At 43.5% G+C, this 245175-nt stretch overlaps 2 protein-coding genes and 335 non-coding genes across 340 annotated transcripts in view; 335 read left to right on the top strand and 2 right to left on the bottom strand.

Moving 5' to 3' along the window:
* The first annotated feature begins 21281 nt into the window (after positions 1 to 21281).
* On the top strand, positions 21282 to 21363 carry trnal-aag (transfer RNA leucine (anticodon AAG)). The gene has a single exon. It is a non-coding gene; the product is annotated as a tRNA-Leu (tRNA).
* A 259-nt stretch (positions 21364 to 21622) lies between these two features.
* Positions 21623 to 21704, top strand: trnal-uag (transfer RNA leucine (anticodon UAG)). Its single transcript has one exon. It is a non-coding gene; the product is annotated as a tRNA-Leu (tRNA).
* Positions 21705 to 22108: 404 nt separating this feature from the next.
* On the top strand, positions 22109 to 22223 carry LOC131110685 (U5 spliceosomal RNA). Its single transcript, XR_009120942.1, has one exon. It is a non-coding gene; the product is annotated as a U5 spliceosomal RNA (small nuclear RNA).
* Positions 22224 to 22461: 238 nt separating this feature from the next.
* trnal-aag (transfer RNA leucine (anticodon AAG)) lies at positions 22462 to 22543 on the top strand. The gene has a single exon. It is a non-coding gene; the product is annotated as a tRNA-Leu (tRNA).
* Positions 22544 to 22815: 272 nt separating this feature from the next.
* On the top strand, positions 22816 to 22897 carry trnal-uag (transfer RNA leucine (anticodon UAG)). Its single transcript has one exon. It is a non-coding gene; the product is annotated as a tRNA-Leu (tRNA).
* Positions 22898 to 23300: 403 nt separating this feature from the next.
* On the top strand, positions 23301 to 23412 carry LOC131110746 (U5 spliceosomal RNA). Its single transcript, XR_009121005.1, has one exon. It is a non-coding gene; the product is annotated as a U5 spliceosomal RNA (small nuclear RNA).
* Positions 23413 to 23651: 239 nt separating this feature from the next.
* trnal-aag (transfer RNA leucine (anticodon AAG)) lies at positions 23652 to 23733 on the top strand. Its single transcript has one exon. It is a non-coding gene; the product is annotated as a tRNA-Leu (tRNA).
* A 255-nt stretch (positions 23734 to 23988) lies between these two features.
* Positions 23989 to 24070, top strand: trnal-uag (transfer RNA leucine (anticodon UAG)). Its single transcript has one exon. It is a non-coding gene; the product is annotated as a tRNA-Leu (tRNA).
* A 403-nt stretch (positions 24071 to 24473) lies between these two features.
* Positions 24474 to 24588, top strand: LOC131110770 (U5 spliceosomal RNA). The gene has a single exon (XR_009121029.1). It is a non-coding gene; the product is annotated as a U5 spliceosomal RNA (small nuclear RNA).
* Positions 24589 to 24724: 136 nt separating this feature from the next.
* On the top strand, positions 24725 to 24806 carry trnal-aag (transfer RNA leucine (anticodon AAG)). Its single transcript has one exon. It is a non-coding gene; the product is annotated as a tRNA-Leu (tRNA).
* A 403-nt stretch (positions 24807 to 25209) lies between these two features.
* On the top strand, positions 25210 to 25324 carry LOC131110730 (U5 spliceosomal RNA). The gene has a single exon (XR_009120989.1). It is a non-coding gene; the product is annotated as a U5 spliceosomal RNA (small nuclear RNA).
* A 136-nt stretch (positions 25325 to 25460) lies between these two features.
* Positions 25461 to 25542, top strand: trnal-uag (transfer RNA leucine (anticodon UAG)). Its single transcript has one exon. It is a non-coding gene; the product is annotated as a tRNA-Leu (tRNA).
* A 404-nt stretch (positions 25543 to 25946) lies between these two features.
* On the top strand, positions 25947 to 26061 carry LOC131110684 (U5 spliceosomal RNA). The gene has a single exon (XR_009120941.1). It is a non-coding gene; the product is annotated as a U5 spliceosomal RNA (small nuclear RNA).
* Positions 26062 to 26299: 238 nt separating this feature from the next.
* On the top strand, positions 26300 to 26381 carry trnal-aag (transfer RNA leucine (anticodon AAG)). The gene has a single exon. It is a non-coding gene; the product is annotated as a tRNA-Leu (tRNA).
* Positions 26382 to 26653: 272 nt separating this feature from the next.
* On the top strand, positions 26654 to 26735 carry trnal-uag (transfer RNA leucine (anticodon UAG)). Its single transcript has one exon. It is a non-coding gene; the product is annotated as a tRNA-Leu (tRNA).
* Positions 26736 to 27138: 403 nt separating this feature from the next.
* LOC131110745 (U5 spliceosomal RNA) lies at positions 27139 to 27250 on the top strand. The gene has a single exon (XR_009121004.1). It is a non-coding gene; the product is annotated as a U5 spliceosomal RNA (small nuclear RNA).
* Positions 27251 to 27489: 239 nt separating this feature from the next.
* trnal-aag (transfer RNA leucine (anticodon AAG)) lies at positions 27490 to 27571 on the top strand. The gene has a single exon. It is a non-coding gene; the product is annotated as a tRNA-Leu (tRNA).
* Positions 27572 to 27826: 255 nt separating this feature from the next.
* trnal-uag (transfer RNA leucine (anticodon UAG)) lies at positions 27827 to 27908 on the top strand. The gene has a single exon. It is a non-coding gene; the product is annotated as a tRNA-Leu (tRNA).
* Positions 27909 to 28311: 403 nt separating this feature from the next.
* LOC131110759 (U5 spliceosomal RNA) lies at positions 28312 to 28426 on the top strand. The gene has a single exon (XR_009121018.1). It is a non-coding gene; the product is annotated as a U5 spliceosomal RNA (small nuclear RNA).
* A 136-nt stretch (positions 28427 to 28562) lies between these two features.
* On the top strand, positions 28563 to 28644 carry trnal-aag (transfer RNA leucine (anticodon AAG)). Its single transcript has one exon. It is a non-coding gene; the product is annotated as a tRNA-Leu (tRNA).
* Positions 28645 to 29047: 403 nt separating this feature from the next.
* On the top strand, positions 29048 to 29162 carry LOC131110729 (U5 spliceosomal RNA). The gene has a single exon (XR_009120988.1). It is a non-coding gene; the product is annotated as a U5 spliceosomal RNA (small nuclear RNA).
* A 136-nt stretch (positions 29163 to 29298) lies between these two features.
* On the top strand, positions 29299 to 29380 carry trnal-uag (transfer RNA leucine (anticodon UAG)). Its single transcript has one exon. It is a non-coding gene; the product is annotated as a tRNA-Leu (tRNA).
* A 404-nt stretch (positions 29381 to 29784) lies between these two features.
* On the top strand, positions 29785 to 29899 carry LOC131110822 (U5 spliceosomal RNA). The gene has a single exon (XR_009121078.1). It is a non-coding gene; the product is annotated as a U5 spliceosomal RNA (small nuclear RNA).
* Positions 29900 to 30137: 238 nt separating this feature from the next.
* Positions 30138 to 30219, top strand: trnal-aag (transfer RNA leucine (anticodon AAG)). The gene has a single exon. It is a non-coding gene; the product is annotated as a tRNA-Leu (tRNA).
* Positions 30220 to 30491: 272 nt separating this feature from the next.
* Positions 30492 to 30573, top strand: trnal-uag (transfer RNA leucine (anticodon UAG)). The gene has a single exon. It is a non-coding gene; the product is annotated as a tRNA-Leu (tRNA).
* A 403-nt stretch (positions 30574 to 30976) lies between these two features.
* Positions 30977 to 31091, top strand: LOC131110728 (U5 spliceosomal RNA). The gene has a single exon (XR_009120987.1). It is a non-coding gene; the product is annotated as a U5 spliceosomal RNA (small nuclear RNA).
* Positions 31092 to 31227: 136 nt separating this feature from the next.
* trnal-aag (transfer RNA leucine (anticodon AAG)) lies at positions 31228 to 31309 on the top strand. Its single transcript has one exon. It is a non-coding gene; the product is annotated as a tRNA-Leu (tRNA).
* A 273-nt stretch (positions 31310 to 31582) lies between these two features.
* On the top strand, positions 31583 to 31664 carry trnal-uag (transfer RNA leucine (anticodon UAG)). Its single transcript has one exon. It is a non-coding gene; the product is annotated as a tRNA-Leu (tRNA).
* Positions 31665 to 32067: 403 nt separating this feature from the next.
* Positions 32068 to 32182, top strand: LOC131110727 (U5 spliceosomal RNA). Its single transcript, XR_009120986.1, has one exon. It is a non-coding gene; the product is annotated as a U5 spliceosomal RNA (small nuclear RNA).
* A 136-nt stretch (positions 32183 to 32318) lies between these two features.
* Positions 32319 to 32400, top strand: trnal-aag (transfer RNA leucine (anticodon AAG)). Its single transcript has one exon. It is a non-coding gene; the product is annotated as a tRNA-Leu (tRNA).
* A 299-nt stretch (positions 32401 to 32699) lies between these two features.
* Positions 32700 to 32781, top strand: trnal-uag (transfer RNA leucine (anticodon UAG)). Its single transcript has one exon. It is a non-coding gene; the product is annotated as a tRNA-Leu (tRNA).
* A 403-nt stretch (positions 32782 to 33184) lies between these two features.
* LOC131110725 (U5 spliceosomal RNA) lies at positions 33185 to 33299 on the top strand. Its single transcript, XR_009120985.1, has one exon. It is a non-coding gene; the product is annotated as a U5 spliceosomal RNA (small nuclear RNA).
* A 561-nt stretch (positions 33300 to 33860) lies between these two features.
* trnal-uag (transfer RNA leucine (anticodon UAG)) lies at positions 33861 to 33942 on the top strand. The gene has a single exon. It is a non-coding gene; the product is annotated as a tRNA-Leu (tRNA).
* Positions 33943 to 34345: 403 nt separating this feature from the next.
* LOC131110821 (U5 spliceosomal RNA) lies at positions 34346 to 34460 on the top strand. Its single transcript, XR_009121077.1, has one exon. It is a non-coding gene; the product is annotated as a U5 spliceosomal RNA (small nuclear RNA).
* A 238-nt stretch (positions 34461 to 34698) lies between these two features.
* On the top strand, positions 34699 to 34780 carry trnal-aag (transfer RNA leucine (anticodon AAG)). The gene has a single exon. It is a non-coding gene; the product is annotated as a tRNA-Leu (tRNA).
* A 272-nt stretch (positions 34781 to 35052) lies between these two features.
* Positions 35053 to 35134, top strand: trnal-uag (transfer RNA leucine (anticodon UAG)). Its single transcript has one exon. It is a non-coding gene; the product is annotated as a tRNA-Leu (tRNA).
* Positions 35135 to 35537: 403 nt separating this feature from the next.
* On the top strand, positions 35538 to 35652 carry LOC131110723 (U5 spliceosomal RNA). Its single transcript, XR_009120983.1, has one exon. It is a non-coding gene; the product is annotated as a U5 spliceosomal RNA (small nuclear RNA).
* Positions 35653 to 35788: 136 nt separating this feature from the next.
* Positions 35789 to 35870, top strand: trnal-aag (transfer RNA leucine (anticodon AAG)). Its single transcript has one exon. It is a non-coding gene; the product is annotated as a tRNA-Leu (tRNA).
* Positions 35871 to 36143: 273 nt separating this feature from the next.
* Positions 36144 to 36225, top strand: trnal-uag (transfer RNA leucine (anticodon UAG)). The gene has a single exon. It is a non-coding gene; the product is annotated as a tRNA-Leu (tRNA).
* A 403-nt stretch (positions 36226 to 36628) lies between these two features.
* LOC131110722 (U5 spliceosomal RNA) lies at positions 36629 to 36743 on the top strand. Its single transcript, XR_009120982.1, has one exon. It is a non-coding gene; the product is annotated as a U5 spliceosomal RNA (small nuclear RNA).
* A 136-nt stretch (positions 36744 to 36879) lies between these two features.
* trnal-aag (transfer RNA leucine (anticodon AAG)) lies at positions 36880 to 36961 on the top strand. The gene has a single exon. It is a non-coding gene; the product is annotated as a tRNA-Leu (tRNA).
* Positions 36962 to 37260: 299 nt separating this feature from the next.
* trnal-uag (transfer RNA leucine (anticodon UAG)) lies at positions 37261 to 37342 on the top strand. Its single transcript has one exon. It is a non-coding gene; the product is annotated as a tRNA-Leu (tRNA).
* Positions 37343 to 37745: 403 nt separating this feature from the next.
* Positions 37746 to 37860, top strand: LOC131110721 (U5 spliceosomal RNA). Its single transcript, XR_009120981.1, has one exon. It is a non-coding gene; the product is annotated as a U5 spliceosomal RNA (small nuclear RNA).
* A 561-nt stretch (positions 37861 to 38421) lies between these two features.
* On the top strand, positions 38422 to 38503 carry trnal-uag (transfer RNA leucine (anticodon UAG)). Its single transcript has one exon. It is a non-coding gene; the product is annotated as a tRNA-Leu (tRNA).
* A 403-nt stretch (positions 38504 to 38906) lies between these two features.
* LOC131110720 (U5 spliceosomal RNA) lies at positions 38907 to 39021 on the top strand. The gene has a single exon (XR_009120979.1). It is a non-coding gene; the product is annotated as a U5 spliceosomal RNA (small nuclear RNA).
* A 136-nt stretch (positions 39022 to 39157) lies between these two features.
* Positions 39158 to 39239, top strand: trnal-aag (transfer RNA leucine (anticodon AAG)). The gene has a single exon. It is a non-coding gene; the product is annotated as a tRNA-Leu (tRNA).
* A 278-nt stretch (positions 39240 to 39517) lies between these two features.
* Positions 39518 to 39599, top strand: trnal-uag (transfer RNA leucine (anticodon UAG)). The gene has a single exon. It is a non-coding gene; the product is annotated as a tRNA-Leu (tRNA).
* A 272-nt stretch (positions 39600 to 39871) lies between these two features.
* On the top strand, positions 39872 to 39953 carry trnal-uag (transfer RNA leucine (anticodon UAG)). Its single transcript has one exon. It is a non-coding gene; the product is annotated as a tRNA-Leu (tRNA).
* Positions 39954 to 40356: 403 nt separating this feature from the next.
* On the top strand, positions 40357 to 40468 carry LOC131110744 (U5 spliceosomal RNA). The gene has a single exon (XR_009121003.1). It is a non-coding gene; the product is annotated as a U5 spliceosomal RNA (small nuclear RNA).
* Positions 40469 to 40707: 239 nt separating this feature from the next.
* On the top strand, positions 40708 to 40789 carry trnal-aag (transfer RNA leucine (anticodon AAG)). Its single transcript has one exon. It is a non-coding gene; the product is annotated as a tRNA-Leu (tRNA).
* Positions 40790 to 41050: 261 nt separating this feature from the next.
* On the top strand, positions 41051 to 41132 carry trnal-uag (transfer RNA leucine (anticodon UAG)). Its single transcript has one exon. It is a non-coding gene; the product is annotated as a tRNA-Leu (tRNA).
* Positions 41133 to 41535: 403 nt separating this feature from the next.
* Positions 41536 to 41650, top strand: LOC131110719 (U5 spliceosomal RNA). Its single transcript, XR_009120978.1, has one exon. It is a non-coding gene; the product is annotated as a U5 spliceosomal RNA (small nuclear RNA).
* Positions 41651 to 42211: 561 nt separating this feature from the next.
* Positions 42212 to 42293, top strand: trnal-uag (transfer RNA leucine (anticodon UAG)). Its single transcript has one exon. It is a non-coding gene; the product is annotated as a tRNA-Leu (tRNA).
* Positions 42294 to 42696: 403 nt separating this feature from the next.
* LOC131110718 (U5 spliceosomal RNA) lies at positions 42697 to 42811 on the top strand. The gene has a single exon (XR_009120977.1). It is a non-coding gene; the product is annotated as a U5 spliceosomal RNA (small nuclear RNA).
* A 136-nt stretch (positions 42812 to 42947) lies between these two features.
* trnal-aag (transfer RNA leucine (anticodon AAG)) lies at positions 42948 to 43029 on the top strand. The gene has a single exon. It is a non-coding gene; the product is annotated as a tRNA-Leu (tRNA).
* A 278-nt stretch (positions 43030 to 43307) lies between these two features.
* Positions 43308 to 43389, top strand: trnal-uag (transfer RNA leucine (anticodon UAG)). The gene has a single exon. It is a non-coding gene; the product is annotated as a tRNA-Leu (tRNA).
* Positions 43390 to 43661: 272 nt separating this feature from the next.
* On the top strand, positions 43662 to 43743 carry trnal-uag (transfer RNA leucine (anticodon UAG)). Its single transcript has one exon. It is a non-coding gene; the product is annotated as a tRNA-Leu (tRNA).
* Positions 43744 to 44146: 403 nt separating this feature from the next.
* LOC131110743 (U5 spliceosomal RNA) lies at positions 44147 to 44258 on the top strand. The gene has a single exon (XR_009121002.1). It is a non-coding gene; the product is annotated as a U5 spliceosomal RNA (small nuclear RNA).
* Positions 44259 to 44497: 239 nt separating this feature from the next.
* On the top strand, positions 44498 to 44579 carry trnal-aag (transfer RNA leucine (anticodon AAG)). The gene has a single exon. It is a non-coding gene; the product is annotated as a tRNA-Leu (tRNA).
* A 255-nt stretch (positions 44580 to 44834) lies between these two features.
* Positions 44835 to 44916, top strand: trnal-uag (transfer RNA leucine (anticodon UAG)). Its single transcript has one exon. It is a non-coding gene; the product is annotated as a tRNA-Leu (tRNA).
* Positions 44917 to 45319: 403 nt separating this feature from the next.
* Positions 45320 to 45434, top strand: LOC131110768 (U5 spliceosomal RNA). The gene has a single exon (XR_009121027.1). It is a non-coding gene; the product is annotated as a U5 spliceosomal RNA (small nuclear RNA).
* A 136-nt stretch (positions 45435 to 45570) lies between these two features.
* On the top strand, positions 45571 to 45652 carry trnal-aag (transfer RNA leucine (anticodon AAG)). Its single transcript has one exon. It is a non-coding gene; the product is annotated as a tRNA-Leu (tRNA).
* Positions 45653 to 46055: 403 nt separating this feature from the next.
* On the top strand, positions 46056 to 46170 carry LOC131110717 (U5 spliceosomal RNA). The gene has a single exon (XR_009120976.1). It is a non-coding gene; the product is annotated as a U5 spliceosomal RNA (small nuclear RNA).
* A 136-nt stretch (positions 46171 to 46306) lies between these two features.
* trnal-uag (transfer RNA leucine (anticodon UAG)) lies at positions 46307 to 46388 on the top strand. Its single transcript has one exon. It is a non-coding gene; the product is annotated as a tRNA-Leu (tRNA).
* A 404-nt stretch (positions 46389 to 46792) lies between these two features.
* On the top strand, positions 46793 to 46907 carry LOC131110820 (U5 spliceosomal RNA). The gene has a single exon (XR_009121076.1). It is a non-coding gene; the product is annotated as a U5 spliceosomal RNA (small nuclear RNA).
* A 238-nt stretch (positions 46908 to 47145) lies between these two features.
* trnal-aag (transfer RNA leucine (anticodon AAG)) lies at positions 47146 to 47227 on the top strand. The gene has a single exon. It is a non-coding gene; the product is annotated as a tRNA-Leu (tRNA).
* Positions 47228 to 47499: 272 nt separating this feature from the next.
* On the top strand, positions 47500 to 47581 carry trnal-uag (transfer RNA leucine (anticodon UAG)). The gene has a single exon. It is a non-coding gene; the product is annotated as a tRNA-Leu (tRNA).
* Positions 47582 to 47984: 403 nt separating this feature from the next.
* Positions 47985 to 48096, top strand: LOC131110742 (U5 spliceosomal RNA). The gene has a single exon (XR_009121001.1). It is a non-coding gene; the product is annotated as a U5 spliceosomal RNA (small nuclear RNA).
* A 239-nt stretch (positions 48097 to 48335) lies between these two features.
* On the top strand, positions 48336 to 48417 carry trnal-aag (transfer RNA leucine (anticodon AAG)). Its single transcript has one exon. It is a non-coding gene; the product is annotated as a tRNA-Leu (tRNA).
* A 255-nt stretch (positions 48418 to 48672) lies between these two features.
* trnal-uag (transfer RNA leucine (anticodon UAG)) lies at positions 48673 to 48754 on the top strand. Its single transcript has one exon. It is a non-coding gene; the product is annotated as a tRNA-Leu (tRNA).
* A 403-nt stretch (positions 48755 to 49157) lies between these two features.
* LOC131110773 (U5 spliceosomal RNA) lies at positions 49158 to 49272 on the top strand. The gene has a single exon (XR_009121032.1). It is a non-coding gene; the product is annotated as a U5 spliceosomal RNA (small nuclear RNA).
* Positions 49273 to 49731: 459 nt separating this feature from the next.
* On the top strand, positions 49732 to 49813 carry trnal-uag (transfer RNA leucine (anticodon UAG)). Its single transcript has one exon. It is a non-coding gene; the product is annotated as a tRNA-Leu (tRNA).
* A 403-nt stretch (positions 49814 to 50216) lies between these two features.
* LOC131110716 (U5 spliceosomal RNA) lies at positions 50217 to 50331 on the top strand. The gene has a single exon (XR_009120975.1). It is a non-coding gene; the product is annotated as a U5 spliceosomal RNA (small nuclear RNA).
* Positions 50332 to 50467: 136 nt separating this feature from the next.
* On the top strand, positions 50468 to 50549 carry trnal-aag (transfer RNA leucine (anticodon AAG)). Its single transcript has one exon. It is a non-coding gene; the product is annotated as a tRNA-Leu (tRNA).
* Positions 50550 to 50827: 278 nt separating this feature from the next.
* On the top strand, positions 50828 to 50909 carry trnal-uag (transfer RNA leucine (anticodon UAG)). Its single transcript has one exon. It is a non-coding gene; the product is annotated as a tRNA-Leu (tRNA).
* A 272-nt stretch (positions 50910 to 51181) lies between these two features.
* On the top strand, positions 51182 to 51263 carry trnal-uag (transfer RNA leucine (anticodon UAG)). Its single transcript has one exon. It is a non-coding gene; the product is annotated as a tRNA-Leu (tRNA).
* A 403-nt stretch (positions 51264 to 51666) lies between these two features.
* On the top strand, positions 51667 to 51778 carry LOC131110741 (U5 spliceosomal RNA). Its single transcript, XR_009121000.1, has one exon. It is a non-coding gene; the product is annotated as a U5 spliceosomal RNA (small nuclear RNA).
* Positions 51779 to 52017: 239 nt separating this feature from the next.
* trnal-aag (transfer RNA leucine (anticodon AAG)) lies at positions 52018 to 52099 on the top strand. The gene has a single exon. It is a non-coding gene; the product is annotated as a tRNA-Leu (tRNA).
* Positions 52100 to 52354: 255 nt separating this feature from the next.
* Positions 52355 to 52436, top strand: trnal-uag (transfer RNA leucine (anticodon UAG)). Its single transcript has one exon. It is a non-coding gene; the product is annotated as a tRNA-Leu (tRNA).
* Positions 52437 to 52839: 403 nt separating this feature from the next.
* Positions 52840 to 52954, top strand: LOC131110767 (U5 spliceosomal RNA). Its single transcript, XR_009121026.1, has one exon. It is a non-coding gene; the product is annotated as a U5 spliceosomal RNA (small nuclear RNA).
* A 136-nt stretch (positions 52955 to 53090) lies between these two features.
* On the top strand, positions 53091 to 53172 carry trnal-aag (transfer RNA leucine (anticodon AAG)). The gene has a single exon. It is a non-coding gene; the product is annotated as a tRNA-Leu (tRNA).
* A 403-nt stretch (positions 53173 to 53575) lies between these two features.
* LOC131110715 (U5 spliceosomal RNA) lies at positions 53576 to 53690 on the top strand. The gene has a single exon (XR_009120973.1). It is a non-coding gene; the product is annotated as a U5 spliceosomal RNA (small nuclear RNA).
* A 136-nt stretch (positions 53691 to 53826) lies between these two features.
* trnal-uag (transfer RNA leucine (anticodon UAG)) lies at positions 53827 to 53908 on the top strand. Its single transcript has one exon. It is a non-coding gene; the product is annotated as a tRNA-Leu (tRNA).
* A 404-nt stretch (positions 53909 to 54312) lies between these two features.
* LOC131110818 (U5 spliceosomal RNA) lies at positions 54313 to 54427 on the top strand. Its single transcript, XR_009121075.1, has one exon. It is a non-coding gene; the product is annotated as a U5 spliceosomal RNA (small nuclear RNA).
* A 238-nt stretch (positions 54428 to 54665) lies between these two features.
* Positions 54666 to 54747, top strand: trnal-aag (transfer RNA leucine (anticodon AAG)). The gene has a single exon. It is a non-coding gene; the product is annotated as a tRNA-Leu (tRNA).
* Positions 54748 to 55002: 255 nt separating this feature from the next.
* On the top strand, positions 55003 to 55084 carry trnal-uag (transfer RNA leucine (anticodon UAG)). The gene has a single exon. It is a non-coding gene; the product is annotated as a tRNA-Leu (tRNA).
* Positions 55085 to 55487: 403 nt separating this feature from the next.
* LOC131110766 (U5 spliceosomal RNA) lies at positions 55488 to 55602 on the top strand. Its single transcript, XR_009121025.1, has one exon. It is a non-coding gene; the product is annotated as a U5 spliceosomal RNA (small nuclear RNA).
* A 136-nt stretch (positions 55603 to 55738) lies between these two features.
* trnal-aag (transfer RNA leucine (anticodon AAG)) lies at positions 55739 to 55820 on the top strand. Its single transcript has one exon. It is a non-coding gene; the product is annotated as a tRNA-Leu (tRNA).
* Positions 55821 to 56223: 403 nt separating this feature from the next.
* LOC131110714 (U5 spliceosomal RNA) lies at positions 56224 to 56338 on the top strand. Its single transcript, XR_009120972.1, has one exon. It is a non-coding gene; the product is annotated as a U5 spliceosomal RNA (small nuclear RNA).
* Positions 56339 to 56474: 136 nt separating this feature from the next.
* Positions 56475 to 56556, top strand: trnal-uag (transfer RNA leucine (anticodon UAG)). Its single transcript has one exon. It is a non-coding gene; the product is annotated as a tRNA-Leu (tRNA).
* Positions 56557 to 56960: 404 nt separating this feature from the next.
* LOC131110817 (U5 spliceosomal RNA) lies at positions 56961 to 57075 on the top strand. Its single transcript, XR_009121074.1, has one exon. It is a non-coding gene; the product is annotated as a U5 spliceosomal RNA (small nuclear RNA).
* Positions 57076 to 57313: 238 nt separating this feature from the next.
* Positions 57314 to 57395, top strand: trnal-aag (transfer RNA leucine (anticodon AAG)). Its single transcript has one exon. It is a non-coding gene; the product is annotated as a tRNA-Leu (tRNA).
* Positions 57396 to 57667: 272 nt separating this feature from the next.
* trnal-uag (transfer RNA leucine (anticodon UAG)) lies at positions 57668 to 57749 on the top strand. The gene has a single exon. It is a non-coding gene; the product is annotated as a tRNA-Leu (tRNA).
* Positions 57750 to 58152: 403 nt separating this feature from the next.
* Positions 58153 to 58264, top strand: LOC131110740 (U5 spliceosomal RNA). The gene has a single exon (XR_009120999.1). It is a non-coding gene; the product is annotated as a U5 spliceosomal RNA (small nuclear RNA).
* A 239-nt stretch (positions 58265 to 58503) lies between these two features.
* Positions 58504 to 58585, top strand: trnal-aag (transfer RNA leucine (anticodon AAG)). The gene has a single exon. It is a non-coding gene; the product is annotated as a tRNA-Leu (tRNA).
* A 255-nt stretch (positions 58586 to 58840) lies between these two features.
* Positions 58841 to 58922, top strand: trnal-uag (transfer RNA leucine (anticodon UAG)). Its single transcript has one exon. It is a non-coding gene; the product is annotated as a tRNA-Leu (tRNA).
* Positions 58923 to 59325: 403 nt separating this feature from the next.
* On the top strand, positions 59326 to 59440 carry LOC131110765 (U5 spliceosomal RNA). Its single transcript, XR_009121024.1, has one exon. It is a non-coding gene; the product is annotated as a U5 spliceosomal RNA (small nuclear RNA).
* Positions 59441 to 59576: 136 nt separating this feature from the next.
* trnal-aag (transfer RNA leucine (anticodon AAG)) lies at positions 59577 to 59658 on the top strand. The gene has a single exon. It is a non-coding gene; the product is annotated as a tRNA-Leu (tRNA).
* A 403-nt stretch (positions 59659 to 60061) lies between these two features.
* Positions 60062 to 60176, top strand: LOC131110712 (U5 spliceosomal RNA). The gene has a single exon (XR_009120970.1). It is a non-coding gene; the product is annotated as a U5 spliceosomal RNA (small nuclear RNA).
* Positions 60177 to 60312: 136 nt separating this feature from the next.
* On the top strand, positions 60313 to 60394 carry trnal-uag (transfer RNA leucine (anticodon UAG)). The gene has a single exon. It is a non-coding gene; the product is annotated as a tRNA-Leu (tRNA).
* A 404-nt stretch (positions 60395 to 60798) lies between these two features.
* LOC131110815 (U5 spliceosomal RNA) lies at positions 60799 to 60913 on the top strand. The gene has a single exon (XR_009121072.1). It is a non-coding gene; the product is annotated as a U5 spliceosomal RNA (small nuclear RNA).
* A 238-nt stretch (positions 60914 to 61151) lies between these two features.
* Positions 61152 to 61233, top strand: trnal-aag (transfer RNA leucine (anticodon AAG)). The gene has a single exon. It is a non-coding gene; the product is annotated as a tRNA-Leu (tRNA).
* Positions 61234 to 61505: 272 nt separating this feature from the next.
* trnal-uag (transfer RNA leucine (anticodon UAG)) lies at positions 61506 to 61587 on the top strand. The gene has a single exon. It is a non-coding gene; the product is annotated as a tRNA-Leu (tRNA).
* A 403-nt stretch (positions 61588 to 61990) lies between these two features.
* On the top strand, positions 61991 to 62105 carry LOC131110711 (U5 spliceosomal RNA). Its single transcript, XR_009120969.1, has one exon. It is a non-coding gene; the product is annotated as a U5 spliceosomal RNA (small nuclear RNA).
* Positions 62106 to 62241: 136 nt separating this feature from the next.
* Positions 62242 to 62323, top strand: trnal-aag (transfer RNA leucine (anticodon AAG)). The gene has a single exon. It is a non-coding gene; the product is annotated as a tRNA-Leu (tRNA).
* A 305-nt stretch (positions 62324 to 62628) lies between these two features.
* On the top strand, positions 62629 to 62710 carry trnal-uag (transfer RNA leucine (anticodon UAG)). The gene has a single exon. It is a non-coding gene; the product is annotated as a tRNA-Leu (tRNA).
* Positions 62711 to 63113: 403 nt separating this feature from the next.
* On the top strand, positions 63114 to 63228 carry LOC131110709 (U5 spliceosomal RNA). Its single transcript, XR_009120968.1, has one exon. It is a non-coding gene; the product is annotated as a U5 spliceosomal RNA (small nuclear RNA).
* Positions 63229 to 63789: 561 nt separating this feature from the next.
* On the top strand, positions 63790 to 63871 carry trnal-uag (transfer RNA leucine (anticodon UAG)). Its single transcript has one exon. It is a non-coding gene; the product is annotated as a tRNA-Leu (tRNA).
* Positions 63872 to 64274: 403 nt separating this feature from the next.
* On the top strand, positions 64275 to 64389 carry LOC131110682 (U5 spliceosomal RNA). The gene has a single exon (XR_009120940.1). It is a non-coding gene; the product is annotated as a U5 spliceosomal RNA (small nuclear RNA).
* Positions 64390 to 64525: 136 nt separating this feature from the next.
* On the top strand, positions 64526 to 64607 carry trnal-uag (transfer RNA leucine (anticodon UAG)). The gene has a single exon. It is a non-coding gene; the product is annotated as a tRNA-Leu (tRNA).
* A 272-nt stretch (positions 64608 to 64879) lies between these two features.
* trnal-uag (transfer RNA leucine (anticodon UAG)) lies at positions 64880 to 64961 on the top strand. The gene has a single exon. It is a non-coding gene; the product is annotated as a tRNA-Leu (tRNA).
* Positions 64962 to 65364: 403 nt separating this feature from the next.
* On the top strand, positions 65365 to 65476 carry LOC131110739 (U5 spliceosomal RNA). The gene has a single exon (XR_009120998.1). It is a non-coding gene; the product is annotated as a U5 spliceosomal RNA (small nuclear RNA).
* A 239-nt stretch (positions 65477 to 65715) lies between these two features.
* Positions 65716 to 65797, top strand: trnal-aag (transfer RNA leucine (anticodon AAG)). Its single transcript has one exon. It is a non-coding gene; the product is annotated as a tRNA-Leu (tRNA).
* Positions 65798 to 66052: 255 nt separating this feature from the next.
* Positions 66053 to 66134, top strand: trnal-uag (transfer RNA leucine (anticodon UAG)). Its single transcript has one exon. It is a non-coding gene; the product is annotated as a tRNA-Leu (tRNA).
* A 403-nt stretch (positions 66135 to 66537) lies between these two features.
* On the top strand, positions 66538 to 66652 carry LOC131110764 (U5 spliceosomal RNA). The gene has a single exon (XR_009121023.1). It is a non-coding gene; the product is annotated as a U5 spliceosomal RNA (small nuclear RNA).
* A 136-nt stretch (positions 66653 to 66788) lies between these two features.
* trnal-aag (transfer RNA leucine (anticodon AAG)) lies at positions 66789 to 66870 on the top strand. Its single transcript has one exon. It is a non-coding gene; the product is annotated as a tRNA-Leu (tRNA).
* Positions 66871 to 67273: 403 nt separating this feature from the next.
* On the top strand, positions 67274 to 67388 carry LOC131110708 (U5 spliceosomal RNA). The gene has a single exon (XR_009120967.1). It is a non-coding gene; the product is annotated as a U5 spliceosomal RNA (small nuclear RNA).
* A 136-nt stretch (positions 67389 to 67524) lies between these two features.
* On the top strand, positions 67525 to 67606 carry trnal-uag (transfer RNA leucine (anticodon UAG)). Its single transcript has one exon. It is a non-coding gene; the product is annotated as a tRNA-Leu (tRNA).
* A 404-nt stretch (positions 67607 to 68010) lies between these two features.
* On the top strand, positions 68011 to 68125 carry LOC131110814 (U5 spliceosomal RNA). The gene has a single exon (XR_009121071.1). It is a non-coding gene; the product is annotated as a U5 spliceosomal RNA (small nuclear RNA).
* Positions 68126 to 68363: 238 nt separating this feature from the next.
* trnal-aag (transfer RNA leucine (anticodon AAG)) lies at positions 68364 to 68445 on the top strand. The gene has a single exon. It is a non-coding gene; the product is annotated as a tRNA-Leu (tRNA).
* Positions 68446 to 68717: 272 nt separating this feature from the next.
* trnal-uag (transfer RNA leucine (anticodon UAG)) lies at positions 68718 to 68799 on the top strand. Its single transcript has one exon. It is a non-coding gene; the product is annotated as a tRNA-Leu (tRNA).
* Positions 68800 to 69202: 403 nt separating this feature from the next.
* On the top strand, positions 69203 to 69314 carry LOC131110738 (U5 spliceosomal RNA). Its single transcript, XR_009120997.1, has one exon. It is a non-coding gene; the product is annotated as a U5 spliceosomal RNA (small nuclear RNA).
* A 239-nt stretch (positions 69315 to 69553) lies between these two features.
* Positions 69554 to 69635, top strand: trnal-aag (transfer RNA leucine (anticodon AAG)). Its single transcript has one exon. It is a non-coding gene; the product is annotated as a tRNA-Leu (tRNA).
* A 255-nt stretch (positions 69636 to 69890) lies between these two features.
* On the top strand, positions 69891 to 69972 carry trnal-uag (transfer RNA leucine (anticodon UAG)). The gene has a single exon. It is a non-coding gene; the product is annotated as a tRNA-Leu (tRNA).
* Positions 69973 to 70375: 403 nt separating this feature from the next.
* On the top strand, positions 70376 to 70490 carry LOC131110772 (U5 spliceosomal RNA). The gene has a single exon (XR_009121031.1). It is a non-coding gene; the product is annotated as a U5 spliceosomal RNA (small nuclear RNA).
* Positions 70491 to 70949: 459 nt separating this feature from the next.
* Positions 70950 to 71031, top strand: trnal-uag (transfer RNA leucine (anticodon UAG)). Its single transcript has one exon. It is a non-coding gene; the product is annotated as a tRNA-Leu (tRNA).
* A 403-nt stretch (positions 71032 to 71434) lies between these two features.
* LOC131110707 (U5 spliceosomal RNA) lies at positions 71435 to 71549 on the top strand. The gene has a single exon (XR_009120966.1). It is a non-coding gene; the product is annotated as a U5 spliceosomal RNA (small nuclear RNA).
* A 136-nt stretch (positions 71550 to 71685) lies between these two features.
* On the top strand, positions 71686 to 71767 carry trnal-aag (transfer RNA leucine (anticodon AAG)). The gene has a single exon. It is a non-coding gene; the product is annotated as a tRNA-Leu (tRNA).
* A 278-nt stretch (positions 71768 to 72045) lies between these two features.
* trnal-uag (transfer RNA leucine (anticodon UAG)) lies at positions 72046 to 72127 on the top strand. The gene has a single exon. It is a non-coding gene; the product is annotated as a tRNA-Leu (tRNA).
* Positions 72128 to 72399: 272 nt separating this feature from the next.
* trnal-uag (transfer RNA leucine (anticodon UAG)) lies at positions 72400 to 72481 on the top strand. Its single transcript has one exon. It is a non-coding gene; the product is annotated as a tRNA-Leu (tRNA).
* Positions 72482 to 72884: 403 nt separating this feature from the next.
* On the top strand, positions 72885 to 72996 carry LOC131110737 (U5 spliceosomal RNA). The gene has a single exon (XR_009120996.1). It is a non-coding gene; the product is annotated as a U5 spliceosomal RNA (small nuclear RNA).
* A 239-nt stretch (positions 72997 to 73235) lies between these two features.
* Positions 73236 to 73317, top strand: trnal-aag (transfer RNA leucine (anticodon AAG)). Its single transcript has one exon. It is a non-coding gene; the product is annotated as a tRNA-Leu (tRNA).
* A 255-nt stretch (positions 73318 to 73572) lies between these two features.
* Positions 73573 to 73654, top strand: trnal-uag (transfer RNA leucine (anticodon UAG)). The gene has a single exon. It is a non-coding gene; the product is annotated as a tRNA-Leu (tRNA).
* Positions 73655 to 74057: 403 nt separating this feature from the next.
* LOC131110763 (U5 spliceosomal RNA) lies at positions 74058 to 74172 on the top strand. The gene has a single exon (XR_009121022.1). It is a non-coding gene; the product is annotated as a U5 spliceosomal RNA (small nuclear RNA).
* A 136-nt stretch (positions 74173 to 74308) lies between these two features.
* On the top strand, positions 74309 to 74390 carry trnal-aag (transfer RNA leucine (anticodon AAG)). Its single transcript has one exon. It is a non-coding gene; the product is annotated as a tRNA-Leu (tRNA).
* Positions 74391 to 74793: 403 nt separating this feature from the next.
* Positions 74794 to 74908, top strand: LOC131110706 (U5 spliceosomal RNA). Its single transcript, XR_009120965.1, has one exon. It is a non-coding gene; the product is annotated as a U5 spliceosomal RNA (small nuclear RNA).
* A 136-nt stretch (positions 74909 to 75044) lies between these two features.
* trnal-uag (transfer RNA leucine (anticodon UAG)) lies at positions 75045 to 75126 on the top strand. Its single transcript has one exon. It is a non-coding gene; the product is annotated as a tRNA-Leu (tRNA).
* A 404-nt stretch (positions 75127 to 75530) lies between these two features.
* On the top strand, positions 75531 to 75645 carry LOC131110813 (U5 spliceosomal RNA). Its single transcript, XR_009121070.1, has one exon. It is a non-coding gene; the product is annotated as a U5 spliceosomal RNA (small nuclear RNA).
* A 238-nt stretch (positions 75646 to 75883) lies between these two features.
* trnal-aag (transfer RNA leucine (anticodon AAG)) lies at positions 75884 to 75965 on the top strand. The gene has a single exon. It is a non-coding gene; the product is annotated as a tRNA-Leu (tRNA).
* A 266-nt stretch (positions 75966 to 76231) lies between these two features.
* Positions 76232 to 76313, top strand: trnal-uag (transfer RNA leucine (anticodon UAG)). The gene has a single exon. It is a non-coding gene; the product is annotated as a tRNA-Leu (tRNA).
* Positions 76314 to 76716: 403 nt separating this feature from the next.
* Positions 76717 to 76828, top strand: LOC131110735 (U5 spliceosomal RNA). Its single transcript, XR_009120994.1, has one exon. It is a non-coding gene; the product is annotated as a U5 spliceosomal RNA (small nuclear RNA).
* A 239-nt stretch (positions 76829 to 77067) lies between these two features.
* trnal-aag (transfer RNA leucine (anticodon AAG)) lies at positions 77068 to 77149 on the top strand. The gene has a single exon. It is a non-coding gene; the product is annotated as a tRNA-Leu (tRNA).
* A 255-nt stretch (positions 77150 to 77404) lies between these two features.
* Positions 77405 to 77486, top strand: trnal-uag (transfer RNA leucine (anticodon UAG)). The gene has a single exon. It is a non-coding gene; the product is annotated as a tRNA-Leu (tRNA).
* Positions 77487 to 77889: 403 nt separating this feature from the next.
* LOC131110762 (U5 spliceosomal RNA) lies at positions 77890 to 78004 on the top strand. Its single transcript, XR_009121021.1, has one exon. It is a non-coding gene; the product is annotated as a U5 spliceosomal RNA (small nuclear RNA).
* Positions 78005 to 78140: 136 nt separating this feature from the next.
* Positions 78141 to 78222, top strand: trnal-aag (transfer RNA leucine (anticodon AAG)). Its single transcript has one exon. It is a non-coding gene; the product is annotated as a tRNA-Leu (tRNA).
* Positions 78223 to 78625: 403 nt separating this feature from the next.
* LOC131110705 (U5 spliceosomal RNA) lies at positions 78626 to 78740 on the top strand. The gene has a single exon (XR_009120964.1). It is a non-coding gene; the product is annotated as a U5 spliceosomal RNA (small nuclear RNA).
* Positions 78741 to 78876: 136 nt separating this feature from the next.
* trnal-uag (transfer RNA leucine (anticodon UAG)) lies at positions 78877 to 78958 on the top strand. The gene has a single exon. It is a non-coding gene; the product is annotated as a tRNA-Leu (tRNA).
* Positions 78959 to 79362: 404 nt separating this feature from the next.
* On the top strand, positions 79363 to 79477 carry LOC131110812 (U5 spliceosomal RNA). The gene has a single exon (XR_009121069.1). It is a non-coding gene; the product is annotated as a U5 spliceosomal RNA (small nuclear RNA).
* Positions 79478 to 79715: 238 nt separating this feature from the next.
* On the top strand, positions 79716 to 79797 carry trnal-aag (transfer RNA leucine (anticodon AAG)). Its single transcript has one exon. It is a non-coding gene; the product is annotated as a tRNA-Leu (tRNA).
* Positions 79798 to 80052: 255 nt separating this feature from the next.
* On the top strand, positions 80053 to 80134 carry trnal-uag (transfer RNA leucine (anticodon UAG)). The gene has a single exon. It is a non-coding gene; the product is annotated as a tRNA-Leu (tRNA).
* A 403-nt stretch (positions 80135 to 80537) lies between these two features.
* Positions 80538 to 80652, top strand: LOC131110771 (U5 spliceosomal RNA). The gene has a single exon (XR_009121030.1). It is a non-coding gene; the product is annotated as a U5 spliceosomal RNA (small nuclear RNA).
* A 459-nt stretch (positions 80653 to 81111) lies between these two features.
* trnal-uag (transfer RNA leucine (anticodon UAG)) lies at positions 81112 to 81193 on the top strand. The gene has a single exon. It is a non-coding gene; the product is annotated as a tRNA-Leu (tRNA).
* Positions 81194 to 81471: 278 nt separating this feature from the next.
* On the top strand, positions 81472 to 81553 carry trnal-uag (transfer RNA leucine (anticodon UAG)). The gene has a single exon. It is a non-coding gene; the product is annotated as a tRNA-Leu (tRNA).
* A 272-nt stretch (positions 81554 to 81825) lies between these two features.
* Positions 81826 to 81907, top strand: trnal-uag (transfer RNA leucine (anticodon UAG)). The gene has a single exon. It is a non-coding gene; the product is annotated as a tRNA-Leu (tRNA).
* Positions 81908 to 82310: 403 nt separating this feature from the next.
* LOC131110734 (U5 spliceosomal RNA) lies at positions 82311 to 82422 on the top strand. The gene has a single exon (XR_009120993.1). It is a non-coding gene; the product is annotated as a U5 spliceosomal RNA (small nuclear RNA).
* Positions 82423 to 82661: 239 nt separating this feature from the next.
* trnal-aag (transfer RNA leucine (anticodon AAG)) lies at positions 82662 to 82743 on the top strand. Its single transcript has one exon. It is a non-coding gene; the product is annotated as a tRNA-Leu (tRNA).
* Positions 82744 to 82998: 255 nt separating this feature from the next.
* trnal-uag (transfer RNA leucine (anticodon UAG)) lies at positions 82999 to 83080 on the top strand. The gene has a single exon. It is a non-coding gene; the product is annotated as a tRNA-Leu (tRNA).
* Positions 83081 to 83483: 403 nt separating this feature from the next.
* LOC131110733 (U5 spliceosomal RNA) lies at positions 83484 to 83595 on the top strand. The gene has a single exon (XR_009120992.1). It is a non-coding gene; the product is annotated as a U5 spliceosomal RNA (small nuclear RNA).
* A 239-nt stretch (positions 83596 to 83834) lies between these two features.
* Positions 83835 to 83916, top strand: trnal-aag (transfer RNA leucine (anticodon AAG)). The gene has a single exon. It is a non-coding gene; the product is annotated as a tRNA-Leu (tRNA).
* Positions 83917 to 84171: 255 nt separating this feature from the next.
* trnal-uag (transfer RNA leucine (anticodon UAG)) lies at positions 84172 to 84253 on the top strand. Its single transcript has one exon. It is a non-coding gene; the product is annotated as a tRNA-Leu (tRNA).
* Positions 84254 to 84656: 403 nt separating this feature from the next.
* LOC131110761 (U5 spliceosomal RNA) lies at positions 84657 to 84771 on the top strand. Its single transcript, XR_009121020.1, has one exon. It is a non-coding gene; the product is annotated as a U5 spliceosomal RNA (small nuclear RNA).
* A 136-nt stretch (positions 84772 to 84907) lies between these two features.
* Positions 84908 to 84989, top strand: trnal-aag (transfer RNA leucine (anticodon AAG)). Its single transcript has one exon. It is a non-coding gene; the product is annotated as a tRNA-Leu (tRNA).
* Positions 84990 to 85392: 403 nt separating this feature from the next.
* Positions 85393 to 85507, top strand: LOC131110704 (U5 spliceosomal RNA). Its single transcript, XR_009120962.1, has one exon. It is a non-coding gene; the product is annotated as a U5 spliceosomal RNA (small nuclear RNA).
* Positions 85508 to 85643: 136 nt separating this feature from the next.
* Positions 85644 to 85725, top strand: trnal-uag (transfer RNA leucine (anticodon UAG)). Its single transcript has one exon. It is a non-coding gene; the product is annotated as a tRNA-Leu (tRNA).
* A 403-nt stretch (positions 85726 to 86128) lies between these two features.
* LOC131110811 (U5 spliceosomal RNA) lies at positions 86129 to 86243 on the top strand. Its single transcript, XR_009121068.1, has one exon. It is a non-coding gene; the product is annotated as a U5 spliceosomal RNA (small nuclear RNA).
* Positions 86244 to 86481: 238 nt separating this feature from the next.
* On the top strand, positions 86482 to 86563 carry trnal-aag (transfer RNA leucine (anticodon AAG)). The gene has a single exon. It is a non-coding gene; the product is annotated as a tRNA-Leu (tRNA).
* A 272-nt stretch (positions 86564 to 86835) lies between these two features.
* trnal-uag (transfer RNA leucine (anticodon UAG)) lies at positions 86836 to 86917 on the top strand. Its single transcript has one exon. It is a non-coding gene; the product is annotated as a tRNA-Leu (tRNA).
* A 403-nt stretch (positions 86918 to 87320) lies between these two features.
* LOC131110732 (U5 spliceosomal RNA) lies at positions 87321 to 87432 on the top strand. The gene has a single exon (XR_009120991.1). It is a non-coding gene; the product is annotated as a U5 spliceosomal RNA (small nuclear RNA).
* A 239-nt stretch (positions 87433 to 87671) lies between these two features.
* trnal-aag (transfer RNA leucine (anticodon AAG)) lies at positions 87672 to 87753 on the top strand. Its single transcript has one exon. It is a non-coding gene; the product is annotated as a tRNA-Leu (tRNA).
* Positions 87754 to 88008: 255 nt separating this feature from the next.
* trnal-uag (transfer RNA leucine (anticodon UAG)) lies at positions 88009 to 88090 on the top strand. The gene has a single exon. It is a non-coding gene; the product is annotated as a tRNA-Leu (tRNA).
* A 403-nt stretch (positions 88091 to 88493) lies between these two features.
* LOC131110760 (U5 spliceosomal RNA) lies at positions 88494 to 88608 on the top strand. Its single transcript, XR_009121019.1, has one exon. It is a non-coding gene; the product is annotated as a U5 spliceosomal RNA (small nuclear RNA).
* A 136-nt stretch (positions 88609 to 88744) lies between these two features.
* trnal-aag (transfer RNA leucine (anticodon AAG)) lies at positions 88745 to 88826 on the top strand. Its single transcript has one exon. It is a non-coding gene; the product is annotated as a tRNA-Leu (tRNA).
* A 403-nt stretch (positions 88827 to 89229) lies between these two features.
* On the top strand, positions 89230 to 89344 carry LOC131110703 (U5 spliceosomal RNA). The gene has a single exon (XR_009120961.1). It is a non-coding gene; the product is annotated as a U5 spliceosomal RNA (small nuclear RNA).
* A 136-nt stretch (positions 89345 to 89480) lies between these two features.
* Positions 89481 to 89562, top strand: trnal-uag (transfer RNA leucine (anticodon UAG)). Its single transcript has one exon. It is a non-coding gene; the product is annotated as a tRNA-Leu (tRNA).
* A 404-nt stretch (positions 89563 to 89966) lies between these two features.
* Positions 89967 to 90081, top strand: LOC131110810 (U5 spliceosomal RNA). Its single transcript, XR_009121067.1, has one exon. It is a non-coding gene; the product is annotated as a U5 spliceosomal RNA (small nuclear RNA).
* Positions 90082 to 90319: 238 nt separating this feature from the next.
* Positions 90320 to 90401, top strand: trnal-aag (transfer RNA leucine (anticodon AAG)). Its single transcript has one exon. It is a non-coding gene; the product is annotated as a tRNA-Leu (tRNA).
* Positions 90402 to 90673: 272 nt separating this feature from the next.
* On the top strand, positions 90674 to 90755 carry trnal-uag (transfer RNA leucine (anticodon UAG)). The gene has a single exon. It is a non-coding gene; the product is annotated as a tRNA-Leu (tRNA).
* A 403-nt stretch (positions 90756 to 91158) lies between these two features.
* LOC131110702 (U5 spliceosomal RNA) lies at positions 91159 to 91273 on the top strand. Its single transcript, XR_009120960.1, has one exon. It is a non-coding gene; the product is annotated as a U5 spliceosomal RNA (small nuclear RNA).
* Positions 91274 to 91403: 130 nt separating this feature from the next.
* Positions 91404 to 91485, top strand: trnal-aag (transfer RNA leucine (anticodon AAG)). The gene has a single exon. It is a non-coding gene; the product is annotated as a tRNA-Leu (tRNA).
* A 279-nt stretch (positions 91486 to 91764) lies between these two features.
* trnal-uag (transfer RNA leucine (anticodon UAG)) lies at positions 91765 to 91846 on the top strand. The gene has a single exon. It is a non-coding gene; the product is annotated as a tRNA-Leu (tRNA).
* Positions 91847 to 92249: 403 nt separating this feature from the next.
* Positions 92250 to 92364, top strand: LOC131110700 (U5 spliceosomal RNA). Its single transcript, XR_009120958.1, has one exon. It is a non-coding gene; the product is annotated as a U5 spliceosomal RNA (small nuclear RNA).
* Positions 92365 to 92500: 136 nt separating this feature from the next.
* On the top strand, positions 92501 to 92582 carry trnal-aag (transfer RNA leucine (anticodon AAG)). Its single transcript has one exon. It is a non-coding gene; the product is annotated as a tRNA-Leu (tRNA).
* A 299-nt stretch (positions 92583 to 92881) lies between these two features.
* Positions 92882 to 92963, top strand: trnal-uag (transfer RNA leucine (anticodon UAG)). Its single transcript has one exon. It is a non-coding gene; the product is annotated as a tRNA-Leu (tRNA).
* A 403-nt stretch (positions 92964 to 93366) lies between these two features.
* On the top strand, positions 93367 to 93481 carry LOC131110698 (U5 spliceosomal RNA). The gene has a single exon (XR_009120957.1). It is a non-coding gene; the product is annotated as a U5 spliceosomal RNA (small nuclear RNA).
* Positions 93482 to 94042: 561 nt separating this feature from the next.
* On the top strand, positions 94043 to 94124 carry trnal-uag (transfer RNA leucine (anticodon UAG)). The gene has a single exon. It is a non-coding gene; the product is annotated as a tRNA-Leu (tRNA).
* Positions 94125 to 94527: 403 nt separating this feature from the next.
* LOC131110697 (U5 spliceosomal RNA) lies at positions 94528 to 94642 on the top strand. The gene has a single exon (XR_009120956.1). It is a non-coding gene; the product is annotated as a U5 spliceosomal RNA (small nuclear RNA).
* Positions 94643 to 94778: 136 nt separating this feature from the next.
* Positions 94779 to 94860, top strand: trnal-aag (transfer RNA leucine (anticodon AAG)). The gene has a single exon. It is a non-coding gene; the product is annotated as a tRNA-Leu (tRNA).
* Positions 94861 to 95138: 278 nt separating this feature from the next.
* trnal-uag (transfer RNA leucine (anticodon UAG)) lies at positions 95139 to 95220 on the top strand. The gene has a single exon. It is a non-coding gene; the product is annotated as a tRNA-Leu (tRNA).
* A 404-nt stretch (positions 95221 to 95624) lies between these two features.
* Positions 95625 to 95739, top strand: LOC131110809 (U5 spliceosomal RNA). Its single transcript, XR_009121066.1, has one exon. It is a non-coding gene; the product is annotated as a U5 spliceosomal RNA (small nuclear RNA).
* A 238-nt stretch (positions 95740 to 95977) lies between these two features.
* trnal-aag (transfer RNA leucine (anticodon AAG)) lies at positions 95978 to 96059 on the top strand. Its single transcript has one exon. It is a non-coding gene; the product is annotated as a tRNA-Leu (tRNA).
* Positions 96060 to 96331: 272 nt separating this feature from the next.
* trnal-uag (transfer RNA leucine (anticodon UAG)) lies at positions 96332 to 96413 on the top strand. The gene has a single exon. It is a non-coding gene; the product is annotated as a tRNA-Leu (tRNA).
* A 403-nt stretch (positions 96414 to 96816) lies between these two features.
* LOC131110808 (U5 spliceosomal RNA) lies at positions 96817 to 96931 on the top strand. Its single transcript, XR_009121065.1, has one exon. It is a non-coding gene; the product is annotated as a U5 spliceosomal RNA (small nuclear RNA).
* Positions 96932 to 97067: 136 nt separating this feature from the next.
* On the top strand, positions 97068 to 97149 carry trnal-uag (transfer RNA leucine (anticodon UAG)). The gene has a single exon. It is a non-coding gene; the product is annotated as a tRNA-Leu (tRNA).
* Positions 97150 to 97552: 403 nt separating this feature from the next.
* On the top strand, positions 97553 to 97667 carry LOC131110696 (U5 spliceosomal RNA). Its single transcript, XR_009120955.1, has one exon. It is a non-coding gene; the product is annotated as a U5 spliceosomal RNA (small nuclear RNA).
* Positions 97668 to 97803: 136 nt separating this feature from the next.
* On the top strand, positions 97804 to 97885 carry trnal-uag (transfer RNA leucine (anticodon UAG)). Its single transcript has one exon. It is a non-coding gene; the product is annotated as a tRNA-Leu (tRNA).
* A 404-nt stretch (positions 97886 to 98289) lies between these two features.
* LOC131110807 (U5 spliceosomal RNA) lies at positions 98290 to 98404 on the top strand. The gene has a single exon (XR_009121064.1). It is a non-coding gene; the product is annotated as a U5 spliceosomal RNA (small nuclear RNA).
* Positions 98405 to 98642: 238 nt separating this feature from the next.
* trnal-aag (transfer RNA leucine (anticodon AAG)) lies at positions 98643 to 98724 on the top strand. The gene has a single exon. It is a non-coding gene; the product is annotated as a tRNA-Leu (tRNA).
* A 272-nt stretch (positions 98725 to 98996) lies between these two features.
* trnal-uag (transfer RNA leucine (anticodon UAG)) lies at positions 98997 to 99078 on the top strand. The gene has a single exon. It is a non-coding gene; the product is annotated as a tRNA-Leu (tRNA).
* A 403-nt stretch (positions 99079 to 99481) lies between these two features.
* Positions 99482 to 99596, top strand: LOC131110695 (U5 spliceosomal RNA). Its single transcript, XR_009120954.1, has one exon. It is a non-coding gene; the product is annotated as a U5 spliceosomal RNA (small nuclear RNA).
* Positions 99597 to 99732: 136 nt separating this feature from the next.
* Positions 99733 to 99814, top strand: trnal-aag (transfer RNA leucine (anticodon AAG)). Its single transcript has one exon. It is a non-coding gene; the product is annotated as a tRNA-Leu (tRNA).
* A 291-nt stretch (positions 99815 to 100105) lies between these two features.
* Positions 100106 to 100187, top strand: trnal-uag (transfer RNA leucine (anticodon UAG)). Its single transcript has one exon. It is a non-coding gene; the product is annotated as a tRNA-Leu (tRNA).
* Positions 100188 to 100590: 403 nt separating this feature from the next.
* LOC131110694 (U5 spliceosomal RNA) lies at positions 100591 to 100705 on the top strand. The gene has a single exon (XR_009120953.1). It is a non-coding gene; the product is annotated as a U5 spliceosomal RNA (small nuclear RNA).
* Positions 100706 to 101266: 561 nt separating this feature from the next.
* Positions 101267 to 101348, top strand: trnal-uag (transfer RNA leucine (anticodon UAG)). The gene has a single exon. It is a non-coding gene; the product is annotated as a tRNA-Leu (tRNA).
* A 403-nt stretch (positions 101349 to 101751) lies between these two features.
* LOC131110806 (U5 spliceosomal RNA) lies at positions 101752 to 101866 on the top strand. Its single transcript, XR_009121063.1, has one exon. It is a non-coding gene; the product is annotated as a U5 spliceosomal RNA (small nuclear RNA).
* A 238-nt stretch (positions 101867 to 102104) lies between these two features.
* Positions 102105 to 102186, top strand: trnal-aag (transfer RNA leucine (anticodon AAG)). Its single transcript has one exon. It is a non-coding gene; the product is annotated as a tRNA-Leu (tRNA).
* Positions 102187 to 102447: 261 nt separating this feature from the next.
* Positions 102448 to 102529, top strand: trnal-uag (transfer RNA leucine (anticodon UAG)). The gene has a single exon. It is a non-coding gene; the product is annotated as a tRNA-Leu (tRNA).
* Positions 102530 to 102932: 403 nt separating this feature from the next.
* On the top strand, positions 102933 to 103047 carry LOC131110693 (U5 spliceosomal RNA). Its single transcript, XR_009120951.1, has one exon. It is a non-coding gene; the product is annotated as a U5 spliceosomal RNA (small nuclear RNA).
* A 561-nt stretch (positions 103048 to 103608) lies between these two features.
* On the top strand, positions 103609 to 103690 carry trnal-uag (transfer RNA leucine (anticodon UAG)). The gene has a single exon. It is a non-coding gene; the product is annotated as a tRNA-Leu (tRNA).
* Positions 103691 to 104094: 404 nt separating this feature from the next.
* On the top strand, positions 104095 to 104209 carry LOC131110757 (U5 spliceosomal RNA). Its single transcript, XR_009121016.1, has one exon. It is a non-coding gene; the product is annotated as a U5 spliceosomal RNA (small nuclear RNA).
* A 142-nt stretch (positions 104210 to 104351) lies between these two features.
* trnal-uag (transfer RNA leucine (anticodon UAG)) lies at positions 104352 to 104433 on the top strand. Its single transcript has one exon. It is a non-coding gene; the product is annotated as a tRNA-Leu (tRNA).
* A 403-nt stretch (positions 104434 to 104836) lies between these two features.
* LOC131110804 (U5 spliceosomal RNA) lies at positions 104837 to 104951 on the top strand. The gene has a single exon (XR_009121061.1). It is a non-coding gene; the product is annotated as a U5 spliceosomal RNA (small nuclear RNA).
* Positions 104952 to 105189: 238 nt separating this feature from the next.
* trnal-aag (transfer RNA leucine (anticodon AAG)) lies at positions 105190 to 105271 on the top strand. Its single transcript has one exon. It is a non-coding gene; the product is annotated as a tRNA-Leu (tRNA).
* A 261-nt stretch (positions 105272 to 105532) lies between these two features.
* On the top strand, positions 105533 to 105614 carry trnal-uag (transfer RNA leucine (anticodon UAG)). The gene has a single exon. It is a non-coding gene; the product is annotated as a tRNA-Leu (tRNA).
* A 403-nt stretch (positions 105615 to 106017) lies between these two features.
* LOC131110692 (U5 spliceosomal RNA) lies at positions 106018 to 106132 on the top strand. Its single transcript, XR_009120950.1, has one exon. It is a non-coding gene; the product is annotated as a U5 spliceosomal RNA (small nuclear RNA).
* Positions 106133 to 106693: 561 nt separating this feature from the next.
* On the top strand, positions 106694 to 106775 carry trnal-uag (transfer RNA leucine (anticodon UAG)). Its single transcript has one exon. It is a non-coding gene; the product is annotated as a tRNA-Leu (tRNA).
* A 403-nt stretch (positions 106776 to 107178) lies between these two features.
* LOC131110756 (U5 spliceosomal RNA) lies at positions 107179 to 107293 on the top strand. Its single transcript, XR_009121015.1, has one exon. It is a non-coding gene; the product is annotated as a U5 spliceosomal RNA (small nuclear RNA).
* Positions 107294 to 107435: 142 nt separating this feature from the next.
* Positions 107436 to 107517, top strand: trnal-uag (transfer RNA leucine (anticodon UAG)). Its single transcript has one exon. It is a non-coding gene; the product is annotated as a tRNA-Leu (tRNA).
* Positions 107518 to 107920: 403 nt separating this feature from the next.
* Positions 107921 to 108035, top strand: LOC131110691 (U5 spliceosomal RNA). The gene has a single exon (XR_009120949.1). It is a non-coding gene; the product is annotated as a U5 spliceosomal RNA (small nuclear RNA).
* Positions 108036 to 108171: 136 nt separating this feature from the next.
* Positions 108172 to 108253, top strand: trnal-aag (transfer RNA leucine (anticodon AAG)). Its single transcript has one exon. It is a non-coding gene; the product is annotated as a tRNA-Leu (tRNA).
* Positions 108254 to 108525: 272 nt separating this feature from the next.
* trnal-uag (transfer RNA leucine (anticodon UAG)) lies at positions 108526 to 108607 on the top strand. Its single transcript has one exon. It is a non-coding gene; the product is annotated as a tRNA-Leu (tRNA).
* A 403-nt stretch (positions 108608 to 109010) lies between these two features.
* On the top strand, positions 109011 to 109125 carry LOC131110775 (U5 spliceosomal RNA). The gene has a single exon (XR_009121034.1). It is a non-coding gene; the product is annotated as a U5 spliceosomal RNA (small nuclear RNA).
* Positions 109126 to 109267: 142 nt separating this feature from the next.
* trnal-uag (transfer RNA leucine (anticodon UAG)) lies at positions 109268 to 109349 on the top strand. The gene has a single exon. It is a non-coding gene; the product is annotated as a tRNA-Leu (tRNA).
* Positions 109350 to 109752: 403 nt separating this feature from the next.
* On the top strand, positions 109753 to 109867 carry LOC131110690 (U5 spliceosomal RNA). Its single transcript, XR_009120948.1, has one exon. It is a non-coding gene; the product is annotated as a U5 spliceosomal RNA (small nuclear RNA).
* A 136-nt stretch (positions 109868 to 110003) lies between these two features.
* trnal-aag (transfer RNA leucine (anticodon AAG)) lies at positions 110004 to 110085 on the top strand. The gene has a single exon. It is a non-coding gene; the product is annotated as a tRNA-Leu (tRNA).
* A 278-nt stretch (positions 110086 to 110363) lies between these two features.
* On the top strand, positions 110364 to 110445 carry trnal-uag (transfer RNA leucine (anticodon UAG)). The gene has a single exon. It is a non-coding gene; the product is annotated as a tRNA-Leu (tRNA).
* A 403-nt stretch (positions 110446 to 110848) lies between these two features.
* On the top strand, positions 110849 to 110963 carry LOC131110802 (U5 spliceosomal RNA). Its single transcript, XR_009121060.1, has one exon. It is a non-coding gene; the product is annotated as a U5 spliceosomal RNA (small nuclear RNA).
* Positions 110964 to 111105: 142 nt separating this feature from the next.
* On the top strand, positions 111106 to 111187 carry trnal-uag (transfer RNA leucine (anticodon UAG)). Its single transcript has one exon. It is a non-coding gene; the product is annotated as a tRNA-Leu (tRNA).
* A 403-nt stretch (positions 111188 to 111590) lies between these two features.
* LOC131110801 (U5 spliceosomal RNA) lies at positions 111591 to 111705 on the top strand. Its single transcript, XR_009121059.1, has one exon. It is a non-coding gene; the product is annotated as a U5 spliceosomal RNA (small nuclear RNA).
* A 142-nt stretch (positions 111706 to 111847) lies between these two features.
* On the top strand, positions 111848 to 111929 carry trnal-uag (transfer RNA leucine (anticodon UAG)). The gene has a single exon. It is a non-coding gene; the product is annotated as a tRNA-Leu (tRNA).
* Positions 111930 to 112184: 255 nt separating this feature from the next.
* Positions 112185 to 112266, top strand: trnal-uag (transfer RNA leucine (anticodon UAG)). Its single transcript has one exon. It is a non-coding gene; the product is annotated as a tRNA-Leu (tRNA).
* A 403-nt stretch (positions 112267 to 112669) lies between these two features.
* Positions 112670 to 112784, top strand: LOC131110800 (U5 spliceosomal RNA). The gene has a single exon (XR_009121058.1). It is a non-coding gene; the product is annotated as a U5 spliceosomal RNA (small nuclear RNA).
* Positions 112785 to 113022: 238 nt separating this feature from the next.
* On the top strand, positions 113023 to 113104 carry trnal-aag (transfer RNA leucine (anticodon AAG)). The gene has a single exon. It is a non-coding gene; the product is annotated as a tRNA-Leu (tRNA).
* A 403-nt stretch (positions 113105 to 113507) lies between these two features.
* LOC131110799 (U5 spliceosomal RNA) lies at positions 113508 to 113622 on the top strand. Its single transcript, XR_009121057.1, has one exon. It is a non-coding gene; the product is annotated as a U5 spliceosomal RNA (small nuclear RNA).
* A 322-nt stretch (positions 113623 to 113944) lies between these two features.
* Positions 113945 to 114026, top strand: trnal-uag (transfer RNA leucine (anticodon UAG)). Its single transcript has one exon. It is a non-coding gene; the product is annotated as a tRNA-Leu (tRNA).
* Positions 114027 to 114428: 402 nt separating this feature from the next.
* On the top strand, positions 114429 to 114543 carry LOC131110798 (U5 spliceosomal RNA). The gene has a single exon (XR_009121056.1). It is a non-coding gene; the product is annotated as a U5 spliceosomal RNA (small nuclear RNA).
* A 322-nt stretch (positions 114544 to 114865) lies between these two features.
* On the top strand, positions 114866 to 114947 carry trnal-uag (transfer RNA leucine (anticodon UAG)). The gene has a single exon. It is a non-coding gene; the product is annotated as a tRNA-Leu (tRNA).
* A 403-nt stretch (positions 114948 to 115350) lies between these two features.
* LOC131110797 (U5 spliceosomal RNA) lies at positions 115351 to 115465 on the top strand. The gene has a single exon (XR_009121055.1). It is a non-coding gene; the product is annotated as a U5 spliceosomal RNA (small nuclear RNA).
* A 142-nt stretch (positions 115466 to 115607) lies between these two features.
* trnal-uag (transfer RNA leucine (anticodon UAG)) lies at positions 115608 to 115689 on the top strand. Its single transcript has one exon. It is a non-coding gene; the product is annotated as a tRNA-Leu (tRNA).
* A 403-nt stretch (positions 115690 to 116092) lies between these two features.
* On the top strand, positions 116093 to 116207 carry LOC131110796 (U5 spliceosomal RNA). Its single transcript, XR_009121054.1, has one exon. It is a non-coding gene; the product is annotated as a U5 spliceosomal RNA (small nuclear RNA).
* A 142-nt stretch (positions 116208 to 116349) lies between these two features.
* Positions 116350 to 116431, top strand: trnal-uag (transfer RNA leucine (anticodon UAG)). The gene has a single exon. It is a non-coding gene; the product is annotated as a tRNA-Leu (tRNA).
* Positions 116432 to 116686: 255 nt separating this feature from the next.
* trnal-uag (transfer RNA leucine (anticodon UAG)) lies at positions 116687 to 116768 on the top strand. Its single transcript has one exon. It is a non-coding gene; the product is annotated as a tRNA-Leu (tRNA).
* Positions 116769 to 117171: 403 nt separating this feature from the next.
* On the top strand, positions 117172 to 117286 carry LOC131110795 (U5 spliceosomal RNA). The gene has a single exon (XR_009121053.1). It is a non-coding gene; the product is annotated as a U5 spliceosomal RNA (small nuclear RNA).
* Positions 117287 to 117524: 238 nt separating this feature from the next.
* On the top strand, positions 117525 to 117606 carry trnal-aag (transfer RNA leucine (anticodon AAG)). Its single transcript has one exon. It is a non-coding gene; the product is annotated as a tRNA-Leu (tRNA).
* A 403-nt stretch (positions 117607 to 118009) lies between these two features.
* LOC131110794 (U5 spliceosomal RNA) lies at positions 118010 to 118124 on the top strand. The gene has a single exon (XR_009121052.1). It is a non-coding gene; the product is annotated as a U5 spliceosomal RNA (small nuclear RNA).
* A 322-nt stretch (positions 118125 to 118446) lies between these two features.
* Positions 118447 to 118528, top strand: trnal-uag (transfer RNA leucine (anticodon UAG)). Its single transcript has one exon. It is a non-coding gene; the product is annotated as a tRNA-Leu (tRNA).
* Positions 118529 to 118931: 403 nt separating this feature from the next.
* Positions 118932 to 119046, top strand: LOC131110792 (U5 spliceosomal RNA). Its single transcript, XR_009121050.1, has one exon. It is a non-coding gene; the product is annotated as a U5 spliceosomal RNA (small nuclear RNA).
* A 142-nt stretch (positions 119047 to 119188) lies between these two features.
* On the top strand, positions 119189 to 119270 carry trnal-uag (transfer RNA leucine (anticodon UAG)). The gene has a single exon. It is a non-coding gene; the product is annotated as a tRNA-Leu (tRNA).
* Positions 119271 to 119673: 403 nt separating this feature from the next.
* Positions 119674 to 119788, top strand: LOC131110791 (U5 spliceosomal RNA). The gene has a single exon (XR_009121049.1). It is a non-coding gene; the product is annotated as a U5 spliceosomal RNA (small nuclear RNA).
* A 142-nt stretch (positions 119789 to 119930) lies between these two features.
* trnal-uag (transfer RNA leucine (anticodon UAG)) lies at positions 119931 to 120012 on the top strand. Its single transcript has one exon. It is a non-coding gene; the product is annotated as a tRNA-Leu (tRNA).
* Positions 120013 to 120267: 255 nt separating this feature from the next.
* Positions 120268 to 120349, top strand: trnal-uag (transfer RNA leucine (anticodon UAG)). The gene has a single exon. It is a non-coding gene; the product is annotated as a tRNA-Leu (tRNA).
* Positions 120350 to 120752: 403 nt separating this feature from the next.
* LOC131110790 (U5 spliceosomal RNA) lies at positions 120753 to 120867 on the top strand. Its single transcript, XR_009121048.1, has one exon. It is a non-coding gene; the product is annotated as a U5 spliceosomal RNA (small nuclear RNA).
* Positions 120868 to 121105: 238 nt separating this feature from the next.
* Positions 121106 to 121187, top strand: trnal-aag (transfer RNA leucine (anticodon AAG)). The gene has a single exon. It is a non-coding gene; the product is annotated as a tRNA-Leu (tRNA).
* A 403-nt stretch (positions 121188 to 121590) lies between these two features.
* LOC131110789 (U5 spliceosomal RNA) lies at positions 121591 to 121705 on the top strand. Its single transcript, XR_009121047.1, has one exon. It is a non-coding gene; the product is annotated as a U5 spliceosomal RNA (small nuclear RNA).
* A 322-nt stretch (positions 121706 to 122027) lies between these two features.
* Positions 122028 to 122109, top strand: trnal-uag (transfer RNA leucine (anticodon UAG)). Its single transcript has one exon. It is a non-coding gene; the product is annotated as a tRNA-Leu (tRNA).
* A 402-nt stretch (positions 122110 to 122511) lies between these two features.
* Positions 122512 to 122626, top strand: LOC131110788 (U5 spliceosomal RNA). Its single transcript, XR_009121046.1, has one exon. It is a non-coding gene; the product is annotated as a U5 spliceosomal RNA (small nuclear RNA).
* A 322-nt stretch (positions 122627 to 122948) lies between these two features.
* Positions 122949 to 123030, top strand: trnal-uag (transfer RNA leucine (anticodon UAG)). Its single transcript has one exon. It is a non-coding gene; the product is annotated as a tRNA-Leu (tRNA).
* A 402-nt stretch (positions 123031 to 123432) lies between these two features.
* Positions 123433 to 123547, top strand: LOC131110786 (U5 spliceosomal RNA). The gene has a single exon (XR_009121045.1). It is a non-coding gene; the product is annotated as a U5 spliceosomal RNA (small nuclear RNA).
* Positions 123548 to 123785: 238 nt separating this feature from the next.
* Positions 123786 to 123867, top strand: trnal-aag (transfer RNA leucine (anticodon AAG)). Its single transcript has one exon. It is a non-coding gene; the product is annotated as a tRNA-Leu (tRNA).
* Positions 123868 to 124270: 403 nt separating this feature from the next.
* On the top strand, positions 124271 to 124385 carry LOC131110785 (U5 spliceosomal RNA). The gene has a single exon (XR_009121044.1). It is a non-coding gene; the product is annotated as a U5 spliceosomal RNA (small nuclear RNA).
* A 322-nt stretch (positions 124386 to 124707) lies between these two features.
* trnal-uag (transfer RNA leucine (anticodon UAG)) lies at positions 124708 to 124789 on the top strand. Its single transcript has one exon. It is a non-coding gene; the product is annotated as a tRNA-Leu (tRNA).
* A 402-nt stretch (positions 124790 to 125191) lies between these two features.
* Positions 125192 to 125306, top strand: LOC131110784 (U5 spliceosomal RNA). Its single transcript, XR_009121043.1, has one exon. It is a non-coding gene; the product is annotated as a U5 spliceosomal RNA (small nuclear RNA).
* Positions 125307 to 125628: 322 nt separating this feature from the next.
* On the top strand, positions 125629 to 125710 carry trnal-uag (transfer RNA leucine (anticodon UAG)). Its single transcript has one exon. It is a non-coding gene; the product is annotated as a tRNA-Leu (tRNA).
* Positions 125711 to 126112: 402 nt separating this feature from the next.
* Positions 126113 to 126227, top strand: LOC131110783 (U5 spliceosomal RNA). Its single transcript, XR_009121042.1, has one exon. It is a non-coding gene; the product is annotated as a U5 spliceosomal RNA (small nuclear RNA).
* A 238-nt stretch (positions 126228 to 126465) lies between these two features.
* On the top strand, positions 126466 to 126547 carry trnal-aag (transfer RNA leucine (anticodon AAG)). The gene has a single exon. It is a non-coding gene; the product is annotated as a tRNA-Leu (tRNA).
* A 272-nt stretch (positions 126548 to 126819) lies between these two features.
* Positions 126820 to 126901, top strand: trnal-uag (transfer RNA leucine (anticodon UAG)). The gene has a single exon. It is a non-coding gene; the product is annotated as a tRNA-Leu (tRNA).
* A 403-nt stretch (positions 126902 to 127304) lies between these two features.
* On the top strand, positions 127305 to 127419 carry LOC131110782 (U5 spliceosomal RNA). The gene has a single exon (XR_009121041.1). It is a non-coding gene; the product is annotated as a U5 spliceosomal RNA (small nuclear RNA).
* Positions 127420 to 127657: 238 nt separating this feature from the next.
* Positions 127658 to 127739, top strand: trnal-aag (transfer RNA leucine (anticodon AAG)). Its single transcript has one exon. It is a non-coding gene; the product is annotated as a tRNA-Leu (tRNA).
* Positions 127740 to 128142: 403 nt separating this feature from the next.
* On the top strand, positions 128143 to 128257 carry LOC131110774 (U5 spliceosomal RNA). The gene has a single exon (XR_009121033.1). It is a non-coding gene; the product is annotated as a U5 spliceosomal RNA (small nuclear RNA).
* A 67-nt stretch (positions 128258 to 128324) lies between these two features.
* trnal-uag (transfer RNA leucine (anticodon UAG)) lies at positions 128325 to 128406 on the top strand. The gene has a single exon. It is a non-coding gene; the product is annotated as a tRNA-Leu (tRNA).
* A 402-nt stretch (positions 128407 to 128808) lies between these two features.
* Positions 128809 to 128923, top strand: LOC131110780 (U5 spliceosomal RNA). The gene has a single exon (XR_009121039.1). It is a non-coding gene; the product is annotated as a U5 spliceosomal RNA (small nuclear RNA).
* A 238-nt stretch (positions 128924 to 129161) lies between these two features.
* Positions 129162 to 129243, top strand: trnal-aag (transfer RNA leucine (anticodon AAG)). The gene has a single exon. It is a non-coding gene; the product is annotated as a tRNA-Leu (tRNA).
* A 272-nt stretch (positions 129244 to 129515) lies between these two features.
* On the top strand, positions 129516 to 129597 carry trnal-aag (transfer RNA leucine (anticodon AAG)). Its single transcript has one exon. It is a non-coding gene; the product is annotated as a tRNA-Leu (tRNA).
* A 403-nt stretch (positions 129598 to 130000) lies between these two features.
* On the top strand, positions 130001 to 130115 carry LOC131110752 (U5 spliceosomal RNA). The gene has a single exon (XR_009121011.1). It is a non-coding gene; the product is annotated as a U5 spliceosomal RNA (small nuclear RNA).
* A 322-nt stretch (positions 130116 to 130437) lies between these two features.
* trnal-uag (transfer RNA leucine (anticodon UAG)) lies at positions 130438 to 130519 on the top strand. The gene has a single exon. It is a non-coding gene; the product is annotated as a tRNA-Leu (tRNA).
* A 402-nt stretch (positions 130520 to 130921) lies between these two features.
* LOC131110779 (U5 spliceosomal RNA) lies at positions 130922 to 131036 on the top strand. The gene has a single exon (XR_009121038.1). It is a non-coding gene; the product is annotated as a U5 spliceosomal RNA (small nuclear RNA).
* Positions 131037 to 131358: 322 nt separating this feature from the next.
* trnal-uag (transfer RNA leucine (anticodon UAG)) lies at positions 131359 to 131440 on the top strand. Its single transcript has one exon. It is a non-coding gene; the product is annotated as a tRNA-Leu (tRNA).
* Positions 131441 to 131842: 402 nt separating this feature from the next.
* On the top strand, positions 131843 to 131957 carry LOC131110769 (U5 spliceosomal RNA). Its single transcript, XR_009121028.1, has one exon. It is a non-coding gene; the product is annotated as a U5 spliceosomal RNA (small nuclear RNA).
* Positions 131958 to 132195: 238 nt separating this feature from the next.
* Positions 132196 to 132277, top strand: trnal-aag (transfer RNA leucine (anticodon AAG)). The gene has a single exon. It is a non-coding gene; the product is annotated as a tRNA-Leu (tRNA).
* Positions 132278 to 132543: 266 nt separating this feature from the next.
* trnal-aag (transfer RNA leucine (anticodon AAG)) lies at positions 132544 to 132625 on the top strand. Its single transcript has one exon. It is a non-coding gene; the product is annotated as a tRNA-Leu (tRNA).
* Positions 132626 to 132903: 278 nt separating this feature from the next.
* trnal-uag (transfer RNA leucine (anticodon UAG)) lies at positions 132904 to 132984 on the top strand. The gene has a single exon. It is a non-coding gene; the product is annotated as a tRNA-Leu (tRNA).
* Positions 132985 to 133388: 404 nt separating this feature from the next.
* Positions 133389 to 133503, top strand: LOC131110751 (U5 spliceosomal RNA). Its single transcript, XR_009121010.1, has one exon. It is a non-coding gene; the product is annotated as a U5 spliceosomal RNA (small nuclear RNA).
* Positions 133504 to 133741: 238 nt separating this feature from the next.
* trnal-aag (transfer RNA leucine (anticodon AAG)) lies at positions 133742 to 133823 on the top strand. The gene has a single exon. It is a non-coding gene; the product is annotated as a tRNA-Leu (tRNA).
* A 278-nt stretch (positions 133824 to 134101) lies between these two features.
* Positions 134102 to 134183, top strand: trnal-uag (transfer RNA leucine (anticodon UAG)). The gene has a single exon. It is a non-coding gene; the product is annotated as a tRNA-Leu (tRNA).
* A 403-nt stretch (positions 134184 to 134586) lies between these two features.
* LOC131110731 (U5 spliceosomal RNA) lies at positions 134587 to 134701 on the top strand. The gene has a single exon (XR_009120990.1). It is a non-coding gene; the product is annotated as a U5 spliceosomal RNA (small nuclear RNA).
* A 238-nt stretch (positions 134702 to 134939) lies between these two features.
* Positions 134940 to 135021, top strand: trnal-aag (transfer RNA leucine (anticodon AAG)). The gene has a single exon. It is a non-coding gene; the product is annotated as a tRNA-Leu (tRNA).
* Positions 135022 to 135305: 284 nt separating this feature from the next.
* On the top strand, positions 135306 to 135387 carry trnal-uag (transfer RNA leucine (anticodon UAG)). Its single transcript has one exon. It is a non-coding gene; the product is annotated as a tRNA-Leu (tRNA).
* Positions 135388 to 135790: 403 nt separating this feature from the next.
* LOC131110758 (U5 spliceosomal RNA) lies at positions 135791 to 135905 on the top strand. The gene has a single exon (XR_009121017.1). It is a non-coding gene; the product is annotated as a U5 spliceosomal RNA (small nuclear RNA).
* A 238-nt stretch (positions 135906 to 136143) lies between these two features.
* On the top strand, positions 136144 to 136225 carry trnal-aag (transfer RNA leucine (anticodon AAG)). Its single transcript has one exon. It is a non-coding gene; the product is annotated as a tRNA-Leu (tRNA).
* Positions 136226 to 136539: 314 nt separating this feature from the next.
* Positions 136540 to 136621, top strand: trnal-uag (transfer RNA leucine (anticodon UAG)). Its single transcript has one exon. It is a non-coding gene; the product is annotated as a tRNA-Leu (tRNA).
* A 403-nt stretch (positions 136622 to 137024) lies between these two features.
* On the top strand, positions 137025 to 137139 carry LOC131110747 (U5 spliceosomal RNA). Its single transcript, XR_009121006.1, has one exon. It is a non-coding gene; the product is annotated as a U5 spliceosomal RNA (small nuclear RNA).
* A 317-nt stretch (positions 137140 to 137456) lies between these two features.
* trnal-uag (transfer RNA leucine (anticodon UAG)) lies at positions 137457 to 137538 on the top strand. The gene has a single exon. It is a non-coding gene; the product is annotated as a tRNA-Leu (tRNA).
* Positions 137539 to 137941: 403 nt separating this feature from the next.
* Positions 137942 to 138056, top strand: LOC131110688 (U5 spliceosomal RNA). The gene has a single exon (XR_009120945.1). It is a non-coding gene; the product is annotated as a U5 spliceosomal RNA (small nuclear RNA).
* Positions 138057 to 138294: 238 nt separating this feature from the next.
* trnal-aag (transfer RNA leucine (anticodon AAG)) lies at positions 138295 to 138376 on the top strand. The gene has a single exon. It is a non-coding gene; the product is annotated as a tRNA-Leu (tRNA).
* A 296-nt stretch (positions 138377 to 138672) lies between these two features.
* On the top strand, positions 138673 to 138754 carry trnal-uag (transfer RNA leucine (anticodon UAG)). The gene has a single exon. It is a non-coding gene; the product is annotated as a tRNA-Leu (tRNA).
* Positions 138755 to 139157: 403 nt separating this feature from the next.
* LOC131110755 (U5 spliceosomal RNA) lies at positions 139158 to 139272 on the top strand. Its single transcript, XR_009121014.1, has one exon. It is a non-coding gene; the product is annotated as a U5 spliceosomal RNA (small nuclear RNA).
* A 238-nt stretch (positions 139273 to 139510) lies between these two features.
* trnal-aag (transfer RNA leucine (anticodon AAG)) lies at positions 139511 to 139592 on the top strand. Its single transcript has one exon. It is a non-coding gene; the product is annotated as a tRNA-Leu (tRNA).
* A 272-nt stretch (positions 139593 to 139864) lies between these two features.
* trnal-uag (transfer RNA leucine (anticodon UAG)) lies at positions 139865 to 139946 on the top strand. Its single transcript has one exon. It is a non-coding gene; the product is annotated as a tRNA-Leu (tRNA).
* Positions 139947 to 140349: 403 nt separating this feature from the next.
* On the top strand, positions 140350 to 140464 carry LOC131110736 (U5 spliceosomal RNA). Its single transcript, XR_009120995.1, has one exon. It is a non-coding gene; the product is annotated as a U5 spliceosomal RNA (small nuclear RNA).
* Positions 140465 to 140702: 238 nt separating this feature from the next.
* On the top strand, positions 140703 to 140784 carry trnal-aag (transfer RNA leucine (anticodon AAG)). Its single transcript has one exon. It is a non-coding gene; the product is annotated as a tRNA-Leu (tRNA).
* A 302-nt stretch (positions 140785 to 141086) lies between these two features.
* Positions 141087 to 141168, top strand: trnal-uag (transfer RNA leucine (anticodon UAG)). The gene has a single exon. It is a non-coding gene; the product is annotated as a tRNA-Leu (tRNA).
* A 403-nt stretch (positions 141169 to 141571) lies between these two features.
* Positions 141572 to 141686, top strand: LOC131110724 (U5 spliceosomal RNA). The gene has a single exon (XR_009120984.1). It is a non-coding gene; the product is annotated as a U5 spliceosomal RNA (small nuclear RNA).
* Positions 141687 to 142008: 322 nt separating this feature from the next.
* trnal-uag (transfer RNA leucine (anticodon UAG)) lies at positions 142009 to 142090 on the top strand. Its single transcript has one exon. It is a non-coding gene; the product is annotated as a tRNA-Leu (tRNA).
* Positions 142091 to 142493: 403 nt separating this feature from the next.
* Positions 142494 to 142608, top strand: LOC131110750 (U5 spliceosomal RNA). The gene has a single exon (XR_009121009.1). It is a non-coding gene; the product is annotated as a U5 spliceosomal RNA (small nuclear RNA).
* A 238-nt stretch (positions 142609 to 142846) lies between these two features.
* trnal-aag (transfer RNA leucine (anticodon AAG)) lies at positions 142847 to 142928 on the top strand. Its single transcript has one exon. It is a non-coding gene; the product is annotated as a tRNA-Leu (tRNA).
* A 326-nt stretch (positions 142929 to 143254) lies between these two features.
* trnal-uag (transfer RNA leucine (anticodon UAG)) lies at positions 143255 to 143336 on the top strand. The gene has a single exon. It is a non-coding gene; the product is annotated as a tRNA-Leu (tRNA).
* Positions 143337 to 143739: 403 nt separating this feature from the next.
* On the top strand, positions 143740 to 143854 carry LOC131110713 (U5 spliceosomal RNA). The gene has a single exon (XR_009120971.1). It is a non-coding gene; the product is annotated as a U5 spliceosomal RNA (small nuclear RNA).
* A 322-nt stretch (positions 143855 to 144176) lies between these two features.
* trnal-uag (transfer RNA leucine (anticodon UAG)) lies at positions 144177 to 144258 on the top strand. Its single transcript has one exon. It is a non-coding gene; the product is annotated as a tRNA-Leu (tRNA).
* A 403-nt stretch (positions 144259 to 144661) lies between these two features.
* LOC131110749 (U5 spliceosomal RNA) lies at positions 144662 to 144776 on the top strand. Its single transcript, XR_009121008.1, has one exon. It is a non-coding gene; the product is annotated as a U5 spliceosomal RNA (small nuclear RNA).
* Positions 144777 to 145014: 238 nt separating this feature from the next.
* Positions 145015 to 145096, top strand: trnal-aag (transfer RNA leucine (anticodon AAG)). Its single transcript has one exon. It is a non-coding gene; the product is annotated as a tRNA-Leu (tRNA).
* Positions 145097 to 145398: 302 nt separating this feature from the next.
* On the top strand, positions 145399 to 145480 carry trnal-uag (transfer RNA leucine (anticodon UAG)). Its single transcript has one exon. It is a non-coding gene; the product is annotated as a tRNA-Leu (tRNA).
* Positions 145481 to 145883: 403 nt separating this feature from the next.
* On the top strand, positions 145884 to 145998 carry LOC131110701 (U5 spliceosomal RNA). Its single transcript, XR_009120959.1, has one exon. It is a non-coding gene; the product is annotated as a U5 spliceosomal RNA (small nuclear RNA).
* Positions 145999 to 146236: 238 nt separating this feature from the next.
* On the top strand, positions 146237 to 146318 carry trnal-aag (transfer RNA leucine (anticodon AAG)). The gene has a single exon. It is a non-coding gene; the product is annotated as a tRNA-Leu (tRNA).
* A 320-nt stretch (positions 146319 to 146638) lies between these two features.
* Positions 146639 to 146720, top strand: trnal-uag (transfer RNA leucine (anticodon UAG)). The gene has a single exon. It is a non-coding gene; the product is annotated as a tRNA-Leu (tRNA).
* Positions 146721 to 147123: 403 nt separating this feature from the next.
* On the top strand, positions 147124 to 147238 carry LOC131110689 (U5 spliceosomal RNA). Its single transcript, XR_009120947.1, has one exon. It is a non-coding gene; the product is annotated as a U5 spliceosomal RNA (small nuclear RNA).
* Positions 147239 to 147555: 317 nt separating this feature from the next.
* Positions 147556 to 147637, top strand: trnal-uag (transfer RNA leucine (anticodon UAG)). Its single transcript has one exon. It is a non-coding gene; the product is annotated as a tRNA-Leu (tRNA).
* A 403-nt stretch (positions 147638 to 148040) lies between these two features.
* Positions 148041 to 148155, top strand: LOC131110687 (U5 spliceosomal RNA). Its single transcript, XR_009120944.1, has one exon. It is a non-coding gene; the product is annotated as a U5 spliceosomal RNA (small nuclear RNA).
* A 238-nt stretch (positions 148156 to 148393) lies between these two features.
* trnal-aag (transfer RNA leucine (anticodon AAG)) lies at positions 148394 to 148475 on the top strand. The gene has a single exon. It is a non-coding gene; the product is annotated as a tRNA-Leu (tRNA).
* A 308-nt stretch (positions 148476 to 148783) lies between these two features.
* On the top strand, positions 148784 to 148865 carry trnal-uag (transfer RNA leucine (anticodon UAG)). Its single transcript has one exon. It is a non-coding gene; the product is annotated as a tRNA-Leu (tRNA).
* Positions 148866 to 149268: 403 nt separating this feature from the next.
* Positions 149269 to 149383, top strand: LOC131110816 (U5 spliceosomal RNA). Its single transcript, XR_009121073.1, has one exon. It is a non-coding gene; the product is annotated as a U5 spliceosomal RNA (small nuclear RNA).
* A 322-nt stretch (positions 149384 to 149705) lies between these two features.
* On the top strand, positions 149706 to 149787 carry trnal-uag (transfer RNA leucine (anticodon UAG)). The gene has a single exon. It is a non-coding gene; the product is annotated as a tRNA-Leu (tRNA).
* Positions 149788 to 150190: 403 nt separating this feature from the next.
* On the top strand, positions 150191 to 150305 carry LOC131110748 (U5 spliceosomal RNA). The gene has a single exon (XR_009121007.1). It is a non-coding gene; the product is annotated as a U5 spliceosomal RNA (small nuclear RNA).
* A 238-nt stretch (positions 150306 to 150543) lies between these two features.
* trnal-aag (transfer RNA leucine (anticodon AAG)) lies at positions 150544 to 150625 on the top strand. Its single transcript has one exon. It is a non-coding gene; the product is annotated as a tRNA-Leu (tRNA).
* A 302-nt stretch (positions 150626 to 150927) lies between these two features.
* Positions 150928 to 151009, top strand: trnal-uag (transfer RNA leucine (anticodon UAG)). Its single transcript has one exon. It is a non-coding gene; the product is annotated as a tRNA-Leu (tRNA).
* Positions 151010 to 151412: 403 nt separating this feature from the next.
* On the top strand, positions 151413 to 151527 carry LOC131110754 (U5 spliceosomal RNA). Its single transcript, XR_009121013.1, has one exon. It is a non-coding gene; the product is annotated as a U5 spliceosomal RNA (small nuclear RNA).
* A 238-nt stretch (positions 151528 to 151765) lies between these two features.
* trnal-aag (transfer RNA leucine (anticodon AAG)) lies at positions 151766 to 151847 on the top strand. Its single transcript has one exon. It is a non-coding gene; the product is annotated as a tRNA-Leu (tRNA).
* Positions 151848 to 152125: 278 nt separating this feature from the next.
* trnal-uag (transfer RNA leucine (anticodon UAG)) lies at positions 152126 to 152207 on the top strand. The gene has a single exon. It is a non-coding gene; the product is annotated as a tRNA-Leu (tRNA).
* A 403-nt stretch (positions 152208 to 152610) lies between these two features.
* Positions 152611 to 152725, top strand: LOC131110805 (U5 spliceosomal RNA). The gene has a single exon (XR_009121062.1). It is a non-coding gene; the product is annotated as a U5 spliceosomal RNA (small nuclear RNA).
* Positions 152726 to 153047: 322 nt separating this feature from the next.
* On the top strand, positions 153048 to 153129 carry trnal-uag (transfer RNA leucine (anticodon UAG)). Its single transcript has one exon. It is a non-coding gene; the product is annotated as a tRNA-Leu (tRNA).
* A 403-nt stretch (positions 153130 to 153532) lies between these two features.
* On the top strand, positions 153533 to 153647 carry LOC131110793 (U5 spliceosomal RNA). The gene has a single exon (XR_009121051.1). It is a non-coding gene; the product is annotated as a U5 spliceosomal RNA (small nuclear RNA).
* Positions 153648 to 153885: 238 nt separating this feature from the next.
* Positions 153886 to 153967, top strand: trnal-aag (transfer RNA leucine (anticodon AAG)). Its single transcript has one exon. It is a non-coding gene; the product is annotated as a tRNA-Leu (tRNA).
* Positions 153968 to 154257: 290 nt separating this feature from the next.
* trnal-uag (transfer RNA leucine (anticodon UAG)) lies at positions 154258 to 154339 on the top strand. The gene has a single exon. It is a non-coding gene; the product is annotated as a tRNA-Leu (tRNA).
* Positions 154340 to 154742: 403 nt separating this feature from the next.
* Positions 154743 to 154857, top strand: LOC131110781 (U5 spliceosomal RNA). Its single transcript, XR_009121040.1, has one exon. It is a non-coding gene; the product is annotated as a U5 spliceosomal RNA (small nuclear RNA).
* A 317-nt stretch (positions 154858 to 155174) lies between these two features.
* Positions 155175 to 155256, top strand: trnal-uag (transfer RNA leucine (anticodon UAG)). Its single transcript has one exon. It is a non-coding gene; the product is annotated as a tRNA-Leu (tRNA).
* Positions 155257 to 155659: 403 nt separating this feature from the next.
* On the top strand, positions 155660 to 155774 carry LOC131110686 (U5 spliceosomal RNA). The gene has a single exon (XR_009120943.1). It is a non-coding gene; the product is annotated as a U5 spliceosomal RNA (small nuclear RNA).
* A 238-nt stretch (positions 155775 to 156012) lies between these two features.
* On the top strand, positions 156013 to 156094 carry trnal-aag (transfer RNA leucine (anticodon AAG)). Its single transcript has one exon. It is a non-coding gene; the product is annotated as a tRNA-Leu (tRNA).
* A 70888-nt stretch (positions 156095 to 226982) lies between these two features.
* Positions 226983 to 242351, bottom strand: irf2b (interferon regulatory factor 2b). Of its 2 annotated transcripts, none has more exons than XM_058063424.1 (9): positions 242124 to 242351; positions 236494 to 236588; positions 235010 to 235109; positions 233086 to 233262; positions 232829 to 232875; positions 231617 to 231725; positions 230742 to 230894; positions 229082 to 229119; positions 226983 to 227748 (listed from the first exon to the last, which is right to left on the bottom strand). In XM_058063424.1, exons 2-9 carry the CDS (start codon positions 236578 to 236580, stop codon positions 227479 to 227481), a joined length of 981 nt encoding a protein of 326 aa, XP_057919407.1. In that variant the 5' UTR covers positions 236581 to 236588; positions 242124 to 242351; the 3' UTR covers positions 226983 to 227478. The 2 variants fall into 2 exon arrangements, with proteins under 2 accessions (XP_057919407.1, XP_057919408.1); XM_058063425.1 differs by lacking the exon at positions 242124 to 242351 and adding an exon at positions 242051 to 242091.
* A 2245-nt stretch (positions 242352 to 244596) lies between these two features.
* casp3b (caspase 3, apoptosis-related cysteine peptidase b) overlaps positions 244597 to 245175 on the bottom strand; it is a 9494-nt gene continuing 8915 nt past the window's right edge. For all 3 annotated transcript variants that reach the window (XM_058063807.1, XM_058063808.1, XM_058063809.1), the window contains 2 exons: positions 245161 to 245175; positions 244597 to 245082 (listed from right to left, as the gene is read on the bottom strand). The exon at positions 245161 to 245175 is cut by the window's right edge and continues 106 nt beyond it. In XM_058063807.1, the coding sequence (XP_057919790.1) occupies positions 244853 to 245082; positions 245161 to 245175 (245 nt within the window). In that variant the 3' untranslated portion in view covers positions 244597 to 244852. The remainder of the gene's footprint in view (positions 245083 to 245160) is intronic.

Here is a 245175-nt window from a genome sequence, read left to right as displayed (position 1 = left end):
TCCCTTCGTGTTGTGTTGTTTTATTGTTTTTTTTGGGGGGGGGGGGGGGTTGGGGGGGGTCTACAAAAATGGAGCCCACAGTCTCGATGAGCAGTGGGGATTTTAGCACGAGACCTCCTCTAATATGAGCAGTGACATTTGATTTGTTTTGATGTGATTGCTGTTGTATACTTTTTTACCTTCTAATTAATCTCTGAGGGCCCCTCAATGTGAACTCACACTTGGCTTGGCTGTATGCAGTTCTTGTGAACAGCATACATTGTCACACTCTACCTGAACAGTGATTCGGTAGCTCGGGTGGTATTGTCAGGTTCCTTTGGTTGTATTGCATCTAATTCTGTTGTCCCTTTTGGATTTCGCCACGCCCACCTTGGGAGGAGCCACAGGACGTGCCACAGCTGTTTCGCATTCCATTTCCCCCATTTATACCCACCTGTGGCGACTGGATGGCACTCAGCTATTGTTCTGGTCTACATGCCATATGCCCTCACGTCCGGACCTTCCTGTTCCACCGACAATCCGACAAGCCCTCCAGTCGACGTGGATTACTCCTGCTGCACGCCCTGTGGCTCCGCAGGTCGCTGTTGGTATTTTGATTTCCTGTTTTTTACCCGCGGCATCTTTTCTTTCCTTTGATATGCCATTGTCCTTGGTTACCCCCCTCGTTGTCACAAAAGCTTATTAAAGGACTTTAACTGCATCTACCACGGTGTCCTCTGCATCCTGGGATCCGAACTCGGTTCCTACCGCAACCCCGTCACATACATATCCCGACATAATGGGCTGTAATTTCGTAGACCAGTAGACCTGCCTTCCGCCACGCCTACACTGCACCAACAGGGTGTGGCCAATTTTCAAATTCCATGTGCAGCACAGTCTGGCGCAGCACAGTGCACCCAAGCCTCCATCCCTCCCACTGGCGCAAGTGCAAAGAGGGAGGAGAGAAGGTGTGAGAGGGTTTAACGCAGCTGAGTGTAATCTTAACCAATCAAATGAATCAATCATTGCCTTTAAATGCGCCAGACTGGACTGCACATTAGAGGCCACCATGCAGGTCACTCCCCACATACGCCACCTCGTAGGACACATCATCTGTTCTTGACAGTTCCATTAAAAACAGCATCAGGCTAATCCAAGCATCTTACTTGTTTTCCGCCAGCATTCCTGCTCTACATCGCCAAATAGGAGAACCCTTAATGGTATATTCACGGTATCTCCTCCTCATCCTCCTTGAGAAAAAGGTTTTGCTGGGGTGTCCGATGTTCCCACTCTTCTTTTGTTGTTTTGTCTTATGTAAGATTCTGTGATTATATGTATGGAAAAAATCACTTATTGAATTGGTAACTGCTATGGCGTATGAGAAGGGGTAGGATTTAATAAGCTTTGCTTCTTCCTGCTCCTTTTTAGACATGTGTGGTAATGAGGTGTTATGTGTGTAAATGTATGTGTGTAAATGTATGTATATATATATATATATATATATATATATATATATATATATATATATATATATATATATATATATATATATATATATATATTGTAAGTGTATTGTCTTGTAAGTGTATATGTGAGAAACAATAATGTAACATAGTATCCATGTCTGAAATAAATTAAGAAGAAGAAGAAGAAGAATCTGGTGTGCATCCAGCACAACCACGGAGATGTGAGTGGATCTGTCTTGTGCTTGTTTTTCAAGTGCAGTTTTCACTGCTAAAATGGTGATTCTGGGGGACAAGCCCATTTTAGTACTAAATAAATGTAGTAATAATACTGGTTCTTCTTGCTAAGTTGCTGTAATTACAAAGATAATTTTACACTTTTGATAATTCCTAGTGGCGGCTTCTGCCTTTCATTGCAGAGGCCATGGATTTGATTTGCATCCGGGACGTGCTTCCAGCATAAAAAATAAGCCAAAACCATTCATGTGATTGATTGCTGTGGCGACCCTTGACAGGGAATAGCCAAAAGTGGGGCAAAAAGTAATTTAAACTAATTAATTAAAAGCCGAAAGAATCAAACAAAAAATGGCTTGTCTGTCATCATCCAGGGACAGTCATGAACATTGTAACTGGCATACATAAAAAGATGTAAAAAAAAGAGAATAATTCTGTGACGATTAGCACTGTATAATAAAACTAAATGTAAATTAATGCTACACAAATGCAAAAGCTTTTTGCTTCCTGGTTCTTTGGACTATGTTGCTGTTGTAGAAGTAGTCAATAATCACACAATTTGAAATGTTTTCAACCTGTATTTAAATACAAGAGTAATATATTTGGTTACAGCAATGGACTCTGCTGTATTGTGGGCAATATTAAATTAACAAACCGATACTCAATTATTCTAATCGCAATTAAGGTCTTTTAACTCACTTTTTTGTCTCTCCTACAGTTTTTTTCATGTAGCATTTTACAACATAATATGCAAATGATATGCAAATAGGGTGATGACATATTCTGGTGACTTTTAGTGACTTTTAGTGACTTTTCAGGATATCCAATAGCTAGTTTTCTGACTGAAAAGTCAGGCCTACAACCGGTACACAGGGATCTAAGAGAGAGACACAAATAAGTGAAAAAAAAGAAAGGTGAAATAAAATGGATGACAATAAAAGTACACAGAGTCTATATAGAAACCGCTCTAGAAAGTGAAAGTCAATTGAGATATAATCTTGTGTGAGTGAGAACAATCTCTTGTGTCTGTTTCTTCCTGTGTTTTTCCATCAGTGAATTGTATGTGTTGTGCAACTCTGGTTGTGCTATGTAAGTGTGTATGTGTCATGAAGTTTTTATTTGAGAAGTTATTGGACTGAAAATACACTGATCAATTAGCCTGAATCTAATGGTGTCATAACAATATCTGTGGACAGGAAGGTGTTTCTTATCTGCAAAGCAACACTTTTGGAATTGACTGAAAAAGTACTACATATTAATCAAAAAAAGCTATGAAGACAGAAAAACATACTTGGAGGTAATCCTCCAGTGAGCTGGAGTCTCACAAGATTTGGTTACGTCTTGTGTAATGACTTTTCAGGATGACTGATCCGCCTCCAAATTTTGTTAGACTTAAGTTGAACCCCAAATTGGGCGACTTTATTGATGTTCAACTGTGGGTGCTTTGGCAGAACTTGTCACGCCAAATGTCTCCTCATATGAATGCTTGAATCATTAAAGGATCATTTTTTGAAAAAATAAGATCTCCGTGGAAGAGTTTTTATGACACATAAGAAGACACAACAGACACTATTTGTGTGGCCCTCAGTTTCCTAATAATGCAATTGTTAAAGGGGGAAGAAAGTGTCACGGTTTGGGCTTGTGAGTGTTGCATTGTGACCCCAGGATGCAGAGAGCAGGACCAGATGCAGGTAAAAGGTTTATTTTTAGTAATAATTGTGGCAGCGGGATACAACAACTGATGCAAGCAGACCAACAAACGATAATGATCCCACAAAGGGGAGAAGCACACACCTGAACTAAATAGGCAACAGAAATTAGGAACAGGTGCAGGTGATAATAGCATCACAGGATAAAACAGGAAGCAAAGCAGGAAGTGAATGCAAAATAAGGATGTCCGGACAGAAACTAAAGCCCAAGAAGGTAACATAAACAAAGTGTCACGCGTGAACCTACACAGGGCGTGACAGAAAGAACATACATACCAGTAACATCTGTCTACTCATCTCTCTTCCACAGGATTGTATTGTAGAAAGGACCGGCTGAAGCTTGGTGCTGCACAATTTACAAAGTCTTCACAATAGGTTGGTTCTAATCCAAAAGATGAATATTCGCTGTTGAGAACTTGAGAAACAGCTGAAGATTCATTCATTCATTCATTCATTCATTCATTTTCTACCGCTTTTCCTCACGAGGGTCGCGGAGGGTGCTGGAGCCTATCCCAGCTGTCTTCGGGCGAGAGGCGGGGTACACCCTGGACTGGTCTCCAGCCAATCACAGGGCACATATAGACAAACAACCATTCACACTCACATTCATACCTATGGACAATTTGGAGTCGCCATGTTTTTGGAATGTGGGAGGAACCCGGATTCCCTGGAGACACGGGGAGAATATGCAAACTCCACACAGAGATGGCTGAGGGTAGAATCAAACGCAGATCTCCTAGCTGTGTGGCCTGCATGCTATTAGGGATGAGCCGGATACTCGTTATAAATGAGTATCAGTTACGGTTAATGCATATTTGCTGAATACCAGTATGAAACAAGTACATTTCGTCATTATCCATATTCATGTTTAAAGAAAATGCTTATTATGTATTCATCTCTACGCTCTTGTGTTTGCCTCTCCCAAGACCGACTCCACAAGTGGCAGGCACAGAGGAGCTCAATGGTGCTTCATTCATGTACACAAATAGGAAGTTGAAAACAGCTCAACGTTTGTCACAAGGCCTCCACTTTATGAGGTTTTCTTCAGCTCGCCTCTATTTTGGTTTTACTTGGTAAACCTCCTTAATGTGCACGGTGCACAGTGCTATACAGACACTGAACAACTCAATTGGGGTAGCATGACCGCATTTTTCCATTGAAATGTGCTTTTGTCTTATTCCATGAAGTTATCATAAAACAGGCGTGCCACCTTTAATATATGTTTTTTTTTTTTTCATTTTCAGTTAGCAGTACACAGACAGTGGTACAGTAACAGTAACAACAGTAACCTGCCACAAATATCTCTGGTTTACAAGACACACACACACCGGGTTGAAGTGCACTTCAGCAGCAAGTCTGTACACCCTGTACTGGTAGCCAGCCAATCACAAGGCACATATAGACAAACAACCATTCACACTCACATTCATACCTATGGACAATTTGGAGTCACCAATTAATCGAACATGTTTTTGGAACGTAGGAGGAAACCAGAGTACCCGGAGAAAACCTACATGCAAACTCCACACAAAGAATCAAACCCAGGTCTTCCGGATCTCCTGACTGTTGTCTACATGCTAACCACTTGGCTACTGTGCGGTGCGGTGTCAGTTTATACAAAATGGCAGATTTTTTTAACACCCAAAGTAGGGGAAATGTGCATTTTCAAAAAGAAATACAGAACTCATTGCAAGTCTATGCATGGATCTAGACTATGTTGTGATTGCTGATTGGATGAGCAAGGGAAGGGGAGGCTAATGTATGCAGTGAGTCTCACTGGCCCAAAAAAAAGGTGAGGAAGTGCATATGTGGTGTGTGTCAGTGTGTGTTTTATCAGGATACTGCAGGTACACTATATGGCAGCAGTCTGAATCCATGGGGTCTCATTATTTGCTTCATTAAGGTCGGGTGAGCTCATTTGGACTTTGTGAATTATTCACCCTGCGAGTCTGTTAAAAACCTCAAGGCACCTCCCACATAAGGAGAAACAATGAGAGATAGCAGACTGAGACAGAGATGAGCAATTTGCTTATTTGTCAAAAATGCTATAAGAAATATGAACATTATATGGTGAATGTATTAGTATTACAATTGGTTGCCTGTCAGTATTCAGTCATTGCTGTCTCTGGGCATTGAATCGATCGTAACTGGACTGTTCAGGTTGTTTTAGAAGACGTGTGGCCTATCAATGAAGCGGGCTTCATTAGTTCATGCTAAACAACAAAGTTGAACAACTGTAGTCTGACTAGACTAGACTAGGCTAGACAGCTCGAGTCTGAGATGTTGGTGCAGGATGCATATTATTTATCCTCTAAAAGGTAGCAATATTCACAGACAAGAACAGTTTCGGTCCTCTGTTGTTAAGAGACAGTGGAGTGGCGCCTCTGCCAGCCAATGACAGTTGTTTGGGTGGTATCAGCTCATGAGCATTCCATTCAGAGGTACAACTTCATAGACATGCCTGAAACCCAGTTTGCATTGAAACATGGCTCCTATGTTGCAGTATCAACCTTGTAATCTTAAACCCGTTTCATAACTACATGGTGGATTTTTTCAAGACAGTGGGCACGATCGTGCATCAGTCACTGAAGGACTGTGCTGTGTCGCTATGCCCACACTCCCGACTGCTTAACACCAGTCACTCATTACAGTCGCTGATCCGAACATGCACTGCGGTCTCACAAAGAAACGCGGCTTTCTGACAGACCTGGACTGTGGCAAGACTTCGGCTCTGGGCTATTTGGTCCAGACTGGCTGACCACAGTCAGTCGCAGATGATACTGTGACACTCGGCCGTTGACGCCATATGTCCTATCATCACAGCAGCTCTTAACAACACTACTATGCTGAATCTTATCCCTTTATATTCCGGAGCCTTGAATAAAATAAATGACTAAACCGTATGTTGTACACTTGCACACGAGAACGATATGAGATAAAGGATTTCAGATTCAAAAGTGTTGGTTATGTAACTCACTCATATGTGGTGGAAGTGGTAATGTCATCGGCAGGCTTATGGCAAGGTACTATGGCTCACTCATAGTCACACACATACACTAGAGCTCCCTGTGACAGACAAAAACAAAAGATGTTAATGTCCATTGGAGTTGTCAAGTGTTGAGTAAACTGTATAATTTCATATACATGTAAAATATATGTATAATTGATATCTCCTTACATCAAAGTTGATAGTTAGTTATCGTAGTTCGTAGCACATCAAATTGTTTACCACAAAAAGATTTCCCACTACTAGAGTAAGAGATGGATGTCAGGATGTTGTCAGTTGTCAGTTGTCAGATACACATCTCAACACATCTACATTTACATTTAAAGTGTTGTACAAAATATGTTGATCTCCGGAGTTTAGAGTTCAGGAGATTCTGGTTGAAGGCTCAGAATGATTTTTACAGTTTACATTTTTTGATTGCCAAAAGAGAATCAATTCAGTTAAAGTCCAGAAAGATTTTTTTTTTTAATACCCATGCCAAAATTACGTAACCGGTTAAGACCAATTGACCAATTGGTTGCTCATCGCATTTACACAAAATGAAATAAGAAATGTATCTGCATGTGCACCAATCCTACAGCATCTGCTGGGATGAGTCCAACATTCTAGTTTATGTGTACATATTGTGAATATTAATATTTGGGGTCTGTGAATAAAATCATGCAATCATATAACCACAGTCTGTTATGGACTGCTGTCTTGCTATAACCAAACATGTGAGAAAAGGAACCTCAGAGGGGTTCATGTAAGAAAAAAATACCTGCATAGATTTTGGATGAGACCTGTTGTGTCTTCAATAAAGTAAAATGTAGGTCAGGGCAAACACAGCAAATGGTACCGTGTTTAATCTGTATGGGGCCTGCTGTCTCCAGTTCTGAAAGAACCAGCCTCCACTACCAACAAGACGGCCTAAGATGTTTCCATCTCTTGTCCACCCAGGTGGGGTGGTGTTCCCAGTGATCCTCTAATGTAGCTTCCCCCTACAGTAATTTACCACCACCAGTGTGACTGTGAAGTCAGTGAATGATGTGAAGCTTTTTGGGTATCTTAAAAGGCACTATAAAAGCCAGTCCATTATTACTATTATTGATTTGTTATTAAGCCTTAGTGCTTTGTACATTTTGAATGGCTTTGCCCGAAGTTCTTAGTTGTGTTGTTGTGGTACTTTGTGGTAATGTGTGTATTGTATTAAACCTTTTTACTCTACTTTTGTGCAGTGTTGTTTGTTGTTGTTACCTTAATGGGGTTAAAAAATAAACATGCTTCTTGAATCTTTCCATGCAGAATATCAACGTCATCATCGGGCACTGTAAAATGTTCCTGGTGAACCTGGTGAAAATATACTCATCGAGCCCGAAACGTGCACACACAACCACAGTGTGAGTGGAAGCTCGCCAAATCAAGCTTGCCAGCCAACTTTCGCCAGGGTTTATCGTCAATTCAACCTGTTTCAGTTGGGACGGCATTGTTCGGTGTTGATAATGATTTTGTGCTATGACTGAGTAAATACTTTTACACACGTTACGTCATTCATCTTATACATCCGTCGCAGAGTGCAGTCATCAACTTAAGATTAAGATTAAGATTAAGATATGCCTTTATTCGTCCCTCAGTGGGGAAATTTGTATTGCACAGCAGCAAGAGTACAGAATCAGTACAGAATCAGTTAAGCAGTACAAAATACACAATATAGAACTTGACATGTTGTTTATCATTTAAACCGGTATAAGTCATTTTCTTATCCTGGGAACAATCTATACTGGTATACCGGTACATAAAAAATATAGCTCAGCCCTACCATCTACTAATTTTGGTCCATGTCAACAAAAACTCACACACGACTCATTAAGTTTTTAGTCACCAAAGAGCAATGTTAAGCTCGTAACCATCTCATTTTTGTCATAAAAAAAAGGTTAATCAACAAAATAATTTCGTCATCAGCGACAAAAACAAGCCTGCTTTTGTGTCTATATGCCTTGTACTGTATGGCGTCCAAACATACAGTACTGCTGTACCATCTTGCGACAGCAATGAACTCTTTCATATCGTCCATACTTCCATTTGCTATGACATGACCTGTTCAGGGTTGTAGGAAACTGAAACTTATTCCGCTTCATTTAGCAAGAGTCTGTGTAAAGTAGGCCTACTGTATATGCTGACTGCCAGGCATTCATAGGGTACGTACAAACAAACAACCATTATAACTCACATTCACTCTTCCATTCCTGGCAGCCTTACCACTGGAAGGACTGTGTTTGTTTTTGGAAATTCCATGGCAATGCAAATAGCCATTGCTTTGTAGATGCTTTCAAAAAAGATAAATAGGCAATCATGTCCACTGCAGTCTCAATTTGTCAACTGTAGCTTGAGTGTACATCCAATAATAGCACAGGTGAAATGAGCGCTATCCTGGAAACACGCGATAACAGTCACACATGAGGTCGGTGACATTTTGCTGCAGACAAGATGCCAAAGCGCCATCTGTAGCAGTTATTGACATTTTTGTGATGTATGAACTATCCTTTTTTTCTTGGTAACTGTCGAGCAAAGTCACTGACATGGCAAAGAAAGGATGGCACCTGGAGTACACAGGGCACGACAGAGGAAATCAATTTAACCCATGTCTGCACGAACATATACACTTTCAAAAATGTGCATCTGCCCCTCACCGGTGTCAAAAAAAATATCCAGCCACATGGTGACGTGTTAAAATGAATTGATTAAAATCAATTGATTAAAATATTTGATTGTGATTGATTGCATTTGTCCATAGTTAACTCATTAATCACATATAGAAATTTGTTTTTATCTACTGTATAATAAAAAGTCAGGGCTGCATGGCGTCTAGTGGTTAGCGTGCAGACCTCACAGCTAGGAGACCAGGGTTCAATTCCACCCTCGGCCATCTCTGTGTGGAGTTTGCATGTTCTCCCCGTGCATGCGTGGGTTTTCTCCGGGTACTCCGGTTTCCTCCCACATTCCAAAAACATGCTAGGTTAATTGGCGACTCCAAATTGTCCATAGGTATGAATGTGAGTGTGAATGGTTGTTTGTCTATATGTGCCCTGTGATTGGCTGGCGACCAGTCCAGGGTGTACCCCGCCTCTCGCCCGAAGACAGCTGGGATAGGCTCCAGCACCCCCCGCGGCCCTCGTGAGGATAAGCGGTTGAAAATCAATGAACGAATGAATAATAAGAAGTCATAAATTATTCAAGCTATAAAGGGAGAGTGGTAGTGGAAGAGTGTGAGTAAATGTAGGTAATGGTTTGAAAAAAACATTATAATTTAGATAGCTGCATACGTAGCTGCATCTGGTGTTGGAGAATAATGTTTGTGCAAAGGTGGCTAATAAACATTGTAATGTCTATTAAAAGGTTCTGTATGCAAATAGCATGTTCCCAGAGGCTAAACTGCAGGCCATTTGGTTCACAAGCACAAAGAAAAGGAGGAACAGGAGGGGTGGTCCCCCCTCCATTACAGAGAGTAAAAGAAGAGGTAGATATCCCACTCATCTCCACATCTCTGAGGGCTATAAAGTAGAGTGTATTGTCTTTAAACAATCACCATCATCAGCTGGGATAGGCTCCATTATACCCCCACGACACTAATAAGGATATGCAGTATAGAAAATAGATGGATGCTATACAGTAAGTGTAATGTGTATTGGGTAAGTGATTGGTAAGACATTTTTTTCATTTAATTATTTTCTGTGTGAGGTTGGTAATTCATGCAAAAATGCAAACAGGGAAATAATCTGTCAGCTTTAGCCACCGTATTTTTCTCAAAAACCCAGCATTCAGTACTAAGTTTTCCATGTGACTTCATCTCACCTGCCTAATTTGTAGAGAGAGGCTGGAAAAAAAATCACTGGAAGTGACACAATGAGTCGTATACAGCTCTCTTGCAAAATACTGCAACATATTGAGAGGGGTGTAATATTTGACCAATATCTGAGTGTTTGATGCAGCTACTGTGCAAGTGTTGAGGCCAGTCAATGCGGCAGTCAATTACCAATGTCTATGGACTGCCAACTGAAAAATGAACAAAATTCTTACATTGTAGGTAGCACGCCTGTGTTATGATGACTTCATGGAATAGGACAAAAATACATTTCAAGGAAAAATGCCGGCATGCTACCCCTGATGCTGTCTTGTCAAATGCACGGTACATTATGTGACAAGTTTACTAAGTAACTTTAGATGCCAATTGCACCATGTACGTGAATGAGGCACCGCTGAGCTCCTCTGTGACTGCCATGTTCAAAGTGCATCTCGGGAGAGGTGGTCACTGTGTGTGACTGGCCGATCACAAATAAACACAAATATGGATAATGATAAGATGTACTCCTTTCATACTAGTATCTGGCAAAAATGCATTATCCATAAGGGTTACTTGTTATAAGTTAGTATCCGGTTTATCCCAAGTACATATAAATTCGGGCTCTGGTCGTTCCTGTGCTGGGGGAAATGGCTCGTAGTAGGGGCTGCAGTAGGGCCTCCCAATGGGGGGGTGGGGACTGCTCCGTCTTTTTTAAAAGATATTGCTATGTCTCCTGGTATGTCTTGTCCTCTCTTGTGTCTCCCTGTCTATCCCCAAGTTGTACCAGTAGGTTTTATTTCCAATCCCAAAATTCTTCAATCAGTTCTCACAACTACACCCCTACTAGGTCCACACCAGCTGACTGACAGAACAAGTAGAAACAGAAACAAGATTGACTTTCTACAGAATCAAGTAGATGCTTTCACCATCTGTGGCTACCTCCTGATCCCTTGTCTTCTATTCATGCACTAATGTAAGCCCCACCCATTTCCAGTTAAACCACTCCCACTTCCTGGTTATGCTCCACCCACTCTGAGTACAGCTACGGATACAGATCATTTAGATCACTTTTAATCAATGTTTAACCTTATCAATCAATTACTAACAATGTTAACGTTTTCTGTTATTTACATTATTTATTTGCCATTATAGGTACAAGTTGCAGACATTTTGAGAGCGACCATAAGGAGATGGAATATCCCACTTTTCCAGACAGACGCTTAAAATTGTGTTGTGGTTTTTTTGCTTGAATCAATCACAGGAACCAAACACAGGAATTATGCCTTTCAATGTTATTTTGCATGGCATATTAACAAGTGTTTTGTTGTCATGAGGACTTTTATGACAGTCTGTTCACTTATAATCAGTGGGACAAATCTGCAGAGAGATTAATTTGGAGCACATACCTCGGATTTAATTGGAAATTAAGCATAAAATTGATGCCAGGAATGATACTAACAGAGGAGTGGAGATGCAATTTGAAATATATGACGAACGAAAATATCCCCTTATTTGCCAAGTGAAAATGTGATTTGAATAAAATGTAATGTATTTTGAATAAAACTATGGTAAAGGTCATAGAGCTACATTTACTTTTTGTTGTTGTGTTGTATTGTAGGTAAATCAGGAGACAAAAAAGAGAGTGAGAAAGTCCCAGATTTTACTTTATGTTCTTCAATTATAATATTTCTCAGACACCCAGAGGAATATGTCACTGACATCTCATAAGCTCCAGGGTCTTTTACGGTTTCAGCCCTGATCCAAATGAGGCTTTTTTGGGGGGAAATACAGTTCATGAGTTGGATTTTGTGTGCTCTAATGAGTTTTTTTTCTAACAGACAACAATGCAGAATTTTAAAATCATGTGTATTATCAGGCTTGTTATATGATCATAAAAAAATAACTAACAATGAAGCTGAAGGCAGTCAGAGCATGAAGTGTAGACAAATGTGTCATGAGACTAGAAAAGATAATACAAGACTATGCTGTAGAGATGATCTGTCAGTTACAATATTGTTAAATGTAGTGTGTTATGTGCTGATATTTAACAGCCATTATACCCTTGCCGGTTCGGTTATGGAGATGTGATGTACGCAAAGGAGTCAATGTTAAAAATCAAAATACAAAATATTACAAAAAAAAAAGTGAACAAATGTAACAGTTACTGATTGTAAAAGTACCAGATGGAGGGATAGGATTTAATAAGCTTTGCTTCTTCCTACTCCTTTTGGACATGTGGAACTGTGAACTGATTATGTGATGCATTCAATTGTAATCTGATGCATGTTCAAATGAAATAAAACCATTACCATTACCTACACATACACACACTGCATACATAAAATAACAACAATAAACATAGCAAATTCTGATCAATCCATGTCAATTTCAGACTTAAAATAATATACAGATGTAAGCCCCACAAATTTTTGTATAAGCCACGCCCACTTCTGGTTTTTGCCCCGCCCACTCCAAGTACAGATGTGAATACAGATAATTTAGATGGGTGAACAGATACAGATACAGATACAAATACAGATACAGAGAAACAGATGATACAGATACAGATACAAATACAGATACAGAGAAACAGATGATACAGATACAGATACAGATACAGATACAGAGAAACAGATGATACAGATACAGATACAGATACAGAGAAACAGATGATACAGATACAGAGAAACAGATGATACAGATACAGATACAGAGAAAAAATGATACAGATACAGAGAAACAGATGATACAGATACAGATACAGATACAGATACAGATACAGATAAAAAAATGATACAGATACAGATACAGAGAAACAGATGATACAGATACAGATACAGAGAAACAGATGATACAGATACAGATACAGATACAGACAAAAAAATGATACAGATACAGACACAAAGAAACAGATGATACAGATACAGATACAGAGAAACAGATGATACAGATACAGATACAGAGAAACAAATGATACAGATACAGAGAAACAGATTATACAGATACAGATACAGATACAGATACAGATACAGATACAGACCAATCACCGCGGAGTGGGCTTGCCCGGAGGCAGGCCATGGGTGGAACATGCTGTTTTGGCGGGAAGCACAATCCAAGGAAATACAGCTGGAATAGGTGCAGATTCTGCAAAGTCTAAAAAGTTTTCTGTGTGGGTTATTGTGGTAGGTCACTAATATTGAAGGTCCTGCCTGCCTCTCAACCCGAGATTGACCAAATCAACATGCATCAAACACTAACAGTTAGTGGTTTGGTCCATGACATATCAGAAAAAAGGCACAAATGTTGATCAATGTTTTCCAAAATCAAAGCTGATATGCGTGAATGTCTTGTTTTGCCTAAAGCACAAAGATAATACGGCTGTGAATATTGTCATTCATTCAGGTCATTGTATTCTCAGAGCGTTTAATAAATCGCAACTGGACTGTTCAGATTGTCTCAGAAGACTTTTTGCCTCTTATACTAGCAGTCTTCATCACTGCATACTCAAGGCTTTCATGAATGACTAATGAAATCAGAAGATATTTACAATTTAAAATTAAAAATTATTAATGAAATACCAACTTGTTTGTCAATTTGACTAATTGTTGGAGCTTCAATGATACACATCTACTTCCTGATTCTGCTAAAAGTCTAGAGAAATTAAGAACCATAGGAATCCCTGCAATTGCCTGGCGACCAGTTCATGGTGTCCCTCGCCCCTTGCCTGAAAACAACTGAGATGGGCTCCAGCGTACCCATGACCCCAGTGAGGATAAGCATATTGAAAATGGATGTACCGAGAGGGAAAGTCGTGCTTCTCATGTTAACCCCCTCTCACACACACCAGCAAATAAACTAACTACTATTTAATTTGACTGACGAGACTTGGAAAAGCTGGTATGAAGGCTTCGCATTAGGGCAGAAAGAGTGAGTCAATCCAATCAAAGAAAGTCAGCAGTGAGTGGGTGGCACAGAGAAAAATCCAGAGCAGTCTAGTAGATATGAGCTTCAAATTCCAAATAAGGTGGAAATTAAAGTTTCACAGAACTGAAAAGTAAAGCTTATTTATGGGAGTAATATTCATATTCATACCATATTTCACACTGCATGCACGCACAAAAGTATTGAACATCCCCTGCTGGTAAGTGGCACCACAGAAACATGACTTGTGAAAGCAATTCATCTGGCAAAAGGCATGAGTGATTAAAATCCTAAATTAGCAAATATATCAGAGAAAGTATAAACAAAAACAAGTGTCAGCTTTAATGGGGCAATTGCACAATGTTTTCTTCGAGAGTCGTCTGACTCTTCTTCACACAACCAGACTATTTAAGGAGAAAACTGTGTGGAACTTGTAGTCAAAATCAGACATCACAAGTGCAATTAACTCCAAAAGTTGTTTACTCCCTACTCCTTGCAGCTGCCATGATGTTAAAGTAACATCATATACTGTATGCAAACATTCACCAATATACTTTTTCCCTTTGACTTGTATTGGCCATTTAACACATTTGCTTATAACATAACTAAGTTAAGTAACTATAAGACTAAAACAGTTGCATACGTTTCACAGTTCCACATCTCACATCTGATGTGAGAATGTGTACATGTATGTATGACACCTTTGCAGCTTTTTGGTGACATGGCAAAAAGGCGATGCACATTTTATGTGGTGATTAAAAGCCATATTTTAGAAATAAACATGCAAGCCAGTAGATATTTATCCGTCATTGCATTTGTCATAAAAACCATTACACACCCGTGTACTATCTGGAATAAAAGATACATGAAACACACAACACAATGATGAATATTTAATCATTTTATTTTACAATCATAATATATTATGTGATAAAATAATATTAATTCTAACAAAGTTGTACCAGGGTTCAATTCCACCCTCGGGCATCTCTGTGTGGAGTTTGCATGTTCTCCCCGTGCATGCGTGGGTTTTCTCCGGGTACTCCGGTTTCCTCCCACATTCCAAAAACATGCTAGGTTAATTGGCGACTCCAAATTGTCCATAGGTATGAATGTGAGTGTGAATGGTTGTTTGTCTATATGTGCCCTGTGATCGGCTGGCGACCAGTCCAGGGTGTACCTCGCCTCTTGCTCGAAGACAGCTGGGATAGGCTCCAGCACCCCCGCGACCCTCGTGAGGATAAAGCGGTAGAAAATGAATGAATGAATAACAAAGTTGTCAATTTAGCTCTGTTTCTCCCTTTTCTTTAGACGATTTAACAAAACATTATGTTGCATTTGTTAAACATATCATACATTTATTTACAGTGGGCTTTATTTGTGCGGATAGTGTGTAAACGTTCTCTTTCCTTTTCAACAAAGATTTTGATGCACATGTTTATAGACGAGGCCATTAGTTTCCATTGTTTTTCATTGGTCCATTATGTTGAGTGAAATTAGGATACTCGGCTGCATGATATGTAATCCCAGGAAGGCAAAAGGCCAAAGAATAAGCAACATGTGCACGATGTCAATTCTCTGACACTTGCTGAGTTCAGACCTTGTGAAATGAGGGACCTCACCCTCAAAATTCCCAGGACGGCACATTTTTCCAAGTTACATTGGTTACATTATAGAACCCAAGTATTTTACCTCAAGTTCTTATGTTTCGTTTTTTTTTAATTATTGTCGTGCCAGTTTTTGAACATTCTCTCTGTTTTGTTTTTTATTTTTTTTCTTCAAAATATGGTCCCCCTATTAAAAGTGGTGTATTGTGTCTCCAAAAAAAAAAAATAATAATAATTAGGGATGACCTAGATACTTGTTATAAACAAGTATCTGTAACGGCTAGTTAATGTTTACCGGATACGAGTATGAAACAAGTACATTTCGTCATTATAACATGTAGAAACATAATGGTCATTATGTATTCACTCTTCATGCTTTCTGATTGGCCAATCACACACAGCGACCGCCTTTCCCGAGACGGACTCTGCAAGTGGCACCCCAGCAGACCTCAGTGGTGCCCCATTCACATACAAAGGTGAAAATGGGAAGTTTAGAATAGCTCAGCATTTTTCACAATGCCTCCACTTTATTAGGCTTTCTTCAGCTTGCCTCTATTTTGGTTTATATCTAAAGTTACTTGGTAAACTTCTTCTGTAACATGCTGTGCAGCACTGTACAGCGCTGTGTAGACCTGCATTGACAGGCCACAACATTATGTACACTTGATAAAATATTGCCATACATGCCCATAGAGCTGCCATATAGCAACTTCTGATTAAGTCAAACAATCAAACGCAACCCGTAGATCAGCTCCAAAGACCTACATTCGTTCAACTATTTAGTGCACTTTGCACATGCAGATGCTATACGGGAAAGTCATGCACACATGCCACAAATTCATTATAGAATAAGGTGCTGTGGACTGATGCAACTAAAATGAAGTTATTTGGACATAACAAGTGGTGGTATGCATGGCGAAGGAGAATACAGCATTGCAAGACACACTTGCTACCCACAGTGATATTTGGTGGTGGTTCCATCATCAAACCACTCTCCTGCTTCTCGTTTCTGCATCGGGCATCCAAACTAGTACCAATGTGACAATATGATATATTTAACTGAAATTGCTGATCCCAAAAACCAACAATTTATAAAATTATCAGGGGTACCCAAACTTTTTCATACCACTGTAAGTATTCTTGTCCATCCATCTCTCTTGTGCTGTCAATTTGATTGAATCACAACGGAATCATCTGTACACTGCACAATGTTTAAGGAAAGCTATGCCATGAGAAAACTACGTATATTCAGTCATTCATTTTCTACCACTTATCCTCACAAGGGTTGTGAGGGTGCTGGAGCCTATCCCAGCTGTCTTCGGGCGGGAGGCGGGGTACACCCTGGACTGGTCACCAGCTAATCCCAGGGCAAATATAGACAAACAACCATTCACACTCACATTCGGTAGAAAAGCGGTAGAAAATGAATGGGTCATGTTATGTTTATCTTTGTTATTATTTGTCACCATTTAGATTGTTGTATTTCTGAACATTATTTTTTATATTTATGATTTTTTTTTTCATAATTGTGAAAAATCACCATTGCACCACTCTATAGTTACATTACCTTAAACTTCTTTATGTATTTAAAAATCACATCTGGAATACATATCTCTGAATAAATGTAATCACAATAGTAACAGATGGGCTGGTTTGGCTGGTGACATAAAGTTAGTTGGAAAACTGCTTGTAGTACTGAATGAGGTCGACAAGGCTGACGGATTATTTCCCTGTCTGCCGTTTGCATGAATCACCAACTTCACACAGCTCAGTAAAAGTACCATAAAGAATAATGTCTCAAGGATCAGTTACACACATACACAGTACACATAATTTCAGATTTCAAATAATGTACAGATTTAAGCTCCGCCCGGATACAGATAATTTAGATGGGTGAACAAAATGAAAAGGTGAGTGTATTGTTTTTTTTATTGTAAGTTTTACAACTGAAACATTTTGAACGTTTTTTTGAGTTGAATTGTGTGAGTTACCTGTATGTGTTTTGGTTCACTTACTGCACTTTATAATCCAGTGTGCCTTATGGTTGGCAAAATATTTTTTTTTTCAAATTGTTATTTTTAATAATGCATTAAATGATTTTAAATAATAATTGTAATAATAATAATAAAATAATTGCAACATTATTCAATTATATTAAACACCTAGTTTACAATTATTTAAGTGTATATACATTTTTGGGACATCCTGTATGTGTCCAGCGTGTAAGCCTGCCTATTTGCCCATAATTAGCTGTGGTAGACTCAAGCTGTCCTTGCAACCCCAAACAGGATAAAAGCCACATTTCACATTTCATGGCAATGTGACAAAGGGCAAACTTTTCGACAACAAAACACTTATTTTCTCATGCATTAGTAATAAGGATTATCCTCATTCTTTATTCCTAGCAGAATAGAGATCGTGAAGGAATGTGGATCCTTCTTCAAGTACAATACTTACTTTATTCTTGCACATGATCAAATATAGAAATGAAATCCTATGGCATTCACTAAGACGGAGCTATCAGAGTTTTGCCATGCCCCTTTATCAACTGGGCTTTGATACATTGCTCAATAGCAATGGCAACTCTCACCACTCTCTCTCAGCAAAATGAAACAACCACACACAGGGCAAAAGCCATCGTCACAGTGATATATAATTTTTCATCCTACTCCGCTATGCACTCTGCATTACTGTGTGTTAGCAATGGTTTTCCTGGTGACTGTGGTCTCATTTTCCTTGAGATAATTAGTTCATTAAGTTCCTGTCATGTAATTCTGGCCTAATCCCACACCTTTCTCATAATCATCTTGCCTTCAGGAGATGAGTGCTTGCTTTGAGTTATTAGATATTAGTTGAGTTATTTGGACATAACAAGTGGTGGTATGCATGGTGAACAAGAACACAGCATTCCAAGACAAACACTTGCTACCCACAGTAACATTTGATATTGGTCACATCATGCTGTGGGGCTGTGTGGCCAGTGCAGGTACTGGAAATCTGTCTGTCGTAATAGCACAGTGGAGCAAAGTGGAGCGTCCTCCCAGTCGCACAGAGGCTGACACTGTTTTAGAACTTCATTGTGACCTGAACACACACCGCAGTACAATTAGATATGCACTATATAGTGTATGCATCTTCATCCCACGTCTCTACTCCTTTCTTCCTTTCGTTCACATTCTCAGTACAAGAAGTCCAGATGCATTCAGGCAGACTCCGAACATCACAAAAACAGCTTAATAAGGCGCGTGTGTGTTTGTATGTAAATACACAGGAAGATCAAGACAAAAATGTATTGGATATTCTTATCACTCACTTCCTAACTCTTAAGCAGTTTAATGAGAGTCAAGTGCCGCTACACTGAAGCATGCGGTCCACAAAACTTCGTGTTCTGGATCGCAGGAGGGGACATCCGAGAGGATTCATATGTTTCTCCTAAAAAACAATGTATGATGCGTGTAGCATGAGTGGTCAAACCAAGGTGATTGTGGCGGAGGTGGTGAGGGGATAGCGGGGATGTAAAAAAAAAAAAATGCGGAAATGGCAGAATGCACGCCGCAGGAAAAATACACTTCTCATGAATATGAAGGTGGAGTGGTGTTTAAGACCCACTGTAAATGATGAAGATGATGGCTGTGTTGGGTGGAAGATGAGAACGTGTAGATGAGCTAAATGGTGGAGACAGGGACCTGACCACTTCTGAGACAAGTATGCACATTAGGGGAGTGACTATACACCCATTACTAACTTTGGGTCCAACTGATGATTTTTTCTCATTCACAGTATGCCTTCATCTCTAACCATTTCCAACATACAACCATTTCAAATACTATTATCAAAACTGAATATTTTATTTTTAAAATAATCTGGCGCCAAAAAGGTTTGTTCAGACGTAGAGTTTGATACATTTTAAGTATGCTGAAATGAGACTGATAAAATTACATTTGCCTTAAACTATGTGATGTCTGTGAACACAATCCCTCATTGCTCATAATAACAGTTTAAAGTGGAATTCAAATGTTCTTGTCACATTCTCAGTTGGGTCTGGATCCCAGATGCAGAGGCAGGAGCTCATAATACACAATGGTGTATATCATCGTCAGGGAAATCTTGTGAATATCACCAAGACGAGTATTATCAGTTGCAAAGAGAACAAAACTCATACCAGCCAAGATCGTCTTTTCTAACCGCAAAACTCACACTTCCGTGCTCGCTCCGCCAAACTGTCGAAACTTTGCTGTCCTCGTTCGCTATTTATTGAGTCGAGTAGCAAGTAAATCATGAGACAAGGGGTGAAACAGTTTGTGATTACATCATAGATAGGGTTAGTTACAGTTGGGACAGTTCAGTTTGCATCCTGTTTCAGTTCCTTGTTAAAAGCTGCTGAATACAAGTCTGGGCCCCTACTTTTCCTGTTTCAGTTGGGGTCATGTCTCCAACAAGGTTCATTCCCTTAAAATGTGTAACTTAAGTTTGGTTGAGTGGCTTTCTGGATGCAACACATTTATTTAACAGGGAAGTGGTCAGGTGCTCGTAAATATTCATAACATATTGTGCTGACAATACAATGGTTAAGCCACATGATATATTGGATTCTTAGTACAATTGTTAGTTTCATAATATAATAGTGATAAGTCTGAAATGTATTTCACAATTCCCTGCCAATCATTTCTTAATCATCAAATTGCAAAGCAAATATTTGTAGAAGGAGCGGGAAAAAAAATCCTAAAACCCTGAGGGAGAAAAAGGATAGAAACCCTGCTCCAGAGAAAGACAAATAGTACAAATAACTAGTATTTTCTATCAGAGGTCATTTTGAAGTACAAAGACTCTTTTCAGGAGAAACGCAATAGGTCGACTTTGCACACTTTTCAGCAGCCGTCATGTTGAAAAACACCCCTGGTTTACTGCCCTGGAGGAGCACCCTGGGCCACTTTGGAATGAAGGGTGACGCCACTTCAAGATGCAAGAAGCTGTCAGAAGTGGGATTCAAAACCACACCTCATTGGAGACTGCAACCTGAATGCAGCGCCTTCAACCGCTCTGCCATAATGACCAGAACCCACTTTTTTAAAAGGCATTCAAACACTCTGTGTTTTGTTTCCCATGTGGTTATTATGTTATGTTAGTCCAGATTAAAATCCTAGTTATTCCCAGGGACCATTTCTAGAACCTTGTGTGACACTTGTGTTGGACTCTTTTGGAGAGCCCTGGCATTCTTCCCAAATTGGCAAACCCTTGGTATCGGTGCCAAATATATATGGGATTCCCCCCTGCTGACCAGATGACACATGACTAATGGCGTCATGCTTCTTGTTGAAAGTAAGAAGCAGCCCTTTGATTCCAGTCAAACGGTTGCGAGTTTGATGTCTGGAGCGGTGTTGCGGCACCCAACCCATTTGGCAGAAGCAGCTGTTGGACACATGGAAGATGTCGATATCATCTGCGAGCCGTGCGTATGTGCCGTTTCGCTCGCCAGCAGAGTGTTTGTCAATTTTGAAAGTAAGAAGCAGTCCTTTGATTGCAGTCAAACCGCCTTTCAGAGGTAGTGTGGCCGAGTGGTCAAAGGCGCTGGATTAAGGCTCCAGTCTCATTTGAGGCGTGGGTTCAAATCCCACCACTGCCACTAAGAGTCCAAAGCAATACTTTGTCAACATCCTTGACTTTAGGCATCGTGTGATACTGGGGCTGTTTGACTTGAACAGCATGCGTATACTGCCAATTTTTGCTATTCTGCTCTCAGCAGAGTGTTTGTCAATGTTGAAAGTAAGAAGCAGCCCTTTGATTCCAGTCAAGTGGGTTAGGTTTGTGGGTGTGGTTGGGTTAGGGTTCGGGTTAGGGTTGTGGTTAGGGTAAGGGTTAGGGAAAGGACACCCCCTTTCAGAGGTAGTGTGGCCGAGTGGTCAAAGGCGCTGGATTTAGGCTCCAGTCTCATTTGAGGCGTGGGTTCAAATCCCACCACTGCCAACAAGAGTCTAAATAATGTGTCAACATCCTAGACTTTAGGCATCTCTTCCTGAAATTTTTTCTTGCCCAACTGACCTTGCCACCCCAGGGCTTCGTAGGGAAAAGTTTGCTCCCTTTCTACCCAAGAGACAGATGGACTCCTTTGGCCCAGAGGAATTCTTGACGGGAGCTGTCTCGTAACAGTGTCTGCTGAGGGTACAAAGCAGGCTTTGCAGAAACACTGTTGTTGTCAACCTTTCCAAACAACTCATAATGGTTGACGTAGTAGCCGGCCAGAGAGATATGAAGACCCTTACGGTTTCAGTCTGTTTTATAACATTCACCACACGTCAGACTCACAGTGACACCTTGACTTTCAGGGGTATCAGCAAATGGCTGTCCCTTTGACTCTGGCGACATCGGTAGCGCTCATGTTTCTCTTCAGATCGTACAAATCTTTCGCCTTTTACTAAAGATTTCCGTGGGGAGGAACAGCATGAGTATACTGCCAATTTTTGCTACTCTGCTCTCAGCAGAGTGTTTCTCAATGTTCAAAGTAAGAAGCAGCCCTTTGGTTCCAGTCAAACGGTTGCGAGTTTGATGTCTGGAACGGTGTTGCGGCACCCAACCCATTTGGCAGAAGCAGCTGTTGGACACATGGAAGATGTCGATATCATCTGCGAGCCGTGCGTATGTGCCGTTTTGCTCGCCAGCAGAGTGTTTGTCAATTTTGAAAGTAAGAAGCAGTCCTTTGATTGCAGTCAAACCGCCTTTCAGAGGTAGTGTGGCCGAGTGGTCAAAGGCGCTGGATTAAGGCTCCAGTCTCATTTGAGGCGTGGGTTCAAATCCCACCACTGCCACTAAGAGTCCAAAGCAATACTTTGTCAACATCCTTGACTTTAGGCATCTTGTGATACTGGGGCTGTTTGACTTGAACAGCATGAGTATACTGCCAATTTTTGCTATTCTGCTCTCAGCAGAGTGTTTGTCAATGTTGAAAGTAAGAAGCAGCCCTTTGATTCCAGTCAAATGGGTTAGGTTTGTGGGTGTGGTTGTGGTTAGGGTTAGGGTTCGGGTCAGGGTTGTGGTTGTGGTTAGGGTAAGGGTTAGGGAAAGGACACCCCCTTACAGAGGTAGTGTGGCCGAGTGGTCAAAGGCGCTGGATTTAGGCTCCAGTCTCATTTGAGGCGTGGTTTCAAATCCCACCACTGCCAACAAGAGTCTAAATAATTTGTCAACATCCTTGACTTTAGGCATCTCTTCCTGAAAATTTTTTTGCCCAACTGACCTTGCCACCCCAGGGCTTCGTAGGGAAAAGTTTGCTCCCTTTCTACCCAAGAGACAGATGGACTCCTTTGGCCCAGAGGAATTCTTGACGGGAGCTGTCTCGTAACAGTGTCTGCTGAGGGTACAAAGCAGGCTTTGCAGAAACACTGTTGTTGTCAACCTTTCCAAACAACTCATAATGGTTGACGTAGTAGCCGGCCAGAGAGATAGGAAGACCCTTACGGTTTCAGTCTGTTTTATAACATTCACCACACGTCAGACTCACAGTGACACCTTGACTTTCAGGGGTATCAGCAAATGGCTGTCCCTTTGACTCTGGCGACATCGGTAGCGCTCATGTTTCTCTTCAGATCGTACAAATCTTTCGCCTTTTACTAAAGATTTCCGTGGGGAGGAACAGCATGAGTATACTGCCAATTTTTGCTACTCTGCTCAGCAGAGTGTTTCTCAATGTTCAAAGTAAGAAGCAGCCCTTTGGTTCCAGTCAAACGGTTGCGAGTTTGATGTCTGGAACGGTGTTGCGGCACCCAACCCATTTGGCAGAAGCAGCTGTTGGACACATGGAAGATGTCGATATCATCTGCGAGCCGTGCGTATGTGCCGTTTTGCTCGCCAGCAGAGTGTTTGTCAATTTTGAAAGTATGAAGCAGTCCTTTGATTGCAGTCAAACCGCCTTTCAGAGGTAGTGTGGCCGAGTGGTCAAAGGCGCTGGATTAAGGCTCCAGTCTCATTTGAGGCGTGGGTTCAAATCCCACCACTGCCACTAAGAGTCCAAAGCAATACTTTGTCAACATCCTTGACTTTAGGCATCTTGTGATACTGGGGCTGTTTGACTTGAGCAGCATGAGTATACTGCCAATTTTTACTATTCTGCTCTCAGCAGAGTGTTTGTCAATGTTGAAAGTAAGAAGCAGCCCTTTGATTCCAGTCAAATGGGTTAGGTTTGTGGGTCTGGTTGTGGTTAGGGTTAGGGTTCGGGTTAGGGTTAGGGGTTAGGGAAAGGACACCCCCTTTCAGAGGTAGTGTGGCCGAGTGGTCAAAGGCGCTGGATTTAGGCTCCAGTCTCATTTGAGGCGTGGTTTCAAATCCCACCACTGCCAACAAGAGTCTAAATAATTTGTCAACATCCTTGACTTTAGGCATCTCTTCCTGAAATTTTTTTTGCCCAACTGACCTTGCCACCCCAGGGCTTCGTAGGGAAAAGTTTGCTCCCTTTCTACCCAAGAGACAGATGGACTCCTTTGGCCCAGAGGAATTCTTGACGGGAGCTGTCTCGTAACAGTGTCTGCTGAGGGTACAAAGCAGGCTTTGCAGAAACACTGTTGTTGTCAACCTTTCCAAACAACTCATAATGGTTGACGTAGTAGCCGGCCAGAGAGATAGGAAGACCCTTACGGTTTCAGTCTGTTTTATAACATTCACCACACGTCAGACTCACAGTGACACCTTGACTTTCAGGGGTATCAGCAAATGGCTGTCCCTTTGACTCTGGCGACATCGGTAGCGCTCATGTTTCTCTTCAGATCGTACAAATCTTTCGCCTTTTACTAAAGAGTTCCGTGGGGAGGAACAGCATGAGTATACTGCCAATTTTTGCTACTCTGCTCTCAGCAGAGTGTTTCTCAATGTTCAAAGTACGAAGCAGCTCTTTGATTCCAGTCAAATGGGTTAGGTTTGTGGGTGTGGTTGTGGTTAGGGTTAGGGTTAGGGTTGTGGTTAGGGTAAGGGTTAGGGAAAGGACACCCCCTTTCAGAGGTAGTGTGGCCGAGTGGTCAAAGGCGCTGGATTAAGGCTCCAGTCTCATTTGAGGCGTGGGTTCCAATCCCACCACTGCCAACAAGAGTCTAAATAATGTGTCAACATCCTTGACTTTAGGCATCTCTTTCTGAAAATTTTTTTGCCCAACTGACCTTGCCACCCCAGGGCTTCGTAGGGAAAAGTTTGCTCCCTTTCTACCCAAGAGACAGATGGACTCCTTTGGCCCAGAGGAATTCTTGACGGGAGCTGTCTCGTAACAGTGTCTGCTGAGGGTACAAAGCAGGCTTTGCAGAAACACTGTTGTTGTCAACCTTTCCAAACAACTCATAATGGTTGACGTAGTAGCCGGCCAGAGAGATAGGAAGACCCTTACGGTTTCAGTCTGTTTTATAACATTCACCACACGTCAGACTCACAGTGACACCTTGACTTTCAGGGGTATCAGCAAATGGCTGTCCCTTTGACTTTGGCGACATCGGTAGCGCTCATGTTTCTCTTCAGATCGTACAAATCTTTCGCCTTTTACTAAAGATTTCCGTGGGGAGGAACAGCATGAGTATACTGCCAATTTTTGCTACTCTGCTCTCAGCAGAGTGTTTCTCAATGTTCAAAGTAAGAAGCAGCCCTTTGATTCCAGTCAAATGGGTTACGTGTGTGGTTGTGGTTAGGGTTAGGGTTCGGGTTAGGGTTGTGGTTAGGGTAAGGGTTAGGGAAAGGACACCCCCTTTCAGAGGTAGTGTGGCCGAGTGGTCAAAGGCGCTGGATTTAGGCTCCAGTCTCATTTGAGGCGTGGGTTCAAATCCCACCACTGCCAACAAGAGTCTAAATAATGTGTCAACATCCTTGACTTTAGGCATCTCTTCCTGAAATTTTTTCTTGCCCAACTGACCTTGCCACCCCAGGGCTTCGTAGGGAAAAGTTTGCTCCCTTTCTACCCAAGAGACAGATGGACTCCTTTGGCCCAGAGGAATTCTTGACGGGAGCTGTCTCGTAACAGTGTCTGCTGAGGGTACAAAGCAGGCTTTGCAGAAACACTGTTGTTGTCAACCTTTCCAAACAACTCATAATGGTTGACGTAGTAGCCGGCCAGAGAGATATGAAGACCCTTACGGTTTCAGTCTGTTTTATAACATTCACCACACGTCAGACTCACAGTGACACCTTGACTTTCAGGGGTATCAGCAAATGGCTGTCCCTTTGACTCTGGCAACATCGGTAGCGCTCATGTTTCTCTTCAGATCGTACAAATCTTTCGCCTTTTACTAAAGATTTCCGTGGGGAGGAACAGCATGAGTATACTGCCAATTTTTGCTACTCTGCTCTCAGCAGAGTGTTTCTCAATGTTCAAAGTAAGAAGCAGCCCTTTGGTTCCAGTCAAACGGTTGCGAGTTTGATGTCTGGAACGGTGTTGCGGCACCCAACCCATTTGGCAGAAGCAGCTGTTGGACACATGGAAGATGTCGATATCATCTGCGAGCCGTGCGTATGTGCCGTTTTGCTCGCCAGCAGAGTGTTTGTCAATTTTGAAAGTAAGAAGCAGTCCTTTGATTGCAGTCAAACCGCCTTTCAGAGGTAGTGTGGCCGAGTGGTCAAAGGCGCTGGATTAAGGCTCCAGTCTCATTTGAGGCGTGGGTTCAAATCCCACCACTGCCACTAAGAGTCCAAAGCAATACTTTGTCAACATCCTTGACTTTAGGCATCTTGTGATACTGGGGCTGTTTGACTTGAACAGCATGAGTATACTGCCAATTTTTGCTATTCTGCTCTCAGCAGAGTGTTTGTCAATGTTGAAAGTAAGAAGCAGCCCTTTGATTCCAGTCAAATGGGTTAGGTTTGTGGGTGTGGTTGTGGTTAGGGTTAGGGTTCGGGTCAGGGTTGTGGTTGTGGTTAGGGTAAGGGTTAGGGAAAGGACACCCCCTTACAGAGGTAGTGTGGCCGAGTGGTCAAAGGCGCTGGATTTAGGCTCCAGTCTCATTTGAGGCGTGGTTTCAAATCCCACCACTGCCAACAAGAGTCTAAATAATTTGTCAACATCCTTGACTTTAGGCATCTCTTCCTGAAAATTTTTTTGCCCAACTGACCTTGCCACCCCAGGGCTTCGTAGGGAAAAGTTTGCTCCCTTTCTACCCAAGAGACAGATGGACTCCTTTGGCCCAGAGGAATTCTTGACGGGAGCTGTCTCGTAACAGTGTCTGCTGAGGGTACAAAGCAGGCTTTGCAGAAACACTGTTGTTGTCAACCTTTCCAAACAACTCATAATGGTTGACGTAGTAGCCGGCCAGAGAGATAGGAAGACCCTTACGGTTTCAGTCTGTTTTATAACATTCACCACACGTCAGACTCACAGTGACACCTTGACTTTCAGGGGTATCAGCAAATGGCTGTCCCTTTGACTCTGGCGACATCGGTAGCGCTCATGTTTCTCTTCAGATCGTACAAATCTTTCGCCTTTTACTAAAGATTTCCGTGGGGAGGAACAGCATGAGTATACTGCCAATTTTTGCTACTCTGCTCAGCAGAGTGTTTCTCAATGTTCAAAGTAAGAAGCAGCCCTTTGGTTCCAGTCAAACGGTTGCGAGTTTGATGTCTGGAACGGTGTTGCGGCACCCAACCCATTTGGCAGAAGCAGCTGTTGGACACATGGAAGATGTCGATATCATCTGCGAGCCGTGCGTATGTGCCGTTTTGCTCGCCAGCAGAGTGTTTGTCAATTTTGAAAGTATGAAGCAGTCCTTTGATTGCAGTCAAACCGCCTTTCAGAGGTAGTTTGGCCGAGTGGTCAAAGGCGCTGGATTAAGGCTCCAGTCTCATTTGAGGCGTGGGTTCAAATCCCACCACTGCCACTAAGAGTCCAAAGCAATACTTTGTCAACATCCTTGACTTTAGGCATCTTGTGATACTGGGGCTGTTTGACTTGAGCAGCATGAGTATACTGCCAATTTTTACTATTCTGCTCTCAGCAGAGTGTTTGTCAATGTTGAAAGTAAGAAGCAGCCCTTTGATTCCAGTCAAATGGGTTAGGTTTGTGGGTCTGGTTGTGGTTAGGGTTAGGGTTCGGGTTAGGGTTAGGGGTTAGGGAAAGGACACCCCCTTTCAGAGGTAGTGTGGCCGAGTGGTCAAAGGCGCTGGATTTAGGCTCCAGTCTCATTTGAGGCGTGGTTTCAAATCCCACCACTGCCAACAAGAGTCTAAATAATTTGTCAACATCCTTGACTTTAGGCATCTCTTCCTGAAATTTTTTTTGCCCAACTGACCTTGCCACCCCAGGGCTTCGTAGGGAAAAGTTTGCTCCCTTTCTACCCAAGAGACAGATGGACTCCTTTGGCCCAGAGGAATTCTTGACGGGAGCTGTCTCGTAACAGTGTCTGCTGAGGGTACAAAGCAGGCTTTGCAGAAACACTGTTGTTGTCAACCTTTCCAAACAACTCATAATGGTTGACGTAGTAGCCGGCCAGAGAGATAGGAAGACCCTTACGGTTTCAGTCTGTTTTATAACATTCACCACACGTCAGACTCACAGTGACACCTTGACTTTCAGGGGTATCAGCAAATGGCTGTCCCTTTGACTCTGGCGACATCGGTAGCGCTCATGTTTCTCTTCAGATCGTACAAATCTTTCGCCTTTTACTAAAGAGTTCCGTGGGGAGAAACAGCATGAGTATACTGCCAATTTTTGCTACTCTGCTCTCAGCAGAGTGTTTCTCAATGTTCAAAGTACGAAGCAGCTCTTTGATTCCAGTCAAATGGGTTAGGTTTGTGGGTGTGGTTGTGGTTAGGGTTAGGGTTAGGGTTGTGGTTAGGGTAAGGGTTAGGGAAAGGACACCCCCTTTCAGAGGTAGTGTGGCCGAGTGGTCAAAGGCGCTGGATTAAGGCTCCAGTCTCATTTGAGGCGTGGGTTCCAATCCCACCACTGCCAACAAGAGTCTAAATAATGTGTCAACATCCTTGACTTTAGGCATCTCTTTCTGAAAATTTTTTTGCCCAACTGACCTTGCCACCCCAGGGCTTCGTAGGGAAAAGTTTGCTCCCTTTCTACCCAAGAGACAGATGGACTCCTTTGGCCCAGAGGAATTCTTGACGGGAGCTGTCTCGTAACAGTGTCTGCTGAGGGTACAAAGCAGGCTTTGCAGAAACACTGTTGTTGTCAACCTTTCCAAACAACTCATAATGGTTGACGTAGTAGCCGGCCAGAGAGATAGGAAGACCCTTACGGTTTCAGTCTGTTTTATAACATTCACCACACGTCAGACTCACAGTGACACCTTGACTTTCAGGGGTATCAGCAAATGGCTGTCCCTTTGACTTTGGCGACATCGGTAGCGCTCATGTTTCTCTTCAGATCGTACAAATCTTTCGCCTTTTACTAAAGATTTCCGTGGGGAGGAACAGCATGAGTATACTGCCAATTTTTGCTACTCTGCTCTCAGCAGAGTGTTTCTCAATGTTCAAAGTAAGAAGCAGCCCTTTGATTCCAGTCAAATGGGTTACGTGTGTGGTTGTGGTTAGGGTTAGGGTTCGGGTTAGGGTTGTGGTTAGGGTAAGGGTTAGGGAAAGGACACCCCCTTTCAGAGGTAGTGTGGCCGAGTGGTCAAAGGCGCTGGATTTAGGCTCCAGTCTCATTTGAGGCGTGGGTTCAAATCCCACCACTGCCAACAAGAGTCTAAATAATGTGTCAACATCCTAGACTTTAGGCATCTCTTCCTGAAATTTTTTCTTGCCCAACTGACCTTGCCACCCCAGGGCTTCGTAGGGAAAAGTTTGCTCCCTTTCTACCCAAGAGACAGATGGACTCCTTTGGCCCAGAGGAATTCTTGACGGGAGCTGTCTCGTAACAGTGTCTGCTGAGGGTACAAAGCAGGCTTTGCAGAAACACTGTTGTTGTCAACCTTTCCAAACAACTCATAATGGTTGACGTAGTAGCCGGCCAGAGAGATATGAAGACCCTTACGGTTTCAGTCTGTTTTATAACATTCACCACACGTCAGACTCACAGTGACACCTTGACTTTCAGGGGTATCAGCAAATGGCTGTCCCTTTGACTCTGGCGACATCGGTAGCGCTCATGTTTCTCTTCAGATCGTACAAATCTTTCGCCTTTTACTAAAGATTTCCGTGGGGAGGAACAGCATGAGTATACTGCCAATTTTTGCTACTCTGCTCTCAGCAGAGTGTTTCTCAATGTTCAAAGTAAGAAGCAGCCCTTTGGTTCCAGTCAAACGGTTGCGAGTTTGATGTCTGGAACGGTGTTGCGGCACCCAACCCATTTGGCAGAAGCAGCTGTTGGACACATGGAAGATGTCGATATCATCTGCGAGCCGTGCGTATGTGCCGTTTTGCTCGCCAGCAGAGTGTTTGTCAATTTTGAAAGTAAGAAGCAGTCCTTTGATTGCAGTCAAACCGCCTTTCAGAGGTAGTGTGGCCGAGTGGTCAAAGGCGCTGGATTAAGGCTCCAGTCTCATTTGAGGCGTGGGTTCAAATCCCACCACTGCCACTAAGAGTCCAAAGCAATACTTTGTCAACATCCTTGACTTTAGGCATCTTGTGATACTGGGGCTGTTTGACTTGAACAGCATGAGTATACTGCCAATTTTTGCTATTCTGCTCTCAGCAGAGTGTTTGTCAATGTTGAAAGTAAGAAGCAGCCCTTTGATTCCAGTCAAATGGGTTAGGTTTGTGGGTGTGGTTGTGGTTAGGGTTAGGGTTCGGGTCAGGGTTGTGGTTGTGGTTAGGGTAAGGGTTAGGGAAAGGACACCCCCTTACAGAGGTAGTGTGGCCGAGTGGTCAAAGGCGCTGGATTTAGGCTCCAGTCTCATTTGAGGCGTGGTTTCAAATCCCACCACTGCCAACAAGAGTCTAAATAATTTGTCAACATCCTTGACTTTAGGCATCTCTTCCTGAAAATTTTTTTGCCCAACTGACCTTGCCACCCCAGGGCTTCGTAGGGAAAAGTTTGCTCCCTTTCTACCCAAGAGACAGATGGACTCCTTTGGCCCAGAGGAATTCTTGACGGGAGCTGTCTCGTAACAGTGTCTGCTGAGGGTACAAAGCAGGCTTTGCAGAAACACTGTTGTTGTCAACCTTTCCAAACAACTCATAATGGTTGACGTAGTAGCCGGCCAGAGAGATAGGAAGACCCTTACGGTTTCAGTCTGTTTTATAACATTCACCACACGTCAGACTCACAGTGACACCTTGACTTTCAGGGGTATCAGCAAATGGCTGTCCCTTTGACTCTGGCGACATCGGTAGCGCTCATGTTTCTCTTCAGATCGTACAAATCTTTCGCCTTTTACTAAAGATTTCCGTGGGGAGGAACAGCATGAGTATACTGCCAATTTTTGCTACTCTGCTCTCAGCAGAGTGTTTCTCAATGTTCAAAGTACGAAGCAGCTCTTTGATTCCAGCCAAATGGGTTAGGTTTGTGGGTGTGGTTGTGGTTAGGGTTCGGGTTAGGGTTGTGGTTAGGGTAAGGGTTAGGGAAAGGACACCCCCTTTCAGAGGTAGTGTGGCCGAGTGGTCAAAGGCGCTGGATTAAGGCTCCAGTCTCATTTGAGGCGTGGGTTCAAATCCCACCACTGCCACTAAGAGTCCAAAGCAATACTTTGTCAACATCCTTGACTTTAGGCATCTTGTGATACTGGGGCTGTTTGACTTGAGCAGCATGAGTATACTGCCAATTTTTACTATTCTGCTCTCAGCAGAGTGTTTGTCAATGTTGAAAGTAAGAAGCAGCCCTTTGATTCCAGTCAAATGGGTTAGGTTTGTGGGTGTGGTTAGGGTTAGGGTTAGGGTTAGGGTTAGGGTTAGGGTTCAGGTTAGGGTTAGGGGTTAGGGAAAGGACACCCCCTTTCAGAGGTAGTGTGGCCGAGTGGTCAAAGGCGCTGGATTTAGGCTCCAGTCTCATTTGAGGCGTGGGTTCAAATCCCACCACTGCCAACAAGAGTCTAAATAATGTGTCAACATCCTTGACTTTAGGCATCTCTTCCTGAAAATTTTTTTGCCCAACTGACCTTGCCACCCCAGGGCTTCGTAGGGAAAAGTTTGCTCCCTTTCTACCCAAGAGACAGATGGACTCCTTTGGCCCAGAGGAATTCTTGACGGGAGCTGTCTCGTAACAGTGTCTGCTGAGGGTACAAAGCAGGCTTTGCAGAAACACTGTTGTTGTCAACCTTTCCAAACAACTCATAATGGTTGACGTAGTAGCCGGCCAGAGAGATAGGAAGACCCTTACGGTTTCAGTCTGTTTTATAACATTCACCACACGTCAGACTCACAGTGACACCTTGACTTTCAGGGGTATCAGCAAATGGCTGTCCCTTTGACTCTGGCGACATCGGTAGCGCTCATGTTTCTCTTCAGATCGTACAAATCTTTCGCCTTTTACTAAAGATTTCCGTGGGGAGGAACAGCATGAGTATACTGCCAATTTTTGCTACTCTGCTCTCAGCAGAGTGTTTCTCAATGTTCAAAGTACGAAGCAGCTCTTTGATTCCAGCCAAATGGGTTAGGTTTGTGGGTGTGGTTGTGGTTAGGGTTCGGGTTAGGGTTGTGGTTAGGGTAAGGGTTAGGGAAAGGACACCCCCTTTCAGAGGTAGTGTGGCCGAGTGGTCAAAGGCGCTGGATTAAGGCTCCAGTCTCATTTGAGGCGTGGGTTCAAATCCCACCACTGCCACTAAGAGTCCAAAGCAATACTTTGTCAACATCCTTGACTTTAGGCATCTTGTGATACTGGGGCTGTTTGACTTGAGCAGCATGAGTATACTGCCAATTTTTACTATTCTGCTCTCAGCAGAGTGTTTGTCAATGTTGAAAGTAAGAAGCAGCCCTTTGATTCCAGTCAAATGGGTTAGGTTTGTGGGTGTGGTTGTGGTTAGGGTTAGGGTTAGGGTTAGGGTTAGGGTTAGGGTTAGGGTTCGGGTTAGGGTTAGGGGTTAGGGGTTAGGGGTTAGGGAAAGGACACCCCCTTTCAGAGGTAGTGTGGCCGAGTGGTCAAAGGCGCTGGATTTAGGCTCCAGTCTCATTGGAGGCGTGGTTTCAAATCCCACCACTGCCAACAAGAGTCTAAATAATTTGTCAACATCCTTGACTTTAGGCATCTCTTCCTGAAATTTTTTTTGCCCAACTGACCTTGCCACCCCAGGGCTTCGTAGGGAAAAGTTTGCTCCCTTTCTACCCAAGAGACAGATGGACTCCTTTGGCCCAGAGGAATTCTTGACGGGAGCTGTCTCGTAACAGTGTCTGCTGAGGGTACAAAGCAGGCTTTGCAGAAACACTGTTGTTGTCAACCTTTCCAAACAACTCATAATGGTTGACGTAGTAGCCGGCCAGAGAGATAGGAAGACCCTTACGGTTTCAGTCTGTTTTATAACATTCACCACACGTCAGACTCACAGTGACACCTTGACTTTCAGGGGTATCAGCAAATGGCTGTCCCTTTGACTCTGGCGACATCGGTAGCGCTCATGTTTCTCTTCAGATCGTACAAATCTTTCGCCTTTTACTAAAGATTTCCGTGGGGAGGAACAGCATGAGTATACTGCCAATTTTTGCTACTCTGCTCTCAGCAGAGTGTTTCTCAATGTTCAAAGTAAGAAGCAGCCCTTTGGTTCCAGTCAAACGGTTGCGAGTTTGATGTCTGGAACGGTGTTGCGGCACCCAACCCATTTGGCAGAAGCAGCTGTTGGACACATGGAAGATGTCGATATCATCTGCGAGCCGTGCGTATGTGCCGTTTCGCTCGCCAGCAGAGTGTTTGTCAATTATGAAAGTAAGAAGCAGTCCTTTGATTGCAGTCAAACCGCCTTTCAGAGGTAGTGTGGCCGAGTGGTCAAAGGCGCTGGTTCAAATCCCACCACTGCCACTAAGAGTCCAAAGCAATACTTTGTCAACATCCTTGACTTTAGGCATCTTGTGATACTGGGGCTGTTTGACTTGAACAGCATGAGTATACTGCCAATTTTTGCTATTCTGCTCTCAGCAGAGTGTTTGTCAATGTTGAAAGTAAGAAGCAGCCCTTTGATTCCAGTCAAATGGGTTAGGTTTGTGGGTGTGGTTGTGGTTAGGGTTAGGGTTCGGGTTAGGGTTGTGGTTGTGGTTAGGGTAAGGGTTAGGGAAAGGACACCGCCTTTCAGAGGTAGTGTGGCCGAGTGGTCAAAGGCGCTGGATTTAGGCTCCAGTCTCATCTGAGGCGTGGGTTCAAATCCCACCACTGCCAACAAGAGTCTAAATAATTTGTCAACATCCTTGACTTTAGGCATCTCTTCCTGAATTTTTTTTTGCCCAACTGACCTTGCCACCCCAGGGCTTCGTAGGGAAAAGTTTGCTCCCTTTCTACCCAAGAGACAGATGGACTCCTTTGGCCCAGAGGAATTCTTGACGGGAGCTGTCTCGTAACAGTGTCTGCTGAGGGTACAAAGCAGGCTTTGCAGAAACACTGTTGTTGTCAACCTTTCCAAACAACTCATAATGGTTGACGTAGTAGCCGGCCAGAGAGATATGAAGACCCTTACGGTTTCAGTCTGTTTTATAACATTCACCACACGTCAGACTCACAGTGACACCTTGACTTTCAGGGGTATCAGCAAATGGCTGTCCCTTTGACTCTGGCGACATCGGTAGCGCTCATGTTTCTCTTCAGATCGTACAAATCTTTCGCCTTTTACTAAAGATTTCCGTGGGGAGGAACAGCATGAGTATACTGCCAATTTTTGCTACTCTGCTCTCAGCAGAGTGTTTCTCAATGTTCAAAGTAAGAAGCAGCCCTTTGGTTCCAGTCAAACGGTTGCGAGTTTGATGTCTGGAACGGTGTTGCGGCACCCAACCCATTTGGCAGAAGCAGCTGTTGGACACATGGAAGATGTCGATATCATCTGCGAGCCGTGCGTATGTGCCGTTTTGCTCGCCAGCAGAGTGTTTGTCAATTTTGAAAGTAAGAAGCAGTCCTTTGATTGCAGTCAAACCGCCTTTCAGAGGTAGTGTGGCCGAGTGGTCAAAGGCGCTGGATTAAGGCTCCAGTCTCATTTGAGGCGTGGGTTCAAATCCCACCACTGCCACTAAGAGTCCAAAGCAATACTTTGTCAACATCCTTGACTTTAGGCATCTTGTGATACTGGGGCTGTTTGACTTGAACAGCATGAGTATACTGCCAATTTTTGCTATTCTGCTCTCAGCAGAGTGTTTGTCAATGTTGAAAGTAAGAAGCAGCCCTTTGATTCCAGTCAAATGGGTTAGGTTTGTGGGTGTGGTTGTGGTTAGGGTTAGGGTTCGGGTCAGGGTTGTGGTTGTGGTTAGGGTAAGGGTTAGGGAAAGGACACCCCCTTACAGAGGTAGTGTGGCCGAGTGGTCAAAGGCGCTGGATTTAGGCTCCAGTCTCATTTGAGGCGTGGTTTCAAATCCCACCACTGCCAACAAGAGTCTAAATAATTTGTCAACATCCTTGACTTTAGGCATCTCTTCCTGAAAATTTTTTTGCCCAACTGACCTTGCCACCCCAGGGCTTCGTAGGGAAAAGTTTGCTCCCTTTCTACCCAAGAGACAGATGGACTCCTTTGGCCCAGAGGAATTCTTGACGGGAGCTGTCTCGTAACAGTGTCTGCTGAGGGTACAAAGCAGGCTTTGCAGAAACACTGTTGTTGTCAACCTTTCCAAACAACTCATAATGGTTGACGTAGTAGCCGGCCAGAGAGATAGGAAGACCCTTACGGTTTCAGTCTGTTTTATAACATTCACCACACGTCAGACTCACAGTGACACCTTGACTTTCAGGGGTATCAGCAAATGGCTGTCCCTTTGACTCTGGCGACATCGGTAGCGCTCATGTTTCTCTTCAGATCGTACAAATCTTTCGCCTTTTACTAAAGATTTCCGTGGGGAGGAACAGCATGAGTATACTGCCAATTTTTGCTACTCTGCTCTCAGCAGAGTGTTTCTCAATGTTCAAAGTACGAAGCAGCTCTTTGATTCCAGCCAAATGGGTTAGGTTTGTGGGTGTGGTTGTGGTTAGGGTTCGGGTTAGGGTTGTGGTTAGGGTAAGGGTTAGGGAAAGGACACCCCCTTTCAGAGGTAGTGTGGCCGAGTGGTCAAAGGCGCTGGATTAAGGCTCCAGTCTCATTTGAGGCGTGGGTTCAAATCCCACCACTGCCACTAAGAGTCCAAAGCAATACTTTGTCAACATCCTTGACTTTAGGCATCTTGTGATACTGGGGCTGTTTGACTTGAGCAGCATGAGTATACTGCCAATTTTTACTATTCTGCTCTCAGCAGAGTGTTTGTCAATGTTGAAAGTAAGAAGCAGCCCTTTGATTCCAGTCAAATGGGTTAGGTTTGTGGGTGTGGTTAGGGTTAGGGTTAGGGTTAGGGTTAGGGTTAGGGTTCAGGTTAGGGTTAGGGGTTAGGGAAAGGACACCCCCTTTCAGAGGTAGTGTGGCCGAGTGGTCAAAGGCGCTGGATTTAGGCTCCAGTCTCATTTGAGGCGTGGGTTCAAATCCCACCACTGCCAACAAGAGTCTAAATAATGTGTCAACATCCTTGACTTTAGGCATCTCTTCCTGAAAATTTTTTTGCCCAACTGACCTTGCCACCCCAGGGCTTCGTAGGGAAAAGTTTGCTCCCTTTCTACCCAAGAGACAGATGGACTCCTTTGGCCCAGAGGAATTCTTGACGGGAGCTGTCTCGTAACAGTGTCTGCTGAGGGTACAAAGCAGGCTTTGCAGAAACACTGTTGTTGTCAACCTTTCCAAACAACTCATAATGGTTGACGTAGTAGCCGGCCAGAGAGATAGGAAGACCCTTACGGTTTCAGTCTGTTTTATAACATTCACCACACGTCAGACTCACAGTGACACCTTGACTTTCAGGGGTATCAGCAAATGGCTGTCCCTTTGACTCTGGCGACATCGGTAGCGCTCATGTTTCTCTTCAGATCGTACAAATCTTTCGCCTTTTACTAAAGATTTCCGTGGGGAGGAACAGCATGAGTATACTGCCAATTTTTGCTACTCTGCTCTCAGCAGAGTGTTTCTCAATGTTCAAAGTACGAAGCAGCTCTTTGATTCCAGCCAAATGGGTTAGGTTTGTGGGTGTGGTTGTGGTTAGGGTTCGGGTTAGGGTTGTGGTTAGGGTAAGGGTTAGGGAAAGGACACCCCCTTTCAGAGGTAGTGTGGCCGAGTGGTCAAAGGCGCTGGATTAAGGCTCCAGTCTCATTTGAGGCGTGGGTTCAAATCCCACCACTGCCACTAAGAGTCCAAAGCAATACTTTGTCAACATCCTTGACTTTAGGCATCTTGTGATACTGGGGCTGTTTGACTTGAGCAGCATGAGTATACTGCCAATTTTTACTATTCTGCTCTCAGCAGAGTGTTTGTCAATGTTGAAAGTAAGAAGCAGCCCTTTGATTCCAGTCAAATGGGTTAGGTTTGTGGGTGTGGTTGTGGTTAGGGTTAGGGTTAGGGTTAGGGTTAGGGTTAGGGTTAGGGTTCGGGTTAGGGTTAGGGGTTAGGGGTTAGGGGTTAGGGAAAGGACACCCCCTTTCAGAGGTAGTGTGGCCGAGTGGTCAAAGGCGCTGGATTTAGGCTCCAGTCTCATTGGAGGCGTGGTTTCAAATCCCACCACTGCCAACAAGAGTCTAAATAATTTGTCAACATCCTTGACTTTAGGCATCTCTTCCTGAAATTTTTTTTGCCCAACTGACCTTGCCACCCCAGGGCTTCGTAGGGAAAAGTTTGCTCCCTTTCTACCCAAGAGACAGATGGACTCCTTTGGCCCAGAGGAATTCTTGACGGGAGCTGTCTCGTAACAGTGTCTGCTGAGGGTACAAAGCAGGCTTTGCAGAAACACTGTTGTTGTCAACCTTTCCAAACAACTCATAATGGTTGACGTAGTAGCCGGCCAGAGAGATAGGAAGACCCTTACGGTTTCAGTCTGTTTTATAACATTCACCACACGTCAGACTCACAGTGACACCTTGACTTTCAGGGGTATCAGCAAATGGCTGTCCCTTTGACTCTGGCGACATCGGTAGCGCTCATGTTTCTCTTCAGATCGTACAAATCTTTCGCCTTTTACTAAAGATTTCCGTGGGGAGGAACAGCATGAGTATACTGCCAATTTTTGCTACTCTGCTCTCAGCAGAGTGTTTCTCAATGTTCAAAGTAAGAAGCAGCCCTTTGGTTCCAGTCAAACGGTTGCGAGTTTGATGTCTGGAACGGTGTTGCGGCACCCAACCCATTTGGCAGAAGCAGCTGTTGGACACATGGAAGATGTCGATATCATCTGCGAGCCGTGCGTATGTGCCGTTTCGCTCGCCAGCAGAGTGTTTGTCAATTATGAAAGTAAGAAGCAGTCCTTTGATTGCAGTCAAACCGCCTTTCAGAGGTAGTGTGGCCGAGTGGTCAAAGGCGCTGGTTCAAATCCCACCACTGCCACTAAGAGTCCAAAGCAATACTTTGTCAACATCCTTGACTTTAGGCATCTTGTGATACTGGGGCTGTTTGACTTGAACAGCATGAGTATACTGCCAATTTTTGCTATTCTGCTCTCAGCAGAGTGTTTGTCAATGTTGAAAGTAAGAAGCAGCCCTTTGATTCCAGTCAAATGGGTTAGGTTTGTGGGTGTGGTTGTGGTTAGGGTTAGGGTTCGGGTTAGGGTTGTGGTTGTGGTTAGGGTAAGGGTTAGGGAAAGGACACCGCCTTTCAGAGGTAGTGTGGCCGAGTGGTCAAAGGCGCTGGATTTAGGCTCCAGTCTCATCTGAGGCGTGGGTTCAAATCCCACCACTGCCAACAAGAGTCTAAATAATTTGTCAACATCCTTGACTTTAGGCATCTCTTCCTGAATTTTTTTTTGCCCAACTGACCTTGCCACCCCAGGGCTTCGTAGGGAAAAGTTTGCTCCCTTTCTACCCAAGAGACAGATGGACTCCTTTGGCCCAGAGGAATTCTTGACGGGAGCTGTCTCGTAACAGTGTCTGCTGAGGGTACAAAGCAGGCTTTGCAGAAACACTGTTGTTGTCAACCTTTCCAAACAACTCATAATGGTTGACGTAGTAGCCGGCCAGAGAGATAGGAAGACCCTTACGGTTTCAGTCTGTTTTATAACATTCACCACACGTCAGACTCACAGTGACACCTTGACTTTCAGGGGTATCAGCAAATGGCTGTCCCTTTGACTCTGGCGACATCGGTAGCGCTCATGTTTCTCTTCAGATCGTACAAATCTTTCGCCTTTTACTAAAGATTTCCGTGGGGAGGAACAGCATGAGTATACTGCCAATTTTTGCTACTCTGCTCTCAGCAGAGTGTTTCTCAATGTTCAAAGTACGAAGCAGCCCTTTGATTCCAGTCAAATGGGTTAGGTTTGTGGGTGTGGTTGTGGATAGGGTTAGGGTTCGGGTTAGGGTTGTGGTTAGGGTAAGGGAAAGGACACCCCCTTTCAGAGGTAGTGTGGCCGAGTGGTCAAAGGCGCTGGATTAAGGCTCCAGTCTCATTTGAGGCGTGGGTTCAAATCCCACCACTGCCACTAAGAGTCCAAAGCAATACTTTGTCAACATCCTTGACTTTAGGCATCTTGTGATACTGGGGCTGTTTGACTTGAAGAGCATGAGTATACTGCCAATTTTTGCTATTCTGCTCTCAGCAGAGTGTTTGTCAATGTTGAAAGTAAGAAGCAGCCCTTTGATTCCAGTCAAATGGGTTAGGTTTGTGGGTGTGGTTGTGGTTAGGGTTAGGGTTAGGGTTCGGGTCAGGGTTGTGGTTGTGGTTAGGGTAAGGGTTAGGGAAAGGACACCCCCTTTCAGAGGTAGTGTGGCCGAGTGGTCAAAGGCGCTGGATTTAGGCTCCAGTCTCATTTGAGGCGTGGTTTCAAATCCCACCACTGCCACTAAGAGTCCAAAGCAATACTTTGTCAACATCCTTGACTTTAGGCATCTTGTGATACTGGGGCTGTTTGACTTGAACAGCATGAGTATACTGCCAATTTTTGCTATTCTGCTCTCAGCAGAGTGTTTGTCAATGTTGAAAGTAAGAAGCAGCCCTTTGATTCCAGTCAAATGGGTTAGGTTTGTGGGTGTGGTTGTGGTTAGGGTTAGGGTTCGGGTCAGGGTTGTGGTTGTGGTTAGGGTAAGGGTTAGGGAAAGGACACCCCCTTACAGAGGTAGTGTGGCCGAGTGGTCAAAGGCGCTGGATTTAGGCTCCAGTCTCATTTGAGGCGTGGTTTCAAATCCCACCACTGCCAACAAGAGTCTAAATAATTTGTCAACATCCTTGACTTTAGGCATCTCTTCCTGAAAATTTTTTTGCCCAACTGACCTTGCCACCCCAGGGCTTCGTAGGGAAAAGTTTGCTCCCTTTCTACCCAAGAGACAGATGGACTCCTTTGGCCCAGAGGAATTCTTGACGGGAGCTGTCTCGTAACAGTGTCTGCTGAGGGTACAAAGCAGGCTTTGCAGAAACACTGTTGTTGTCAACCTTTCCAAACAACTCATAATGGTTGACGTAGTAGCCGGCCAGAGAGATAGGAAGACCCTTACGGTTTCAGTCTGTTTTATAACATTCACCACACGTCAGACTCACAGTGACACCTTGACTTTCAGGGGTATCAGCAAATGGCTGTCCCTTTGACTCTGGCGACATCGGTAGCGCTCATGTTTCTCTTCAGATCGTACAAATCTTTCGCCTTTTACTAAAGATTTCCGTGGGGAGGAACAGCATGAGTATACTGCCAATTTTTGCTACTCTGCTCAGCAGAGTGTTTCTCAATGTTCAAAGTAAGAAGCAGCCCTTTGGTTCCAGTCAAACGGTTGCGAGTTTGATGTCTGGAACGGTGTTGCGGCACCCAACCCATTTGGCAGAAGCAGCTGTTGGACACATGGAAGATGTCGATATCATCTGCGAGCCGTGCGTATGTGCCGTTTTGCTCGCCAGCAGAGTGTTTGTCAATTTTGAAAGTATGAAGCAGTCCTTTGATTGCAGTCAAACCGCCTTTCAGAGGTAGTGTGGCCGAGTGGTCAAAGGCGCTGGATTAAGGCTCCAGTCTCATTTGAGGCGTGGGTTCAAATCCCACCACTGCCACTAAGAGTCCAAAGCAATACTTTGTCAACATCCTTGACTTTAGGCATCTTGTGATACTGGGGCTGTTTGACTTGAACAGCATGAGTATACTGCCAATTTTTGCTATTCTGCTCTCAGCAGAGTGTTTGTCAATGTTGAAAGTAAGAAGCAGCCCTTTGATTCCAGTCAAATGGGTTAGGTTTGTGGGTGTGGTTGTGGTTAGGGTTAGGGTTAGGGTTCGGGTTAGGGTTAGGGGTTAGGGAAAGGACACCCCCTTTCAGAGGTAGTGTGGCCGAGTGGTCAAAGGCGCTGGATTTAGGCTCCAGTCTCATTGGAGGCGTGGTTTCAAATCCCACCACTGCCAACAAGAGTCTAAATAATTTGTCAACATCCTTGACTTTAGGCATCTCTTCCTGAAATTTTTTTTGCCCAACTGACCTTGCCACCCCAGGGCTTCGTAGGGAAAAGTTTGCTCCCTTTCTACCCAAGAGACAGATGGACTCCTTTGGCCCAGAGGAATTCTTGACGGGAGCTGTCTCGTAACAGTGTCTGCTGAGGGTACAAAGCAGGCTTTGCAGAAACACTGTTGTTGTCAACCTTTCCAAACAACTCATAATGGTTGACGTAGTAGCCGGCCAGAGAGATAGGAAGACCCTTACGGTTTCAGTCTGTTTTATAACATTCACCACACGTCAGACTCACAGTGACACCTTGACTTTCAGGGGTATCAGCAAATGGCTGTCCCTTTGACTCTGGCGACATCGGTAGCGCTCATGTTTCTCTTCAGATCGTACAAATCTTTCGCCTTTTACTAAAGATTTCCGTGGGGAGGAACAGCATGAGTATACTGCCAATTTTTGCTACTCTGCTCTCAGCAGAGTGTTTCTCAATGTTCAAAGTAAGAAGCAGCCCTTTGGTTCCAGTCAAACGGTTGCGAGTTTGATGTCTGGAACGGTGTTGCGGCACCCAACCCATTTGGCAGAAGCAGCTGTTGGACACATGGAAGATGTCGATATCATCTGCGAGCCGTGCGTATGTGCCGTTTCGCTCGCCAGCAGAGTGTTTGTCAATTATGAAAGTAAGAAGCAGTCCTTTGATTGCAGTCAAACCGCCTTTCAGAGGTAGTGTGGCCGAGTGGTCAAAGGCGCTGGTTCAAATCCCACCACTGCCACTAAGAGTCCAAAGCAATACTTTGTCAACATCCTTGACTTTAGGCATCTTGTGATACTGGGGCTGTTTGACTTGAACAGCATGAGTATACTGCCAATTTTTGCTATTCTGCTCTCAGCAGAGTGTTTGTCAATGTTGAAAGTAAGAAGCAGCCCTTTGATTCCAGTCAAATGGGTTAGGTTTGTGGGTGTGGTTGTGGTTAGGGTTAGGGTTCGGGTTAGGGTTGTGGTTGTGGTTAGGGTAAGGGTTAGGGAAAGGACACCGCCTTTCAGAGGTAGTGTGGCCGAGTGGTCAAAGGCGCTGGATTTAGGCTCCAGTCTCATCTGAGGCGTGGGTTCAAATCCCACCACTGCCAACAAGAGTCTAAATAATTTGTCAACATCCTTGACTTTAGGCATCTCTTCCTGAATTTTTTTTTGCCCAACTGACCTTGCCACCCCAGGGCTTCGTAGGGAAAAGTTTGCTCCCTTTCTACCCAAGAGACAGATGGACTCCTTTGGCCCAGAGGAATTCTTGACGGGAGCTGTCTCGTAACAGTGTCTGCTGAGGGTACAAAGCAGGCTTTGCAGAAACACTGTTGTTGTCAACCTTTCCAAACAACTCATAATGGTTGACGTAGTAGCCGGCCAGAGAGATAGGAAGACCCTTACGGTTTCAGTCTGTTTTATAACATTCACCACACGTCAGACTCACAGTGACACCTTGACTTTCAGGGGTATCAGCAAATGGCTGTCCCTTTGACTCTGGCGACATCGGTAGCGCTCATGTTTCTCTTCAGATCGTACAAATCTTTCGCCTTTTACTAAAGATTTCCGTGGGGAGGAACAGCATGAGTATACTGCCAATTTTTGCTACTCTGCTCTCAGCAGAGTGTTTCTCAATGTTCAAAGTACGAAGCAGCCCTTTGATTCCAGTCAAATGGGTTAGGTTTGTGGGTGTGGTTGTGGATAGGGTTAGGGTTCGGGTTAGGGTTGTGGTTAGGGTAAGGGAAAGGACACCCCCTTTCAGAGGTAGTGTGGCCGAGTGGTCAAAGGCGCTGGATTAAGGCTCCAGTCTCATTTGAGGCGTGGGTTCAAATCCCACCACTGCCACTAAGAGTCCAAAGCAATACTTTGTCAACATCCTTGACTTTAGGCATCTTGTGATACTGGGGCTGTTTGACTTGAAGAGCATGAGTATACTGCCAATTTTTGCTATTCTGCTCTCAGCAGAGTGTTTGTCAATGTTGAAAGTAAGAAGCAGCCCTTTGATTCCAGTCAAATGGGTTAGGTTTGTGGGTGTGGTTGTGGTTAGGGTTAGGGTTAGGGTTCGGGTCAGGGTTGTGGTTGTGGTTAGGGTAAGGGTTAGGGAAAGGACACCCCCTTTCAGAGGTAGTGTGGCCGAGTGGTCAAAGGCGCTGGATTTAGGCTCCAGTCTCATTTGAGGCGTGGTTTCAAATCCCACCACTGCCACTAAGAGTCCAAAGCAATACTTTGTCAACATCCTTGACTTTAGGCATCTTGTGATACTGGGGCTGTTTGACTTGAACAGCATGAGTATACTGCCAATTTTTGCTATTCTGCTCTCAGCAGAGTGTTTGTCAATGTTGAAAGTAAGAAGCAGCCCTTTGATTCCAGTCAAATGGGTTAGGTTTGTGGGTGTGGTTGTGGTTAGGGTTAGGGTTCGGGTCAGGGTTGTGGTTGTGGTTAGGGTAAGGGTTAGGGAAAGGACACCCCCTTACAGAGGTAGTGTGGCCGAGTGGTCAAAGGCGCTGGATTTAGGCTCCAGTCTCATTTGAGGCGTGGTTTCAAATCCCACCACTGCCAACAAGAGTCTAAATAATTTGTCAACATCCTTGACTTTAGGCATCTCTTCCTGAAAATTTTTTTGCCCAACTGACCTTGCCACCCCAGGGCTTCGTAGGGAAAAGTTTGCTCCCTTTCTACCCAAGAGACAGATGGACTCCTTTGGCCCAGAGGAATTCTTGACGGGAGCTGTCTCGTAACAGTGTCTGCTGAGGGTACAAAGCAGGCTTTGCAGAAACACTGTTGTTGTCAACCTTTCCAAACAACTCATAATGGTTGACGTAGTAGCCGGCCAGAGAGATAGGAAGACCCTTACGGTTTCAGTCTGTTTTATAACATTCACCACACGTCAGACTCACAGTGACACCTTGACTTTCAGGGGTATCAGCAAATGGCTGTCCCTTTGACTCTGGCGACATCGGTAGCGCTCATGTTTCTCTTCAGATCGTACAAATCTTTCGCCTTTTACTAAAGATTTCCGTGGGGAGGAACAGCATGAGTATACTGCCAATTTTTGCTACTCTGCTCAGCAGAGTGTTTCTCAATGTTCAAAGTAAGAAGCAGCCCTTTGGTTCCAGTCAAACGGTTGCGAGTTTGATGTCTGGAACGGTGTTGCGGCACCCAACCCATTTGGCAGAAGCAGCTGTTGGACACATGGAAGATGTCGATATCATCTGCGAGCCGTGCGTATGTGCCGTTTTGCTCGCCAGCAGAGTGTTTGTCAATTTTGAAAGTATGAAGCAGTCCTTTGATTGCAGTCAAACCGCCTTTCAGAGGTAGTGTGGCCGAGTGGTCAAAGGCGCTGGATTAAGGCTCCAGTCTCATTTGAGGCGTGGGTTCAAATCCCACCACTGCCACTAAGAGTCCAAAGCAATACTTTGTCAACATCCTTGACTTTAGGCATCTTGTGATACTGGGGCTGTTTGACTTGAGCAGCATGAGTATACTGCCAATTTTTACTATTCTGCTCTCAGCAGAGTGTTTGTCAATGTTGAAAGTAAGAAGCAGCCCTTTGATTCCAGTCAAATGGGTTAGGTTTGTGGGTCTGGTTGTGGTTAGGGTTAGGGTTCGGGTTAGGGTTAGGGGTTAGGGAAAGGACACCCCCTTTCAGAGGTAGTGTGGCCGAGTGGTCAAAGGCGCTGGATTTAGGCTCCAGTCTCATTTGAGGCGTGGTTTCAAATCCCACCACTGCCAACAAGAGTCTAAATAATTTGTCAACATCCTTGACTTTAGGCATCTCTTCCTGAAATTTTTTTTGCCCAACTGACCTTGCCACCCCAGGGCTTCGTAGGGAAAAGTTTGCTCCCTTTCTACCCAAGAGACAGATGGACTCCTTTGGCCCAGAGGAATTCTTGACGGGAGCTGTCTCGTAACAGTGTCTGCTGAGGGTACAAAGCAGGCTTTGCAGAAACACTGTTGTTGTCAACCTTTCCAAACAACTCATAATGGTTGACGTAGTAGCCGGCCAGAGAGATAGGAAGACCCTTACGGTTTCAGTCTGTTTTATAACATTCACCACACGTCAGACTCACAGTGACACCTTGACTTTCAGGGGTATCAGCAAATGGCTGTCCCTTTGACTCTGGCGACATCGGTAGCGCTCATGTTTCTCTTCAGATCGTACAAATCTTTCGCCTTTTACTAAAGAGTTCCGTGGGGAGGAACAGCATGAGTATACTGCCAATTTTTGCTACTCTGCTCTCAGCAGAGTGTTTCTCAATGTTCAAAGTACGAAGCAGCTCTTTGATTCCAGTCAAATGGGTTAGGTTTGTGGGTGTGGTTGTGGTTAGGGTTAGGGTTAGGGTTGTGGTTAGGGTAAGGGTTAGGGAAAGGACACCCCCTTTCAGAGGTAGTGTGGCCGAGTGGTCAAAGGCGCTGGATTAAGGCTCCAGTCTCATTTGAGGCGTGGGTTCCAATCCCACCACTGCCAACAAGAGTCTAAATAATGTGTCAACATCCTTGACTTTAGGCATCTCTTTCTGAAAATTTTTTTGCCCAACTGACCTTGCCACCCCAGGGCTTCGTAGGGAAAAGTTTGCTCCCTTTCTACCCAAGAGACAGATGGACTCCTTTGGCCCAGAGGAATTCTTGACGGGAGCTGTCTCGTAACAGTGTCTGCTGAGGGTACAAAGCAGGCTTTGCAGAAACACTGTTGTTGTCAACCTTTCCAAACAACTCATAATGGTTGACGTAGTAGCCGGCCAGAGAGATAGGAAGACCCTTACGGTTTCAGTCTGTTTTATAACATTCACCACACGTCAGACTCACAGTGACACCTTGACTTTCAGGGGTATCAGCAAATGGCTGTCCCTTTGACTTTGGCGACATCGGTAGCGCTCATGTTTCTCTTCAGATCGTACAAATCTTTCGCCTTTTACTAAAGATTTCCGTGGGGAGGAACAGCATGAGTATACTGCCAATTTTTGCTACTCTGCTCTCAGCAGAGTGTTTCTCAATGTTCAAAGTAAGAAGCAGCCCTTTGATTCCAGTCAAATGGGTTACGTGTGTGGTTGTGGTTAGGGTTAGGGTTCGGGTTAGGGTTGTGGTTAGGGTAAGGGTTAGGGAAAGGACACCCCCTTTCAGAGGTAGTGTGGCCGAGTGGTCAAAGGCGCTGGATTTAGGCTCCAGTCTCATTTGAGGCGTGGGTTCAAATCCCACCACTGCCAACAAGAGTCTAAATAATGTGTCAACATCCTTGACTTTAGGCATCTCTTCCTGAAATTTTTTCTTGCCCAACTGACCTTGCCACCCCAGGGCTTCGTAGGGAAAAGTTTGCTCCCTTTCTACCCAAGAGACAGATGGACTCCTTTGGCCCAGAGGAATTCTTGACGGGAGCTGTCTCGTAACAGTGTCTGCTGAGGGTACAAAGCAGGCTTTGCAGAAACACTGTTGTTGTCAACCTTTCCAAACAACTCATAATGGTTGACGTAGTAGCCGGCCAGAGAGATATGAAGACCCTTACGGTTTCAGTCTGTTTTATAACATTCACCACACGTCAGACTCACAGTGACACCTTGACTTTCAGGGGTATCAGCAAATGGCTGTCCCTTTGACTCTGGCAACATCGGTAGCGCTCATGTTTCTCTTCAGATCGTACAAATCTTTCGCCTTTTACTAAAGATTTCCGTGGGGAGGAACAGCATGAGTATACTGCCAATTTTTGCTACTCTGCTCTCAGCAGAGTGTTTCTCAATGTTCAAAGTAAGAAGCAGCCCTTTGGTTCCAGTCAAACGGTTGCGAGTTTGATGTCTGGAACGGTGTTGCGGCACCCAACCCATTTGGCAGAAGCAGCTGTTGGACACATGGAAGATGTCGATATCATCTGCGAGCCGTGCGTATGTGCCGTTTTGCTCGCCAGCAGAGTGTTTGTCAATTTTGAAAGTAAGAAGCAGTCCTTTGATTGCAGTCAAACCGCCTTTCAGAGGTAGTGTGGCCGAGTGGTCAAAGGCGCTGGATTAAGGCTCCAGTCTCATTTGAGGCGTGGGTTCAAATCCCACCACTGCCACTAAGAGTCCAAAGCAATACTTTGTCAACATCCTTGACTTTAGGCATCTTGTGATACTGGGGCTGTTTGACTTGAACAGCATGAGTATACTGCCAATTTTTGCTATTCTGCTCTCAGCAGAGTGTTTGTCAATGTTGAAAGTAAGAAGCAGCCCTTTGATTCCAGTCAAATGGGTTAGGTTTGTGGGTGTGGTTGTGGTTAGGGTTAGGGTTCGGGTCAGGGTTGTGGTTGTGGTTAGGGTAAGGGTTAGGGAAAGGACACCCCCTTACAGAGGTAGTGTGGCCGAGTGGTCAAAGGCGCTGGATTTAGGCTCCAGTCTCATTTGAGGCGTGGTTTCAAATCCCACCACTGCCAACAAGAGTCTAAATAATTTGTCAACATCCTTGACTTTAGGCATCTCTTCCTGAAAATTTTTTTGCCCAACTGACCTTGCCACCCCAGGGCTTCGTAGGGAAAAGTTTGCTCCCTTTCTACCCAAGAGACAGATGGACTCCTTTGGCCCAGAGGAATTCTTGACGGGAGCTGTCTCGTAACAGTGTCTGCTGCGGGTACAAAGCAGGCTTTGCAGAAACACTGTTGTTGTCAACCTTTCCAAACAACTCATAATGGTTGACGTAGTAGCCGGCCAGAGAGATAGGAAGACCCTTACGGTTTCAGTCTGTTTTATAACATTCACCACACGTCAGACTCACAGTGACACCTTGACTTTCAGGGGTATCAGCAAATGGCTGTCCCTTTGACTCTGGCGACATCGGTAGCGCTCATGTTTCTCTTCAGATCGTACAAATCTTTCGCCTTTTACTAAAGATTTCCGTGGGGAGGAACAGCATGAGTATACTGCCAATTTTTGCTACTCTGCTCAGCAGAGTGTTTCTCAATGTTCAAAGTAAGAAGCAGCCCTTTGGTTCCAGTCAAACGGTTGCGAGTTTGATGTCTGGAACGGTGTTGCGGCACCCAACCCATTTGGCAGAAGCAGCTGTTGGACACATGGAAGATGTCGATATCATCTGCGAGCCGTGCGTATGTGCCGTTTTGCTCGCCAGCAGAGTGTTTGTCAATTTTGAAAGTATGAAGCAGTCCTTTGATTGCAGTCAAACCGCCTTTCAGAGGTAGTTTGGCCGAGTGGTCAAAGGCGCTGGATTAAGGCTCCAGTCTCATTTGAGGCGTGGGTTCAAATCCCACCACTGCCACTAAGAGTCCAAAGCAATACTTTGTCAACATCCTTGACTTTAGGCATCTTGTGATACTGGGGCTGTTTGACTTGAGCAGCATGAGTATACTGCCAATTTTTACTATTCTGCTCTCAGCAGAGTGTTTGTCAATGTTGAAAGTAAGAAGCAGCCCTTTGATTCCAGTCAAATGGGTTAGGTTTGTGGGTCTGGTTGTGGTTAGGGTTAGGGTTCGGGTTAGGGTTAGGGGTTAGGGAAAGGACACCCCCTTTCAGAGGTAGTGTGGCCGAGTGGTCAAAGGCGCTGGATTTAGGCTCCAGTCTCATTTGAGGCGTGGTTTCAAATCCCACCACTGCCAACAAGAGTCTAAATAATTTGTCAACATCCTTGACTTTAGGCATCTCTTCCTGAAATTTTTTTTGCCCAACTGACCTTGCCACCCCAGGGCTTCGTAGGGAAAAGTTTGCTCCCTTTCTACCCAAGAGACAGATGGACTCCTTTGGCCCAGAGGAATTCTTGACGGGAGCTGTCTCGTAACAGTGTCTGCTGAGGGTACAAAGCAGGCTTTGCAGAAACACTGTTGTTGTCAACCTTTCCAAACAACTCATAATGGTTGACGTAGTAGCCGGCCAGAGAGATAGGAAGACCCTTACGGTTTCAGTCTGTTTTATAACATTCACCACACGTCAGACTCACAGTGACACCTTGACTTTCAGGGGTATCAGCAAATGGCTGTCCCTTTGACTCTGGCGACATCGGTAGCGCTCATGTTTCTCTTCAGATCGTACAAATCTTTCGCCTTTTACTAAAGAGTTCCGTGGGGAGGAACAGCATGAGTATACTGCCAATTTTTGCTACTCTGCTCTCAGCAGAGTGTTTCTCAATGTTCAAAGTACGAAGCAGCTCTTTGATTCCAGTCAAATGGGTTAGGTTTGTGGGTGTGGTTGTGGTTAGGGTTAGGGTTAGGGTTGTGGTTAGGGTAAGGGTTAGGGAAAGGACACCCCCTTTCAGAGGTAGTGTGGCCGAGTGGTCAAAGGCGCTGGTTCAAATCCCACCACTGCCACTAAGAGTCCAAAGCAATACTTTGTCAACATCCTTGACTTTAGGCATCTTGTGATACTGGGGCTGTTTGACTTGAACAGCATGAGTATACTGCCAATTTTTGCTATTCTGCTCTCAGCAGAGTGTTTGTCAATGTTGAAAGTAAGAAGCAGCCCTTTGATTCCAGTCAAATGGGTTAGGTTTGTGGGTGTGGTTGTGGTTAGGGTTAGGGTTCGGGTTAGGGTTGTGGTTGTGGTTAGGGTAAGGGTTAGGGAAAGGACACCGCCTTTCAGAGGTAGTGTGGCCGAGTGGTCAAAGGCGCTGGATTTAGGCTCCAGTCTCATCTGAGGCGTGGGTTCAAATCCCACCACTGCCAACAAGAGTCTAAATAATTTGTCAACATCCTTGACTTTAGGCATCTCTTCCTGAATTTTTTTTTGCCCAACTGACCTTGCCACCCCAGGGCTTCGTAGGGAAAAGTTTGCTCCCTTTCTACCCAAGAGACAGATGGACTCCTTTGGCCCAGAGGAATTCTTGACGGGAGCTGTCTCGTAACAGTGTCTGCTGAGGGTACAAAGCAGGCTTTGCAGAAACACTGTTGTTGTCAACCTTTCCAAACAACTCATAATGGTTGACGTAGTAGCCGGCCAGAGAGATAGGAAGACCCTTACGGTTTCAGTCTGTTTTATAACATTCACCACACGTCAGACTCACAGTGACACCTTGACTTTCAGGGGTATCAGCAAATGGCTGTCCCTTTGACTCTGGCGACATCGGTAGCGCTCATGTTTCTCTTCAGATCGTACAAATCTTTCGCCTTTTACTAAAGATTTCCGTGGGGAGGAACAGCATGAGTATACTGCCAATTTTTGCTACTCTGCTCTCAGCAGAGTGTTTCTCAATGTTCAAAGTACGAAGCAGCCCTTTGATTCCAGTCAAATGGGTTAGGTTTGTGGGTGTGGTTGTGGATAGGGTTAGGGTTCGGGTTAGGGTTGTGGTTAGGGTAAGGGAAAGGACACCCCCTTTCAGAGGTAGTGTGGCCGAGTGGTCAAAGGCGCTGGATTAAGGCTCCAGTCTCATTTGAGGCGTGGGTTCAAATCCCACCACTGCCACTAAGAGTCCAAAGCAATACTTTGTCAACATCCTTGACTTTAGGCATCTTGTGATACTGGGGCTGTTTGACTTGAAGAGCATGAGTATACTGCCAATTTTTGCTATTCTGCTCTCAGCAGAGTGTTTGTCAATGTTGAAAGTAAGAAGCAGCCCTTTGATTCCAGTCAAATGGGTTAGGTTTGTGGGTGTGGTTGTGGTTAGGGTTAGGGTTAGGGTTCGGGTCAGGGTTGTGGTTGTGGTTAGGGTAAGGGTTAGGGAAAGGACACCCCCTTTCAGAGGTAGTGTGGCCGAGTGGTCAAAGGCGCTGGATTTAGGCTCCAGTCTCATTTGAGGCGTGGTTTCAAATCCCACCACTGCCACTAAGAGTCCAAAGCAATACTTTGTCAACATCCTTGACTTTAGGCATCTTGTGATACTGGGGCTGTTTGACTTGAACAGCATGAGTATACTGCCAATTTTTGCTATTCTGCTCTCAGCAGAGTGTTTGTCAATGTTGAAAGTAAGAAGCAGCCCTTTGATTCCAGTCAAATGGGTTAGGTTTGTGGGTGTGGTTGTGGTTAGGGTTAGGGTTCGGGTCAGGGTTGTGGTTGTGGTTAGGGTAAGGGTTAGGGAAAGGACACCCCCTTACAGAGGTAGTGTGGCCGAGTGGTCAAAGGCGCTGGATTTAGGCTCCAGTCTCATTTGAGGCGTGGTTTCAAATCCCACCACTGCCAACAAGAGTCTAAATAATTTGTCAACATCCTTGACTTTAGGCATCTCTTCCTGAAAATTTTTTTGCCCAACTGACCTTGCCACCCCAGGGCTTCGTAGGGAAAAGTTTGCTCCCTTTCTACCCAAGAGACAGATGGACTCCTTTGGCCCAGAGGAATTCTTGACGGGAGCTGTCTCGTAACAGTGTCTGCTGAGGGTACAAAGCAGGCTTTGCAGAAACACTGTTGTTGTCAACCTTTCCAAACAACTCATAATGGTTGACGTAGTAGCCGGCCAGAGAGATAGGAAGACCCTTACGGTTTCAGTCTGTTTTATAACATTCACCACACGTCAGACTCACAGTGACACCTTGACTTTCAGGGGTATCAGCAAATGGCTGTCCCTTTGACTCTGGCGACATCGGTAGCGCTCATGTTTCTCTTCAGATCGTACAAATCTTTCGCCTTTTACTAAAGATTTCCGTGGGGAGGAACAGCATGAGTATACTGCCAATTTTTGCTACTCTGCTCAGCAGAGTGTTTCTCAATGTTCAAAGTAAGAAGCAGCCCTTTGGTTCCAGTCAAACGGTTGCGAGTTTGATGTCTGGAACGGTGTTGCGGCACCCAACCCATTTGGCAGAAGCAGCTGTTGGACACATGGAAGATGTCGATATCATCTGCGAGCCGTGCGTATGTGCCGTTTTGCTCGCCAGCAGAGTGTTTGTCAATTTTGAAAGTATGAAGCAGTCCTTTGATTGCAGTCAAACCGCCTTTCAGAGGTAGTGTGGCCGAGTGGTCAAAGGCGCTGGATTAAGGCTCCAGTCTCATTTGAGGCGTGGGTTCAAATCCCACCACTGCCACTAAGAGTCCAAAGCAATACTTTGTCAACATCCTTGACTTTAGGCATCTTGTGATACTGGGGCTGTTTGACTTGAGCAGCATGAGTATACTGCCAATTTTTACTATTCTGCTCTCAGCAGAGTGTTTGTCAATGTTGAAAGTAAGAAGCAGCCCTTTGATTCCAGTCAAATGGGTTAGGTTTGTGGGTCTGGTTGTGGTTAGGGTTAGGGTTCGGGTTAGGGTTAGGGGTTAGGGAAAGGACACCCCCTTTCAGAGGTAGTGTGGCCGAGTGGTCAAAGGCGCTGGATTTAGGCTCCAGTCTCATTTGAGGCGTGGTTTCAAATCCCACCACTGCCAACAAGAGTCTAAATAATTTGTCAACATCCTTGACTTTAGGCATCTCTTCCTGAAATTTTTTTTGCCCAACTGACCTTGCCACCCCAGGGCTTCGTAGGGAAAAGTTTGCTCCCTTTCTACCCAAGAGACAGATGGACTCCTTTGGCCCAGAGGAATTCTTGACGGGAGCTGTCTCGTAACAGTGTCTGCTGAGGGTACAAAGCAGGCTTTGCAGAAACACTGTTGTTGTCAACCTTTCCAAACAACTCATAATGGTTGACGTAGTAGCCGGCCAGAGAGATAGGAAGACCCTTACGGTTTCAGTCTGTTTTATAACATTCACCACACGTCAGACTCACAGTGACACCTTGACTTTCAGGGGTATCAGCAAATGGCTGTCCCTTTGACTCTGGCGACATCGGTAGCGCTCATGTTTCTCTTCAGATCGTACAAATCTTTCGCCTTTTACTAAAGAGTTCCGTGGGGAGGAACAGCATGAGTATACTGCCAATTTTTGCTACTCTGCTCTCAGCAGAGTGTTTCTCAATGTTCAAAGTACGAAGCAGCTCTTTGATTCCAGTCAAATGGGTTAGGTTTGTGGGTGTGGTTGTGGTTAGGGTTAGGGTTAGGGTTGTGGTTAGGGTAAGGGTTAGGGAAAGGACACCCCCTTTCAGAGGTAGTGTGGCCGAGTGGTCAAAGGCGCTGGATTAAGGCTCCAGTCTCATTTGAGGCGTGGGTTCCAATCCCACCACTGCCAACAAGAGTCTAAATAATGTGTCAACATCCTTGACTTTAGGCATCTCTTTCTGAAAATTTTTTTGCCCAACTGACCTTGCCACCCCAGGGCTTCGTAGGGAAAAGTTTGCTCCCTTTCTACCCAAGAGACAGATGGACTCCTTTGGCCCAGAGGAATTCTTGACGGGAGCTGTCTCGTAACAGTGTCTGCTGAGGGTACAAAGCAGGCTTTGCAGAAACACTGTTGTTGTCAACCTTTCCAAACAACTCATAATGGTTGACGTAGTAGCCGGCCAGAGAGATAGGAAGACCCTTACGGTTTCAGTCTGTTTTATAACATTCACCACACGTCAGACTCACAGTGACACCTTGACTTTCAGGGGTATCAGCAAATGGCTGTCCCTTTGACTTTGGCGACATCGGTAGCGCTCATGTTTCTCTTCAGATCGTACAAATCTTTCGCCTTTTACTAAAGATTTCCGTGGGGAGGAACAGCATGAGTATACTGCCAATTTTTGCTACTCTGCTCTCAGCAGAGTGTTTCTCAATGTTCAAAGTAAGAAGCAGCCCTTTGATTCCAGTCAATTGGGTTACGTGTGTGGTTGTGGTTAGGGTTAGGGTTCGGGTTAGGGTTGTGGTTAGGGTAAGGGTTAGGGAAAGGACACCCCCTTTCAGAGGTAGTGTGGCCGAGTGGTCAAAGGCGCTGGATTTAGGCTCCAGTCTCATTTGAGGCGTGGGTTCAAATCCCACCACTGCCAACAAGAGTCTAAATAATGTGTCAACATCCTTGACTTTAGGCATCTCTTCCTGAATTTTTTTCTTGCCCAACTGACCTTGCCACCCCAGGGCTTCGTAGGGAAAAGTTTGCTCCCTTTCTACCCAAGAGACAGATGGACTCCTTTGGCCCAGAGGAATTCTTGACGGGAGCTGTCTCGTAACAGTGTCTGCTGAGGGTACAAAGCAGGCTTTGCAGAAACACTGTTGTTGTCAACCTTTCCAAACAACTCATAATGGTTGACGTAGTAGCCGGCCAGAGAGATATGAAGACCCTTACGGTTTCAGTCTGTTTTATAACATTCACCACACGTCAGACTCACAGTGACACCTTGACTTTCAGGGGTATCAGCAAATGGCTGTCCCTTTGACTCTGGCGACATCGGTAGCGCTCATGTTTCTCTTCAGATCGTACAAATCTTTCGCCTTTTACTAAAGATTTCCGTGGGGAGGAACAGCATGAGTATACTGCCAATTTTTGCTACTCTGCTCTCAGCAGAGTGTTTCTCAATGTTCAAAGTAAGAAGCAGCCCTTTGGTTCCAGTCAAACGGTTGCGAGTTTGATGTCTGGAACGGTGTTGCGGCACCCAACCCATTTGGCAGAAGCAGCTGTTGGACACATGGAAGATGTCGATATCATCTGCGAGCCGTGCGTATGTGCCGTTTTGCTCGCCAGCAGAGTGTTTGTCAATTTTGAAAGTATGAAGCAGTCCTTTGATTGCAGTCAAACCGCCTTTCAGAGGTAGTGTGGCCGAGTGGTCAAAGGCGCTGGATTAAGGCTCCAGTCTCATTTGAGGCGTGGGTTCAAATCCCACCACTGCCACTAAGAGTCCAAAGCAATACTTTGTCAACATCCTTGACTTTAGGCATCTTGTGATACTGGGGCTGTTTGACTTGAGCAGCATGAGTATACTGCCAATTTTTACTATTCTGCTCTCAGCAGAGTGTTTGTCAATGTTGAAAGTAAGAAGCAGCCCTTTGATTCCAGTCAAATGGGTTAGGTTTGTGGGTCTGGTTGTGGTTAGGGTTAGGGTTCGGGTTAGGGTTAGGGGTTAGGGAAAGGACACCCCCTTTCAGAGGTAGTGTGGCCGAGTGGTCAAAGGCGCTGGATTTAGGCTCCAGTCTCATTTGAGGCGTGGTTTCAAATCCCACCACTGCCAACAAGAGTCTAAATAATTTGTCAACATCCTTGACTTTAGGCATCTCTTCCTGAAATTTTTTTTGCCCAACTGACCTTGCCACCCCAGGGCTTCGTAGGGAAAAGTTTGCTCCCTTTCTACCCAAGAGACAGATGGACTCCTTTGGCCCAGAGGAATTCTTGACGGGAGCTGTCTCGTAACAGTGTCTGCTGAGGGTACAAAGCAGGCTTTGCAGAAACACTGTTGTTGTCAACCTTTCCAAACAACTCATAATGGTTGACGTAGTAGCCGGCCAGAGAGATAGGAAGACCCTTACGGTTTCAGTCTGTTTTATAACATTCACCACACGTCAGACTCACAGTGACACCTTGACTTTCAGGGGTATCAGCAAATGGCTGTCCCTTTGACTCTGGCGACATCGGTAGCGCTCATGTTTCTCTTCAGATCGTACAAATCTTTCGCCTTTTACTAAAGAGTTCCGTGGGGAGGAACAGCATGAGTATACTGCCAATTTTTGCTACTCTGCTCTCAGCAGAGTGTTTCTCAATGTTCAAAGTACGAAGCAGCTCTTTGATTCCAGTCAAATGGGTTAGGTTTGTGGGTGTGGTTGTGGTTAGGGTTAGGGTTAGGGTTGTGGTTAGGGTAAGGGTTAGGGAAAGGACACCCCCTTTCAGAGGTAGTGTGGCCGAGTGGTCAAAGGCGCTGGATTAAGGCTCCAGTCTCATTTGAGGCGTGGGTTCCAATCCCACCACTGCCAACAAGAGTCTAAATAATGTGTCAACATCCTTGACTTTAGGCATCTCTTTCTGAAAATTTTTTTGCCCAACTGACCTTGCCACCCCAGGGCTTCGTAGGGAAAAGTTTGCTCCCTTTCTACCCAAGAGACAGATGGACTCCTTTGGCCCAGAGGAATTCTTGACGGGAGCTGTCTCGTAACAGTGTCTGCTGAGGGTACAAAGCAGGCTTTGCAGAAACACTGTTGTTGTCAACCTTTCCAAACAACTCATAATGGTTGACGTAGTAGCCGGCCAGAGAGATAGGAAGACCCTTACGGTTTCAGTCTGTTTTATAACATTCACCACACGTCAGACTCACAGTGACACCTTGACTTTCAGGGGTATCAGCAAATGGCTGTCCCTTTGACTTTGGCGACATCGGTAGCGCTCATGTTTCTCTTCAGATCGTACAAATCTTTCGCCTTTTACTAAAGATTTCCGTGGGGAGGAACAGCATGAGTATACTGCCAATTTTTGCTACTCTGCTCTCAGCAGAGTGTTTCTCAATGTTCAAAGTAAGAAGCAGCCCTTTGATTCCAGTCAATTGGGTTACGTGTGTGGTTGTGGTTAGGGTTAGGGTTCGGGTTAGGGTTGTGGTTAGGGTAAGGGTTAGGGAAAGGACACCCCCTTTCAGAGGTAGTGTGGCCGAGTGGTCAAAGGCGCTGGATTTAGGCTCCAGTCTCATTTGAGGCGTGGGTTCAAATCCCACCACTGCCAACAAGAGTCTAAATAATGTGTCAACATCCTTGACTTTAGGCATCTCTTCCTGAAATTTTTTCTTGCCCAACTGACCTTGCCACCCCAGGGCTTCGTAGGGAAAAGTTTGCTCCCTTTCTACCCAAGAGACAGATGGACTCCTTTGGCCCAGAGGAATTCTTGACGGGAGCTGTCTCGTAACAGTGTCTGCTGAGGGTACAAAGCAGGCTTTGCAGAAACACTGTTGTTGTCAACCTTTCCAAACAACTCATAATGGTTGACGTAGTAGCCGGCCAGAGAGATATGAAGACCCTTACGGTTTCAGTCTGTTTTATAACATTCACCACACGTCAGACTCACAGTGACACCTTGACTTTCAGGGGTATCAGCAAATGGCTGTCCCTTTGACTCTGGCAACATCGGTAGCGCTCATGTTTCTCTTCAGATCGTACAAATCTTTCGCCTTTTACTAAAGATTTCCGTGGGGAGGAACAGCATGAGTATACTGCCAATTTTTGCTACTCTGCTCTCAGCAGAGTGTTTCTCAATGTTCAAAGTAAGAAGCAGCCCTTTGGTTCCAGTCAAACGGTTGCGAGTTTGATGTCTGGAACGGTGTTGCGGCACCCAACCCATTTGGCAGAAGCAGCTGTTGGACACATGGAAGATGTCGATATCATCTGCGAGCCGTGCGTATGTGCCGTTTTGCTCGCCAGCAGAGTGTTTGTCAATTTTGAAAGTAAGAAGCAGTCCTTTGATTGCAGTCAAACCGCCTTTCAGAGGTAGTGTGGCCGAGTGGTCAAAGGCGCTGGATTAAGGCTCCAGTCTCATTTGAGGCGTGGGTTCAAATCCCACCACTGCCACTAAGAGTCCAAAGCAATACTTTGTCAACATCCTTGACTTTAGGCATCTTGTGATACTGGGGCTGTTTGACTTGAACAGCATGAGTATACTGCCAATTTTTGCTATTCTGCTCTCAGCAGAGTGTTTGTCAATGTTGAAAGTAAGAAGCAGCCCTTTGATTCCAGTCAAATGGGTTAGGTTTGTGGGTGTGGTTGTGGTTAGGGTTAGGGTTCGGGTCAGGGTTGTGGTTGTGGTTAGGGTAAGGGTTAGGGAAAGGACACCCCCTTACAGAGGTAGTGTGGCCGAGTGGTCAAAGGCGCTGGATTTAGGCTCCAGTCTCATTTGAGGCGTGGTTTCAAATCCCACCACTGCCAACAAGAGTCTAAATAATTTGTCAACATCCTTGACTTTAGGCATCTCTTCCTGAAAATTTTTTTGCCCAACTGACCTTGCCACCCCAGGGCTTCGTAGGGAAAAGTTTGCTCCCTTTCTACCCAAGAGACAGATGGACTCCTTTGGCCCAGAGGAATTCTTGACGGGAGCTGTCTCGTAACAGTGTCTGCTGCGGGTACAAAGCAGGCTTTGCAGAAACACTGTTGTTGTCAACCTTTCCAAACAACTCATAATGGTTGACGTAGTAGCCGGCCAGAGAGATAGGAAGACCCTTACGGTTTCAGTCTGTTTTATAACATTCACCACACGTCAGACTCACAGTGACACCTTGACTTTCAGGGGTATCAGCAAATGGCTGTCCCTTTGACTCTGGCGACATCGGTAGCGCTCATGTTTCTCTTCAGATCGTACAAATCTTTCGCCTTTTACTAAAGATTTCCGTGGGGAGGAACAGCATGAGTATACTGCCAATTTTTGCTACTCTGCTCAGCAGAGTGTTTCTCAATGTTCAAAGTAAGAAGCAGCCCTTTGGTTCCAGTCAAACGGTTGCGAGTTTGATGTCTGGAACGGTGTTGCGGCACCCAACCCATTTGGCAGAAGCAGCTGTTGGACACATGGAAGATGTCGATATCATCTGCGAGCCGTGCGTATGTGCCGTTTTGCTCGCCAGCAGAGTGTTTGTCAATTTTGAAAGTATGAAGCAGTCCTTTGATTGCAGTCAAACCGCCTTTCAGAGGTAGTTTGGCCGAGTGGTCAAAGGCGCTGGATTAAGGCTCCAGTCTCATTTGAGGCGTGGGTTCAAATCCCACCACTGCCACTAAGAGTCCAAAGCAATACTTTGTCAACATCCTTGACTTTAGGCATCTTGTGATACTGGGGCTGTTTGACTTGAGCAGCATGAGTATACTGCCAATTTTTACTATTCTGCTCTCAGCAGAGTGTTTGTCAATGTTGAAAGTAAGAAGCAGCCCTTTGATTCCAGTCAAATGGGTTAGGTTTGTGGGTCTGGTTGTGGTTAGGGTTAGGGTTCGGGTTAGGGTTAGGGGTTAGGGAAAGGACACCCCCTTTCAGAGGTAGTGTGGCCGAGTGGTCAAAGGCGCTGGATTTAGGCTCCAGTCTCATTTGAGGCGTGGTTTCAAATCCCACCACTGCCAACAAGAGTCTAAATAATTTGTCAACATCCTTGACTTTAGGCATCTCTTCCTGAAATTTTTTTTGCCCAACTGACCTTGCCACCCCAGGGCTTCGTAGGGAAAAGTTTGCTCCCTTTCTACCCAAGAGACAGATGGACTCCTTTGGCCCAGAGGAATTCTTGACGGGAGCTGTCTCGTAACAGTGTCTGCTGAGGGTACAAAGCAGGCTTTGCAGAAACACTGTTGTTGTCAACCTTTCCAAACAACTCATAATGGTTGACGTAGTAGCCGGCCAGAGAGATAGGAAGACCCTTACGGTTTCAGTCTGTTTTATAACATTCACCACACGTCAGACTCACAGTGACACCTTGACTTTCAGGGGTATCAGCAAATGGCTGTCCCTTTGACTCTGGCGACATCGGTAGCGCTCATGTTTCTCTTCAGATCGTACAAATCTTTCGCCTTTTACTAAAGAGTTCCGTGGGGAGGAACAGCATGAGTATACTGCCAATTTTTGCTACTCTGCTCTCAGCAGAGTGTTTCTCAATGTTCAAAGTACGAAGCAGCTCTTTGATTCCAGTCAAATGGGTTAGGTTTGTGGGTGTGGTTGTGGTTAGGGTTAGGGTTAGGGTTGTGGTTAGGGTAAGGGTTAGGGAAAGGACACCCCCTTTCAGAGGTAGTGTGGCCGAGTGGTCAAAGGCGCTGGATTAAGGCTCCAGTCTCATTTGAGGCGTGGGTTCCAATCCCACCACTGCCAACAAGAGTCTAAATAATGTGTCAACATCCTTGACTTTAGGCATCTCTTTCTGAAAATTTTTTTGCCCAACTGACCTTGCCACCCCAGGGCTTCGTAGGGAAAAGTTTGCTCCCTTTCTACCCAAGAGACAGATGGACTCCTTTGGCCCAGAGGAATTCTTGACGGGAGCTGTCTCGTAACAGTGTCTGCTGAGGGTACAAAGCAGGCTTTGCAGAAACACTGTTGTTGTCAACCTTTCCAAACAACTCATAATGGTTGACGTAGTAGCCGGCCAGAGAGATAGGAAGACCCTTACGGTTTCAGTCTGTTTTATAACATTCACCACACGTCAGACTCACAGTGACACCTTGACTTTCAGGGGTATCAGCAAATGGCTGTCCCTTTGACTTTGGCGACATCGGTAGCGCTCATGTTTCTCTTCAGATCGTACAAATCTTTCGCCTTTTACTAAAGATTTCCGTGGGGAGGAACAGCATGAGTATACTGCCAATTTTTGCTACTCTGCTCTCAGCAGAGTGTTTCTCAATGTTCAAAGTAAGAAGCAGCCCTTTGATTCCAGTCAAATGGGTTACGTGTGTGGTTGTGGTTAGGGTTAGGGTTCGGGTTAGGGTTGTGGTTAGGGTAAGGGTTAGGGAAAGGACACCCCCTTTCAGAGGTAGTGTGGCCGAGTGGTCAAAGGCGCTGGATTTAGGCTCCAGTCTCATTTGAGGCGTGGGTTCAAATCCCACCACTGCCAACAAGAGTCTAAATAATGTGTCAACATCCTAGACTTTAGGCATCTCTTCCTGAAATTTTTTCTTGCCCAACTGACCTTGCCACCCCAGGGCTTCGTAGGGAAAAGTTTGCTCCCTTTCTACCCAAGAGACAGATGGACTCCTTTGGCCCAGAGGAATTCTTGACGGGAGCTGTCTCGTAACAGTGTCTGCTGAGGGTACAAAGCAGGCTTTGCAGAAACACTGTTGTTGTCAACCTTTCCAAACAACTCATAATGGTTGACGTAGTAGCCGGCCAGAGAGATATGAAGACCCTTACGGTTTCAGTCTGTTTTATAACATTCACCACACGTCAGACTCACAGTGACACCTTGACTTTCAGGGGTATCAGCAAATGGCTGTCCCTTTGACTCTGGCGACATCGGTAGCGCTCATGTTTCTCTTCAGATCGTACAAATCTTTCGCCTTTTACTAAAGATTTCCGTGGGGAGGAACAGCATGAGTATACTGCCAATTTTTGCTACTCTGCTCTCAGCAGAGTGTTTCTCAATGTTCAAAGTAAGAAGCAGCCCTTTGGTTCCAGTCAAACGGTTGCGAGTTTGATGTCTGGAACGGTGTTGCGGCACCCAACCCATTTGGCAGAAGCAGCTGTTGGACACATGGAAGATGTCGATATCATCTGCGAGCCGTGCGTATGTGCCGTTTTGCTCGCCAGCAGAGTGTTTGTCAATTTTGAAAGTAAGAAGCAGTCCTTTGATTGCAGTCAAACCGCCTTTCAGAGGTAGTGTGGCCGAGTGGTCAAAGGCGCTGGATTAAGGCTCCAGTCTCATTTGAGGCGTGGGTTCAAATCCCACCACTGCCACTAAGAGTCCAAAGCAATACTTTGTCAACATCCTTGACTTTAGGCATCTTGTGATACTGGGGCTGTTTGACTTGAACAGCATGAGTATACTGCCAATTTTTGCTATTCTGCTCTCAGCAGAGTGTTTGTCAATGTTGAAAGTAAGAAGCAGCCCTTTGATTCCAGTCAAATGGGTTAGGTTTGTGGGTGTGGTTGTGGTTAGGGTTAGGGTTCGGGTCAGGGTTGTGGTTGTGGTTAGGGTAAGGGTTAGGGAAAGGACACCCCCTTACAGAGGTAGTGTGGCCGAGTGGTCAAAGGCGCTGGATTTAGGCTCCAGTCTCATTTGAGGCGTGGTTTCAAATCCCACCACTGCCAACAAGAGTCTAAATAATTTGTCAACATCCTTGACTTTAGGAATCTCTTCCTGAAAATTTTTTTGCCCAACTGACCTTGCCACCCCAGGGCTTCGTAGGGAAAAGTTTGCTCCCTTTCTACCCAAGAGACAGATGGACTCCTTTGGCCCAGAGGAATTCTTGACGGGAGCTGTCTCGTAACAGTGTCTGCTGAGGGTACAAAGCAGGCTTTGCAGAAACACTGTTGTTGTCAACCTTTCCAAACAACTCATAATGGTTGACGTAGTAGCCGGCCAGAGAGATAGGAAGACCCTTACGGTTTCAGTCTGTTTTATAACATTCACCACACGTCAGACTCACAGTGACACCTTGACTTTCAGGGGTATCAGCAAATGGCTGTCCCTTTGACTCTGGCGACATCGGTAGCGCTCATGTTTCTCTTCAGATCGTACAAATCTTTCGCCTTTTACTAAAGATTTCCGTGGGGAGGAACAGCATGAGTATACTGCCAATTTTTGCTACTCTGCTCTCAGCAGAGTGTTTCTCAATGTTCAAAGTACGAAGCAGCTCTTTGATTCCAGCCAAATGGGTTAGGTTTGTGGGTGTGGTTGTGGTTAGGGTTCGGGTTAGGGTTGTGGTTAGGGTAAGGGTTAGGGAAAGGACACCCCCTTTCAGAGGTAGTGTGGCCGAGTGGTCAAAGGCGCTGGATTAAGGCTCCAGTCTCATTTGAGGCGTGGGTTCAAATCCCACCACTGCCACTAAGAGTCCAAAGCAATACTTTGTCAACATCCTTGACTTTAGGCATCTTGTGATACTGGGGCTGTTTGACTTGAGCAGCATGAGTATACTGCCAATTTTTACTATTCTGCTCTCAGCAGAGTGTTTGTCAATGTTGAAAGTAAGAAGCAGCCCTTTGATTCCAGTCAAATGGGTTAGGTTTGTGGGTGTGGTTGTGGTTAGGGTTAGGGTTAGGGTTAGGGTTAGGGTTAGGGTTAGGGTTAGGGTTCGGGTTAGGGTTAGGGGTTAGGGGTTAGGGGTTAGGGAAAGGACACCCCCTTTCAGAGGTAGTGTGGCCGAGTGGTCAAAGGCGCTGGATTTAGGCTCCAGTCTCATTGGAGGCGTGGTTTCAAATCCCACCACTGCCAACAAGAGTCTAAATAATTTGTCAACATCCTTGACTTTAGGCATCTCTTCCTGAAATTTTTTTTGCCCAACTGACCTTGCCACCCCAGGGCTTCGTAGGGAAAAGTTTGCTCCCTTTCTACCCAAGAGACAGATGGACTCCTTTGGCCCAGAGGAATTCTTGACGGGAGCTGTCTCGTAACAGTGTCTGCTGAGGGTACAAAGCAGGCTTTGCAGAAACACTGTTGTTGTCAACCTTTCCAAACAACTCATAATGGTTGACGTAGTAGCCGGCCAGAGAGATAGGAAGACCCTTACGGTTTCAGTCTGTTTTATAACATTCACCACACGTCAGACTCACAGTGACACCTTGACTTTCAGGGGTATCAGCAAATGGCTGTCCCTTTGACTCTGGCGACATCGGTAGCGCTCATGTTTCTCTTCAGATCGTACAAATCTTTCGCCTTTTACTAAAGATTTCCGTGGGGAGGAACAGCATGAGTATACTGCCAATTTTTGCTACTCTGCTCTCAGCAGAGTGTTTCTCAATGTTCAAAGTAAGAAGCAGCCCTTTGGTTCCAGTCAAACGGTTGCGAGTTTGATGTCTGGAACGGTGTTGCGGCACCCAACCCATTTGGCAGAAGCAGCTGTTGGACACATGGAAGATGTCGATATCATCTGCGAGCCGTGCGTATGTGCCGTTTCGCTCGCCAGCAGAGTGTTTGTCAATTATGAAAGTAAGAAGCAGTCCTTTGATTGCAGTCAAACCGCCTTTCAGAGGTAGTGTGGCCGAGTGGTCAAAGGCGCTGGTTCAAATCCCACCACTGCCACTAAGAGTCCAAAGCAATACTTTGTCAACATCCTTGACTTTAGGCATCTTGTGATACTGGGGCTGTTTGACTTGAACAGCATGAGTATACTGCCAATTTTTGCTATTCTGCTCTCAGCAGAGTGTTTGTCAATGTTGAAAGTAAGAAGCAGCCCTTTGATTCCAGTCAAATGGGTTAGGTTTGTGGGTGTGGTTGTGGTTAGGGTTAGGGTTCGGGTTAGGGTTGTGGTTGTGGTTAGGGTAAGGGTTAGGGAAAGGACACCGCCTTTCAGAGGTAGTGTGGCCGAGTGGTCAAAGGCGCTGGATTTAGGCTCCAGTCTCATCTGAGGCGTGGGTTCAAATCCCACCACTGCCAACAAGAGTCTAAATAATTTGTCAACATCCTTGACTTTAGGCATCTCTTCCTGAATTTTTTTTTGCCCAACTGACCTTGCCACCCCAGGGCTTCGTAGGGAAAAGTTTGCTCCCTTTCTACCCAAGAGACAGATGGACTCCTTTGGCCCAGAGGAATTCTTGACGGGAGCTGTCTCGTAACAGTGTCTGCTGAGGGTACAAAGCAGGCTTTGCAGAAACACTGTTGTTGTCAACCTTTCCAAACAACTCATAATGGTTGACGTAGTAGCCGGCCAGAGAGATAGGAAGACCCTTACGGTTTCAGTCTGTTTTATAACATTCACCACACGTCAGACTCACAGTGACACCTTGACTTTCAGGGGTATCAGCAAATGGCTGTCCCTTTGACTCTGGCGACATCGGTAGCGCTCATGTTTCTCTTCAGATCGTACAAATCTTTCGCCTTTTACTAAAGATTTCCGTGGGGAGGAACAACATGAGTATACTGCCAATTTTTGCTACTCTGCTCTCAGCAGAGTGTTTCTCAATGTTCAAAGTACGAAGCAGCCCTTTGATTCCAGTCAAATGGGTTAGGTTTGTGGGTGTGGTTGTGGATAGGGTTAGGGTTCGGGTTAGGGTTGTGGTTAGGGTAAGGGAAAGGACACCCCCTTTCAGAGGTAGTGTGGCCGAGTGGTCAAAGGCGCTGGATTTAGGCTCCAGTCTCATTTGAGGCGTGGTTTCAAATCCCACCACTGCCACTAAGAGTCCAAAGCAATACTTTGTCAACATCCTTGACTTTAGGCATCTTGTGATACTGGGGCTGTTTGACTTGAACAGCATGAGTATACTGCCAATTTTTGCTATTCTGCTCTCAGCAGAGTGTTTGTCAATGTTGAAAGTAAGAAGCAGCCCTTTGATTCCAGTCAAATGGGTTAGGTTTGTGGGTGTGGTTGTGGTTAGGGTTAGGGTTCGGGTCAGGGTTGTGGTTGTGGTTAGGGTAAGGGTTAGGGAAAGGACACCCCCTTACAGAGGTAGTGTGGCCGAGTGGTCAAAGGCGCTGGATTTAGGCTCCAGTCTCATTTGAGGCGTGGTTTCAAATCCCACCACTGCCAACAAGAGTCTAAATAATTTGTCAACATCCTTGACTTTAGGCATCTCTTCCTGAAAATTTTTTTGCCCAACTGACCTTGCCACCCCAGGGCTTCGTAGGGAAAAGTTTGCTCCCTTTCTACCCAAGAGACAGATGGACTCCTTTGGCCCAGAGGAATTCTTGACGGGAGCTGTCTCGTAACAGTGTCTGCTGAGGGTACAAAGCAGGCTTTGCAGAAACACTGTTGTTGTCAACCTTTCCAAACAACTCATAATGGTTGACGTAGTAGCCGGCCAGAGAGATAGGAAGACCCTTACGGTTTCAGTCTGTTTTATAACATTCACCACACGTCAGACTCACAGTGACACCTTGACTTTCAGGGGTATCAGCAAATGGCTGTCCCTTTGACTCTGGCGACATCGGTAGCGCTCATGTTTCTCTTCAGATCGTACAAATCTTTCGCCTTTTACTAAAGATTTCCGTGGGGAGGAACAGCATGAGTATACTGCCAATTTTTGCTACTCTGCTCAGCAGAGTGTTTCTCAATGTTCAAAGTAAGAAGCAGCCCTTTGGTTCCAGTCAAACGGTTGCGAGTTTGATGTCTGGAACGGTGTTGCGGCACCCAACCCATTTGGCAGAAGCAGCTGTTGGACACATGGAAGATGTCGATATCATCTGCGAGCCGTGCGTATGTGCCGTTTTGCTCGCCAGCAGAGTGTTTGTCAATTTTGAAAGTATGAAGCAGTCCTTTGATTGCAGTCAAACCGCCTTTCAGAGGTAGTGTGGCCGAGTGGTCAAAGGCGCTGGATTAAGGCTCCAGTCTCATTTGAGGCGTGGGTTCAAATCCCACCACTGCCACTAAGAGTCCAAAGCAATACTTTGTCAACATCCTTGACTTTAGGCATCTTGTGATACTGGGGCTGTTTGACTTGAGCAGCATGAGTATACTGCCAATTTTTACTATTCTGCTCTCAGCAGAGTGTTTGTCAATGTTGAAAGTAAGAAGCAGCCCTTTGATTCCAGTCAAATGGGTTAGGTTTGTGGGTCTGGTTGTGGTTAGGGTTAGGGTTCGGGTTAGGGTTAGGGGTTAGGGAAAGGACACCCCCTTTCAGAGGTAGTGTGGCCGAGTGGTCAAAGGCGCTGGATTTAGGCTCCAGTCTCATTTGAGGCGTGGTTTCAAATCCCACCACTGCCAACAAGAGTCTAAATAATTTGTCAACATCCTTGACTTTAGGCATCTCTTCCTGAAATTTTTTTTGCCCAACTGACCTTGCCACCCCAGGGCTTCGTAGGGAAAAGTTTGCTCCCTTTCTACCCAAGAGACAGATGGACTCCTTTGGCCCAGAGGAATTCTTGACGGGAGCTGTCTCGTAACAGTGTCTGCTGAGGGTACAAAGCAGGCTTTGCAGAAACACTGTTGTTGTCAACCTTTCCAAACAACTCATAATGGTTGACGTAGTAGCCGGCCAGAGAGATAGGAAGACCCTTACGGTTTCAGTCTGTTTTATAACATTCACCACACGTCAGACTCACAGTGACACCTTGACTTTCAGGGGTATCAGCAAATGGCTGTCCCTTTGACTCTGGCGACATCGGTAGCGCTCATGTTTCTCTTCAGATCGTACAAATCTTTCGCCTTTTACTAAAGAGTTCCGTGGGGAGGAACAGCATGAGTATACTGCCAATTTTTGCTACTCTGCTCTCAGCAGAGTGTTTCTCAATGTTCAAAGTACGAAGCAGCTCTTTGATTCCAGTCAAATGGGTTAGGTTTGTGGGTGTGGTTGTGGTTAGGGTTAGGGTTAGGGTTGTGGTTAGGGTAAGGGTTAGGGAAAGGACACCCCCTTTCAGAGGTAGTGTGGCCGAGTGGTCAAAGGCGCTGGATTAAGGCTCCAGTCTCATTTGAGGCGTGGGTTCCAATCCCACCACTGCCAACAAGAGTCTAAATAATGTGTCAACATCCTTGACTTTAGGCATCTCTTTCTGAAAATTTTTTTGCCCAACTGACCTTGCCACCCCAGGGCTTCGTAGGGAAAAGTTTGCTCCCTTTCTACCCAAGAGACAGATGGACTCCTTTGGCCCAGAGGAATTCTTGACGGGAGCTGTCTCGTAACAGTGTCTGCTGAGGGTACAAAGCAGGCTTTGCAGAAACACTGTTGTTGTCAACCTTTCCAAACAACTCATAATGGTTGACGTAGTAGCCGGCCAGAGAGATAGGAAGACCCTTACGGTTTCAGTCTGTTTTATAACATTCACCACACGTCAGACTCACAGTGACACCTTGACTTTCAGGGGTATCAGCAAATGGCTGTCCCTTTGACTTTGGCGACATCGGTAGCGCTCATGTTTCTCTTCAGATCGTACAAATCTTTCGCCTTTTACTAAAGATTTCCGTGGGGAGGAACAGCATGAGTATACTGCCAATTTTTGCTACTCTGCTCTCAGCAGAGTGTTTCTCAATGTTCAAAGTAAGAAGCAGCCCTTTGATTCCAGTCAAATGGGTTACGTGTGTGGTTGTGGTTAGGGTTAGGGTTCGGGTTAGGGTTGTGGTTAGGGTAAGGGTTAGGGAAAGGACACCCCCTTTCAGAGGTAGTGTGGCCGAGTGGTCAAAGGCGCTGGATTTAGGCTCCAGTCTCATTTGAGGCGTGGGTTCAAATCCCACCACTGCCAACAAGAGTCTAAATAATGTGTCAACATCCTTGACTTTAGGCATCTCTTCCTGAAATTTTTTCTTGCCCAACTGACCTTGCCACCCCAGGGCTTCGTAGGGAAAAGTTTGCTCCCTTTCTACCCAAGAGACAGATGGACTCCTTTGGCCCAGAGGAATTCTTGACGGGAGCTGTCTCGTAACAGTGTCTGCTGAGGGTACAAAGCAGGCTTTGCAGAAACACTGTTGTTGTCAACCTTTCCAAACAACTCATAATGGTTGACGTAGTAGCCGGCCAGAGAGATATGAAGACCCTTACGGTTTCAGTCTGTTTTATAACATTCACCACACGTCAGACTCACAGTGACACCTTGACTTTCAGGGGTATCAGCAAATGGCTGTCCCTTTGACTCTGGCAACATCGGTAGCGCTCATGTTTCTCTTCAGATCGTACAAATCTTTCGCCTTTTACTAAAGATTTCCGTGGGGAGGAACAGCATGAGTATACTGCCAATTTTTGCTACTCTGCTCTCAGCAGAGTGTTTCTCAATGTTCAAAGTAAGAAGCAGCCCTTTGGTTCCAGTCAAACGGTTGCGAGTTTGATGTCTGGAACGGTGTTGCGGCACCCAACCCATTTGGCAGAAGCAGCTGTTGGACACATGGAAGATGTCGATATCATCTGCGAGCCGTGCGTATGTGCCGTTTTGCTCGCCAGCAGAGTGTTTGTCAATTTTGAAAGTAAGAAGCAGTCCTTTGATTGCAGTCAAACCGCCTTTCAGAGGTAGTGTGGCCGAGTGGTCAAAGGCGCTGGATTAAGGCTCCAGTCTCATTTGAGGCGTGGGTTCAAATCCCACCACTGCCACTAAGAGTCCAAAGCAATACTTTGTCAACATCCTTGACTTTAGGCATCTTGTGATACTGGGGCTGTTTGACTTGAACAGCATGAGTATACTGCCAATTTTTGCTATTCTGCTCTCAGCAGAGTGTTTGTCAATGTTGAAAGTAAGAAGCAGCCCTTTGATTCCAGTCAAATGGGTTAGGTTTGTGGGTGTGGTTGTGGTTAGGGTTAGGGTTCGGGTCAGGGTTGTGGTTGTGGTTAGGGTAAGGGTTAGGGAAAGGACACCCCCTTACAGAGGTAGTGTGGCCGAGTGGTCAAAGGCGCTGGATTTAGGCTCCAGTCTCATTTGAGGCGTGGTTTCAAATCCCACCACTGCCAACAAGAGTCTAAATAATTTGTCAACATCCTTGACTTTAGGCATCTCTTCCTGAAATTTTTTTTGCCCAACTGACCTTGCCACCCCAGGGCTTCGTAGGGAAAAGTTTGCTCCCTTTCTACCCAAGAGACAGATGGACTCCTTTGGCCCAGAGGAATTCTTGACGGGAGCTGTCTCGTAACAGTGTCTGCTGCGGGTACAAAGCAGGCTTTGCAGAAACACTGTTGTTGTCAACCTTTCCAAACAACTCATAATGGTTGACGTAGTAGCCGGCCAGAGAGATAGGAAGACCCTTACGGTTTCAGTCTGTTTTATAACATTCACCACACGTCAGACTCACAGTGACACCTTGACTTTCAGGGGTATCAGCAAATGGCTGTCCCTTTGACTCTGGCGACATCGGTAGCGCTCATGTTTCTCTTCAGATCGTACAAATCTTTCGCCTTTTACTAAAGATTTCCGTGGGGAGGAACAGCATGAGTATACTGCCAATTTTTGCTACTCTGCTCAGCAGAGTGTTTCTCAATGTTCAAAGTAAGAAGCAGCCCTTTGGTTCCAGTCAAACGGTTGCGAGTTTGATGTCTGGAACGGTGTTGCGGCACCCAACCCATTTGGCAGAAGCAGCTGTTGGACACATGGAAGATGTCGATATCATCTGCGAGCCGTGCGTATGTGCCGTTTTGCTCGCCAGCAGAGTGTTTGTCAATTTTGAAAGTATGAAGCAGTCCTTTGATTGCAGTCAAACCGCCTTTCAGAGGTAGTTTGGCCGAGTGGTCAAAGGCGCTGGATTAAGGCTCCAGTCTCATTTGAGGCGTGGGTTCAAATCCCACCACTGCCACTAAGAGTCCAAAGCAATACTTTGTCAACATCCTTGACTTTAGGCATCTTGTGATACTGGGGCTGTTTGACTTGAGCAGCATGAGTATACTGCCAATTTTTACTATTCTGCTCTCAGCAGAGTGTTTGTCAATGTTGAAAGTAAGAAGCAGCCCTTTGATTCCAGTCAAATGGGTTAGGTTTGTGGGTCTGGTTGTGGTTAGGGTTAGGGTTCGGGTTAGGGTTAGGGGTTAGGGAAAGGACACCCCCTTTCAGAGGTAGTGTGGCCGAGTGGTCAAAGGCGCTGGATTTAGGCTCCAGTCTCATTTGAGGCGTGGTTTCAAATCCCACCACTGCCAACAAGAGTCTAAATAATTTGTCAACATCCTTGACTTTAGGCATCTCTTCCTGAAATTTTTTTTGCCCAACTGACCTTGCCACCCCAGGGCTTCGTAGGGAAAAGTTTGCTCCCTTTCTACCCAAGAGACAGATGGACTCCTTTGGCCCAGAGGAATTCTTGACGGGAGCTGTCTCGTAACAGTGTCTGCTGAGGGTACAAAGCAGGCTTTGCAGAAACACTGTTGTTGTCAACCTTTCCAAACAACTCATAATGGTTGACGTAGTAGCCGGCCAGAGAGATAGGAAGACCCTTACGGTTTCAGTCTGTTTTATAACATTCACCACACGTCAGACTCACAGTGACACCTTGACTTTCAGGGGTATCAGCAAATGGCTGTCCCTTTGACTCTGGCGACATCGGTAGCGCTCATGTTTCTCTTCAGATCGTACAAATCTTTCGCCTTTTACTAAAGAGTTCCGTGGGGAGGAACAGCATGAGTATACTGCCAATTTTTGCTACTCTGCTCTCAGCAGAGTGTTTCTCAATGTTCAAAGTACGAAGCAGCTCTTTGATTCCAGTCAAATGGGTTAGGTTTGTGGGTGTGGTTGTGGTTAGGGTTAGGGTTAGGGTTGTGGTTAGGGTAAGGGTTAGGGAAAGGACACCCCCTTTCAGAGGTAGTGTGGCCGAGTGGTCAAAGGCGCTGGTTCAAATCCCACCACTGCCACTAAGAGTCCAAAGCAATACTTTGTCAACATCCTTGACTTTAGGCATCTTGTGATACTGGGGCTGTTTGACTTGAACAGCATGAGTATACTGCCAATTTTTGCTATTCTGCTCTCAGCAGAGTGTTTGTCAATGTTGAAAGTAAGAAGCAGCCCTTTGATTCCAGTCAAATGGGTTAGGTTTGTGGGTGTGGTTGTGGTTAGGGTTAGGGTTCGGGTTAGGGTTGTGGTTGTGGTTAGGGTAAGGGTTAGGGAAAGGACACCGCCTTTCAGAGGTAGTGTGGCCGAGTGGTCAAAGGCGCTGGATTTAGGCTCCAGTCTCATCTGAGGCGTGGGTTCAAATCCCACCACTGCCAACAAGAGTCTAAATAATTTGTCAACATCCTTGACTTTAGGCATCTCTTCCTGAATTTTTTTTTGCCCAACTGACCTTGCCACCCCAGGGCTTCGTAGGGAAAAGTTTGCTCCCTTTCTACCCAAGAGACAGATGGACTCCTTTGGCCCAGAGGAATTCTTGACGGGAGCTGTCTCGTAACAGTGTCTGCTGAGGGTACAAAGCAGGCTTTGCAGAAACACTGTTGTTGTCAACCTTTCCAAACAACTCATAATGGTTGACGTAGTAGCCGGCCAGAGAGATAGGAAGACCCTTACGGTTTCAGTCTGTTTTATAACATTCACCACACGTCAGACTCACAGTGACACCTTGACTTTCAGGGGTATCAGCAAATGGCTGTCCCTTTGACTCTGGCGACATCGGTAGCGCTCATGTTTCTCTTCAGATCGTACAAATCTTTCGCCTTTTACTAAAGATTTCCGTGGGGAGGAACAGCATGAGTATACTGCCAATTTTTGCTACTCTGCTCTCAGCAGAGTGTTTCTCAATGTTCAAAGTACGAAGCAGCCCTTTGATTCCAGTCAAATGGGTTAGGTTTGTGGGTGTGGTTGTGGATAGGGTTAGGGTTCGGGTTAGGGTTGTGGTTAGGGTAAGGGAAAGGACACCCCCTTTCAGAGGTAGTGTGGCCGAGTGGTCAAAGGCGCTGGATTAAGGCTCCAGTCTCATTTGAGGCGTGGGTTCAAATCCCACCACTGCCACTAAGAGTCCAAAGCAATACTTTGTCAACATCCTTGACTTTAGGCATCTTGTGATACTGGGGCTGTTTGACTTGAAGAGCATGAGTATACTGCCAATTTTTGCTATTCTGCTCTCAGCAGAGTGTTTGTCAATGTTGAAAGTAAGAAGCAGCCCTTTGATTCCAGTCAAATGGGTTAGGTTTGTGGGTGTGGTTGTGGTTAGGGTTAGGGTTAGGGTTCGGGTCAGGGTTGTGGTTGTGGTTAGGGTAAGGGTTAGGGAAAGGACACCCCCTTTCAGAGGTAGTGTGGCCGAGTGGTCAAAGGCGCTGGATTTAGGCTCCAGTCTCATTTGAGGCGTGGTTTCAAATCCCACCACTGCCACTAAGAGTCCAAAGCAATACTTTGTCAACATCCTTGACTTTAGGCATCTTGTGATACTGGGGCTGTTTGACTTGAACAGCATGAGTATACTGCCAATTTTTGCTATTCTGCTCTCAGCAGAGTGTTTGTCAATGTTGAAAGTAAGAAGCAGCCCTTTGATTCCAGTCAAATGGGTTAGGTTTGTGGGTGTGGTTGTGGTTAGGGTTAGGGTTCGGGTCAGGGTTGTGGTTGTGGTTAGGGTAAGGGTTAGGGAAAGGACACCCCCTTACAGAGGTAGTGTGGCCGAGTGGTCAAAGGCGCTGGATTTAGGCTCCAGTCTCATTTGAGGCGTGGTTTCAAATCCCACCACTGCCAACAAGAGTCTAAATAATTTGTCAACATCCTTGACTTTAGGCATCTCTTCCTGAAAATTTTTTTGCCCAACTGACCTTGCCACCCCAGGGCTTCGTAGGGAAAAGTTTGCTCCCTTTCTACCCAAGAGACAGATGGACTCCTTTGGCCCAGAGGAATTCTTGACGGGAGCTGTCTCGTAACAGTGTCTGCTGAGGGTACAAAGCAGGCTTTGCAGAAACACTGTTGTTGTCAACCTTTCCAAACAACTCATAATGGTTGACGTAGTAGCCGGCCAGAGAGATAGGAAGACCCTTACGGTTTCAGTCTGTTTTATAACATTCACCACACGTCAGACTCACAGTGACACCTTGACTTTCAGGGGTATCAGCAAATGGCTGTCCCTTTGACTCTGGCGACATCGGTAGCGCTCATGTTTCTCTTCAGATCGTACAAATCTTTCGCCTTTTACTAAAGATTTCCGTGGGGAGGAACAGCATGAGTATACTGCCAATTTTTGCTACTCTGCTCAGCAGAGTGTTTCTCAATGTTCAAAGTAAGAAGCAGCCCTTTGGTTCCAGTCAAACGGTTGCGAGTTTGATGTCTGGAACGGTGTTGCGGCACCCAACCCATTTGGCAGAAGCAGCTGTTGGACACATGGAAGATGTCGATATCATCTGCGAGCCGTGCGTATGTGCCGTTTTGCTCGCCAGCAGAGTGTTTGTCAATTTTGAAAGTATGAAGCAGTCCTTTGATTGCAGTCAAACCGCCTTTCAGAGGTAGTGTGGCCGAGTGGTCAAAGGCGCTGGATTAAGGCTCCAGTCTCATTTGAGGCGTGGGTTCAAATCCCACCACTGCCACTAAGAGTCCAAAGCAATACTTTGTCAACATCCTTGACTTTAGGCATCTTGTGATACTGGGGCTGTTTGACTTGAGCAGCATGAGTATACTGCCAATTTTTACTATTCTGCTCTCAGCAGAGTGTTTGTCAATGTTGAAAGTAAGAAGCAGCCCTTTGATTCCAGTCAAATGGGTTAGGTTTGTGGGTCTGGTTGTGGTTAGGGTTAGGGTTCGGGTTAGGGTTAGGGGTTAGGGAAAGGACACCCCCTTTCAGAGGTAGTGTGGCCGAGTGGTCAAAGGCGCTGGATTTAGGCTCCAGTCTCATTTGAGGCGTGGTTTCAAATCCCACCACTGCCAACAAGAGTCTAAATAATTTGTCAACATCCTTGACTTTAGGCATCTCTTCCTGAAATTTTTTTTGCCCAACTGACCTTGCCACCCCAGGGCTTCGTAGGGAAAAGTTTGCTCCCTTTCTACCCAAGAGACAGATGGACTCCTTTGGCCCAGAGGAATTCTTGACGGGAGCTGTCTCGTAACAGTGTCTGCTGAGGGTACAAAGCAGGCTTTGCAGAAACACTGTTGTTGTCAACCTTTCCAAACAACTCATAATGGTTGACGTAGTAGCCGGCCAGAGAGATAGGAAGACCCTTACGGTTTCAGTCTGTTTTATAACATTCACCACACGTCAGACTCACAGTGACACCTTGACTTTCAGGGGTATCAGCAAATGGCTGTCCCTTTGACTCTGGCGACATCGGTAGCGCTCATGTTTCTCTTCAGATCGTACAAATCTTTCGCCTTTTACTAAAGAGTTCCGTGGGGAGGAACAGCATGAGTATACTGCCAATTTTTGCTACTCTGCTCTCAGCAGAGTGTTTCTCAATGTTCAAAGTACGAAGCAGCTCTTTGATTCCAGTCAAATGGGTTAGGTTTGTGGGTGTGGTTGTGGTTAGGGTTAGGGTTAGGGTTGTGGTTAGGGTAAGGGTTAGGGAAAGGACACCCCCTTTCAGAGGTAGTGTGGCCGAGTGGTCAAAGGCGCTGGATTAAGGCTCCAGTCTCATTTGAGGCGTGGGTTCCAATCCCACCACTGCCAACAAGAGTCTAAATAATGTGTCAACATCCTTGACTTTAGGCATCTCTTTCTGAAAATTTTTTTGCCCAACTGACCTTGCCACCCCAGGGCTTCGTAGGGAAAAGTTTGCTCCCTTTCTACCCAAGAGACAGATGGACTCCTTTGGCCCAGAGGAATTCTTGACGGGAGCTGTCTCGTAACAGTGTCTGCTGAGGGTACAAAGCAGGCTTTGCAGAAACACTGTTGTTGTCAACCTTTCCAAACAACTCATAATGGTTGACGTAGTAGCCGGCCAGAGAGATAGGAAGACCCTTACGGTTTCAGTCTGTTTTATAACATTCACCACACGTCAGACTCACAGTGACACCTTGACTTTCAGGGGTATCAGCAAATGGCTGTCCCTTTGACTTTGGCGACATCGGTAGCGCTCATGTTTCTCTTCAGATCGTACAAATCTTTCGCCTTTTACTAAAGATTTCCGTGGGGAGGAACAGCATGAGTATACTGCCAATTTTTGCTACTCTGCTCTCAGCAGAGTGTTTCTCAATGTTCAAAGTAAGAAGCAGCCCTTTGATTCCAGTCAAATGGGTTACGTGTGTGGTTGTGGTTAGGGTTAGGGTTCGGGTTAGGGTTGTGGTTAGGGTAAGGGTTAGGGAAAGGACACCCCCTTTCAGAGGTAGTGTGGCCGAGTGGTCAAAGGCGCTGGATTTAGGCTCCAGTCTCATTTGAGGCGTGGGTTCAAATCCCACCACTGCCAACAAGAGTCTAAATAATGTGTCAACATCCTTGACTTTAGGCATCTCTTCCTGAAATTTTTTCTTGCCCAACTGACCTTGCCACCCCAGGGCTTCGTAGGGAAAAGTTTGCTCCCTTTCTACCCAAGAGACAGATGGACTCCTTTGGCCCAGAGGAATTCTTGACGGGAGCTGTCTCGTAACAGTGTCTGCTGAGGGTACAAAGCAGGCTTTGCAGAAACACTGTTGTTGTCAACCTTTCCAAACAACTCATAATGGTTGACGTAGTAGCCGGCCAGAGAGATATGAAGACCCTTACGGTTTCAGTCTGTTTTATAACATTCACCACACGTCAGACTCACAGTGACACCTTGACTTTCAGGGGTATCAGCAAATGGCTGTCCCTTTGACTCTGGCAACATCGGTAGCGCTCATGTTTCTCTTCAGATCGTACAAATCTTTCGCCTTTTACTAAAGATTTCCGTGGGGAGGAACAGCATGAGTATACTGCCAATTTTTGCTACTCTGCTCTCAGCAGAGTGTTTCTCAATGTTCAAAGTAAGAAGCAGCCCTTTGGTTCCAGTCAAACGGTTGCGAGTTTGATGTCTGGAACGGTGTTGCGGCACCCAACCCATTTGGCAGAAGCAGCTGTTGGACACATGGAAGATGTCGATATCATCTGCGAGCCGTGCGTATGTGCCGTTTTGCTCGCCAGCAGAGTGTTTGTCAATTTTGAAAGTAAGAAGCAGTCCTTTGATTGCAGTCAAACCGCCTTTCAGAGGTAGTGTGGCCGAGTGGTCAAAGGCGCTGGATTAAGGCTCCAGTCTCATTTGAGGCGTGGGTTCAAATCCCACCACTGCCACTAAGAGTCCAAAGCAATACTTTGTCAACATCCTTGACTTTAGGCATCTTGTGATACTGGGGCTGTTTGACTTTAACAGCATGAGTATACTGCCAATTTTTGCTATTCTGCTCTCAGCAGAGTGTTTGTCAATGTTGAAAGTAAGAAGCAGCCCTTTGATTCCAGTCAAATGGGTTAGGTTTGTGGGTGTGGTTGTGGTTAGGGTTCGGGTCAGGGTTGTGGTTGTGGTTAGGGTAAGGGTTAGGGAAAGGACACCCCCTTACAGAGGTAGTGTGGCCGAGTGGTCAAAGGCGCTGGATTTAGGCTCCAGTCTCATTTGAGGCGTGGTTTCAAATCCCACCACTGCCAACAAGAGTCTAAATAATTTGTCAACATCCTTGACTTTAGGCATCTCTTCCTGAAAATTTTTTTGCCCAACTGACCTTGCCACCCCAGGGCTTCGTAGGGAAAAGTTTGCTCCCTTTCTACCCAAGAGACAGATGGACTCCTTTGGCCCAGAGGAATTCTTGACGGGAGCTGTCTCGTAACAGTGTCTGCTGCGGGTACAAAGCAGGCTTTGCAGAAACACTGTTGTTGTCAACCTTTCCAAACAACTCATAATGGTTGACGTAGTAGCCGGCCAGAGAGATAGGAAGACCCTTACGGTTTCAGTCTGTTTTATAACATTCACCACACGTCAGACTCACAGTGACACCTTGACTTTCAGGGGTATCAGCAAATGGCTGTCCCTTTGACTCTGGCGACATCGGTAGCGCTCATGTTTCTCTTCAGATCGTACAAATCTTTCGCCTTTTACTAAAGATTTCCGTGGGGAGGAACAGCATGAGTATACTGCCAATTTTTGCTACTCTGCTCAGCAGAGTGTTTCTCAATGTTCAAAGTAAGAAGCAGCCCTTTGGTTCCAGTCAAACGGTTGCGAGTTTGATGTCTGGAACGGTGTTGCGGCACCCAACCCATTTGGCAGAAGCAGCTGTTGGACACATGGAAGATGTCGATATCATCTGCGAGCCGTGCGTATGTGCCGTTTTGCTCGCCAGCAGAGTGTTTGTCAATTTTGAAAGTATGAAGCAGTCCTTTGATTGCAGTCAAACCGCCTTTCAGAGGTAGTTTGGCCGAGTGGTCAAAGGCGCTGGATTAAGGCTCCAGTCTCATTTGAGGCGTGGGTTCAAATCCCACCACTGCCACTAAGAGTCCAAAGCAATACTTTGTCAACATCCTTGACTTTAGGCATCTTGTGATACTGGGGCTGTTTGACTTGAGCAGCATGAGTATACTGCCAATTTTTACTATTCTGCTCTCAGCAGAGTGTTTGTCAATGTTGAAAGTAAGAAGCAGCCCTTTGATTCCAGTCAAATGGGTTAGGTTTGTGGGTCTGGTTGTGGTTAGGGTTAGGGTTCGGGTTAGGGTTAGGGGTTAGGGAAAGGACACCCCCTTTCAGAGGTAGTGTGGCCGAGTGGTCAAAGGCGCTGGATTTAGGCTCCAGTCTCATTTGAGGCGTGGTTTCAAATCCCACCACTGCCAACAAGAGTCTAAATAATTTGTCAACATCCTTGACTTTAGGCATCTCTTCCTGAAATTTTTTTTGCCCAACTGACCTTGCCACCCCAGGGCTTCGTAGGGAAAAGTTTGCTCCCTTTCTACCCAAGAGACAGATGGACTCCTTTGGCCCAGAGGAATTCTTGACGGGAGCTGTCTCGTAACAGTGTCTGCTGAGGGTACAAAGCAGGCTTTGCAGAAACACTGTTGTTGTCAACCTTTCCAAACAACTCATAATGGTTGACGTAGTAGCCGGCCAGAGAGATAGGAAGACCCTTACGGTTTCAGTCTGTTTTATAACATTCACCACACGTCAGACTCACAGTGACACCTTGACTTTCAGGGGTATCAGCAAATGGCTGTCCCTTTGACTCTGGCGACATCGGTAGCGCTCATGTTTCTCTTCAGATCGTACAAATCTTTCGCCTTTTACTAAAGAGTTCCGTGGGGAGGAACAGCATGAGTATACTGCCAATTTTTGCTACTCTGCTCTCAGCAGAGTGTTTCTCAATGTTCAAAGTACGAAGCAGCTCTTTGATTCCAGTCAAATGGGTTAGGTTTGTGGGTGTGGTTGTGGTTAGGGTTAGGGTTAGGGTTGTGGTTAGGGTAAGGGTTAGGGAAAGGACACCCCCTTTCAGAGGTAGTGTGGCCGAGTGGTCAAAGGCGCTGGATTAAGGCTCCAGTCTCATTTGAGGCGTGGGTTCCAATCCCACCACTGCCAACAAGAGTCTAAATAATGTGTCAACATCCTTGACTTTAGGCATCTCTTTCTGAAAATTTTTTTGCCCAACTGACCTTGCCACCCCAGGGCTTCGTAGGGAAAAGTTTGCTCCCTTTCTACCCAAGAGACAGATGGACTCCTTTGGCCCAGAGGAATTCTTGACGGGAGCTGTCTCGTAACAGTGTCTGCTGAGGGTACAAAGCAGGCTTTGCAGAAACACTGTTGTTGTCAACCTTTCCAAACAACTCATAATGGTTGACGTAGTAGCCGGCCAGAGAGATAGGAAGACCCTTACGGTTTCAGTCTGTTTTATAACATTCACCACACGTCAGACTCACAGTGACACCTTGACTTTCAGGGGTATCAGCAAATGGCTGTCCCTTTGACTTTGGCGACATCGGTAGCGCTCATGTTTCTCTTCAGATCGTACAAATCTTTCGCCTTTTACTAAAGATTTCCGTGGGGAGGAACAGCATGAGTATACTGCCAATTTTTGCTACTCTGCTCTCAGCAGAGTGTTTCTCAATGTTCAAAGTAAGAAGCAGCCCTTTGATTCCAGTCAAATGGGTTACGTGTGTGGTTGTGGTTAGGGTTAGGGTTCGGGTTAGGGTTGTGGTTAGGGTAAGGGTTAGGGAAAGGACACCCCCTTTCAGAGGTAGTGTGGCCGAGTGGTCAAAGGCGCTGGATTTAGGCTCCAGTCTCATTTGAGGCGTGGGTTCAAATCCCACCACTGCCAACAAGAGTCTAAATAATGTGTCAACATCCTAGACTTTAGGCATCTCTTCCTGAAATTTTTTCTTGCCCAACTGACCTTGCCACCCCAGGGCTTCGTAGGGAAAAGTTTGCTCCCTTTCTACCCAAGAGACAGATGGACTCCTTTGGCCCAGAGGAATTCTTGACGGGAGCTGTCTCGTAACAGTGTCTGCTGAGGGTACAAAGCAGGCTTTGCAGAAACACTGTTGTTGTCAACCTTTCCAAACAACTCATAATGGTTGACGTAGTAGCCGGCCAGAGAGATATGAAGACCCTTACGGTTTCAGTGTGTTTTATAACATTCACCACACGTCAGACTCACAGTGACACCTTGACTTTCAGGGGTATCAGCAAATGGCTGTCCCTTTGACTCTGGCGACATCGGTAGCGCTCATGTTTCTCTTCAGATCGTACAAATCTTTCGCCTTTTACTAAAGATTTCCGTGGGGAGGAACAGCATGAGTATACTGCCAATTTTTGCTACTCTGCTCTCAGCAGAGTGTTTCTCAATGTTCAAAGTAAGAAGCAGCCCTTTGGTTCCAGTCAAACGGTTGCGAGTTTGATGTCTGGAACGGTGTTGCGGCACCCAACCCATTTGGCAGAAGCAGCTGTTGGACACATGGAAGATGTCGATATCATCTGCGAGCCGTGCGTATGTGCCGTTTTGCTCGCCAGCAGAGTGTTTGTCAATTTTGAAAGTATGAAGCAGTCCTTTGATTGCAGTCAAACCGCCTTTCAGAGGTAGTGTGGCCGAGTGGTCAAAGGCGCTGGATTAAGGCTCCAGTCTCATTTGAGGCGTGGGTTCAAATCCCACCACTGCCACTAAGAGTCCAAAGCAATACTTTGTCAACATCCTTGACTTTAGGCATCTTGTGATACTGGGGCTGTTTGACTTGAGCAGCATGAGTATACTGCCAATTTTTACTATTCTGCTCTCAGCAGAGTGTTTGTCAATGTTGAAAGTAAGAAGCAGCCCTTTGATTCCAGTCAAATGGGTTAGGTTTGTGGGTCTGGTTGTGGTTAGGGTTAGGGTTCGGGTTAGGGTTAGGGGTTAGGGAAAGGACACCCCCTTTCAGAGGTAGTGTGGCCGAGTGGTCAAAGGCGCTGGATTTAGGCTCCAGTCTCATTTGAGGCGTGGTTTCAAATCCCACCACTGCCAACAAGAGTCTAAATAATTTGTCAACATCCTTGACTTTAGGCATCTCTTCCTGAAATTTTTTTTGCCCAACTGACCTTGCCACCCCAGGGCTTCGTAGGGAAAAGTTTGCTCCCTTTCTACCCAAGAGACAGATGGACTCCTTTGGCCCAGAGGAATTCTTGACGGGAGCTGTCTCGTAACAGTGTCTGCTGAGGGTACAAAGCAGGCTTTGCAGAAACACTGTTGTTGTCAACCTTTCCAAACAACTCATAATGGTTGACGTAGTAGCCGGCCAGAGAGATAGGAAGACCCTTACGGTTTCAGTCTGTTTTATAACATTCACCACACGTCAGACTCACAGTGACACCTTGACTTTCAGGGGTATCAGCAAATGGCTGTCCCTTTGACTCTGGCGACATCGGTAGCGCTCATGTTTCTCTTCAGATCGTACAAATCTTTCGCCTTTTACTAAAGAGTTCCGTGGGGAGGAACAGCATGAGTATACTGCCAATTTTTGCTACTCTGCTCTCAGCAGAGTGTTTCTCAATGTTCAAAGTACGAAGCAGCTCTTTGATTCCAGTCAAATGGGTTAGGTTTGTGGGTGTGGTTGTGGTTAGGGTTAGGGTTAGGGTTGTGGTTAGGGTAAGGGTTAGGGAAAGGACACCCCCTTTCAGAGGTAGTGTGGCCGAGTGGTCAAAGGCGCTGGTTCAAATCCCACCACTGCCACTAAGAGTCCAAAGCAATACTTTGTCAACATCCTTGACTTTAGGCATCTTGTGATACTGGGGCTGTTTGACTTGAACAGCATGAGTATACTGCCAATTTTTGCTATTCTGCTCTCAGCAGAGTGTTTGTCAATGTTGAAAGTAAGAAGCAGCCCTTTGATTCCAGTCAAATGGGTTAGGTTTGTGGGTGTGGTTGTGGTTAGGGTTAGGGTTCGGGTTAGGGTTGTGGTTGTGGTTAGGGTAAGGGTTAGGGAAAGGACACCGCCTTTCAGAGGTAGTGTGGCCGAGTGGTCAAAGGCGCTGGATTTAGGCTCCAGTCTCATTTGAGGCGTGGGTTCAAATCCCACCACTGCCACTAAGAGTCCAAAGCAATACTTTGTCAACATCCTTGACTTTAGGCATCTTGTGATACTGGGGCTGTTTGACTTGAAGAGCATGAGTATACTGCCAATTTTTGCTATTCTGCTCTCAGCAGAGTGTTTGTCAATGTTGAAAGTAAGAAGCAGCCCTTTGATTCCAGTCAAATGGGTTAGGTTTGTGGGTGTGGTTGTGGTTAGGGTTAGGGTTAGGGTTCGGGTCAGGGTTGTGGTTGTGGTTAGGGTAAGGGTTAGGGAAAGGACACCCCCTTTCAGAGGTAGTGTGGCCGAGTGGTCAAAGGCGCTGGATTTAGGCTCCAGTCTCATTTGAGGCGTGGTTTCAAATCCCACCACTGCCACTAAGAGTCCAAAGCAATACTTTGTCAACATCCTTGACTTTAGGCATCTTGTGATACTGGGGCTGTTTGACTTGAACAGCATGAGTATACTGCCAATTTTTGCTATTCTGCTCTCAGCAGAGTGTTTGTCAATGTTGAAAGTAAGAAGCAGCCCTTTGATTCCAGTCAAATGGGTTAGGTTTGTGGGTGTGGTTGTGGTTAGGGTTAGGGTTCGGGTCAGGGTTGTGGTTGTGGTTAGGGTAAGGGTTAGGGAAAGGACACCCCCTTACAGAGGTAGTGTGGCCGAGTGGTCAAAGGCGCTGGATTTAGGCTCCAGTCTCATTTGAGGCGTGGTTTCAAATCCCACCACTGCCAACAAGAGTCTAAATAATTTGTCAACATCCTTGACTTTAGGCATCTCTTCCTGAAAATTTTTTTGCCCAACTGACCTTGCCACCCCAGGGCTTCGTAGGGAAAAGTTTGCTCCCTTTCTACCCAAGAGACAGATGGACTCCTTTGGCCCAGAGGAATTCTTGACGGGAGCTGTCTCGTAACAGTGTCTGCTGAGGGTACAAAGCAGGCTTTGCAGAAACACTGTTGTTGTCAACCTTTCCAAACAACTCATAATGGTTGACGTAGTAGCCGGCCAGAGAGATAGGAAGACCCTTACGGTTTCAGTCTGTTTTATAACATTCACCACACGTCAGACTCACAGTGACACCTTGACTTTCAGGGGTATCAGCAAATGGCTGTCCCTTTGACTCTGGCGACATCGGTAGCGCTCATGTTTCTCTTCAGATCGTACAAATCTTTCGCCTTTTACTAAAGATTTCCGTGGGGAGGAACAGCATGAGTATACTGCCAATTTTTGCTACTCTGCTCAGCAGAGTGTTTCTCAATGTTCAAAGTAAGAAGCAGCCCTTTGGTTCCAGTCAAACGGTTGCGAGTTTGATGTCTGGAACGGTGTTGCGGCACCCAACCCATTTGGCAGAAGCAGCTGTTGGACACATGGAAGATGTCGATATCATCTGCGAGCCGTGCGTATGTGCCGTTTTGCTCGCCAGCAGAGTGTTTGTCAATTTTGAAAGTATGAAGCAGTCCTTTGATTGCAGTCAAACCGCCTTTCAGAGGTAGTGTGGCCGAGTGGTCAAAGGCGCTGGATTAAGGCTCCAGTCTCATTTGAGGCGTGGGTTCAAATCCCACCACTGCCACTAAGAGTCCAAAGCAATACTTTGTCAACATCCTTGACTTTAGGCATCTTGTGATACTGGGGCTGTTTGACTTGAGCAGCATGAGTATACTGCCAATTTTTACTATTCTGCTCTCAGCAGAGTGTTTGTCAATGTTGAAAGTAAGAAGCAGCCCTTTGATTCCAGTCAAATGGGTTAGGTTTGTGGGTCTGGTTGTGGTTAGGGTTAGGGTTCGGGTTAGGGTTAGGGGTTAGGGAAAGGACACCCCCTTTCAGAGGTAGTGTGGCCGAGTGGTCAAAGGCGCTGGATTTAGGCTCCAGTCTCATTTGAGGCGTGGTTTCAAATCCCACCACTGCCAACAAGAGTCTAAATAATTTGTCAACATCCTTGACTTTAGGCATCTCTTCCTGAAAATTTTTTTGCCCAACTGACCTTGCCACCCCAGGGCTTCGTAGGGAAAAGTTTGCTCCCTTTCTACCCAAGAGACAGATGGACTCCTTTGGCCCAGAGGAATTCTTGACGGGAGCTGTCTCGTAACAGTGTCTGCTGAGGGTACAAAGCAGGCTTTGCAGAAACACTGTTGTTGTCAACCTTTCCAAACAACTCATAATGGTTGACGTAGTAGCCGGCCAGAGAGATAGGAAGACCCTTACGGTTTCAGTCTGTTTTATAACATTCACCACACGTCAGACTCACAGTGACACCTTGACTTTCAGGGGTATCAGCAAATGGCTGTCCCTTTGACTCTGGCGACATCGGTAGCGCTCATGTTTCTCTTCAGATCGTACAAATCTTTCGCCTTTTACTAAAGATTTCCGTGGGGAGGAACAGCATGAGTATACTGCCAATTTTTGCTACTCTGCTCAGCAGAGTGTTTCTCAATGTTCAAAGTAAGAAGCAGCCCTTTGGTTCCAGTCAAACGGTTGCGAGTTTGATGTCTGGAACGGTGTTGCGGCACCCAACCCATTTGGCAGAAGCAGCTGTTGGACACATGGAAGATGTCGATATCATCTGCGAGCCGTGCGTATGTGCCGTTTTGCTCGCCAGCAGAGTGTTTGTCAATTTTGAAAGTATGAAGCAGTCCTTTGATTGCAGTCAAACCGCCTTTCAGAGGTAGTGTGGCCGAGTGGTCAAAGGCGCTGGATTAAGGCTCCAGTCTCATTTGAGGCGTGGGTTCAAATCCCACCACTGCCACTAAGAGTCCAAAGCAATACTTTGTCAACATCCTTGACTTTAGGCATCTTGTGATACTGGGGCTGTTTGACTTGAGCAGCATGAGTATACTGCCAATTTTTACTATTCTGCTCTCAGCAGAGTGTTTGTCAATGTTGAAAGTAAGAAGCAGCCCTTTGATTCCAGTCAAATGGGTTAGGTTTGTGGGTCTGGTTGTGGTTAGGGTTAGGGTTCGGGTTAGGGTTAGGGGTTAGGGAAAGGACACCCCCTTTCAGAGGTAGTGTGGCCGAGTGGTCAAAGGCGCTGGATTTAGGCTCCAGTCTCATTTGAGGCGTGGTTTCAAATCCCACCACTGCCAACAAGAGTCTAAATAATTTGTCAACATCCTTGACTTTAGGCATCTCTTCCTGAAATTTTTTTTGCCCAACTGACCTTGCCACCCCAGGGCTTCGTAGGGAAAAGTTTGCTCCCTTTCTACCCAAGAGACAGATGGACTCCTTTGGCCCAGAGGAATTCTTGACGGGAGCTGTCTCGTAACAGTGTCTGCTGAGGGTACAAAGCAGGCTTTGCAGAAACACTGTTGTTGTCAACCTTTCCAAACAACTCATAATGGTTGACGTAGTAGCCGGCCAGAGAGATAGGAAGACCCTTACGGTTTCAGTCTGTTTTATAACATTCACCACACGTCAGACTCACAGTGACACCTTGACTTTCAGGGGTATCAGCAAATGGCTGTCCCTTTGACTCTGGCGACATCGGTAGCGCTCATGTTTCTCTTCAGATCGTACAAATCTTTCGCCTTTTACTAAAGAGTTCCGTGGGGAGGAACAGCATGAGTATACTGCCAATTTTTGCTACTCTGCTCTCAGCAGAGTGTTTCTCAATGTTCAAAGTACGAAGCAGCTCTTTGATTCCAGTCAAATGGGTTAGGTTTGTGGGTGTGGTTGTGGTTAGGGTTAGGGTTAGGGTTGTGGTTAGGGTAAGGGTTAGGGAAAGGACACCCCCTTTCAGAGGTAGTGTGGCCGAGTGGTCAAAGGCGCTGGATTAAGGCTCCAGTCTCATTTGAGGCGTGGGTTCCAATCCCACCACTGCCAACAAGAGTCTAAATAATGTGTCAACATCCTTGACTTTAGGCATCTCTTTCTGAAAATTTTTTTGCCCAACTGACCTTGCCACCCCAGGGCTTCGTAGGGAAAAGTTTGCTCCCTTTCTACCCAAGAGACAGATGGACTCCTTTGGCCCAGAGGAATTCTTGACGGGAGCTGTCTCGTAACAGTGTCTGCTGAGGGTACAAAGCAGGCTTTGCAGAAACACTGTTGTTGTCAACCTTTCCAAACAACTCATAATGGTTGACGTAGTAGCCGGCCAGAGAGATAGGAAGACCCTTACGGTTTCAGTCTGTTTTATAACATTCACCACACGTCAGACTCACAGTGACACCTTGACTTTCAGGGGTATCAGCAAATGGCTGTCCCTTTGACTTTGGCGACATCGGTAGCGCTCATGTTTCTCTTCAGATCGTACAAATCTTTCGCCTTTTACTAAAGATTTCCGTGGGGAGGAACAGCATGAGTATACTGCCAATTTTTGCTACTCTGCTCTCAGCAGAGTGTTTCTCAATGTTCAAAGTAAGAAGCAGCCCTTTGATTCCAGTCAAATGGGTTACGTGTGTGGTTGTGGTTAGGGTTAGGGTTCGGGTTAGGGTTGTGGTTAGGGTAAGGGTTAGGGAAAGGACACCCCCTTTCAGAGGTAGTGTGGCCGAGTGGTCAAAGGCGCTGGATTTAGGCTCCAGTCTCATTTGAGGCGTGGGTTCAAATCCCACCACTGCCAACAAGAGTCTAAATAATGTGTCAACATCCTTGACTTTAGGCATCTTTAGGCAAATTTTTTCTTGCCCAACTGACCTTGCCACCCCAGGGCTTCGTAGGGAAAAGTTTGCTCCCTTTCTACCCAAGAGACAGATGGACTCCTTTGGCCCAGAGGAATTCTTGACGGGAGCTGTCTCGTAACAGTGTCTGCTGAGGGTACAAAGCAGGCTTTGCAGAAACACTGTTGTTGTCAACCTTTCCAAACAACTCATAATGGTTGACGTAGTAGCCGGCCAGAGAGATATGAAGACCCTTACGGTTTCAGTCTGTTTTATAACATTCACCACACGTCAGACTCACAGTGACACCTTGACTTTCAGGGGTATCAGCAAATGGCTGTCCCTTTGACTCTGGCAACATCGGTAGCGCTCATGTTTCTCTTCAGATCGTACAAATCTTTCGCCTTTTACTAAAGATTTCCGTGGGGAGGAACAGCATGAGTATACTGCCAATTTTTGCTACTCTGCTCTCAGCAGAGTGTTTCTCAATGTTCAAAGTAAGAAGCAGCCCTTTGGTTCCAGTCAAACGGTTGCGAGTTTGATGTCTGGAACGGTGTTGCGGCACCCAACCCATTTGGCAGAAGCAGCTGTTGGACACATGGAAGATGTCGATATCATCTGCGAGCCGTGCGTATGTGCCGTTTTGCTCGCCAGCAGAGTGTTTGTCAATTTTGAAAGTAAGAAGCAGTCCTTTGATTGCAGTCAAACCGCCTTTCAGAGGTAGTGTGGCCGAGTGGTCAAAGGCGCTGGATTAAGGCTCCAGTCTCATTTGAGGCGTGGGTTCAAATCCCACCACTGCCACTAAGAGTCCAAAGCAATACTTTGTCAACATCCTTGACTTTAGGCATCTTGTGATACTGGGGCTGTTTGACTTGAACAGCATGAGTATACTGCCAATTTTTGCTATTCTGCTCTCAGCAGAGTGTTTGTCAATGTTGAAAGTAAGAAGCAGCCCTTTGATTCCAGTCAAATGGGTTAGGTTTGTGGGTGTGGTTGTGGTTAGGGTTAGGGTTCGGGTCAGGGTTGTGGTTGTGGTTAGGGTAAGGGTTAGGGAAAGGACACCCCCTTACAGAGGTAGTGTGGCCGAGTGGTCAAAGGCGCTGGATTTAGGCTCCAGTCTCATTTGAGGCGTGGTTTCAAATCCCACCACTGCCAACAAGAGTCTAAATAATTTGTCAACATCCTTGACTTTAGGCATCTCTTCCTGAAAATTTTTTTGCCCAACTGACCTTGCCACCCCAGGGCTTCGTAGGGAAAAGTTTGCTCCCTTTCTACCCAAGAGACAGATGGACTCCTTTGGCCCAGAGGAATTCTTGACGGGAGCTGTCTCGTAACAGTGTCTGCTGCGGGTACAAAGCAGGCTTTGCAGAAACACTGTTGTTGTCAACCTTTCCAAACAACTCATAATGGTTGACGTAGTAGCCGGCCAGAGAGATAGGAAGACCCTTACGGTTTCAGTCTGTTTTATAACATTCACCACACGTCAGACTCACAGTGACACCTTGACTTTCAGGGGTATCAGCAAATGGCTGTCCCTTTGACTCTGGCGACATCGGTAGCGCTCATGTTTCTCTTCAGATCGTACAAATCTTTCGCCTTTTACTAAAGATTTCCGTGGGGAGGAACAGCATGAGTATACTGCCAATTTTTGCTACTCTGCTCAGCAGAGTGTTTCTCAATGTTCAAAGTAAGAAGCAGCCCTTTGGTTCCAGTCAAACGGTTGCGAGTTTGATGTCTGGAACGGTGTTGCGGCACCCAACCCATTTGGCAGAAGCAGCTGTTGGACACATGGAAGATGTCGATATCATCTGCGAGCCGTGCGTATGTGCCGTTTTGCTCGCCAGCAGAGTGTTTGTCAATTTTGAAAGTATGAAGCAGTCCTTTGATTGCAGTCAAACCGCCTTTCAGAGGTAGTTTGGCCGAGTGGTCAAAGGCGCTGGATTAAGGCTCCAGTCTCATTTGAGGCGTGGGTTCAAATCCCACCACTGCCACTAAGAGTCCAAAGCAATACTTTGTCAACATCCTTGACTTTAGGCATCTTGTGATACTGGGGCTGTTTGACTTGAGCAGCATGAGTATACTGCCAATTTTTACTATTCTGCTCTCAGCAGAGTGTTTGTCAATGTTGAAAGTAAGAAGCAGCCCTTTGATTCCAGTCAAATGGGTTAGGTTTGTGGGTCTGGTTGTGGTTAGGGTTAGGGTTCGGGTTAGGGTTAGGGGTTAGGGAAAGGACACCCCCTTTCAGAGGTAGTGTGGCCGAGTGGTCAAAGGCGCTGGATTTAGGCTCCAGTCTCATTTGAGGCGTGGTTTCAAATCCCACCACTGCCAACAAGAGTCTAAATAATTTGTCAACATCCTTGACTTTAGGCATCTCTTCCTGAAATTTTTTTTGCCCAACTGACCTTGCCACCCCAGGGCTTCGTAGGGAAAAGTTTGCTCCCTTTCTACCCAAGAGACAGATGGACTCCTTTGGCCCAGAGGAATTCTTGACGGGAGCTGTCTCGTAACAGTGTCTGCTGAGGGTACAAAGCAGGCTTTGCAGAAACACTGTTGTTGTCAACCTTTCCAAACAACTCATAATGGTTGACGTAGTAGCCGGCCAGAGAGATAGGAAGACCCTTACGGTTTCAGTCTGTTTTATAACATTCACCACACGTCAGACTCACAGTGACACCTTGACTTTCAGGGGTATCAGCAAATGGCTGTCCCTTTGACTCTGGCGACATCGGTAGCGCTCATGTTTCTCTTCAGATCGTACAAATCTTTCGCCTTTTACTAAAGAGTTCCGTGGGGAGGAACAGCATGAGTATACTGCCAATTTTTGCTACTCTGCTCTCAGCAGAGTGTTTCTCAATGTTCAAAGTACGAAGCAGCTCTTTGATTCCAGTCAAATGGGTTAGGTTTGTGGGTGTGGTTGTGGTTAGGGTTAGGGTTAGGGTTGTGGTTAGGGTAAGGGTTAGGGAAAGGACACCCCCTTTCAGAGGTAGTGTGGCCGAGTGGTCAAAGGCGCTGGATTAAGGCTCCAGTCTCATTTGAGGCGTGGGTTCCAATCCCACCACTGCCAACAAGAGTCTAAATAATGTGTCAACATCCTTGACTTTAGGCATCTCTTTCTGAAAATTTTTTTGCCCAACTGACCTTGCCACCCCAGGGCTTCGTAGGGAAAAGTTTGCTCCCTTTCTACCCAAGAGACAGATGGACTCCTTTGGCCCAGAGGAATTCTTGACGGGAGCTGTCTCGTAACAGTGTCTGCTGAGGGTACAAAGCAGGCTTTGCAGAAACACTGTTGTTGTCAACCTTTCCAAACAACTCATAATGGTTGACGTAGTAGCCGGCCAGAGAGATAGGAAGACCCTTACGGTTTCAGTCTGTTTTATAACATTCACCACACGTCAGACTCACAGTGACACCTTGACTTTCAGGGGTATCAGCAAATGGCTGTCCCTTTGACTTTGGCGACATCGGTAGCGCTCATGTTTCTCTTCAGATCGTACAAATCTTTCGCCTTTTACTAAAGATTTCCGTGGGGAGGAACAGCATGAGTATACTGCCAATTTTTGCTACTCTGCTCTCAGCAGAGTGTTTCTCAATGTTCAAAGTAAGAAGCAGCCCTTTGATTCCAGTCAAATGGGTTACGTGTGTGGTTGTGGTTAGGGTTAGGGTTCGGGTTAGGGTTGTGGTTAGGGTAAGGGTTAGGGAAAGGACACCCCCTTTCAGAGGTAGTGTGGCCGAGTGGTCAAAGGCGCTGGATTTAGGCTCCAGTCTCATTTGAGGCGTGGGTTCAAATCCCACCACTGCCAACAAGAGTCTAAATAATGTGTCAACATCCTAGACTTTAGGCATCTCTTCCTGAAATTTTTTCTTGCCCAACTGACCTTGCCACCCCAGGGCTTCGTAGGGAAAAGTTTGCTCCCTTTCTACCCAAGAGACAGATGGACTCCTTTGGCCCAGAGGAATTCTTGACGGGAGCTGTCTCGTAACAGTGTCTGCTGAGGGTACAAAGCAGGCTTTGCAGAAACACTGTTGTTGTCAACCTTTCCAAACAACTCATAATGGTTGACGTAGTAGCCGGCCAGAGAGATATGAAGACCCTTACGGTTTCAGTCTGTTTTATAACATTCACCACACGTCAGACTCACAGTGACACCTTGACTTTCAGGGGTATCAGCAAATGGCTGTCCCTTTGACTCTGGCGACATCGGTAGCGCTCATGTTTCTCTTCAGATCGTACAAATCTTTCGCCTTTTACTAAAGATTTCCGTGGGGAGGAACAGCATGAGTATACTGCCAATTTTTGCTACTCTGCTCTCAGCAGAGTGTTTCTCAATGTTCAAAGTAAGAAGCAGCCCTTTGGTTCCAGTCAAACGGTTGCGAGTTTGATGTCTGGAACGGTGTTGCGGCACCCAACCCATTTGGCAGAAGCAGCTGTTGGACACATGGAAGATGTCGATATCATCTGCGAGCCGTGCGTATGTGCCGTTTTGCTCGCCAGCAGAGTGTTTGTCAATTTTGAAAGTAAGAAGCAGTCCTTTGATTGCAGTCAAACCGCCTTTCAGAGGTAGTGTGGCCGAGTGGTCAAAGGCGCTGGATTAAGGCTCCAGTCTCATTTGAGGCGTGGGTTCAAATCCCACCACTGCCACTAAGAGTCCAAAGCAATACTTTGTCAACATCCTTGACTTTAGGCATCTTGTGATACTGGGGCTGTTTGACTTGAACAGCATGAGTATACTGCCAATTTTTGCTATTCTGCTCTCAGCAGAGTGTTTGTCAATGTTGAAAGTAAGAAGCAGCCCTTTGATTCCAGTCAAATGGGTTAGGTTTGTGGGTGTGGTTGTGGTTAGGGTTAGGGTTCGGGTCAGGGTTGTGGTTGTGGTTAGGGTAAGGGTTAGGGAAAGGACACCCCCTTACAGAGGTAGTGTGGCCGAGTGGTCAAAGGCGCTGGATTTAGGCTCCAGTCTCATTTGAGGCGTGGTTTCAAATCCCACCACTGCCAACAAGAGTCTAAATAATTTGTCAACATCCTTGACTTTAGGAATCTCTTCCTGAAAATTTTTTTGCCCAACTGACCTTGCCACCCCAGGGCTTCGTAGGGAAAAGTTTGCTCCCTTTCTACCCAAGAGACAGATGGACTCCTTTGGCCCAGAGGAATTCTTGACGGGAGCTGTCTCGTAACAGTGTCTGCTGAGGGTACAAAGCAGGCTTTGCAGAAACACTGTTGTTGTCAACCTTTCCAAACAACTCATAATGGTTGACGTAGTAGCCGGCCAGAGAGATAGGAAGACCCTTACGGTTTCAGTCTGTTTTATAACATTCACCACACGTCAGACTCACAGTGACACCTTGACTTTCAGGGGTATCAGCAAATGGCTGTCCCTTTGACTCTGGCGACATCGGTAGCGCTCATGTTTCTCTTCAGATCGTACAAATCTTTCGCCTTTTACTAAAGATTTCCGTGGGGAGGAACAGCATGAGTATACTGCCAATTTTTGCTACTCTGCTCTCAGCAGAGTGTTTCTCAATGTTCAAAGTACGAAGCAGCTCTTTGATTCCAGCCAAATGGGTTAGGTTTGTGGGTGTGGTTGTGGTTAGGGTTCGGGTTAGGGTTGTGGTTAGGGTTAGGGAAAGGACACCCCCTTTCAGAGGTAGTGTGGCCGAGTGGTCAAAGGCGCTGGATTAAGGCTCCAGTCTCATTTGAGGCGTGGGTTCAAATCCCACCACTGCCACTAAGAGTCCAAAGCAATACTTTGTCAACATCCTTGACTTTAGGCATCTTGTGATACTGGGGCTGTTTGACTTGAGCAGCATGAGTATACTGCCAATTTTTACTATTCTGCTCTCAGCAGAGTGTTTGTCAATGTTGAAAGTAAGAAGCAGCCCTTTGATTCCAGTCAAATGGGTTAGGTTTGTGGGTGTGGTTAGGGTTAGGGTTAGGGTTAGGGTTAGGGTTAGGGTTAGGGTTCGGGTTAGGGTTAGGGGTTAGGGAAAGGACACCCCCTTTCAGAGGTAGTGTGGCCGAGTGGTCAAAGGCGCTGGATTTAGGCTCCAGTCTCATTTGAGGCGTGGGTTCAAATCCCACCACTGCCAACAAGAGTCTAAATAATGTGTCAACATCCTTGACTTTAGGCATCTCTTCCTGAAAATTTTTTTGCCCAACTGACCTTGCCACCCCAGGGCTTCGTAGGGAAAAGTTTGCTCCCTTTCTACCCAAGAGACAGATGGACTCCTTTGGCCCAGAGGAATTCTTGACGGGAGCTGTCTCGTAACAGTGTCTGCTGAGGGTACAAAGCAGGCTTTGCAGAAACACTGTTGTTGTCAACCTTTCCAAACAACTCATAATGGTTGACGTAGTAGCCGGCCAGAGAGATAGGAAGACCCTTACGGTTTCAGTCTGTTTTATAACATTCACCACACGTCAGACTCACAGTGACACCTTGACTTTCAGGGGTATCAGCAAATGGCTGTCCCTTTGACTCTGGCGACATCGGTAGCGCTCATGTTTCTCTTCAGATCGTACAAATCTTTCGCCTTTTACTAAAGATTTCCGTGGGGAGGAACAGCATGAGTATACTGCCAATTTTTGCTACTCTGCTCTCAGCAGAGTGTTTCTCAATGTTCAAAGTACGAAGCAGCTCTTTGATTCCAGCCAAATGGGTTAGGTTTGTGGGTGTGGTTGTGGTTAGGGTTCGGGTTAGGGTTGTGGTTAGGGTAAGGGTTAGGGAAAGGACACCCCCTTTCAGAGGTAGTGTGGCCGAGTGGTCAAAGGCGCTGGATTAAGGCTCCAGTCTCATTTGAGGCGTGGGTTCAAATCCCACCACTGCCACTAAGAGTCCAAAGCAATACTTTGTCAACATCCTTGACTTTAGGCATCTTGTGATACTGGGGCTGTTTGACTTGAGCAGCATGAGTATACTGCCAATTTTTACTATTCTGCTCTCAGCAGAGTGTTTGTCAATGTTGAAAGTAAGAAGCAGCCCTTTGATTCCAGTCAAATGGGTTAGGTTTGTGGGTGTGGTTGTGGTTAGGGTTAGGGTTAGGGTTAGGGTTAGGGTTAGGGTTAGGGTTCGGGTTAGGGTTAGGGGTTAGGGGTTAGGGGTTAGGGAAAGGACACCCCCTTTCAGAGGTAGTGTGGCCGAGTGGTCAAAGGCGCTGGATTTAGGCTCCAGTCTCATTGGAGGCGTGGTTTCAAATCCCACCACTGCCAACAAGAGTCTAAATAATTTGTCAACATCCTTGACTTTAGGCATCTCTTCCTGAAATTTTTTTTGCCCAACTGACCTTGCCACCCCAGGGCTTCGTAGGGAAAAGTTTGCTCCCTTTCTACCCAAGAGACAGATGGACTCCTTTGGCCCAGAGGAATTCTTGACGGGAGCTGTCTCGTAACAGTGTCTGCTGAGGGTACAAAGCAGGCTTTGCAGAAACACTGTTGTTGTCAACCTTTCCAAACAACTCATAATGGTTGACGTAGTAGCCGGCCAGAGAGATAGGAAGACCCTTACGGTTTCAGTCTGTTTTATAACATTCACCACACGTCAGACTCACAGTGACACCTTGACTTTCAGGGGTATCAGCAAATGGCTGTCCCTTTGACTCTGGCGACATCGGTAGCGCTCATGTTTCTCTTCAGATCGTACAAATCTTTCGCCTTTTACTAAAGATTTCCGTGGGGAGGAACAGCATGAGTATACTGCCAATTTTTGCTACTCTGCTCTCAGCAGAGTGTTTCTCAATGTTCAAAGTAAGAAGCAGCCCTTTGGTTCCAGTCAAACGGTTGCGAGTTTGATGTCTGGAACGGTGTTGCGGCACCCAACCCATTTGGCAGAAGCAGCTGTTGGACACATGGAAGATGTCGATATCATCTGCAAGCCGTGCGTATGTGCCGTTTCGCTCGCCAGCAGAGTGTTTGTCAATTATGAAAGTAAGAAGCAGTCCTTTGATTGCAGTCAAACCGCCTTTCAGAGGTAGTGTGGCCGAGTGGTCAAAGGCGCTGGTTCAAATCCCACCACTGCCACTAAGAGTCCAAAGCAATACTTTGTCAACATCCTTGACTTTAGGCATCTTGTGATACTGGGGCTGTTTGACTTGAACAGCATGAGTATACTGCCAATTTTTGCTATTCTGCTCTCAGCAGAGTGTTTGTCAATGTTGAAAGTAAGAAGCAGCCCTTTGATTCCAGTCAAATGGGTTAGGTTTGTGGGTGTGGTTGTGGTTAGGGTTAGGGTTCGGGTTAGGGTTGTGGTTGTGGTTAGGGTAAGGGTTAGGGAAAGGACACCGCCTTTCAGAGGTAGTGTGGCCGAGTGGTCAAAGGCGCTGGATTTAGGCTCCAGTCTCATCTGAGGCGTGGGTTCAAATCCCACCACTGCCAACAAGAGTCTAAATAATTTGTCAACATCCTTGACTTTAGGCATCTCTTCCTGAATTTTTTTTTGCCCAACTGACCTTGCCACCCCAGGGCTTCGTAGGGAAAAGTTTGCTCCCTTTCTACCCAAGAGACAGATGGACTCCTTTGGCCCAGAGGAATTCTTGACGGGAGCTGTCTCGTAACAGTGTCTGCTGAGGGTACAAAGCAGGCTTTGCAGAAACACTGTTGTTGTCAACCTTTCCAAACAACTCATAATGGTTGACGTAGTAGCCGGCCAGAGAGATAGGAAGACCCTTACGGTTTCAGTCTGTTTTATAACATTCACCACACGTCAGACTCACAGTGACACCTTGACTTTCAGGGGTATCAGCAAATGGCTGTCCCTTTGACTCTGGCGACATCGGTAGCGCTCATGTTTCTCTTCAGATCGTACAAATCTTTCGCCTTTTACTAAAGATTTCCGTGGGGAGGAACAGCATGAGTATACTGCCAATTTTTGCTACTCTGCTCTCAGCAGAGTGTTTCTCAATGTTCAAAGTACGAAGCAGCCCTTTGATTCCAGTCAAATGGGTTAGGTTTGTGGGTGTGGTTGTGGATAGGGTTAGGGTTCGGGTTAGGGTTGTGGTTAGGGTAAGGGAAAGGACACCCCCTTTCAGAGGTAGTGTGGCCGAGTGGTCAAAGGCGCTGGATTAAGGCTCCAGTCTCATTTGAGGCGTGGGTTCAAATCCCACCACTGCCACTAAGAGTCCAAAGCAATACTTTGTCAACATCCTTGACTTTAGGCATCTTGTGATACTGGGGCTGTTTGACTTGAAGAGCATGAGTATACTGCCAATTTTTGCTATTCTGCTCTCAGCAGAGTGTTTGTCAATGTTGAAAGTAAGAAGCAGCCCTTTGATTCCAGTCAAATGGGTTAGGTTTGTGGGTGTGGTTGTGGTTAGGGTTAGGGTTAGGGTTCGGGTCAGGGTTGTGGTTGTGGTTAGGGTAAGGGTTAGGGAAAGGACACCCCCTTTCAGAGGTAGTGTGGCCGAGTGGTCAAAGGCGCTGGATTTAGGCTCCAGTCTCATTTGAGGCGTGGGTTCAAATCCCACCACTGCCAACAAGAGTCTAAATAATGTGTCAACATCCTTGACTTTAGGCATCTCTTCCTGAAAATTTTTCTTGCCCAACTGACCTTGCCACCCCAGGGCTTCGTAGGGAAAAGTTTGCTCCCTTTCTACCCAAGAGACAGATGGACTCCTTTGGCCCAGAGGAATTCTTGACGGGAGCTGTCTCGTAACAGTGTCTGCTGAGGGTACAAAGCAGGCTTTGCAGAAACACTGTTGTTGTCAACCTTTCCAAACAACTCATAATGGTTGACGTAGTAGCCGGCCAGAGAGATATGAAGACCCTTACGGTTTCAGTCTGTTTTATAACATTCACCACACGTCAGACTCACAGTGACACCTTGACTTTCAGGGGTATCAGCAAATGGCTGTCCCTTTGACTCTGGCGACATCGGTAGCGCTCATGTTTCTCTTCAGATCGTACAAATCTTTCGCCTTTTACTAAAGATTTCCGTGGGGAGGAACAGCATGAGTATACTGCCAATTTTTGCTACTCTGCTCTCAGCAGAGTGTTTCTCAATGTTCAAAGTAAGAAGCAGCCCTTTGGTTCCAGTCAAACGGTTGCGAGTTTGATGTCTGGAACGGTGTTGCGGCACCCAACCCATTTGGCAGAAGCAGCTGTTGGACACATGGAAGATGTCGATATCATCTGCGAGCCGTGCGTATGTGCCGTTTTGCTCGCCAGCAGAGTGTTTGTCAATTTTGAAAGTAAGAAGCAGTCCTTTGATTGCAGTCAAACCGCCTTTCAGAGGTAGTGTGGCCGAGTGGTCAAAGGCGCTGGATTAAGGCTCCAGTCTCATTTGAGGCGTGGGTTCAAATCCCACCACTGCCACTAAGAGTCCAAAGCAATACTTTGTCAACATCCTTGACTTTAGGCATCTTGTGATACTGGGGCTGTTTGACTTGAACAGCATGAGTATACTGCCAATTTTTGCTATTCTGCTCTCAGCAGAGTGTTTGTCAATGTTGAAAGTAAGAAGCAGCCCTTTGATTCCAGTCAAATGGGTTAGGTTTGTGGGTGTGGTTGTGGTTAGGGTTAGGGTTCGGGTCAGGGTTGTGGTTGTGGTTAGGGTAAGGGTTAGGGAAAGGACACCCCCTTACAGAGGTAGTGTGGCCGAGTGGTCAAAGGCGCTGGATTTAGGCTCCAGTCTCATTTGAGGCGTGGTTTCAAATCCCACCACTGCCAACAAGAGTCTAAATAATTTGTCAACATCCTTGACTTTAGGCATCTCTTCCTGAAATTTTTTTTGCCCAACTGACCTTGCCACCCCAGGGCTTCGTAGGGAAAAGTTTGCTCCCTTTCTACCCAAGAGACAGATGGACTCCTTTGGCCCAGAGGAATTCTTGACGGGAGCTGTCTCGTAACAGTGTCTGCTGAGGGTACAAAGCAGGCTTTGCAGAAACACTGTTGTTGTCAACCTTTCCAAACAACTCATAATGGTTGACGTAGTAGCCGGCCAGAGAGATAGGAAGACCCTTACGGTTTCAGTCTGTTTTATAACATTCACCACACGTCAGACTCACAGTGACACCTTGACTTTCAGGGGTATCAGCAAATGGCTGTCCCTTTGACTCTGGCGACATCGGTAGCGCTCATGTTTCTCTTCAGATCGTACAAATCTTTCGCCTTTTACTAAAGATTTCCGTGGGGAGGAACAGCATGAGTATACTGCCAATTTTTGCTACTCTGCTCTCAGCAGAGTGTTTCTCAATGTTCAAAGTACGAAGCAGCTCTTTGATTCCAGCCAAATGGGTTAGGTTTGTGGGTGTGGTTGTGGTTAGGGTTCGGGTTAGGGTTGTGGTTAGGGTAAGGGTTAGGGAAAGGACACCCCCTTTCAGAGGTAGTGTGGCCGAGTGGTCAAAGGCGCTGGATTTAGGCTCCAGTCTCATTTGAGGCGTGGTTTCAAATCCCACCACTGCCAACAAGAGTCTAAATAATTTGTCAACATCCTTGACTTTAGGCATCTCTTCCTGAAATTTTTTTTGCCCAACTGACCTTGCCACCCCAGGGCTTCGTAGGGAAAAGTTTGCTCCCTTTCTACCCAAGAGACAGATGGACTCCTTTGGCCCAGAGGAATTCTTGACGGGAGCTGTCTCGTAACAGTGTCTGCTGAGGGTACAAAGCAGGCTTTGCAGAAACACTGTTGTTGTCAACCTTTCCAAACAACTCATAATGGTTGACGTAGTAGCCGGCCAGAGAGATAGGAAGACCCTTACGGTTTCAGTCTGTTTTATAACATTCACCACACGTCAGACTCACAGTGACACCTTGACTTTCAGGGGTATCAGCAAATGGCTGTCCCTTTGACTTTGGCGACATCGGTAGCGCTCATGTTTCTCTTCAGATCGTACAAATCTTTCGCCTTTTACTAAAGATTTCCGTGGGGAGGAACAGCATGAGTATACTGCCAATTTTTGCTACTCTGCTCTCAGCAGAGTGTTTCTCAATGTTCAAAGTAAGAAGCAGCCCTTTGATTCCAGTCAAATGGGTTACGTGTGTGGTTGTGGTTAGGGTTAGGGTTCGGGTTAGGGTTGTGGTTAGGGTAAGGGTTAGGGAAAGGACACCCCCTTTCAGAGGTAGTGTGGCCGAGTGGTCAAAGGCGCTGGATTTAGGCTCCAGTCTCATTTGAGGCGTGGGTTCAAATCCCACCACTGCCAACAAGAGTCTAAATAATGTGTCAACATCCTAGACTTTAGGCATCTCTTCCTGAAATTTTTTCTTGCCCAACTGACCTTGCCACCCCAGGGCTTCGTAGGGAAAAGTTTGCTCCCTTTCTACCCAAGAGACAGATGGACTCCTTTGGCCCAGAGGAATTCTTGACGGGAGCTGTCTCGTAACAGTGTCTGCTGAGGGTACAAAGCAGGCTTTGCAGAAACACTGTTGTTGTCAACCTTTCCAAACAACTCATAATGGTTGACGTAGTAGCCGGCCAGAGAGATATGAAGACCCTTACGGTTTCAGTCTGTTTTATAACATTCACCACACGTCAGACTCACAGTGACACCTTGACTTTCAGGGGTATCAGCAAATGGCTGTCCCTTTGACTCTGGCGACATCGGTAGCGCTCATGTTTCTCTTCAGATCGTACAAATCTTTCGCCTTTTACTAAAGATTTCCGTGGGGAGGAACAGCATGAGTATACTGCCAATTTTTGCTACTCTGCTCTCAGCAGAGTGTTTCTCAATGTTCAAAGTAAGAAGCAGCCCTTTGGTTCCAGTCAAACGGTTGCGAGTTTGATGTCTGGAACGGTGTTGCAGCACCCAACCCATTTGGCAGAAGCAGCTGTTGGACACATGGAAGATGTCGATATCATCTGCGAGCCGTGCGTATGTGCCGTTTTGCTCGCCAGCAGAGTGTTTGTCAATTTTGAAAGTAAGAAGCAGTCCTTTGATTGCAGTCAAACCGCCTTTCAGAGGTAGTGTGGCCGAGTGGTCAAAGGCGCTGGATTAAGGCTCCAGTCTCATTTGAGGCGTGGGTTCAAATCCCACCACTGCCACTAAGAGTCCAAAGCAATACTTTGTCAACATCCTTGACTTTAGGCATCTTGTGATACTGGGGCTGTTTGACTTGAACAGCATGAGTATACTGCCAATTTTTGCTATTCTGCTCTCAGCAGAGTGTTTGTCAATGTTGAAAGTAAGAAGCAGCCCTTTGATTCCAGTCAAATGGGTTAGGTTTGTGGGTGTGGTTGTGGTTAGGGTTAGGGTTCGGGTCAGGGTTGTGGTTGTGGTTAGGGTAAGGGTTAGGGAAAGGACACCCCCTTACAGAGGTAGTGTGGCCGAGTGGTCAAAGGCGCTGGATTTAGGCTCCAGTCTCATTTGAGGCGTGGTTTCAAATCCCACCACTGCCAACAAGAGTCTAAATAATTTGTCAACATCCTTGACTTTAGGCATCTCTTCCTGAAATTTTTTTTGCCCAACTGACCTTGCCACCCCAGGGCTTCGTAGGGAAAAGTTTGCTCCCTTTCTACCCAAGAGACAGATGGACTCCTTTGGCCCAGAGGAATTCTTGACGGGAGCTGTCTCGTAACAGTGTCTGCTGAGGGTACAAAGCAGGCTTTGCAGAAACACTGTTGTTGTCAACCTTTCCAAACAACTCATAATGGTTGACGTAGTAGCCGGCCAGAGAGATAGGAAGACCCTTACGGTTTCAGTCTGTTTTATAACATTCACCACACGTCAGACTCACAGTGACACCTTGACTTTCAGGGGTATCAGCAAATGGCTGTCCCTTTGACTCTGGCGACATCGGTAGCGCTCATGTTTCTCTTCAGATCGTACAAATCTTTCGCCTTTTACTAAAGATTTCCGTGGGGAGGAACAGCATGAGTATACTGCCAATTTTTGCTACTCTGCTCTCAGCAGAGTGTTTCTCAATGTTCAAAGTACGAAGCAGCTCTTTGATTCCAGCCAAATGGGTTAGGTTTGTGGGTGTGGTTGTGGTTAGGGTTCGGGTTAGGGTTGTGGTTAGGGTAAGGGTTAGGGAAAGGACACCCCCTTTCAGAGGTAGTGTGGCCGAGTGGTCAAAGGCGCTGGATTAAGGCTCCAGTCTCATTTGAGGCGTGGGTTCAAATCCCACCACTGCCACTAAGAGTCCAAAGCAATACTTTGTCAACATCCTTGACTTTAGGCATCTTGTGATACTGGGGCTGTTTGACTTGAGCAGCATGAGTATACTGCCAATTTTTACTATTCTGCTCTCAGCAGAGTGTTTGTCAATGTTGAAAGTAAGAAGCAGCCCTTTGATTCCAGTCAAATGGGTTAGGTTTGTGGGTGTGGTTAGGGTTAGGGTTAGGGTTAGGGTTAGGGTTAGGGTTAGGGTTAGGGTTAGGGTTCGGGTTAGGGTTAGGGGTTAGGGAAAGGACACCCCCTTTCAGAGGTAGTGTGGCCGAGTGGTCAAAGGCGCTGGATTTAGGCTCCAGTCTCATTTGAGGCGTGGGTTCAAATCCCACCACTGCCAACAAGAGTCTAAATAATGTGTCAACATCCTTGACTTTAGGCATCTCTTCCTGAAAATTTTTTTGCCCAACTGACCTTGCCACCCCAGGGCTTCGTAGGGAAAAGTTTGCTCCCTTTCTACCCAAGAGACAGATGGACTCCTTTGGCCCAGAGGAATTCTTGACGGGAGCTGTCTCGTAACAGTGTCTGCTGAGGGTACAAAGCAGGCTTTGCAGAAACACTGTTGTTGTCAACCTTTCCAAACAACTCATAATGGTTGACGTAGTAGCCGGCCAGAGAGATAGGAAGACCCTTACGGTTTCAGTCTGTTTTATAACATTCACCACACGTCAGACTCACAGTGACACCTTGACTTTCAGGGGTATCAGCAAATGGCTGTCCCTTTGACTCTGGCGACATCGGTAGCGCTCATGTTTCTCTTCAGATCGTACAAATCTTTCGCCTTTTACTAAAGATTTCCGTGGGGAGGAACAGCATGAGTATACTGCCAATTTTTGCTACTCTGCTCTCAGCAGAGTGTTTCTCAATGTTCAAAGTAAGAAGCAGCCCTTTGGTTCCAGTCAAACGGTTGCGAGTTTGATGTCTGGAACGGTGTTGCGGCACCCAACCCATTTGGCAGAAGCAGCTGTTGGACACATGGAAGATGTCGATATCATCTGCGAGCCGTGCGTATGTGCCGTTTCGCTCGCCAGCAGAGTGTTTGTCAATTATGAAAGTAAGAAGCAGTCCTTTGATTGCAGTCAAACCGCCTTTCAGAGGTAGTGTGGCCGAGTGGTCAAAGGCGCTGGTTCAAATCCCACCACTGCCACTAAGAGTCCAAAGCAATACTTTGTCAACATCCTTGACTTTAGGCATCTTGTGATACTGGGGCTGTTTGACTTGAACAGCATGAGTATACTGCCAATTTTTGCTATTCTGCTCTCAGCAGAGTGTTTGTCAATGTTGAAAGTAAGAAGCAGCCCTTTGATTCCAGTCAAATGGGTTAGGTTTGTGGGTGTGGTTGTGGTTAGGGTTAGGGTTCGGGTTAGGGTTGTGGTTGTGGTTAGGGTAAGGGTTAGGGAAAGGACACCGCCTTTCAGAGGTAGTGTGGCCGAGTGGTCAAAGGCGCTGGATTTAGGCTCCAGTCTCATCTGAGGCGTGGGTTCAAATCCCACCACTGCCAACAAGAGTCTAAATAATTTGTCAACATCCTTGACTTTAGGCATCTCTTCCTGAATTTTTTTTTGCCCAACTGACCTTGCCACCCCAGGGCTTCGTAGGGAAAAGTTTGCTCCCTTTCTACCCAAGAGACAGATGGACTCCTTTGGCCCAGAGGAATTCTTGACGGGAGCTGTCTCGTAACAGTGTCTGCTGAGGGTACAAAGCAGGCTTTGCAGAAACACTGTTGTTGTCAACCTTTCCAAACAACTCATAATGGTTGACGTAGTAGCCGGCCAGAGAGATAGGAAGACCCTTACGGTTTCAGTCTGTTTTATAACATTCACCACACGTCAGACTCACAGTGACACCTTGACTTTCAGGGGTATCAGCAAATGGCTGTCCCTTTGACTCTGGCGACATCGGTAGCGCTCATGTTTCTCTTCAGATCGTACAAATCTTTCGCCTTTTACTAAAGATTTCCGTGGGGAGGAACAGCATGAGTATACTGCCAATTTTTGCTACTCTGCTCTCAGCAGAGTGTTTCTCAATGTTCAAAGTAAGAAGCAGCCATTTTGTTCCAGTCAAACGGTTGCGAGTTTGATGTCTGGAACGGTGTTGCGGCACCCAACCCATTTGGCAGAAGCAGCTGTTGGACACATGGAAGATGTCGATATCATCTGCGAGCCATGCGTATGTGCCGTTTTGCTCGCCAGCAGAGTGTTTGTCAATTTTGAAAGTAAGAAGCAGTCCTTTGATTGCAGTCAAACCGCCTTTCAGAGGTAGTGTGGCCGAGTGGTCAAAGGCGCTGGATTAAGGCTCCAGTCTCATTTGAGGCGTGGGTTCAAATCCCACCACTGCCACTAAGAGTCCAAAGCAATACTTTGTCAACATCCTTGACTTTAGGCGTCTTGTGATACTGGGGCTGTTTGACTTGAACAGCATGAGTATACTGCCAATTTTTGCTATTCTGCTCTCAGCAGAGTGTTTGTCAATGTTGAAAGTAAGAAGCAGCCCTTTGATTCCAGTCAAATGGGTTAGGTTTGTGGGTGTGGTTGTGGTTAGGGTTAGGGTTAGGGTTCGGGTTAGGGTTAGGGGTTAGGGAAAGGACACCCCCTTTCAGAGGTAGTGTGGCCGAGTGGTCAAAGGCGCTGGATTTAGGCTCCAGTCTCATTGGAGGCGTGGTTTCAAATCCCACCACTGCCAACAAGAGTCTAAATAATTTGTCAACATCCTTGACTTTAGGCATCTCTTCCTGAAATTTTTTTTGCCCAACTGACCTTGCCACCCCAGGGCTTCGTAGGGAAAAGTTTGCTCCCTTTCTACCCAAGAGACAGATGGACTCCTTTGGCCCAGAGGAATTCTTGACGGGAGCTGTCTCGTAACAGTGTCTGCTGAGGGTACAAAGCAGGCTTTGCAGAAACACTGTTGTTGTCAACCTTTCCAAACAACTCATAATGGTTGACGTAGTAGCCGGCCAGAGAGATAGGAAGACCCTTACGGTTTCAGTCTGTTTTATAACATTCACCACACGTCAGACTCACAGTGACACCTTGACTTTCAGGGGTATCAGCAAATGGCTGTCCCTTTGACTCTGGCGACATCGGTAGCGCTCATGTTTCTCTTCAGATCGTACAAATCTTTCGCCTTTTACTAAAGATTTCCGTGGGGAGGAACAGCATGAGTATACTGCCAATTTTTGCTACTCTGCTCTCAGCAGAGTGTTTCTCAATGTTCAAAGTAAGAAGCAGCCCTTTGGTTCCAGTCAAACGGTTGCGAGTTTGATGTCTGGAACGGTGTTGCGGCACCCAACCCATTTGGCAGAAGCAGCTGTTGGACACATGGAAGATGTCGATATCATCTGCGAGCCGTGCGTATGTGCCGTTTCGCTCGCCAGCAGAGTGTTTGTCAATTATGAAAGTAAGAAGCAGTCCTTTGATTGCAGTCAAACCGCCTTTCAGAGGTAGTGTGGCCGAGTGGTCAAAGGCGCTGGTTCAAATCCCACCACTGCCACTAAGAGTCCAAAGCAATACTTTGTCAACATCCTTGACTTTAGGCATCTTGTGATACTGGGGCTGTTTGACTTGAACAGCATGAGTATACTGCCAATTTTTGCTATTCTGCTCTCAGCAGAGTGTTTGTCAATGTTGAAAGTAAGAAGCAGCCCTTTGATTCCAGTCAAATGGGTTAGGTTTGTGGGTGTGGTTGTGGTTAGGGTTAGGGTTAGGGTTCGGGTCAGGGTTGTGGTTAGGATAAGGGTTAGGGAAAGGACACCCCCTTTCAGAGGTAGTGTGGCCGAGTGGTCAAAGGCGCTGGATTTAGGCTCCAGTCTCATTTGAGGCGTGGGTTCAAATCCCACCACTGCCAACAAGAGTCTAAATAATGTGTCAACATCCTTGACTTTAGGCATCTCTTCCTGAAATTTTTTCTTGCCCAACTGACCTTGCCACCCCAGGGCTTCGTAGGGAAAAGTTTGCTCCCTTTCTACCCAAGAGACAGATGGACTCCTTTGGCCCAGAGGAATTCTTGACGGGAGCTGTCTCGTAACAGTGTCTGCTGAGGGTACAAAGCAGGCTTTGCAGAAACACTGTTGTTGTCAACCTTTCCAAACAACTCATAATGGTTGACGTAGTAGCCGGCCAGAGAGATAGGAAGACCCTTACGGTTTCAGTCTGTTTTATAACATTCACCACACGTCAGACTCACAGTGACACCTTGACTTTCAGGGGTATCAGCAAATGGCTGTCCCTTTGACTCTGGCGACATCGGTAGCGCTCATGTTTCTCTTCAGATCGTACAAATCTTTCGCCTTTTACTAAAGATTTCCGTGGGGAGGAACAGCATGAGTATACTGCCAAGTTTTGCTACTCTGCTCTCAGCAGAGTGTTTCTCAATGTTCAAAGTAAGAAGCAGCCCTTTGATTCCAGTCAAATGGGTTACGTTTGTGGGTGTGGTTGTGGTTAGGGTTAGGGTTCGGGTTAGGGTTGTGGTTAGGGTAAGGGTTAGGGAAAGGACACCCCCTTTCAGAGGTAGTGTGGCCGAGTGGTCAAAGGCGCTGGATTTAGGCTCCAGTCTCATCTGAGGCGTGGGTTCAAATCCCACCACTGCCAACAAGAGTCTAAATAATTTGTCAACATCCTTGACTTTAGGCATCTCTTCCTGAATTTTTTTTTGCCCAACTGACCTTGCCACCCCAGGGCTTCGTAGGGAAAAGTTTGCTCCCTTTCTACCCAAGAGACAGATGGACTCCTTTGGCCCAGAGGAATTCTTGACGGGAGCTGTCTCGTAACAGTGTCTGCTGAGGGTACAAAGCAGGCTTTACAGAAACACTGTTGTTGTCAACCTTTCCAAACAACTCATAATGGTTGACGTAGTAGCCGGCCAGAGAGATAGGAAGACCCTTACGGTTTCAGTCTGTTTTATAACATTCACCACACGTCAGACTCACAGTGACACCTTGACTTTCAGGGGTATCAGCAAATGGCTGTCCCTTTGACTCTGGCGACATCGGTAGCGCTCATGTTTCTCTTCAGATCGTACAAATCTTTCGCCTTTTACTAAAGATTTCCGTGGGGAGGAACAGCATGAGTATACTGCCAATTTTTGCTACTCTGCTCTCAGCAGAGTGTTTCTCAATGTTCAAAGTAAGAAGCAGCCATTTTGTTCCAGTCAAACGGTTGCGAGTTTGATGTCTGGAACGGTGTTGCGGCACCCAACCCATTTGGCAGAAGCAGCTGTTGGACACATGGAAGATGTCGATATCATCTGCGAGCCATGCGTATGTGCCGTTTTGCTCGCCAGCAGAGTGTTTGTCAATTTTGAAAGTATGAAGCAGTCCTTTGATTGCAGTCAAACCGCCTTTCAGAGGTAGTGTGGCCGAGTGGTCAAAGGCGCTGGATTAAGGCTCCAGTCTCATTTGAGGCGTGGGTTCAAATCCCACCACTGCCACTAAGAGTCCAAAGCAATACTTTGTCAACATCCTTGACTTTAGGCGTCTTGTGATACTGGGGCTGTTTGACTTGAACAGCATGAGTATACTGCCAATTTTTGCTATTCTGCTCTCAGCAGAGTGTTTGTCAATGTTGAAAGTAAGAAGCAGCCCTTTGATTCCAGTCAAATGGGTTAGGTTTGTGGGTGTGGTTGTGGTTAGGGTTAGGGTTAGGGTTCGGGTTAGGGTTAGGGGTTAGGGAAAGGACACCCCCTTTCAGAGGTAGTGTGGCCGAGTGGTCAAAGGCGCTGGATTTAGGCTCCAGTCTCATTGGAGGCGTGGTTTCAAATCCCACCACTGCCAACAAGAGTCTAAATAATTTGTCAACATCCTTGACTTTAGGCATCTCTTCCTGAAATTTTTTTTGCCCAACTGACCTTGCCACCCCAGGGCTTCGTAGGGAAAAGTTTGCTCCCTTTCTACCCAAGAGACAGATGGACTCCTTTGGCCCAGAGGAATTCTTGACGGGAGCTGTCTCGTAACAGTGTCTGCTGAGGGTACAAAGCAGGCTTTGCAGAAACACTGTTGTTGTCAACCTTTCCAAACAACTCATAATGGTTGACGTAGTAGCCGGCCAGAGAGATAGGAAGACCCTTACGGTTTCAGTCTGTTTTATAACATTCACCACACGTCAGACTCACAGTGACACCTTGACTTTCAGGGGTATCAGCAAATGGCTGTCCCTTTGACTCTGGCGACATCGGTAGCGCTCATGTTTCTCTTCAGATCGTACAAATCTTTCGCCTTTTACTAAAGATTTCCGTGGGGAGGAACAGCATGAGTATACTGCCAATTTTTGCTACTCTGCTCTCAGCAGAGTGTTTCTCAATGTTCAAAGTAAGAAGCAGCCCTTTGGTTCCAGTCAAACGGTTGCGAGTTTGATGTCTGGAACGGTGTTGCGGCACCCAACCCATTTGGCAGAAGCAGCTGTTGGACACATGGAAGATGTCGATATCATCTGCGAGCCGTGCGTATGTGCCGTTTCGCTCGCCAGCAGAGTGTTTGTCAATTATGAAAGTAAGAAGCAGTCCTTTGATTGCAGTCAAACCGCCTTTCAGAGGTAGTGTGGCCGAGTGGTCAAAGGCGCTGGTTCAAATCCCACCACTGCCACTAAGAGTCCAAAGCAATACTTTGTCAACATCCTTGACTTTAGGCATCTTGTGATACTGGGGCTGTTTGACTTGAACAGCATGAGTATACTGCCAATTTTTGCTATTCTGCTCTCAGCAGAGTGTTTGTCAATGTTGAAAGTAAGAAGCAGCCCTTTGATTCCAGTCAAATGGGTTAGGTTTGTGGGTGTGGTTGTGGTTAGGGTTAGGGTTCGGGTTAGGGTTGTGGTTGTGGTTAGGGTAAGGGTTAGGGAAAGGACACCGCCTTTCAGAGGTAGTGTGGCCGAGTGGTCAAAGGCGCTGGATTTAGGCTCCAGTCTCATCTGAGGCGTGGGTTCAAATCCCACCACTGCCAACAAGAGTCTAAATAATTTGTCAACATCCTTGACTTTAGGCATCTCTTCCTGAATTTTTTTTTGCCCAACTGACCTTGCCACCCCAGGGCTTCGTAGGGAAAAGTTTGCTCCCTTTCTACCCAAGAGACAGATGGACTCCTTTGGCCCAGAGGAATTCTTGACGGGAGCTGTCTCGTAACAGTGTCTGCTGAGGGTACAAAGCAGGCTTTGCAGAAACACTGTTGTTGTCAACCTTTCCAAACAACTCATAATGGTTGACGTAGTAGCCGGCCAGAGAGATAGGAAGACCCTTACGGTTTCAGTCTGTTTTATAACATTCACCACACGTCAGACTCACAGTGACACCTTGACTTTCAGGGGTATCAGCAAATGGCTGTCCCTTTGACTCTGGCGACATCGGTAGCGCTCATGTTTCTCTTCAGATCGTACAAATCTTTCGCCTTTTACTAAAGATTTCAGTGGGGAGGAACAGCATGAGTATACTGCCAATTTTTGCTACTCTGCTCTCAGCAGAGTGTTTCTCAATGTTCAAAGTACGAAGCAGCCCTTTGATTCCAGTCAAATGGGTTACGTTTGTGGGTGTGGTTGTGGATAGGGTTAGGGTTCGGGTTAGGGTTGTGGTTAGGGTAAGGGTTAGGGAAAGGACACCCCCTTTCAGAGGTAGTGTGGCCGAGTGGTCAAAGGCGCTGGATTTAGGCTCCAGTCTCATTTGAGGCGTGGATTCAAATCCCACCACTGCCAACAAGAGTCTAAATAATTTGTCAACATCCTTGACTTTAGGCATCTCTTCCTGAATTTTTTTTTGCCCAACTGACCTTGCCACCCCAGGGCTTCGTAGGGAAAAGTTTGCTCCCTTTCTACCCAAGAGACAGATGGACTCCTTTGGCCCAGAGGAATTCTTGACGGGAGCTGTCTCGTAACAGTGTCTGCTGAGGGTACAAAGCAGGCTTTGCAGAAACACTGTTGTTGTCAACCTTTCCAAACAACTCATAATGGTTGACGTAGTAGCCGGCCAGAGAGATAGGAAGACCCTTACGGTTTCAGTCTGTTTTATAACATTCACCACACGTCAGACTCACAGTGACACCTTGACTTTCAGGGGTATCAGCAAATGGCTGTCCCTTTGACTCTGGCGACATCGGTAGCGCTCATGTTTCTCTTCAGATCGTACAAATCTTTCGCCTTTTACTAAAGATTTCCGTGGGGAGGAACAGCATGAGTATACTGCCAATTTTTGCTACTCTGCTCTCAGCAGAGTGTTTCTCAATGTTCAAAGTACGAAGCAGCTCTTTGATTCCAGCCAAATGGGTTAGGTTTGTGGGTGTGGTTGTGGTTAGGGTTCGGGTTAGGGTTGTGGTTAGGGTAAGGGTTAGGGAAAGGACACCCCCTTTCAGAGGTAGTGTGGCCGAGTGGTCAAAGGCGCTGGATTAAGGCTCCAGTCTCATTTGAGGCGTGGGTTCAAATCCCACCACTGCCACTAAGAGTCCAAAGCAATACTTTGTCAACATCCTTGACTTTAGGCATCTTGTGATACTGGGGCTGTTTGACTTGAGCAGCATGAGTATACTGCCAATTTTTACTATTCTGCTCTCAGCAGAGTGTTTGTCAATGTTGAAAGTAAGAAGCAGCCCTTTGATTCCAGTCAAATGGGTTAGGTTTGTGGGTGTGGTTGTGGTTAGGGTTAGGGTTAGGGTTCGGGTTAGGGTTGTGGTTAGGGTAAGGGTTAGGGAAAGGACACCGCCTTTCAGAGGTAGTGTGGCCGAGTGGTCAAAGGCGCTGGATTTAGGCTCCAGTCTCATCTGAGGCGTGGGTTCAAATCCCACCACTGCCAACAAGAGTCTAAATAATTTGTCAACATCCTTGACTTTAGGCATCTCTTCCTGAAAATTTTTTTGCCCAACTGACCTTGCCACCCCAGGGCTTCGTAGGGAAAAGTTTGCTCCCTTTCTACCCAAGAGACAGATGGACTCCTTTGGCCCAGAGGAATTCTTGACGGGAGCTGTCTCGTAACAGTGTCTGCTGAGGGTACAAAGCAGGCTTTGCAGAAACACTGTTGTTGTCAACCTTTCCAAACAACTCATAATGGTTGACGTAGTAGCCGGCCAGAGAGATAGGAAGACCCTTACGGTTTCAGTCTGTTTTATAACATTCACCACACGTCAGACTCACAGTGACACCTTGACTTTCAGGGGTATCAGCAAATGGCTGTCCCTTTGACTCTGGCGACATCGGTAGCGCTCATGTTTCTCTTCAGATCGTACAAATCTTTCGCCTTTTCCTAAAGATTTCCGTGGGGAGGAACAGCATGAGTATACTGCCAAGTTTTGCTACTCTGCTCTCAGCAGAGTGTTTCTCAATGTTCAAAGTAAGAAGCAGCCCTTTGATTCCAGTCAAATGGGTTACGTTTGTGGGTGTGGTTGTGGTTAGGGTTAGGGTTCGGGTTAGGGTTGTGGTTAGGGTAAGGGTTAGGGAAAGGACACCCCCTTTCAGAGGTAGTGTGGCCGAGTGGTCAAAGGCGCTGGATTTAGGCTCCAGTCTCATTTGAGGCGTGGGTTCAAATCCCACCACTGCCAACAAGAGTCTAAATAATTTGTCAACATCCTTGACTTTAGGCATCTCTTCCTGAAATTTTTTTTGCCCAACTGACCTTGCCACCCCAGGGCTTCGTAGGGAAAAGTTTGCTCCCTTTCTACCCAAGAGACAGATGGACTCCTTTGGCCCAGAGGAATTCTTGACGGGAGCTGTCTCGTAACAGTGTCTGCTGAGGGTACAAAGCAGGCTTTGCAGAAACACTGTTGTTGTCAACCTTTCCAAACAACTCATAATGGTTGACGTAGTAGCCGGCCAGAGAGATAGGAAGACCCTTACGGTTTCAGTCTGTTTTATAACATTCACCACACGTCAGACTCACAGTGACACCTTGACTTTCAGGAGTATCAGCAAATGGCTGTCCCTTTGACTCTGGCGACATCGGTAGCGCTCATGTTTCTCTTCAGATCGTACAAATCTTTCGCCTTTTACTAAAGATTTCCGTGGGGAGGAACAGCATGAGTATACTGCCAATTTTTGCTACTCTGCTCTCAGCAGAGTGTTTCTCAATGTTCAAAGTACGAAGCAGCTCTTTGATTCCAGCCAAATGGGTTAGGTTTGTGGGTGTGGTTGTGGTTAGGGTTCGGGTTAGGGTTGTGGTTAGGGTAAGGGTTAGGGAAAGGACACCCCCTTTCAGAGGTAGTGTGGCCGAGTGGTCAAAGGCGCTGGATTAAGGCTCCAGTCTCATTTGAGGCGTGGGTTCAAATCCCACCACTGCCACTAAGAGTCCAAAGCAATACTTTGTCAACATCCTTGACTTTAGGCATCTTGTGATACTGGGGCTGTTTGACTTGAACAGCATGAGTATACTGCCAATTTTTGCTATTCTGCTCTCAGCAGAGTGTTTGTCAATGTTGAAAGTAAGAAGCAGCCCTTTGATTCCAGTCAAATGGGTTAGGTTTGTGGGTGTGGTTGTGGTTAGGGTTAGGGTTAGGGTTCGGGTTAGGGTTGTGGTTGTGGTTAGGGTAAGGGTTAGGGAAAGGACACCGCCTTTCAGAGGTAGTGTGGCCGAGTGGTCAAAGGCGCTGGATTTAGGCTCCAGTCTCATTTGAGGCGTGGTTTCAAATCCCACCACTGCCAACAAGAGTCTAAATAATTTGTCAACATCCTTGACTTTAGGCATCTCTTCCTGAAAATTTTTTTGCCCAACTGACCTTGCCACCCCAGGGCTTCGTAGGGAAAAGTTTGCTCCCTTTCTACCCAAGAGACAGATGGACTCCTTTGGCCCAGAGGAATTCTTGACGGGAGCTGTCTCGTAACAGTGTCTGCTGAGGGTACAAAGCAGGCTTTGCAGAAACACTGTTGTTGTCAACCTTTCCAAACAACTCATAATGGTTGACGTAGTAGCCGGCCAGAGAGATAGGAAGACCCTTACGGTTTCAGTCTGTTTTATAACATTCACCACACGTCAGACTCACAGTGACACCTTGACTTTCAGGGGTATCAGCAAATGGCTGTCCCTTTGACTCTGGCGACATCGGTAGCGCTCATGTTTCTCTTCAGATCGTACAAATCTTTCGCCTTTTACTAAAGATTTCCGTGGGGAGGAACAGCATGAGTATACTGCCAATTTTTGCTACTCTGCTCTCAGCAGAGTGTTTCTCAATGTTCAAAGTAAGAAGCAGCCATTTGGTTCCAGTCAAATGGGTTACGTTTGTGGGTGTGGTTGTGGTTGTGGTTAGGGTTTGGGTTAGGGTTGTGGTTAGGGTAAGGGTTAGGGAAAGGACACCCCCTTTCAGAGGTAGTGTGGCCGAGTGGTCAAAGGCGCTGGATTTAGGCTCCAGTCTCATTTGAGGCGTGGGTTCAAATCCCACCACTGCCAACAAGAGTCTAAATAATTTGTCAACATCCTTGACTTTAGGCATCTCTTCCTGAAATTTTTTTTGCCCAACTGACCTTGCCACCCCAGGGCTTCGTAGGGAAAAGTTTGCTCCCTTTCTACCCAAGAGACAGATGGACTCCTTTGGCCCAGAGGAATTCTGGACGGGAGCTGTCTCGTAACAGTGTCTGCTGAGGGTACAAAGCAGGCTTTGCAGAAACACTGTTGTTGTCAACCTTTCCAAACAACTCATAATGGTTGACGTAGTAGCCGGCCAGAGAGATAGGAAGACCCTTACGGTTTCAGTCTGTTTTATAACATTCACCACACGTCAGACTCACAGTGACACCTTGACTTTCAGGGGTATCAGCAAATGGCTGTCCCTTTGACTCTGGCGACATCGGTAGCGCTCATGTTTCTCTTCAGATCGTACAAATCTTTCGCCTTTTACTAAAGATTTCCGTGGGGAGGAACAGCATGAGTATACTGCCAATTTTTGCTACTCTGCTCTCAGCAGAGTGTTTCTCAATGTTCAAAGTAAGAAGCAGCCATTTGGTTCCAGTCAAATGGGTTACGTTTGTGGGTGTGGTTGTGGTTGTGGTTAGGGTTAGGGTTAGGGTTGTGGTTAGGGTAAGGGTTAGGGAAAGGACACCCCCTTTCAGAGGTAGTGTGGCCGAGTGGTCAAAGGCGCTGGATTTAGGCTCCAGTCTCATTTGAGGCGTGGGTTCAAATCCCACCACTGCCACTAAGAGTCCAAAGCAATGCTTTGTCAACATCCTTGACTTTAGGCATCTTGTGATACTGGGGCTGTTTGACTTGAGCAGCATGAGTATACTGCCAATTTTTACTATTCTGCTCTCAGCAGAGTGTTTGTCAATGTTGAAAGTAAGAAGCAGCCCTTTGATTCCAGTCAAATGGGTTAGGTTTGTGGGTGTGGTTGTGGTTAGGGTTAGGGTTCGGGTTAGGGTTAGGGGTTAGGGAAAGGACACCCCCTTTCAGAGGTAGTGTGGCCGAGTGGTCAAAGGCGCTGGATTTAGGCTCCAGTCTCATTGGAGGCGTGGTTTCAAATCCCACCACTGCCAACAAGAGTCTAAATAATTTGTCAACATCCTTGACTTTAGGCATCTCTTCCTGAAATTTTTTTTGCCCAACTGACCTTGCCACCCCAGGGCTTCGTAGGGAAAAGTTTGCTCCCTTTCTACCCAAGAGACAGATGGACTCCTTTGGCCCAGAGGAATTCTTGACGGGAGCTGTCTCGTAACAGTGTCTGCTGAGGGTACAAAGCAGGCTTTGCAGAAACACTGTTGTTGTCAACCTTTCCAAACAACTCATAATGGTTGACGTAGTAGCCGGCCAGAGAGATAGGAAGACCCTTACGGTTTCAGTCTGTTTTATAACATTCACCACACGTCAGACTCACAGTGACACCTTGACTTTCAGGGGTATCAGCAAATGGCTGTCCCTTTGACTCTGGCGACATCGGTAGCGCTCATGTTTCTCTTCAGATCGTACAAATCTTTCGCCTTTTACTAAAGATTTCCGTGGGGAGGAACAGCATGAGTATACTGCCAATTTTTGCTACTCTGCTCTCAGCAGAGTGTTTCTCAATGTTCAAAGTAAGAAGCAGCCCTTTGGTTCCAGTCAAACGGTTGCGAGTTTGATGTCTGGAACGGTGTTGCGGCACCCAACCCATTTGGCAGAAGCAGCTGTTGGACACATGGAAGATGTCGATATCATCTGCGAGCCGTGCGTATGTGCCGTTTTGCTCGCCAGCAGAGTGTTTGTCAATTTTGAAAGTAAGAAGCAGTCCTTTGATTGCAGTCAAACCGCCTTTCAGAGGTAGTGTGGCCGAGTGGTCAAAGGCGCTGGATTAAGGCTCCAGTCTCATTTGAGGCGTCGGTTCAAATCCCACCACTGCCAACAAGAGTCTAAATAATTTGTCAACATCCTTGACTTTAGGCATCTCTTCCTGAAAATTTTTTTGCCCAACTGACCTTGCCACCCCAGGGCTTCGTAGGGAAAAGTTTGCTCCCTTTCTACCCAAGAGACAGATGGACTCCTTTGGCCCAGAGGAATTCTTGACGGGAGCTGTCTCGTAACAGTGTCTGCTGAGGGTACAAAGCAGGCTTTGCAGAAACACTGTTGTTGTCAACCTTTCCAAACAACTCATAATGGTTGACGTAGTAGCCGGCCAGAGAGATAGGAAGACCCTTACGGTTTCAGTCTGTTTTATAACATTCACCACACGTCAGACTCACAGTGACACCTTGACTTTCAGGGGTATCAGCAAATGGCTGTCCCTTTGACTCTGGCGACATCGGTAGCGCTCATGTTTCTCTTCAGATCGTACAAATCTTTCGCCTTTTACTAAAGATTTCCGTGGGGAGGAACAGCATGAGTATACTGCCAATTTTTGCTACTCTGCTCTCAGCAGAGTGTTTCTCAATGTTCAAAGTAAGAAGCAGCCCTTTGGTTCAGGTCAAACGGTTGCGAGTTTGATGTCTGGAACGGTGTTGCGGCACCCAACCCATTTGGCAGAAGCAGCTGTTGGACACATGGAAGATGTCGATATCATCTGCGAGCCGTGCGTATGTGCCGTTTCGCTCGCCAGCAGAGTGTTTCTCAATGTTCAAAGTAAGAAGCAGCCCTTTGATTCCAGTCAAATGGGTTAGGTTTGTGGGTGTGGTTGTGGTTAGGGTTAGGGTTCGGGTTAGGGTTGTGGTTAGGGTAAGGGTTAGGGAAAGGACACCCCCTTTCAGAGGTAGTGTGGCAGAGTGGTCAAAGGCGCTGGATTTAGGCTCCAGTCTCATTTGAGGCGTGGGTTCAAATCCCACCACTGCCAACAAGAGTCTAAATAATTTGTCAACATCCTTGGCTTTAGGCATCTCTTCCTGAAATTTTTTTGCCCAACTGACCTTGCCACCCCAGGGCTTCGTAGGGAAAAGTTTGCTCCCTTTCTACCCAAGAGACAGATGGACTCCTTTGGCCCAGAGGAATTCTTGACGGGAGCTGTCTCGTAACAGTGTCTGCTGAGGGTACAAAGCAGGCTTTGCAGAAACACTGTTGTTGTCAACCTTTCCAAACAACTCATAATGGTTGACGTAGTAGCCGGCCAGAGAGATAGGAAGACCCTTACGGTTTCAGTCTGTTTCATAACATTCACCACACGTCAGACCCACAGTGACACCTTGACTTTCAGGGGTATCAGCAAATGGCTGTCCCTTTGACTCTGGCGACATCGGTAGCGCTCATGTTTCTCTTCAGATCGTACAAATCTTTCGCCTTTTACTAAAGATTTCCGTGGGGAGGAACAGCATGAGTATACTGCCAATTTTTGCTACTCTGCTCTCAGCAGAGTGTTTCTCAATGTTCAAAGTAAGAAGCAGCCCTTTGGTTCAGGTCAAACGGTTGCGAGTTTGATGTCTGGAACGGTGTTGCGGCACCCAACCCATTTGGCAGAAGCAGCTGTTGGACACATGGAAGATGTCGATATCATCTGCGAGCCGTGCGTATGTGCCGTTTCGCTCGCCAGCAGAGTGTTTCTCAATGTTCAAAGTAAGAAGCAGCCCTTTGATTCCAGTCAAATGGGTTAGGTTTGTGGGTGTGGTTGTGGTTAGGGTTAGGGTTCGGGTTAGGGTTGTGGTTAGGGTAAGGGTTAGGGAAAGGACACCCCCTTTCAGAGGTAGTGTGGCCGAGTGGTCAAAGGCGCTGGATTTAGGCTCCAGTCTCATTTGAGGCGTGGTTTCAAATCCCACCACTGCCAACAAGAGTCTAAATAATTTGTCAACATCCTTGACTTTAGGCATCTCTTCCTGAAAATTTTTTTGCCCAACTGACCTTGCCACCCCAGGGCTTCGTAGGGAAAAGTTTGCTCCCTTTCTACCCAAGAGACAGATGGACTCCTTTGGCCCAGAGGAATTCTTGACGGGAGCTGTCTCGTAACAGTGTCTGCTGAGGGTACAAAGCAGGCTTTGCAGAAACACTGTTGTTGTCAACCTTTCCAAACAACTCATAATGGTTGACGTAGTAGCCGGCCAGAGAGATAGGAAGACCCTTACGGTTTCAGTCTGTTTTATAACATTCACCACACGTCAGACTCACAGTGACACCTTGACTTTCAGGGGTATCAGCAAATGGCTGTCCCTTTGACTCTGGCGACATCGGTAGCGCTCATGTTTCTCTTCAGATCGTACAAATCTTTCGCCTTTTACTAAAGATTTCCGTGGGGAGGAACAGCATGAGTATACTGCCAATTTTTGCTACTCTGCTCTCAGCAGAGTGTTTCTCAATGTTCAAAGTAAGAAGCAGCCATTTGGTTCCAGTCAAATGGGTTACGTTTGTGGGTGTGGTTGTGGTTGTGGTTAGGGTTTGGGTTAGGGTTGTGGTTAGGGTAAGGGTTAGGGAAAGGACACCCCCTTTCAGAGGTAGTGTGGCCGAGTGGTCAAAGGCGCTGGATTTAGGCTCCAGTCTCATTTGAGGCGTGGGTTCAAATCCCACCACTGCCAACAAGAGTCTAAATAATTTGTCAACATCCTTGACTTTAGGCATCTCTTCCTGAAATTTTTTTTGCCCAACTGACCTTGCCACCCCAGGGCTTCGTAGGGAAAAGTTTGCTCCCTTTCTACCCAAGAGACAGATGGACTCCTTTGGCCCAGAGGAATTCTGGACGGGAGCTGTCTCGTAACAGTGTCTGCTGAGGGTACAAAGCAGGCTTTGCAGAAACACTGTTGTTGTCAACCTTTCCAAACAACTCATAATGGTTGACGTAGTAGCCGGCCAGAGAGATAGGAAGACCCTTACGGTTTCAGTCTGTTTTATAACATTCACCACACGTCAGACTCACAGTGACACCTTGACTTTCAGGGGTATCAGCAAATGGCTGTCCCTTTGACTCTGGCGACATCGGTAGCGCTCATGTTTCTCTTCAGATCGTACAAATCTTTCGCCTTTTACTAAAGATTTCCGTGGGGAGGAACAGCATGAGTATACTGCCAATTTTTGCTACTCTGCTCTCAGCAGAGTGTTTCTCAATGTTCAAAGTAAGAAGCAGCCATTTGGTTCCAGTCAAATGGGTTACGTTTGTGGGTGTGGTTGTGGTTGTGGTTAGGGTTAGGGTTAGGGTTGTGGTTAGGGTAAGGGTTAGGGAAAGGACACCCCCTTTCAGAGGTAGTGTGGCCGAGTGGTCAAAGGCGCTGGATTTAGGCTCCAGTCTCATTTGAGGCGTGGGTTCAAATCCCACCACTGCCACTAAGAGTCCAAAGCAATGCTTTGTCAACATCCTTGACTTTAGGCATCTTGTGATACTGGGGCTGTTTGACTTGAGCAGCATGAGTATACTGCCAATTTTTACTATTCTGCTCTCAGCAGAGTGTTTGTCAATGTTGAAAGTAAGAAGCAGCCCTTTGATTCCAGTCAAATGGGTTAGGTTTGTGGGTGTGGTTGTGGTTAGGGTTAGGGTTCGGGTTAGGGTTAGGGGTTAGGGAAAGGACACCCCCTTTCAGAGGTAGTGTGGCCGAGTGGTCAAAGGCGCTGGATTTAGGCTCCAGTCTCATTGGAGGCGTGGTTTCAAATCCCACCACTGCCAACAAGAGTCTAAATAATTTGTCAACATCCTTGACTTTAGGCATCTCTTCCTGAAATTTTTTTTGCCCAACTGACCTTGCCACCCCAGGGCTTCGTAGGGAAAAGTTTGCTCCCTTTCTACCCAAGAGACAGATGGACTCCTTTGGCCCAGAGGAATTCTTGACGGGAGCTGTCTCGTAACAGTGTCTGCTGAGGGTACAAAGCAGGCTTTGCAGAAACACTGTTGTTGTCAACCTTTCCAAACAACTCATAATGGTTGACGTAGTAGCCGGCCAGAGAGATAGGAAGACCCTTACGGTTTCAGTCTGTTTTATAACATTCACCACACGTCAGACTCACAGTGACACCTTGACTTTCAGGGGTATCAGCAAATGGCTGTCCCTTTGACTCTGGCGACATCGGTAGCGCTCATGTTTCTCTTCAGATCGTACAAATCTTTCGCCTTTTACTAAAGATTTCCGTGGGGAGGAACAGCATGAGTATACTGCCAATTTTTGCTACTCTGCTCTCAGCAGAGTGTTTCTCAATGTTCAAAGTAAGAAGCAGCCCTTTGGTTCCAGTCAAACGGTTGCGAGTTTGATGTCTGGAACGGTGTTGCGGCACCCAACCCATTTGGCAGAAGCAGCTGTTGGACACATGGAAGATGTCGATATCATCTGCGAGCCGTGCGTATGTGCCGTTTTGCTCGCCAGCAGAGTGTTTGTCAATTTTGAAAGTAAGAAGCAGTCCTTTGATTGCAGTCAAACCGCCTTTCAGAGGTAGTGTGGCCGAGTGGTCAAAGGCGCTGGATTAAGGCTCCAGTCTCATTTGAGGCGTCGGTTCAAATCCCACCACTGCCAACAAGAGTCTAAATAATTTGTCAACATCCTTGACTTTAGGCATCTCTTCCTGAAAATTTTTTTGCCCAACTGACCTTGCCACCCCAGGGCTTCGTAGGGAAAAGTTTGCTCCCTTTCTACCCAAGAGACAGATGGACTCCTTTGGCCCAGAGGAATTCTTGACGGGAGCTGTCTCGTAACAGTGTCTGCTGAGGGTACAAAGCAGGCTTTGCAGAAACACTGTTGTTGTCAACCTTTCCAAACAACTCATAATGGTTGACGTAGTAGCCGGCCAGAGAGATAGGAAGACCCTTACGGTTTCAGTCTGTTTTATAACATTCACCACACGTCAGACTCACAGTGACACCTTGACTTTCAGGGGTATCAGCAAATGGCTGTCCCTTTGACTCTGGCGACATCGGTAGCGCTCATGTTTCTCTTCAGATCGTACAAATCTTTCGCCTTTTACTAAAGATTTCCGTGGGGAGGAACAGCATGAGTATACTGCCAATTTTTGCTACTCTGCTCTCAGCAGAGTGTTTCTCAATGTTCAAAGTAAGAAGCAGCCCTTTGGTTCAGGTCAAACGGTTGCGAGTTTGATGTCTGGAACGGTGTTGCGGCACCCAACCCATTTGGCAGAAGCAGCTGTTGGACACATGGAAGATGTCGATATCATCTGCGAGCCGTGCGTATGTGCCGTTTCGCTCGCCAGCAGAGTGTTTCTCAATGTTCAAAGTAAGAAGCAGCCCTTTGATTCCAGTCAAATGGGTTAGGTTTGTGGGTGTGGTTGTGGTTAGGGTTAGGGTTCGGGTTAGGGTTGTGGTTAGGGTAAGGGTTAGGGAAAGGACACCCCCTTTCAGAGGTAGTGTGGCAGAGTGGTCAAAGGCGCTGGATTTAGGCTCCAGTCTCATTTGAGGCGTGGGTTCAAATCCCACCACTGCCAACAAGAGTCTAAATAATTTGTCAACATCCTTGGCTTTAGGCATCTCTTCCTGAAATTTTTTTTGCCCAACTGACCTTGCCACCCCAGGGCTTCGTAGGGAAAAGTTTGCTCCCTTTCTACCCAAGAGACAGATGGACTCCTTTGGCCCAGAGGAATTCTTGACGGGAGCTGTCTCGTAACAGTGTCTGCTGAGGGTACAAAGCAGGCTTTGCAGAAACACTGTTGTTGTCAACCTTTCCAAACAACTCATAATGGTTGACGTAGTAGCCGGCCAGAGAGATAGGAAGACCCTTACGGTTTCAGTCTGTTTTATAACATTCACCACACGTCAGACTCACAGTGACACCTTGACTTTCAGGGGTATCAGCAAATGGCTGTCCCTTTGACTCTGGCGACATCGGTAGCGCTCATGTTTCTCTTCAGATCGTACAAATCTTTCGCCTTTTACTAAAGATTTCCGTGGGGAGGAACAGCATGAGTATACTGCCAATTTTTGCTACTCTGCTCTCAGCAGAGTGTTTCTCAATGTTCAAAGTAAGAAGCAGCCATTTGGTTCCAGTCAAATGGGTTACGTTTGTGGGTGTGGTTGTGGTTGTGGTTAGGGTTTGGGTTAGGGTTGTGGTTAGGGTAAGGGTTAGGGAAAGGACACCCCCTTTCAGAGGTAGTGTGGCCGAGTGGTCAAAGGCGCTGGATTTAGGCTCCAGTCTCATTTGAGGCGTGGGTTCAAATCCCACCACTGCCAACAAGAGTCTAAATAATTTGTCAACATCCTTGACTTTAGGCATCTCTTCCTGAAATTTTTTTTGCCCAACTGACCTTGCCACCCCAGGGCTTCGTAGGGAAAAGTTTGCTCCCTTTCTACCCAAGAGACAGATGGACTCCTTTGGCCCAGAGGAATTCTGGACGGGAGCTGTCTCGTAACAGTGTCTGCTGAGGGTACAAAGCAGGCTTTGCAGAAACACTGTTGTTGTCAACCTTTCCAAACAACTCATAATGGTTGACGTAGTAGCCGGCCAGAGAGATAGGAAGACCCTTACGGTTTCAGTCTGTTTTATAACATTCACCACACGTCAGACTCACAGTGACACCTTGACTTTCAGGGGTATCAGCAAATGGCTGTCCCTTTGACTCTGGCGACATCGGTAGCGCTCATGTTTCTCTTCAGATCGTACAAATCTTTCGCCTTTTACTAAAGATTTCCGTGGGGAGGAACAGCATGAGTATACTGCCAATTTTTGCTACTCTGCTCTCAGCAGAGTGTTTCTCAATGTTCAAAGTAAGAAGCAGCCATTTGGTTCCAGTCAAATGGGTTACGTTTGTGGGTGTGGTTGTGGTTGTGGTTAGGGTTAGGGTTAGGGTTGTGGTTAGGGTAAGGGTTAGGGAAAGGACACCCCCTTTCAGAGGTAGTGTGGCCGAGTGGTCAAAGGCGCTGGATTTAGGCTCCAGTCTCATTTGAGGCGTGGGTTCAAATCCCACCACTGCCACTAAGAGTCCAAAGCAATGCTTTGTCAACATCCTTGACTTTAGGCATCTTGTGATACTGGGGCTGTTTGACTTGAGCAGCATGAGTATACTGCCAATTTTTACTATTCTGCTCTCAGCAGAGTGTTTGTCAATGTTGAAAGTAAGAAGCAGCCCTTTGATTCCAGTCAAATGGGTTAGGTTTGTGGGTGTGGTTGTGGTTAGGGTTAGGGTTCGGGTTAGGGTTAGGGGTTAGGGAAAGGACACCCCCTTTCAGAGGTAGTGTGGCCGAGTGGTCAAAGGCGCTGGATTTAGGCTCCAGTCTCATTGGAGGCGTGGTTTCAAATCCCACCACTGCCAACAAGAGTCTAAATAATTTGTCAACATCCTTGACTTTAGGCATCTCTTCCTGAAATTTTTTTTGCCCAACTGACCTTGCCACCCCAGGGCTTCGTAGGGAAAAGTTTGCTCCCTTTCTACCCAAGAGACAGATGGACTCCTTTGGCCCAGAGGAATTCTTGACGGGAGCTGTCTCGTAACAGTGTCTGCTGAGGGTACAAAGCAGGCTTTGCAGAAACACTGTTGTTGTCAACCTTTCCAAACAACTCATAATGGTTGACGTAGTAGCCGGCCAGAGAGATAGGAAGACCCTTACGGTTTCAGTCTGTTTTATAACATTCACCACACGTCAGACTCACAGTGACACCTTGACTTTCAGGGGTATCAGCAAATGGCTGTCCCTTTGACTCTGGCGACATCGGTAGCGCTCATGTTTCTCTTCAGATCGTACAAATCTTTCGCCTTTTACTAAAGATTTCCGTGGGGAGGAACAGCATGAGTATACTGCCAATTTTTGCTACTCTGCTCTCAGCAGAGTGTTTCTCAATGTTCAAAGTAAGAAGCAGCCCTTTGGTTCCAGTCAAACGGTTGCGAGTTTGATGTCTGGAACGGTGTTGCGGCACCCAACCCATTTGGCAGAAGCAGCTGTTGGACACATGGAAGATGTCGATATCATCTGCGAGCCGTGCGTATGTGCCGTTTTGCTCGCCAGCAGAGTGTTTGTCAATTTTGAAAGTAAGAAGCAGTCCTTTGATTGCAGTCAAACCGCCTTTCAGAGGTAGTGTGGCCGAGTGGTCAAAGGCGCTGGATTAAGGCTCCAGTCTCATTTGAGGCGTCGGTTCAAATCCCACCACTGCCAACAAGAGTCTAAATAATTTGTCAACATCCTTGACTTTAGGCATCTCTTCCTGAAAATTTTTTTGCCCAACTGACCTTGCCACCCCAGGGCTTCGTAGGGAAAAGTTTGCTCCCTTTCTACCCAAGAGACAGATGGACTCCTTTGGCCCAGAGGAATTCTTGACGGGAGCTGTCTCGTAACAGTGTCTGCTGAGGGTACAAAGCAGGCTTTGCAGAAACACTGTTGTTGTCAACCTTTCCAAACAACTCATAATGGTTGACGTAGTAGCCGGCCAGAGAGATAGGAAGACCCTTACGGTTTCAGTCTGTTTTATAACATTCACCACACGTCAGACTCACAGTGACACCTTGACTTTCAGGGGTATCAGCAAATGGCTGTCCCTTTGACTCTGGCGACATCGGTAGCGCTCATGTTTCTCTTCAGATCGTACAAATCTTTCGCCTTTTACTAAAGATTTCCGTGGGGAGGAACAGCATGAGTATACTGCCAATTTTTGCTACTCTGCTCTCAGCAGAGTGTTTCTCAATGTTCAAAGTAAGAAGCAGCCCTTTGGTTCAGGTCAAACGGTTGCGAGTTTGATGTCTGGAACGGTGTTGCGGCACCCAACCCATTTGGCAGAAGCAGCTGTTGGACACATGGAAGATGTCGATATCATCTGCGAGCCGTGCGTATGTGCCGTTTCGCTCGCCAGCAGAGTGTTTCTCAATGTTCAAAGTAAGAAGCAGCCCTTTGATTCCAGTCAAATGGGTTAGGTTTGTGGGTGTGGTTGTGGTTAGGGTTAGGGTTCGGGTTAGGGTTGTGGTTAGGGTAAGGGTTAGGGAAAGGACACCCCCTTTCAGAGGTAGTGTGGCAGAGTGGTCAAAGGCGCTGGATTTAGGCTCCAGTCTCATTTGAGGCGTGGGTTCAAATCCCACCACTGCCAACAAGAGTCTAAATAATTTGTCAACATCCTTGGCTTTAGGCATCTCTTCCTGAAATTTTTTTGCCCAACTGACCTTGCCACCCCAGGGCTTCGTAGGGAAAAGTTTGCTCCCTTTCTACCCAAGAGACAGATGGACTCCTTTGGCCCAGAGGAATTCTTGACGGGAGCTGTCTCGTAACAGTGTCTGCTGAGGGTACAAAGCAGGCTTTGCAGAAACACTGTTGTTGTCAACCTTTCCAAACAACTCATAATGGTTGACGTAGTAGCCGGCCAGAGAGATAGGAAGACCCTTACGGTTTCAGTCTGTTTCATAACATTCACCACACGTCAGACCCACAGTGACACCTTGACTTTCAGGGGTATCAGCAAATGGCTGTCCCTTTGACTCTGGCGACATCGGTAGCGCTCATGTTTCTCTTCAGATCGTACAAATCTTTCGCCTTTTACTAAAGATTTCCGTGGGGAGGAACAGCATGAGTATACTGCCAATTTTTGCTACTCTGCTCTCAGCAGAGTGTTTCTCAATGTTCAAAGTAAGAAGCAGCCCTTTGGTTCAGGTCAAACGGTTGCGAGTTTGATGTCTGGAACGGTGTTGCGGCACCCAACCCATTTGGCAGAAGCAGCTGTTGGACACATGGAAGATGTCGATATCATCTGCGAGCCGTGCGTATGTGCCGTTTCGCTCGCCAGCAGAGTGTTTCTCAATGTTCAAAGTAAGAAGCAGCCCTTTGATTCCAGTCAAATGGGTTAGGTTTGTGGGTGTGGTTGTGGTTAGGGTTAGGGTTCGGGTTAGGGTTGTGGTTAGGGTAAGGGTTAGGGAAAGGACACCCCCTTTCAGAGGTAGTGTGGCCGAGTGGTCAAAGGCGCTGGATTTAGGCTCCAGTCTCATTTGAGGCGTGGGTTCAAATCCCACCACTGCCAACAAGAGTCTAAATAATTTGTCAACATCCTTGACTTTAGGCATCTCTTCCTGAAATTTTTTTGCCCAACTGACCTTGCCACCCCAGGGCTTCGTAGGGAAAAGTTTGCTCCCTTTCTACCCAAGAGACAGATGGACTCCTTTGGCCCAGAGGAATTCTTGACGGGAGCTGTCTCGTAACAGTGTCTGCTGAGGGTACAAAGCAGGCTTTGCAGAAACACTGTTGTTGTCAACCTTTCCAAACAACTCATAATGGTTGATGTAGTAGCCGGCCAGAGAGATAGGAAGACCCTTACGGTTTCAGTCTGTTTCATAACATTCACCACACGTCAGACCCACAGTGACACCTTGACTTTCAGGGGTATCAGCAAATGGCTGTCCCTTTGACTCTGGCGACATCGGTAGCGCTCATGTTTCTCTTCAGATCGTACAAATCTTTCGCCTTTTACTAAAGATTTCCGTGGGGAGGAACAGCATGAGTATACTGCCAATTTTTGCTACTCTGCTCTCAGCAGAGTGTTTCTCAATGTTCAAAGTAAGAAGCAGCCCTTTGGTTCCAGTCAAACGGTTGCGAGTTTGATGTCTGGAACGGTGTTGCGGCACCCAACCCATTTGGCAGAAGCAGCTGTTGGACACATGGAAGATGTCAATATCATCTGCGAGCCGTGCGTATGTGCCGTTTCGCTCGCCAGCAGAGTGTTTGTCAATTTTGAAAGTAAGAAGCAGTCCTTTGATTGAAGTCAAACCGCCTTTAAGAGGTAGTGTGGCCGAGTGGTCAAAGGCGCTGGATTAAGGCTCCAGTCTCATTTGAGGCGTCGGTTCAAATCCCACCACTGCCAACAAGAGTCTAAATAATTTGTCAACATCCTTGACTTTAGGCATCTCTTCCTGAAAATTTTTTTGCCCAACTGACCTTGCCACCCCAGGGCTTCGTAGGGAAAAGTTTGCTCCCTTTCTACCCAAGAGACAGATGGACTCCTTTGGCCCAGAGGAATTCTTGACGGGAGCTGTCTCGTAACAGTGTCTGCTGAGGGTACAAAGCAGGCTTTGCAGAAACACTGTTGTTGTCAACCTTTCCAAACAACTCATAATGGTTGACGTAGTAGCCGGCCAGAGAGATAGGAAGACCCTTACGGTTTCAGTCTGTTTTATAACATTCACCACACGTCAGACTCACAGTGACACCTTGACTTTCAGGGGTATCAGCAAATGGCTGTCCCTTTGACTCTGGCGACATCGGTAGCGCTCATGTTTCTCTTCAGATCGTACAAATCTTTCGCCTTTTACTAAAGATTTCCGTGGGGAGGAACAGCATGAGTATACTGCCAATTTTTGCTACTCTGCTCTCAGCAGAGTGTTTCTCAATGTTCAAAGTAAGAAGCAGCCCTTTGGTTCAGGTCAAACGGTTGCGAGTTTGATGTCTGGAACGGTGTTGCGGCACCCAACCCATTTGGCAGAAGCAGCTGTTGGACACATGGAAGATGTCGATATCATCTGCGAGCCGTGCGTATGTGCCGTTTCGCTCGCCAGCAGAGTGTTTCTCAATGTTCAAAGTAAGAAGCAGCCCTTTGATTCCAGTCAAATGGGTTAGGTTTGTGGGTGTGGTTGTGGTTAGGGTTAGGGTTCGGGTTAGGGTTGTGGTTAGGGTAAGGGTTAGGGAAAGGACACCCCCTTTCAGAGGTAGTGTGGCAGAGTGGTCAAAGGCGCTGGATTTAGGCTCCAGTCTCATTTGAGGCGTGGGTTCAAATCCCACCACTGCCAACAAGAGTCTAAATAATTTGTCAACATCCTTGGCTTTAGGCATCTCTTCCTGAAATTTTTTTGCCCAACTGACCTTGCCACCCCAGGGCTTCGTAGGGAAAAGTTTGCTCCCTTTCTACCCAAGAGACAGATGGACTCCTTTGGCCCAGAGGAATTCTTGACGGGAGCTGTCTCGTAACAGTGTCTGCTGAGGGTACAAAGCAGGCTTTGCAGAAACACTGTTGTTGTCAACCTTTCCAAACAACTCATAATGGTTGACGTAGTAGCCGGCCAGAGAGATAGGAAGACCCTTACGGTTTCAGTCTGTTTCATAACATTCACCACACGTCAGACCCACAGTGACACCTTGACTTTCAGGGGTATCAGCAAATGGCTGTCCCTTTGACTCTGGCGACATCGGTAGCGCTCATGTTTCTCTTCAGATCGTACAAATCTTTCGCCTTTTACTAAAGATTTCCGTGGGGAGGAACAGCATGAGTATACTGCCAATTTTTGCTACTCTGCTCTCAGCAGAGTGTTTCTCAATGTTCAAAGTAAGAAGCAGCCCTTTGGTTCAGGTCAAACGGTTGCGAGTTTGATGTCTGGAACGGTGTTGCGGCACCCAACCCATTTGGCAGAAGCAGCTGTTGGACACATGGAAGATGTCGATATCATCTGCGAGCCGTGCGTATGTGCCGTTTCGCTCGCCAGCAGAGTGTTTCTCAATGTTCAAAGTAAGAAGCAGCCCTTTGATTCCAGTCAAATGGGTTAGGTTTGTGGGTGTGGTTGTGGTTAGGGTTAGGGTTCGGGTTAGGGTTGTGGTTAGGGTAAGGGTTAGGGAAAGGACACCCCCTTTCAGAGGTAGTGTGGCCGAGTGGTCAAAGGCGCTGGATTTAGGCTCCAGTCTCATTTGAGGCGTGGGTTCAAATCCCACCACTGCCAACAAGAGTCTAAATAATTTGTCAACATCCTTGACTTTAGGCATCTCTACCTGAAATTTTTTTGCCCAACTGACCTTGCCACCCCAGGGCTTCGTAGGGAAAAGTTTGCTCCCTTTCTACCCAAGAGACAGATGGACTCCTTTGGCCCAGAGGAATTCTTGACGGGAGCTGTCTCGTAACAGTGTCTGCTGAGGGTACAAAGCAGGCTTTGCAGAAACACTGTTGTTGTCAACCTTTCCAAACAACTCATAATGGTTGATGTAGTAGCCGGCCAGAGAGATAGGAAGACCCTTACGGTTTCAGTCTGTTTCATAACATTCACCACACGTCAGACCCACAGTGACACCTTGACTTTCAGGGGTATCAGCAAATGGCTGTCCCTTTGACTCTGGCGACATCGGTAGCGCTCATGTTTCTCTTCAGATCGTACAAATCTTTCGCCTTTTACTAAAGATTTCCGTGGGGAGGAACAGCATGAGTATACTGCCAATTTTTGCTACTCTGCTCTCAGCAGAGTGTTTCTCAATGTTCAAAGTAAGAAGCAGCCCTTTGGTTCCAGTCAAACGGTTGCGAGTTTGATGTCTGGAACGGTGTTGCGGCACCCAACCCATTTGGCAGAAGCAGCTGTTGGACACATGGAAGATGTCAATATCATCTGCGAGCCGTGCGTATGTGCCGTTTCGCTCGCCAGCAGAGTGTTTGTCAATTTTGAAAGTAAGAAGCAGTCCTTTGATTGAAGTCAAACCGCCTTTAAGAGGTAGTGTGGCCGAGTGGTCAAAGGCGCTGGATTAAGGCTCCAGTCTCATTTGAGGCGTGGGTTCAAATCCCACCACTGCCACTAAGAGTCCAAAGCAATACTTTGTCAACATCCTTGACTTTAGGCATCTTGTGATACTGGGGCTGTTTGACTTGAATAGCATGAGTATACTGCCAATTTTTGCTATTCTGCTCTCAGCAGAGTGTTTGTCAATGTTGAAAGTAAGAAGCAGCCCTTTGATTCCAGTCAAATGGGTTAGGTTTGTGGGTGTGGTTGTGGTTAGGGTTAGGGTTCGGGTCAGGGTTGTGGTTGTGGTTAGGGTAAGGGTTAGGGAAAGGACACCCCCTTACAGAGGTAGTGTGGCCGAGTGGTCAAAGGCGCTGGATTTAGGCTCCAGTCTCATTTGAGGCGTGGGTTCAAATCCCACCACTGCCAACAAGAGTCTAAATAATGTGTCAACATCCTTGACTTTAGGCATCTCTTCCTGAAAATTTTTTTGCCCAACTGACCTTGCCACCCCAGGGCTTCGTAGGGAAAAGTTTGCTCCCTTTCTACCCAAGAGACAGATGGACTCCTTTGGCCCAGAGGAATTCTTGACGGGAGCTGTCTCGTAACAGTGTCTGCTGAGGGTACAAAGCAGGCTTTGCAGAAACACTGTTGTTGTCAACCTTTCCAAACAACTCATAATGGTTGACGTAGTAGCCGGCCAGAGAGATAGGAAGACCCTTACGGTTTCAGTCTGTTTTATAACATTCACCACACGTCAGACTCACAGTGACACCTTGACTTTCAGGGGTATCAGCAAATGGCTGTCCCTTTGACTCTGGCGACATCGGTAGCGCTCATGTTTCTCTTCAGATCGTACAAATCTTTCGCCTTTTACTAAAGATTTCCGTGGGGAGGAACAGCATGAGTATACTGCCAATTTTTGCTACTCTGCTCTCAGCAGAGTGTTTCTCAATGTTCAAAGTAAGAAGCAGCCCTTTGGTTCCAGTCAAACGGTTGCGAGTTTGATGTCTGGAACGGTGTTGCGGCACCCAACCCATTTGGCAGAAGCAGCTGTTGGACACATGGAAGATGTCGATATCATCTGCGAGCCGTGCGTATGTGCCGTTTTGCTCGCCAGCAGAGTGTTTGTCAATTTTGAAAGTAAGAAGCAGTCCTTTGATTGCAGTCAAACCGCCTTTCAGAGGTAGTGTGGCCGAGTGGTCAAAGGCGCTGGATTAAGGCTCCAGTCTCATTTGAGGCGTCGGTTCAAATCCCACCACTGCCAACAAGAGTCTAAATAATTTGTCAACATCCTTGACTTTAGGCATCTCTTCCTGAAAATTTTTTTGCCCAACTGACCTTGCCACCCCAGGGCTTCGTAGGGAAAAGTTTGCTCCCTTTCTACCCAAGAGACAGATGGACTCCTTTGGCCCAGAGGAATTCTTGACGGGAGCTGTCTCGTAACAGTGTCTGCTGAGGGTACAAAGCAGGCTTTGCAGAAACACTGTTGTTGTCAACCTTTCCAAACAACTCATAATGGTTGACGTAGTAGCCGGCCAGAGAGATAGGAAGACCCTTACGGTTTCAGTCTGTTTTATAACATTCACCACACGTCAGACTCACAGTGACACCTTGACTTTCAGGGGTATCAGCAAATGGCTGTCCCTTTGACTCTGGCGACATCGGTAGCGCTCATGTTTCTCTTCAGATTGTACAAATCTTTCGCCTTTTACTAAAGATTTCCGTGGGGAGGAACAGCATGAGTATACTGCCAAGTTTTGCTACTCTGCTCTCAGCAGAGTGTTTCTCAATGTTCAAAGTAAGGGTTGTGGTTAGGGTAAGGGTTAGGGAAAGGACACCCCCTTTCAGAGGTAGTGTGGCCGAGTGGTCAAAGGCGCTGGATTTAGGCTCCAGTCTCATTTGAGGCGTGGGTTCAAATCCCACCACTGCCAACAAGAGTCTAAATAATTTGTCAACATCCTTGACTTTAGGCATCTCTTCCTGAAATTTTTTTGCCCAACTGACCTTGCCACCCCAGGGCTTCGTAGGGAAAAGTTTGCTCCCTTTCTACCCAAGAGACAGATGGACTCCTTTGGCCCAGAGGAATTCTTGACGGGAGCTGTCTCGTAACAGTGTCTGCTGAGGGTACAAAGCAGGCTTTGCAGAAACACTGTTGTTGTCAACCTTTCCAAACAACTCATAATGGTTGACGTAGTAGCCGGCCAGAGAGATAGGAAGACCCTTACGGTTTCAGTCTGTTTCATAACATTCACCACACGTCAGACCCACAGTGACACCTTGACTTTCAGGGGTATCAGCAAATGGCTGTCCCTTTGACTCTGGCGACATCGGTAGCGCTCATGTTTCTCTTCAGATCGTACAAATCTTTCGCCTTTTACTAAAGATTTCCGTGGGGAGGAACAGCATGAGTATACTGCCAATTTTTGCTACTCTGCTCTCAGCAGAGTGTTTCTCAATGTTCAAAGTAAGAAGCAGCCCTTTGGTTCCAGTCAAACGGTTGCGAGTTTGATGTCTGGAACGGTGTTGCGGCACCCAACCCATTTGGCAGAAGCAGCTGTTGGACACATGGAAGATGTCAATATCATCTCCGAGCCGTGCGTATGTGCCGTTTCGCTCGCCAGCAGAGTGTTTGTCAATTTTGAAAGTAAGAAGCAGTCCTTTGATTGAAGTCAAACCGCCTTTAAGAGGTAGTGTGGCCGAGTGGTCAAAGGCGCTGGATTAAGGCTCCAGTCTCATTTGAGGCGTGGGTTCAAATCCCACCACTGCCACTAAGAGTCCAAAGCAATACTTTGTCAACATCCTTGACTTTAGGCATCTTGTGATACTGGGGCTGTTTGACTTGAACAGCATGAGTATACTGCCAATTTTTGCTATTCTGCTCTCAGCAGAGTGTTTGTCAATGTTGAAAGTAAGAAGCAGCCCTTTGATTCCAGTCAAATGGGTTAGGTTTGTGGGTGTGGTTGTGGTTAGGGTTAGGGTTCGGGTCAGGGTTGTGGTTGTGGTTAGGGTAAGGGTTAGGGAAAGGACACCCCCTTACAGAGGTAGTGTGGCCGAGTGGTCAAAGGCGCTGGATTAAGGCTCCAGTCTCATTTGAGGCGTCGGTTCAAATCCCACCACTGCCAACAAGAGTCTAAATAATTTGTCAACATCCTTGACTTTAGGCATCTCTTCCTGAAATTTTTTTTGCCCAACTGACCTTGCCACCCCAGGGCTTCGTAGGGAAAAGTTTGCTCCCTTTCTACCCAAGAGACAGATGGACTCCTTTGGCCCAGAGGAATTCTTGACGGGAGCTGTCTCGTAACAGTGTCTGCTGAGGGTACAAAGCAGGCTTTGCAGAAACACTGTTGTTGTCAACCTTTCCAAACAACTCATAATGGTTGACGTAGTAGCCGGCCAGAGAGATAGGAAGACCCTTACGGTTTCAGTCTGTTTTATAACATTCACCACACGTCAGACTCACAGTGACACCTTGACTTTCAGGGGTATCAGCAAATGGCTGTCCCTTTGACTCTGGCGACATCGGTAGCGCTCATGTTTCTCTTCAGATTGTACAAATCTTTCGCCTTTTACTAAAGATTTCCGTGGGGAGGAACAGCATGAGTATACTGCCAATTTTTGCTACTCTGCTCTCAGCAGAGTGTTTCTCAATGTTCAAAGTAAGAAGCAGCCCTTTGGTTCAGGTCAAACGGTTGCGAGTTTGATGTCTGGAACGGTGTTGCGGCACCCAACCCATTTGGCAGAAGCAGCTGTTGGACACATGGAAGATGTCGATATCATCTGCGAGCCGTGCGTATGTGCCGTTTCGCTCGCCAGCAGAGTGTTTCTCAATGTTCAAAGTAAGAAGCAGCCCTTTGATTCCAGTCAAATGGGTTAGGTTTGTGGGTGTGGTTGTGGTTAGGGTTAGGGTTCGGGTTAGGGTTGTGGTTAGGGTAAGGGTTAGGGAAAGGACACCCCCTTTCAGAGGTAGTGTGGCCGAGTGGTCAAAGGCGCTGGATTTAGGCTCCAGTCTCATTTGAGGCGTGGGTTCAAATCCCACCACTGCCAACAAGAGTCTAAATAATTTGTCAACATCCTTGACTTTAGGCATCTCTTCCTGAATTTTTTTTGCCCAACTGACCTTGCCACCCCAGGGCTTCGTAGGGAAAAGTTTGCTCCCTTTCTACCCAAGAGACAGATGGACTCCTTTGGCCCAGAGGAATTCTTGACGGGAGCTGTCTCGTAACAGTGTCTGCTGAGGGTACAAAGCAGGCTTTGCAGAAACACTGTTGTTGTCAACCTTTCCAAACAACTCATAATGGTTGACGTAGTAGCCGGCCAGAGAGATAGGAAGACCCTTACGGTTTCAGTCTGTTTCATAACATTCACCACACGTCAGACCCACAGTGACACCTTGACTTTCAGGGGTATCAGCAAATGGCTGTCCCTTTGACTCTGGCGACATCGGTAGCGCTCATGTTTCTCTTCAGATCGTACAAATCTTTCGCCTTTTACTAAAGATTTCCGTGGGGAGGAACAGCATGAGTATACTGCCAATTTTTGCTACTCTGCTCTCAGCAGAGTGTTTCTCAATGTTCAAAGTAAGAAGCAGCCCTTTGGTTCAGGTCAAACGGTTGCGAGTTTGATGTCTGGAACGGTGTTGCGGCACCCAACCCATTTGGCAGAAGCAGCTGTTGGACACATGGAAGATGTCGATATCATCTGCGAGCCGTGCGTATGTGCCGTTTCGCTCGCCAGCAGAGTGTTTCTCAATGTTCAAAGTAAGAAGCAGCCCTTTGATTCCAGTCAAATGGGTTAGGTTTGTGGGTGTGGTTGTGGTTAGGGTTAGGGTTCAGGTTAGGGTTGTGGTTAGGGTAAGGGTTAGGGAAAGGACACCCCCTTTCAGAGGTAGTGTGGCCGAGTGGTCAAAGGCGCTGGATTTAGGCTCCAGTCTCATTTGAGGCGTGGGTTCAAATCCCACCACTGCCAACAAGAGTCTAAATAATTTGTCAACATCCTTGACTTTAGGCATCTCTTCCTGAAATTTTTTTGCCCAACTGACCTTGCCACCCCAGGGCTTCGTAGGGAAAAGTTTGCTCCCTTTCTACCCAAGAGACAGATGGACTCCTTTGGCCCAGAGGAATTCTTGACGGGAGCTGTCTCGTAACAGTGTCTGCTGAGGGTACAAAGCAGGCTTTGCAGAAACACTGTTGTTGTCAACCTTTCCAAACAACTCATAATGGTTGACGTAGTAGCCGGCCGGAGAGATAGGAAGACCCTTACGGTTTCAGTCTGTTTCATAACATTCACCACACGTCAGACCCACAGTGACACCTTGACTTTCAGGGGTATCAGCAAATGGCTGTCCCTTTGACTCTGGCGACATCGGTAGCGCTCATGTTTCTCTTCAGATCGTACAAATCTTTCGCCTTTTACTAAAGATTTCCGTGGGGAGGAACAGCATGAGTATACTGCCAATTTTTGCTACTCTGCTCTCAGCAGAGTGTTTCTCAATGTTCAAAGTAAAAAGCAGCCCTTTGGTTCCAGTCAAACGGTTGCGAGTTTGATGTCTGGAACGGTGTTGCGGCACCCAACCCATTTGGCAGAAGCAGCTGTTGGACACATGGAAGATGTCAATATCATCTGCGAGCCGTGCGTATGTGCCGTTTCGCTCGCCAGCAGAGTGTTTGTCAATTTTGAAAGTAAGAAGCAGTCCTTTGATTGAAGTCAAGCCGCCTTTAAGAGGTAGTGTGGCCGAGTGGTCAAAGGCGCTGGATTAAGGCTCCAGTCTCATTTGAGGCGTGGGTTCAAATCCCACCACTGCCACTAAGAGTCCAAAGCAATACTTTGTCAACATCCTTGACTTTAGGCATCTTGTGATACTGGGGCTGTTTGACTTGAACAGCATGAGTATACTGCCAATTTTTGCTATTCTGCTCTCAGCAGAGTGTTTGTCAATGTTGAAAGTAAGAAGCAGCCCTTTGATTCCAGTCAAATGGGTTAGGTTTGTGGGTGTGGTTGTGGTTAGGGTTAGGGTTCGGGTCAGGGTTAGGGTTGTGGTTAGGGTAAGGGAAAGGACACCCCCTTTCAGAGGTAGTGTGGCCGAGTGGTCAAAGGCGCTGGATTAAGGCTCCAGTCTCATTTGAGGCGTGGGTTCAAATCCCACCACTGCCACTAAGAGTCCAAAGCAATACTTTGTCAACATCCTTGACTTTAGGCATCTTGTGATACTGGGGCTGTTTGACTTGAACAGCATGAGTATACTGCCAATTTTTGCTATTCTGCTCTCAGCAGAGTGTTTGTCAATGTTGAAAGTAAGAAGCAGCCCTTTGATTCCAGTCAAATGGGTTAGGTTTGTGGGTGTGGTTGTGGTTAGGGTTAGGGTTAGGGTTCGGGTCAGGGTTGTGGTTGTGGTTAGGGTAAGGGTTAGGGAAAGGACACCCCCTTTCAGAGGTAGTGTGGCCGAGTGGTCAAAGGCGCTGGATTTAGGCTCCAGTTCATTTGAGGCGTGGGTTCAAATCCCACCACTGCCAACAAGAGTCTAAATAATGTGTCAACATCCTTGACTTTAGGCATCTCTTCCTGAAATTTTTTCTTGCCCAACTGACCTTGCCACCCCAGGGCTTCGTAGGGAAAAGTTTGCTCCCTTTCTACCCAAGAGACAGATGGACTCCTTTGGCCCAGAGGAATTCTTGACGGGAGCTGTCTCGTAACAGTGTCTGCTGAGGGTACAAAGCAGGCTTTGCAGAAACACTGTTGTTGTCAACCTTTCCAAACAACTCATAATGGTTGACGTAGTAGCCGGCCAGAGAGATAGGAAGACCCTTACGGTTTCAGTCTGTTTTATAACATTCACCACACGTCAGACTCACAGTGACACCTTGACTTTCAGGGGTATCAGCAAATGGCTGTCCCTTTGACTCTGGCGACATCGGTAGCGCTCATGTTTCTCTTCAGATTGTACAAATCTTTCGCCTTTTACTAAAGATTTCCGTGGGGAGGAACAGCATGAGTATACTGCCAATTTTTGCTACTCTGCTCTCAGCAGAGTGTTTCTCAATGTTCAAAGTAAGAAGCAGCCCTTTGGTTCCAGTCAAACGGTTGCGAGTTTGATGTCTGGAACGGTGTTGCGGCACCCAACCCATTTGGCAGAAGCAGCTGTTGGACACATGGAAGATGTCGATATCATCTGCGAGCCGTGCGTATGTGCCGTTTCGCTCGCCAGCAGAGTGTTTGTCAATTTTGAAAGTAAGAAGCAGTCCTTTGATTGCAGTCATACCGCCTTTCAGAGGTAGTGTGGCCGAGTGGTCAAAGGCGCTGGATTAAGGCTCCAGTCTCATTTGAGGCGTGGGTTCAAATCCCACCACTGCCACTAAGAGTCCAAAGCAATACTTTGTCAACATCCTTGACTTTAGGCATCTTGTGATACTGGGGCTGTTTGACTTGAACAGCATGAGGATACTGCCAATTTTTGCTATTCTGCTCTCAGCAGAGTGTTTGTCAATGTTGAAAGTAAGAAGCAGCCCTTTGATTCCAGTCAAATGGGTTAGGTTTGTGGGTGTGGTTGTGGTTAGGGTTAGTGTTCGTGTTCGGGTTAGGGTTGTGGTTGTGGTTAGGGTAAGGGTTAGGGAAAGGACACCCCCTTTCAGCGGTAGTGTGGCCGAGTGGTCAAAGGCGCTGGATTTAGGCTCTGGTCTAATTTGAGGCGTGGGTTCAAATCCCACCACTGCCAACAAGAGTCTAAATAATTTGTCAACATCCTTGACTTTAGGCATCTCTTCCTGAAATTTTTTTTGCCCAACTGACCTTGCCACCCCAGGGCTTCGTAGGGAAAAGTTTGCTCCCTTTCTACCCAAGAGACAGATGGACTCCTTTGGCCCAGAGGAATTCTTGACGGGAGCTGTCTCGTAACAGTGTCTGCTGAGGGTACAAAGCAGGCTTTGCAGAAACACTGTTGTTGTCAACCTTTCCAAACAACTCATAATGGTTGACGTAGTAGCCGGCCAGAGAGATAGGAAGACCCTTACGGTTTCAGTCTGTTTTATAACATTCACCACACGTCAGACTCACAGTGACACCTTGACTTTCAGGGGTATCAGCAAATGGCTGTCCCTTTGACTCTGGCGACATCGGTAGCGCTCATGTTTCTCTTCAGATCGTACAAATCTTTCGCCTTTTACTAAAGATTTCCGTGGGGAGGAGCAGCATGAGTATACTGCCAATTTTTGCTACTCTGCTCTCAGCAGAGTGTTTCTCAATGTTCAAAGTAAGAAGCAGCCCTTTGGTTCCAGTCAAACGGTTGCGAGTTTGATGTCTGGAACGGTGTTGCGGCACCCAACCCATTTGGCAGAAGCAGCTGTTGGACACATGGAAGATGTCGATATCATCTGCGAGCCGTGCGTATGTGCCGTTTCGCTCGCCAGCAGAGTGTTTGTCAATTTTGAAAGTAAGAAGCAGTCCTTTGATTGCAGTCAAACCGCCTTTCAGAGGTAGTGTGGCCGAGTGGTCAAAGGCGCTGGATTAAGGCTCCAGTCTCATTTGAGGCGTGGGTTCAAATCCCACCACTGCCACTAAGAGTCCAAAGCAATACTTTGTCAACATCCTTGACTTTAGGCATCTTGTGATACTGGGGCTGTTTGACTTGAACAGCATGAGGATACTGCCAATTTTTGCAATTCTGCTCTCAGCAGAGTGTTTGTCAATGTTGAAAGTAAGAAGCAGCCCTTTGATTCCAGTCAAATGGGTTAGGTTTGTGGGTGTGCTTGTGGTTAGGGTTAGTGTTCGTGTTCGTGTTCGGGTTAGGGTTGTGGTTGTGGTTAGGGTAAGGGTTAGGGAAAGGACACCCCCTTTCAGCGGTAGTGTGGCCGAGTGGTCAAAGGTGCTAGATTTAGGCTCCAGTCTAATTTGAGGCGTGGGTTCAAATCCCACCACTGCCAACAAGAGTCTAAATAATGTGTCAACATCCTTGACTTTAGGCATCTCTTCCTGAAATTTTTTTTGCCCAACTGACCTTGCCACCCCAGGGCTTCGTAGGGAAAAGTTTGCTCCCTTTCTACCCAAGAGACAGATGGACTCCTTTGGCCCAGAGGAATTCTTGACGGGAGCTGTCTCGTAACAGTGTCTGCTGAGGGTACAAAGCAGGCTTTGCAGAAACACTGTTGTTGTCAACCTTTCCAAACAACTCATAATGGTTGACGTAGTAGCCGGCCAGAGAGATAGGAAGACCCTTACGGTTTCAGTCTGTTTTATAACATTCACCACACGTCAGACTCACAGTGACACCTTGACTTTCAGGGGTATCAGCAAATGGCTGTCCCTTTGACTCTGGCGACATCGGTAGCGCTCATGTTTCTCTTCAGATCGTACAAATCTTTCGCCTTTTACTAAAGATTTCCGTGGGGAGGAACAGCATGAGTATACTGCCAATTTTTGCTACTCTGCTCTCAGCAGAGTGTTTCTCAATGTTCAAAGTAAGAAGCAGCCCTTTGGTTCCAGTCAAACGGTTGCGAGTTTGATGTCTGGAACGGTGTTGCGGCACCCAACCCATTTGGCAGAAGCAGCTGTTGGACACATGGAAGATGTCGATATCATCTGCGAGCCGTGCGTATGTGCCGTTTTGCTCGCCAGCAGAGTGTTTGTCAATTTTGAAAGTAAGAAGCAGTCCTTTGATTGCAGTCAAACCGCCTTTCAGAGGTAGTGTGGCCGAGTGGTCAAAGGCGCTGGATTAAGGCTCCAGTCTCATTTGAGGCGTGGGTTCAAATCCCACCACTGCCACTAAGAGTCCAAAGCAATACTTTGTCAACATCCTTGACTTTAGGCATCTTGTGATACTGGGGCTGTTTGACTTGAACAGCATGAGTATACTGCCAATTTTTACTATTCTGCTCTCAGCAGAGTGTTTTTCAATGTTGAAAGTAAGAAGCAGCCCTTTGATTCCAGTCAAATGGGTTAGGTTTGTGGGTGTGGTTGTGGTTGTGGTTAGGGTTAGGGTTAGGGTTAGGGTTAGGGTTAGGGTTAGGGTTCGGGTTCGGGTTGGGGTTGTGGTTGTGGTTAGGGTAAGGGTTAGGGAAAGGACACCCCCTTTCAGAGGTAGTGTGGCCGAGTGGTCAAAGGCGCTGGATTTAGGCTCCAGTCTCATTTGAGGCGTGGGTTCAAATCCCACCACTGCCAACAAGAGTCTAAATAATTTGTCAACATCCTTGACTTTAGGCATCTCTTCCTGAAAATTTTTTTGCCCAACTGACCTTGCCACCCCAGGGCTTCGTAGGGAAAAGTTTGCTCCCTTTCTACCCAAGAGACAGATGGACTCCTTTGGCCCAGAGGAATTCTTGACGGGAGCTGTTTCGTAACAGTGTCTGCTGAGGGTACAAAGCAGGCTTTGCAGAAACACTGTTGTTGTCAACCTTTCCAAACAACTCATAATGGTTGACGTAGTAGCCGGCCAGAGAGATAGGAAGACCCTTACGGTTTCAGTCTGTTTTATAACATTCACCACACGTCAGACTCACAGTGACACCTTGACTTTCAGGGGTATCAGCAAATGGCTGTCCCTTTGACTCTGGCGACATCGGTAGCGCTCATGTTTCTCTTCAGATCGTACAAATCTTTCGCCTTTTACTAAAGATTTCCGTGGGGAGGAACAGCATGAGTATACTGCCAATTTTTGCTACTCTGCTCTCAGCAGAGTGTTTCTCAATGTTCAAAGTAAGAAGCAGCCCTTTGGTTCCAGTCAAAGGGTTGCGAGTTTGATGTCTGGAACGGTGTTGCGGCACCCAACCCATTTGGCAGAAGCAGCTGTTGGACACATGGAAGATGTCGATATCATCTGCGAGCCGTGCGTATGTGCCGTTTCGCTCGCCAGCAGAGTGTTTCTCAATGTTCAAAGTAAGAAGCAGCCCTTTGATTCCAGTCAAATGGGTTAGGTTTGTGGGTGTGGTTGTGGTTAGGGTTAGGGTTAGGGTTGTGGTTAGGGTAAGGGTTAGGGAAAGGACACCCCCCTTTCAGAGGTAGTGTGGCCGAGTGGTCAAAGGTGCTGGATTTAGGCTCCAGTCTCATTTGAGGCGTGGGTTCAAATCCCACCACTGCCAACAAGAGTCTAAATAATGTGTCAACATCCTTGACTTTAGGCATCTCTTCCTGAATTTTTTTTTGCCCAACTGACCTTGCCACCCCAGGGCTTCGTAGGGAAAAGTTTGCTCCCTTTCTACCCAAGAGACAGATGGACTCCTTTGGCCCAGAGGAATTCTTGACGGGAGCTGTCTCGTAACAGTGTCTGCTGAGGGTACAAAGCAGGCTTTGCAGAAACACTGTTGTTGTCAACCTTTCCAAACAACTCATAATGGTTGACGTAGTAGCCGGCCAGAGAGATAGGAAGACCCTTACGGTTTCAGTCTGTTTTATAACATTCACCACACGTCAGACTCACAGTGACACCTTGACTTTCAGGGGTACCAGCAAATGGCTGTCCCTTTGACTCTGGCGACATCGGTAGCGCTCATGTTTCTCTTCAGATCGTACAAATCTTTCGCCTTTTACTAAAGATTTCCGTGGGGAGGAACAGCATGAGTATACTGCCAATTTTTGCTACTCTGCTCTCAGCAGAGTGTTTCTCAATGTTCAAAGTAAGAAGCAGCCCTTTGGTTCCAGTCAAACGGTTGCGAGTTTGATGTCTGGAACGGTGTTGCGGCACCCAACCCATTTGGCAGAAGCAGCTGTTGGACACATGGAAGATGTCGATATCATCTGCGAGCCGTGCGTATGTGCCGTTTTGCTCGCCAGCAGAGTGTTTGTCAATTTTGAAAGTAAGAAGCAGTCCTTTGATTGCAGTCAAACCGCCTTTCAGAGGTAGTGTGGCCGAGTGGTCAAAGGCGCTGGATTAAGGCTCCAGTCTCATTTGAGGCGTGGGTTCAAATCCCACCACTGCCACTAAGAGTCCAAAGCAATACTTTGTCAACATCCTTGACTTTAGGCATCTTGTGATACTGGGGCTGTTTGACTTGAACAGCATGAGTATACTGCCAATTTTTACTATTCTGCTCTCAGCAGAGTGTTTTTCAATGTTGAAAGTAAGAAGCAGCCCTTTGATTCCAGTCAAATGGGTTAGGTTTGTGGGTGTGGTTGTGGTTAGGGTTAGGGTTAGGGTTAGGGTTAGGGTTAGGGTTCGGGTTGGGGTTGGGGTTGTGGTTAGGGTAAGGGTTAGGGAAAGGACACCCCCTTTCAGAGGTAGTGTGGCCGAGTGGTCAAAGGCGCTGGATTTAGGCTCCAGTCTCATTTGAGGCGTGGGTTCAAATCCCACCACTGCCAACAAGAGTCTAAATAATTTGTCAACATCCTTGACTTTAGGCATCTCTTCCTGAAAATTTTTTTGCCCAACTGACCTTGCCACCCCAGGGCTTCGTAGGGAAAAGTTTGCTCCCTTTCTACCCAAGAGACAGATGGACTCCTTTGGCCCAGAGGAATTCTTGACGGGAGCTGTTTCGTAACAGTGTCTGCTGAGGGTACAAAGCAGGCTTTGCAGAAACACTGTTGTTGTCAACCTTTCCAAACAACTCATAATGGTTGACGTAGTAGCCGGCCAGAGAGATAGGAAGACCCTTACGGTTTCAGTCTGTTTTATAACATTCACCACACGTCAGACTCACAGTGACACCTTGACTTTCAGGGGTATCAGCAAATGGCTGTCCCTTTGACTCTGCCGACATCGGTAGCGCTCATGTTTCTCTTCAGATCGTACAAATCTTTCGCCTTTTACTAAATATTTCCGTGGGGAGGAACAGCATGAGTATACTGCCAATTTTTGCTACTCTGCTCTCAGCAGAGTGTTTCTCAATGTTCAAAGTAAGAAGCAGCCCTTTGGTTCCAGTCAAAGGGTTGCGAGTTTGATGTCTGGAATGGTGTTGCGGCACCCAACCCATTTGGCAGAAGCAGCTGTTGGACACATGGAAGATGTCGATATCATCTGCGAGCCGTGCGTATGTGCCGTTTTGCTCGCCAGCGGAGTGTTTGTCAATTTTGAAAGTAAGAAGCAGTCCTTTGATTGCAGTCAAACCGCCTTTCAGAGGTAGTGTGGCCGAGTGGTCAAAGGCGCTGGATTAAGGCTCCAGTCTCATTTGAGGCGTGGGTTCAAATCCCACCACTGCCACTAAGAGTCCAAAGCAATACTTTGTCAACATCCTTGACTTTAGGCATCTTGTGATACTGGGGCTGTTTGACTTGAACAGCCTGAGTATACTGCCAATTTTTACTATTCTGCTCTCAGCAGAGTGTTTTTCAATGTTGAAAGTAAGAAGCAGCCCTTTGATTCCAGTCAAATGGGTTAGGTTTGTGGGTGCGGTTGTGGTTAGGGTTAGGGTTAGGGTTAGGGTTGGGGTTGTGGTTAGGGTAAGGGTTAGGGAAAGGACACCCCCTTTCAGAGGTAGTGTGGCCGAGTGGTCAAAGGCGCTGGATTTAGGCTCCAGTCTCATTTGAGGCGTGGGTTCAAATCCCACCACTGCCAACAAGAGTCTAAATAATTTGTCAACATCCTTGACTTTAGGCATCTCTTCCTGAAATTTTTTTTGCCCAACTGACCTTGCCACCCCAGGGCTTCGTAGGGAAAAGTTTGCTCCCTTTCTACCCAAGAGACAGATGGACTCCTTTGGCCCAGAGGAATTCTTGACGGGAGCTGTTTCGTAACAGTGTCTGCTGAGGGTACAAAGCAGGCTTTGCAGAAACACTGTTGTTGTCAACCTTTCCAAACAACTCATAATGGTTGACGTAGTAGCCGGCCAGAGAGATAGGAAGACCCTTACGGTTTCAGTCTGTTTTATAACATTCACCACACGTCAGACTCACAGTGACACCTTGACTTTCAGGGGTATCAGCAAATGGCTGTCCCTTTGACTCTGGCGACATCGGTAGCGCTCATGTTTCTCTTCAGATCGTACAAATCTTTCGCCTTTTACTAAAGATTTCCGTGGGGAGGAACAGCATGAGTATACTGCCAATTTTTGCTACTCTGCTCTCAGCAGAGTGTTTCTCAATGTTCAAAGTAAGAAGCAGCCCTTTGGTTCCAGTCAAACGGTTGCGAGTTTGATGTCTGGAACGGTGTTGCGGCACCCAACCCATTTGGCAGAAGCAGCTGTTGGACACATGGAAGATGTCGATATCATCTGCGAGCCGTGCGTATGTGCCGTTTTGCTCGCCAGCAGAGTGTTTGTCAATTTTGAAAGTAAGAAGCAGTCCTTTGATTGCAGTCAAACCGCCTTTCAGAGGTAGTGTGGCCGAGTGGTCAAAGGCGCTGGATTAAGGCTCCAGTCTCATTTGAGGCGTGGGTTCAAATCCCACCACTGCCACTAAGAGTCCAAAGCAATACTTTGTCAACATCCTTGACTTTAGGCATCTTGTGATACTGGGGCTGTTTGACTTGAACAGCATGAGTATACTGCCAATTTTTACTATTCTGCTCTCAGCAGAGTGTTTTTCAATGTTGAAAGTAAGAAGCAGCCCTTTGATTCCAGTCAAATGGGTTAGGTTTGTGGGTGTGGTTGTGGTTGTGGTTAGGGTTAGGGTTAGGGTTAGGGTTCGGGTTGGGGTTGGGGTTGGGGTTGTGGTTGTGGTTAGGGTAAGGGTTAGGGAAAGGACACCCCCTTTCAGAGGTAGTGTGGCCGAGTGGTCAAAGGCGCTGGATTTAGGCTCCAGTCTCATTTGAGGCGTGGGTTCAAATCCCACCACTGCCAACAAGAGTCTAAATAATTTGTCAACATCCTTGACTTTAGGCATCTCTTCCTGAAAATTTTTTTGCCCAACTGACCTTGCCACCCCAGGGCTTCGTAGGGAAAAGTTTGCTCCCTTTCTACCCAAGAGACAGATGGACTCCTTTGGCCCAGAGGAATTCTTGACGGGAGCTGTTTCGTAACAGTGTCTGCTGAGGGTACAAAGCAGGCTTTGCAGAAACACTGTTGTTGTCAACCTTTCCAAACAACTCATAATGGTTGACGTAGTAGCCGGCCAGAGAGATAGGAAGACCCTTACGGTTTCAGTCTGTTTTATAACATTCACCACACGTCAGACTCACAGTGACACCTTGACTTTCAGGGGTATCAGCAAATGGCTGTCCCTTTGACTCTGGCGACATCGGTAGCGCTCATGTTTCTCTTCAGATCGTACAAATCTTTCGCCTTTTACTAAAGATTTCCGTGGGGAGGAACAGCATGAGTATACTGCCAATTTTTGCTACTCTGCTCTCAGCAGAGTGTTTCTCAATGTTCAAAGTAAGAAGCAGCCCTTTGGTTCCAGTCAAAGGGTTGCGAGTTTGATGTCTGGAACGGTGTTGCGGCACCCAACCCATTTGGCAGAAGCAGCTGTTGGACACATGGAAGATGTCGATATCATCTGCGAGCCGTGCGTATGTGCCGTTTCGCTCGCCAGCAGAGTGTTTCTCAATGTTCAAAGTAAGAAGCAGCCCTTTGATTCCAGTCAAATGGGTTAGGTTTGTGGGTGTGGTTGTGGTTAGGGTTCGGGTCAGGGTTGTGGTTGTGGTTAGGGTAAGGGTTAGGGAAAGGACACCCCCTTACAGAGGTAGTGTGGCCGAGTGGTCAAAGGCGCTGGATTTAGGCTCCAGTCTCATTTGAGGCGTGGGTTCAAATCCCACCACTGCCAACAAGAGTCTAAATAATGTGTCAACATCCTTGACTTTAGGCATCTCTTCCTGAAAATTTTTTTGCCCAACTGACCTTGCCACCCCAGGGCTTCGTAGGGAAAAGTTTGCTCCCTTTCTACCCAAGAGACAGATGGACTCCTTTGGCCCAGAGGAATTCTTGACGGGAGCTGTCTCGTAACAGTGTCTGCTGAGGGTACAAAGCAGGCTTTGCAGAAACACTGTTGTTGTCAACCTTTCCAAACAACTCATAATGGTTGACGTAGTAGCCGGCCAGAGAGATAGGAAGACCCTTACGGTTTCAGTCTGTTTTATAACATTCACCACACGTCAGACTCACAGTGACACCTTGACTTTCAGGGGTATCAGCAAATGGCTGTCCCTTTGACTCTGGCGACATCGGTAGCGCTCATGTTTCTCTTCAGATTGTACAAATCTTTCGCCTTTTACTAAAGATTTCCGTGGGGAGGAACAGCATGAGTATACTGCCAATTTTTGCTACTCTGCTCTCAGCAGAGTGTTTCTCAATGTTCAAAGTAAGAAGCAGCCCTTTGGTTCCAGTCAAACGGTTGCGAGTTTGATGTCTGGAACGGTGTTGCGGCACCCAACCCATTTGGCAGAAGCAGCTGTTGGACACATGGAAGATGTCGATATCATCTGCGAGCCGTGCGTATGTGCCGTTTTGCTCGCCAGCAGAGTGTTTGTCAATTTTGAAAGTAAGAAGCAGTCCTTTGATTGCAGTCAAACCGCCTTTCAGAGGTAGTGTGGCCGAGTGGTCAAAGGCGCTGGATTAAGGCTCCAGTCTCATTTGAGGCGTGGGTTCAAATCCCACCACTGCCACTAAGAGTCCAAAGCAATACTTTGTCAACATCCTTGACTTTAGGCATCTTGTGATACTGGGGCTGTTTGACTTGAAAAGCATGAGTATACTGCCAATTTTTACTATTCTGCTCTCAGCAGAGTGTTTTTCAATGTTGAAAGTAAGAAGCAGCCCTTTGATTCCAGTCAAATGGGTTAGGTTTGTGGGTGTGGTTGTGGTTAGGGTTAGGGTTAGGGTTAGGGTTAGGGTTAGGGTTAGGGTTAGGGTTAGGGTTAGGGTTAGGGTTAGGGTTCGGGTTGTGGTTGTGGTTAGGGTAAGGGTTAGGGAAAGGACACCCCCTTTCAGAGGTAGTGTGGCCGAGTGGTCAAAGGCGCTGGATTTAGGCTCCAGTCTCATTTGAGGCGTGGGTTCAAATCCCACCACTGCCAACAAGAGTCTAAATAATTTGTCAACATCCTTGACTTTAGGCATCTCTTCCTGAAAATTTTTTTGCCCAACTGACCTTGCCACCCCAGGGCTTCGTAGGGAAAAGTTTGCTCCCTTTCTACCCAAGAGACAGATGGACTCCTTTGGCCCAGAGGAATTCTTGACGGGAGCTGTTTCGTAACAGTGTCTGCTGAGGGTACAAAGCAGGCTTTGCAGAAACACTGTTGTTGTCAACCTTTCCAAACAACTCATAATGGTTGACGTAGTAGCCGGCCAGAGAGATAGGAAGACCCTTACGGTTTCAGTCTGTTTTATAACATTCACCACACGTCAGACTCACAGTGACACCTTGACTTTCAGGGGTATCAGCAAATGGCTGTCCCTTTGACTCTGGCGACATCGGTAGCGCTCATGTTTCTCTTCAGATCGTACAAATCTTTCGCCTTTTACTAAAGATTTCCGTGGGGAGGAACAGCATGAGTATACTGCCAATTTTTGCTACTCTGCTCTCAGCAGAGTGTTTCTCAATGTTCAAAGTAAGAAGCAGCCCTTTGGTTCCAGTCAAACGGTTGCGAGTTTGATGTCTGGAACGGTGTTGCGGCACCCAACACATTTGGCAGAAGCAGCTGTTGGACACATGGAAGATGTCGATATCATCTGCGAGCCGTGCGTATGTGCCGTTTCGCTCGCCAGCAGAGTGTTTGTCAATGTTGAAAGTAAGAAGCAGCCCTTTGATTCCAGTCAAATGGGTTAGGTTTGTGGGTGTGGTTGTGGTTAGGGTTCGGGTCAGGGTTGTGGTTGTGGTTAGGGTAAGGGTTAGGGAAAGGACACCCCCTTACAGAGGTAGTGTGGCCGAGTGGTCAAAGGCGCTGGATTTAGGCTCCAGTCTCATTTGAGGCGTGGGTTCAAATCCCACCACTGCCAACAAGAGTCTAAATAATGTGTCAACATCCTTGACTTTAGGCATCTCTTCCTGAAAATTTTTTTGCCCAACTGACCTTGCCACCCCAGGGCTTCGTAGGGAAAAGTTTGCTCCCTTTCTACCCAAGAGACAGATGGACTCCTTTGGCCCAGAGGAATTCTTGACGGGAGCTGTCTCGTAACAGTGTCTGCTGAGGGTACAAAGCAGGCTTTGCAGAAACACTGTTGTTGTCAACCTTTCCAAACAACTCATAATGGTTGACGTAGTAGCCGGCCAGAGAGATAGGAAGACCCTTACGGTTTCAGTCTGTTTTATAACATTCACCACACGTCAGACTCACAGTGACACCTTGACTTTCAGGGGTATCAGCAAATGGCTGTCCCTTTGACTCTGGCGACATCGGTAGCGCTCATGTTTCTCTTCAGATTGTACAAATCTTTCGCCTTTTACTAAAGATTTCCGTGGGGAGGAACAGCATGAGTATACTGCCAATTTTTGCTACTCTGCTCTCAGCAGAGTGTTTCTCAATGTTCAAAGTAAGAAGCAGCCCTTTGGTTCCAGTCAAACGGTTGCGAGTTTGATGTCTGGAACGGTGTTGCGGCACCCAACCCATTTGGCAGAAGCAGCTGTTGGACACATGGAAGATGTCGATATCATCTGCGAGCCGTGCGTATGTGCCGTTTTGCTCGCCAGCAGAGTGTTTGTCAATTTTGAAAGTAAGAAGCAGTCCTTTGATTGCAGTCAAACCGCCTTTCAGAGGTAGTGTGGCCGAGTGGTCAAAGGCGCTGGATTAAGGCTCCAGTCTCATTTGAGGCGTGGGTTCAAATCCCACCACTGCCACTAAGAGTCCAAAGCAATACTTTGTCAACATCCTTGACTTTAGGCATCTTGTGATACTGGGGCTGTTTGACTTGAAAAGCATGAGTATACTGCCAATTTTTACTATTCTGCTCTCAGCAGAGTGTTTTTCAATGTTGAAAGTAAGAAGCAGCCCTTTGATTCCAGTCAAATGGGTTAGGTTTGTGGGTGTGGTTGTGGTTAGGGTTAGGGTTAGGGTTAGGGTTAGGGTTAGGGTTAGGGTTAGGGTTCGGGTTGTGGTTGTGGTTAGGGTAAGGGTTAGGGAAAGGACACCCCCTTTCAGAGGTAGTGTGGCCGAGTGGTCAAAGGCGCTGGATTTAGGCTCCAGTCTCATTTGAGGCGTGGGTTCAAATCCCACCACTGCCAACAAGAGTCTAAATAATTTGTCAACATCCTTGACTTTAGGCATCTCTTCCTGAAATTTTTTTTGCCCAACTGACCTTGCCACCCCAGGGTTTCGTAGGGAAAAGTTTGCTCCCTTTCTACCCAAGAGACAGATGGACTCCTTTGGCCCAGAGGAATTCTTGACGGGAGCTGTTTCGTAACAGTGTCTGCTGAGGGTACAAAGCAGGCTTTGCAGAAACACTGTTGTTGTCAACCTTTCCAAACAACTCATAATGGTTGACGTAGTAGCCGGCCAGAGAGATAGGAAGACCCTTACGGTTTCAGTCTGTTTTATAACATTCACCACACGTCAGACTCACAGTGACACCTTGACTTTCAGGGGTATCAGCAAATGGCTGTCCCTTTGACTCTGGCGACATCGGTAGCGCTCATGTTTCTCTTCAGATCGTACAAATCTTTCGCCTTTTACTAAAGATTTCCGTGGGGAGGAACAGCATGAGTATACTGCCAATTTTTGCTACTCTGCTCTCAGCAGAGTGTTTCTCAATGTTCAAAGTAAGAAGCAGCCCTTTGGTTCCAGTCAAACGGTTGCGAGTTTGATGTCTGGAACGGTGTTGCGGCACCCAACCCATTTGGCAGAAGCAGCTGTTGGACACATGGAAGATGTCGATATCATCTGCGAGCCGTGCGTATGTGCCGTTTTGCTCGCCAGCAGAGTGTTTGTCAATTTTGAAAGTAAGAAGCAGTCCTTTGATTGCAGTCAAACCGCCTTTCAGAGGTAATGTGGCCGAGTGGTCAAAGGCGCTGGATTAAGGCTCCAGTCTCATTTGAGGCGTGGGTTCAAATCCCACCACTGCCACTAAGAGTCCAAAGCAATACTTTGTCAACATCCTTGACTTTAGGCATCTTGTGATACTGGGGCTGTTTGACTTGAACAGCATGAGTATACTGCCAATTTTTACTATTCTGCTCTCAGCAGAGTGTTTTTCAATGTTGAAAGTAAGAAGCAGCCCTTTGATTCCAGTCAAATGGGTTAGGTTTGTGGGTGTGGTTGTGGTTGTGGTTAGGGTTAGGGTTAGGGTTAGGGTTAGGGTTAGGGTTAGGGTTAGGGTTCGGGTTCGGGTTGGGGTTGTGGTTGTGGTTAGGGTAAGGGTTAGGGAAAGGACACCCCCTTTCAGAGGTAGTGTGGCCGAGTGGTCAAAGGCGCTGGATTTAGGCTCCAGTCTCATTTGAGGCGTGGGTTCAAATCCCACCACTGCCAACAAGAGTCTAAATAATTTGTCAACATCCTTGACTTTAGGCATCTCTTCCTGAAAATTTTTTTGCCCAACTGACCTTGCCACCCCAGGGCTTCGTAGGGAAAAGTTTGCTCCCTTTCTACCCAAGAGACAGATGGACTCCTTTGGCCCAGAGGAATTCTTGACGGGAGCTGTTTCGTAACAGTGTCTGCTGAGGGTACAAAGCAGGCTTTGCAGAAACACTGTTGTTGTCAACCTTTCCAAACAACTCATAATGGTTGACGTAGTAGCCGGCCAGAGAGATAGGAAGACCCTTACGGTTTCAGTCTGTTTTATAACATTCACCACACGTCAGACTCACAGTGACACCTTGACTTTCAGGGGTATCAGCAAATGGCTGTCCCTTTGACTCTGGCGACATCGGTAGCGCTCATGTTTCTCTTCAGATCGTACAAATCTTTCGCCTTTTACTAAAGATTTCCGTGGGGAGGAACAGCATGAGTATACTGCCAATTTTTGCTACTCTGCTCTCAGCAGAGTGTTTCTCAATGTTCAAAGTAAGAAGCAGCCCTTTGGTTCCAGTCAAAGGGTTGCGAGTTTGATGTCTGGAACGGTGTTGCGGCACCCAACCCATTTGGCAGAAGCAGCTGTTGGACACATGGAAGATGTCGATATCATCTGCGAGCCGTGCGTATGTGCCGTTTCGCTCGCCAGCAGAGTGTTTCTCAATGTTCAAAGTAAGAAGCAGCCCTTTGATTCCAGTCAAATGGGTTAGGTTTGTGGGTGTGGTTGTGGTTAGGGTTAGGGTTAGGGTTGTGGTTAGGGTAAGGGTTAGGGAAAGGACACCCCCCTTTCAGAGGTAGTGTGGCCGAGTGGTCAAAGGTGCTGGATTTAGGCTCCAGTCTCATTTGAGGCGTGGGTTCAAATCCCACCACTGCCAACAAGAGTCTAAATAATGTGTCAACATCCTTGACTTTAGGCATCTCTTCCTGAATTTTTTTTTGCCCAACTGACCTTGCCACCCCAGGGCTTCGTAGGGAAAAGTTTGCTCCCTTTCTACCCAAGAGACAGATGGACTCCTTTGGCCCAGAGGAATTCTTGACGGGAGCTGTCTCGTAACAGTGTCTGCTGAGGGTACAAAGCAGGCTTTGCAGAAACACTGTTGTTGTCAACCTTTCCAAACAACTCATAATGGTTGACGTAGTAGCCGGCCAGAGAGATAGGAAGACCCTTACGGTTTCAGTCTGTTTTATAACATTCACCACACGTCAGACTCACAGTGACACCTTGACTTTCAGGGGTACCAGCAAATGGCTGTCCCTTTGACTCTGGCGACATCGGTAGCGCTCATGTTTCTCTTCAGATCGTACAAATCTTTCGCCTTTTACTAAAGATTTCCGTGGGGAGGAACAGCATGAGTATACTGCCAATTTTTGCTACTCTGCTCTCAGCAGAGTGTTTCTCAATGTTCAAAGTAAGAAGCAGCCCTTTGGTTCCAGTCAAACGGTTGCGAGTTTGATGTCTGGAACGGTGTTGCGGCACCCAACCCATTTGGCAGAAGCAGCTGTTGGACACATGGAAGATGTCGATATCATCTGCGAGCCGTGCGTATGTGCCGTTTTGCTCGCCAGCAGAGTGTTTGTCAATTTTGAAAGTAAGAAGCAGTCCTTTGATTGCAGTCAAACCGCCTTTCAGAGGTAGTGTGGCCGAGTGGTCAAAGGCGCTGGATTAAGGCTCCAGTCTCATTTGAGGCGTGGGTTCAAATCCCACCACTGCCACTAAGAGTCCAAAGCAATACTTTGTCAACATCCTTGACTTTAGGCATCTTGTGATACTGGGGCTGTTTGACTTGAACAGCATGAGTATACTGCCAATTTTTACTATTCTGCTCTCAGCAGAGTGTTTTTCAATGTTGAAAGTAAGAAGCAGCCCTTTGATTCCAGTCAAATGGGTTAGGTTTGTGGGTGTGGTTGTGGTTGTGGTTAGGGTTAGGGTTAGGGTTAGGGTTAGGGTTCGGGTTGGGGTTGGGGTTGGGGTTGTGGTTGTGGTTAGGGTAAGGGTTAGGGAAAGGACACCCCCTTTCAGAGGTAGTGTGGCCGAGTGGTCAAAGGCGCTGGATTTAGGCTCCAGTCTCATTTGAGGCGTGGGTTCAAATCCCACCACTGCCAACAAGAGTCTAAATAATTTGTCAACATCCTTGACTTTAGGCATCTCTTCCTGAAAATTTTTTTGCCCAACTGACCTTGCCACCCCAGGGCTTCGTAGGGAAAAGTTTGCTCCCTTTCTACCCAAGAGACAGATGGACTCCTTTGGCCCAGAGGAATTCTTGACGGGAGCTGTTTCGTAACAGTGTCTGCTGAGGGTACAAAGCAGGCTTTGCAGAAACACTGTTGTTGTCAACCTTTCCAAACAACTCATAATGGTTGACGTAGTAGCCGGCCAGAGAGATAGGAAGACCCTTACGGTTTCAGTCTGTTTTATAACATTCACCACACGTCAGACTCACAGTGACACCTTGACTTTCAGGGGTATCAGCAAATGGCTGTCCCTTTGACTCTGGCGACATCGGTAGCGCTCATGTTTCTCTTCAGATCGTACAAATCTTTCGCCTTTTACTAAAGATTTCCGTGGGGAGGAACAGCATGAGTATACTGCCAATTTTTGCTACTCTGCTCTCAGCAGAGTGTTTCTCAATGTTCAAAGTAAGAAGCAGCCCTTTGGTTCCAGTCAAAGGGTTGCGAGTTTGATGTCTGGAACGGTGTTGCGGCACCCAACCCATTTGGCAGAAGCAGCTGTTGGACACATGGAAGATGTCGATATCATCTGCGAGCCGTGCGTATGTGCCGTTTCGCTCGCCAGCAGAGTGTTTCTCAATGTTCAAAGTAAGAAGCAGCCCTTTGATTCCAGTCAAATGGGTTAGGTTTGTGGGTGTGGTTGTGGTTAGGGTTCGGGTCAGGGTTGTGGTTGTGGTTAGGGTAAGGGTTAGGGAAAGGACACCCCCTTACAGAGGTAGTGTGGCCGAGTGGTCAAAGGCGCTGGATTTAGGCTCCAGTCTCATTTGAGGCGTGGGTTCAAATCCCACCACTGCCAACAAGAGTCTAAATAATGTGTCAACATCCTTGACTTTAGGCATCTCTTCCTGAAAATTTTTTTGCCCAACTGACCTTGCCACCCCAGGGCTTCGTAGGGAAAAGTTTGCTCCCTTTCTACCCAAGAGACAGATGGACTCCTTTGGCCCAGAGGAATTCTTGACGGGAGCTGTCTCGTAACAGTGTCTGCTGAGGGTACAAAGCAGGCTTTGCAGAAACACTGTTGTTGTCAACCTTTCCAAACAACTCATAATGGTTGACGTAGTAGCCGGCCAGAGAGATAGGAAGACCCTTACGGTTTCAGTCTGTTTTATAACATTCACCACACGTCAGACTCACAGTGACACCTTGACTTTCAGGGGTATCAGCAAATGGCTGTCCCTTTGACTCTGGCGACATCGGTAGCGCTCATGTTTCTCTTCAGATTGTACAAATCTTTCGCCTTTTACTAAAGATTTCCGTGGGGAGGAACAGCATGAGTATACTGCCAATTTTTGCTACTCTGCTCTCAGCAGAGTGTTTCTCAATGTTCAAAGTAAGAAGCAGCCCTTTGGTTCCAGTCAAACGGTTGCGAGTTTGATGTCTGGAACGGTGTTGCGGCACCCAACCCATTTGGCAGAAGCAGCTGTTGGACACATGGAAGATGTCGATATCATCTGCGAGCCGTGCGTATGTGCCGTTTTGCTCGCCAGCAGAGTGTTTGTCAATTTTGAAAGTAAGAAGCAGTCCTTTGATTGCAGTCAAACCGCCTTTCAGAGGTAGTGTGGCCGAGTGGTCAAAGGCGCTGGATTAAGGCTCCAGTCTCATTTGAGGCGTGGGTTCAAATCCCACCACTGCCACTAAGAGTCCAAAGCAATACTTTGTCAACATCCTTGACTTTAGGCATCTTGTGATACTGGGGCTGTTTGACTTGAAAAGCATGAGTATACTGCCAATTTTTACTATTCTGCTCTCAGCAGAGTGTTTTTCAATGTTGAAAGTAAGAAGCAGCCCTTTGATTCCAGTCAAATGGGTTAGGTTTGTGGGTGTGGTTGTGGTTAGGGTTAGGGTTAGGGTTAGGGTTAGGGTTAGGGTTAGGGTTAGGGTTCGGGTTGTGGTTGTGGTTAGGGTAAGGGTTAGGGAAAGGACACCCCCTTTCAGAGGTAGTGTGGCCGAGTGGTCAAAGGCGCTGGATTTAGGCTCCAGTCTCATTTGAGGCGTGGGTTCAAATCCCACCACTGCCAACAAGAGTCTAAATAATTTGTCAACATCCTTGACTTTAGGCATCTCTTCCTGAAAATTTTTTTGCCCAACTGACCTTGCCACCCCAGGGCTTCGTAGGGAAAAGTTTGCTCCCTTTCTACCCAAGAGACAGATGGACTCCTTTGGCCCAGAGGAATTCTTGACGGGAGCTGTTTCGTAACAGTGTCTGCTGAGGGTACAAAGCAGGCTTTGCAGAAACACTGTTGTTGTCAACCTTTCCAAACAACTCATAATGGTTGACGTAGTAGCCGGCCAGAGAGATAGGAAGACCCTTACGGTTTCAGTCTGTTTTATAACATTCACCACACGTCAGACTCACAGTGACACCTTGACTTTCAGGGGTATCAGCAAATGGCTGTCCCTTTGACTCTGGCGACATCGGTAGCGCTCATGTTTCTCTTCAGATCGTACAAATCTTTCGCCTTTTACTAAATATTTCCGTGGGGAGGAACAGCATGAGTATACTGCCAATTTTTGCTACTCTGCTCTCAGCAGAGTGTTTCTCAATGTTCAAAGTAAGAAGCAGCCCTTTGGTTCCAGTCAAAGGGTTGCGAGTTTGATGTCTGGAATGGTGTTGCGGCACCCAACCCATTTGGCAGAAGCAGCTGTTGGACACATGGAAGATGTCGATATCATCTGCGAGCCGTGCGTATGTGCCGTTTTGCTCGCCAGCAGAGTGTTTGTCAATTTTGAAAGTAAGAAGCAGTCCTTTGATTGCAGTCAAACCGCCTTTCAGAGGTAGTGTGGCCGAGTGGTCAAAGGCGCTGGATTAAGGCTCCAGTCTCATTTGAGGCGTGGGTTCAAATCCCACCACTGCCACTAAGAGTCCAAAGCAATACTTTGTCAACATCCTTGACTTTAGGCATCTTGTGATACTGGGGCTGTTTGACTTGAACAGCCTGAGTATACTGCCAATTTTTACTATTCTGCTCTCAGCAGAGTGTTTTTCAATGTTGAAAGTAAGAAGCAGCCCTTTGATTCCAGTCAAATGGGTTAGGTTTGTGGGTGTGGTTGTGGTTAGGGTTAGGGTTAGGGTTAGGGTTAGGGTTGGGGTTGTGGTTAGGGTAAGGGTTAGGGAAAGGACACCCCCTTTCAGAGGTAGTGTGGCCGAGTGGTCAAAGGCGCTGGATTTAGGCTCCAATCTCATTTGAGGCGTGGGTTCAAATCCCACCACTGCCAACAAGAGTCTAAATAATTTGTCAACATCCTTGACTTTAGGCATCTCTTCCTGAAATTTTTTTTGCCCAACTGACCTTGCCACCCCAGGGCTTCGTAGGGAAAAGTTTGCTCCCTTTCTACCCAAGAGACAGATGGACTCCTTTGGCCCAGAGGAATTCTTGACGGGAGCTGTTTCGTAACAGTGTCTGCTGAGGGTACAAAGCAGGCTTTGCAGAAACACTGTTGTTGTCAACCTTTCCAAACAACTCATAATGGTTGACGTAGTAGCCGGCCAGAGAGATAGGAAGACCCTTACGGTTTCAGTCTGTTTTATAACATTCACCACACGTCAGACTCACAGTGACACCTTGACTTTCAGGGGTATCAGCAAATGGCTGTCCCTTTGACTCTGGCGACATCGGTAGCGCTCATGTTTCTCTTCAGATCGTACAAATCTTTCGCCTTTTACTAAAGATTTCCGTGGGGAGGAACAGCATGAGTATACTGCCAATTTTTGCTACTCTGCTCTCAGCAGAGTGTTTCTCAATGTTCAAAGTAAGAAGCAGCCCTTTGGTTCCAGTCAAACGGTTGCGAGTTTGATGTCTGGAACGGTGTTGCGGCACCCAACCCATTTGGCAGAAGCAGCTGTTGGACACATGGAAGATGTCGATATCATCTGCGAGCCGTGCGTATGTGCCGTTTCGCTCGCCAGCAGAGTGTTTCTCAATGTTCAAAGTAAGAAGCAGCCCTTTGATTCCAGTCAAATGGGTTAGGTTTGTGGGTGTGGTTGTGGTTAGGGTTAGGGTTCGGGTTAGGGTTGTGGTTAGGGTAAGGGTTAGGGAAAGGACACCCCCTTTCAGAGGTAGTGTGGCCGAGTGGTCAAAGGCGCTGGATTTAGGCTCCAGTCTCATTTGAGGCGTGGGTTCAAATCCCACCACTGCCAACAAGAGTCTAAATAATGTGTCAACATCCTTGACTTTAGGCATCTCTTCCTGAATTTTTTTTTGCCCAACTGACCTTGCCACCCCAGGGCTTCGTAGGGAAAAGTTTGCTCCCTTTCTACCCAAGAGACAGATGGACTCCTTTGGCCCAGAGGAATTCTTGACGGGAGCTGTCTCGTAACAGTGTCTGCTGAGGGTACAAAGCAGGCTTTGCAGAAACACTGTTGTTGTCAACCTTTCCAAACAACTCATAATGGTTGACGTAGTAGCCGGCCAGAGAGATAGGAAGACCCTTACGGTTTCAGTCTGTTTTATAACATTCACCACACGTCAGACTCACAGTGACACCTTGACTTTCAGGGGTATCAGCAAATGGCTGTCCCTTTGACTCTGGCGACATTGGTAGCGCTCATGTTTCTCTTCAGATCGTACAAATCTTTCGCCTTTTACTAAAGATTTCCGTGGGGAGGAACAGCATGAGTATACTGCCAATTTTTGCTACTCTGCTCTCAGCAGAGTGTTTCTCAATGTTCAAAGTAAGAAGCAGCCCTTTGGTTCCAGTCAAACGGTTGCGAGTTTGATGTCAGGAACGGTGTTGCGGCACCCAACCCATTTGGCAGAAGCAGCTGTTGGACACATGGAAGATGTCGATATCATCTGCGAGCCGTGCGTATGTGACGTTTTGCTCGCCAGCAGAGTGTTTGTCAATTTTGAAAGTAAGAAGCAGTCCTTTGATTGCAGTCAAACCGCCTTTCAGAGGTAGTGTGGCCGAGTGGTCAAAGGCGCTGGATTAAGGCTCCAGTCTCATTTGAGGCGTGGGTTCAAATCCCACCACTGCCACTAAGAGTCCAAAGCAATACTTTGTCAACATCCTTGACTTTAGGCATCTTGTGATACTGGGGCTGTTTGACTTGAACAGCATGAGTATACTGCCAATTTTTACTATTCTGCTCTCAGCAGAGTGTTTTTCAATGTTGAAAGTAAGAAGCAGCCCTTTGATTCCAGTCAAATGGGTTAGGTTTGTGGGTGTGGTTGTGGTTAGGGTTAGGGTTAGGGTTAGGGTTAGGGTTCGGGTTCGGGTTGGGGTTGTGGTTAGGGTAAGGGTTAGGGAAAGGACACCCCCTTTCAGAGGTAGTGTGGCCGAGTGGTCAAAGGCTCTGGATTTAGGCTCCAGTGTCATTTGAGGCGTGGGTTCAAATCCCACCACTGCCAACAGGAGTCTAAATAATTTGTCAACATCCTTGACTTTAGGCATCTCTTCCTGAAAATTTTTTTGCCCAACTGACCTTGCCACCCCAGGGCTTCGTAGGGAAAAGTTTGCTCCCTTTCTACCCAAGAGACAGATGGACTCCTTTGGCCCAGAGGAATTCTTGACGGGAGCTGTTTCGTAACAGTGTCTGCTGAGGGTACAAAGCAGGCTTTGCAGAAACACTGTTGTTGTCAACCTTTCCAAACAACTCATAATGGTTGACGTAGTAGCCGGCCAGAGAGATAGGAAGACCCTTACGGTTTCAGTCTGTTTTATAACATTCACCACACGTCAGACTCACAGTGACACCTTGACTTTCAGGGGTATCAGCAAATGGCTGTCCCTTTGACTCTGGCGACATCGGTAGCGCTCATGTTTCTCTTCAGATCGTACAAATCTTTCGCCTTTTACTAAAGATTTCCGTGGGGAGGAACAGCATGAGTATACTGCCAATTTTTGCTACTCTGCTCTCAGCAGAGTGTTTCTCAATGTTCAAAGTAAGAAGCAGCCCTTTGGTTCCAGTCAAAGGGTTGCGAGTTTGATGTCTGGAACGGTGTTGCGGCACCCAACCCATTTGGCAGAAGCAGCTGTTGGACACATGGAAGATGTCGATATCATCTGCGAGCCGTGCGTATGTGCCGTTTCGCTCGCCAGCAGAGTGTTTCTCAATGTTCAAAGTAAGAAGCAGCCCTTTGATTCCAGTCAAATGGGTTAGGTTTGTGGGTGTGGTTGTGGTTAGGGTTAGGGTTAGGGTTGTGGTTAGGGTAAGGGTTAGGGAAAGGACACCCCCCTTTCAGAGGTAGTGTGGCCGAGTGGTCAAAGGTGCTGGATTTAGGCTCCAGTCTCATTTGAGGCGTGGGTTCAAATCCCACCACTGCCAACAAGAGTCTAAATAATGTGTCAACATCCTTGACTTTAGGCATCTCTTCCTGAATTTTTTTTTGCCCAACTGACCTTGCCACCCCAGGGCTTCGTAGGGAAAAGTTTGCTCCCTTTCTACCCAAGAGACAGATGGACTCCTTTGGCCCAGAGGAATTCTTGACGGGAGCTGTCTCGTAACAGTGTCTGCTGAGGGTACAAAGCAGGCTTTGCAGAAACACTGTTGTTGTCAACCTTTCCAAACAACTCATAATGGTTGACGTAGTAGCCGGCCAGAGAGATAGGAAGACCCTTACGGTTTCAGTCTGTTTTATAACATTCACCACACGTCAGACTCACAGTGACACCTTGACTTTCAGGGGTACCAGCAAATGGCTGTCCCTTTGACTCTGGCGACATCGGTAGCGCTCATGTTTCTCTTCAGATCGTACAAATCTTTCGCCTTTTACTAAAGATTTCCGTGGGGAGGAACAGCATGAGTATACTGCCAATTTTTGCTACTCTGCTCTCAGCAGAGTGTTTCTCAATGTTCAAAGTAAGAAGCAGCCCTTTGGTTCCAGTCAAACGGTTGCGAGTTTGATGTCTGGAACGGTGTTGCGGCACCCAACCCATTTGGCAGAAGCAGCTGTTGGACACATGGAAGATGTCGATATCATCTGCGAGCCGTGCGTATGTGCCGTTTTGCTCGCCAGCAGAGTGTTTGTCAATTTTGAAAGTAAGAAGCAGTCCTTTGATTGCAGTCAAACCGCCTTTCAGAGGTAGTGTGGCCGAGTGGTCAAAGGCGCTGGATTAAGGCTCCAGTCTCATTTGAGGCGAGGGTTCAAATCCCACCACTGCCACTAAGAGTCCAAAGCAATACTTTGTCAACATCCTTGACTTTAGGCATCGTGTGATACTGGGGCTGTTTGACTTGAACAGCATGAGTATACTGCCAATTTTTGCTATTCTGCTCTCAGCAGAGTGTTTGTCAATGTTGAAAGGCATGTGTTCAAATCCCACCACTGCCACTAAGAGTCAAAGCAATACTTTGTCAACACTTATATACACTTATATATATATATATTTAGTGTGTGCCATGAGCCATGAGTGTGAATGGTTGTTTGTCTTTAAGTGCCTTGTGATTGGCTGGCGACCAGTTCAAGGTGTACCTCGCCTCTCGCCCGAAGAATGCTGGGATAGGCTCCAACTTCCCCGCAACCCTTTGAGGAAAAGTGGTAGAAAATGAATGAATATGTAAATAATGTAGCAAGGATCACTTCCACACATACATATAGCTGTTACGTTTAGACAAGTGCTGGACCCTGGATACAGAGGCAGGTGTGCAAGTGAGAAGTATTTCCTAATATTCATAAAGACTGATACACAACTGAAAGCGATGATGTAAAAAGGAAGTCTGTAACAGAACGGCACCATGAATGGAGGTCAAATAATCAAGCGTAGCCAAGCTGGAGCGCTGTAGCTACCATGCGTACCTACTGGGAGACACAGGGATGAGTGATTCCACTCTAAGAGGAAGACTTGAGAATATCGTTCATGACAGCAAAGCCATAATTACAAAAAGTCAAAAAGCTGCAATGAGAGTCCATACGTGTGAATGGCAGGCTGCCAAGAATAATCCAGTCCATCTGCTTAAATGAGGTGGAGATTAAATAGGTACGGCCAGTTTTCCCACCTCTTCTCTGGAAGAGAAAGGAAGCATACAGACAGGAGAAGGCCGGGCCGGAACAGCAGGCAACAGAGAAAAACATAACAAGCTCTAAGCTCTGCCCATTTCCAGTTAAACCACACCCACTTCCGCTTTATGAGTATGGATTTGTATAATTTAGATGGGTGAACAGATACAGATAGTGGTGCATTTGCTCATCCCTAGTACTAGTAGTATCCAGGCAAGAGTTTTTGCCAGTCTCGAGTGACTGGCATTCAAAAACAGTCAGGTTTTGTGTGTACCCCTTGCTCCCCTTTCTGCTCATTGACAACAGATGCTGCACCACATATTTAGTCCAATCCGGCTGGGACAGAAAAAAATGATGGCTCATTTACTTTAAAGAACGGCAGCCCATTGTTCACTTTGAAGAGCCAGCTTTAAGAGGCATTTTGTTCTCAAACACGTCTTTGCATACTGGACTTTACAGCAGGACTTTGCTGATTCATTGTGTTATATTGTAGTTGCCTTATTGCATCACCATTCATGACTCCTATGGCTGCAAGTGTCTTCACCTTGTCACGATGTGGGCGTGACACCCTCGTGACAGCTCTTTTAGTTTCCTTCTTTGCCTCTGTTCCGGTTTCCATGCCCTTATTTTATAACTACTTCCTTTCTTGTTCCCTTCTGTTTTCGCTATCCTGGCTCCTTTCACGCACATGTCTCTAATTTCATACTCACTATTTAGTTCAGGTGTGTGCTCTTTATTTTGTGGCTTCATTGTGTTTGGTTTGCCTTTTGCTTGATAGTTGCTGTCTGCATAGCTCAAGTACCATTCAATTCCTTTTACCTGCATTTTGGTCTTGCTCGCAAAGCTCGCAAGCCCGAACGTGAGACACCTGCTTGTGTAGCATTAAACATCTTTTAATTTTAATAAAACCTGTCCTGTGGTCATGCAATAAGCCACATTGTAACGATAATGTTATTTTAATTTCATCAACAGTGTTGTGTTTAATGAAAAATGTGACACTGAATCCTTTTTGTAGGAAGCAAAAGGTGCTATTTGCCTTGGTGTCCAAAACGAATAAGCCTCACAAACAGGAATTATGATTGACATTGAAATACAATTAATATGTGAAATTGGATAAGAGTGGAGGAAAAAAAAAGAACAAAGAAATCAATTCATGTGTCAGTGGTGATGGAGCATCAAAAAGGAGTGTATGATAATCCAAGGGGATAGAAGAATAAGTGAAAGGGAGGAAAGAGATAAGAGGACAGCACTGCTGGCAGGACAGAAGATTCTTGAAGCACAGCAGGACTCATCTCTCCTCATTCCAGTTCACTGACTCTCTCGGAGAAAGTGTGAACAAGACAAGTGGATCTGAACAAAAGCATGAGGTAATTCCCAATACACTATTCTCTCAAAAAGTACTCAAAGTGATCGAAATAAAAAACTACCATTCAGTTAAGTTGTAATGGGAAGGGAAATAGAATGTAGCTAATATTATAATAGCACAGTGGAACTTTGCTTAGCCTCATTAATTTGTTCCAGAACATCCAAAACCTGCTCTAACCAAATCACATTTTCACATAAGAAACAACGTCAATTAGGTATGAGCTGCATACTCATTATAAATGTTACGGATAATGCATTTTTTACCAGTAGGAACTTGAAACGAGTATTTTATGTCGCTAATCCTCATCAGGGTATGGTATTAACAAACCAATAATCAATAATTGTAAAGGTAAAATTGTTTTTACTTGTTTTGTCTCTCCTTTTTTTGCCCTACACTCAGTCATGCCTCAGTCATGTAGAAGATGCAATTGGCAAGTTAATTTTACATGCATAAAACAGTTGAAAGTCAAAAATGATTATAAATACAGTACATATAAATGATGAATTAAAAGAATAAATTAATAAATTTAACATCTCAGAAGAAGAAATAAGCAGAGTTTATGTGCTGATAATTCTGTGACGAGGGTGCGATCTGACCCGGACTCAGATCCCAGGATGCAGAGGATGAGAACAGTGTAGTTAAAGTCTTTTAATGGTAAGTCTTGCCAAAGAGGGGGAACCAAAAACAACGGCGCTTAAAAGGAAAACAAAAAGGCACCGCAAATGTATAAGGGCAAAAGGAATAAAAAGATTTAAAAAATGTAATAAGAGTAGTGAGAAAGGAATACTTTGTTAACAATAAATAACTTAAAAGAAAATAGAAAATCAAAATAGAAAATAATAAGTTAGAATAAGTGGAGATATTAAATAAATAGAGTTCAATCAAAAACATTGTGGACACAATGCTAGTAATTTTTCAACAAACAGTAATGTCTGTCTTGTGATTAAGGAAGATGTAGTCACCCATGTAATTCCAACTGTTTATGGAAGATATTTTTATGACACTGTTGTTTTGTTTATGGCAAACGGCTCTCTTATTTTCCATGTGTGTGGAGAATGTGATGTGTGATGGCCTGACCTACCGGATAAAGGAAGCGTTACACCAAATTTGCAGAATGTGTTGATGTGAAAATAAGGAAAATAAGTAGACAGAATTAACAGAATAAATAGTAAACATGAAAATGTAATTATAAACTCATTAATTATTTTGTTTGACATTCAGAGTAAAGAAAGCTATATTATTAAATACACCTTGCCGTCTGTTTGAAACCACACATACACAGAATGGAAGGTGGACTACCTCAAGTTCTTAGGTTTTAGACTACAGTGTGCATGTCTGATGGCACTCACAGGGGTCCAAGAAATGCCTATATAGTTTGGGTGCATGCTCAGAGACTTTCTTTTCATGCTTTCAACTAAAATTGGCCACAATGATGAAGCCTGCACAGTTGAGAGGCCAAACATATTCAAGAAACTCCCTTTTTGACTCATCATATGATGCCAAAAACACCATAGGTGTGTCAGTGGACTCATCCACAACTAGAGAACTTCATTCTCTCACTTCATTTTTATTCTATAACACAGTTGCTTAAATAGATCACCAGCCAGTACTTCAGTATGTCTGGTTGTTGTGGAATCTGAGAAGGGGATTTGCTTAATTTTAGCTCTCATTTCCCTTTTTGTTTGCCTTCCAACATTCTGTCTATCACTTCTGTAAGAATAGGAATTGTTGTTGATGTTTATGTTTCACACGGACAAACCAGAGTTGGGAATTGACTGCGACCAAAGTGAATGTCTGTGCACATTGATAAATAAGACCCCAAAGACCCAGTGATAGATGGTATTGCTATAGTCCTGTTTGTAGAGTCAGGAGGCCCAGTCATGAATTCGTTTATTTTTTCTGCATCTGACAATGGCCCTTGGGCCCCCTATTAAGGGACCCTACTGTATAATCACTACACAATTCCTCCACTTGTGAAAGGTATGGCAAACTTTTGATTGCAGTTGTTGCTGCTAAGGGTATCCCAACCAGTTATTAGATTTAGGGGGCAATCACCTTTTCACACAGGGACATGCAGGTTAATGATAAAACATTTAATTTAAAAACTGCATTTTGTGTCAAGTGGTGTTGTCATTGACTAATATTTATGTTGACTAAGTTTTATGACATTGACCATGTTTTATGATGTGAAACATTTAAATGTAACAAACATGCAACAAATAATAACTCTGAAAGGGGGCAAACATTTTCCACACCCCTGTATACGTGAATACATAAATATAAGCAGTCATGCAAAAATAATTGACAGCAAAATTGGCTGCAATGTATAGCTGCAGGAAGGAAGGACCTCTCCTTCAGTCATTTTGGGCGAAGAGATATGCAAGTAAAGGAACTGCTGAGGTACATTGTGGTGTTCTGTAATGGGCAGGATTCGTTATCCATCAAAGAAGATTTGCCACCATCTTCTTCTCCCCTATCACGTGTACTGAGAACTGTCAGGTTCACGGGAACCTTCCTCCTTCAGCACATTCAAACTCTTTCTATTGTCTAAGCCAGTGTTTTTCAACCTTTTTTGAGCCACTGCACGTTTTTTAAATTGGAAAAATCTTGTGGCACACCACTAACCAAAAATGTTCCAAAATGTCACCACGACCTCACACGTGCATCAATAAGTCTATGGGAGGAACAAGGTAGGTGTTGCCACACGGACCAATATTACATTGCTCTGCCAGTCTTTACACCACAGACACTCCACAGTAGCCACGTTTTTACATCACCACTTTTTCTCTTTCCGAATGACCTTTCGGGAAACAATGGTATCCATAGAAAGGAATATTCCAATCTCTTGTCTACATGCGCCGTGAAAATCAACCAGAATAGTCAATAGGGCATGCCCAGTAAAACGTAAACACCAACATCACGTGATACCGGCTTCCCCAAGTTTTTCTTTCACTTGTTGAAATAACTCCGTATTGACAGTTTTTAGTTTGAATCAAAAACAAACTTTGCTTAGTCCAGTGCCGATTGCTCGCCTCGCGTGTTACGTCATATCTGAGCATGCTCTGAAAGAACGCACCCGGGATAAATTTAAACAGGAAAAGATCAAATTCAATCTTGCTAATATTTTATAATTATTTTATAATTAAACTCAGAACATGTTTCATATAGATATATATATTTTCTTTTTTAATAAAACTGCACTTGTGAATAAAGTATAGAAGGGTTGAGATTCTGTTCCACAGATGGCGCTAATGCATACGAAAGCTGCTTGCCAACCGCCAATAAACAACAGAAGAAGAAAAACACCACGAAGAAGAATGCACCCTGACAAATTTTCGTTTGAGCGGGTACAAGATACCTCAATCGGATTGGTTAAAGGAATATTCCATCCCTGTTCAATTCTTTTTCCGTTTGAGCAAATAAACCAAATGCAATTGGAATATTTGGGTCCATGTATACTATTGACATAATGGCTATTGACATAATATTTGCAAATGATGATTAATAAATGTTAATTATAAAAAGTGATATTGGATAATTCCTCACGGCACACCTGACGGTTTCTCAAGGTACACTAGTGTGCCGCGGCACAGTGGTTGAAAATCTCTGGTCTAAGCAAATGGATATAGGGGTGATAACTAACACCATATTCATTCTATCTACATTTTATTCTAACAAGAACACAATGTCTCCACACTGGCAGAGCTTTCCAGGAGCAACAGGGAGTACATGCAAATTCCAGACAGAGAGCTGAGATTAAAAATTAGAGCCACCTTCCCGTATCATATTATGCTGAACAAATGGCAACATAAAGTACAGGATGTACCCAGCTGACACAAATGTTCAGTGAGACACAATGTGTCCTCCGAAGACATGCTTCAAATATGTCAGCTTTTCTGAAGGATGAATATTCTACGATTCATTCATTCATTCATTTTCTACCGCTTTTTCCTCACGAGGGTCGATTGATTCTGAAAATTGAAATTGGATTTAATATTCTACACATCATATCATAAAATCATAAGTTGATTAACTTCACTTGTGATGTAATATATTATCATCAGTTTGTGTGTGGATATGTATGTGAGCACACACACAGGCTGCACTAAGAGGGTTAATAGAATGTTTTGTTGACAGACAAGGGTAGTGTTTATTCTGATAGAAAGGGCAGTCAGGTGAATCTGATAGACAGACAACTTAATGGGGAAGTTGTGGGAAAAGTCAACTGAAGTGCATTCATACAAAGTTCCCTGCATGAAAGACAGAAGTAGAAACAAAATTACCACAGAGGATTTATAACCCTTAGATGCATAAATGTTTTCTTGAAATATCTTTGTAATGAAAAATTGTTATTATTTCATATTCCAGGTATTCCTAAAAAACATGTTTTTGATATAATGCCATTCAAAATTTTAACTTATCTTTTATACATTTTAAGAAATATTTGTTTTTGTGTTACTACCCCAACCTTCCATAAGTGGGTCAAAAATGACCTGCGTGTATTTTCTATGGAATCCAATAGGAACCTTTGATTCTTATCAACTTTGGCTGTCAGGAATAAATTAACTGTAGACCACACAAACTATATCAGAAGTGTCACCCCTCAGGAAGATTATTTTACACGCGCTAATACATGTAAGTATTATCTACATATGATATTGTGTGTGTGTCCTTTGTGACTGTTAGTATTAATAATCAACAAATTAGCCTACTTTATAAGTAGCTGACACTAGCTGGCTAACATTACTATATGTATTGTTGGGCATACTTTATCAATAGCTAACACTAGCACCGTTTTTGTAAAATATTATATGCAGTATAGGTATTACACCTGTCAGAGATACTGTCAATCTGTAATACTATAACATTGAGATACCGTACAACAGTGCAAAACAATGTGCAGAATGGTTCACTAAATTATATATGGCTACATATTGATCTATTGAAAACATTGTGTTTCCTCATCCATGCCTTGGCTGATAGATACACAGCTGAAATGGTCCTACAGATGCTGGCTGATGGAGAGGCAGTAACGAGGTTGGACTCTGAGTCTGATAACCCAGACTTTTGTCCAGGTGGCAGTGGCAGTTGTTCACCTGGAAATCCAACTGAACAGGATCAATCTGACTCAGAAGATTCCTCTTATGTGTTCTATGACGAAGAAAGTGTCCAAATCACGTCCGACAGAATGAGTCGGAAGGACTCTTACTGGAGGGAGTTACCTCCCACCCAGGGCAGAACAGAGAGCCACAATATCTTTAGTAGCACAAGGACTGAGCCCCACTGTTTCACCAAAAGATGCATGATGCAAACAAAAACAGACTGTGTACATATATTTATACTGTTATTCTGTATATTTTGTATTTTCATATTTTGTATTTCATATTTTGTATCCTCATTCTTTTTTAATAGATGTGTATGCACCTACTACACCAAAACAAATTCCTAGTATGTGTTTGATCATACATGGCAATAAACCTTTTCTGATTCTGATTCTGATTCTGATTCTGATGGGAACTCTTTATTGCTTTAACTATCAATACAAGAGGCAATGAAGTGCACAAACTTGGAAGGGCGGAGAGTAGCAACAGCTCGAGGAAAAGAAAGGAAAAATGTCACCAAAGATGAATTCATGGCCTTCATTGGATTGGCCCTGCTTGCAGGAAGTTAGAAGAACTGGGATGTATCTGCCCCTGAGATGCTGGGGAGTCTGTGGCTGTTGAAAGATTTGAAGACATGAGGCTGAAAAATTATAAATTAAAAGAACACTGATTATATATTCAATACTGTTCCACAATCCCACTAGAACAGGGGTGAGCAACTGTTAGAATAAAATGTAGATAGAATGAATATAGTGTCAGTTATCACCCTTATATCCATTTGCTTAGACAATAGAAAGTGTTTGAATGTGCTGAAGAAGAAATGTTCCTGTGACCCTGATCAGAGACCCCCAGAGACCCCCAGGTCCTGGAGGTGCCTGGATGCGCCAACAGCAACCCTGCAGATGCTCATGTTAATCCTGCAAGAATGTGTCAAGATAAGAACTCATAAAACAATGGAGGTCACTGTGGTCTCTACATGTTGGCTTGTTTGATGGCTGATTGGGCACAGTTTGCAACACCTCTGTTAACCTCTTGTCTTCCACTGTTTATCAGCCTGCAGTTCATCGCTATCCATTTGGCAAGAACAGACTGTCGGTTGCAAACTGGAGTGTTTGCATGATAATACAAATTAAGATCAAATAAAAAGCATTTGGTGTCTGATGATAACTGTTGACTCTATGAAAGTTCTGTCATTAAAACGTTTGCATTCGTTGCCTCTCCCCCACACAAGCACCAACTGTTTGTCCTCCCTTTCTTCTCTTTTGAAATAATATAATAAATGCACACTTGCTTGACAGCACACACACAACATCGATTTCATCTGCTATATCTCCATATTAAAATGTTTAGATGATAACCACAATACCAGCCCTTTATATTTAATTTGCTTTCCAAAAAATGTATGTGATGTAAATGCGATGTGTAGGCATAAATATAGTGGAAACTAGGACATACTTGGCAGCTAACAAGGGTTCTGAGGACACAGAATCAAGGTATTGTTAATAAAATGCCTCTTGATTTTTTTCACTCCTTGGACCAAATGAGAATGCCTCTTCATTGGACTACACAACAAGACAAGTTTGACATAAAGTGAACTGCAGATGAAGGGGAAATTGTAAGCTGATGGCTTTCTATGTCTGGGTCAGCAAATTGTTTTGCCGTAGGGAGCGGAACGGTAAGAAGGGCAATTTCTGCTTAGAATGAAGTTTTCACTGATGCTGACCATTTATTTCAAAGTTTTGTTGTTGTTCTTCTTGTATAAGGGCAAAGGGCTAGGAGAGAGCTAGTGTGACGTGCAAAGAGCGAGTGTGTATTTGTGTGTGTAATTGGCAGTGCATTTGAGACATGAGCAGGCCAGTCCACTGCTTATTTTACAATAATAAATATTTATGAATAATAAAAATAATATACAATATATTGTCATGCAGGGCTGCACGGCGGTTGAGTGGGTAGTGCGCAGAACTCACAGCTAGGAGACCAGGGTACAATTCCACTCTCGGCCATCTCTGTGTGGAGTTTGCATGTTCTCCCCGTGCATGCGTGGGTTTTCTCCGGGTACTCCGGTTTCCTCCCACATTCCAAAAACATGCTAGGTTAATTGGCGACTCCAAATTGCCCATAGGTATGAATGTGAGTGTGAATGGTTGTTTGTCTATATGTGCCATGTAATTGACTGGCGGCCAGTCGAGAGTGTACCCCGCCTTTTGCCCGAAGACAGCTGGGATAGGCTCCAGCACGCCTGCGATCCTTGTGAAGATAAATGGTATAAAAATGAATGAATGAATTTCAAGTATTAGTAACGTCCACTGGTTATCACAGGCGCGCAATGCCTTACTGTGCTATATAGAATAGCTTGGTGATAAATGGTTCAGACAACTCCAAACTTCTATAGTACAATATAATCTGGAGCATTTCAGAACTAGTCCTGAGAAATGATTAAACATTTGAAATTCATTACAATTTTCAACGAAATAATCATGATTAATCACCATTTGTAAGCAGCATAGACAATGGATGGATGGTTGATCCCCATTTGTAACTTTGGAATAATTATTCTCATTTATTATTGTATTTCATGAACGAACAGCTTTATTTTAGCTTTTATATTAGGACTGTATAAATTTTTTTGAATGTTGGAACTATGACGGGGAAATGTCGAGAGTTGGTTTACATGATGCAGAGGAGGAATGTAGACATACTGTCTGTCCAGGAGACCAGGTGGAAAGGTAGCAAGGCTAGATGTTTAGGAGCAGGGTTCAAGTTGTTCTATCATGGTGTAGATACGAAGATAATTGGAGTAGGAATTTATTCTGAAGGAGGAGTTGGTTAAGAATGTCCTGGAGGTAAAAAGGGGATGAGTCTGAAGCTAAAAATTGAAGGTGTGATGTCCAATGTTATTAGTGGGTATGCCCCACAAGTCGGATGTGAGTTAGAGGAAAAAAATCTGTCTGGACCTTGATGAAGTGATACAGAGCATCCCTAGAAGGGAAAGAGTTGTCCTTGGGGAAGACTTTAATGGACATGTTGGTGCAGGAGATAGAGACAATGAAGAGGTGATGGGCAGGTTTGGTATTCAGGAGAGGAACACAGAAGGACCGATAGTGGTTGACTTTGACAAAAGGATGGAAATGGTAATGGTTTTATTTCATTTGAACATGCATCAGATTACAATTGAGTGCATCCCATAATCAGTTCACAATCCTACCCCTCCATCTGGTACTTTTACAATCAGTAACTGTTACATTTGTTCACTTCCTGCTTTCCATAATACAGTTTGTTTGTTTTTTTTAATAATGTACCTCTTACCGAAGTACGAGGTGATGACCATATGAACTCAATTATTGTACTGTATTGTACTGTACTGTATTGTATATTGTATATTGTAGACAGCATGCATGTTTTATGATGACTTTGTGGAATAAGACAAAAACACATTTCAAGGAAAAAATGCAGCCATGCTACTCAAATTGAGTCGTTGAGTGCACTGCGCAGTGCGCTGTGCACCATGCAGGTTTACCAAGTAACTTTAGATAGAAACCAAAATAGAGGCACACTGAAGAAAACATAATAAAGTGGAGGCATTGTGACAAACGCCGAGCCATTTTCAACTTTTCCGGTTGCACCATCTACGTGAATGAGGCACAGATGAGCTGGCTGCCACTTGTGTGATTGGCCAATCACAGAGAGTAAAGAGTGAATACATAATGAGCATTTTTTTTAACAGAAATACAGATAATGTCAAAATGTACGTACTTGTTTCATACTCGTACAAAAATGAATTATCCGTGACGGATACTCAACCCTAATTATTAGTATTGAGAAGAGGAATGTTGTAAACTGAGGTTGCTTTTTTTCAGCGTCATTGTTTCACACAGCACAATAACTAGTCTCGTACCCAAGAAATGTGTCCTTAGGCAGGCTGACCTGTCAACACTCTTGCTATCAAACACACCGTTTGACAAATGAACTGAAATTCCTAATTGGAGGTGAGTTAGGAGAGAGAAAGAGGACTAATGGGAAAGTAATATCCGGCTGATAAATCTTAGTGACTGTCAGGTGCTCAAGTCGTCTGATAACTTGACAGTTAAGACAGGTTCCTCCCTCCCAATGCTAATTATAGACATGTAATGAACTCACAGTCATTTTGATTGAGTGTTATAATTAATCTCTTGTGGTAAAATGTTTGTTGTATTTCAATTCTTTTGGACTGTAATGATAAAAAAAATAATTCTAAAGATGTGTGACCTTTAAATCTTCAGTTCTGCACTAAAAACCATCATCCTTAAATTATTCTCCCCTAAATTCCTTCACTGCAAGGTTTGCAGAGGGCACATATAAGTGTTAAACACATCAAAGACTGTGGAGATGATTGTGTATTTCAGGGGACATACTATACTACACCACTGCTACCCCTCACGCTGACCCACATCATGTCAGTAGATGACCTAAATTGGCAATAACACCGACAGAGATATCCGATCCAGCTGGTATTCTTGTCCCCGCCGGCTATCTGCTAGGTGGCTGTAAAATGTAATGAAGTGCATGAAGTCGCTAACATAACTGTGTCCTTCCAGAGTGCACAGCCGATCTGCTAAGTCATTAATCCTTGCGGCAAATAACCGGGTGGAACCGAACCCGAACCTGGCATTCGGAACGGCACAAATGACTTTTTTTAATGAATAATTAATTCATTCATTTTCTACCGCTTTTTCCTCACAAGGGTGGAGCCTATCCCAGCTGTCTTCAGACGAGAGGCGGGGTACACCCTGGACTGGTTGCCAGCCAATCACAGGGCACATATGTATAGACAAACAACCATTCACACTCACATTCATACCTATGGACAATTTGGAGTTGCCAATTAACCTAGCATGTTTTTGGAATGTGGGAGGAAACCGGAGTACCCGGAGAAAACCCACGCATGCACGGGGAGAACATGCAAACTCCACACAGATATGGCCGAAGGTGGAATTGAACCCTGGTCTCCTAGCTGTGAGGTCTGCGCAGTAACCACTCGACCACCGTGCAAAAACAAATATCATATAAAGCTGTGTTTCTTTCTGAGACCGCAGTGCATGCCCGGATTAGCTAATGTAATCAGTGACTGGTGTGAAATAGTCGGGGGCGGCAAAGAACGACACGGAGCAGTCTGCCTCAACGCAGAGTCGGAGGAGGCTCAACTTATTTGTATCGGTATTTTGCTATCTTTCACCTCAACTGGCTTTCAGATGTTGTTCTCAACTATCAGTAATAGTTAATAGTTTGACCGGGAGATTATTCTGTAGCGCTGCATTTAGTTGCTACAGTAAACCTCGGATATATCGGATTCAATTGTTCCCACTGGTTTTGTCCGATATAAGCGAAATGTCCGATAAACGTAAACGCAAACGATAATGACGTCACAGGCTATTGACAAGTCGGCAAGTTCCCATACATTTCAATAGCATGTGACGTCATTATCGTTTGCACTTAGGTTTATCGTTTGGTTTCTAAACCTCGCTAATAGCAACAAGAAGGCATTTCTACAGATTTGAGAATTATTTTTTTTTTCGTTGTACATGCTCATGTACATGTCTGTAATTCATACAAAGATGTTATAATCTTCAGCTTTGGCTGTGAACATGGATCAAAGATGGATCAAAGGCCACGATGCGGCCATCCGATATATGCGAGGGAAATTGGAACGGGACTGGAGATTTTGTCCGAAATAGGCGAAATCCGTTATAAAAAATCTGATATATGCAATGAATTTTTATTGGAAATGCATTACAGAAAAATTGGTTCTTTTTTATCTGTCCGTTGTGAGCAAATTTCCGATATATCCGAGTCCGATATATCCGAGGTTTACTGTATTTACTTCTGTGGTTGGTCGGTCTTCTGTTGGCTCTGTTAGCATTATAGATACCGATCTAATATTATTATATTAGCGTTTTAAGCGGTTACATAAGTAAGGCTTGTGAACTTGTGTAGAATTGTATGCACTTCTGGGTGGTTTAGTTAATGTGGGGTTAAGTGTGGCGGGGTTTATGTTCACAATGATATTGAAATGGCAGCGGAATAACTACACGTCAGGATGGCTGTATTCAGTCGGCCATTTATTTGTAACAGCAGCATACAGCACTTATCGTCTTGCATGCTGACTCTCATCACGGCATGAACACTCCCCAACACTTCCTCAAGCTCTGATTCTACCCTTTTTCCTCCAAACGCTTGCTCTAAGATTTTTCTCGTGATAGATACTTTTATAAAATGAAAATGGCCTAGAGTTACTGATATTGGTAATATTTATTTTCATAGCTTATTTTCCAGCCAAACAAAGCCATTATGCTTATTTTACCAGATCATGAACAAAATGCTGGTATCCACAAATCAAATTTGTATTTAACAATGCATTCATTTATCGTTGTCTCACATTATAAACTGAAAACCGATGAATGAAAAGCAAGTTTATACATGTCTGCTGGGCCGCTCCAGCCACATCCGCTATCTGCTGAAGCGCAGATGCAGCTGACTCCCTCTTCTGTGCCTGGAGAGGAGATCGTGTGATATCAGTGTGCACAACACCCTTTTCAAGACTACTGCAACGTAGCACTCGTTGCGTGTCACACATCACCCAGAATCCGACGCAGGCCCCTGCACACAACGAAAGCAAGTATTGGCCGATGTCGATACCTTCCTTTTTCCCTGATATCGGCTAATACCGATCTGTGGCCGATTAATCGGAGCACCCCTAGTTATAGCAATTAGTATAATTGTTTCTTTGACAAACTCCCTGTCTGATGTGGCATTATTTTTGTTGATCAAGCATTGAATAGCTCTAAAATAGGCTTTGGTTGACCTTGACTTTGACCTTGGTGGGCTTGATCAGCATTTCTTGCCCAAGCCACCTACTCAGCTACTTCCACCTGGCCATCAGACTGCTCAATGCCAAATAAGCCCCTTTACCTGCCCACACGCACAACCAAAAATTATTGTTATTTATTCTAAATTATTTAAATTATTTGTACAAATTACTGTTTATGCTGTACATTGTTGTTCATATTTGATGTCATCTATTTATTCTCCACATTATTATTTATTATTTATTATTACACGGGAGCCAGGCAATGGCCTTTCATTGGCAATTTCACTGCTGTGTTATTGTGTAATGACAATAAAAGAAAGTCTATGTCTATGTCATCATCATGGTGCTGGTGGTGTGCAGGTCAGTCTTTTCGCATTGTGGAGTGCTCCATACACCCTGGGAAACCTGAGACCGCTGCTTTTTAATAATAATAATGCATTTTATTTGTATAGCACTTTTCAAAATACTCAAAGACACTTTACAGAAGAATTGAGTTGAATAAAAGCAAGTAAACAGTAAAAGATACATTAAAATACAACATTAATTCGTTTATACACAGTTAAAACATGAGTAAAAGCGGGGGCGGGGCACAGCAGTCAGATATAAAAAGTTAGACATTAAAAACTGATTTAAAGAGGTGGGTTTTTAGTTGTTTTTTGAAGGTGGGAAGGTCAGGGCAAGCACGGAGTGAATGGGGCAAAGAGTTCCAGAGGGTGGGGGCAGCGATGGCGAAGGCTCTGTCACCACAGGTTCGGAGCTTGGTCTTACAGGGGAGTGCCAGGAGGTTGGAGTCTGAGGAGCGAAGGGGACGCGGGGGATTGTGTGGATGGAGCAGGTCTGTGAGATATGGGGGGGTCTGATCGTGGAGGGCTTTGTAGGTTATAAGAAGAATTTTGAAGTGAATGCATTGGGGAACGGGAAGCCATTGGAGGTTTTGGAGGACAGGGGTAATGTGTTGACGGGAGCGGGTGGAGGTGAGGAGGCGGGCAGCGGAGTTGTGAATATATTGTAGTTTGTTGAGGGTTTTGGATGGTGTACCGTAGAGAATACTGTTGCAGTAGTCCATTCTGGTTGTGATGAATGCATGGATCAGGGATTCAGCGGCAGAGAATGTAAGTGATGGACGGAGTCGGGCTATGTTCTTAAGATGGAAGAATGCAGTCCGGGTTAACGATTTGATGTGGAGTTCAAATGAAAGTGTGGGGTCCAGGAGGATACCAAGGAGTGAGGGTGGCGCTGTCAAATTGAAGATAGAAGTTATGGGTGGGTGTTGATGATGATTTTAGCAGGTAACATCAATAGAGCCATTTTCTACTACAGTAAACCTCGGATATATCGGATTCAATTGTTCCCACTGGTTTTGTCCGATATAAGCGAAATCCGTTATATGTGTATACCGGAAAATGTCCGTTTTACGCATATATCGGATTTATATCCGGTATATGCGTAAATCGGATTTTATCTGTTATAAAAAGGCACTTCCTTGACTATGTTTCCAATGTACCTGGACGCGCAGGCAACGCTGCAAACGCTGCAAATGACGTCGTATAGCGGCCTGTCACGATTCGGCGAATCGGAGCGCCACGATGCGGCCATCCGATATATGCGAGGGAAATTTAATGGAAATGCATTGGAACGGGACTGGAGATTTTGTCCGAAATAGGCGAAATCCGTTATAAAAAATCTGATATATGCAATGAATTTTTATTGGAAATGCATTACAGAAAAATCGGTTCTTTTTTATCTGTCCGTTGTGAGCGAATTTCCGATATATCCGAGTCCGATATATCTGAGGTTTACTGTAGTAGGTGGCCATCCTTCAGGCCGTTACAAGAACAAGATTTTTACTTCTATGTAGGAATGAAGACCGCTACCACTCTTTTCCACTCTGATGAAATGAGTTGTTTTAAGTACCATAGCAACACGAGTGCCTAGGGAGAGTTCTTGTAGAGGTTGTACGATCTTGTGGAGCTGAAGAGGACTCTGTCTTCTGAACACCATGCCTGATTTTGCTGAGCTTTCTGTGGCATGAATCTGTTTTTGTATCTTGGTGTTCCTAATGATATGTTCTTTAACAGGTCATCGTACTGCCTGCTGGCATGCTCTTGAATGCACTCCCTGCTGACTTCGTGCTTCCTATTCTTTTTCTCCTCCAGCAGTTGTCTACCATGGCTTGAAAAGATGAAGAAGCTGAGTTTCCTACATTTACGGATGCTTTTAGCTCTACGAAGCCTGGCACGTCTTTACTGGACCTTCTCCTCCCACAGGGATTGGCTCCCTGGCTGTGTTGCATTCATCCAGTTCTTATGAAGCTGTCGGCGCCTTTGCACAAGCTGGATGATCTTTTTCTACCCTTCCCTTCTCCATCAAGGCGGTTCTCTGTTTGGGGATAACTTCGCCAAACATGTCCTTGCAGATCAAGTCGGAGGAGGCTCAACTTAGTTGCATTGGTATTTTGCTATCTTTCAACTCAACTGGCTTTCAGATGTTGTATTAAACTATCATTAATAGAAAAGTTTGACCGGGAGATTATAGATAGATATAGATTATAGACCGGAAGAAATAACGTGGAAGAACATATTTAGAAGATCATGAACAGGTTTTCTATGCTCTAATTAAGGAAATGTTAAATTTATAAATAAAGAATTTTACTTTTCGTCTTTTCACTCATTACAGACAATACAGGATTATATACATTTAACATTTAAGTATATGTTTATTAACAAGCTAAACCATACCCCGTAATATCATTTGTCTGTCTCTGGAATTTCTCTGAAATGGGCTCTAGGCTGGAGTTACAAGTACAGTAATTACAACAGCATTGTAATTTTTAAATGTAAAATTATCCTACAATTTTAGCCATTGCTCTTTTTGTGTGGAGTATAGAAAATAGTTTTTACTCACTGGTGTACAGTTGTCTCCTATGAATGGTTTTGTTGTGTTAATGTTCTGAGTTTGCAGTTTCAGTGAATGCACCCACTGTAATGTAGAAGAGAATGAAGTGTGAAGTGAGGACGTGTTGTTCCAAGGATGAACCGAGAGACAAGTTGGTGATATATACAGTATGTGGTGTTGGAATTGATCACTGCTTGATGTATTAAGGTAGGAATTAAATTTTAAAAGTCTGACGGAGTCTACTATATACATATAGGGGGTACATGCTGTTCATGTGAACACTTACCATGGAAAGTCTGGCATAAAGTGGTCAATACTTTAATTTGCCTAAACTGTGTGTGTGTTGGGGTGTCCATTACTCTGAAAGTGCGCCTCAATCTGATGCATTGTTGCTGTATTACATTTTCCTGGCAGGCCATTTTGAAAAATATTCTAGTTGTTAAAAAAAAAAAATCATGTATGTGCACATCTGTCACGCCAACACACATTTCCATCCACACGTCCTAAAGAATACAATTGCACAAATGTGCAAATGCATATACTCCAGGCTCTGATCTTGTTTACCACATACCCTCTAAGCTTTTATCATTAATGTAAACTTCCATCCATTATGGAGAGATGGAATGTATTGCCAACTTAATAGTGTTTATCTTATTTAACTTGGCACCCAAATGTAAGCCAACACGTTTTCCTGTCTTCAATCTAATCTTTCCTTTATTTCCTGCTCTTTTATTTTCGTTTCAAGGATTGTTATGTACTGTTTAGCTTCGGAATATATGTATTTATACATACGTTTTCTGTAAACACCAACACAGAGGCGCCTGTCATCTGCAATATGGACATCACAGTCCAAAAAGCTAAAGTATTTATATTTATATTATTGGCCTTAAAGACACACCTTTTTAATCAGGCTTTTAACTAAACACGAGGCTCACAAATCACAAAATTTGTGCAAAATACGACACATTTTTATATTAGATTAGAATATTATTTATATTATATAGGGATGTTCCAATCGGGATTTTATGCTGCCCATACCGATACCGATAATCCATGACTGAAATCGCCCGATACCAATACAGATCACATACATGCAATATAAATATTTAAATGTACGACTGGCTATATTAGGGGTCACCAACAGTTATTTTCATAGCTTATATCAAGCCCAACAAAGCCAATATGCTTATTTTACCAGAACAAAAACAAAATACTGGTATCCACAACTCACCTTTTGTATTTCGCAATTCATGTATTTGTAGTTTTCTCACATTATTAACTGACAACCTGAATGAAGAGCAGGTTTAGCTACATCTGCTGGGTCCCTCCAGCTGCATCCGCTGGCTTCTGAAGAGCAACTCTCTTCTGTGCCTGGAGAGGAGATACAATACAATTTTGTTATTATTAAATGTTTAACATGAATATGGCACTTGTTCTATAACTTATATGGAATATATAATGAATATATAATGAGTAACGAGTGTGAATGAAACAGGCGTTGTGCACACTGATACTACAATGATATTTGTAGTATCAGTATCACATTGATACTACAATGATATTTGTAGTATCAGTATCACACTGATACTACAATATTTAATAATGTCAGTTAATAATGTGACAAAACTATAAACTATAAATTATAAACTATACACACAACACCTGTTTCATTCACACTTGTTACTCATTATATATTCAATTTAAGTTATAGAACAAGTGCCATATTCATGTTAAACATTTAATAATAACAAAATTGCCATTTAAAAAATTGTGACCAATAGACAACTTTTCTGACATGTTCTCGTACTATTTTCTATGTGGCACAAGCATCCATATATGACCAAATTCAAGTGTAAAGTAAATTCAGCACCACTGGTTGCTTCTTTTAATTTGACTTCAGGTCCCCTGGCAGTCGGGGGCCTTTGGAATTGAATCCCCCCCCCCCATTCCGCCCACACCCATACAATCCATGCCATAGGTGTTGGCTGATCTCATTCATGGAAGTAATCGGCAGGATTAAACCCTTATTGGAGCAACCCAAGGGTAAATCATTTATTTTTACAAATCTGACAAATTGTTTAAAGACGAAGAATGCAATTTAACAAGTACATGGAGTCCACGGGATCGTCTATCCTGTTGATTGGATAGGTGTGGGAGTTTGGATCCACAAGTGAGCATCTGATGATGAAGCCACTGAGGAAGATCCATCGGAAAAGAGAACACAAGCAATTAGAAAAGTAAATGGGGTAAAATCTGGTGGGAAGAAAAGGAGCGTTTTTGATTACCAAACTGTAAGGTATTCTATTTATTGTATATTGCTTTTGAAAAACAATGTTCAGTTTTGATATGTTCGAAATAGTTAATTGAATTGTATGGATTTACTGGCAAGTAGCTGATATAATTGAGTTGTTGAGGTGGTGGTGGTCCTTCCTTCCTTCCTTCCTTCCTTCCTTCATTCATTCATTCATTCATTCATTCATTCATTCATTCCTTCATTCATTCATTCATTCATTCATTCATTCATTCATTCATTCATTCATTCATTCATTCATTCATTCATTCATTCCTTCATTCAGTCATTCATGAATTCTCTGTAGCCTACCCTAGCTGTCTTTGGGCGAGAGGCAGGGTAAACCCTGGACTGGCACACGGAAAATTATCATATAAATTTTGGTTTATGTATGCGTATAACTATGTATGTTTATGTATAACTACCACTGGGATACAGCCGGTGAGAAGTCCTTGTTGTTGTATTCCTGGACTGCTGAGTTGATTGATGGCAGGTGAGTTGAATAGTGGCTGTTGAACATCACTCACACAGAGGAGATAAAAGAGAAAACAAGGTCAAGCAAGGCAAAGTTAAGTGTTTACAATTGAGAATGTTTCCTAAAGACATGATCGTACAGTAAAGGGCATTTTTGCATCAAATTCTCTTTCTGGAATGTATATAACATATGTTTGCATGAACTAACAAGCTATGTATTTGTGCACATGTGATGTAATATCATTCATAGCCATATCTTGCTCATATTGTTAACATTCCCCAAAAGGCATACATAGACATCAGCATCCACCTCACATCCTTGAGCATAAAGGTTGGGTCTGCCCTGAGGGCAGAGTGGGAATGGAATGGAATGCCTAACAAATGTTCCCACTCAAACATACTTTACTGCTTTTGCGTGTGCGTTTTTATGGTTTCAATATTGGGGACAATGAAAAAAATATGAACAATTAAAATTAAAATAAGTGAACATTCATTTAGACATTTTAACTTATTGGCTGGGCGGCACAGCTGGCGAGTGGTTAGCGCACAGAAGACCAGGGTTCGATTCCACCCTCGGCCATCTCTGTGTGGAGTTTGCATGTTCTCCCCGTGCATGCGTGGGTTTTCTCCGGGTACTCCGGTTTCCTCCCACATTCCAAAAACATGCTAGGTTAATTAGCCACTCCAAATTGTCCATAGGTATGAATATGAGTGTGAATGGTTGTTTGTCTATATGTGCCCTGTGATTGGCTGGCGACCAGTCCAGGGTGTACCCCGCCTCTGGCCCAAAAGACAGCTGCGGTAGGCTCCAGCACCCCCTTGTGAGGAAAAAGCAGTAGAAAATGAACTTATTGGCTCATATACAGTACAGTAGTTATTATTTATGGTGACACATGATTTTATATAAACATACTAAGTTTTAAGTCATGTCTACATGAATAACATTTTCTAATGCATATTTTTGTACAGGTTTTGTCCTCCCATCAACATGCAACCTTAGTTTGTTCTTTAAAATGTATCTTTTTGGAAAGTCAGAGTGGGAAAATTCCAGCTTCAGCATATGTATGTGGACGGGTAAAACTGACCTTTTTTGACTTGTGTCATCAGAAATATGAAACATTATGTCGTGTTTTTTGGCTTTATTTAACAACAAAACACAAATAAATAATTATAAGACTTATGGGTGTTTGTTTCATTGTCTGCATGCTTCTGTTTAGGCCTTATATAACAACAGGCAATTGTTGTTTCCTGCTCTGTGTAAATTTGCCCCGATTGCAAAGATAATGTACACATCCTTGTACATCTAATATATCACAAAATATGTGAAATTTGTGCAAAGGTGCATATATTGTGAGTAATAACAGGCCGTCTCAACCACACAACAGCAAGTTGAACAGAAATCGCACCATATCATATCGGATTGCATTGATTTGAACGAAATGATTATCGCATAATATCGCATCATGAAGAGGGTGAATCGTATCACATCGCCAGAAAATTCCATGTATCGTTAAAGTATCGCTTGGAGTGCATCGAGATGTGTATCGAATCGTCCTCAGTGCTGAGATTCACTCCACTGATATGTACAGGATATGGAAGGAAAAGAGTCATGCATGTTTTAAATGTGTTGTTTTTGTTTCACCTTGCTACACATTGTTCTGTGTGACTCTTTAATTTGAGGTTTAGCTTGTAAATTTAGTTTCTAGTTCATTAGAGTGCCCCCTCTTGGTATTCTGAGCATTTTCCTTGTGAAGTATTACACATAATTTCCCACTTCTGGCACAAGTTTGCCGCTCTGTAGATTTATATCAAGTCTTTTAAGCATGCATAGTGGTTGACAACTTAACAGCAGCACCTGACAAGACATCAGTCAATCCCCGATGCTCTCTTTTTGTTCACTCCTCTCCCCGAGCCTGTCTTTGTTTCCCTCCTGTCTTTCTGCCTCTTGAGTTTCCTCCTCAGTGATTTCCTCCTTACGTTCGTAGAAAGCATGCACACACACACACATACTTACTGGCAAGGTTTTTCTGAGTGACAGCATATTCGAAAAGTGTATGATGGAAAAATGGAGTAGAAGTGGAAAAGGGAAAGAGAGTGACCTTGGATGAGTTGAAACAGTAATTGAAAAAGTCATTTGAAAATTGAATGATCACAACAAGGATGCAAAAATGTCAACTTGAGTGCATTTCCCATTGCAGTTCTATTTGATCTCAAAGTATTTTGGTACAATACCTATCCGTTTTCTATGCCGCTTAGCCTCACTAGGGTCATGGGTATGCTGGAACCTATCCCACGGTGGTACAATATGCCCCTCAAAACAATAAAAAACTTGAGTGCATTTCCCATTGCAGTTCTATTTGATCTCAAGGTATGTTGGTACAATACCCATCCGTTTTCTATGCCGCTTATCCTCACTAGGGTCATGGGTATGCTGGAACCTATCCCATGGTGGTACAATATGCCTCTCAAATCAACAAAAAAATGTAAATAAAAAAAGATTGTAAGGCTGGTAATTGCCCATATGCAGGGGGGTTGAATGTGTGACTTGGCAAATCAAGGAAAATATGTAAAATTAATGATATTGCCACAATGTTGCATAATTAGTAATATACTAAATTGTATTTGTACTCAAAAAGCTGTAAAATAATATAAAGATGAATTATGTGTGTGTCTCAGATTCCGAAACGTGACTTCATACTTGAAGACATACTCTGAATTATTGTTTGATATATTTAATTAATAGAGTTCCTACCTAGACTCTATGGCGCCACCAACTGGTGGAAATTGTTGTAGAAGAAATTCTCCTCAACCTAATTGAGGCCTCCAAGACCACTTGTTTAAGTAAATTTCATCTACCCAAGCGTATTCGTTAATCTCCACTTATGAGAAGGAATAAAACTCACACACTAGTACAAGTTAACACGATGTATTGTATAACAAGATCAGACAGAATAATTTCACAAAAACACAGGATCCTGGGCTGAGTTTCTCTTCCAAAGTCCACCTGCAACCTCCCGACGATAAGAAGGAAAGTCAGCCCCGATTCTTGCATCCCAGGGCTTTTTGTAGATCTCCTCAGATGGGGTGGAGTTGGGGGATGTGTGGGGAATGGATCAGGATCACATTCCAGGACCAGATGCTTCCTCTTTGATCCCGTTATCTTTGTTGCCTCCTGGGTAAATGACCTTAAATACCTAAGACCCTCCTGGCCTTTTGGTTCTCCCCCAATGACCTCTGAAAAAGACAACAAGAACCACAACAAATACCCTGACATCTGTTAACTGACCCTTTACTGGTACAGGTCACAGCTTGACCTGTCACTCATCTACCCTAGCTCAAAGACCACTATTGAAAAACTAAATTGGGCTACAAAATGTATATCTGCTGTAACTTTCTTCCGCATGGTCCAATTGGCACAACATTTTTTATAGTGTGTTGGGTCAACCTCTGGTCTGTGACTGTGTGTGTGTACATGGACTCTATTGCGCCACCAACTGGTGGAAATGTAAATCTGCCGTAACTTCCTTACGCATGTTCGAATTGTCTCGAAATTTTTTCTAGTGTTTTGGGGCACCCTCCGGTCCATTACCATGTGTGCGCATAGATTCTATAGCGCCACCCACTGGTGGAAATGTATATCTGCCGTTAGTACCTTCCACACAATCCGATCGTCCCAAATTTTTTTCTGGTTGGGGCGTCAGATCGGACGTGACCGCGTACCCGCCTTGGCACCAGTGTCGCCCCCTCCTGGTTGAAAATTATAAGTGTCGTATCTCCCCTACGCCTTATCCGATCGACCCGTTTTTTTTTTTCCCAGCGGTCCGCGTGCCCCGAGCTGCGCTGGGTTGCTCGTGCCCGCTCATCACTGCTTGCAGTTTCAAATCTTAAATTGCAATTATTACTTATAGGAGACCTATTATGCCCATGTTTATGCCTTTGGTATTGATATTGCTGCACACTTTTGCCAGTTACTATGGTTCCCATTATGTCATTGTATGGTCATATTACCTTGTACTTCAGTACGAGGTACATTATTAAAAAAAAAAACAAAAAAAAACCTTAAACTGTATTATGGAAAGCAGGAAGTGAACAAATGTAACAGTTACTGATTGTAAAAGTGCCAGATGGAGGGGTAGGATTTAATAAGCTTTGCTTCTTCCTACTCCTTTTGGACATGTGGAACTGTGAACTGATTATGTGATGCACTCAATTGTAATCGAGCTGCGCCAGGGTGCTCGAGCCCACTCATTACTGCTTGCAGTTTTAACTCTTAAATTGCAATTATTACTTAAAGGAGACCTATTATGTCCATGTTTCTGCCTTTGGTATTGAATAATGTATATGAATATATATATATATAATATGAAGCAAGCTAGTATAATGTGAATACATGATATATACAGGTTTTATTCCAACATATAGCTGCACACGATAACCAGCGGAGAAAGCTTTCTAAATCTTCCAGATTCTGCACCTAAACAGTTTTAATTTATTCCACCGACTGCCGGCCTCCAGACACACCGGCTCTGCTGTGGTTTGTCACACTCCCAAGTGCTGAGGAGGACGTCTGGTGTTGTGCCGTCGGCTGCTTACCTAACTTTATAGGAGTTGATTTTTTATCTTTTATCTTAAAAGATTAAAAAATATGTGTTGGATCCCGAATCAGATCCTGGGCCTGGTGGGTCGCCTGGAGAGGAGGAGACTTCACCAGATTGTTAACAACCTTCAGGTGGTAACACTGGTTCACTTCAATGTTCATGTAAAACAGAGTCTCCTGTTTTTGACTATCTGTTTTTTGTGCACTTTGGCCTGCTGCTATGGTTTCTGCCCTATCCTTGATGTCAGAGCTTCAATAAACCTTCTTCTTAACCCACATGAGGTGTCTGCAATTAGGAGTTCAACCCATGTTTTCTCAAGCATCGGTAATGTGTAATGTGGTGCGGGACTACCAGTATTTTAAAAACCCGGGTAGACCCACTGGTTATGGTGGGAAATGGCTATTAGCAATCCCGCTCCCTGTATGTACACTCTATAATGCTACACGGACATACGCTTTGATTCCATTAGTTACACAAAATACAAAAAACAGTTTTTATCAGTTAGGATACTGATAAATTGTTACTTACTGCTTGTTCATCTAACTCTTCAACACGAACAAGTAACATTGGAAAAGCGTTGAGTTTCAGCCGGTTTGTCGGCCAGTCTAGCTGTATACTGTTTTATGTACATGGGCCCATGTTCAGTCTGGTGTAAAATGCCGTTGGCAGATTAAAGTCTGTCTTTTGTTGGAAAGGAATCAGGAACTCCAGCCACTTGTGCATGTTTGCATCGTTAGGAATTGTAAACAAATGTAGCTTTTCCTTACACCCAAAGAAACACTTCCTGGGAGCCATTGCTAACAATGTCAACACAGAAGCAGAGCTTGGAGGAAGGCAGAGAGCGTATCTCGCCTACAGCACAAGTGAGGGCACGTCTATGTGTACCTTTATTCTTTTTTATTAAATTACAGTGTTCCCTCATTTATCACAAATAGCCCGCAATAAGTGAAATCGACGAAGTAGTTAACTTATTTTTTTACAGTTATTAGTTATAAGACTGTAAAACGTCTCACCATACACTTTATACACACAAACATTAACATTTTCTCACATTTCTCTCTTTTTTAAAGGGAACCTGTTATGCTTTTTCCACTTTTCTGACCCATAAAAATGTCATCCAATACTTCTCAAAATCACAAATACTTCAACTTGCTGATATAGTTCATCTTCAAACAGCTAAAATAATGCATAAGGCTAAAAATAACCAATTCGCTAAAAATGTCGTCCAATACTTCTCTACAAGAGAGGAGAAATATGATCTCAGGGAAGAAGTACATTTGAAACACTTATATGCTAGGACTACGTTATGCTAGCCATAGCATTTCAGTATGTGGAATCAAACTATGGAATGGATTGAGTAAGGACCTCAAACAATGCACAACGATGAGCCAATTCAAGAAACAATACAAGCAGTTGATGTTTGCTAAATACAAGGATGAAGAGTCTTGAACCAGTCATGATGTGCTATATATATCACTATATTGACACTTACTATGGTACCCATTATGTCATTGGATGCTCATATCACCTTGTACTTCGGTACGAGGTGCATTATTTAAAAAAAAAAAAAAAAAAACTTAAACTTTATTATGGAAAGCAGGAAGTGAACAAATGTAACAGTTACTGATTGTAAAAGTACCAGATGGAGGGGTAGGATTTAATAAGCTTTGCTTCTTCCTACTCCTTTTGGACATGTGGAACTGTGAACTGATTATGGGATGCATTCAATTGTAATCTGATGCATGTTTAAATGAAATAAAACCATTACTATTACCATATAAATGTATTCTTGAGTTAAATGATGCCAAAGTTTGGCCATTTGGAAGTGAGTCATGACTCTGAATGGAGGAAATGAGAACAATCAAGCATATTACTTTTTTTCCACATACAGTAACTAGCCACTACAAGTGAACAGATGCCTTTTGTTGTAGATATAGGCTGTTGCGGCACAGAGGCACAACAGGATTGGAGCTTAATGTCTGCTGACTGATGTCATATGACATCTGCGAAGTGACACTTACGACATGGGAGACACATGCAATCGACCGATGTAATTTGCACCCCAGGCTTTGACCTTGCTTCCCCACCTTGTTTCAGTCCACATCTTCAAATTGACGTTCATATGTTTTTTTTAAGACAGCCCATTGTTCCGTGGGGGCTGATAACAAGGTATACAGCTAACGGAGCGTCTGCCGCAACTACATTTAAAGTATGAGCCTCGTCTGCACTCCCTGGTTTTTTCCATGTACTATATGTTGGCCTCATTGTTGTATGCCTGTCCTCTGCAGTCCGAAACAGATTAACAAGTGGTTATTGTGCAGACCTCACAGCTAGGAGACCAATCCCAAAGAGTTCAATCCCACCCTCGGCCATCTCTGTATGGAGTTTGCATGTTCTCCCCGTGCATGCGTGGGTTTTCCGGTTTCCTCCCACATTCCAAAAACATGCTAGGTTAATTGGCGACTCCAAATTGTCCATAGGTATGAACAGGACTGCAGAGACTGTTGATATTTTTTAAAATGATTAAAGACACACCTTTTTAATCAGGCTTTTCACTAATATTTTTAACTCTCCTTACGTTTTTATCTTTTTAGTCCTATTTTATGCTCTTAGTCTTTAGCTTTTAACTCCAGTGTTTCCTCGGGGTGGGAGGTCCTCCACACTGGGGGCTGTGTTGGGTCTGCTGAGGGGGTGCCATCCTTGGGTCACTTCGACCTGGCTGGCTGGGGGTTCCTCCCTTTAATGTGGGGGTCCGCCCGGCCCCAAATGTGGCGTTTCCTTGATCCTCAGTGCCATGCCATGTCTCCCTACTGTGTGTGATTGTGTGTGTGTGTGTGTGTGTGTTTGTCTAGTATGGAGGGTGGGAGGGAGGGGCTTTCTTTGTAATTGTTTTTAATTCTGTAAAGCACTTTGTGTTGCATGTCTCTGCAGGAAAAGTGCTCTACAAATGAAGTTGATTTGATTTTGTGAGTGTGAATGGTTGTTTGTCTATATGTGCCCTGTTATTGGCTGGCAACCAGTCCAGGGTGTACCCCGCCTCTCGCCTGAAGAATGCTGCGATAGGCTCCAGCAGTAGAAAATGAATGAATGAAAATACTACTGTCCTGTGGACATGCCTGCTTCTATATAATCCATGAACTGTTATTTTATTCCTGACTTGTGACCACTTGACTCACAGCAGACATCTATTAGATATGGCTGATGTCTGGAGTGCACTATAAAGTGATGGAAAAAAAAAACTTTGACTGTTTAATGTAATTCAATGAAATGATCTTGCTGCTCAGAGCGAGAAGTTCATTTTATGTATGTGGTGACCAAGGTAGCTGGTAGGGATAGACATTCCCTTTTGTACTTGGGTCTGGTGTTCCTTGATGATGGGATCAAACTGTGCCATCAGTGCTACTTCTTTTCAGAAAATTTCAATTTTAAGGTGCGAACTGTAAGTCTCCTAAGTGCTACAAGGTACAGCTCCTGCTTGTCAATTGTAGTCCCTTCTTTGATCCTCACTGCTAGTTCTTTCCAGGTATTCAGGCAATGAATATGTTCTGGACGGCTCTCCTGTGTGCTGTGCAAAATGCACGTTTCCAGTCATTAACTCCACAGCTTGATAAATGAATTTTCCTTGTGGAAAATAATTAGCAACAAAAGAAAAACTGGCTTACTGAGTAGACCAAATAACTTCTTGGGATATTTTCTCAACTAACAGTTGTCTTTCTGAAGTAATTAGAGATGGCAACTTCTTCCATGGCCGACTCCTCGGGAAAGCAAAGTTGCTTTGTCCCTTGTCAATCACAAACATTGTAATTATGCCCATCAGACTTGAAAGCCAGCTTGGCAGGTCAGTGGATAGTTGTTCATTCTCAGGTAAGGTCAGGTATTTAAGGTGGGTGATATCAGGTCAGGTAGTCGGACTCCAGGCATTTTTGTTAGAGCAGGGGTGTCCAAAGTATAGCATGGGGCAATTTGCAGCCCACACCTGTTTTTTTTATTGGTCAGAAGCACATTTTAAAACTATAATTTCACAACATTTTTTAAAGCAACAGTAAAAATTTACAAATATGATAAAGCAGTATGAATGAAAGAATGAAGTCCAAATATTAATAGGAGAGAGTTGTAATTTAATTTAAGAGGCTTTGTCTGTGTAACAAAATTTTATTACATTTTTATTATTAATTGTATTATTATCAGTGACTGATGCACGATTGTGCTGCTGTCTTGCAAAAATGCACTGTGTTGTTATGAAACAAGTTTAAGATTGCAAGGTGCATACTGCAACATCTTGATACGGGTGTCATGTTTTAGCAACTCATTTATAGCCGACTGAGACTGCTGCCCCCGCGACCCGGACCCGGATAAGCAGAGGAAAATGGATGGATGGATGGATGGATGGTGATGTAATTCATTTGATCATAATCCTACATCTCTTTAACACTTTGTAAACAAAAAATATGGGCTGCCTATTAGGCAGTATTAGGGTGCATCAAAGAACACAATTATTGAATTTTGATATGGCTGGGTACTAAAAGTGTTCTAATATATGTAGAAACAACACATCCAAAATATTTTTCCAATACACGATTATTTAGGGGTGCCACCATACATCTGTTTTTGTGGAATAAAGTGGTGAACAGTTCAATGGTCGCCATGGAGATTTGAGGTCAGCAAAGACTGCAGCCAGGAACTCTGAGGTGATCTTTATGTTTTTGTTGGTATTTATACTCCTATTACATATTACTAGCAAATTTGTGGTTTTGTCTTTGTAATTTGAATGATTTGTAGTCATATTTATAGGTATTTAGTACTCATTGCCTCTACTGTAGCTAACATTAGCTAGCTACAGTTTGCTAATGACAGTTAGCTAATAGCTGAGCAAGCATAACGTCAACAAGAGTAATATAGAGTAGACAGTATTGCTGATGCCTCATATTTATTGAGAGTGGTACTGTAGTCCTACATAATGACAATAAAGGAAGTCTATCAATCTATCTATCTATCTATCTATACACTTGTCCATTTATTTTATTTTTTATTTTTTTCCATTTATTATTTTAAGTAGCTCCTTTCAGACGAGCAGTCGCAGCTTGGTCTTTGTTCTGGGCCCCCTTTGATAACCCTATAGAAAAAGTTTATGTGTGAGGTGGCACCCCTAAATCTCAATGGATTTCCTCAAAACTTTGCAAAAGACATTTTTATGTTCATTAGAAAAAAATGGAATGCTAGCCAAATTGATATTAGGAAATTAAATTAAATTTCCCATTCAAATTTGATGCACCCTAATATATATATATATATATATATATATATATATATATATATATATATATATATATATATATATATATATATATATATATATATATATATAAGGGTGTATAGCTATGATTGAGGGGAAAAGGTTGTCAATAGATTTTTCAGAGTGTGACTTTAAAATACATACAGTATCTTAGTCGCTTCCTGTGTAGACAATGTGTTGGTGCTGCTGGAAACTTGGGATCCATTGTCTTGTCCCTTTAATACAGACACTTGACTGTGTTTGAACTACACAACAACAAATGAGTTTGCCACTGGAAGAATGCCATAACTAGCACACAAGGGATGTGCCAGATAAAACACACACACCCCACTTGTATTAATGCCTCTCACGTGTGTATTAGGGCGTAATCATCGGACTTTACAGCATAATCACTTGGCCCTAATGAAGCAAAATGTCTCCTGGGAGAGTCGCAGTGAAACACTTTTCACACACACCTGCATGATCATTTTAGCATTTATCATTATCACCAATTTGTATGGCAGCATTTTTCCGATAAATGAAGTAACATGTAACCCAAGTGTACCAGTTTTGGTACAGGAAATTGATGGCGAGCTAAGCGAAGGAGGTCTAGAGTCCGGATCGGCCGATATGTTTTTTTTGGGGCCGATGCCGATACCGATTTTTTTCCATCACCCTCAGCCGTTGGGCGATTTTGCTTGGGCCAATATTTGTGGCCGATACTGCTTTTGATCCCTCAATTTACATGAAAAAATGACCATGATAACAAATATTACAGGTCTCAAGTATAAAGAAATATTTATTGAAATGTAAACACTGAACAGAGTAGGATTCAGCTTTCTTAAATACACATTTAAACGGAATTATCAACTTTAAAAGGAATAAATATTCAACCATGTGCAAAACATTTCTGTTGTAGTTTAAATTTATCTAGCATCGATGTGATGACTGCTACTCCGCAGCGTGACGCTGTATTTTCTTTTTTGTTGTTGTTGTTGTTATATTGCTTTGGGGTTTATGCTTGTAAATATCAATACACTACCTAAAGCAAACTCAGATTTGTGTATCCGGGTCATTTTTCCTCTCTACCTGAGTCTTACCTACCTTCTGATCATAGTCAGATATTTTTTATCATAGTCAACTAATTACTACACAACAACTAATTAAACACTGGTTACAAACAGGGTACAAAAAATGCAAGATATTTTCTTCTAATTTGAAAGAAATGAATTAATGAATGAATTAAATAAATTTTTACTCCGCTCTGAATGTGGTCTTTCTTCATCAGACTTGCATGACAGTACATACTCATCCAGATCAGTCCTTTTATAAGTTTCAAGCAAATAAATTAAATGTAATTTAAATCTGCAGCTTGAAGCAGGAAGAAATGTGAGCTTGTGTGTGTGTGTGTGTCTCAACACGACACTGACGTTTTGAAGTTTCTCGACTGTGATATCCAAACTTCCACGGCTTTTCCCAAGATATTAGGATTTTAAAAAGAAGCTCTTTGAAACCTATTTTAGATGGAACCAAAGTCTTCAGAAATGTCTTCAGGGGACTGTGAACTTTGTGTTTGTGTGCGACACAGAGAGAAAGAGATAAATTGGGAAACTTCCCTCAGTATCCAACATTTCTGTCACTGGCATAGTTCACAGCTATTTCATTATTTTCAGATCTGATATGAGTATTTGCTGAAAACAGATTTATAACTACTTTATTCATTCATTTTTGTTGTTGCATGCATGTGTAAGGATAGGGTGACATACTGCTGTAATGGATATTTCTTCCTGGTTCTTTGGACTGCATTGCTATGGGTGAAGTAGTCAATGGCCACAGTGTAATAATAATATCTAATATGCACTTTAATCTCCAGAAAGAGTTGCATTAGCCCTATGAAGGCTCTAAAAGTGTTATGATCAATTGTTTTGTCATGTTTTGTGATTTTGTGTTTTCTTAATGTTATTATATTTTTATTTCATTTGATTTGAACATGCATCAGATTACAATTGAGTGCATCACATAATCAGTTCACAGTTCCACATGTCCAAAAGGAGTAGGAAGAAGCAAAGCTTATTAAATCCTACCCCTCCATCTGGTACTTTTACAATCAGTAACTGTTACATTTGTTCACTTCCTGCTTTCCATAATACATTTTAAGGTTTTTGGTTTTCTTTTAATAAAGCACCTCGTACCAAAGTACAAGGTGATATGAGCATCCAATGACATAATGGGTACCATAGTAAGTGTCAATATAGTGATATATATAGCACATCATGACTGGTTCAAGACTCTTCATCCTTGTATTTAGCAAACATCAACTGCTTGTATTGTTTCTTGAATTGGCTCATCGTTGTACATTGTTTGATTTCCTTACTCAATCCATTCCATAGTTTGATTCCACATACTGAAATGCTATGGCTTTTTAACGTAGTCCTAGCATAGAAGTGTTTCAAATGTAGTTCTTCCCTGAGATCATATTTCTCCTCTCTTGTAGAGAAGTATTGGATGACATTTTTAGCTAATTGGTTATTTTTTAGCCTTCTGCATTATTTTAGCTGTTTGAAGATGAACTATATCAGCAAGTTGAAGTATTTGTGATTTTAGAAATAAGGAGTTAGTATGTTCTCTGTAGGCGGCATTATGAATTATCCTTACTGACCTTTTTTGCAGTACATTTAGCGAGTTAAGATTGCTTTTATAGTTATTACCCCATATTTCCACACATATGTCACTGGAACATTCAATATATGTAATCATAAATTCATCCAGCCATCCATCTTCTATGCTGCTTATCCTCACTAGTGTCATGGGTATGTTGGAGACTATCCCAGCTGACTTGGGGCGAGAGGCAGGTTACACCCTGGAATCGTCCCCAGCCAATCACAGGGCACATATAGACAAACAACCATTCACACTCACATTCATACCTATGGACAATTTGGAGTCACTAATTAACCTAACATGGAGACAAACCACGCACGCACAGGGAGAACATGCAAACTCCACACAGAGATGCTCAAGCAGAGAATTGAACCCTAGTTTCTTTCCGGGGTGGGGTTTACTGGGTGGTAGAAGGCAGCCCCTCTCCTTTTGTCATTCTTAGTGACAATTACACATTCATACACACACATTCACACATATGAGCACATTTACACACATATATGAATATGCACACCAACAGAAGTACACACCTCATATGCGCACTCACAGCACATGGGTGCTTCTCTACACAATCTACCATCTTATCCCTGATGTCTATATGCTATTGGTATGCTATTATTACAGTAATAATGATGTCAAGCAGTGAGATTGTAATTACTGTAACTGTATAGCTGTAATTCTGTTTACTATCATGGTTCTTGTCTTCATTGTTACTATTGCCACTGTTTCATTTCAGTGATATCATCTCCATTGTGAGATGATACATCTTCCTTCATCACAAGCACAGGCATTACAGTTTGTTGAAGATTTAGTAGCAATGTGTGCAGAGGCTGTTATGCAATTAGAAAAGTTTGCCATTTTCTTACCTACTAATTAATGTGCTTTACAATTTAAGACAAGTGTATTTCATCAGTAGGCCGAGTGGTTAGTGCGCAGGCCACACAGCTAGGAGACTGGAGTTCAATTCCACCCTCGGCCATCTCTGTGTGGAGTTTGCATGTTCTCCCCGTGCATGCGTGGGTTTTCTCCGGGTACTCCGGTTTCCTCCCACATTCCAAAAACATGCTAGGTTAATTGGCGACTCCAAATTGTCCATAGGTATGAATGTGAGTGTGAATGGTTGTTTGTCTATATGTGCCCTGTGATTGGCTGGCCACCAGTCCAGGCTGTACCCCGCTTCTCGCCCGAAGACAGTTGGGATTGGCTCAAGTGAGGATAAGTGGTAGAAAATGAATGAATGAACAATTGGCAAGCGGTGCCATATGCAATTTTGGTTTCTGCCGCTAGTGTCATCTGCATCCCACATTGTTCCCCACAAGCATACTCCCTGTCCCACATCTGGTGAGTTTGGATCTGATCACCCTACATTCAACAGTAGCAACAAAGATGATCCTCTATTGCAGGAAGCTTCTCAGGAAAACGAGGATTTCCTCACTCTCAAAATGCATTATGGGTCAGCGTACAAAGCTTTTGCAGGCAGGGTAATCCTGTCAAAATGTCTCTCCATATGCATTTTCCTGGTGGAGTCCTGACAACACACAAAGAAGGCCATAATTTATTCCTCCTAGAGAGTTATGGCTCGTGCAGCCTGCAATGATCCTCTTGGAATGCACATTATATTGCTGCTTAAACGTAAGTCATCTCCAATTCTCATTGCATAATTATGTTTTATGTTCATGCAGGGAATTGTAGAAATGTGCGAGTTTTGAACAAGCAATTCAAAATTTGCAAGTTTTTACTGAACTGGGACTCAAAAATGCTCAATTCTGTTAACTCGAGTTCTGTTCTAGACTGTGATGTAAGTCAGATTTTAGTATAAGTTCGAACTTACAGTATACTTAAATATATACTGTCTGTGTGACATGCACCAATTCAGTTAGAATTATGCAGTTACAGATTTGACAGTAAAGGGACACTCATAAATACAGTTCAAATACAGAGCATTATAATAATATTAGTGTGAGATTTAACATGAATATTTCAACGTATATACATATATATACATATACATATACATATACACATATATACATACTATATATATATAATATTAATCTATAATATATATATATTTTTCCTTTTTTAAGTAGAGCTTACTAGCCTTTTGAACAATATAGTATTAACTGTATTTCGCTGCAATGTTAATGCTACATGTTTTCATCGGTTTGTCATGAAGGCACTCCTAATACTCCTAATTAGGTACTCCTAATACCAGCAACAGATATTAAGGCTAATATCGGGCTGATAATTATGAGTATCGATAGTACCGAACATCTCTAATAAAAATTTTATTCAATTATGTTTTCTGCCAGAACTGATTTAATTTTTAAAACATAATGAAACAGAATGGTATTATAAGTACTTTTTGAAAATAAAAACACTTTTTTTGTTTTTTTGTGTTGTGAGTTGTGTTGTCATTGACTAATATTTAAGTTTCTTTGATGATCTGAAACATTTGGAAAGCAGGAAGTGAACAAATGTAACAGTTACTGATTGTAAAAGTATCAGATGGAGGGGTAGGATTTAATAAGCTTTGCTTCTTCCTACTCCTTTTGGACATGTGGAACTGTGAACTGATTATGGGATGCACTCAATTGTAATCTGATGCATGTTCAAATGAAATAAAACCATTACCATTACATTTAAGTGTGAGAAACATGAAAAACTATACAAAATCAGGAAGGGGGCTTTTTCACATACGGACATACAAAGGAGGGTTGGGTTTCTTTTGAAAAATTGGAATTGTATTGTTCACACTGACATGAAAAAATCATATACTGGTCACATATCAAGAAAAACAATCTGAATTGACCTGAAATGTGAACGTAGCCTGAGTGAAACAAACACAGTTGAAATAAGTTTAACGGAATGCAGGCCTACTAAAAAAAAAGTATTGGTCAATACAAATGTAAATGTGACATCCTGAATGCACCGGAGTAGATGATATGTGACTATGAGGGAATATAAAAAGGCAATATGATGAGCCATCACTATCATACACATTCAAATGGGATCATTTCATACTGAATGAGCCATAACTTACAGCGGGGGCGATGATTTCTCTGTGTTGTCATGTCTTCTTTAGCAAAATGCACTCGTAGAGACATTTTGACACGATTACCTTGCATGCAAAAGCTTTGTATGCTGACCCGTAATGCACTTTCAGAGGGGGAACTGCCAGATTTACTGAGAATCTTCCTGCAGTGGAGGATCATCTTTGCTGCTCCTGTTGAATTTAATCCCTCCCTACAAAACTAAAAGTTGTGTGAGCTGGTCCAGTCACCGAGTTTTGTGTGTCACTATTACATCAGACCTGGGCAGAATATGGTCCCTGAAGCTTTTTAATCCAGCCTGCTGATGTTTGTTATTTTTAAATTAGCATGAAAAAAAAAACTAAAACAAAGAAAATTTGCAATAGAAAATTGCTGGATGTTCGCTGCTATAATAACATTATCACTTTAGCTTGGTTAATACAGAAGTCTGTTGTGTAAATGATCTGTAATTATCTATATTTCTTTTTAAAGTGAGTGACAAACTACTGATTTCAAGAAAGAACTTAGCAAAAGTATGGAGATGCAGAGCTCCCTTTAATAAAGGTAATTTACAATGACTTGGCATTGTTTGCTGGATGGGCTGCACGGCGGATGAGTGGTTTACACCCAGGCCACACAGCTAGGACACTCGAGTTCGATTCCACCCTCGGCCATCTCTTCTGTGGAGTTTGCATGTTCTCTCATGCGTGGGTTTTCTCCGGGTACTCCGGTTTCCTCCCACATTCCAAAAACATGCTAGGTTAATTGGCGACTACAAATTGTCCATAGGTATGAATGTGAGTGTGAATGGTTGTTTGTCTATATGTGCCCTGTGATTGGCTGGCCACCAGTCCAGGGTGTACCCCGCCTCTCACCCAAAGACAGTTGGGATAGGTTCCAGCACAACCGCGACCCTCGTGAGGAAAAAGCGGTAGAAAATGAATGAATGAACATGCATCAGATTACAATTGAATGCATCACATAATCAGTTCACAGTTCCACATGTTGAAAAGGAGTAGGAAGAAGCAAAGCTTATTAAATCCTACCCCTCCATCTGGTACTTTTACAATCAGTAACTGTTACATTTGTTCACTTCCTGCTTTCCGTAATACAGTTTGTTTTGGGTTTTGTTGTTTTTTTAATAATGTACCTCGTACCGAAGTACAAGGTGATATGAGCATCCAATGACATAATGGGTACCATAGTAAGTGTCAATATAGTGATATATATAGCACATCATGACTGGTTCAAGACTCTTCATCCTTGTATTTAGCATACATCACATTTAGCAAAATGAATAAATGAATATCTTTATATAGTCACCAAAATGAGTCTGAGATAAGTAATCATGATGACGTTATGAGTTCACTTGTATTTCTCATCTATTGTAAATATGTATAAAAATAAAAGGGTCAAATTGGTGTTGCTGTCCAAAAATGTTTGGCCCTAACTGGCAAATAATGGCTAACTGCAATAAGAATATGAGTATGTTGTGTTATTCACACTATAGCCATAAGACTTGAATTGTTGACTCCATTATGTGTTGTGTCTGTAAAGCCATATGTGTTCATTGTAGGAGTGTGATGCTTTAATGAGCTCTACTTCCTACCAGAGCAGGTCAAACAGATGGTGGCCAAGATGTGGAAAGACCGGAAAGGTGTTGATGCAAACAATACTGTGCATTTAACACAACAGCTGTGGAAACTAGCAGTAGATCAAGAAAGGTAATCACAAGATTTTTTTTTCCTATAGTCACACTCACATTTGCTTTATGTAAGAAGTGGTTATGAGGTGGTGGAATCTGTTTGTGTAGGATTCTAGATGTAAATTCCAAAATTAATAAATAAAATGATCGAAAATACATTTCTGGGGATCACAATAGATGAAGATATGAGCTGGAAACCTCATATTACAAATATACAACATAAGGTGGCCAGAAATATTTCAGTATTGAACAAAGCAAAATTTGTTCTCAATCAGAAATCACTCCACACTCTTTATTGCTCTCTGGTTCTACCATATATTATTTATTGTGTGGAAATATGGGCTAATAACTATAATAGCAATCTTCACTCGCTAAATGTACTGCAAAAAAGGTCAGTAAGGATAATTCATAATGCCGCCTACAGAGAACATACTAACTCCTTATTTCTATAATCACAAATACTTCAACTTGCTGATATAGTTCATCTTCAAACAGCTAAAATAATGCATAAGGCTAAAAATAACCAATTACCTAAAAATGTCATCCAATACTTCTCTACAAGAGAGGAGAAATATGATCTCAGGGAAGAAGTACATTTGAAACACTTCTATGCTAGGACTACGTTAAAAAGCCATAGCATTTCAGTATGTGGAATCAAACTATTGGATGGATTGAGTAAGGACCTCAAACAATGCACAACGATGAGCCAATTCAAGAAACAATACAAGCAGTTGATGTTTGCTAAATACAAGGATGAAGAGTCTTGAACCAGTCATGATGTGCTATATATATCACTATATTGACACTTACTATGGTACCCATTATGTCATTGGATGCTCATATCACCTTGTACTTCGGTACGAGGTGCATTATTAAAACAAAAAAACAAAAAAAAAACTTAAACTGTATTATAGAAAGCAGGAAGTGAACAAATGTAACAGTTACTGATTGTGAAAGTACCAGATGGAGGGGTAGGATATAATAAGCTTTGCTTCTTCCTACTCCTTTTGGACATGTGGAACTGTGAACTGATTATGTGATGCACTCAATTGTAATCTGATGCATGTTCAAATGAAATAAAACCATTACCATTACCATATAAATGTTGTATTCGGGGTATTCGTAATGGGGTGTCAAAAATGGTAACGGCATTATGCTGACAGTAAAAGTAATTAGTTAGATTACCTTTTACTGAAAAAAGTAACGGCGTTAGTAAAATGGGCATCGAATCTGGAGCATTGATGGGATCCGGAATTAACATTCACATTCTCTGGACGAGCCATCAAATGTGTTTATGCTTACTTCACCTACTGGAAAAAACAGCTACAAACACCAAGGAAGAAGAAGCCACAAGGACCAGCCAAGAAGAAACAGCTTAAAAGTTTGGCTTATCTTAATTAAAAAGAAGCAGTCGGCTCACTGCAACATTTGCAACACAATGATATGCAAAGAAGGGTGAACGACCAACGTGGTTAATGTTCACACACATCATAGTGTAGAAATAACACAGGACCTCGTCTTTTATGCGCTACGTCGGACTTCTAAACAGTGAGTATCAGGGAAGTCCAACCATAATAACGTCTGTTTCAAGCCTCGCTGATATGGAATCTCAGTTTAAATAAAGAACAGGAGCTATTTATTTACACAGCACGTCTCTGTTAGCAAAAGTCAGGGAACTTCTCAACTCACACAACACACTTCCGGCCATCAAATAAGATTACTTTGGTAAAGTATATCCTGTTTACTTGTATTACCATAATTAACAAATTGTTAACAAATTAACAAAAAATAGTTAAAACCAACATTGAAGGAACAAACAAAGTATGTGAAATGAAATGTATATTCAAGGTGAATGCTTTGATTTCTATATACTGGTTGAAATTCATAGTAAAGTTGATAAAAAGTTCAGATCGTTAAACAATTCATGAAGAAGTTCAGTCATTCCATCCAAAAAGGATCCCCTCATTTCATTCATTTTCTACCGCTTTTTCCTCACGAGGGTCGCGAGGGTGCTGGAGCCTATCCCAGCTGTCTTCGGGCGAGAGGCAGGGTACACCCTCGACTGGTGGCCAGCCAATCACAGGGCACATATAGACAAACAACCATTCACACTCACATTCATACCTATGAACAATTTGGAGTCAAAAATTAACCTAGCATGTTTTTGGAATGTGGGAGGAAACCGGAGTACCCGGAGAAAACCCACGCATGCACGGGGAGAACATGCAAACTCCACACAGAGATGACTGAGGGTGCAATTGAACCCTGGTCTCCTAGCTGTGAGGTCTGCGCGCTAACCACTCGACCACCGTGCCGCCATCCCCTCATTTAAACAATGAAAACTTTTCTGAATTAGAATTGTTATTTCAAACGATGCCCAATCCTACTGGCCATAAGTTTCAGTAATGTTAAATTAGCCACTGCAAAGCAGACGCCTCGGGTTCGAATCTCCACTAGTAAAGGCCGTGCCACACTCCGCCACATTCATTTTCTACCGCTTTTTCCTCACGAGGGTCGCGGGGGTGCTGGAGCCCATCCCAGCCGCCCCCGGGCGAGAGGCGGGGAGAACATGCAAACTCCACACAGAGATGGCCGAGGGTGGAATTGAACCCTGGTCTCCTAGCTGTGAGGTCTGCGCGCTAACCACTCGACCGCCGTGCCACCCTACTACAAAACAGTGTTCATTTATTAATTAGTTCCTGAAAAAAAAGAAAACAATATAGCGAGGGACGACTTTTATACAGACATGCAATCAGGGCTCTAGTGCCATTTCATGCATAAAGTAATGAACTGCACAACTTTCTGCTTCCAAGACAATAAAAGTCCCCAAGGAAGGGAAATGAATGGAAGCAATCTAACAACTAAAAAAAAGCATTCAGATCTCTGAGATTGCACTTCCTCGGTTATCAGCAAAGAGAAATAGGTGATAAAGGGATTTACTAGACCTCGATTCTTCTGAGTATTTATCGAGTGGGGTAAAGCATTGCGATGGTGCACGCTGGCTGTAGCCATGAAGGAAAAGCACTGTGAGCAGGCTATTTGTAGTCTTACTGACATCAAATAACGTTTTGCCTACGACAGCATACGCTGTGTATCTGCTCTGTTAATCCAGCCTGTTTTAAACCCTGGCTGTCAGATTATCACCACCCTTAGCATTAGTGACTGCAAGACGACAACGTTTTGTGTTTATTTAAGCCACAGCCAACCTTGTAAGGCAACTGATTTCACAAGAACATAGCTGTATAATTATGCAAAATCCATCTTACCAAGCTTTGAACATACAGTTGCAGATGGCAGGACCATTGGGGTCTCGGAGATAACGGCTGTGGCTATGGATTTGTGGTTAAGAAAGTATTCTAGGTTTTCTTGTATACAAGAGCGAACATGGGAATTTGCATCAGTACCAACAATGTCAAGCTAATCCATCCATCTATGGAGCAGGGTTACGACGGGGGACGGATTCTAACGATTTTCATCTTTCATCAGAAAAAAAATTTAGTTTCTACCTTTTCCCATCCTTCAGTAATCAGCAGTAGAACATAGTTGATGATGATGATGATGACACTATTTTTTTTTTTGCTTTTTTGACCACCACCTAAACAACCTCTCCTCAAAGATGTACGTTAACAGTGCATGGAATCTATGACTAGATATGCTAGCATCCATGAACAACGATTCTTTCATTCATTATCTATGCAACTTAATCCAACTAAGGTCACAGAGGTATGTCAGTTTATTCCATCTGATTTTGGATAAGAGGCGACGTGCACCGCGCCAGTCAATTGCACGGCAGGATGCTTAATGATCGTCAAACCAGTTGAGCAGTTATGACATAATAAAGTCCATATTATGGATAAAGTTAGCTAATAAGATGTTATTCTTCCTCAGTGCGGCTGCACAGAAACTCACTGTATTCGTCTGCCCAGTATTAAGCACACACAGCTTCCTTGTGCATTTGGTACACAATTTTCCACCAGCATTGTGCTGTCACAGTCAAAAATGTGCCATGAAAGGGAAAAACATATACAGTGTAAACCAGGGGTCTCAAACACGCGGCCCACGGGGACACCAGTTTGAGGCCCCCGCCTTGATATGAAAGTTTAATGTTAGTGCGGCCCGCGCAAGTTTGATATGGATGCTGTATGGTATCATGTACCCAGAAAAAATTATTACGTTTGATTAATGTTCATGTTAAAGGTTAAATAACTGTTAATAGTTATCCTCCCTATCCGTGTGGAAGTGGTAAGTTTTTGGCTATTTAAGTTTAAAGGAAACCACTTGAAGGCTACCGTTTAGGGCGCGAGCTCTCTAGTTTACATGGAAAGGAATATTCCAATCGCGTGTCTACATGTGACGCTACAATGAACCAGAATATTGTTTATTTATTTTTCATCTTATTTTGTGTAGAAAAATAAGATATTTGAGAACAGTGGAATGTTTTATCAGAGCTTTTCTTGTAGAAAATTGGAACCAAAGCGAAGTTTTAAAAAAAAATTGTTTTTAATTAATGCAGGTTTTTTTGGGGGGGGGGGGAACCTGATGCGGCCCAGTCTCACCCAGACCCAGCTCCAGTGGCCCCCAAGTAAATTGAGTTTGAGACCCCTGGTGTAAACATTTAATCTAGTTATTCAGCTACACAATAGCACACGACAGGCTTTTAAATATTCATTCATGTTCTACCGTTTTCTACCGTTTCTCCTCAAGGGTCGCAGGGATGCTGGAGCCTATCCCAGTTGTCTTCGGGCGAGAGGCGGGGCACACCCTGGACTGGTGGCCAGACAATCACAGGGCACATATAGACAAACAACCATTCACACTCACATTCATACCTATGGACAATTTGGAGTCGCTAATTAACCTAGCATGTTTTTGGAATGTGGGAGGAAACCGGAGTACCCGGAGAAAACTCACGCTTGCACGAGGAGAACATGCAAACTCCACACAGAGATGGCCGAGGATGGAATTGAACTTGGTCTCCTAGCTGTGAGCGCTAACCACTCGACCGCCGTGCAGCCAAGTTCGTATATATTTCCTGGAAATTTGATTGTTATATATGTTTCCTATTTCTGTCAACTTTGTGGTGGCGGTGATATGAAAACAACCCTTCCACTCTGTGTATTGGCTGTTGAATATAAGTCATTCTCACTGAAGAAAACTGCTGCATGGCTGGATGATGGACATGCAGTTTTGTTCCATGCCATCTGTGCTCCAATCATCAGGGGGCTTGCTAGCAATCATGTGAAGCCTTGCAGCCCCACAGGTAAAGTTTGTGCATTTTGCTCTCTCATGCAATACATCACTCACTTTGGCATGGTGCCAGCACTGAGGGGATATTAGACGCTTTGTACTTGTCTAAATACAAGTATTTACACTTTCATAAACGCTACTAAAATAAACGGTGAGATGTATAACATACTTGGCTGACAGAGTGGCTACTGCTTTGAAATTCTTTGCAATGTGAATGCACACATTTTGCTTTTTACAACTTTCTAAGTGTGATTTTCAACATTATTAGAGCCCTCTAGACATGAAATAACACTCATATAGTCACCTTTATAGTCATATTACCCGATATAGTAGACATAATAAGAGAAAATAAGACATAAATAAGACATGCGCGTGTCGCAATTGATAAGTGGAGGACAGGAAGTGATGTCAGGGGTTCAGATTTGTGTTTTAACTGACGGTAACATTACTGACGCTTAGTAACCAGTGTTGTATACTACATATCGTCACAATGTCCTTCTTCTAAATACCTTGTATTTTTATTTTGTTTTATTAAGCAATTTGTTATGCTTGAAAATGCTTAATTTAGAGAAAAATATGTAAAAACATACTCAAATAAGCATACTTTTTCACTACAAATAGGTCAATCACAAAACAGTTTAAATATTTTGAAACACCCTGATAGACTGAAACCAGTTTTCATAAAATCAATGATAAAATATTGTCTCGTTCTGATAGACTCGTGCATTGTTTCGTATTGTGAGACTTCCCTAGGGAAGGAGCATTTAGATGATGAGGTATGAGGTAATGACAAATCTGTGGATTTCTGTTATGAGGCAATTCTTTCTGTATTTCACATTTTCATGAGCATTTTTGAGTTGCAACTATATATGTAACTTAGGTTTTAGTATAAATGTTGCTTGTTAGGTGGCACGGCGGTCGAGTGGTTAGCCCACAGACCTCACAGCTAGGAGACTAGGGTTCCACCCTCAGCCATCTCTGTGTGGAGTTTGCATGTTCTCCCCGTCATGCATGGGTTTTCTTTTTTTCTGTTTTTCTTTCCAAAAAACATTCCAAAAAAACATGCTAGGTTAATTAGCGACTCCAAATTGTCCATAGGTATGAATGTGAGTGTGAATGGTTGTTTGTCTATATGTGCCCTGTGATTGGCTGGCCACCAGTCCAGGGTGTACCCAGCCTCTCGCCCGAAGACAGCTGGGATAGGCTCCAGCACCCCCGCGACCCTTGTGAGGAAAAGCGGTAGAAAATGAATGAATGAATGTTGCTTGTTATTCGCACGGTGAGTGAGTGGTTTGTATGTAAGCCACACAGTCAGGAGATCTGGAAGACCTGTGTTCAATTCTCCGCTTGGGTATTTCTGTGTGGAGTTTGCATGTTCTCCCTGTGCATGTGTGGGTTTTTTCCGGGTACTCCGGTTTCCTCCCACATTCCAAAAACATGCTAGGTTAATTGGTGATTCCAAATTGTCCATAGGCTCCAGCACCCCGGTGAGGATAAGCTGTAGAAAATGAATGAATGAAAAATAAATGCTTGTTAGCTGACAGTGAGCCCTACCGACATACAAAATGGATGGATGTCAGCTTTTCACCTTGACATTCTCACATCACTTCTGATTTCAAAGCAAGTTTTCCATCAGTTTGTTAGTAAAAATATAATAAGTGTTTAAATTTATATTCATATATATTAGTGGTTACAATTAGCACCCTTTGTTCAATCCCATCCATTTTTCATGTGAGCAAAATATTTATAACATGTGACTGACACGTGTGTGCTGTTGCCCAGGTGTGACCTATTATATTTCTTTTTCCATCAACAAATAACAATGAATGTCTATGCTCAGCAATATTTGGCAAATTCCTGCCCGCCTTCCTATTCTTATATGAGAAGAAGATACTTTTTAAAAGTAGGTAAACCTGTTTTCAGTAAGTACTTTTTTTTTTACCACGCGACCACCCTACTTTGTGTGATTACACTGTAAAAACTGAGGACTCAGGAGGAATAAAACAAACAGAAATGAACATTAAAAAAAGCAGTCTAGACAGGACAACCATATTTTTGCATCACAGGTTCAATGCTGACTATGGTCCTTACTTGATATGTTACTTTTCAGAACCAGAACTACGAACTGGTCTGGAACCTGAGATGCGGAGGCAAGAATACAACAAAAATGTTTATAACAAAAAGAGTCCACACAGGGTAAAAGTACAAATAAACAGAGGTTGCTAGGCAAAAATAACACTAGCCCAAACACGGTAGGTATACAAGCAAAACAAGTCAAGTTTATTCATATGGTCCTTCATCGCAAAAGAGCCTCAAAGGGCTTAACAAGCAGGCAACAGTAGATGATAGACGATAGACAACATCCCCTGATCTCAGGCAGTAGCGGCAGTCAAACAGGCAGGGAATATTTTTAACTAAACGCTAAAGTGTAGAAATAAGTCTTGGTGTCTTGGTGCAGGAACGAAAAACACGAAGAAATGAAGTGACAACAGAAAACACCGTGTCTCACGACTATAAACTTGTAAACTGAGGGACAATCTGGCAATTAGTGCAGTTTAAGTGGTCGGATGGATTGAACGCAGGCGTGTGCAGGAGTGGCCCACTTGCTGGTCAAGATGCACTACAATGAAAGAGCAGCAGGCGGCAGCAGAGCGACAACACACAGATCATGACACTTTTCCATCTTATTTTTTTTTTGCAACAGACCTGGCTTTCTTGGTGGTATATTTATTGAGTTTATTCAGTACTTTTGTACTGTAGTGCATTCATACAGTTGTATCATTTAGATGAAGCTGTACAAGGAAATGACGGTCGGTCTAAAGTGTGGCCAAGTCTGTGAGGCGTGGGCTACTGTGCAAATATTTAATGGTAATGGTTAATGGTAATGGTAATGGTTTTATTTCATTTGAACATGCATCAGATTACAATTGAATGCATCACATAATCAGTTCACAGTTCCACATGTCCAAAAGGAGTAGGAAGAAGCAAAGCTTATTAAATCCTACCCCTCCATCTGGTACTTTTACAATCAGTAACTGTTACATTTGTTCACTTCCTGCTTTCCATAATACAGTTTAAGGGTTTGTTTTTTTTAAATAATACACATCGTACCGAAGTACAAGGTGATATGAGCATCCAATGACATAATGGGTACCATAGTAAGTGTCAATATAGTGATATATATAGCACATCATGACTGGTTCAAGACTCTTCATCCTTGTATTTAGCAAACATCAACTGCTTGTATTGTTTCTTGAATTGGCTCATCGTTGTGCATTGTTTGACTTCCTTACTCAATCCATTCCATAGTTTGATTCCACATACTGAAATGCTATGGCTTTTTAAAATAGTCCTAGCATATAAGTGTTTCAAATTTAGTTCATACATTTTGTGTGTTGTATTGAGTGTTGTCATGAATTGTGCATAAGACATTTGCTGTGTGTATTTTATTGGTGTCAATACAATGATACAAATGATTGATCTAAAGTGCTCAATTTTTGTTGACACAAACACAAAAGCCACTGAGTGGAAGCTTCCACAGTGTTGCCAGCTCGTGCTTAAACACAATAGGAATGAACTACTGTGTCATTGCAGCATAAATAGTTAAGTACACAGCTGAAACAATGCCAAGTATGTATATCACAGTTAATGTATCACAGTGTATTTATTATACAGACAAATTATCATGACTCGTTTGGAAAAAAAGTAAATGATTCAATAAATAAATTAACAGGCAAGGATTTTAATCCCCCCAATGGTAGACCCAATGTTATGCCCTTGTCAAACAGTGACCATTTGTCACCCTAAAACCTGATTGGAAAGTATCAAACGCATTGTTAGACAATAGAAAATCAGTTCTTTGCAGTTCTTGAGAGCAAAGTAAAGAAGCATTTAGAGGAACAAAAAAATAATTCCCGGTTTGACCCTGCCTGCAGCCAAAAATGATGTTTATTTTCCAGCCAATACCTGTGAGGATAGAAAGTTAACTATCCACTAAATAAAACTTCACCGTCTTTAGAGGTTTTCAGTCCTTGGTTAGATTGAACAGTAGACAGCTATGTAAATTGCTTTGACTCCCTCGAGCATCCACATGTTTTTTTTCCCAAGTGTTTATAACATCAAAATTGTCTCATTGTTTCCCAATGTTGTGGCATTAAATCAATTCAAAGTGGAACCTCCAACACACCAGCTAAGCTTGAACGCACACAAACATACAGAAAAAATTCACTTGTACTCAATTATTTTATAATATAGCCTATATTTTACTAACCCCCAAGCATGAATGTTAGTGATAAAAGCTTTTAAGGGGGAATTACATCCCGATGTATGTGCTCCTTTGTGCAAAAATGGGGAAAATTGAAAAAGACAGATCCATAGATTTTCAAACCTGCAGGCAGCACACAAAGCCCATAGGAAGGAAATTGGGATTCTAATTATTTTCTGTGTGCATGTGTAACGATCGCGCCCTCCTAGAGAGGTAACGAGGCTACAACGCAAACAAGAAGGTCGCAGGGGGGAGTGGATATCAGCTGTAAGAAAAAAGGAAACTCCGTCGAAAATGCTTGTTTGCCTCCACCACGGCAGTTTAATGACTCCAAACCAAACCCGCATATCATCCCCTCCCAACCTAACTAACTAAACTTCCCACCCACCAACAAAGACAACCATGAAACACCAACTTAATCCCGAACATTTACCCCCCACCCCGAAAGTGTCCCAAAGTTCAATTGTTATAATAAGTATATATATAAGTGTTTCAAATGTAGTTCTTCCCTGAGATCATATTTCTCCTCTCTTGTAGAGAAGTATTGGATGACATTTTTAAGTAATTGGTTATTTTTAGCCTTATGCATTATTTTAGCTGTTTGAAGATGAACTATATCAGCAAGTTTAAGTATTTGTGATTTTAGAAATAAAGAGTTAGTATGTTCTCTGTAGGCGGCATTATGAATTATCCTTACTGACCTTTTTTGCAGTACATTTAGTGAGTGAAGATTGCTTTTATAGTTATTAGCCCATATTTCCACACAATAAGTAAGATATGGTAGAACCAGAGAGCAATAAAGAGTGTGGAGTGATTTCTGATTGAGAACAAATTTTGCTTTGTTCAATACTGAAATATTTCTGGCCACCTTATGTTGTATATTTGTAATATGGAGTTTCCAGCTCATATTTTCATCTATTGTGATCCCCAGAAATTTATTTTCGTTCACCCTTTCAATGTCCACACCGTCTATTTGTATTTGCTGGTATTTTAAACATTTTGAAATTTTCTTTTGACGCCGTTACGGGCCACCACGAGCCAGTTGGGAGTTGATTTTAGACATAAGGAGTTAGTATGTTCCCTGTAGGCGGCATTATGAATTATCCTTACTGACCTTTTTTGCAGTACATTTAGTGAGTGAAGATTACTTTTATAGTTATTAGCCCATATTTCCACACAATAAGTAAGATATGGTAGAACCAGAGAGCAATAAAGTCAACGTCAATAAAGTCATTCGGAAAGATTCCATTCGAAAAGAGCAAACAAATATATTGCTCTTATTTCATAATACAATTTGAAAACCTTTAAATTGTGTGATCATTGACTACTTCTCTGACAGCGATGCGGTCCCAAGAACCAGGAAGACTGAAATGAAAAATGGCCTTTTTAGATCGATTCAGAGCCTATGTTGGACAGCTCATTTGAGCAATAAAAATCAATGGTGGGATTATAAAAAATGAGACATAAGATGTGCCTTCCAACAGACACAGAGATAAGAGCCAAAACCAAGACCCTTTTCCAAGTATAAATACAAAAGTGAAGGATATAGAAAAGTTGTTGAAAAAATAACTGGAAAAATCAATAAAGGAAGGCGTAAATGTGCGTGTGAGCTGCCAGACATTTTATTCTTGGTGTCTCTAATTGAAAATTAGCCTGCCAAGACCAGTTTGCTCAAGGTTGAAATACTCTTTAATATGAAATATTCTATTCTATGTTCATTTTTTACCATTAATTTAATAACCACAATAACCTTAATATATTACTCACGTATTTCCCTTATATTTAAACAAAATGTATTAAAATCTTGAATACAATTTCAGGTGTACTTGCAAAAATAATTTTGAGCAAAATCAAAAAGAAAGCAGGTAGCCTCAGAGCGATAAATTGGCTGTCGCAATAACGAACGTGTTGGTTTGTCTCATACATACCGTTCAGTGATTTAGCCTTGTCATGTTTGCTCATCATGAACCACTGTGGAAATGGTTTTCTGATTGTTCTGTGTCTTTAATCCCCCAAAGCTATGTAACCTAACACAGCTCTACACCGTGCATCAGTGCCTCCTACACATGAACCAACCACTAATTGGAGTTCAACTTTGAGACAGAAGCAGGGGATGGGGAAAGTTTGTTTTTTGTTCTCACTGATCCTCAAATACAAGATTTAACCAGGATAAAAAAGTTCAAGATATTGTACAGGGTTCTTCTTGGTTCTTTGATACACTTTGATATCATACAAAGAATCAATAGCAACGTTTACATGAGGAGTTTTTCCTCTTTCTGAATGGAAATGACTTTTCCAAAAACAATGGTTTTCATGGAAAGGAATATTCCAATCTCCTGCCTACATGCGGCGCTATAATCAAACAGAATAGTCAATAAGGCATGCCCAGTAAAACGTAAACATCAACATCACGTGATATCGACTTCCCCAAGTTTTTCTTTCACTTGTTGGAATAACTCCGTATTGACAGTTTTTCGTCTGTCCAGTCTTGAAATTTAGTTTGAATCAAAAACAAACTTTGCTTAGTCCAGTGCCGATTGCTGGCCTCCATTTTTAAAACCAAAGAACGTCTGGATCTGCGTGTTACGTCATATCTGAGCATGCGCTGAAAAAACGCACCCAGCATAATTTTAACCGGAAAAGATAAAATTCTATCTGGCTAATCTTTTATAATTAAATTCGGGACATGTTTTATATAGATATATATTTTCTTTTTAAGGAAAAAATGGAATTGTGAATAAAGTATAGAAGGGTTTAGATTCTGTTCCCCAGATAGCGCTAATGCATACAAAAGCTGCTTGCCAACCGCCAATAAATAACAGAAGAAGAAAAACAAGACGAAGAAGAACGTACTCTGACAACTTTCCATTTGAGGGGTACAAGATACCTCAATCGGATTGGGAAAAGGAATATTCCAACCCTGTGAATCCGATTATATGTTCAATCGGATTAGCACTTAATTTTAACCAGACCGTTTTAAAATGTAGTAAAAATTATTTTTTTGGTTTTATTTTGTTGAAATAAAGTTTCCTGACAAAGTCAAAAAGCCTTGATGCAATAAACAAATGTTATGTGATTCTTTTTATGCATTAAAATGTAAAACTAACACAAGAGGAGGGTTAAAAACTATATGGAGATTTAAAGAAATAAGAGGTAAAACAGGCTCAGGATTTGTTACCAGGACTGCCAGGACGTGACAACAGAACATGTCATGGAAAAAACTGGACATTTGGTAAAGATGTGTTTGAGGTCATGGGTCTGTTTGTCAAGTTTTGAGGCAACTTCTCATCTGGAATTATGCCCTGACCACCGGGAACACTCCTGAAATAAGGAATGGAGCAATGACATGCAGGCTGGCCAGGCATTGAACTGTAGACTTGCTGAAAGAGCATTTGTCCTGTATTCTTAATAGCATATTTCTCTACAGCAGTAAAAAGCTGGAAACATTTTAAACATATTGGTTGTGCTCGGGGGTTGCTTTTATCACAGTAAACATTTATAATCCTGGGAATTAACTACACTCCATTTTATGCCTTTGCCCTCCACAGAAGGACCGATGATCAATGTTCCCTCTGTATTATTAAGACTTATAATGCAAGCTTTTTCCATTATGCAAAACATGATTTGGATTGATCTCATTTTGGGCAGATTGTATTCCATATGGGCCACTACACTGAATCAGTGTCATTTGTGTGCCCAGAAAAAAAAATGTATACATGTGCAATAAAATGAAGTGTGAAATACATGTTTTTATTAAGCAAAGTGTCCTGCTTATTGGCAGGATTGCATATTTAATAAATAGAAATTAGAAGATAAATATAAATAAATATAAACTACTCTGAACACTGAAAAAATTAAAGTTGTACTTCATTTTCCGAGCACTTATTTGGCTTGATGTGGTCCAACATTCAGTATAAACCTGATACAAAATTGAACATGAAGAAGTAATCTAACAAACTAACGAACAGGTATATTAAGTAGGTACAATTATTCTGATATCATATGAAAAAATACAGAACATGCAAGATTTTTTTCCATTGCTAAAATATGGGTAATACATTAATTCATTCATTTTCTACCGCTTTTTCCTCACGAGGGTCGCGGGGGTGCTGGAGCCTATCCCAGCTGTCTTCGGGCGAGAGGTGGGGTACACCCTGGACTGGTGGCCAGCCAATCACAGGGCACATATAGACAAACAACCATTCACACTCACATTCATACCTATGGACAATTTGGAGTCGACAATTAACCTAGCATGTTTTTGGAATGTGGGAGGAAACCGGAGTACCCGGAGAAAACCCACGCATGCACGGGGAGAACATGCAAACTCCACACAGAGATGGCCGAGGGTGGAATTGAACCCTGGTCTCCTAGCTGTGAGGTCTGCGTGCTAACCACTTTACCGCCGTGCCGCCCATGGGTAATACCGCTAATTCTAAAAAAGGATGGACGAAAATTAACAAAAGTTGCCTGGACTATGGACCAGTACACATTTTGAGTAGTTCAATGTGCTTCCTTAGTTTTTGTCTTTCCTCTCTGTTTCTCGTCCGTGCCCTTATTTTGTAGTCACTTCCTCTGTTGCTGTGTTCTGCTTTCCGTTCCTTGCCATTTTCTCCCGCACCTGTTTTCAATTTCCACACTCCCTATTTAGTTCAGGTGTGTGCTCTTTCATTTGTCGGTTCATTGTCTTATGTTGAGTTTTGCCATGCTAGTGCGCCATCCTGCTGCACAGCACAAATAAATATATCTTTACCTGCATTTGGGTCCTAATCTCTGCATCCTGGGGTCGAACCTCAAAGCTCACAAGCCGGACCGTGACACAATGTGTGTATTGTCAAATCCAGGGTTGAAAAAAGACAGAAATTTAGAAGTTTATTTGGATAGCGTTGCAACAAGCAAGTATGTTGTTATTTGCACAGTGGTCGAGTGGTTAGTATGTAAGCCACACAGTCAGGAGATCTGGAAGACCTGTTTCAATTCCTCACTTGGGCATTCCTGTGTTGAGTTTTCAAAAATAACTTTCCTCACACAGACAAGTGTATTTCATTAGGCTTTCAGTAGGCCGAGTGGTTAGTGTGCAGGCCACAAAACTAGGAGACTGGAGTTCAATTCCACCTTCGGCCATCTCTGTGTGGAGTTTGCATGTTCTCCCCGTGCATGCGTGGGTTTTCTCCGGGTACTCCGGTTTCCTCCCACATTCCAAAAACATGCTAGGTTAATTGGCGACTCCAAATTGTCCATAGGTATGAATGTGAGTGTGAATGGTTGTTTGTCTATATGTGCCCTGTGATTGGCTGGCGACCAGTCCAGGGTGTCCCCCGCTTCTTGCCCGAAGACACTTCAAAGTTTTTCTCATAACCTACAAAGCCCTCCACAATGTGACCCCTCCCCCCCATATCTCACAGACCTGCTCCATCCACACAATCCCCCGCGTCCCCTTCGCTCCTCAGACTCCAACCTCCTGGCACTCCCCTGTAAGACCAAGCTCCTCTCCATCGCTGCCCCCACCCTCTGGAACTCTTTGCCCCATTCACTCCCTGCTTGCCCTGACCTTCCCAGTTTCAAAAAACAACTAAAAACCCACCTCTTTAAATCTGTTTTTAATGTCTAACTTTTTATATCTGACTGCTGTGCCCCCCCCCCCCCCACACACACTTTTACTCATGTTTTAACTGTGTATTAACTAATGAATGTTGTATTTTTATGTATCTTTTACTCTGTTTACTTGCTTTTATTCAACTCCATTCTTCTGTAAAGTGTCTTTAGTATTTTGAAAAGCGCTATACAAATAAAATGTATTCTTATTGCGGCTGCATGGTATCACCAAAAAATCACCAGCCAAACTATGAAAAAAAATCCAACTTAGAGCTGGGAAAATATGGCAACTTCAATCAAATGAAGCATTTTTCTTCATAATGGCAGGTTTTGAGTCTGTTTAGGATTTGAAGACGGTCATTTGTTGTTTGTGGGAATATAAATAATAATCCCATTGTACAATTGAAGGGAATGGATTTTTGAACATGATATGTGTGAAATGTGCTTGTGGACCGAGTGGGCGTGTGAGTCATTGTGGCTCCTTTGCTGTGACTCACCGCTTTTTTGTCATACGTCCCTGTGGATCTGCAAACCTCGTGTGAGGCTTTAGGTTTAATGAAGGAATAAGTCTCTTCACATTCCCCCATAAGAACCCGGGCCTGTCTTAATAAACATAAACAGACTCCCAGCATGAATAATGAACTGTAATGAATAAACATGAGTCATTTAGAAACATTAGGAAAGCCTGAAAAAAAAAATGGAAGAGAAGAAAGCAGGTGGCGATAGGAAGTGAACGTCTTGAGACTGTCACAATAACACTTTACTTGTTATTGTCACTGTCCAATGAAAAGTGTAAACAGTAGTCCATCACCTCTTTATGGAGTATATTACATCAATATATTGCATCAATTAATAAATCATGTTGTTTCATGGGGCTGCATGAGTGGTGCGTGCCGGTCTGACAGCTAAGAGACCTGAGTTCAATGCCACCCTCGGCCATCTCTGTGTGGAGTTTGCATGTTCTCCCCGTGCATGCGTGGGTTTTCTCCGGGTACTCCGGTTTCCTCCCACATTCCAAAAACATTCATTCATTTTTTAGCGATTTTTCCTCACAAGGGTCGCGGGGGGTGCTGGAGCCTATCCCAGCTGTCTTAGAGTGAGAGGCGGGGTACACCTTGGACTGGACGCCAGCCAATCACAGGGCACATATAGACAAACAACCATTCACACTCACATTCATACCTATGGACAATTTGGAGTCGCCAATTAACCTAGCATGTTTTTGGAATGTGGGAGGAAACAAAAAAAGATGCAAAGGCAAATATATACTAAAAAGTTTGATATATTTCAAGAAAAAAAATGCTTTGTGATATCAGTGAAAAATGTATTATTAGTATCAACTTTGCTACTTTGCTGTTGTTTTTTTTTTTTTTAGTTCTTTCAAAATATTTCAACTTTCTTTATTATAACCATGGTAGCTTTTCTTCTTGTAATATTGACTTTACTCCCTTAATATTTGGACTTTGTTCCTGTAATATTATAATTTTATGTTAGAAAAGGTTATTATATTTATAATTTATATTAATTAATTTTTATAATTTTTTGGGAACCAAACTTCCCATAAATGACAACTTTATTTGTTGTTTTGTTATAATAATATATACATAGAAATACAAATAATACACCTTTTTGAAAGAAATCTTTCAACTTTTTGGTACTAAAACGATGTTTTTATTATATTTTTATATAATATTTCATTCCATTCAATTTTTATTCTCATAAAATGAGAATGGAAAAAAATGCCTCTCATTCACCATATGTGAGTAATAATTTATAAATAGGTGATACTGTAATGCAAGTGTCCAGTGAGGGCAACATTCTGAAAAATGAAAAGATGCAAGGGCAAATATATACTAAAAAGTTTGATATATTTCAAGAAAAAAGATATTTGGACTTTTTTCCTGGAATATTATAATTTTCTTCTGCAACCAAACTTCCCATAAATGACAACTTTATTTGTTGTTTTGTTATAATAACATACACATAAAAATACAAATAATAATACACCTTTTTGAAAAAAATCTTTCAACTTTTTGGTACTAAAACGATGTTATTATTATATTTTTATTCTCATAAAATGAGAAAACCTTTTTCCTGTTAACATTTTGACTTCATCACCGCTTATTTTTCCATATTTGCTGTTGTTGTTTATTTATTTATTATTATTAATTGTTATTGGGCTGCACGGAGTGCGAGTGGTTAGCACGCAGGCCACACAGCTAGGAGACCTGAGTTCAATTCCACCCTCGGCCATCTCTGTGTGGAGTTTGCATGTTCTCCCCGTGCATGCGTGGGTTTTCTCCGGGTACTCCGGTTTCCTCCCACATTCCAAAAACATGCTAGGTTAATTGGCGACTCCAAATTGTCCATAGGTATGAATGTGAGTGTGAATGGTTGTTTGTCTATATGTGCCCTGTGACTGGCTGGTCACCAGTCCAGGGTGTACCCCGCCTCTCGCCCAAAGACAGTTGGGATAGGCTCCAGCACTGCCCGCGACCCTCGTGAGGATAAGCGGTAGAAAATGAATGAATGACCTTGTTAGCATATCTACAGTACATGTGTTGCTTTAGTGGCCCATGCATCCTTTCAATTTTCTGTATGTGTCTGGAAAAAGTTTGGACACCCCTAGCCATACAGTATTTCAGAGTAAGTATGACCAATTGACTATTATATATTAGCGTGATGTGTGAGTTTGAATTATTCTGATCCAAATCTTATCATATCTGCTGCCAGTGATTATTCCCTTGATAAAAACAAGTTACCACTGGTTGACATACATAATAACAAAATCCAGAAGGATAATAAGATAATAAGCCAGTATTTTTTAACAACTCTTTGAGCGATACGGCACATGCAAATTAGATCAACCTCCCTGCTTCACCTGAAGAATATCAATTTTAGGAGATGATTATCTTTGCTTTTCAGCAATAATGTGCATGCTTAATTGATCACGCCTCACACTTGAATTTAATGCAGGGCTTGACAATCAGCGGGATGTCATCTTTTGGAGAGATGCCTGGATAAAAGTGTGAATATCAAGGATGTGAGCTGAAAGTAGAGGAGCTCTAGTGTGATGTGAGGGAATAAAAGCAGCTAAGAGATAGAGAAAGAATTGGAATAAGAAATAAGAAAAAATGTGCTTTCATGCATTACTCAAATAAATTGTCAAAATGTACACATTTAGAGTACTGTTACTTCCCATGCACCAATAAATATGTAATAAATATATATGCTTGTGACACATGTCTCACTCCTTCTCCAAACCCTCCTGAAAGCATGACGTTGACGTTCTCCTACAAAGTACTCACCGCTAATGAATAATGAACAGATGGAATTGGAGTCTACATAATGCACACTGCTTGCCTATGTTAACTTGAGGCATAGTAACTATGCACTATGGTGCATTCAAGGGCCATTGAAAAAAGTATGTAATCTCAAACATTTGCAGTTAAGCATAAAGACATAAATGTGTAAAAAATGTGGGCTTGTAAAAAGTGTCCTCCGTGCAGCCCAATGACAATTAATAATAATTAAAAAACAACAACAACAGCAAACATAAACAAACAAAATAAGCAGCGATGAAGTCAAAATGTTAACAGGAAAAAGGTAAAGTAATCTAAGGAGAAAAAGTCCTCATTTTATGAGAATAAAAATGGAATGGAATGGAATGAAATATTATATAAAAGTATAATAATAACATCGTTTTAGTACCAAAAAGTTGAAAGATTTGTTTCAAAAAGGTGTATTATTATTTGTATTTTTATGTATATATTATTATAACAAAACAACAAATAAAGTTGTCATTTATGGGAAGTTTGGTTCCCAAAAAAATATAAAAAATTAATTAATACAAATTATAAATATAATAACATTTTCTAAAATAAAATTATAATATTGCAGGAAAAAAGTCCAAATATTAAGGGAATAAAGTCAATATTACAAGAAGAATAGCTAACAAGGTTATTAATGAAGAAAGTTCATTAATCCCTCCCTCATAAAGCCCTCACTGGACACTTGCATTACAGTATCACCTTTTTATAAAATATTACCCGCATATGGTGAATAAGAGGCATTTTCTTCCAGGGGAAATATTATATTTTCAGATTAAAAAAAATAACAAAAATGTCTGGGTTTTGTTTCAAGTGAATATGGAAATAACTAGCTTTTGGTCAAGTCATATAAAAATATAAAAAAAAAAATTTAAAACACAATTTTTGTTGTGGCTGGGTTTTTTTGTGCCATGGGTTTCATTTGTAGTTTTCGTGTTTTGAGTGCAAAGTTTCCATATCAGGCCTCATTTCCCCATTGTAAAAAAAAATGTTAATATAACACATATCTGCCTGCATGGACCACTCCTTGAAATGACCATTGTTTGGTGGTACATATGTCTCTATAGGTAGTGACTATTGAGCATTACTGTACAGCCATGTGTACCATTAGGATGGACAATAAAAGACAGCCACAAATGGCATCATTCATTCAATGTTTTACGCTGCCACGACTAAGTGCATCTCCCCATGCTGATGGCAGGAATGCACCAAGATGCGGTCGCCGTAGACGGATGGGAGTTGCTTCCAGCACCATTAGCCACCTCCGGAGACGTTTTGACGACACTGGGGTGACACATGACCGATGGCGACCAGGCCAACCACGTGTAACGACACCCGCACGGGATGGATCGTGAACCACACATCTGTGTGATCGGTTCTGAACTGCTTCATAGACTGCTGCAGAGACCCAGGGACGTGGACGGCCGCAGGAGCATGGTATACGACCATACCATGTACACGTATTGTACATGTACAGTACTTTTTTTTATGTTATTTGGGCAAATATAGTATGAAACATTACAGTGCATTTCTTACATCAATCAAAATATAACTTTCCATTATTTACATTTGTATTCAACTATCTGATCACAAGCCCAAAAGGAGTAGGCTGTAGCAATAGCTTATAAATGCCTAAATAAATCCCTTTTTGCAAGATATAATCATGTTCATGCCACAGTCTTGTTTTACCCTGTTATTATTATTATTGTAATATTATTATCGTTATTATCATTATTATCATTATTGTTATAATCTTTATCATTATTACCATTATTATTGTTATTATTATCACCATTATTATAATCATCATTAATATTACCATTTTCATCATTATAGTTGTAACAATTTTTGGATTTTTTTATTATTATTTAATATTACAGACTTCATTGCTTCTTGTAGAGTGCTGTATCATTCCATCTGCCATTCTCCGAAATTCGCAGCCTCTGTGCGCCTATTGTCAATTTATTAGCCCACCCTTTATATATAATTTATATATAAAATATCATTTTTTAAAGTCATTCAGTGTATAAACCTGAAAAGTGCATCATAAAATAGGACAAGAAAGTCAAAATAATTCATTTATTTTTGTCTGATGATGTCAAATATTGTTGTTCTGTTATTCTTTTTTCTTTTGCCCCCCCCCCCCCCCCCCCCCCCACACACACACACATACTTACAGTACATCTCTTGCTTCATCTTATTCCACAACCAGTGGTTGCCAGGGTAACTGGCATTCAGTCATACGGCCATCAAGTCAATGCTTTTCTTATTGCCATTTAGCTCTGGAAGCCTTTGTGGCAAATCTGACCTCCACCATTATGTGTGTGTGTGTGTGTGTATAACCTCAGTCAACATTTGTCCATGTTTGGCTTTATTTAGTTATTAGTTTCTTTCATGCAGACAACAAACTCATACACACATTATACACAAGTAATCCCTCACTTATAGCAGTCTGTTGGCTCCACACCTCATTGTGATCAGTGAAAAAAAAGCGTAGCTTATTTATGAAAGGCATAGAAAACCCGTTTACGACCTACCAAATGCAGTTTTTAACATTATTAGAGCCCTCTAAACATGTAGTAACAACCATATAGTACTATATGTACTTGTATTTCTCAATATAGAAGATATAATTGTCAGGTTCAAACTCCTGTGACACTTTTAAAAACACTTAAATACAGAAATACAGAAGAGAAAGACAACAATATTCAAAGTTACTCGCAGCGAGGAGAGTGAAACCACATACCCAGTGACATGCTGCTCCACTCTGAATATGCAGTTCACACTCCTCTCCTATTATTCTCTTTCGGGGGTCCCTACTACATGGTCATGCAACTCTTTATTGGGGGGAGGGGGGGGGCAGTTGCACAAGCTGTATTTGTTTGTCTATGTGTGTGTGTATATGAGAGTAATTACTTTTGTTGTTTTATGAGTTCTTATCTTGACACATTCTTGCAGGATTAACATGAACATCTGCAGGGTTGCTGTTGGTGCATCCAGGCAGCTCCAGGACCTGGGGGTCTCTGATCAGGGTCACAGGAACATTTCTTCTTCAGCACATTCAAACACTTTCTATTGTCTAAGCAAATGGATATAAGGGTGATAACTAATACTATATTCATTCTATCTACATTTTATTCTAACAATAATAAGAGAAAATAATACATTTAAGACATAAATAAAACCCATATTCATGTGTGTTGCAGTAAATGTGTTCTTCCTGGAGGACAGGAAGTGTCAGATTATGTTTTAGCTTGTCATTGGTTACGAATGCAACAATAGTCAATTTTTTTATGGTTATTAATATTATGATTATTATGTTTTTATTGCAGGTTTATTATTGTGCCTTTTGGGAGATCATTTGAACCTGCAATAAAAGCCTTTTGTTCCAGTCTGGTGTTTGTAGCACCAATCAATGACTGACTAGGGATGTCCGTTTCAGCTGCCGATTTTTGAAGTTTACAAGATCGGGTCAATTCGGTCGATTGCATGGTTGCATGCACGGGGAAAACATGCAAACTCCACATATAGATGGCCGAGGGTGGGATTGAACTATGGTCTCCTAGCTGTGAGGTCTGCATGCTAACCACTCATACGTCGTGCAGCCCGCAACCTGGTAAATTGAAACTTGAAATAAGATTCATAGAGCAGCTGTTCCCAACAGATGATCCCTATGGGTATGATTCTGATTTGATTCTGATTTTTATAAAACTTTGCGTAGTAATTGTCCTGCACATCTGTGTAGGCCAGGGGTCTCAAAGGGCCTTGATATGAAAGTTTAATGTTAGTGCGGCCCGCGCAAGTTTGATATGGATGCTGTATGGTATCATGTACCCAGAAAAAATTATTACGTTTGATTAATGTTCATGTTAAAGGTTAAATAACTGTTAATAGTTATCCTCCCTATCCGTGTGGAAGTGGTAAGTTTTTGGCTATTTAAGTTTAAAGGAAATAACTTGAAGGCTACCGTTTAGGTCGCTAGCTCTCTAGTTTGCGAGTTAGCATGTGTCTCAAGACCCTGCAGTTGCGCAATATGTTGTAAATAAAAAGAGTATAAATGTGACTATAGTCGTGTTTTGTCATGTCTACAGGGCTCTAATAATGCTTTGTTCATTTTAATCTGAAAAAAATAATTTGTCTACCCACCAACTATAAGTGGTTTCTTAAGTTTTTATTATTTGCCATTTTATTATTATTATTATATTTATTTATTACTGATTGATTGATTTTCTTTATTCTTGATTTATTTATTTTGTGCAGAAAAATAAAAATGAAGATATTTGAGAACAGTGGAATGTTTTATCAGAGCTTTTACTGTAGAAAATCGGAACCAAAGCACTGAAAAAGTTTGTATATTTTTCTGTTTTTAATAAATGCGTTTTGGTTTTTTTTTTAAAAACCTGATGCGGCCCAGCCTTGCCCAGACCCTAGCTCCAGTGGCCCCCAGGTAAATTGAGTTTGAGACCCCTGGTGTAGGCTGTTTTTTTTTTTTTTGCATCATCCATCTACCAGCACAGCAAAGACCCCAAAGTGGGGTTCCAACAGCAAAAACGAAGAAAAAAAGACATTCATACTCATAATACACCTTTTCCTTAAACTAATTAAAAAGTTCTTAGCATAAACATGTTGTTTTACAAAGTATCCCTTGCATATTTTCTGGAAAAAGTTGGGACCCCCTGCTCTGTCCTACAGACATGTACGTACAAAAATAGCAGGTCTGAATCCCGCTGCCCAGCACACATGCAAACACTGCCTGGTGCACACACAACTTCATTATCTGTGCTATGCCACCGCAATGTCAGCTCTAGCCGCCATGGTAACCAGCAGTGAGAGAGTGTCGGGATTCACAGCCACTTCACACCAACGCATCATTAACGTCATTGAACTCAACCCCTCGGTGACTCTGTCTGTCTTTTTCTTCTTCTTCTTCCTCTTCCTGTGAAGGCAGCTTTGCTTCTCTCCTCGCTGATGACTCAGTGTAACTGGTAACTAGCCACTTTACATGGACTGTCTTGCCTCATTAAAACATAGCTGCAATGTGGCTCTGCGGGCGTCTCTACAGGGGTTAAATGCTGACATTCCCACATTTGTTGCATATACTTTGTACTTGAACCGTTCAGTGCAGCGCTTTCATTAATGCGACGCCACTGGAAATAAATAAACACTGGGGAATGAGTCATGGTGTTTATATATAGCATTGCTGCTGCTAAACAATACACACTTTTTGTCAAATACTTTGTACTGCTCCAAGTAGCTTCTTGAAAAAGAAGAATGTGTCCTAAGTAGGAAATTAGCAACAGTGTGGGAGATAGTCAACATTTTCTCTACATTACAATAGATCCCATACTTGTTAATTAAAGTGAGAGGACTCATTTCAATCCTGGATGGCAGGAAAGAGGAAGAAGTGATTGATTAATGAACCTGCAGTGCCATCTCCTGGTGGGAAGCAGTATTGACTGCAATGTGAAATGACTGTTTAAAGCAGCCATTCTTAACTGGTGTGGTGCAGACGGCTGCTTAAAATGACATTCAAATATGAAATACACAAATTATGTCTTACTATCATCCCTTACCACATCACACTTCCCATTTGGTGGTTTTATAAAAATATATCAATTACTAAATTATGCTGTTTCATGATTTAATTCAGCCTAATATTATGGTATTTTACATATTTTATTTTTTATATTATTATTATATTATTTTTATATTATTTTTTTATTTTTTTTATATATTTTTAAGTGGCACAGTTCACCCATATTGTGATTTATACTTCAAATTTTATTAATATTTTTACCATAATTATTAGTCATACACTTATTTTACCTACATATTTAGATTCACTCATTTTTTATCCCAGCTGTCTGCAGGCGAGAGGCAGGGTACACCCTGGACTGGTGGCCAGCCAATCACAGGGCACATATTGACAAACAACCATTCACACTCACATTCATACCTATGGACAATTTGGAGTCGCCAATTAACCTAGCATGTTTTTGGAATGTGGGAGGAAACCGGAGTACCCGAAGAAAACCCACACATGCACGGGGAAAACCTGTAAAAATGTAGGTACTAAGGTACTAAACAAATAACCCTAAGAAAAAGAACCAAAAATGGTGTCAACTAAAGGAACTGCTGAAAAATCTAGCAAAGGAGAAGGAACAGATGCTAACAAAACACACTGCAGGGAAACACAGGCAGGTACTTAACGTTAGCACAGGCAAAAAAACACTACTGCTAGAGAAAGCCAAGCAGTTAAGTACTTAAAATACAAATAACACAGATTACCAGAAAGTAAAGTACAAGAGCAAAACATGAAACTAGGGAAAGCAGGTAAGCCGCAGGGAACAATCTGGCAATGAGCTGGTGTGGACTACTAGCATAAGAAGGCCCAGCACGTTAATTGGACAACAGGCGCCAGCAGAGCGGAACACATTACTGTTACTTTGTTTGCCTGGAATACAATATAACTTTACATCAAGTCTGTTAAAATATCTTTATATATGATATATTTTACATATGTGGCACACTTGAAAATATAGGTTTAATTTTGTGTTTATTGAGATAATATACTATTTGAAAGTATGGTGATCATTACTATTACTATATTATCATTACTGACATTCGTGGATTTGCAGTTTGTGTGGTTCGGTGCCAGGCGGAACCTTTTTTATCTCTCCAGTTGCAGCCGGACTGCTATACGGAGACACTTCCTGGGTGGCGTCAGACGCCATTTGCAAGGGAATGCCGCGCATAGTCGTCACTTTGCTGTCCTGCCTGTATTCCAATTCAGGTCGGTAAATGGTCCTTTAACAACAAGATAAGGTCATATAAGTAGTTGTGTTCATTTTTAGGATGTTTTATGTGAAATTGACCGCTGATTTGATTGAATAAAACCAGTAAACGTTATAGAGAAATTCGTTGAAAAACATCAAAGACATAACCGCTACTGCGGCTAACTGAACTGTGGTTAGATCGCCACCCAGTGGAATTGCAGGGTATTTAAACACGCATCAAATGGTCTAATTTTGTATATAAGTTGGTTACAGTAAGTTACCAGGATACATTATCATATTTTTGACAGTTGCTTCAGTAATATGTGTGATTTAGGATATTTTAGCACAAATGTGAACATTTTGATGACACATATGTCACTACGTAAGCATCTTGTAAAATACATTTAAATGGTTGTTATAATAAACAAATGTAACTGCGATATGTGCCAAAACACATGTGATTAATCACAAGGAAATTAAGTTACCCGGGAATGTGAAATTACAAGTTATTGAGAATGAGAATGCTAATAACGAGTGATTTGAAGAGGTGTATTTTGTATTCGAGTTTGTGTGTGTGTTAAATAAAGAGACGAAATTTGCTGCGAGAGGAACTTCAAATGTTTGACAAATGAGAGGTCTTATTACTTATACTTATTAAAACTAAGATTTGTTGATCTTCCTTTGCATAGTTTTTCACTGCTTTGTGTTAATCTAAACAGGCCCAGGTTTCACACTGAGTGAGTAAATTGAGAAATTATATTGTAATTGCGTGGGTTTTCTCCGGGTACTCCGGTTTCCTCCCACATTCCAAAAAAACATGCTAGGTTAATTAGCGACTCCAAATTGTCCATAGGTATGAATGTGAGTGTGAATGGTTGTTTGTCTATATGTGCCCTGTGATTGGCTGGACACCAGTCCAGGGTGTACCCCGCCTCTCGCTCCAAGACAGCTGGGATAGGCTCCAGCACCCTCGTGACCCTCACAATCAAAATGAATGAATGAATGTAGTTTTTAGCATTATTAGAGCACTCTAGACACAAAATAACACCCCTATAGTCACCATTACATTCCTACTATTCTTTGTTTAAAACACATTTCGCAACACATTACTGCAGGGACACAAGAGACAGCAGCCACTTTGAGCATTAGCATGCTATCGCGCTAACTAGTTAGCCTACAATTTATTTATACTAAACTTAAGAAAGGGTTTCAAATGGAGTGGGGAAAAATAAAGGAAAAAAAACAAAAGCCTACCACTTTCACACAGAATGGGAGGAAAACTTGCTTTCACAATATAGTAACTGGATAGGCTCCAGCACCTTCCGCAACCCTTGTGAGGATAAGCGATAGAAAATGAATGAATATTGAAATTAAATATACTTTACAGAGTGTTGTTTTGTAACATTTTTGGTTAGTGGTGTGCCGCAAGATTTTTGAAAAGTAAAAAAAAAAACGTGACTTAGCTCAAAAAAGGTTGTAAAACTCTGGTTTAGTAGTTCCTGTGTTTTCCAGTAGTCAGGCTGTTTCCTTTCCTAACACTAGATGGCGGAAATGAGTCGTCCCCACAGTAACACTAAAGTAATGCTATCCACCCTACTCATATCTTCCTGTTATGTACAGTAACTGCGGTAATGATTAACTGCAAATGGGGATGAGCTAATAAAAGCAACTTTTCTCTGACTGACTCTCATGTTTTCTACAAAAGAACCAGATAGGAGATTATGTAAGCAGCTAGGTAAACCAGATGCAGCATGATAAGATCAGGGCTTTTACCCTGAGTCATTCTGTTAGGTCGTGTTGGGCCGCTGCGGCCCAAAAGACGGGGAAGGAAGTCAAGTGGGAAGAGCAACTGAAACCAAAACGGCCGTTGAGTTTCTACTCAAACTGAAGATATGTGGATGCGTGCGTGGAAACAAAAGGAGGAACCGCGTTGTGTGCGCTAACACTCCATGCATGTAGGAACTTGCAACGCTTGACTGTTTATGGCATATTTGTGTCTGAGCAGATTTTTACAGCTCTTCTCTTAAGCCATATCAAAGTGGACTCTGATCTTTAGCAGCGTAGAAGATAAACTCACAGCACGTTGTAAAAATAAGGAACCTTGAAAAAATACTAAATAATCTTTATTGGGATTGACACAGCGTAGCACAGAATAGTACACTGCTTTAGTGCACATGGCCCATGACTCTGTGTGTGTGTGTGTGTGTGTTATTGTGCAATGATGAAGAGCACTAACTGTGTGAAAGTGAAATTTGTGGGTTTGTTTTTTTTAAGCAGGGGTGTCCAAAGTGCAGTTTTTTGTGTATTTTTATTTTTTTTGGCCTGCAGCACATTCTAAACATAGAATTTAACAATAAACTGCCTCTCGCCCAAAGACAGATGGGACAGGCTCCAGCATGCCCGCAACCCTCGCATGCATAAGCGGTATAGAAAATGAACAAATGAACAAAAAAAATAAAACCCAACAGCAAAAATTGGAAAATCATGAGCAATTTTACAAGAATAAAATGAAAATATTAAAATAAATATGTTGTAATCTAATGCAGTTTTACAAAAATAATGTTGTAATATTAAGAGGGAAAAATAACATTTTAGTAGCTTAAAGCTGACATATCAAATTAATAATTTTTTTCATTCTCAAAATTATGAAAAACGAACAAAATGAGATGTAATTTTTGGAAAATTGGGGTGCAAAAAAACATAATGTTGCGAGAATAAACCCAAAATATGAGAAATCATAGTTCATCAGAATATTTTTGAAAAAAAGTTATTCTAGTTGAAAAATAAAAAAAACAGCAGAAATGGAAAAACAGTAATTTGATCAGAGAAGAAGAGAAAAAAGTTGTAATCTTAGAAGAAAAAGCTTCAATTGATAATGTAATAATAGGAAAAATATTTTAGTAGCATAGACTTGACATATTAAAGAGATTTTTTTAACGTCAAAATTTAATGGGAAAACAACAAATAAATGAGTCATCTTTTGAATATTAGGTTGGGGGAAAATTTATAATTTGTGGAAATAAAGTCATATTATGAGGAAAAAAAACTTTTGGAAATGAAAAAAACTGCAACAAAAAAAATTTAATTTCATGAAACTCGAAAATAAAGTCGAAAATATTATTTCTATATTATTGACAGCAGCTACACACAAGAAACCACTCAAGGAAGCTTTCTAGATCTTCCTGAATCTGCACCTATTCCATCTGTATTTACTTGGCTTTCCAAAAATGGTTCGCTGTGATTAGTTGCACTCCTGAGAACTTCCGGACTACTTCCAAACCCCACTTTGTAATTTTGTTGGCCTACTGAGCTTGCTCTTCTGACTCTTCCACACAACCAAGTAACATTGGAAAGGCATCGAACTCCAGCAACAGTTTGCTGGATAGTCTAGCCCAGGGGTCGGGAACCTTTTTGGCTAAGAGAGCCATGAAGGCCAGATATTTTAAAATGTGTATCTGTGAGAGCCATATACATTTTGAATGCAATAAAATGTGTGCATTTTTATGTAAGACCAACAGTTTTAGATATAATGGGCTCTAATTATGTAGACCAGGCACACTACCCCACGCCAATGGGGTGTGGCCAGCATACTTTCGTGCAGCGCAGTGTCCAATAATAAATCAAATACTTGTTGCCATTAATGCAACTTCTGCTGCTGCATGGTTTTGAACCGTATTCAGTACACGTATTTCATTCTTTTGGCCATCTTCACCAGAAGGCTTGGTTCTGCAGCTTTAGCTATTTGACTAAAGGAGGAAAGTTTATATTTACATGTTTTTTTGACATCTCAATGAGCGAGGTAGACTACAGCATTACCCAGTAATAATCAAGTTTTGGTGTTTGACCTGGAAAATATCATCAGGAAAGATAGATATGGTCGGCCGTATTGCAGTAGAATATAGATGGACGAATTAAAATGCATAAGAAAGTTGTTGATTTTGAATATTATTTTCAACAGTCATTTCGGTGATGGTTTACTTTAAAATGTTAGCAAAAATACATTTTTATTGTGGTAAGAAATGCTTGAGAGCCAGATACAGTCATCAAAAGAGCCCTACCTGGCTCCCAAGCCATAGGTTCCCTACCTCTGGTCTAGCCTCACCCATGCTCACAAAACACAACAACATATTTTTCTCTTCACTTGGAATCTGCAACTCCAACCACTTCTACCTGATAATTGCTCTTGAAGCATGTTAGCTTTCCCTCAAATATTTCCTGGAAGCCATTGCTCCCTGGAATAAACAAAATATTTTAGAAATAAATAATGATAATAATATTGCGAGAAGAACATTTTCAGCATTATTTCAGAAGAAAATTACAATATTTGGAAAATAAAAAAGCAAAAATGACTTAAACTCTTATCACACCTCGTATGCATCTGCTCTGCCATAAAATAAGAAGAGTTTGCCTTAACTGTCTTATTGCATAATTTTGGTACATATTGCTCCTCTACATAGGCCTCATGGCTCCTCTCAAAAATAACCCCACAAATTAATAATAATAATAATATCTAAACACTTGCTGGCTTTTTCGCTCCCTCACGTGTACTGACCATTATGCAATGACTTAAGGAAGTGTACTGATGGCTTAAGTCTAACACAAATGAACATTACATTACACACACCCCTTTGGGATCAAGCTAAAAAATATATCTTTAATCAATACTTCATATCCAATACTCTTTAGCGCATTACCAGCCAAGGATGTCCTTAAAACATCACAGTTACACACAAAAAAGTATTAAAAACAGTTCAGGGAAGAGATTCTTTGGTAAAAGCAAGTCTGGAGTCAGCATAAAAGTTGAGTAATGGTGATTATTACTGTACGTGCATCCAGTGTAAATTACATGTAGGTTCAAATCATAACATATTAACTAAAGGCTTAATAAGGGGCTCCCGACTGCTTTCTCAGTTACCGCCTTCTTATATGAAACACAGTAAAAGCTCAAATCAAAATAGCAATCCTTTTAAATACTGTACTTAAGTCTTACATGTCCAACAATCCCTTGTTTATCGTGGTTAATTGATTCCAGACCCGACTATGATAATTGGATTTCCACAAAGTAGCGTTCTAAATAGAATATTTTCATAGTTACAGCATAAAAAACCTATTATTACCATTATTAGAGCCCTCCAGATATGAAATAACACCCCTATAGTAGTGTAGTAGAGTGAAGCTGCGAAATCTGAAGCACAAAGTGGTGACAGATTGCTGTATTTTTCTTTAGATGTATCATTTTGATTGATTATCTACCTCCAATGTGAAGAAAACAAAGTCAATGTTAGAAAAATGGGCTAAATAAACAAAATATGCCAACTAGAAAAGTGACTGAATTTTATTGCTTCCAACATAAACAAACTTATGAGTCAAAAATCCATACATAGGTATGAATGTGAGTGTGAATGGTTGTTTGTCTATATGTGCCCTGTGATTGGCTGGCCACCAGTCCAGGGTGTACCCCGCCTCTCGCTTGAAGAAAGCTGGGATAGGCTCCAGCACCCCTGCAACCTTTGTGAGGATAAGCGGTAGAAAATGAATGAATGAATGAATCTAAATATGTAGATAAAATAAGTGTATGACTAGTAATTATGATAAAAATATAAAGAACATTTGAAGTATAAATCACAATATGGGTGAACTGTGCCACTTTAAAAATATAAAAATAATATAATAATACAAAAAATAAAATATGTAAAATACCATAATAATAAGCTTAATTAAATCATGAAACAGCATAATTTAGTAATTGATATATTTTTTAAAACCGTGAGAATGACGCCACCAAATGGGAAGCGTGATGTGGTAAGGGATGATAGTAAGACATAATTTGTGTATTTCATATTTTAAGCAGCCGGTATAAAATGAATGAATCAATGTCTACTATATCGGGTGATACGAGTGTAAAGCTAACTATAGGGGTGTTAATTCCTGTCAAGAGTACTCTAATATGAAGAAGGTATTAAGCAGAGTTCCTATGCCTAAAGAATCCTACTTTGTGGAAATTGATTTATCACAGACGGTCGCGATAAACGAGTGGTTACTGTACAGAAAACGAAAAAGACAACTCGAAGGAATCTTTCGGCGGAAGGATACATCGTCATGCGTTGCGTCGCTACACTGAGAAAGGACAATGTCTCTTTTGTTCTTTTCAGTTCATTTCTTTCACTTCACGTCTCCCAAGTGTGAGACATCCTATTTTGATGTCAATCAGTCAAAGAAATGGACAGTGAAATTTAACATCCTAAAAAGCTCAAAAAGTGAAGAAATTCCGACCAACATCGGAAAATCATGGATGATAATGGCATCTGTGCTCCTGCAGTGTCGCGGTTTCGTTATAGATGCGTCCAAGTCTTGAAACACACATTCCCTGATGATGATGATGATGATGTTTGGAAGCCCTGAGATTCCTCCATGTGAGGATAAGGTGTAACCTGAGTAAGCAGGTGATGAATCCTTGCAATGTGCATCATTCCTGCATGCGTCGCCATGACAGTAAAGCACAGACACACACGAACACACAATAAAGTGCAGAAGCGGCTTGCAAGCACACATGATAGATGTACATTGTTAACAAAAAAACACAATGGCGTCACGGTGGGTTTATCTACCTTTCATGGATGCCCACTGACACCTTGATTGGCGCTCATGAAGTCTCATCTCGTTGGAGTATTTTGTAAACATTCTTTTCTCCATGTAAAACTAGAACGGTTCTATATAAAATTTAAATTTGTTCATATTTTTTTGTTCTGGAACAAATTACTGTATTTTGCAGAATATAAGATATTTTGGCAGGCATTCACACAATATGCAATGATAAAAAGCGGACATAAACTAAAATGTTCCTTCATTAGAAGAAGTTAAAATTTTCAAGTATATTGTAAAACAATCGTCATGTATTAACATGAATTGGTTCTAGTGTAAAGGATTTAGGACTAAAAGTGGTTTCAGCCAAAGCCAATTTCAGCTCAGCTTTTGCAGTAAAAGTGACAGTAAAAGTATTATAATGATTACATCCCCTCTCTCTTCAATTGCCATTGTTCACTCATGGCACAATCCAGGTTTAAGCCCTCACATGCTAATTAAACACATGTAGCGCATAACATGTATGGCTAATCACCACTAGAAGAACAGATGGAACGGTAGTCACAGCACACCAACTATGGTGCGTTCAGGGACCACCAAATAAAGTGGGCAATCTCAAACATGAGTGAAGTATTACCATATAAACATGTAAAAATTGTGGGATATTTTTTTTCCAAAACTAGTACATATATGCTATACATTCTACCTTTATTATCACATATTTGTAAATTATCACCCACATATGGTAAGAGAGACTTTTGGTATGAAGTTACTATTAGAAATAGTTAATAATAATAGTCAATAGTTTTTTCTTCCAACAAGCAGTATGAAATTACACTTCCAGGAACAAGTTCATAGGTTACAGGCAGGGACTTCGCTGTGGGTCAAACTTAGGGTCAGGTCCCAAAATGGGTCCGTTTATCAAAGTGCCATAAGCCGTTTTAATGATTGTCAAGCAGGTTTGTCATATTTAGTTACTCATGTAGGAAGTGCCATTTTTTGTCTTTTGGTTTTTCCTGTTTCACTAAGTTAACTGCATTCCCAATGACTAAAGGGTACTGGGGTTGTGGCCGGGAATCGAACACCAGCAACATCGACACAATATTTATAAACACATTTGTTTCAACTGATTTCAATAATGATTTGAAATGGGCTCATGCGGTTAACCTTCCTCTTGTGTTAGCTTTCTGGTATCATGTCTTATGTTAACGGGTCGGTTTTGACCCATGTATTAAATCAGCTATAAAATACACTAAAAACAATAACCATCAAATTTGCTTCTCATGTCTTGGTTACCTTCTTAGGCTTCCTCATCCATGAAAATATTAGTTTTAATACTTTTTGCCTTTTTTTGTGTCACTATACCCCTCCATTTCAATTTCCAAAAAAGGTCAAATGAACCTCAAAAGAATCATATTAATAAATTGAAGGTTCTTTTGTTACCTGGCTATTACTGAGGGCTATAGAACATATCTCTTAAATCAATTGGTTTTATTTATTTTCTCATGTTAGTATTAATCACTAAAGAAACATATTTGGTGTTGGGGTGAATTTTGACCCATATATATTAATAATGTGAAGAAAAGTTAGAAAAAGTGATTGTTTTCAGCAACAGAACTTTAGTATAAAGTGAAATGAAAAAGCAGAACAGGTCCAGATCTTGGTTCACTGTACTTCTTGCCATTCTTTCCATGATCCAAATTGTAAATGTGAAATCAGCCATCAGTCAAATGAGTGAATTCACCTCACATGTCTGGACCTTGTTTTTCTGCTGGTATAGTGGAAAAGCGGTCAAAATGAGAATCCCCTGAAGCTTACATGATGAGAAGAGGAGCTGGTTGTCATTGTGTTGGCTAATTGTACACTTATGATTTCAGTTGGGGCTCAAAATATTGCTTTATAGTCATATTATTATAACCGGGTCCAAACCGACCTTAACAATACAGTGGTCATAATTTCAACAAGACCATTTTAAAATGTAGTAAAAAATTATTTTTTTGGTTTTATTTTGTTGAAATAGAGTTTCTTGACCAAGTCAAAAAGCCTTGATGCAATAAACAAATGTGATTCTTTTTATGCATTAAAATGTAAAATTAAAATGCCAACCCTAACGCAAGAGGAGGGTTAACTCTTTAATGTCTGTGTGTGAGTGTCTGTTTTGTTAGGAAATGGGAGGGGTTTATTTTGGCCACGAATTAAGCATCTATTAAGGTATCATGATTTTTTTTTTGTCTTGTATTTAATAAAATGATTCTTATAATTATGATTTATACACTGATTTGCTAACACCACCAAGCAGCTACCCCAGCTCCAATGCAAAGTAAGCCAAAATGCACCAGAAAAAGCACACATATTTTCTAAATGAACAATGACAAATTCAGACGGCCCCCATTTTTGTCATGAGGACGCAGAAAGTACGCAATATGGCAACATGACTGCCAATTAGCAGATAAGTCAAATTGATCTTGAATGGCTTCTCGGTAAGAAAAACTTTGCCTTTGCACTCATCGTCCTGAGGTTAGGAGGACGTGACGTCTGATGTTTTCATGATGACGCTGGCCCGCATCTCGTGCATGTGGTTGGGTATGGAAGACGTGACAGAGTTCTGGCTGTAAGGCGTCATCCAGCTGTTGCTATGGTAACTAATGAGAGGGTTGGGGTCTCGTGTGGTGGTGATTCTGAAGGGCTTGTTTCCTCGGACAAAGGTGGCCATGCCGGGAAGAGAATATGGTGACACCTTGAGAATCGACCTGCCGTGGTCCCGCCTCCAGGCTGCACCAACGACGCCCTGCATGTCACGGCGAAGGGCAGGAAACAAAGAAATGAGACAAAAAAAAAAACAAGATTTGAATCGTAAACAAAGTGAGCATCTCAGATGACATTCATTCATTCATTCATTTTCTACCGCTTATCCTCATGAGGGTCGCAGGGGTGCTGGTGCCTATCCCAGCTGTCTTCGGGCGTGAGGCGGGGTACACCCTGGACTGGTCGCCAGCCAATCACAGGGCACATATAGACAAACAACCATTCACACTCACATTCATACCTATGGACAATTTGGAGTCGCCAATTAACCTAGCATGTTTTTGGAATGTGGGAGGAAACCGGAGTACCCGGAGAAAACCCACGCATGCACGGGGAGAACATGCAAACTCCACACAGACATGGCCAAGGGTGGAATTGAACCCTGGTCTCGTAGCTGTGAGGTCTGCGCGCTAACCACTAGACCGCCGTGCCGCCCCTCAGACGACATTATGCTGCAATACATTCTCTCCACACAGGGAACATACTTCCGTGACTGTCCTTCACAATAAGAGCGCCGGTTTCCCCTTGTCTGCATAAACAAAACAAACAAAAATATCTTCCATATGCAGTTGGAACTGCATGGGTGACTACATTTTCATCATTTTTTTTATTATTTTAGTAGCAATGTGTGCAGACGCTGACATCCTATTAGAAAAGTTAGCCACTTTCTTAACGAATAAATGTGCTTCACAATTTGAGACCAATTGTAGCTTTTTAATCAAGACTCTGCCGAATTTAAATTTGAAAAAAATCTTTTTTTTGAAAAAAAAAATATATATATATATATATATATATATTGTGATATAGGCTTAAATCCATATCGCCCAACCCTATATCCATCCATCCATCTGCAGGGATGGAGAAGTGTGCTGGAGCTTATCCCAGTTGTCTTGGACGAGAGGCCAGCCAATCACAGGGCACATATAGACAAACAACCATTCACACTCACATTCATACCTATGGACAATTTGGAGTCGCTAATTAACCTAGCATGTTTTTGGAATGTGGGAGGAAACCGGAGGTTTCTCATAATATTAACAAATATAATGTAATGATTTTTAACTTTATTGTTATGAAATAAAATATGTTTTGCTTGTTGTTTTTTTTAGTTTTCTTGTTATATATTATATTTTTACAATATATGTGCAGGGGGCTGCAAATATCCCCCAAGCTGACCTTTGGACACGGCTGGTGTATAATGTACGTGTGTGCAGGTACATTGAACTACAATGAAACGTTGTCAATGTTTGACAGAAAGAGTTCCCAACAAGGCCGTCCCATGTCAGTGTGTGTGTGTGTGTGTGTAACGGACTCACCTGTTCTGTGTCGTCAAAGTCGCTGTCTGTGTCACTAGCTGTGAAGATAAAGCAAAGAATTAGCAACATTTGTAACATTTTTGAGCAACAGTCAACGCCCCTAAAGATGAAGCTTTGTTTTGAGCAAAAGCTCAGGAGTTAAACCATCAGTTTTAGCATCTGTGCACATGAAAACAAATGGCATGAGGCGTGAGCACAATGTGAACTGTGATTCTCACAAACAAAGAACAAGTGACAAGAAGAAGGGATCCACATGTGATGGTAATTTAAGGAGGAAGGATGGAATGATAACTGGGGGGAAAAAACTGAGAGAGCCAGCTCTGCCTGAATGACTGGTTAGCAGCAAGATGGGACAACTACCTACTATAATATATCACACACACACACACACACACAGAAAGGCAACTCTGGGTACTGAGTGGACCTGCGTGGCTGAAGACAACAACCAGATATTTTTTATTTTATTTTATTTAACTTTTCCTAGCTTTAGATAAGACCAGCGCCACACGGAAGATGCTGACACAGTCAATGAAACACGTAACATGGGAAAATAGCAGACAATATATACCAGGGGTCTCAAACACGCAGCCCGCGGGCCAAATGTGGCCCACAGGACACTAGTTTGAGGCCCCCGCCTTGATATGAAAGTTTAATGTTAGTGCGGCCCGCGCAAGTTTGATATGGATGCTGTATGGTATCATGTACCCAGAAAAAATTATTACTTTGATTAATGTTCATGTTAAAGGTTAAATAACTGTTAATAGTTATGCTCCCTATCCGTGTGGAAGTGGTAAGTTTTTTAAGTAATCAAACGTCCACCACATGTGGATGAGCAAATTTTGCAAGGGGTCCACTGGACCTTAACTATAAAGTAAGAAAATGGTACTTGCAGCAGTAATTGCTCAAAATAATAATAATATATCATATTAATTATATTGCAGGGCTGCACGGCACTCTAGTGGTTAGCGCACAGACCTCACAGCTAGGAAACCAGGGTTCAATTCCACCCTCGGCCATCTCTGTGTGGAGTTTGCATGTTCTCCCCGGGTTTTCTCCGGGTACTCCGGTTTCCTCCCACATTCCAAAAACATGCTAGGTTAATTGGCCACTCCAAATTGTCCATAGGTATGAATGTGAGTGTGAATGGTTGTTTGTCTATATGTGCCCTGTGATTGGCTGGCCACCAGTCCAGGGTGTACCCCGCCTCTCGCCCAAAGACAGCTGGGATAGGCTCCAGCACGCCCGCGACCCTCATGAGGAAAAGCGGTAGAAAATGAATGAATGAATTATATTGCAGACAAAGAGCCTCAAACATGCTATGATATATATATATATATATATATATATATATATATATATATATATATATATATATATATATATAAACATGCGATGCTCGTGAAGACAAGCGGCATAGAAAATGAAAACTGTGTGTGACTTAGATGTTCAATTAGGTTTCCATTTACACGAAAACTTGAGTTAAATTACCGTCTAAAAAAATGTAAACAATCCACAACAAACAACCATCCTTTCATTTTTATAAGGCTTGTCTGATTTGGGGCAAAAGTCAGACCCCACCCCCGGACAACCAAGACAGACAACCATTCCTAGCCCAAATTTGCTTGTGCTGAAAAAAAAAATCTGACATGTGCCGACTCACCGCTATATGAAGACACAGGAGAGATTTGAAGAGGGTACGAGTGGGAGGAGCTAACGGTCTCCTCCTCGTTCTCCGTCGTCACTTCGATGGTCTGACAGACAAACGGCAGCTGCTCGCTTGCAATCACGTGACCTTCGACACAATTAGGAATGGCTGCACGGGGACACAGATGATGTAGTATGAATTAGCGACTGTGGACAGGATGTTCATTTTCATTGACTCAGATGTAGTTTCGCTCAAGTCGCATTACAAAGTGACTAACTCCCAAGACTACTTGGTGAGTGAGCATCTTGAAATAGATATTTATTTGCCATACAAGTGATACTTGTAACCAAACACTAACTGTTTGTGTTTGGTTAGTATTGATTTGGTCTGTCTGGGGACTAACCGATTACATGATTAATCAAAACAAGCTTCAGATTAATCAACAAAGAAAATAATCGCTAGTTGCAGCCCTGCTCCACACTGATGAATGCTAACGTAAGAGCAGATGGAATGGGAGTCACAGTGTCACCACTTACAGAGTACCACTATGGTGTGTTCAAGGAGCACCAAACAAAGTGGGAAATCTCAAAGTGTGAGGTAAAAATATAAAGTCATAATTATTTAATAAATATGGGATTTTTAACAGTTTTACCTGTATTATGACTGATTAAAAAATGATTACAGACTAATGGTGAATGTGTTTTCACCAGGAAAACCAGGAAAAATAAAAATATTTACCAGAAAACCGAATTTGTGGGGCAATGAATGCTGAATGGTAAATGGTAAATGTGCGGGGATTCTCTGTATTTGTTAAAGCTGCGCTACCCGTGACTTATTATATTGCAAGTTGCTTGTGTTCAAATGTCCCTGAAGTAGCCAAGCTGCGGCACCTTTCGTTGTGTCGGGCATCTCTACTTCATCCTGTGGTTCCTCTTTGATGCCCACAATCGTTCCCTCATGGAGGAAAGGAGGAGTCTGCCCAAAAGATGGAGAGGCTACCTGGCAGAGAGGGGAGGAAACGGAGATAAGGACGGAGTCGGAACACTCCACGTGTAGGCATCAGTCACACTGACGATCACGCAAAATTTGAAATTATTATTTATTCTAAATTATTTGTACAAATTACTGTTTACGCTGTACATTGTTCATATTTGATGTCATCTATTTATTCTCCACATTATTAATATTAGTATGCAGGATCCATCCATCCATCCACATTATTATTCTCCACATTATTAATATTAGTATGCGGCATCCATCCATCCACATTATTATTCTCCACATTATTAATATTAGTATGTGGCATCCATCCATCCATCCACATTATTATTCTCCACATTATTAATATTAGTATGAGGCATCCATCCATCCACATTATTATTCTGCACATTATTAATATTAGTATGCAGCATCCATCCATCCATCCATCCACATTATTATTCTCCACATTATTAATATTAGTATGCGGCATCCATCCATCCACATTATTATTCTCCACATTATTAATATTAGTATGCGGCATCCATCCATCCATCCATCCATATTATTATTCTCCACATTATTAATATTAGTATGAGGCATCCATCCATCCATCCACATTATTTTTCTCCACATTATTAATATTAGTATGCGGCATCCATCCATCCATCCATCCATATTATTATTCTCCACATTATTAATATTAGTATGCGGCATCCATCCATCCACATTATTTTTCTCCACATTATTAATATTAGTATGCGGCATCCATCCATCCATCCATCCATATTATTATTCTCCACATTATTAATATTAGTATCCATCCATCCATCCATCCACATTATTATTCTCCACATTATTAATATTAGTATGCGGCATCCATCCATCCATCCATCCATATTATTATTCTCCACATTATTAATATTAGTATGCGGCATCCATCCATCCATCCATCCACATTATTATTCTCCACATTATTAATATTAGTATCCATCCATCCATCCATCCATCCACATTATTATTCTCCACATTATTAATATTAGTATCCATCCATCCATCCAGATTTGTGTTGTATTGTTAGCAAAAGAACCAATATGGTGGGTTGCATGCCTGTGTTTATCTACCTCTTTATTTCCCTTGGGTTTACTCTCCTTCTCTGGCTTCTTCTTTCCTAAACAAAAGAAAAGTCGACATTCAAGAAAATGTATAGCTGGCAAGTCCTCTGTTCAAAAGAAGAAGTGTTGCAGTAGAACCCCTACAGGTCTTTAGCTCCCCAGAAAACAAAAACTTATTTCAAATGTTGCCTACAAATCAGTACTTTTCCACTCTATTGGCCAGCTGAGAACTGTATGTTTAAAAAAAAAAAAAAGGCAGGCCTCACCTTTCTTCATACATTTTTCTGAAGAAGATAGCATCTTGTACACTCTGAAGGCATTCGTTCCCTTTTTGTTGCTTTTGTCCTTCACCTCCTCGATGTCAGGCAAGCTGTTCATGGCACAGCGGAAATTTGCCTTCCAAGTCTTTGGATCCTGTCGGTCTTTTCCTGGCTGGTATTTGCCTGCACACATATGTCGTAAACATGACATATGAACACCAATCACCAGATCACAGCTCTGTAATGTACAGCACTCCACCATGACTCAAGTCAAATACAAATATAAGGCATTAAGAATGCGCATTTAAAGACGTGATAGTATGTAATATTGTACACTGGTCACTAGGTGTCAGTAATGTTACTGTTATGTTTGGGGAGCCGATTTTGGGAAAAGATTTGAATGATCAGGAACAATAATTGCTAACACCGGCTACTTTTGTGGCCATAAGCTAAATCCCAACTCTGAACCCGTGATGTCACTTCCTCACACACGATCATGAGTGTTGATGTCTACTGTACAGTATTGAGTAATAGGACTGTAAAGGTGACTGTAGGGGTGTTATTTAATATATATAGGACTCTAATGATGTTAAAAACTGGTCGTAAACAGCTTTTCTATACTCTTAATACATTCATTCATTCATTCTTTTTCTACAGCTTTTCCTCACGAGGGTCGTGGGGGTGCTGGAGCCTATCCCAGCTGTCTTTGGGCGAGAGGCGGGGTACACCCTGGACTGGTCACCAACCAATCACAGGGCAATCTTAATACAAAAATATTCAATTTATTAGTAGTAAATCCTACTTCACACAAATCCATAGCCCGGAACCAATTAACCGTGATAAACAAGGGATTAGTGTAAATAAGTAAGAAATAGTATGGTATCCGCGTGGTGCTGTGTTACTTGTTGTGTTATTGTAGGTTCCACCATGAGTGAGGGAGGCGCTTTAATAACCACTTGTTGGCTTGAGTTGTGTAAATTTTTTTGTCGACACTTGCATACTTTATAAAAAAAAAATATATGATTAAATCATCTCTTTTTGTGGTTGACTACAACCTAAAATAATGCATATGTAAGCAAATTGTATGTATTTTGCCTGAATTTTGTATACTTTTTTAAGCATAAAATGGCTACATTACATAAAATACAAAAATAAAGCATTCAAAACATGCATTCAAAGATGTTGTGATGATATGTAGCATTCTACACTGGACACTCGTATCAATAATGTTACATTGATTACATTACATTACATTACATTACATTACATTAGCCACCACAGGAAGGACTGTACAGAAACCGGTAGTAGAACTCTCCCAATGCTGACATGTGCAAGTCTATATTATGTCTTATTTATCTCTTATAAATATTTGATTAAATCTACTATGTCCATCTGGTACTTTTACAATCAGTAACTGTTACATTTGTTCACTTCCTGCTTTCTGAAATATAGTTTAAGTTTTTTTTTTGTTTTTTTTTTTAATAATGTACCTCGTACCAAAGTACGAGGTGAAATGAGCATCCAATGACATAATGGGTACCATAGTAAGTGTCAATATAGTGATATATATAGCACATCATGACTGGTTCAAGACTCTTCATCCTTGTATTTAGCAAACATCAACTGCTTGTATTGTTTCTTGAATTGGCTCATCGTTGTGCATTGTTTGAGTTCCGTATAGGTACAATAGGGGTAAAGGTTATTGCATGTATTGAGGGCTGTAGAAAAAAATCATAAAAATCGTATTTAGAAGGTGTTAAAGAGGTTTTCTATGCTCTATCTACAAAAATATTTCTGGACTACACCTGCGACACATAAACAAACAACAATTCACACGTACGAGTACTATATATAGTCACCATTGGCTTGTTTTTAACAGGAAAGCACTCATTTGCCTAATATGTATGCATACGGTCTATAAAGCCTTCACCTGTGTGTATCGCCCATCTCATGAAGAGCGGAGCATCTTTCTCCAAGTCCCAGCCATGCCGAGCAGCATGCATCCACGGAATCTGGAAGATTCTTTTTTCCTGGAGATGTATGTCATAATATATTATCACATTTTGTGATGTTGACACCGCACATAAGAAAAAGTTGCCATTCCAAACAGCACAATGACAATGTTACATACAATACATAGGTACAGTATAACTATGTACATAGTACATGTAATACTAAGATGGTAGGAGATCAAACACTTCCCCGCCATCAAATACAAACTAATTCATAGCCTTTATTTGGAATACTGATTTTTTTTTTTAATTAGGGGCTTAAATAATTTTTTGGCCACAATGACAACAAGTAATATTTGGAAGTCAAGACTTGAACCTCAAGCTAACACTGTAACACTGTTAGGGGGCGGCATGGCAGTTGTGTGGTTAGTGCGAAGACCTCACAGCGAGGAGACCAGGGTTCAATTCCACCCACGGCCATCTCTGTGTGGAGTTTGCATGTTCTCCCCGTGCATGTGGAATATTATAATTTTCTTCTGCAACCGAACTTCCCATAAATGACAAATTTATTTGTTGTTTTGTTAGCTTTTCAATAATAATATATTTATATATTTTTGAAAAATATCTTTCAACTTTTTGGTACTAAAACAATGTTATTATTATATTTTTATTCTCATAAAATGAGAAAACCTTTTTCCTGTTAACATTTTTACTTCATCACCGCTTATTTTTCCATGTTTGCTGTTGTTGTTTATTTATTTATTATTATTAATTGTTATTGGGCTGCACGAGTGTTTAGCACGCAGGCCACAGAGCTAGGAGACCTGAGTTCAATTCCACCCTCAGCCATCTCTGTGTGGAGTTTGCATGTTCTCCCCGTGCATGCGTGGGTTTTCTCCGGGTACTCCGGTTTCCTCCCACATTCCAAAAACATGCTAGGTTAATTGGCGACTCCAAATTGTCCATAGGTATGAATGTGAGTGTGAATGGTTGTTTGTCTATATGTGCCCTGTGATTGGCTGGCCACCAGTCCAGGGTGTACCCCGCCTCTCACCCGAAGAAAGCTGGGATAGGCTCCAGCACCCCCCTGTGACCCTCGTGAGGAAAAAGCGGTAGTAATTGGGCCGTTTACTGGGGAGATCACTCACGGTGCAACCAAAACAACCACCAGAACTACAAATAGACACTAACACACTAATATGCATGAAAAATAATACTATACCAGGAAGCCCACCACATACTTCCCCAACAGGAAGTTACCCAGCATGCCTAATTACAGAAAAGCTTATAAAGCTTATTCTTGTTTCTAAAATTCATTGAAGATGTATGTTGTATAATCATTCCACCATTTAAGAATACAAAGTACAAAAACAAAAAAATACTTGTATGAACTTCTCACATCAAATGGTATTTAGTGCATTCTGAGAGAGGATCGATGCCAATAAACAAAGGAAGTACTTACTTTGTTCACCCATTTCACCCCCGGTATCTGACAGGAGTTGATCTGTTCCTCCAACCACGGCCGCATCCTCATTCTATCGACTGGCATTGTGGGCTCTGAGCACACAAACACGTCATGTTACACGCAACAGCTGGGACAAAGGAACATTTCAAAATGTACAACATGGACGATTATCACAACTGATCTTATAGGAATTCATATGTCCACTGATAACCCCGATTACGTAAAGTAGTGCTTCCCAGCATGTTTTGCTAAACTGCTTTGTATTGCATGTTTAATGTCATGTATGAGCAATTTCTTTTCAACAGCTGAAACACCCAAAAACAGATTATTTCCTATGTATTGGGATTGTCACAGTAAAGTACACTAGTGTATTGTATTGTACTACCACAAAATTTCACCTGAATGAAGATTGAAGCTGTTGTCACCTATTATAAAAGATCACTGCTTCTACTAATGTACTAATTGCATCACAGTTAAGTCATGTTTACCCTTGTATGGACATTAAGAACGGTAAAATTTCACTTGTCATTTTAGCTAATCAAGAGTTGAAAGAGAGTTTAACTGTTTTGATTAACACTAATCCCTCACTACTTTGCGCTGAATTTTGCAGCTTTACTCTGTCATAGTTTTTCAAAAATTAATAAATACAACATTTCGTGGTTGAATACGGACTATTATTAGTCAAAAAATATGTACATTCACCAAAGTTTATGTATTTCTTAGCTCAATTAAACAAAATTAAATTAAACTAAATTAAGTAACATACAAACAAAGGCGGCACGGTGGATGAGTGGTTAGTGCGCAGACCTCACAGCTAGGAGACCAGGGTTCAATTTCCCCCTCGGTTCCAAAAACATTCCAAAAACATGCTAGGTTAATTGGTGACTCCAAATTGTCCATAGGTATGAATGTGAGTGTGAATGGTTGTTTGTCTATATGTGCCCTGTGATTGGCTGGCGACCAGTCCAGGGTGTACCCCGCCTCTCGCCCAAAGACAGCTGGGATAGGCTCCAGCACCCCCACAACAAACATAAGACATTTAAAAGAAACATTCAGGTTGTGATGATATGTAGTATTCTACACTGGTCGCCATGTCTCAGTAATGTTACTTTAATGCTTGAGACACACAAGCACCAGACTTGATTGCGGGACAACGGGCTTTTATTGCAGGTTTGAATTACAGTCGTCCCTCGCTAGATTGCGGTTCAAACATTCCTCCCTCGCTCTGTTGCAGTTTTCTTTAATTTTTTTTATTTATTAATTATAAATGATGGCCGTTTCGTGGTTGACTATGGACTATTAAAAAATATTAAAAGACAAGTCATGTAGCATTCTGGCCACTGGGTGTCAGTAATGTTACACTGATGAGAAATTTATAGAATTTTTCAACCCTAACGCCCGATCTCAAAGACGTACTTAAACGTATTTTACGTGCACAAAAAAAAAGATCACGTTTAGTGCAGTTTTATGCTCTAAAAACGGCCACAAGGTGGCAGAAGTGCATTTGATGAGAGCTCGCCATGCATCTTTCCCATGTATGAACTGGCTCCACAGCAAGCAGGAAGTATAAAGTATAAAAAATTAAGGAAAGTATAAGAATAAAATATTTTTTTTAAATATCGCAGGGAGTCATGGGAGAAGAAAAGATCTCGCAATAGGTTATCAAAAGTATGGGAGTACTTTACACTTAAAGGTAACAAGGATTCAGTGGTCTGTGACCTGTGCAAAATGGAGATAGCGTACCATAAAAGCACTACCGCGATGCACCAGCACCCGGGAGCTGCTTGTATGGAGGAGAACACATACGTTTTCAACTTTTTTCTTTCCTTGTTTGCAATGATTAACCCGGTCATTCGTCCAAACCACTTGCGCTCCAGCCTCGCACAAACAGAGCATGAGCCCACTCAAACACACACCTGAGCAGAAAGAGTGATGGTGGAACGCAAGAAAGAAAGATAAAGTGTTCTTGCAGGAATGAAAACACATGTTTGTATTTTGATTCAGACTGTGTTTTTTTTGCACAATAGTTTTATTTATTGAAAAAAAGTTTGATTTATTATTTTTGTTATTATAGGGTACCATTGTGAACTTTATTGTTGTATTGTTCATACAATACAATTCATTTTTCAATATATGAAAATTGAAAATATATTGTAAAGAAGAAATTTGTGTTTTATTCATGAAGATAAATTAGCATTAATTGCTATATCGGTCAAATTATGGGGAGATCATCGATAATCGAATCGAAATCGGATTTAAAAATGAATTGTTCGATTAATCCATGCATCAAAAAACTATTTTCTAGACTAATCGATAATAAAAAATAATCATTTAACCCAGCCCAAGTGGACACATACGTATATGTACACACATAGTTCAGTTCCAAATGTGAATGCTGTGAATAGTTAATGCGGTTATATTTGTAAATAAATTGTTATTTTCATATAAAACCGTTTTTTGTGTTGTTTATGTTGTGGCATCGTTGTTTGGATATTTTTGGCTAAATAAATATGGCTAAATTTGTGTCAAAGTGGAAGTTATATTCATATTATCTACATACTGTATTGTATATAACTCTGGGAAAAACTGTTGATTTTTGTTAATACTTGGGTCGTTTATATTGTTTATTTTTCTATATTGTGTATTTTGTACTGCTTAACTGACTCTGTACTCTTGCTGCTGTGCAATACAAATTTCCCCACTGAGGGACGAATAAAGGCATATCTTAATCTTAATCTTAATCTCTTACATTTCAGTGAACTGGATCATTCAGTAAAAAGAACCGTTCATTTTGTTCAATTGGTCTGTGATCTCCCCCTGTACATAGACCCGGTTAGCTGTGTCAAGTCTGTCCGTTCACTCATGTTCACATTCGTTCCGACTCAACAGCGCAACAACATGTGATGACGAGTGGCGTGTCGATGATGAACGAACGGGTCAAAAGAACTACTTCTTTTTTGTGAACGGAATGAACAAAGTCACTGACAGTGTCAATCTCTCGGTCTAGGTCTTAACCCCACCCACCCACAGAGCGAGGCGCGACGATAGGATAACACAGGCAACTGACTCTCCAGCCAATCAAAAAAAAGCACTTGCAACTGAACGAACTGAACGGGTATTTTAGGGGCGGTGACCTCGTTCATTCCATTCACAAAAAAGAACTAGTTCTGTTGAGCCGTTCGTTCATGACCGACACACAACTATAGTGCATCAATCATGACTTGTCACATGGGTCGAGTTCTGATGGGATTTCGGTGATGGGAAACGTAGTTACAGGTAGTTAGTGGGACCACTTACGTACTCAGTTCCACAGTGTTTACATGCACAGATGTGGAGCATATACATATACATATACATATACATATACATATTTGTGATGCTAATGTATTGCTCTTTTGAAAGCATATCGTTTTGAGAAGCCAAACTCCATCAACTAACCATCAACTAATCAACTCAACACCTAAATCCCACCAGACTTTGGCTCAAGGGACAAACTGACAGGTAAGTCACTGTTGATATACTACACTGCTGACGGGGATGTCAAAATCGGAACTATCTCTTGATGTTTAATTCACATGTTTTGAGTGTAGATATCTGGGATTTCCCAGCATACTTAAATGCAGCAAATTGTATTTTCACAGAACAGCTAAAGTAGCGATAAAAATATCCACTTACTGTTTTCTTTGTCTTTCTGTTTACATGCATAATAAAGACTACTGCTTTTTTTTTTTTTTTACTTTTGCCGTCCCGTGGGAGTTTCCCATGTGATGCAGCTTCATACGTGTGTTGAGGTTCGTCGTATTGAACTTCTTCACAGGTTCTGTTTCAGCACGGGATCTTTTGTGCCGACTTGCGACGTCATTTTACTGACATCACTACTGCTCCTTGCTATTTTGTTAGCACACTAGCAAACACTGTTATTATCATCAACTGGGTTCTAGCCAATCACTGCTAGATAAACGTGCTGGGTTGGAGTCTGGTATGTGTGACAATAGCAGAGATTTGTTTTTTTTCTGATATCTAACTATTAAAATATTCAATTTATAAATAAGAAATTTAAATGGGGTCTAATGGTTAGCGCGCAGACCTCACAGCTAGGAGACCAGCGTTCAATTCCACCCTCGGGCATCTCTGTGTGGAGTTTGCATGTTCTCCCCGTGCATGCGTGGGTTTTCTCCGGGTACTCCGGTTTCCTCCCACATTCCAAAAAAAAACATGCTAGGTTAATTAGCGACTCCAAATTGTACATAGGTATGAATGTGAGTGTGAATGGTTGTTTGTCTATATGTGCCCTGTGATTGGCTGGCGACCAGTCCAGGGTGTACCCCGCCTCTCGCCCAAAGACAGCTGGGATAGGCTCCAGCACCCCTGTGGCCCTCACAGTCAAAATGAATGAATGCAGTTTTTAACATTATTAGAGCACTCTAGACATAAAAATAACACCCCTATAGTCACCATTACGTTCCTACTATTCTTTGTTTAAAACACACTTCGCAACACATTACTGCATTACTTTGAGCATTAGCACTAGGGTGTACCCCGCCTCTCGCCCAAAGACAGCTGGGATAGGCTCCAGCACCCCCCGCGACCCTCGTGAGGAAAAAGCGGTAGAAAATGAATGAATGAAAGAAATTTAAATAGTGTTAAAACTGACTTATTTTCCAGAGTTGTATGACAAATAAGAATGTGAACACATCTGCAAAAGTTGTGTAAATCTTACAATTATTTTTACACTTATAGGTGTTAATATTGTACGTAAAAAAATACCCATACAGTTAATAAAAGTTTAATGTGACCCAGGAACTGATTATTTCTCTTTACGTTACGGTAAATGTAAAAATGCAAACCTGACCAAAGCGCCGCATGTTCTTGTTAAAACATGAACAGATCAATACAGAAAAAATACAGATTACAACATTTGGATTGTTACAGTGTGATCTGATCAAAGTACGTTAGGCCAAATGAGGCAACAGCACTCCCCAAGCATGGCAAAACATGCCAAAAGCACTAAACAGGTCAAACTGGGTAAAACCACAGTGCAGAAACACTGAACATCTCACATGTCTCCAAAAGATGCACATTGCAGTTGACAGCACCAAATTAACTTTATGGATAAACCGTTGGAACTTGTTTTGGACGGCCATGTCTGTTTGGCAAGCTTGCACAATATGGGGCATTTGCAGTTCCTGCTAAATAAGCGGGGATATCAAATACACCCACACATTAACAACATACAGTAAACACGATGTAGGACGTTTATAAGCCTACAAATGACAACCTGTATTTTCATATGGAACGCTGCATTTTTTTTAAAGACACAATTAAAAAACCTTATCGTATTTGCGTAAACCAGAACGATTATATGAATTCTTACAGCCGCTGAACGTCTCACTAGTGTCATTGTGAAAATGCAGTTCATTACGACATTATTACAAATTACAAGCAAGCGCTGTCACTGTGCAGCTCGACTCAAACAAGCGGAGCTCAAAGTGAAAATAAAAGCTAAAGCGAGTAAAGAAGACAGAGAGAAAGTAAAAGAGGTACTTTCGCTTACAGAGCGAGCAAGGAGCCGTCATGTCGCCCCGCTCGGGAGCTTCGGCAAGCGGAAAGTCATATGCGGAAGTTACCTGTGACTTTGGACAGCTTGGAGCTTCTGTCAGAATAACACGGTGACAGTGGAAGATTTAAACGTGTAATGTGGCTCGAAAAGGGGAAAGCGAGAGCGGTGTTCGGTTCTGTTTCTGGTCCAGAGCGAAAGCAAAACAAGACGGAGAGGTGGGGAAGTGGGGGCTGGAGCTGGAAATCCCCCTCCTACCTCTGTGGACTCTCTCGAGCCGCGGCGCGGAAGTGTGTGGCCGGCGGTGGCGGCGGGCGGATCGATACAAATGTCAACAGTAGCGATACCGAAAGTGGGCGACGGATTGATACTAGCGCGATTTTTTCATCGGTTATTTTCATGATTTTTTTTCCTATTGTGTCATCCGTAGTATAGATTGTTGATAGTGTTATTTAAAAAATATATAAATTCATGGACACTTTTATGTTGATTGATTCATTGTACAGCAATACCTCACCACTTCACTTTAATATTTATTTATTTATTTATTTATTTATTTATTTATTTATTTATTTATTTATTTATTTATTATTTATTTATTTATTTATTTATTATTATTTTTTATTTATTTATTTATTTATTTATTATCATTGTGCAGCAATACCTCACCACTTCACTTTAAAATGTATTTATTTGTTTGTTTGTTTGTTTATTTATTTATTTATTTATTTATTTATTTATTTATGATCATTGTACAGCAATACCTCACCACTTCACTTTAAAATTTATTTATTTATTTATTTATTTATGATCATTGTACAGCAATATCTCTCAATTTCACTTAAAAATATATATATTTATTTATTAATGATCATTGTACAGCAATACACCAGTAGCGATACCGAAAGTGGACAGCGTGATGAGACCAATTTTTTCATCGGTTATTTTCATGATTTTCTTTTCTATCGTGTCATCCGTAGTATAGATTGTTGATAGTGTTATTTTAAAAATATATATATAAATTCATGGACACTTTATTTGATTATGTTGATTGATTCATTGTACAGCAATACCTCACCACTTCACTTTAAAAATAGATATATTTATTTATTATTATTGCTATAATAATTTGAATTTATTCATTTATTCGGCTTTATTTGTTCATAACTTCATTTTGTTATAATTACAACTTTTATGTTTGTTTTTCATATGAGGGTATGTCACATCAAATTAGCAGAAAATCCGTTTTCCTTGTAATATTTTCAATTAATTTTTGTGAAATAAAAGGTTTGTAAACTTTTCCTTTTTTTGTTCATGTTTTATATTTTAAAATGTGCCACTGGCCAATAAAAAAATAAAAATACAAAATAATAACAGACACAAGCCACAAATGTCTGTGCTTTAGACACCATTTGGAAGATATGTAATTTATGTTAGAAAACAGTTTTTACATGTTTACATTTTTGTGCTTCACTGCTAATGTTTTCCTCAAACATTTTTACTTTGTTCGATGGGATTTGTAGTTTTTGTGAGATGCAAAAGTGCAAAGAGTATGTATCAGTATTGTTTACTTGTTCACAAATAGCACCAAAAAAAAATATCTATAGTAATTTTTTCCCCCGAAATGTGTCTCCTTTATTTTACGATGGGCGATATGAAGGCAAAAAAAATAATAATTCAATAAACTTTTAATGAAAATTTTCATTTAAAAATTGATCAATATGGTATAGGCCAAACCTGCCCTTTCTGAACTTGGTATCGAATGGACACCATAATTAGCAGAATCGTTCCACCCTGGTGGAACTTGAGCACAACCAACTAAAAGCTGAAGAAGAGGTTCCACTCTGCTCATTTTTCCACTTCTCACGAGAACAGATGGGCTTTTCGTGTTTGTTTCGTCATTCAAATTAACTCGATCTTAACGCGTTTATGGGTTTTTTGTTGTTGTTGTGGAAACACATTAATTACCTTTTCAGACGTTAGCAGAGCTGTCACGTTTTCAAAACTTCATTTTTTTAGTAATTCACGTGTATTGTATTGTCATGAAACCTGTAATCGCGCTATGCAAATAAAACGGGGATTATATGCCACCATAACAAATAAGTACTGGATATGGAAAACGGTTAAAATGTTGACGGATGTGAACATCACACATACAGTAAACGATCTTTGTGTTCAATTTCATTTTCACTTCCTGATGGTTTCACTGTCGTCTGCAGCCTCGCGTTTCTGCACCCGAGTTGCAGGAAACGAAAGCTACTGTGCTGTTTGTTCCTTGCTGAGATAAGAGTATTTCATTGTCATGGAATGCATGCTAAATACACAAAATACAGCACTAATATGTAATATTTGTATACACCCGTACATGCAGCATATTTGCCGTTTATAGCCATCAGTAATCAATCTTTAATACAAGCGAGGTGTAATATAAGAACAGAAATGTAATCATGGGTTCATCATTTTATTTCATGTTTAGTTTTAGTGCATCTTTATAGGGTGTCTGTATTGAGATCGAGACATTTTACTTTGTATTTTTTTATATATTTTTAAGACCTACAACCCAAACGTGCTTTTGGCGGCCTCTAGTGGTCACTTTATTTACAGCAACTGTATGGTTGGTATTGGAATGACATATACTGTGTAGTGAAATGTTCTAACCTGACAGTGACCTACAACAATAACCTCTTAAAGTAGCACCGACCAAAATACATGCGGTCACAACAAACCCTAACCAATGAAAAGCGTGTGTGTGTGTGTGTATATATACACCCCCCCCCCCCACCCCCTCCCAAAAACAAGCTACTTAGGAAAGTACAAGTCTTTGGTCAACATGGAGACAATGCAAGGGATCTGCTTCTTGCCACTAAATCCCGGGAGGTTGGAGCTGGATTCAAAGTGCATCGCCACCTTGTGATTGACGCGTGTCATGATCTGCATCAGTTCCAACTCTCCTTTGTGACGCTGCAACATGTCGCACAGCGCCTGCATGAACCAGGAACCACTCTGCGTGTTCCTCCATGAGTAGTAACCTGATGGGTCGTTTTCACAACGTTACCTTGACGGTATTGGGTTGCAGGATCAGGCAGGGCTGGAATGTGGTTGCATACCTGGGGCTGTGGAAT

Source organism: Doryrhamphus excisus, chromosome 23 (genome assembly GCF_030265055.1).
Source record: "Doryrhamphus excisus isolate RoL2022-K1 chromosome 23, RoL_Dexc_1.0, whole genome shotgun sequence".
NCBI lineage: Eukaryota > Metazoa > Chordata > Actinopteri > Syngnathiformes > Syngnathidae > Doryrhamphus > Doryrhamphus excisus.
This window is presented reverse-complemented; position numbering and strand designations above follow the sequence as displayed.

Bases quoted from the DNA above. Each gene is read 5' to 3' on its own strand.
- irf2b (XM_058063424.1), bottom strand. From the start codon at position 236,580: ATGCCAGTCGATAGAATGAGGATGCGGCCGTGGTTGGAGGAACAGATC. The intron at 232,876-233,085 runs GTGAGGCCTGCC...TCTTTTGTTTAG, and splicing joins AGAAAAATGTATGAAGAAAG to GAAAGAAGAAGCCAGAGAAG. The intron at 229,120-230,741 runs GTGAGTCGGCAC...TTATCTTCACAG, and splicing joins TCCTGTGTCTTCATATAGCG to CTAGTGACACAGACAGCGAC.